This window comes from Typopeltis vanoorti, chromosome 6, assembly GCF_054136105.1.
Source record: "Typopeltis vanoorti isolate ZY-2024b chromosome 6, IOZ_Tvanoo_1.0, whole genome shotgun sequence".
NCBI classification, from domain to species: Eukaryota; Metazoa; Arthropoda; class Arachnida; order Uropygi; family Thelyphonidae; genus Typopeltis; species Typopeltis vanoorti.
The window spans coordinates 115,431,341-115,719,698 of record NC_143554.1 but is presented as its reverse complement, the minus strand read 5'-3'; the positions used below and the strand labels follow the sequence as shown (position 1 = coordinate 115,719,698).

The window sequence follows — 288,358 nt, the reverse complement described above, 5'->3', positions numbered from 1 at the left end:
AGTTTTGAATTGTTCTGGTGTGTGTGTGTGTGTGTGTGTGTGTGTGTGTGTGTGTGTGTGTGTGTGTGTGTGTGTGTGTGAGAGAGAGAGAGAGAGAGAGAGAGAGAGAGAGAGAGAGAACAGGGGAAGGTAGAATTATACATCAATTAAAGTGATAATCATTAATAAAATAATCAGCGAACATGACAATAGGAAACCAAGATATTATCAATTCACGTTAATTTAATTGTTAAATACATGGGATTGATTTAATTCACTTTTTCCCCCAAATCTGATCAGAGTTAGTGTGATTATTTTTATGACAAAAACTAACACTAACACTAAAATATTGGGAAGGATGATAACTTTTTAGGAATTAGCGATGTTGGGATTTTGAATTGTATTTTGTTCTTCCATTCATCCATAATTTTCACAAGATAATCTATTCTCTCCATCAACTTTGTCGAATTTTCACTCCACAAGTAAGCCATTTTGCTCAATTTATGTTTATCCGGAGAGTTTTTTACAGTTTCATTCGGACAAGAGTAGTCCGGATAAGTTTGGTTAACCAACAATTCGTTCACCATATTGAGAAGTTTTACCATGTTTTCGTTATCATCCCACAAAGTGCCCACCAAAGGCAACATAGATTAATCCAAGGAGGTCAAGATCGATGACACATTGTAAATACTTGTCCGCACACTTTGTGGTATATTAGCATTTTTGCTTACTTCATCTATTGCTCTTTTAGCCAGATGAGTTGCATGAAGCAATTTCGGTTGCAGATCAAATAACTCAGCCAGACGATTCTGGAAGATTTCTCCAGAATGAGTTACTTGTTTCATCTCTTTGGTTAAATGTGCTGATGCTATGTTGCGCCAAGGAATGAATTCGTTCAATTTCATCAGCATTTCATCTAATTTGTGTTGTATGCGACTCCAAAAAGTGTTGGCTTTGTCTTCAATTCTGGCCAAAGTCATTATTAAATCTTCATTGCTTTCTGAGGGCGGTTTCTGCATTTTATCAATGATACTTCTTATGAAAGAAGTTGTGTTGAGTTCCTTCCTCACAGATATTAATTCTTCCAGAATGATTTTAAAACCAACGTCGATAGTAATTTTGAATTCTCGATTGTAATCTTCTTGCCTTTCTGTTGAATCAATTATAGATTGCTGTGCTCGAAGAATCTTGTTACCATAGCCTTCGATCTTCTCTCCCAAGATATTGACATATTCCATGGATGGATGAGATGCCGATTCTGAAGAACGATCCTTCTTTAAAATAAATAAAAAAAATAAAAGAGTTTGAAAAATGTACATTACATAATTATAGCTATAAATAACCAAATATTTTGAAACAAGATTGACGTTTATTGATAAGTCATAAATGGCACAATTACAGACTAAGAGTTTTCTGTTTATTTTGAAATATATAAATAAAAAACAAATTTTATAATGGTTTTTCACAAAAGGAATTATACAGAACACTTTTAGCCCTAACTTTTTTTTTTTTTTTTTTTTTTTTTTTTTGAAATCAGTAGACAGATCTCGCGGTTTGTCAATATCGATAGTTGAATTCGTTTCTAGTAACGATTTGCAGACTTACTAGTGAATGAGTGAGCATGAAGATAATATCCGGAGCCTTTTGTTCCTAACTCTAACTGGTATTGTTTGAAACAACATGAGTTGTGGAGTTAAAATCCGAGTCTCCAGGATAATAAGAACACTACTTGCCTATACCAATCATTGACTAATTCGGGAATTAGTTGAAGAAAAGACTTTAAAAATGTTCCTCTAATCTGCAACTAGAGTTGAACCGATCTTTTTTCTATAGATTTGGCTTAATGGAAGTTAATGAAACCACACAGGCATTCGTGTTCCTTTTTTCCCTACTAAACTATCATAGATATAACAAGATGTGTGTGGATTATGGTTACAGGAAAATTCATCGAAAAGCGAATTCATCGGAAGGCAATTCATCGAAAAGGCAATTCATCGAATGAACAATTCGTCGAAAATGCAATTCATCGAAAAACAATTCACCGAAAATTTTAAATTTTCGATAATGTTATGGAAAAAGTAATCCATTTAGAACAAAAACTGAACCATGCAGACAACTTCTTGTACCAACAACTTCTGCTAAGTCATTTAAGTCAGAGAATTTTTGTAATACAGTACATAGTTTGGACACATTATTGCTTTGTTGCCCCAAATATAGCTGAATTGAAAACTGGAACGGTTCGACATTTTCTTGTAAAAGTTTCACATAGCGAATCTGAGTAAAATTCATCCCATAATAATTGCTGTATTGAAGTCGCATGTTACTACTAGCAACAACAATAAGAATGAAGCCCACATAGTTCGGTTGGTAAAAATGAAGCCGTTTAGTTAGAAAGACCTGGGTAGTTGGATCCCATTTACGCATAATTTTTATCAGTCCTGTTCTGCTAAAGGTAAGTTAGCAGCCATAATATAGATACGGCTGGGCTTTTCTTCCGGAAACAGGCAAATCAGTCCCATGAACAGACATGAAACAGTTATCGGACAAGACTATAAGAACCATATTGTTCTATAATTTTTCCCTATGAAAGTAGCATTGTAATCTCTTTATTCACGGTTCAGATTTTGTTCAAAATGGATCTATTTTCTCATAACATTTTCGAACATTTTAAATTTTCGGTGAACTGTTTTTTCGATGAATTGCATTTGCGACCAATTGTCGTTCGATGAATTGCCTTTTCGATGAACTCTCCGGATACCGTGGATTATTTTACACGAGCTGTTGATGACTTATTTCATAACTAAAAACATACAAAGCGAAATAAAAATGTGATGCGTGCGCAAAACAGAAGCTACAATCACAAGGGAGCATTAAAATTGTCGTCAATCTCATCTCAAATTTTGTTTAATTCTACAACACATCACGTAACACTTCCAAACTAAATTATACTCTTACAACTCATTACAAGTATCCAAAAATGGGAAGTGAATTTTGATTGGTGATATATTTTGAAGGTATTGTCACCTGGTTACTGCAGCCTCATGTCTACTGTAGTGATGTAAAGAAGAAGATGAAGGGTTAGAGTATACAACTGAAATGGAGAGACACAAGAGGTACGTATGCTTGTGGGAAGTATACCCCGTAGAACAGCGAAAGGAGATCCTACATCTTATTAAGGTGGGCGCCATGACTGTTTGTTTCTCACACTATGGTTTTCGTCGATATTTCTTTCCAAGAAGTATATTTATATTCATAGATAGAAATTATCTGTCTGGGTTGAAGATAAGTAATTTTTTTTATATTGAAAGAACGCAATTTTATGTACAAATATCACTCAGAATTAATTTAATTGGATCTCTTTGCATTCACAGAGAGTATCTATACACGTCGATTGTTAAACAACAACTTCAATTGTGGGTCACTGTTCACGTGACTCTAGTTCGTGTATAACCAGAAAATTCCTTCGTCTCTCTTTCATCCTTGTGATGAAAGTTTAAGACGGGATGACCTAAGTAGCATGTTTACTCTACGCGAAAATAACTCTACGCAGAGCTAGAATAGCTCTGGTTCCTATCTATTGCTGGTTCTTCTTAATCTATTAATTACAATTCAGAATTATTCTGAATGTTCGAAAGTATTACACGCCATTGGGATTGTTCAACAAACTCTTCATTATACCGTCATGCCAATCAGAAGAGGACAGGACAGTTAAAGGGCAAGGTCTCTGTGTGTATGTGTGTGTGTGCGTGAGTGAGTGAGTGTTGTTTTCAGGCATCATTCATAATCAGACCTAAATAAGTGGAGTGTCTTATCGTTTAAAAAGTATGCTCTATGCCAGTTTCATGAATCGAGATACAGGACAACCTACCTTAAACGTAAAAAATGAGGCAGTGGCTTCAGTTTTCTATAGACGTATTATTTGGAAAAATCTCCACTGAAGGTGAGTTAGCCAGATGTGCTTCCTCCCGAAATCTCAGGTTTATTGCTCACAAAACAAATAAACAGTTGCTTCGTTCGTAAATCTAAACAATCAGACTAGCTCACATTCTTCTAAAATAGACAAGTCAGATCTCCAGTTGTGTGAAAATACCAAACTAGCTCTTAAGAGCAAATAGAAAATTCAGCTGATTGACAAAGAAATTTCTTTCTTATATGTCTTTCAATAGGACAGTAGTATCTCAAAACTTGAATCATCCGCCATCAGTTTATATCGCTATATTTACAACCATTTTAGAATCACTGCACAAATGTGAATCAATGAGTGCAGTCCTTTATTATAGCTGAAGCTCTGCCTGTAGAGAACGAAGACGGGCTTGAGAATTGTACGAATGCCAAAGAATGTCACTTCTTAGGAAGTCATGATTCAAATTAAATATTGCATATGTTTCCCACATGAGAATGATTCGTTAAAGTTTTGTAACAAATATATAAAGTGGTATATGTTAACATAAAGCAGTTTTGTTTTCCTCTGTGTCCTTTCTTATTATGTTGTTTATGTGACAATTCTTTACGAAAATTACGTTGATATGCTTAGTTAAGGAAAGAAAGAAAATGTAACGTTAACCCTACAGACGAACTCGAGACCGTTGCTTAGTTACTAACTAAGCAACTGTCGTTTCATTCAATTTGTAGGTACGATTTTGCCTTATCCAATCGTGTGCCAGATTGCAAAATAGCCGATGTAACTAGAACTTCAAATCACGCCGATAACAAAAATTCACATTTTTTGGCGCTTTTTTTTTTTTTTTTTTCCCAGACACTTGCAGTTAGTATTGACAGCTGAAATGCTGCATCGAAACATAACTTGATATACTTTACAATTGAGCAAAATTCGAGATGAGGTTTCTACAAACACACTACCAGTTCCCTGTCAGAAATTCTTGCTACTTGTATGTCACGCCACCTATCGATTTTACTTCTCGTTATGTTCAGAATGTTTTTCTGTTGCAAATATGAAAAGATATTTCCACAATATGTTTTTGAAGGTTGCCTCTACCAAATATATACAATATTATATTATTATTTGATAAAATACTACTACTATTAATGATAATAATAATAATAATAATTTATAAAAGATTATTTTATAAACAAAAAATCTATGTAGTTGGGAAAAAACGTTTTTTTTTTTTTTTTTTTTTTTTTGTGCTCAGTGTTCTTGAATTATGAAGTACAAACTTTCAAAAGAGCTATATTGGTCCGTGAGCAATACTTTATGCGTCCATTAAAATACGTGTTTGCATGACATGATTAGCGAACCGCATAACACCTTCAAGTGTATTTGTATGTGGTTTGCAAAACATTCTTCTAACATGCTAAACGAGGACTTTTGTGACTTTAATGAAGCATAAAAATCAGCCGTTGTATTTGTATATCCAATGTACATTTAATCCTTTTTGTTTTTTCTCTACGAGAAGCTCTTTGGTCGGAAAAAAACCCTTTACCTCCATTCATACGGAGGTAAAGGGTTTTTTTTTTTCACCCGAAAACTCCTCGTTAGGAGGGCTCAACCAGTCCTATAGGATGGATAAGGAACGGAGGGAACCCCATACGAATGAATAAATAAATCATATCAATGCATATGTAACAGCGCATTCATAGTTAGCCTATTCAAGTGATGTATAACGATACCTACTCTTAAATAATATTGTGTTATTATTCTCTGTTAAAAATTAAACAAAAGTTAATGTAAATATTAGCTGCTTCAGTGATATTAATAATGCCATTTTACTTTTTAATATACGTCTTATTTATTTATTTTTTGCACAAAAGCGATGAAAGAATTAATATTTAGATGAGAGGTGGTAATATCGGTACGTTTTTCATGGTCTTACCTGTCCCTCAATATTCTTTCCAATAATGATAACAACTCCATCCAGTTTCTTTTTAAGATCTTCACATTCCTGACCAGTACGATCTATTTTAGCAGACAGACTTTCCATATGGCGATCCATATTGCTTACTCGAAGTGCATAGTCTACAACGTTTAGTAAGCCTAATCGTTCTTCTAAAGATACTACTTTTTTTTCCATCCCCGAGAGAAGAAACTTCAACTCCAAGAATCGATGATCCCTGAAAATAAACAGATAAATGCATAAAAAAAATTAATAATAATAAAAAAAAAATTTTTAAAAAGTTTAAACACATGATATTATGTATTTGATTTCATTAGCCAATGACTTTACAGATATTATTCCTTAATTATAGCATTGTTAGATTCAAGAAAAAAATACTTCGATAGGTCATCAATAATTCCTTCTTCGTTTCTGTGGTCGAATGTTGCTAAGTGCGCTTGAACCCCAGAGCCGCCTAACGACATTGTTTTGTTCCGTCTTCATTAGGACATTTTTTAATGGTAGAAATCACATTTATTCGATTGTATATTTATATTGTCTGAAAACGTTTTAATTATCAATATAACTTCTTCGTTAGCATCTTTTTTTTTCACAGAATAATGTAGTCTAGCCATTTCTTAATCTTTGCGACAAAAGTTTCCTTTATTGACATTCATATAAGTAAATTACACTTACGTGCTTTTATTTACACCACCAAAAATTTGAAATCATATTCGTCTTCGATTTACGCCAAAGAAAATATCAGTATTATTGTAAAAAAAAATTTGAAATAAATACACAGCTTAATTAGTTTCTTTCATTTCTTTCTAAATTAGCTGCGTTTTTTTGAGATGGACCGAGTTCTTGACTCTTGATCCCTTCATCAGAAAATCTGTGGATGGGGTTGTTGAGCTGAAAGCTCTGGTCATGGTGGGGTAACGGCAAACTTAAAGATTTTTTTTGACTAGATGGGTGAGGCAAGAATGCTTTTCATAATCCCCGTTATCTGTAGAAGGAAATGTATGGATGGAGTGTTATTGAGCTATAAAGCTCTGGTCATGGCAGGAGGATAACAGCAATAGTCGAGCCTATTGCTGTAGCCAATGAAGTTAAAACTTCATTGGCTACAGCATTGCCATCCATTATCCTCCCTGGGTACCCATTTTAGTCGCTTTGTACGACATACATGGGCTACAGTGGGAGATTTTTTTAAGTAAAAAATTAGAACGATCCCTAGACCACTCCAGAGTGGCCAAAAGATCGTCCAACTCAGCGTTGGTTCCACTCAGTGACACGCTCACCCTACCACTGAGCAGAACCTCTCATATTCCAGGGTAAAGCGCCCACCGACGAGGTCTCCACACGGGCCACGCCAGAAAACATCCCCCCCCGCGGAGACTCAAATCCCCCAAGGCAAAAAACTTAGGAGAGCAAAACTCTGCGTCCGATTTAGTCGCCTCTTACGACATGCATGGGCTACAGTGGCGCTATTCTTATCCTGGCCACCACACGGGGTTCAAACTTACAGATTTCTTTTTGGCTAGATGGCGAAGCAAGAATGCTTTTCATATTCCCCGTTATCTGTAGAGGACAATGTAAGTAAAATGTTATTGAGCTCTGATCATGGCAGGACGGTAACAGCAATAGCCCAATCTCAGTTAAAACTTCATTGGCTACAGCATTGCCATCACTCTCCCTGGGTACCCATTTTAGTCGCATTGTACGACATACATGGGCTACAGTGGCGCTATTCTTATCCCGGCCACCACACGGGGTCCACCCACAAATTTGAAACGTTGAAATGATTTTAAATATCAAGTTTGCTTATTTAAAAAAAATTAAAAGTTTATGATTCATAAGAAGGTTTTTTACGGCGCATATTTCTCGAACACTAAAATATCCTTTATATAAATTCAAAGTATTATTTTTTCCTTAGAATTATTAAATTTTTCCCGAAAAATTACTTAATTTTTGCGCTTGAAATTTAAACTTTATGAAAGTTCTGGTTTTGATTGCTATGATTCGTATTGCTACTTTTGTGAAGAGTTATGAAGTATTGAATAACTTCAAAATGCTCTTAAGGGCCATGCTAATACGATTTTTAATGGTTGTTCAGTAATAAACTGAATGTTTCTGTAATATGTTAAAGTTTAAGTAATAAAGACAGGCACATATGCTCTCATTGAGACATACATTGTTCAACTGGTGGTAAATACGAAATGTGTTATAACTGTATTGCTATCACTATTAAAGACTTTCCGCAACAAGCATAAAATATTTTATTTGGGAAATTTAAACACATGTTTAAGCGTAACCTTGTAGTAACTTTTCTGATACTCAATCAACAAAAAGATAGATGAATTTCTAGATTCCATTCTAGTCATCACAGACTCCATAAACGTTTTTTAGTTCTTTCCAGCTGATTCCACAGTCAGTCGATCTATGACGTAAGTTTTTTTCTTCCTAAAAAAAATGTGTTTAAACTAAAGCAGCCTTAAAATGTTTCTATCGGGTGCAATAAAAAAAAAAAGAAAGAAATGAAATAAATTATAAATAAATAAACTTAAAATTAGATAATAAATTGGGAATAAATAAAATGACTGTCCATATTCCATAACTTACGAAATCAAATCCCTGATGTTTATTCACCATCTGTTTATTTAATCAGTAAAATATGCATTGCATAAAACTGGAATTTTAGGCTAATGAAACTATAAAAACACAGTTCTTACCATGCACTCATAGGATCTTCGGCATTTCCATGTTTTATAATATAAATACAAATGCCAAACTTCAACAGTGAAATTAACATCTTTTCAAAAATCGTCTGCAGTCACACGAATACAGAAACGTCTGCTACAGCTATCTTTTTGTAGAGGGCATAGGTCATACGAATCGAGTTACCCACATCCCCCTCTTATTTTCCTGCTTTACTTTTTTTTAGCTGTTTTACGACAGCACATTCCAGGAAAACGCAAGTAAATAACTCGAATAAACAGCTCTTTATTTTCGGATCTTTCGAAGCGATGACATTTTGTTTCTATAGGAATTTGAACTTCGCATTATAACAATGTTCGATAATAGAAATCTATCGATCGACAACTTGATAGGATTTATGCCTCTATTAAGTAGTAATTTAAATGTTCAGTAAGTAGTAGTAAACTTTACTTTAGAATACTTCAAAGTATAAAAAAAGAAAGTAAAATGAAATAATAGATAAACTTTACTATATAATGTAACAAGAAATTTTATTATTCTAAGAAATTTACTAAAAGATAGTATAAACCTTTTCTTTTTATTGTTATAAAAATAAATAAAAAACACAATTTATCAATTTCCTGTTTAAATTTAAACATTGTCACCTTTCTTAGTTCAAAAATGGACCCGTTGTCCCTTATACTCAAATTGATTTTCGAGATGCAAAAATAACTTAACGAGAATTTAATATTGGTTTTATTCACGTCAAAAATGCAAACCATTTCTTACTTTCATATTCATCCATTATTGGTCATGGGAAATGCCATAGATGATTTGGTTAGGGGGATAAAATGAATTCTTTCTTTTTACAACTTCTAAACTTAAGTTCGCTGCATAAGAAATATGTCTCTTAGTTTTTATTGCATTGATTTTATTTTTTAAAAAAGCAAATGTATTTATCAGATTTTCTCGTTTTCTGAATATTACTACAATATGCTCTGCTCCTGTTTTCTGAAAGTGACATCTGAGATTTAAAAAAAAAATAATAGTGCAAACATTAATACCGCAGCAAGCGGACGACTAGTAGAACATTAAATCTTGTGAAGAACATGTGTTGTAAATACATAATATAGAGGCAAAAAAATATTATTAAAAATTTTAATTGAAATCCAATGTAGGAAATGCAGCACTTAGTGCTGAACTCTGTAAAATTTTAAGGTGCAATGTCACTCAAGATATTTATTGTATATGTAAATATTTTAGCAATCAATAAAATTATTATTATTAATAAAAAATATTATTGTTATTATTATTATTATTATTATTATTATTATTATTATTATTATTATTATTATTATTATTATTATTATTATTATTATTATTACTGAGGTAGCATGGTTTTTTTCTCCTGACAACTCGGATTTTTTATCTCGCATACAGACAATGATTTAATTTTTTTTTTTTAATTAAAAATCATCTAATTCGGGTTCGGGTAGATGGCGTAGTGGGCAATTATTGAACAAGTTGTAATGCTTGCGTGAATATGATAAAGTTTTCATTTGCCAGTTTTGAAGCTATTTCTAAATATTATGACTAATTTGAGCGCTGAGTCCATTGATTCTTTATTTCAAACATACCAATGGCGTGTGAAACGCACTCGAACACTCTTACAGTATTCGTTGTGTCATCTTCAAATATAGTTTGCATTAATTAGCGTGTCTTGGCAATTATAATGCCGATTGTTATGCAGACCACTAGCTACTAAAGCAATAACACTATGACAAATAATTTGTCTAGAAAGGTCAATTGCATCCATCGCGCCTACGAACAGTGCGTTCTGTCTGAAAAAGTTGGCAGTGACAGTAGCAGATTCAGTTGTTCAAAATGTCTGTATATTAAAGCTTTTTTTACTAAATTTAATGGCCTTTTTTTTTCTTTCTTTTTCTTTTTTTTTTTTTTTTGAAAAGTGGCAAGTTGTAGTTGTTTGGAAATACTTCTTGTGGTAGACTGTTCTAGAGGACGGAAGTAGATTGATAAAAGAGGAAAAAGAAAAGGAGATTCGATGTGTTTACAGTTCAACAGTAAAAGGGTGCTGGACAGCTACAGCTCTTTTCTCCCCAAACAGGGAAACCAGTCGCAGAGCACACGCAGTTAACAGATATAATACATTAGCCTCATAACCTTAGTTGTATCAGCAGTATCTCCAACCATCCGAAACATTTTCAATTAAAGAAGAGTTATCTGATTGCAGATGTAGATGGCGGTGTGATTTTTCTTGTTTGCATTTCTGGGCTTGTTTCTCTGACTCTCCTTCCGTGTTATGACAATCAGTATATTTATCGGACTCTCCAGTTCAATCATCAAAGATCTCAGGAAACGTCGTTAATAGAAGGAAGCCAAATCGACTGGAAAAAGCACTCTTGTTCTTAATCCCAACAAGTGATATGTACACCACTAAGAGTTACACTTAAGAACACAAGATAGCACTAACTTTCGATTTGTATATCATCACCTTTCATTTAACAACTGATAAAACCATACTCAGCCGATATCACGATGAATGAAGATTGAGAAGTTTATCAATGAGTTCTACTTACTGCCTTTGGAGAATGAGAAGGTGTTTAATGATTTCTTTAATTTTCATAATGCTTTAAATTAATCATTAAATAATAATAAAACTGATATCAAAACATATTTTGCTTCCGGTTGTCTGCACTGTTTGACTTCTCGAAATATGCATTAATTATCATGGTATAACTTTGATTGTCGGTCGCATCTGCTCTTGTCTTCGGATACTCTGCAATGCTAGATTTCATGGTATTGCACGGGACTCAACTGATATCACAAAAGAATGAAACATGTCCGACAGAGAGTCATTTCTTTAACTGAAAATGGTAACTACTGCTCAATCACATTGTAGAAATTGTTATACATAGTTTTCCTTTTTTTTACAAGTAAGAAACATCAGAATATTCACAAAGTGCCTCTCAGGCACTTTGTCAACATTCTGGACAGAGTTGGAAAAATGTCGAGATATTGTATCCTTCGACTGAAAAAGACCCAAATTCATTTCTCGACATGATGCGTAGAATAAATGTATTGGCTTTTTTTTTTTTTCAATTAAAGATGAGTGTGCTACTCTAATTCGAAGACAGTAAGATTTTCTCCTCTCAGAACGACGTATATTTCATCATTTTTCATTCACACAGATAAATCAGCTAGAGAGCACGCAATTAACAGACAAAAATACTGTTAATTGACAGCAGAAGGAGAAATGTGCAGATAGTGGATAATGACGGTAGCGTGTAGACGGAGGATTATGCAGTGTGGGTTGTGTGATGTGATGATGCCTCTCCACATCGCACAATCCATTGTTCGATGTGGAGCGGCCTCCTACGATGAGTCCATGTATCCCTTGAAATTCTACTTAATAATGAGACTAATATTAGTATTTATGGCTGACAAAAAACTTGTCATTATTGAAATAAAATTTATGTTTATGGTAATCAAATCTAGGTTTTTTTTTGCAGCTCCAAATAGTATTTATTTTGCTTCATCCCTTTTTAGTTGATGTTTGCATTTTTAATTACTTCAAAATTAAAAAAAAAACTGAAAATGGACAATTTCATTTTATACAATAAAAACGTTTCCTGCTAATGTGGGATTATTATTTTAATCTAATCACAGTTACAAAATTAATACTCACAATTTCAAAAAGAAAATTATTTATTTAGTATCATTATTATTTTATATATTTAATACTATTATTATTATTTTATTTTTTGATGAATTGTGGTCCTGAATGCATCGCTCCAAGCATGCGCCTGATTTGCTAGTGAATAGTTAACAGCCCTGCTCAGTCCCCGCAAGCCAATGCAAGAAAGAACAATGAGTGCATATTGTTGTTAATGTGCCATCCAGTCGTTTTCGACTCTTGGTGATTCTGTGAACAAAGGATCTCCATCGAACTCGGTCTCTTGTCCTTTCTTTCCGTAATTGTAAGTTCAAGTTGGTAAGTTCTTTTATGTTGTGCATCCAACTCTTTTGTGGTCTTCCTCTTCTTCTCATTCCCTCAATCTTCTCCAACATAACCGCCTTTTCCAATGATTCATCAGCTCGCTTAATATGTCAAAAGCACATCAACTTCTGTTTAGCGATCATCGCCTCAATGGAACATTCTTTCTTTATATTCTCTAAAACCTTCTTATTGGTCATTCTTGCAGTCCATGGGGTTCTTAACAGTCTCCTCCACATCATCATTCAAATGAACCAATTTGCTTTCTATCTTTCTTCTTAATAATTCAGCTTTTACATCCATATTCCACTACTGGAAGTATTATTTCTTTGAAAATTTTAACTTTACTCACATCTTACTCACACCTCTATCTGTCAGGTTTAACATCGCTTTTCTTTCTCCGTGACTATCCTTTTAATTTCATCTTCATTTTTACCATCCATTCTGATTCTCGACCTCAGTAAATCATAACTTTCAACGATTTATATTTTATCTCACTCTATTATAAATTCATTTAAATTGACAAAAGCCATTACTTTTATTTTGCTGATATTTAAATTAAGCCCGGCTTTGTTACTTTCCATCTTAACCAATAGAATCAACCGCTCCAGATCTTCTTCAGTTTCTACTATGAGGATTGTATTATCTTCACATCTTAAATTATTTATTTGTCTGCTAATTCCAGCTAGACCTTTGTCTAAATCAGCCATTCTCATGATTTCACTATAAATATTAAAAAGGTAGGACGACAGTGTACAACTCTGCAACACACTTTTTTCCGCTCGAACACTGTTTCTCCAAAGACTGTTCCTTCTGAAATTCTCTTGTTCTTTCCATAATCAATTTCATGTTTGCTATTTGGTCTTTAGTTCCTCTACCTCTCCTTAAAGCCTGCCTGTTCTTGTAGCATTTCTCTATTCACATATGTCTCCAACCTTTGTTGGATCACCTTCAGCATAACTTTGTTTCTTCCCATAAAGCAATGGTTCTATGATTCTTATAATCTCTGGCATTTGATGTTTTTGGAATTGGGATGAATACTGATGTTTTCCAATCTCTAAGCCACTATATTTTCTTCCAAGCCTGGTAACAGATTTCAGTCGATATATTCACTACTTCATCCCCAGCTGCTCTCAATAATTCCACTCTCACACCATCAGCTCCAGGAACTTTTCCTTTTGATAGCTGTTCCATTGCTGATATCATTTCACTTTTCATTGTTATAGGTTCCTCAATAGATTCTCTCCTTTGAAATTCTCCTTCAATATTATTATCATTCTTGTACAAATCCTCTACATACTCTTTTCCTTCTTTTTTTTTTATTGCTTCTTCCATTAGACATTTTCTTGATTATTTTTTACAACTCCTATTCTAGGGATGAACTTCCCTGAAACATCATTTATTTTTCTAAACAGATCTCTTGTTCTACTCATAATATTGCTTTCTTCCATTTCCTTGCACATTTTCTTTAGATGTTTTTCATTAGCCTGTCTTTGGAAATCTGCACTCATTTGTCTAACCCTCTTTTTTTATTTTTCTGAAGTTTCATTTTTCTTCTTTCCTCTACTATTTGAATAGCTTCTTCTGGCGACCATGAACAATCTTCCTTTCTTGTTACTTTGCTTAGAGTCTCCTTTGCTGCTTCGATGACTGTAGATTTTGTTTCTTCCCATAGTTCTAATATTACGAGATTATTGCAAAAATAGATAATGAAATGAAGCTAAAGCAACGGACATGTGGTAAAATTGTTGACTCCGTTTGAAAAATGACGAGTAAATTGAGAAGTTTTTAAAATACTTTAAAAGGCCACTTCAATGTGCATTCGGAAGATGGAGCCACAATAGGAATACGTCTCTTCTGGTTCTTTCTTCCTGAAAAATCAATAAAGTGTTTAATAAATATACGTACATATAGTGATATTACGAACAAAACTGCCAGTCAAAGTAAACGATAGTGCAAACTCTTGAAATAACAATATAGCAAACATTTCATTGAATTAAATACATTTTAATGAAATCACAATATTGGAAAGAGTTATACTTGATCGTTTTATTATTAAGGGATCTATCTACTTTTAGTAATGTTTTACTCAAGATTTTAGTGAAAAATGAGAAATTAAAATATCTCATTAGATTAATTCGGTGTGCCTAAAGTGAAAATCTTTAGAAAGTCAGATTTACTGGACTATGCACTGGAGCTGTGTCACCACCTATAGTGTATGCTCAGCTGCCCAGCAACTAATATTTCACAGCGCTGCATAAATCTTGGAAACTGAAGCATCAGAGAAATTAATTTTATTATATGTGTCATTTATCCAAGTAGAATTGCACTTCGTACACAACACAACAAAATTATCATATGCAGTGTTTTAGTTGTTTCCATACTTTATCTAACGGAATACCAATTTTAAAACAAGTCCATTGCTTTCCCTTCGTTTCATTACATATTTTTACAAATAATAATCCCAATAAGCATTAAAACATTGTAAAAATTATCTCAATAAGCAGTATCTCAAATGCATTACAATTAATACGTTATAAGTATCAAGATACACAAGTATCCAGCATAAAAATTAATATACGTTTTTAATATACTAATATGCTAACACGATAAAAATGTGAAAATTGATATTTTTAATTTACATAATTTAAAACTGTTTATTTCAGAGAATCTCAAATTGCAATATTCACAAATTTACACAACGAATTAGGGTTAATGATTAACTAGAATGATAATTATGGTTAACAAACTATTATTATTTAAAAAATCAGCTAATGCCGTTTTAGTCCCATCTAATCTTTAGGGACTGCGGAGCAGTTTAATCTCCACTGGTAGCCAATCAGAGATAGCCGTGTAATATTTTGCTGCGCCATTGTAATAATATGTTATTATTTATTTATTACTTGTAATGTATTTTGCTCTATACTTTCTATATTATCTATATCTTTATATGCCGTTATTCTAATTTTCTGTGCGCGCTTTCTCTCTCTCTCTCTGAATCTTTCTTGCTTATATTATTACGTACTATGTTTATCTACCCTTCGCACTACGAGTCTTATGCCTGAGATACTAGAAAATTTATTTTATTTAGACTGCGCCACTAATATCATTCAATTAGCATAAAACTCAATAATATGGCCGGCAGATTTCTCTCTCTAACACAAATTCCTTCAATAAAATTTTACACAAACAGTCGTGGTCTATTCTTTTACTTAACTTTACGCTTTGGCTATATCACTTAGTTTCCCACTCACAAGTCCGATTTATTTAGGAACAGTGCAGTTGTAAAAATAAACAAAAGAACAAAACAATTTATTTACATTACTATGAAATATACATAAATTTAGGCATTAGGGAGATTGCTTTCTCTATCCATATATAAAATTTTTAGCATAAATTATAACCTATTTACTTTAACACTAATTGACTTCTTTAACTCACAATCTTATTTACTCTCCGCTTACAAATTCAACTTATTAAACTTCTAGTTTACTTGCAAAGAAGTGAGCTAACTCTCTGTTAAGTTATCTTTACAAAATTTATATCAACTTCCAATATGCCAATCGATTCTCTTAATGACAATTCTTACTACTATTGAATAATCTCTTAAAAGTCCATCTACAATCTACTATGAGAGGGAATATACAAAAGGTTTTAACTTACAAAAGACTCAGCATTGCACATTCAGTCAAAAGTCTTTCACTACAGTCTTATGGCATTTCGTTCAATTCAGATCTTGAGCTTCCTTGGGAATGTCTGGTTTCAGTAATATATCTCAACGGGAAAATAGTGGTTGACTGCGACCGGCAAAAGGTTGTTCTCCCACGGCGAAAAAGAAAATCTTCCGAGCGAAGTTGCTTCGAGTAATTTACATCGCCTTTTTTTCTCCTCTGCTTTGGCTCGCAGAAAATATCTGGACAACTGCCGTCTCCAATAGCTCGAACAGCCGCCTCCAATGACCGTAATTGCCGCCAACTGACTCTCTAATGGATTCCCGAATCTGTTCACTCTCTCTCTCTCTCGTGATGACTGGAAGCCTTTCCTTCTTTGGCAATATCTGGAAGCCCTCTCTCTCTCTCTCTGTCTGGCCTGGAAGTCATCTCTCTCTCTCTCTCTCTCTCTCTCTCTGGCCTGGAAGTCATCTCTCTCTCTCTCTCTCTCTCTCTCTCTCTCTAGCGACGTGTCGAATCGGGAATCATTTATGCTTGCCTCAGTCCCTTTTTATTTGTCCTTCTCTGAGACCTCGCACGAAATTTGTAATCCCCGAAGAATTCGGCATGATTCTTTCATCTTAAGTTTCAAGTTCGGGTCGCTTTCTGTTCTCCTCCGCTTTCTTTTGATTTAAGTTTCTGGCCATCGGAAAGTTGTTTGAACCTTTCAGACTGACTTCGGAGGTGTTTACGTGCAAAGCTTGTAAGCCTTTCGCATACACACAAAATTTCATAAACAACCTTTCTTATGCCGCCATGTAGATCTATTTCATACAGCTCCGGTGGCAAAACATAGCCTTGTTTTTTAAAACTCTGAAATATTCTTATTAAAGGAGTATATACAGTTAACTTCCAAAGGGTTATTTACAAAAATATCTAGTACAAAATATACAGGGACAAACAAGTTATTTTTACAACATTCTCATGGGACTTGACCTAAGTAAAAAATCGATGTAATGTGCTTTGGAATATTTAAGCTATAATCGAGTTTTTACAGCTGGTCCAAGATTATCACTGAATTTAAGCAGCATCCAGTGAAGAAACAACTGACAAGTTCGGCCATCCTGTGCTCTCTAATCCCAACACTATAGTTATCGTCTGACACAGCATGGAGTTCTAGAGTCGATTTTCTTTGATGATGCGTTAAATCAGTAATAGTCTTGGGCTAGCTTTGGTTGGTTACCGGTGGAGATTGAACTTCCCCTTCAGTCTCCAAAAGTTAGATAAGGCTTAAACGGCCTCGCCTACCATATAGGGAAATAAAAGACTGCAGCAGATTATTATTATATCATTTATAAAAATGTCAAAAAATTTCTTCAAGACACAAATATTAGAAATGAAAAAAAAAATCAGCTAACACATTTTATTCCCTTATAGGGAGTAGGCGAGGCTTTTAACTCTATCTAGCTTTTGGCGACTGAGTGGGCAGTTCAATCTCCACAGATTGCCAATCAGAGATAGCTGGCCCATGACTATCACTAATTATAGTCGGCCACCGATGAAGAGAGCGGCAAACAAGTGCTGTCATCTCTTGGTACTTAACTCTAACAGGATATGTTACTGTCTGAAATAATGAGGGTTCTAAGGTTGATATTCTTGAGTTTACAGGACGAAAAATCCAAGTTTTCAGAAGAAAAACCAGCTTTTCAAATAATATTGCAAAATAAAACCGAACCATCCCGATATCTCTCGATTGAGCAAGATGACCTCTTACAGAGAGAAACGTTTCATGATCTTTTCTTCAGTTACAAGCAGGAGCAATAGAAAAAAAAAAAAAAGAAATACTGTTGGTAACTGAAGTTATCAGAAAACAAACCAGTCCAGAATTCGATGGAATCAGTGATCCTCTACTATAAAGAATTGCCTTTAGCCTTTTAAAAAAGGAACATCCTTTGAAAGCTATTAATGCAACATTCTAGACAGAAAATCATTCTCTTTAATTAAAAACAGCTATCATTATTTCAGATTATAAACATGAAAACAAAAAAGAGACATGAACAACTATCCTCTCATTTCAAGTCTCCCTACACTGAAAAAATAATGGATAAAATTGTAAACAGATTCAAGGTTACCTTCAAAAGGATTAAATGAATCCAAGTTGTTTCCAGAAAGGGAAAAGCACAACTAACGTACTCATGGAATTTGCAGACTAAATGAATAATTCTCTTGAAAAGAACAAGAATATTATACTCATCCTTATAGACTTAACTAAGGCTGTTGATACAATAGATCACCTAATTCTAATTAGAAAACTAACAATAATAAGGAGCGCTGAAAATTATTTAAATGTTCATAACTACCTCTCTGAAAAAATCGATGGACAAGAGCAGACGGATAAGTCAGTGCATAGAAACACTGTGGCATGTCATAAGAAGTCGTTGTTTCATACGCTATTTCATATTTACAGGATGATATCCATACATCCCGTGCCACCTACTTCAATATGCAAATGACAGGGTACAGATTATAGCCCAAACTAACCTCTAGAATAGGACAAGTACAGAAAATACAAATCAACATTAAGCATTTCCGTAATAATTCCCTTCAACCGAACAAAAGAAGGATACATATCACTCTGATTAAATATCCTAAGTTTCAAAAGCCAACTACTGAAAAGACAATAATTTGCCATGAAACAGATTGCAGGTCTAGAAGAAAAAATTCTCGTTACTCTCATAACATACGTCACAAGAGTGAAACATCCTGGTCATTATGTGGATCATGATATGAAGTAAACTAGTCTATTATCTACTTTTAAAAGAAATTAATTATCTTAGTGAAACTGTTCCAAATTAGACACATAATCGCTCCCAAAATGCAAATGTTGATATGCATTCTGGTGTGGTTTGCATATCTGAATATATACAGAACAGTAGCTCAATACGAAGTAAAAAAAAATGTAGATGACTTGAGAGAGAGAGAGATAGGGTAAAAGAGAAATGAGAAAAGAAAGTGCAAATGGCAAGTTACAAATGATGGCAACCTTCCGCAGCTGAGAAAGCAGTCCAGTAGTACAGAAGATTCTATATATTACTTTTTTATTATAATACATAGTAATGTTACGACATTTAATATAAAAAAAAAAGAAAATAGAGCAATGAGAATCAATTTAACATCGTTCATTGACACAATAGGCAATATATTTCCATCGGCCAAGCAGTAAAAAAGCTACTATGGATAGCATGGATTGATTATATCGGAACACATATTAACCTGCTTGCATCAAGAAATACTGTAACACTAACTCAGTCTGGAAGAGTTCTCACTTATGCTTATTCGTCTACGAAGCTCATATTTCTTTAATTTATCACTGAGCAACTTTTAAAGTAAAACAGAGTGTAAAATGAGCGTGGAATACCCTTGTTATGGATGTGGGAGGGAGGGAGAGAGGGAGGGACGGGCATGCTTACAATTCGTTTAAAAGATTAAGATTAAGCAGTGACACAACACCATTCGCAAAGGCATGGAAGACATGTTTTCATGATTTTGGTACCGTACGCTCACTTTTGCGAGAGCTTCGCATGGCGACTTGCCAAGAATAGTCGATTCATGCTGAAGGGGAGAAAGAAATGAAGAATGTACGATTTGGTCGCCAGCACGGGAAATCATGTGCTTTCCTGTCTGTTGCAGTACAAATAGTAGCTTGATTTTGTTGTCGCTTTTTTGCATGATTTTTTTATTATTAATTTGTAAGATGGATGGAGTACAGTCAAGAAGTTCTGGTGTTAAATCTTTCATTTCTACAGGAACTTGTTCTAAGCTTTTTTTTTTTTTTTTTTTTTCGACCGGTTCCCGAGTTAGTCGATCTCTGGCACGGGCAAGCTGTTATTTATTCCCGGAAACTCTGGTTTTTCGTCCCATAAACTCAAGAAAATCGACCTAGAGAAATCTACTAACCGCTGAGCAGGCTCCCCACTGCGGGCTGCTTAAATTAGTGATATTCTTGGGCCAGCTATTTCTGCTTGGCTACCAGTGGAGATCGAACTGTCCACCCAGTCTCCAAATGTTAGATAAGGTTAAAACGGCCTCGTCTATTCCCTATACAGGAATAAAAGGTGTTAGCTGATTTATTCCCCTACCGTATCCATAGAATCTGCTGATGTAGTTTGTTTGCACTCATTTTTTTCTTATTTCTTGGTTAACCACTTCCCCGTTTATTATTATATCGTACTACTTTTCAGGTTCGAAATATTGCAAGGATTTTGTTCTACTGTGTAACTTTAGGGTGGTGAAATAACAATATGAGACTTTGCAATTTATAGTTGTTGCTGTGCAGCTTCTTTGTACACTGTGATTTTCTTTCCAACTATTTCTTCTCTAGTGTGCGAAGTTATTGCTGGTATCAAGTTATACATAGATAGCAGGCCTAACTAATGTGCAAGCTGTTGTGGTTTGTATTTGCAATTTAAGTTATATCACCGTTACTATTAAGAATTTGGTTGTAACATCTTATTATTGTAGAAATTCTAACATGTTAACTTAGGCGGCTTATATATATACAGGGTGTTCGGGATAAATTTGACAGTTTCGTAAGGAAAAAGAAAATCTTCTTTGTATCTATTAAATTTAATGAATTGACAAAAAAACATTACAGGCAGAGTTAATTACAATACTATCAACAAGATTTACTCAAAATAACCACCATTAGCATCGATCACAGCTTCAATTCTGCTTCGGAACCTCGAACAAGCTGATGCTACAGTCTCCCTGGGAAGGGCCGCAAAAACTGTTTTAATTTTATCCATTAACTGGGCTTTTGTATTACTGGAAGTGCGATTGGTGTCTTTTTCAACTGCGCTCCATACAAAATAATCCATGGGGTTAAGGTCTGGGGAGTTTGGAGGCCAAACATTTGGACTGGTGAAGTCGTAGAAATTTTCAGACAACCATTTTTGACTTTTCCCAGAGGTGTGGCAAGGGGCCGAATCCTGCTGCCATACATACGGCCTACCATTGCCTACCCTTGTTATCCAGGGCTTGACTACAGTTAGCAACTCCACGAACAAAGCCCGAATTCCAATGCCAGGGTTCTTCAACACCTGTTCCTGCAGATTTGCGAGGAATTCTGCTGTACGAACGCAATCAGATCGTCTGCTAGGGATCTTTCTTCTTGCTACATCCTCGTAGTCACCATTGCAAGTCTCTAGTTCATGCCTGATTGTTTTTACTGTATTCAGGGAGCATTGGGCAGCAGTCGTAATATCCTTATTTTGATGGCGGGCACGAATCATCATGATACAAGTTATTCTCTTCCATGATTCAGGTGGGTTCCAGCTATCCATCCTTTCTGACATCTTGTATATGAATGAAGAAGGGTCCAAACTTTTAAATGAAGAGAAGTGTGTGTTAATACATGTAACTTACGGAAAAATATAATTAATTATAAATATGTCAAATTTATCCCGAACACCCTGTACAGTATATACACAGTATATATATATAACATTATAACATTAAACACCCGATTCTGTTGAAAAAGTGCATGGATAGTTCAATGCAGATTTAATGTTTAGACATGTTTAAATTTACAGTACAATTAATTTTTGTTTTGAGAATATTAGCACACCACCGCGCTAGGCCGCACGAAGGAAGTCTTGGTTTCGAGTCTAGTCGGCGACTAGAGGAAATTTTTCTAAGCCTTTTTTCGACCGGTTCCCGAGTTAGTCGATCTCTGGCACGGGCAAGCAGGTTTTTCCTCCCGGAAACTCGGGTTTTTCGTCCTGTAAACTCAAGAAAATCGACCGTAGAACCCACATTATTTCAGACATTAAATATATTGTGTTAGGGTTAGAGACCACGAGATGGCGGCACATTTGAGCCGTCTCTCTTCACTGCGTACCGCTTAATTAGTGATAGCCTTGGGCCATCTGTCTCTGATTGGGTTCCAGTGGAGATTGAACTGCCCACTCAGTCTCCAAAAAGTTAGATAGGGCTAAATGGCCTCGCCTACTCCCGTATATACGGGAATAAAAAGGCGTTAGCTGATTTTTTTTTTTTTTTGAGAATATTAGTATCCCAAGACCTCCTATTGTTTATCGGCAGTGTGTATGTAGTAGGAAGTTTGGAACTCGCCAAACTAGATACTAATATATTAATAACGTCAATATCGTGATTAAGATGGAATTGTAACATTAGTCAATACTTTCGAATACTACTGATATTTACGTGTAGAATAGGAGTTCCATCATACTGTGTTTAAGTGTGATACTTTTACTCACTTTCACTGTGGTAGCCTGTTTATGTTTTCCGAGGTCTTGATTTGTATTGGCTTTGAGTTTTGCGACTTTTTCGTAAAACGTGTTTGCTTCTCTGATCCATGAAATTTGGTGATTTCATTTTTGATTTTGCTCTGATTTTTTCTTTTATTCCCTGGTAGAATAGATTTTAATAGAATGGCGATGAATACTCCGACAAAAAGACTAAAGTGTTGTTTTTTTGGGATATATATTCAGATCTCAGTAATTTATTTGACAGAGAATAAAGTGTTAATTGATATTTGAAAAATTATTATCACTATTAATGTCCAGTCCAGTGATGTAACATCATATTTCAAGGTATATATATATTTTTCGTGTGTGTGTGTGTGTGTGTGTGTGTGTGTGTGTGTGTGTGTGTGTGTGTGTGTGTGTGTGTGTGTGTCTTCATGCTGATGCAGCGGTATATATCTGAACTACAGTATTATCAACACAGCCACAAGCCAATAAACTAATAAGCAGCTGAATCAACATGGTCCTTACATACTGTCTCATCAAAACACCAGCTTCGAGCATGCAATAGTATTATACCTCATCCAGACAATATTATTAAAATGATAAAGGTATCCTTTATTGTAAATATTGCACTGTAAATATGGAAAAATACAGCATTAATAATAACAATGTTGTTGTTAATATGCATGTATTTTTATTTAACATTTATTTAGCACGACTAAATAAACACACATAAAACCACAGTAATAAGTTTTTTTAATACGTAAATATTTCAACCTAAGTGTCTTAGGACATAGTCAGTACAGTTGAGAACAGTACTAGGAATAACATACAGATAGGGCGCATGAATACAATGGAATTCAAATGCGTGCAGCAGCACTTCCCAGCGTTAAAAAAAAAACAAAAAAAAACATTAGATTATTTAGATTACATTAAAATTAAAATTGAATTATTTTACACAATTTTGTATGACAATTTCCCATACTTTAGGTATGGCAAGGACATCGTTGTGGTTTAGATTGGGTCTGTGAAGTAGGGCTTCAGCACTTTCTTTATATAAACATTCATGTTTGTATGAAGATCTGTGTAGAAGTTTGGTCTTTTCCCAGTGGATCCTATGGTTTGGGTTTTCAACTCCGTGTTGGGAGAGGCTGGATTTCTGCAGCTTGATGAGACAGTGTGGTCTTGATGTTCAGAGATGCGTTTAAGAACAGGTCTGCCCATAGTACAACAGTTTACAGGAGCATGGTACCTCGTACACGCCAGGTAGTAACAGAGGTCGGAGTTTGTCTTTAGGCGAAGGTAACAAGTTGTAGATCTGGTTGATGGGTTTGTAGGTCGCAGCAAGATAGTATTTTTTCATAATTTTTGAAAGTCGCTCTGAGATGCCTTTGACATACAGTGTGGGAATATTCTGATGATATTTTGAGTAGTTTTAGGATTGTATCCATTTAGAATGGCTGTGTTTTTAATTATTTCCAATTTTTGTTTTAGAGATTCCTCAGAGGAGCAAAATCTGTGTGCTCTGGTTACCAGTGATTTGATGATGCTAAATTTTTGAGAATGTCCTAAAACACTTAAGTCGAAATATTTACGTATTAAAAAACTGTGGTTTTACGTGTGTTTATTTAGTCATGAATTCTCCACAGGTTTCTTTATATAATCAAAATTTATTTAGCACTTTTTATTCATTTTTTAGTGTTAACAAAAAATGTAACGATAATAGTATCATTTTTATTGTATACATATGTTAATACTCTGTATATATTATCATAAGTGTATAAAGGGTTTTAAAAATGCTATTAGGGGGGGGGGGGGTGAGACCGCTCTTAGAACTTTTTTATTCCTCTAATCATCTGTTTGTTCTAAAATGATTTTGATCAGATGGCGCTTAATACGATGTAAACATATGACGCTTTAGATCAGCCTGTTCAAATGTGGATGTTCGGGTACACATCTTTTTGAAACAACAAAGCTGACATTTCTTTTTTCCATTTAAAAAATTCAGAATAGCATTGCAATTTGTAGGAATATCTTGAAGGATTATCCTTATTTCTGTTTTAATTATGCATTTGATCCAGCTGTTATAGTTCATAATTAGGCATTTGGTAAGTGCTAATATTCTTCAAAATTTGGAACAAATGCATGCAGTTGATTGGAAGAACGAGAACTTCTCAGCTCAGTTCATATATTTATTATATTACAGTTGAAGGTTTTCTTTATCGATCCGTATGTATCTTACATTATTCTCCTGGAATTTTCAAAATTTCCATAACATACAATGTTATGGAAATTTTATGGTCTAGTTACTTGGAATCATTCCCCTTTAAATGCGAAACGTAGCATATCAGATACCCAAATATCGAACTTGAAAACTGATTTTTGAAATATTATCAGCAATATAATTGTTTGAATTGAGTAACTACGATTCTTCTCCGCTTTCTATTTTCCGTGAAGAGCTTCATTTGAATCAGATTCTTCCGCAATACTGCGAAAAAGAACTTCTGGAATTTGTAAATAGTAGGAGAAACTTGGTGGGGAAGGAAACGCCTCCGAAGGTTATAGGATAGGAAATTGTCTGATTTTAAATACACCATTTGAATTTAACATTTCTGAAGATTCCTTTCAAGAATTTAATGAAAATAAACAGCTTAAAAGTTTTTTAACAGTGATTTTTAAGGGTTTTTTTAATCTCCGAAATAAATGCATATACCATTAAAAGAAATCGATACCAATTTTCGTAAAAGTAGTTTACTATATATTATAATGTTTATAATTGCACATAATTAATCCAGTTATTATAAAAGTAAAATTCGTCTATTTTTATTAATAATAATCATAGTAATAATTTACAGTTCTGGTTCATATTTACACAAGGTAAAAAATGTTATTATAATCCGTGGTTTACTTTTTTTCTTCTTCTGAGAGTGACAGTATTTACATATATACGATTTAAACATGATTATTTCATTTCTATCCTTTAAAAATGCCCAATATAAACTGTATATTCATTATTTTATTGATAATAAAATTGACAAATTACGCAAAATACCAAAAAAAAAAAAAATCTTTGCTCAAAGCCCCCCCCCCCCTTCATTTTCAATATGTCCCTGTGAGCCAGTAAGAGTTCCATAAAGAGATTGATGGTGCTATGAAATTGGTTGGAGAATATTTCCATTGTGAGAACCAATCCAAGAAGAGTCAATAAATAATAAGAATAGGAAAAACAGTAAAAATCAACATTAACCTTTTGGAAAATATAAATTGTTACTAGAATGGACATTTATATTAAGCATATTCTTCTATGTTTTCTTAAAGTAAAAAGAAAAATAAAGAAAAAACATTTTTAGAAATTTTTTTCATAAAATTAAAATAAAAAAAAAAAAATATATATATATATATTGTCCAATCTGCAGCTACTCACTAACTAGCAAAATCTACTCATCATGGGAGAGCATATTTGTAGAACCATGTGTGTTTATTTATATATATATATATATATATATATATATATACAATTTATCATTATCCTTGCAGATCATAATTATTGTTCAAAACTAGTGTGTTTATTTATATAATAATTAAATACTACTTTAAACTGTAACAGTATTACAGTTACCTGTTTAATGAAGTAGGCGGCATAATAGTATAATTAATAGTTGTTTAGAATAAGGTAGAGAGAAAGAAGTGGGGAAGAAACAAATTTCAGAAGAATGAGACACAAGCAACAAAAGATGAGATATGCCATTCAGAATTTAGTAATTATTATTATTAGTATTATATCACACCTCCAGGGAGTGCAAGGACTCATCGAGGGATTAGTAAAAAAAAAAAAAAAAAAACATAAATCATTTCTGATTCTATAAGGCCTCTTAACATCACTTTTGGAGTCACATTGAGGAGTCCCAATACCTTCCTCATTCTCTTCTATATTATCAACAATTCTAGAACTTTCCTCAGATCCAAACTCTGCTCCCATCCTCGACCATCTTAATCTTTTTTTTTTTTTTTTTTTTTCCCCCACTGATACACTGACTTCTAAATCCGGTATTCACACTTTTCATGCAGTCTCCCCCTCATCCACTCTGACTTTCTCTCATTTCCTTTACTCATGCTACTCAACTCTCCATTCACAAGCTTCCATACCTTCATTTCTTGCTTTTTCACATCACCTCACACTACCTCAGATCTCCTATTCACTCAGTCATTATCTTTCCTTCCAGCAACAACCTCCTGATATCCAGTTTGACATTTTCCTTGTTTCTACTCAAATCATTCATCCCTACGACCACCAGCTCTTTTGCTCTCTTATTCCTCATATCCAATGCTTCAATCACTCTGCTCATTCTACTTCCAAGAAAACAAACCTCGTATACCTTTCCATTTGCCACACTTCAAATAATGGAATCTGTATACAGAGTGATCTACAATCATTTGTTGCCTCTTTTGCATCTTTCCTTCCATTCTTTTCCATGCATGTCCATCATTCTTATCATTTCATTTCATATGCATTTCATCTCTTGCCTCATCTTCAACTCCACTTTCATTCCTGGATCCGACATATGGCAACATGAAGATTCACATCTGATATTTGCATGTGGTTTCATGTGATGCTTCTGGTTGGTTTACTAGTATTTGCAGCAGACCTCACACTGATGTTGTGACAAGGATTTCCAAAGATAATGAACCGATTCATGTACCTTCTTCTGAGTGACATTCTGACCTTGTAGTTGAAACTCCTGATCCTGGAACCTATCTATCTCAATGGCTTTAACAGGCCTTTAAGGCCCACAACCCTCCAAGCATACTTGGATTTCATAACCGAAATATGAGGATAGAATGGTCACCCCTATGCCTCGAAGTATTCCTGACTGTATCCCTGTGTGTTCACGGGACCGGTTTGCCTGCTTGCAGGATGGTAGTAGTGTTGTAGTTCTCTATGACACTACTACTATCAATGCCATCTATTGTTTGCCATCATCAACAACAGTATTTTTTGTCTGTAAATTGTGTGTGCTGAAGGCCAATTTGTCTGTACGTGAGATGAAAAACCCGAGTTTCCAGGAGAAAAAACCTTGCTACCACCATATGAGATCAGCTAACTCACCTTCAACTGAAAAAGCCCATATAAGGATTTCCCCTTGTCACAACGAGAATCAAACCCAAGTCTCTTCCAATCAAAGGGTGCAATGTTTCACTATTCTTCATGGAACCACCATGATGATAATCTGTTGCATTAGCAGTAGGCCATTTGGATGTATCTGAATACATCATCATGGAACTACTATTTGTTGCTTTGATGTGAAGGATTGGTAAAAGGTGAAACTGCAGCTCCTTCCAATAATGATGAGACACCATGTTCAATATTTTTTATCACCCTTTGAGTAACTTGACAAGAAGTGGATAACTCGGATAATATAGAACAATGAATTAATATTTGACTAATATTCTATATTTTAAACACTTCCCATTCTTGACCAATTAAAATATGAAGAATATTTATTGAGCATGTATTATATTGAAGCAATCAAATTGAAATTTTTTCCCCAGTAAATTGGTGCAAGTAGAAATGCAGTTTAATTGAATCTTTATGAAACTTCATGAAGGATTTGACTTCTTATATTCCTCCTGTGTTATATTAGCATTATCAGAGTTAACACGGAGACTTTTTGAGAGAGAGAGGAAGAGGTCACTATGCATTTCCAGTATAATTGTTTGCTTGACTTGATTTGAAAATAATAGTATCAATAGTTATTGTGCTAGTATGATGATGCATGCTAGTTTTATACTAGAGAAATATTAAAATCTTTTAATATTTATCTAGTATAATCTGTAAATCCTGTAAAATCTTTTAATACATTCAAAGACTTCAATGAAACCATGTTTTTATACTGTACATTTCAATTGATATAAATAATGGAACAACAAACATTTATTAGCTTAAAATATAAAGAACTGATTCTTTGAGATGTATACCTGATTGCACATCACTAAAATTCACATAAGTAATGAGTGCACCTTTGAAGAATTTAAGGAGAAGTAGAATAAGTAGTATGTGGGTTGAGCAGACCTAACACAAGTTCTTGGCTTCTCTGAAGGGAGCCCTTATAATAAAATAAAATAGCAGTATGAAATGACCATTATCAATTTCCTGATATGTACCCTCGAGGAATGTACAGGTTACTATGAGAGTACCAAATGACAAAGTTTACATTATTAGGTGATTTAATATCTCCTATCAACAGTTTTCCTCCAAATTAGTCAATTTACATGTCAGCACTCCACTATTCATAGCCAACATTTTCAGTTTACTACTTCTGACTGAATCCATTTCCCAAAACCTTGATCTTCCTCTGGATCTTTTTCCTGCCATTATTGTATCAGTTACCTGTTTTGCTCACTTTCTTTTCCAATTCTGTTTAAGTGACATGTCACCTTAGATTAGCCCTGCTGACATATTCTTGAATGCAAACCATATCAGTTTCCCTCCTAATATCTTCATTTTTAACATGATTTTGCCACTGAAGAATTGGTAATGAAACTGCAGCTCCTTTGACAATGCAAATTGATGATGGAGGTAGTGTTGATACTACCTCCATCATCTATTCAGGCCCATAATTTTTCCTAGAACTCATATCTGTAATGTCTAATCTTTGATCAAGTGCTTCATTTCTAAGCCAACTCTTGGATCCATAACTAAAACTAGCTTGAACACAGTCTTGTATGCTACTAATTTAGTGTTTCAGTTAATCTCTTTCTTATTTTATAAATTTATTCACCCTGCTTCCTGACATAACAGCTTTGCTTCCGTTTATTTCCATGCTCAATTGCCATCTTTGTTAAACACTCTGCCTAAATTGCTGGAATATTTTACTTGTTCTATAGATTCTGCATTCAGAATGCAGCTGAAGTTTTCTATTTTTCTACATATATTCATAATTTTGTTCTCTTTATTGCTAATTTTCATGCCAAATGTGTTACAGCTGTTATTCGAGTTAATAAGAGAACCTGGACACCTGCACTAAATGTATTTAGGAGTACAACATCATCTGCATAAAGCAAAGAGCTAGATTTCATGTCTCCAAATCATGTTTAATGCCACTTTCTTTCATAATGTGATCCATATATTATTATTATTATTTGACACTTCCAGGGAGTCCAAGGACTCGTTGTGGGAGGGCACACCACTTCGCTTCGCTAATTACATCTCATCCTCTCCACTGCTACTTCTCTAACTATGACACTAGTACCATCAACGCCATCTATTGCCTGCCATCACCAATAACAGTATTTTTTGTCTGTAAATTGTGTGTGCTGAAGGCCAATTTGTCTGTACGTGGGATGAAAAACCTGAGTTTTCAGGAGAAAAAACCATGCTACCACCATATGAGATTGGCTAACTCACCTTAAACTGAAGGATTCTCCTCGTCACGACAAGAATTGAACCCAAGTCTCTTCCAATCAAAGGGCGCTATATTTCGCTATTCTTCCAATTGCACTACAGCGGCTATATAGTTTTACGCCTTTGTCTCAAACTTGATTTTATATCAACCCAACTGCTTTTTCCAGATCTACAAAACTTAGATACAGATCCTTGTTATATTTCCATGATTTCTCAACTATTGTTGCAAAGTGAAAATCTGATCTTGACAACCTCTATTTGACCTAAACCTAGCTTGTTCTTCCCCAAGCTTATCTTCCACAATTTTTCCTGTTAAGTATTCTTGCATAAATCTTACCCTAAAACACTTAGTAGAGAAATTACTCTATAATTCTTTCATTTAGTTTTATTCTAATTTTTTTGTAGATGGGAACCACAAGAGATCTATTGCAATCATCTGGAATTTGACCTTCTGACCAAGGCCTCTGACCATGCATGTAGCTACTGCAAAACTTTTAATTTCTATATTTGAGCATTTTTTTCTACCTCAAATATTGATATGTACTCCTGATTGCCTCTTGAATGTTTTCTACCAGTGTGCTATCATTGCTTACTTCATTTAGCAGTCTTTCAAAGTAATTACTCCAGATCTTTAGAATGTCTTCATTGTCATTTTTCATGTTACCATTATCATCTTTGATTCCTTTTACAGTACTTTCCTCCATTTTCAAGCTTTTTTTTTCAGTAGCCTCCAGAACATTTTGCCGCCATCCTAAGGTTTATCTTTTATATTCTTACCATGACTTTTGTTTAGCTACTTTTCATATGTCTTAGCTGTTACACTTATCTCTGTATTGTTTTAGCACCTGCAGACTTATTTGCTTGGATCTTTTGGTATGCTTTTTTCTTTTCCATGACTGTTTCTTTAAATTTTTGTGACCGCCTTGTTGTTCTTATTTTGTGTATCTTTGTAGACAGCTTCATCATGTTCCTCCCTAGCTGAATGATTCAGTGTTTTCATCAGTCTGCTACTGAGTCTTCAAACCACTCCTACTTAAAACTAAGTGATGATCACTTTTAATTTCAAATACTCTGTCTACTCTTGTATCCTGAATCAGCATGAAGATATTGCTATCAACAATAACATAGTCAACGAGGCTTTTCTTATCTTCTTTCCCTGTGAACTTGTGTACATCTTTATGTTGAAACAGTGTTAATAATGACTAGTCTCCATTTCATGAGCAGAAATCCAGCAGGTAGTTACCATTATTATTATTATCCTTGCCCTTTCTGCAAATTTTCTTAGAACCTTTCTGTATGCCTACTGGGATTGATTTTCTAAGTTCAGAGAGATCTAAACTCTGCTGTTTAGATCTCTCTAAAAGGACCACTTTTTCCATTTTTTAATGATCCAAAAAATTCCTTTGCTTCAACCTTAGGAGAACCTTCTGTGTGACCATAGGTACAAATACGTTTCATTATCTATTTCCTCATTTTGAAGTTTGATCATATAATTACTTGAAATTGCCTTCCATTCAAGAAGTTTATATTTGTATTTGGTGTTGAATGCTATCTCTACTTCTTCTTTTGTTTGATCATTATTGCCTGAATATAACATCCTTTTACATATTATTTAGTAGGATCTGACCTGTTTTAGTCTTCTTTGTCTCAGCAATGCCAATTATGTCCACATGGTATTTTTCTGGTTCTTTTGCAAATTTGAATTCTTTGGCTTTGAAACAACTCTATATGAAATTATATAAAATTAAAATAATGTCATGTTAAATTAAAAGAAAGCTATTTTGGCAATAGGTTAAAATAGATATAATTAAATGAAGTTTAATTAAAGGATATTAATTTGACATACCTGTGTTAATTTTTTGAAGGTAAAGATGGTAATAACTTGGTCCACAGCTTGATCAGAGCTGAGACAGTAATGCACACAGAGATGTCATATTAATCATCATCATTATCATTGGCTCAACAGTATGGGCCCTGGCCTTCTTCAGAAACTTCTGCCAGCCTTCCTTATTCAATGTCAAACTCCTCCAATTTTTTGACTCCTAAAACCTTAATATCTCCCAATATTCCAGTGTTCCAATTTTTCGTTTCCCTTCCGTCTTAGCATTAAACATCTTCTTAACTATTCTATTACTATCTATGCATATAATGTGTTCAGCTCAACTTAATTGATTTATTTTTATGTACTTAATATTGTCTGGCTCATTAAATAATCTGTATAGTTCATGGTTATGTCTTTTCTTCCACTCATCATTCTCTTGTGCTGCTCCAAAAATATATCTTGAGAACTCTTTCAGACCTAGAAATCATTCCTAGACCTAGAAAACCTACCATTGATAATACTTAGGATAAACGTTTGATAATACCTAGTTTTCAGAAGCATAAGGTAACACTTTTGTACATTATTATCTTTGTTTTTCTTGAGATCAGATGAGACTTTAGGTGTTTTCTAAGTTCACAGAAAGCATCTGTTTGTGGAAAGAATACGTCTCTGAATCTCAGTATTGATATCATTTTTACAATTAACTTCTGATCCCAAGTATATAGAACTGTGTACAATTTCAAATTTATAGGAACCAATTTCAAATTTGAGAAGGATTATTATCACAAATCTTTCTAGTTACTGGAATATACTTTGTTTTTTCATGGTTTAATCTGCAAATTCATCTTCTTTGCTGCCTTTTCTAAACTGATGAAAGTTTCTTCCATTGCTTTTCGTGTCCTTCCTATAATGTCGATATCATCTGCATATGCCATAATTTGTATTGATTTGTAGAAAATAGTTCCCCTTGTATTAATGTCAGCATCTCTGAAAACCTTTTCAAGTGCTATGTTAAACAGTAAGCAAGCTAAGCCACCCCCTTGTTGAACACCATTTTTTATATATATTGGATCAGACAACATGTTCTGAATTTTGATCTGACAACAAATATTTCTCATTTTAGCTTTAACTAAAGCAATAAGTTTTCGTGGAATCTGTAGTTCCTCCATTGCAATAAATAAGTTAGATCTATCTATGCTATCATATGCAGCTCTAAAATATATGAAAAAGTGGCATGTTTCAATTCCATATTCATTATTTTTCAAGTAATTGGCATATCTTAAAAATTATCATTTGTAGATCTTTCTTTACTGAATCCACACTGATAATTGCCAGTAACATTTTCTATATAGGGACAAAGTCTCTTAAATAGAATCTTAGAGAAAATTTTATAAGTTGTACTGTCAAATTAATATCCATATTATATTATATTAAATTTCATGTAGTAATTGTTGTGTATTAGATTGATTAGTGAATATGCAGATAATAAAAGGTTTGCAAAAAAGTCAAATAATAGAACAGATAATGTTTACTTGCTCTGTGATTGTTGCTAAAAGTTGAAGACATTGTGTGTGTGTGTGTGTGTCAGGGGGAATTGTAAATGCAAAATCATCAGGATCATGATGATAAAGATGTGAGATGTATTCTGCTTCCATAGTTTTAACATCTCATTAACTAGCTTTACCACTTTGAGATTTGTTATTGTTTATCTGGATCATCTTAATTGAAGATTATTAATGAACATTGTAAAAGGCTTGTTACCATGCCTTTGTAGTCAAAATGCAAAAACAAGGCCAGTACCAGCAATCTCATCTATCTTTTTCTCATTATGCATCTGATTGCTTTAATTCATCATTTAGTATGAATGTTGCATTAATTCTTGTAACACATAGAGGTCACATTTTCACTGAGAAGGATCTAAATTTTATAAACATTTTTAAAAATGTTTTACATTAAAAAAAAAAAATAGTAGCCTTTTAAGTGATATTGGAATATGATTCAGTTCAGTGACAAGCCATTTGAAGGAGCTGATAGTGCTTTCTGTTTAAAGAAAAAAAAAGTATTTTTCATTATCAGCATGTAAAAATAACCATATAGAGATTTGTGTCATAAAAAAAAAATTCTGATAGAAAAACTTTATGACAGTAAAATGTTTTACCACAAAATTGTATTAAATTATAATAAATATAGAGAAAATAGTTACTGGTAATGTTTACTTGTTATTGATAATAATGATAATGCCAGCCTGGTTGGCCAAGTTGTTAGCATATCTTCTCTCCAGCCAAAAAACTGTGGTTTCGAATCCCACCGTGGGCATGGATGTTTGTGATTGTGAACAGCACTAATGTTGATGGATAGTAAATGGCCTTGGTGTTGATGATGGTAGTTGTGATTCGTTATAGTTGGCGAATTGAGTGGTGAAAACAGAGTTGTAGAGTAGGTGCCTCCCTCAATGAGTCTTTGGACTCCCTGGAGGTGTCACATAATAATAATAATTACTGATAACGACTGTTATCAGTGATTATTTAAAAGTTTAAACTTTATAGGATTTAGCTAATAATTTTCCTTATATCTTTTATAAAATTGCTTGGTATCTTTAACACACACACACACATATATATATATATATATAAACGAGCTAATTTTATTGTAATTAAGCTATTCTTCATTATTATTTTTTTTCTTCTCTTTGCTGTTTCCTTTAAAAAAAATAATAGACATGGAGAAGCAAAATAATCAGTTAAAACAAGAATTGGAAAGGCATTTGTCGGCAGATGAACTGAAGCATAAGCTCTATGAGAGGTTTCAAAAAAGAGGTGTACTGAATCATCTACAGGCCCAATTGAGAAATCAGCTTGCCCAAGAATTATACAAAAATTCTTCTCCTCAAGAGATTCCTTTTGATACCAGTGGAGGAAAGAAGGGATTGCTGCCACTTCAGGTAGGCAGTAAACCAGTTTGTGATATTTGATAAATGCATTGCAGAAAAATGTCACCTTCTTATGAAATGTTACATTTTTTGTTGCAGTGATGAAATAGGGTACTCTATTATTTATGCGTGTGTGTGTATTCTTAAATATGGTATATATATATATATGTTACCGCTATGAAATGAGAGAAACAAACTTTTGAACTTTAACGATACGGAAGCCGTTAATGTGCACATTACCTAGGTAAAATGCGGAAAACTCTTGATTCTGCACGTTAACGGAGCAAATCAGTTAATCTGCAGATTAGCTAGGTAATGTGCATATTAACGGCTTTCGAGCTTTAGCGGTAACATATATATAAAATGTAGATAAGTAAATGCCACTTATTAGGATTGATGTGCTTTTAATAATTTTATATAAAAATTTATAATATACAATTTCAAGATTTTATTTTTGAGATCTGAGATAACAATATGCCATTAGACTATCAGTAATTATATTCTGAAAGTCCATAATTTAATTCTGAAATAACTGCATAACAAGTCTTCATTGATTAATTTTTTAAAAAATAAAGCTATGATTCCAGAACATTTATTTTAAAAGCACAAATGGTTGGTGCCACTTGACTTTACCTCAGTGAAGTTATGTGATACATACTAGTTTAACTTTTTTTTATAATTAGGCAATTGTGAATATGATGCATAATACTAACATGATCTAGAGAGGTAAAAATGAATTTGAGCAATGTTTGTTGTATGATTTATCATTGAAGACTTCCTAGGATAACATGACTGTGTTCAACAGCATAAACAATTGATCACTTTTTTTTGTTGTTTGCTTTGATGGTAGCCACATTATTTAATTATCATCATAGTGATGACTGTGAAGAAGCCTTTAACTGAAAAATGAAAATGAAAAATTTGTTATTATTCCAGCTATTCAGAATGTTGATTTGGGAGATATTTTATGGTATTTCTACAGTAGAATACTGGATGGCATGTTCATATTCATATAGATGGAAAAACAACAAAAGAAATTAGTGAATAAGATGTAATTATTATATGCAAATAAAAATAATCAAAGTTTTTAAATGATAAATTTAATAATATATATTATAATATTATACTGTATTCTGTGCAAATCATTTAACACTCTCATATGAATTTAAAATACTGAAAGTACAGTATTTAAGGATGATACTGAAAATCAAATTTTTCTTGCAGGTTTCAGAATGGTTGGTTCATGATTATCTCCTTAGACAAAACTATGAGTATACACTATCAACATTTATGAGTGAGTCTGGTTTGATGTCAACTCCAAAGCGAGGCTTAAGCATCTATGATGTACTCTATATTATGGGGGTTACCCAGAATTCTAATCATTATAAGCTCATTACTGAAAAGTATTTATCAGCAAAAAATGAAAACTTTCTATATATATTTATAAAGTCTCTTATGGACTTGTACATAACTAATGAGTTAGCTAAAGGAGACAGAACTATATGCCAAGTATGTGGAAATGACAAAAATAAAGATCAACTGTCTTCAAAATCTTTATATTATACCTCACTTGGACACAGTGGTGCAACAGATAATGATCATAATGTTTTGCCAATATTAAATCCAGGAGAATACTTTAAGAGAATGCAAGATCTGTCTGAAAAAGAGAAACACATTAGATTAGCCTTGAAACATGAAAGAGAAAGCCATGAAGCTGATATTCTACATATGAAGCAAAAACTCTTAGAGGAATTTGATCACTTGTATGAACATGAAAAAGCTGTAAGACAAGAACTGCTGAGCAGAAAATCTGCACTTTTTCGAGAGGATGAAGCTTTAGAGAAAAGAACAAAAGAACTTCAGGTATTGTACTAGCAGTCATGAAATTGAAGAATTTATTTATTTTTAATATATCATATTTAAATACATATCATATTTTTAAACCAGAAATTTTATACACACATATACACAGGTCTGGCTGGTGGCATGTGCAAAGTGTGCAATATACACAGCCGCTGCAGAAGAAAAGGCACCTAAAAGATCTCAAAAAATATGAGATAAGAGTTTAAACGAACAACGAATGGTACATATAATTATGAATGTACGTCGTCTTCCGTTCGGCCCTTTCAGATCTTCCCGGAAACGAACAAATAAATTCTGAAATTGTATCCTGGACCCGATTATATCACTAATCTTTTATTAAAATTTACGAAAATATACTTAAAATAGTTCTTCTTCATTTTTCGATGTATCATAAATCAACTTATGATTAATTGTTGAGTTTCGTGTAAGGGCCGTATCCTAATTTTAATCATACTACTGATAACTCATTCTTCTCGATATTCGAGCCTGTTATATTAGCTGGCTGTTAGGGCAGTGTGAGCAACACAAAATAATCGGCAACCTTGATGAACTCTTTGCAAATTCACTGATTGCATTGAGAATACTATTGACTTTGCCCATTTTGATTGATTGTTAAGTTCTGTGTAAGGGCCGTATCCTAATTTTAATTGGATCGAATGCATGTGGTCCCACCCTAAAAGTCGGCTTACTACTGATAACTCATTCTTCTCGACATTCGAGCCTGTTATATTAGCTGGCTGTTAGGGTGGCGTCAGCGACACAAAATAATCAGCAACCTTGAAGAACTCTTTGCAAATTCACTGATTGCATTGAGAATACTATTGACTTTGCCCGTTTTGATTGATTGTTGAGTTCTGTGTAAGGGCCGTATCCTAATTTTAATTGGATCGAATGCATGTGGTCCCACCCTAAAAGTCGGCTTACTACTGATAACTCATTCTTCTCGACATTTGAGCCTATTATATTAGCTAGCTGTTAGGGCGGCGTCAGCGACACAAAATAATCAGCAACCTTGAAGAACTCTTTGCAAATTCACTGATTGCATTGAGAATACTATTGACTTTGCCCATTTCAGTTGCTAAGGGAGAGAGAACATTTTCTAAATTACAATTAATAAGGAACTACCTGCGATCAAGCATGAGTCAAGAAAAACTAAATGGTTTAGCACTAATTTCAATAGAAAATAATATTGCTCAGTCTATCAACATTGATGTACTGCGACAGGATTTCACTAAAATGAAAGTCAGACGAGTCCCTTTTAGCAAAATTAATGTAAAGAATATTTGAATAAATCTCTTAACTTTATATTACTATTTTATATTATTTTGAAAATTTATATAACTTGAAAAAAATTTGTATAAGCAGGACTAATCCGTAGGTAACATTATACTGTAAAGCGGTTTTCATTTGTTTTTCATTTCCTGTTCGTTTATTCACACTTTATTAAAAAAAAAAATTTTTAGAAAGGCACCGAACATTAATCGCACACACAAGAAAAATACTTTGCGCCAGTCCTGCATATACATATGCATAAAACAGTAGCCTCCTGCTTTATGACCCCTCACTTTAGGATCTCTAAATTTTACAACCAGTAAAAATTCTGTTTTGACTGTATGGAATGCTGCATCACAGAAGTGAGTTGATTGGGATGCAGTGCCAGCCTGTACATAAGCACTGCGCCACTGCAGCATCCCCAAAGAAAAAAATGAAAAATTTTGATTTTGTTTGTGTTTATAAATAATAACAATGCTAACAACATTATATAAATGCAATACAACATGTTAAAGGTTACAGCTTTTGTTTTGACATTGTTTGAATAGTTAATAATTGGAATTGTTCGATTAATGCTTTAGATTACAAAACAGATGCACTGCGATCTAACGCCAATATTCGTCGGCACTTGTCATTGCATGTTACGCCATTCGGACACTGCTCAAACAGCAGTGTATTTTTAGTATCCATACGCACGTTATTTCTGTGAGATATGAAACGTTTATTATTGGTGCATGTGCGTGGTGAACTTTTTTTTGTCAATCTTATTTTATTTTGTTAAAATAACATATAATTATTTATTTATTATAGATACAAGGCCGAATTATGATGAGTATTACTGTTTGAAAGTATGAAAAGAATAATATTTTTTCAATTATCGTTACATGAAACAAATGCACTGCAATCTAACGCCGATATTCATTGGCGCTTGTCATTGCACGTTACGTCATTCGGACACTGCCCAAACATCAGTGTATTTTTAGTATCCATACGCACGTTATTTCTGTGAGATATGAAACGTTTATTATTGGTGCATGGGCGTGGTGAACTATTTTTTGTCTATTATTTTATTTTGTTAAAATAACATATAATTATTTATTATAGATACAAGGCTGAATTATGACGAGTGTCACTGTTGAAAATAAAAGAATTATATTTTTTTTCGATTATCGTTACACGAAACAAATGCAATGCAATCTAACGCTGATATTCATTTGCGCCTGTCATTGCTATTGATACAAAATTTTTATTATTGGTGTTTGTTCGTGGTGAGAATGAAATATTTTTAATAAAGCAATTTTTAATATGTAAATTTATTTATTAATAAATTCGTTACTGATTAAGGAAAAAGATATTTTGTATATGCAGCACCCCCACTTAAAATTTTCACTGGCTGCCACTGTTGGGATGCATCTCCTGCTACAATAGTTTGCCAACTGACCACAACCACAGTGAACAACCTAGAATAAAACTTAACTAATATGACTCTTAATAATTAAATCAGTCATTTATTTATTTTTATTCATTTATTATTATTATTTTTACCAAATAACCAAGTTTTATGTCACAAAATGTTGTGACATAAAACATTGTATAATCATTTTTACATTGTATAATCTTTAAAGGTACATGTGGCATAACTATAAACAACAAATTATATGATAACACAGTAATTAACTTTAATGAAGGTATAGATATTTCATACTGAAAATAACAGTACTTCATCAGTGTGTAGAAATAAGAAAATCAAAGAACAGGAATATAAGGTACATACAACAACCAATTTACCAATTAAAAGCAGTTGTTGCAAGCTATAAATGAATATTAATAAATAATATCAAAACTATTTTTGATTTTTACATAAAATGAGAATGGGAGGGGGGGTGGAGAGAATCATTCCGATTTAGGTTAGGGTGATATAAAAGGACTTCAACTTTCTTTGAAAAAGCTTTCATATTTAAAACTGCTTCTGTGGAGAAGAAGAAGTTCATCCCACCAGATACTGTATTTAGTGTCAATACTTTGCTGTGCCAGACCAAACTTTTGAGGTTACACATATTCATTGTAATACTGATGTTCACTAATTCTTTTTTTCACATAATGGCCTGTCTGCCTAAAGTATGTCAAACTATATACAAGGAATTTGGTAAACATCAGCTAAAGATAGAGGGGGACAGTTTGTCCCCTCTGTCTTTAGATATCTAAAGATATCTAACCATCTAAAGATAAACTGTCCCCACCATCAGAGTTCTTCAACAGACTGCAGGGTTCCAATCCCTTATATTTCTGGTATCTCTGAACCTATTGGTAAAATTTGGAAGAAGTATCACCTTATTCCCACATACACTATCTACCAATAATTATCTGGACACTTTAGCAATTTACAATTGATACCAACAAGCGAATCCTAGTATTGGGTACTTCACAACTTTCTTTGAAAAAGCTTTCACAGGAAGTGATCAAAGTCTTCCATCTTTGGCTTTGATCACTTCCTGCACCCTTTGAGGGAGGCTTTCTACCAATGTGTGGCAGACATCAGGTGGAATTTGTCGCCATTCCTCCATCAAAGCAGCTCTGAGTTCAGCAACAGATTAAGAATGTGCTGCTCTGGACTTTAATCGCCATTCCAATTTGTCCCAAAGGTTTTTGATGGGGGTTGAGGTAAGGACTCTGCACAGGCCAGGACAGTCATTTAATACTTATCTCTTAATATTCCACAACAGCTGCAGCTTTGTGCATTGGGGCATTGTTGTCTTGATAGTAATGGGTCCATTCCATAAAAACCCCAGTGTAGACAGCACCTGATTATCCAGAATATCAAGGTACTGCCTTCATGGAACTATGAACAATGACCAGTGGTCCCACTCCAAACCAGATGAATGCATCCCCCCACACACACACCATTACTCCTTCACCACCAAACTTTACCATGGGTACACACACACACACTGTGGTAGCAAGTGTCCACCAGGCTGCCTCCACACCTTTCCATCAGACTGGAAACAGATGAACCTTGATTCATCACTCCAGAGAGTACTGTTTCACACTGGTTCAGTTCACATGCTGTTTGCAACAGGCCAGACAACCCCTTGTTCATTTTTGTGATGTTCAGATTGTGTGATGGCGCTGCTCTTCTGTGGGAACTAAATAAACAGAGTTCTTTTTGTACAGTATTAGTGCTCACAATGGTGATACTGGTGTTCTGGAATTCATCACGGATGGTCTGTGCCAATTGTGGCTAGTTTTTGCATGCCACCCGTTTTAACATCCCCCCCCCCGTCCCTGTCAGTCACTTTCGGTGGTCACCCTGGTGTTTTCCTGCACTAGTGATGCCCGAACATCTCCATTTGTTGATCACATTACCAACCATTGATTTTGGATGCTCCAGAGTGGCAATGGCACATGCCACCAATGTGACAACCCATGATGACACCTCTCTCAAAGTCACAGAGTTCACGTCACATTGCCATACCACCTGTATTCAACTATTACAATGAAATACTGCTTCCTACTATCTGTACACTGGTTTTTATGTTATTAACAAACCTGGAATGTTTAATAACTTCAAATAACAGGGGATGTCTGGACAATTATTGGTAGATAATGTATTTTTCTATCAACAAAACTCATCTGTTACCATCTACAAAAGACAAAGTGTCACCTCTCTCCCTTGTATGTAATTTGACATACTTTAGGCAGAATTTGAAAAAAGAATTAGTGAACTTGAACATTACATTGAATATGTGAAACTTCAAAAGTCTGGCCTGGCACAGCATAGTATTGTCACTAAACACAGTATCCAGTGAGATGAAGCTTGTCTTCTCCATAGAAGCAGTTTTAAATACAAATGCCTTTGTAAAGAAATTTGTAAAGCCTTTTTACATTGCCTAACCTGAATCAAAATGATTCTCTCTCCCCTAAAAGTTTGGGAGATTCACATTTTTGTAAACATGAAAAATAGTTTTAATATTATTTATTAAGATTAACTAATTGCTGTATGTACCTTGCATTCCAGTTCTTTGATTTGTGTGTTTCTACACACACACACCGATGTACTGTTATTTTATTATTATTACGTGACACCTCCAAGGATTCCAGAAACTCAAGGGAGAGCATCTTCTCTACAACTGTCCATCTCCACTACTTAGTCCACCAACTACAGCAAACCGCACCATCTACATCAACGACATCTACTGTTATAACATCTAATGTTATATTCAGGCAATGACAATCAAGGAAAAGAAGTAGCCATAGTATTCAACACAAAATACGAGACTAATCTTCTTGAATGACAGGCAGTCTCAAGTACAGTTATGTGGGCAAATGGAGAGCTGGACTTATTTGTGCCTATGGTCCCACAGAAGGTTCTACTAAGGTAGAAGTGGACGAATTTTTTTGAGGCTTTAGAAAAAGCAACTGACACAATGAAAAAGGAAACGTTGGTCCTTGTTGGGGATCTAAATAGTAGAGTAGGAATTGATTGTCAGACATACAAAAATATTTTGGGAAAATTTGGAGAAAAGAGCAAAGCTAATAATAATGGCAAATATCTGTTGGATTTCTGCTCAGGACATGGACTGGTTATTACTAACACCATGTTCCAACATAAATATGTGCACAAATTCACATGGAGAGAAGAGATGAGGAATAAGAAAAGTCTCATTGACTATGTTATTGTTGATAGTGATGTTTTTCTCCCTCCAGAGTGTACAGAGGATTTGAAATTGGAAGTGATCACTATTTAGTCTTGAGCAGGATAAAATTGAATTTCATATTGAAAAGAATAACATGTAAGAAAGTTTTAAAGCGAAGAAAACTTGAGCAGCTCTCAGATGGGAACTGTAGACTAAAATACACAAAGATTATTGAAGAAAAAATAAAAGAGTTTGAGAACAGAAACCAAACCTTGGTGATTCAGAGGCAAGCCTTGAAGAAAAACCCCGATTGATTCAGCCAGAGAGGCATGTGGTGAGGTTGTCTGCAAGGATAGAAAAATCAGAACTCCATGGTGGACACAGGAAGTTAAAGAGGCAGTGAAGGAAAAGAAGAAAGCAAATCAAACGTTCCTGTCAAATAAGTCAGCTTGTGCTCTTAGAGAATACAGAGACAAATGTAAGAAAGCTAAACAGTGTGTAAAACTAGCTAAACAAAAGTCATGGGAGGACTTTGGCAGGAACATAGAAAATAAATATCAAGAAGGTGATAAGATATTCTGGAGGTTGTTGAAGAAGCTTAGAAATGGAGGAAAGAGTGCTGTAAAAGGAGTTAGAGATGATAAAGGTGACATGAAAATGGGAGAAAAAGATATCCTTGAAGTATGGAGTAATTACTTTGAAAAACTGCTAAATGAAACAAGCAGTGATAGCACAGTGGTAAAAAACACTGACCATGCATGCAGTCAGAATGACATATCCATACTTGAAGTGGAAAAACCCATCAAAGGCTTGAAATGTGGAAAGGCATCAGGAATAGATGATATTCGACCAGAAATGCTAAAGTATGGTGGTATAAAAGTCTTACAGTGGCTGCACTGCATAGTTCAGAAAGCCTGGACAGAGGGACGAATTCCCAATGATTGGAGTAGAGCTCTCATAGTACCCATATATAAAAAGGGAAATAAAACTGAATATGAGAATTACAGAGGTATTTCCTTACTGAGTGTTCCTGGCAAGATTTATGCAAGTGTACTTGAGAAACGGTTGAGAAGAATTTTTGGAAGAAAAGTTGGTGAAGAACAAGCTGGATTCAGGTCAGATAGAGGCTGTCAGGATCAGATCTTCACTTTACAACAAACAGCTGAGAAATCATCGGAATATAACAAAGATCTGTATTTAAGTTTTGTCGATTTGGAAAAGGCATATGACAAGGTGCCAAGAGAGAAGCTATTCAGTATGCTACAGTTATATGGTGTCAATGTGGCATTATATCAAGCAATACTTAGTCTTTATTTGGTGTTGTAAGTCAGCAGTTAGAATTGAAGGAAGTACAGGAAGATGGTTTAATGTTAAATCTGGTGTGAGACACGGATGTACATTATCTCCTCTGTTATTTATTATCTATATGGATCACATTATGAAGGAAAGTGGTATTAAACATGATATCAAAATTGGAGATGTTAATGTCTGCTCTTTGCTTTATGTGGATGATGTTCTGCTTCTAAATAAATCCGCTACGAGTCTGCAAGATTCACTGACTAAATTGAATAACTGTTGTAATAGATATGGTATGAAGGCAGCAATAAAAAAGACAAAGACAATGAAAATAGGCAGAATCATTGAAAATGTCAACTGTGTTGTGAATGGAGAACCTGTGGAACAAGTAAAACATTTCAGCTACTTAGGCACGATTTTCAGTGAAGATGGTAAATTAAATACGGAAATAGACAACAAAATCACCAAAGCTGGTATGGTGGGAAGTCAATTGAATAAATTCATATGGAATAAGAGAGAAATTAGTCGGAACACTAAATTAGCTGTATACAAGACAGTGTTTAAACCAGTTTTAACTTATGGATCTGAGAGCTGGGTCAGAAGTAAAACACTTGACCAAAGACTAGAGACTGCAGATATGAGAGTCCTCAGAAAGATTAGAGGCATGAACAGATGGCATCAATGGCAATATCATATTAAAAACAAGGAAATTACGAAAGAACTTGACATTGTCAGCATTCAGGAATGCGTTAGAAGAGCTAATCTAAGGTGGTATGGTCACTTAAACAGAATGGGTGAGGGAAGATTAGCAAAACAAGTGTTCTCTGCTAGCTTGGCAGGAAAACGACCCAGAGGAAGACCAAGATATAGGTGTATTGATATGGTACAAAGTGCCTTAGACGATAGAAATATAAGATCTGATAATGTTGGAGTCTTGACAAGTAAGACTGATTTGAAGGAAAATTGTAGATAGGAAGTTAGTAATGATGTAAATTTTTCATGTAGTACTATCATATCTTGTACACCCCTTGAGGTTACATGGCAGGAATTTGATGATGATTAACTATTTCATTTTTTCTTGAATAATATTTGGGTAGTTGAGTCTAGAGTTCATCTTTGAAAGCTAGGTAGGTTTGGTAGATTTGAAATTTATATAGTGTTGGCAGTTGTAAAGGTGAAAGAGTGTAGACACAAAAGTCAAGCTCTGGGACACTTCTGTTGAAGGAAAACTGCAGAAGAGGAGGCCATGTACCATTATAAATAGCAATTTACCAGAGAAGCAGCTGGTTACTGAGTTAACAAGGGCAGAAGATAAATCATAAGAGGATGATTTAGTACATAGATCTCTATTCCCAACCTGATGAGATGTCTTAGAAATGTTAAGAGGAACTATACCAATTTCTTCAGGCCTTTTTTTCATGGCTTATCTTTAGACGGGTGAAGTGGGCAAGGATATTTACTGTGGATTATGAGTGGCAGAATCTATATTGGTGGTAAAGAAGTTGACTGCCTCCTATCAACAGTCATTATTTTTATTTTTTTTTATTTTTAAGAGAACTGCAAAGTGTATTGGGCTGATAGTTTGAGGCAGACTGATTTTCATTTTTGGAATGGCTGGAATTAGGCTGGCTTCAACACTAAAGGATATGCATTGTATGAGTATGAAAGATTGTGGAGATGATACTGGATGTGTGTTAGTTTTAAGCACCTTTTTTGGGATGGGAGTGTTGGGCAGATATCAGGACAAGAAGACTGGTTGGTATCCAAGTTGTTCAAAATTCTTTTGATGGTCTTTTAGCAGAGGACTAGAGGAGGCATGCAGTCGATTGTTCTCTATAGTAGGAGATAATTTGCCTTGGTCATTACTAGAGGAGTTATTATTATCATCATTATTATCAAGACCTACATGGAGTTAAAAGACTCATTGTGGGAGGTCCCACTCTTATATGCACAGCTTATCATACCTCAACTTAAATGCATTCACTGTCCATGCACTCACCACACTTTCAGGCAGTGCATTCCAGTCACCCACTACTCCCTGTGCAAAAAAAATCTACTCCTCACCCCCAGCTCACACCCACCTTATACAGTTTCCAGAATGACCTCTCATTCTCTCCGTCTCCAGATATTCTATGAAAAATCTCATCCATGTTAATCTGGTTAATTACCCCTTACCAACTTATGTCTCGATCATGTCTCCCCTCTTTCTTCTGTCCACTAGTCTGTAATTTGCATTCTCTCAGTCCCTCCTCACAGACCAGAAATCAACTTAGTCCATCTCCAGAACTCCAACATCTCATCATCCTTTTGAAAACCTGGTGATCAAATCTGTGCACAGTAATTCATATGCAGCTTGATCAAAGTCTTGTACAATGGAATGAAAACATAATTACTTCTACATGCCAGTGTTCTCTGCTATTCCTATAATCTGCTGTGTTGTCCTCAAAATTTTAGCAAATTGTCACAAAATTTCAAATCTCTATCCACCTTAACACTCAAATCTTTCATCTCCTCCACCTTCTCTAAAATATCCCCATCAATCCTATACTATGCATCCCATCTTTGCTCCCCAAATGTTAAAACCTTACTCTTCGTAACATTAAACTAATATTGGCCATCCCACACACTTTTTAGGTCCTCTTGCAAAGCTATGTTAGATCCTGAATAAATGAATTTAAAGAAATTATTCATTCAGAATCTAACATGAGAATTCTGGCTGACTTAGATAATACTTGCTCACCAGCAGAAAGTTCTGATTTGCTGTATAGGAAATTGTGTAATAGTATATGAATTGTATCAGAAATATTTTGTAATCGAAAACTAAACTGGAGAATTATCAGATATTATGATTTTTGTAAGAAGGAAATAGTAGTTAAATTTTGTCCTATTAAGCTGTCTTGTACTTTGTAAATCGCCAGACACTACCTCTCATAATGCTCCCCAACTTTGCATCATCTGCAAACAACTGAGTATCGCCATTTAAGCACTTTCCACTGTCATTTACATGCAAATTAAACAACAATGATCCCCAAACAGATCCCTGGGGCACACCAGTAGTGACTTTTCTCTTCTGGGATTTCACTTTCCTTATATGCAACTTTTCAGATAGCAAATTCATTGTTATCAGAGAGATTTAGTTAATGGAGGATGATGTACTCATGAGAATAGAATGTGATGGTTATAGCATTTCTGAAAATACAGAAAAGATAAAAGAGGAGGTGGAGTGTTACTGAAGATTCAAAAGAGTTGTCCTCTTCATGTGGAACTCAAAAAAAGCAGTAGATAATGGTTTTGAGGCTGTTTGGTAAGGTAAGCATGAATTTTAGATATTTAGTAGGGTGTTAGATATTTTTAGTAGTATATATTAGATATTTACAGGTCAGGAAAGGTAGAGAGAGAGAGAGGGGGGAGGGATTCTGGAATGTTTAGGCAGATGAGACTGGTGAGTGACAGGAAGGTGATAATAATGGGTAACTTTAACTATGGAGGCACTGATTGAAAGCAGGAAACATGTAAGGAAATTGAATTCCTTGAACTGCAGTAGCTCAAGCAACACATAGCACATGAGTGTTAGATTGAATAATATCATCTCATTCAGTGATAATAAATGTCATACAATGCCACCAATTGGGGAGAATGATTGTGTGTTGAAAGTTTATTTTCCACTTGGTTAGAGTATAATAAATTTAGTTTAATCCTTTATCCAAGTGTGAGCAAACAAAGTTGCCCTGGTGTGTACCACCTTAACCCAGTCCTGAAGATACTTTCAGGCGCAAACTTTGTTTGCTCACACTTGGATAAAGGATTAAACTAAATTTATTATACTCTAACCAAGTGGAAAATAAACTTTCAACATCTTTCTCTAAATCCAGAGTAATTTATTAAAAAAGGGTGGCACACCAATTGGCAATTCCTATAGGTGGAGATGACCTGCAAATGCTTCTGCCTGATATCTCGACTTGGTCCTGGCTCCCACTGAAGAGACCTCAATAAAGGTCGAAACCGGTCTGGGTAGTGGCCCTTCCCTTAATGCATAACAATAGACATATCCGCAAGGAGATGTGTTTTGCATTATAGGAGATACTAGGATAGGAGTGTTGGATCTTGCTCCACCTTTGCAACGAGTTGCCCTGGTGTGTACCACCTTAACCCAGTCCTGAAGATACTTTCAGGCGCAAACTTTGTTTGCTCACACTTGGATAAAGGATTAAACTAAATTTATTATAATGATTGTGTGGTTTTGATGTGGGAAGTGGCTAGGCAGATACAGACTTCATGGATCCAGAGGAGGGGACTATAATTAAGGAAACAGACTGGTGATATGCATTGGCTTGATCAGTTGAAGGGAAGAGAAATCAGCAATGTCTGGGACCTAGTCTGAAATCAGCTACTTATGGCATTGTCAGATTGTATTGTTATGAGGATAAATGTGGGATGTAGGAACTATTGAGAAAGAGGTTTTTATGGAGGAGATATAAAGAATAGGTTACTTCTCAAAAGGTATGAGGAGTATAAGGCACAGGCTAGGAAGGTGATGAACATAGTGAGAAAGCAAAAATTGGCATATGAAAGGAGATTGGCTGAAGTAAAAGCAGAATCCTAGAGGATTTCATAGTTATGTTGCCATTAGAAGAAAGGGTGAATATGGAAGAGTGACTTCAGTTGTTGGAGATGGAACACAGGGTCACATCTGCTGAAGATGTAGTGGAAATGTGCAATGAGCATTTATTTAGTGTATTTCATGTAGGGAGTTAGGAATAGGAAGGAGGATAGAAGACTGACAGGTCAGGAATGGGAAGTATTTATAATATTAATTAGCCTTGATGTTAATAAGGCTGTGGGACTGGATGGAATACCACCACCACATGCAAGGAATGTGTGAAAGAGGAGTCTGACAAAAGGAATCCAAGAAGAATAGAAAGAAGTAAAAATAGTGTTACTGCATAAGGGAAAAATCCAAGTCATCATTGTTCAACTCTAGGCCAGTGTGTCAAGTGTAGTGATGAAAGTGTTAGGGAGCCTGGTTAGAGACAGAATATAAACCTGGATTGATGAATATAGAAATCTTTCAAGAGAGTGAGAGCACCATAGGGGAGGTTTTGCTTTAGTAACTTACATTTTATAATAGAATGAGGATGGTCTGAAAAGTTCTCAGCCTAACAATGAAAAAACAAATGTATAATTTCAAAATTATTTATATTTTTCAACATAATCTCCCTTAAAACTAATACATTTATTCCAGCAATGCTCCAGCACCATTATCCCATCCCTGTAGTGGTTCTCAGTAAGATCTGCAAAATATCCCTCTACAGCTGCAATTATTTCTTGATTCGAAGAAAAATGCTGACCAGCGAGGAAGAGTTTTAGTTTTGGGAAGAGATAGAAGTCAGAGGGAACCAAATCTGGGGAATAGGGTGGATGCTTCATAGTGCAGATCCCTTAATTTTCTCATTACCAAAACACTTTTGTGGGCAGGTGCGTTGTCCTGATGAAAGATGATTTTTTTCTTCTGCAAATTGGGTCTTTTCTCAGAAATTTTTTTGTCTAGTCTGGTTAAGAAATCAGAATAATATTTCCCAGTTATTATTTTACCTTTTCAGGATAATTAATAAACAAATAAACAAAATGCCTTTAGCATCCCAAAACACCGATGCCATGACCTTTCCTGCTGATGGAACTGACTTTGTCTTCTTTGGCGCTGGCTTTTGTTTTGACTGCTGTTTGGATCCTGGTGGGTAATGGTGAATCCAAGTCTCATCCATAGTAATAAATTGATGCACAAAATCAGTTTTATTCTTGTTAAAATGCTCCAAGCACTGTTCAGAGATTTTCATGCGAGTGCGTTTTTAATCTGCTGTGAGCAAGCACAGCACCCACCCATCTTGTGCAAAGCTTTTTCATATTCAATTCTTCATGCAAAATATATCCTACACATTCTTTTGAAATGCCTGTAGTCTCATCAATTTCATGCACTTTGACTTGCTGGTCATCCAATACCACATCGTGCACTTGATCAATGATTTCTGGTGTTGTTACACTTTTTCGACATCCTTCACATGGATCATCTTCAAGGGTATGGCCACGTTTAAACTTGGCAGCCCATTTCTTAATTGTTGAAAACAAAGGAGAAAAGTGCCCATAAATTTTTATGAACTTCAAATGAATTTCTTTTGACGTTAAACCTTCTTTTACAAAGAATTTTATAACCACACGATACTTAATTTTATCCATTTCAAGGGATACAGACAACACTTTTGCTTCAATTGTTTTGTATAAAACAAACTACTTGATAGAATGATTTGCAATTTCACATGGATGCTTATGACAGATGTACCAACTTAGGGGAAAAAAAATCTTGCTGATAGTGTTGCCATCTATGATCAAGGCCGAGAACTTGTGGAGATGCTACACAGTGATTTATCTGAACTTTACTAAAGCATTTGATAGACTACTATATGAAAAGCTATTGTTGAAATTGAGCAGGATGGGGATTTATAGTCAGTTGGTAGCTTGACAGGCATAATTGACTGCTAGGATTCAGTGAGTTTTGTATGGGGAGTGCATTCTCCCAAAAAAGGAATATATGATATAGTTCAGGATGTGGTGGGAGCAGGGACGAATGCTGGTCTTGAAATTCATGCTTGCTCTTGTTATCATTCAGGGAGTGAGAGGTGTGATTGAAGTCTGATTAGCAGAATAATGAATTACTGACCATTTAAAACTATATATTTAGAAGTATTTTTTCACTTGGTTAGAATAATAAATTTAGTTTAATCCTTTATCCAAGTGTAAGCAAACAAAGCTTGTGCCTGAAGTATCATCAGGACTGAGACAACTCGTGCTAAAGGTGGACCAAGCTCTCATCACTCCTTGTTTCAGTATCTCCCATAATGCAAAACACATCTCCTTGCAGACATGTATAATGCTATGCATTAAGGGAAAGGCCACTAGCCAGACTGGTTTCGACCTTTATTGAATGTTCAAATACAGGTCAAACTCCAAAAAACTCAGCATTGTTCTCCTTAGTAACAGGCTCAGCCTGCCACTCACCCCACCACCGAGCAGAGCCACACAAAGGAGGGAGAATTGTTTGTGAGGGTGGCTAGTAGCTTAGCTAAATGTCTAGCCAGTTTGTATGTGTGGGACTATTTATACTGTCCACAATTGGGTGTAAGGGTGTACCTAGTTTGTGAATTTTTGGTGCACCATAAATCCTAGGTGTTTTAACATGGAAGGGCTTAAGTTTGTTTACTGTGTCTTTGGGCCAGGAAGTGACTTTTTTCTATAATTTATGTGCCTTATTCTTTTGTGTGTTGGTGGGATTGCAATCTATAATTTTGCATGTTGACTGATCTTGTAACAGTGTGTGTGCATTTTGTTTTCATATTCTGTTGTGTCCATCACCACGGTTGCATTCCCTTTGTCTGCTTTTGTTATGATAATCTAGCTATTATTCTGTAGCTCTTTTATAGCAATGATTTCCTTATGCGGGATATAATTTTTGGGAGACTTTGACTTGATTTGGATGTTGGCCACATCTAAATGTATGTTGTTGGCTGTTGTTGGAGGCAGGTCGTATATTCCCTGTTCGATGGATGCCATTATTTCGGCTTTTGGAACTTGTTTAGGAGTCACGGCAAAATTGTGCCCTTGACTTAAAGCATTAGTGGCTTCTTTGCTTAAGGTGAGCGAAGATAAATTCACGACGACAAGGTCTTGTTGTAATTGCAGTTGTTGTATAGTGTTGCATTGTTGGAGATTTTCAAACTTATTTTGGTGTCGGTTTTTGACTATGTTGAATTCTTTTTTAGCCGTTGCATTGGTGATGTTTTCTAGGATCTCCCATAGTTCCGTATTCAGAATATTATATAGTGATTCACGTAATACGTTGATGGTTGAATTTGATTTTGGTAATTCCAGTTGATCTGTTCACGTTGTTCACGAGTGGCGTTGATCTGTTCACGTAATAGCGCTATACTTGCTCATTTATAAATGTGTTGAGCTTTGGCCGAGTGAAACTTGTTTTTGATTTTAACACAGTTCAGTATTAAATTGGTGTCTCGGCACCTCTTTAAGAAGGCTAACCTGTTCAGTTGCCGCGCCAATTTTAACTTCCACTTACCATATTGTCGTGTCTTGCGTATGATATCGTCTCCGTGAAGAATCCTTAAACGTGTGGACAGACTTACGTGTTCATCGTACATGTTGTTTATTTTTTAACGGTATATATTAGAACACAGAAAAATGAGTGAATAATTAATTTATTAACTTATTGCTGTTTAACTAGTCCGTTGATTACACCATATTGTTATAGTCTCGCGTATTGTGACAAACTGTGTTTTTGTGCTCTGAAGATGCTGGTTATAACACCAGCGAAATATCAGCAATAAGTTAATAAATTAATTATTCACTTATTTTTCTGTGTTCTAATATATACCGTTAAAAAATAAACAACCTTTATCCAAGTGTAAGCAAACAAAGTTTGCACCTGAAGTATCTTCAGGACTGAGGCAACTCGCGGTAAAGGTGGACCAAGCTGTCATCACTCCTTGTCTCAGTATCTCCCATAATGCAAAGCACATCTCCTTGCGGACATGTATAATACTATGCATTAAGGGAAGGGCCACTACCCAGACCGGTTTCGACCTTTATTAAGGTCTCGTCAGTGGGAGCCAGACCCAGAGATAGTGATATTGAGCTCCCACTGATGAGACCTCAAGAGAGCAGAAATGGCTATGCGCACATGAAATCACAGTGCTGCAGCGAGGACCTGGAAGCTCCCACAACCGAGCAAGCATCGGCCTTCAATACACAACGCAAAGCTCAATTATTGCTGTGCAAGCTTAAGACATCTTCTGTCTACTAAAATAAAAGCCTAAATGGAATGCTTATAAATGCATCCATTTATTAACAAATAAATATTACTACTTCTCAAGTAATGAGCTTGCACAGCAAGCATGGAGAATTCGCCCCTGGGTGGGAGGTATTCATTTGTTTGCTGATGATGCTAAGTTAGGAAGAGCAATATCAGGAAGTTCTAATGTTAAGTTGTTGCAAGATGATTTGAATAGGTTTTGTGCTTTGTAAGCTGAGTGTAAAGATTTGCACTTTGGCGAGAGAGGGTGACATGAGGGTTATCAGGAGGTGGAGGCAGCCAGGGATTTAATGATCCACCAAGATCTGATCATTTTACAATGTGTCCCCTGAACTTCAGGGGATACATTGCAAAAGTTGTAAGGGTTATCAAATTGTTGCCATAATATAAAGAACTCACACTAATCAGGCCACATTTGTATGTCTGTGCACAGATCTGGTTATCTAACCACATTGGTAATAAGGAAATATGAGAGCATGTCCAGACAATTCATCGCTGGGGCAATTCATCATGGGAAAAATCATCGCACGAACTATTGATTGCTGAAAATGTTATTCGCTAGAAAATTGAAATGATATTGCATATACCGATATATAAATAGTAAATGCAGTGCAAGATAAATTTCACAAAATATAATTTTATTATGTATTGATGTATTAGTCTGCTCAATTAGCCGAGTGGCTGGTTGTTTCGCAACCATATGCCTGGGAAAGGAGTGTCCTGGGTTCGATTTTCGTCACTGACATGAGGAGCTTCGGATCTTTCTCAGACATAGCCAAGTTAGCCAGTCTTGGGTGAGGACTGCAGGGTTTTTCTCCCCAGTTTATATGGGATTTTTTCCTTCTGCAAGCAGGCAAACCGGCCTTGAGAATGTGACGCTTCTACGGACGTAGGATACACTGAGAGGCATAGGCCAACCACCTTATCCTCATATAACATTTGCTGTTATAAGGAAAAGAAACCCTCGACACCGTAAAGGTAAAAGAGAGATAGATCTATGTATTATTTATTTAGATTTCCATAATATTTTTTATTCTTATACAGTGAAAGTAATATTTTATTGATTGGTGAATTTCCTAATTTCTGTTTTGTCTTAAAATGGTATAAATATTCTTTCTTACTTTGATACTACAGATTCTGTTGATGGAATATTGATATTTACAAAATTATAACCGCAACTGCTATACGAGGATAAAGTGGTTGGGCCTATGCCTCCCAGTGTATCCTATGTCTGTAGAAGCGTTATCTTCTCGGGGCCAGTTTGCTGTTTGCTTTCTTGCTTGCGGGAGGCAAAACCCCACATAACTTGGCTATGTCTTGGCTAGACATAGCCAAGTTAGCTCAAGATTGGCTAACTTGGCTATGTCTGAGATACATCCTACACTCCTCACGTCAGCGACGGGAATTGAACCTAGTACACCCCCTTTCTCAGGCATATAGTTGTGAAGCAAACTGCTTGGCTGTTTGCTTCACAACTATATGCCTGACTGCATTTACTTTTTATATATTGGTATCAATGCAATTCATTTCAGTTTTCTAGAGAATAACATTTTCAGCGAATTTTTTCAGCTATAAATAGTTCACGCTATGAATTTTCCTCACGACGAATTGTCCACGTGATGTTCTGCACTAAATTGTCTGTGAACCATTGGGGAGGCGAATAACTAAAACACTCTCAGGACTTTTGGTTAGAGTATAATAAATTTAGTTTAATCCTTTATCCAAATGTAAGCAAACACAGTTTGCACCTGAAGTATCTTCAGGACCGAGGCAACTCATGGTGAAGGTGGACCAAGCTCTCATCTCTTGTCTTAGTATTTCCCATAATACAAAGCACACCTCCTTGCAGACATGTATAATGCTATGCATTAAGGGAAGGGCCACTACCCAGACTGGTTTTGACCTTTATTGAGGTCTCATCAGTGGGAGCCAAACCCAGAGGTGGTGATACTAAGGTGAAGGTAATGGAGAATTCATATTTACCTATACGAGTTGCCAAAAGGTGTCTCACCTTATTATTAAATTACACTGGATTTAGAGAAAGATGTTGGAAGTTTTTTTCACTTGGTTAGACTATAATAAATTTAGTTTAATCCTTTATCCAAGTGTAAGCAAACAAAGTTTGCACCTGAAGTATCTTCAGGACTGAGGTAACTCGTGGTAAAGGTGGACCAAGTTCTCATCACTTGTCTTAGTATCTCCCATAATGCGAAGTACATCTCCTTGCGGACATGTATAATGCTGTGCATTACTGGCAGGACCACCACACAGACTGATTTCGACCTTCCTTCGCTTGGTCAATCTTTACTAGATCTCCTCCCCCTTGCCTCCTACGGCACCCAACCCTCTGAGTTCTGGACTGGTTCTCCTTGAATTCTGATCACTCGAATTTTGAAGACTCGACACTCAGGGTAGCCCCTGAGTTTCAAAAGTTTTCAAATAACTTGACAAAAAACATGACACAAAAATGTTACAAAAAAGCTTATCATTTTATATTATAGAGTAGATATATATTATGAGGAAGTGTTTTATTTAAAACTGACATTTTAATCTTCTTACATTAACCCAAGTTTTGCATTTTTGTATGAAATGCAAAACTTTTTGGATTTCTGATCTGGTCTGCAGCTATTTGAATGTATAAAAGAGTCGTCCTAAATTAGCCATTAATGGCATAAGGCAAATGTCAGTGGTTTTCTTATGTTATTGTTTTACTCTGATGAAATGAAAAATACATAATAAATAGAACATTATCTTATGTGATGCAAAATTAAAATTATAATTTTTATAACAATTAAAGTGCACATTAATTTTAGGTATTCCTTGTTGTATATCTGTATACAAAACCACAAAATTTTGAAAAACATCTCTACAAAATGTGTTACATAATGTTTTATATTTATATTCTGTATTTTAAATTTGAATATGTTTAATATTTTATAGAACAGAGAGAGAGAAATAGAGTTGAAAGCTGAAAGACTTAATGCTTTAATTGAAGAAAGCTGTAAAAATTTCCAAAAAGAGCAATCTCAAATACTTGAGAGTAGACTACAGGAAATGAAGAAGCATGAGGAAACATTGCAGTACAGAGAAAATAAGTAAGTGGTAAGCATTTAATGTAAGAATGTGAAAAAAATGCTTAAGTTTGTATCAATGGTAACACATCAGAATGCAATCGTTAGTATAAATCATAAGGACAGTGATGGGAAAGACTGAGAGGCTATTGCACTTTATGTACATAATCTCAGCAGCACTCAGAATAAGAGGAAGGAGTTTTTGGCATTGGTTAATTAATTCATGGTTAATTCAGACAAAGGTTGACAGAAGATGATATACAGCTAAGTTGCAATTAATGTGAGTTTGAATAATGTGATATTAAATTTAGTGTGAATTGTACAACAATACCAGGTTGCATTTAATGCAAACTAATATTCAGTTAACGTGAGGCTAGTGCATGCACAGTTCAGATTACTGAGTTACCATTAGGGTTTTAGATGCTGCTACTTTAGATTACATTTGTTTTAATCATTTTCAAGAAGTACCCTTAACAAAATGGACAAAAGAAAGATTTCTTCAGATACTTCAGACACTTAAGTCATTATTACGTTACAGCAAACATTTGATTGAGCGACATGAACACGATCATAGCAACTCTAAAACAGGATGAGAAGTTGGAATGCCTGAATTTAGAGTAAGGAATATTTTAAAACACACAGGAAAAATAAAAGTAAAAAGTAAAGCTGCATCTGCTTTTTGTAGTTTGCAAACATCTACAAGGAATAGAAGTATTACAATTATAGAAATAGAGCATCTCTTTGCTGTATAGATTGGACCGTGATCAAAAATGCATTCCCCTTAGCAGAGCAGCCATTCAGACAAAAGCTTTAAATTTGTTTAAGAGAGTGAAAAAAAACATGCGAAATAATAATGAAGTAGAAGAAACAATTAATGCAAGTGTTGGTTGGTTTGATCAATTTAAAAGTTGAGTTCAGCTGTTGAATATTAAAATTACTGGTGAAGCAGCCAGTGCAAATGAGGACTCATCATCTAAATATCCTGATGTTTTCAAAAAAAATAATCAAAGATGGTGGATCAACAAATATTTAACATGAATGAAACCAGTTTATTCTAGAAAAAGATGCTTTCCAGAACTTACCATTTCTAAGAAGAAAAAAAAAAAACAGTTCAGTCTACATTACTAATATTTTAAGTATAATAAAGATTTCATCATTGTACGCTTACTTTCAGAAATGATATTTAGATTTTTTTTTTTTTTTTTTTTTTTTTGTTCTCTATAAACTTTTCTGTGACTTTGTTAACAATAAATTTAAATTATAAGTATATTCTTTTTATCCTTTACTGTAATATTTTGTTAATAAACATAAAAACTTGTGTTTAAAATTTTTCATTGCCTATTTCTGTCAAGCTGGAATAAATTATCATATTTTACATATAATTATAAGTTTGAATAGTGCAAATTCGAATAATGCAACCATTTCATGGGATTCATTATCTGCATTAATTTAGACCTACTTATAGTTAGTGGGATAAAATGTGAAGAATACTGTTGTCAAGGAGGATAGAGAGAAAATAATGGGGGGGGGGAGTATTATTGATGATAGCTGATGAACTGCAGGCCAGTGAAAATAGCACATTTGAGGGTATCTGGTGTGAGATAGTGGTCAGCAGAGCAAAATATACAATTGGTTGCTTTTATAGACCAGGAGATGTAAAGGGTTATGGAGATGGTATACATCAGCAAAGAAGCTCAATGAGTGGAGGGCAGGTAATTATTATTATTATTATCAGTACTGGAAGGAGGGAAAGGACACGGGAGAAAGGAAATGGAATTTATGCAGTTACTAAGGAATAGTTACCTGAGTCAGCATCTGGTGAAATGTACTAAGGGTTTGAGAGTGCTAGATTTAGTAATTGCATCAGAGAATGTGTGTATAATCAGTATGATGACATTGCCACCAGTTGGCAAGAGTGATGATATGGTCTTGACCAGGAGGTGACTAAATGTGTGGAATTTCAGTTCAGTTAAGAGGAAGTGTGGAATTAAGGGCTGGTAAGTATGATAAGCTTAGGAAAATGCTTGGATCAGTGCCATGGCATGTGAAACTGCAAGGACTGGATATTGATAGTGCATGGGAAGTGGTAAAGGAGTGTTTGAGGGAAGTAACAGCAGACTGTATATCTAGAGAGTCAGAATAATAAATCAAGTGGAAGTTAAATGGATGAATACCATCATTAAGCTGGAGCTTAAAAAATAAAAATGTGGAGGAATTTCCAGGAGAAAGGTGACTTGAAGGCACATGAGCAATACAAAGCACAGGCCAGAAGGGTAATCTGTGCAGTAAGAAAGCAAAAGCAGATTATGAAAGGAATTTAGCAGTACAGGCTGAAGATAATCCCAAAGAGTTCTTTTGATATGCTGCAAGTAAAAGGAAGAATAAAATTTTTATCTTAAAATTAGAAAAAATGAGTGTAAAACAAAAAGCCTTTCATCTAACGTGAGTTATAAATTAAATGTGATAAATTATGCAAAACAATATGGAAACAGAGCAGAAGAAAGACATTTTGGTCCTCCACCAACAGAAAATATGGTTTGCAAGTGGAGAAAACAAGAGGAACAATTAAAACTGCTATGTAAACACAAGAAAACATTCCGTTTGCAACTAGAAAAATTGGGTAACAAATCATCGAAACATGGGAATATCTGTTTCTATGAAAATGATAATTTTTGAAGCGAAACGATGGGCAACTGCTAATAGAATTTTAGATTTTACCGGATCACCTTCTTGGTGCTTTAGATTTATGAAAAGACTTGGGTTATGCATGCGTACAAAAACCACTCTAGCCCAAAAAATGCTGGCTGACCATGAAACTAAAATTATAGAATTCCATAGATTTGTCATATCAGCGAGAAGGAAATTTAACTTTGAGCTTAATCAAATTGCAAACATGGATGAAGTGCCTCTAACTTTTGATGTTCCTTCAAATCGGACAGTAGATTCAAAAGGCACCAAATCAATAGTGATCAAAACAACAGGTCATGAAAAAAACTCACTACACTGTAGTTTTAGCTTGTTGCGTGGACGGAGCAAAACTACCCCCATGTTAATCTTCAAGAGAAAAACGTTACTGAGAGATGAAATTCCTCGTGGCATTATTATCCACGTTCAAGATAAAGGCTGGATGGACGAAACAGGAATGAAATTATGGATACAAAAGATATGGCAAAACGTCCAGGTGCAGTGTTTAAAAAGCCTGCGATGTTAGTGTGGGATCAATTCAGAGCACATAAAACAGAATCAACCAAGAAGCTTCTAAAAGAAATAAATACAGAATTAGCTGTCATTCCTGGAGGCCTTACAAGTCAATTACAACCCTTGGATGGATCTATTAATAAACCATTCAAAAATTTTATGCGGGAAGAGTGGAACAAATGGATGGCAAAGCCAAATCACGATGTTACAGCAACAGGACGTATGAAATGGCCAACAATTTCAGAAGTATGTACCTGGGTGAAAAATTCATGGGAAGCTGTGAAAGAAGAGGTGATTATAAAGTCATTTAAGAAATGCTGGATAAGTAATGCGATGGATGGTACAGAAGATGACGCAGTTTTTGAAGGGAGTGACAACAATAGTTCAGACGAAAGTAATACAAACGGTGCATTAACGAGATGAGTGATAGTACCAAGAGTGAAGATGAACTGAATATTGCTAATACAAATGATTGTAACAATAAATAAAAATTAAGTAAGAATTTGTAAATATCTTTATATAATAAAATATTTTTTTCTAAAAATCATCTCATAAATTTGGGGTGCATCTTATCGTCCGAAAAATACAGTACTTCATATCAACCTAAGCAAGTTGTGCTTCTTTTTTTTTTTCTGATTATTTGGCTATAACTTTTCATAGAATACAGATAATCGAACAAACTTTGTTGCATTACATTCTTGATTAAATTATCTTTCCATTGATATATAATTTTATGGTATTACACCAAAAAAAAGTGGTGTTATGAGCCATCAAACCTCAAAAATACACTTTTTCCAAAAGGTTTCCACCCTTTTGGCCACTACTGTAGGTCGTGTGTGGCCAGTCTTAATGTGAGAGAGATCATGATAGTGGCACAGTAATTAAACTTGGTGTTTTTGTTAGCTCCTGGTTTTTCTGCTGAATACCAGTGGTGAGTCATGTCCTGGAGAATCATTCTTTTCATGTTTTCTTTTTGAGTAGTTTTAAAAAGATCAAAATCACTTGATGTTGAAGCCATTTTTGCTACTTCATCTGCAGTTTCATTTCCTTTAATCCCACATGGAATGAAATCCATTGAAAAATCATTTTGGAATCCTTATGTAATTTATGTTTTTTTGATATGTCTCTAAGTATTTCTTGGTGGCTAGTGTAGCAATTTATTAGCTTGAAGGGCTGCTAAGGAATCTGTGAAAAATAAATTCCTTTGGATTTTGTTTATGTTATATTTTTGTTATGTACTGCAGTGTTGTGTTAATGCCAATTAATTCTGCATTGTATGAGGTGCATCCTATACTGTTGGTTGTTTTTAGTTCTATATTTTTAGAGCCATAGATGAGTATGCCACTCCCAGAATTGCCATTTGGATTTTTGGAGCCATCTGTGTAGACCTTTATTGAATCAGGGCTGCATTTCATTATTTTTGAAAGAGCTTATGATCTCAAAATTTCAGGGTTTTCTACGCTTTATTTCTTGTGTTTCTATAATTCAAAATTAATGACTATATTTTTCCTGTCTTGATTTGGAGGAAATGCTGGGTAGTTGGTTATTAGGACAGTCTAAGAGAAATTTATTTTCCATGATTTTATGCATTGTCGATTTTTTTTCTTCATTCTGTTTGTTGGTTGCCACTTTTAAAAAGTTCACTTGTTCTGTGATGTGCAAGGTTGGCTCTTTTTTCCTACAAATTTAGTAAGATTTTCTTGCTACCTAATATTCACAAAGTTGTATTCAAATTCTGCTATTTTTACAGGAGTAGTTGTATTCCTTAGTCCACATGTGATTCTAGCTGCATTTTTCTGAAATTTTGTAAGCTTGTCTAAACTGGTTTGTGATGTTTGCATCCAGATGAGCGAAGCATATTCCATTATGGATCGGATAATAGAGGTGTCAGCTCCCCCACCAGAGATACTTTTCATGATATTAGTCTTCTTTTTGCTTTGACTGGTTGATATGTTGATTAAAGCTTAATGATGGATCCAGAGTAACTCTAAGGTATTTGGAGTTCTCATTAAATGTAATTAGTTGATTGTTTAGCTTAATCTTTGGTCTTCACTTTCTAGGTGATTATTAATCGTAAATACACAAATTTCTGATTTAGTATAGTTAATTTTGATTTTTTGGTTTTGACAGTATATAGATAAACTTTTTCAATGGCTTTGACTAAGTGACCTTCAGCTGTTTCTAAGTTGTTATGAACTGGGAATAGGACCAAATCATCAGCATACATAGTTATCTTTGTTTCTTTATATTTTTATCTAAGTCGTTTAAGTAGATAGAAAAAAAGAAGTAGGGCTCAAAATATACTGCCTTGAGGGAGTCCCTGTCTGATTTTTACTTCCTTGGAAGAAGTATTATTTATGCTAACTCAAATTGTTTTATTTCCTAGAAAGTCATAAATCCAGTTTAGAACCTTCTATTCCGATATGAAAAGCTTGGAAAATAGTTTCTGCCTCCACACCTTGTCAAAGGCATTGCTAAAATCTATAAGAGATGCAATGGTGGATTTGGTAGGTTTGGTCTGAAAGTTATCTTGAATTAACTGGGTTAAGTAGAAAAGTTGATCAGTTGTAGAGTGATTTCTTCTAAAGGCAGCTTGAAAATGTGGTATGATACTGTTTTTATTTAGATAGTAGTTCAAATGTTGGAGTATCATTTTTTCCATCAATTTGCTTGGAATTGAAGTCAGTGAAATTGGGCGATAACTTCCTGGTTGGTCTTGAGCCTTTTTGGGTTTTAAAATTGGTATGATTATGGCTGTTTTCCAGTCTTTTGAAGCTTTTCCTTGTTTTAGGCTAAGTGAAGTAGCCAATCTAAGGCTAGGGGAGGAAGTTGCTTGATCATAATTCCATGCATGTTATCCAGTCCACATGATTTATTTATATATAGTCTCTCCAATGCATCTCTCAATCCAGAGATTGTAAAAGGGTCCCAAAATAATTTGTTTTTATATTTTATGGAATTTGCAGCATTCTTCTGTTGTTGAGCCTGTTATGATATTCGATGGTCTTTGCTAGTATTAATCTCTTGTTTGCTTATGTTTTGAAAATGAAAGGCCAAGGTATATGCATTCCCCATGTCTCCAATTTTGATATTTCCATTCTGGTCTTTTAGTGTGTTAGTCTCACTTGCCTTTAGTAAGTCTCTTTGTAGATTAGCAGTCAATTTTCAAAGTTTGGTATCTGAAGTGTTTGGATTTAAGTTGTGGAAGAATTCCTGTCACTTAGTTCTTTGTAGTATATTATATTTTTGGTGTGATGGCGGTATTAATTTTTAGATATGTTTTCTTTTTTATTTCTTTTTCTTTCTAGAATTGATGAAGAGAGGAAATATTATGAAAGCAGGATATGTGAATTGGAATGTCATGAATCGAAAGCATTATTGCTTGAACAGAAATTAACTCAGTTTCAGCAGGAACATGCAGCATTACAAGAAGAGGTAAATTTTTTTTTTTTCTTTTCAGTTTTAAAAAATTATCAGATAAGTTTTTCTAAGAAAAGAAAAATGATAAATCCTGTGCCAGATAAAAGAAAAAGGATTATGTGATTAGACCTTTAGACTGTTAGTCCCTAAAGGGAGATCTGTGGACTGTTTTAGGATTTCAGGTTCCAGATTCTGCAAATCTCTTATTACCTTTTTTTTTTAATATACACAATTAACTCTGACTATAGTAAATGCTATTATAACAAACTACCAAAAAGCCCTGACCTACAAGCACAGTGCTATTCTAAATGATATTTGGTGTAGTAAACTGTCTACTAGAATAAACTTTCTGAGGTCCCGATCAGTTCTCCCTACTGAGTTAATTGTGTATATATATGCCTGTCATCTGCATACTGTCAATAGCAGTTGATGAACTTAGTTTTGGAAGGTGTTATCATAGGATGCTATATTAGTGGCTTATATATTCACAGTATTAAATTAATAAGCCACTGCATCATCAAAAATCACCTGTAGGCAATATCATTAGCGACCGGAAACATGAAGGTATACCTTCCTCAGCCATGAAATACAGGAAAATCCTGGAAGCTAACATTATGACCAAAGGGAGCTTGAAAGGAAAGTATGGAAATCAACATGATGGGTAACAGTCATCTAGGAGCTAAAGAAATTTTTATTTCTTGAAGTTAGTCTTTTGGTTTCACATTTTTAATTTGAAAGCATGACTGTTTTTCCAAAATGATGTTTGTCGTAGAAGTTAAAGTGGAATAAAATGTAGAAATTTTACTATCATTAATTGTATCATTTTGTATTTTTGAGGTTTTTTTTTTTTAAGAATTACAATAAAGTTGAATGATTTAAACCATTATAATGTAAAACAACTTGAAAATTTTAGTTTGTTTTATTTTAATTCACAGAATATCAGCTTGAAGAAAAAGCTAGAGTCAATGTCTGATTATTCATCACTCAAGGCTAAAGTGGAAATTCTGTCTAAAGAGCTAGAGAATGTAAAGAGTCAATTAGAACAAACAGTTCTTGAAGCTCAGGCAAAACAAAGGGAGTTAAATGAAAAAATTAAAGCACTCGCACTACAAGCAGAAGTAAAATCCAACACTGTAAGTAATAAATTAAAATCATTATTTGTATTACATAGTCAATCCAAAGTGAATTCAAGGTTCTTCATCCTTTCATTTATGGAATTACTATAAAAATGTAGAAAGTTGAAAACATGTAAGATAACTTTCTAATATAGAAATATTAGAAGGTTATCTTACAAATTTTCTGTTTTTCTTAAACTATAGTATATATATATTTTCATAAGTTTTATTTTTAATGATTTTTGAATATAATGTATAGTATAAAAAATGAAATAATTTACATAATTATTTAATACAGTGATGCTATCGCCTTCCCTCAACAACTCATTTCAAATCTTTATGTTTGAGTTTTATGATCATTAACTTTTTCTCATATCATTTTGTAGTAACTTGTGGTTTCATTGGCCTACTAGCAAAGGTGTATAATTTTATTTTATTATATATATATTTTTTTAAAAGACAAGCTTTATAAACTCAAGGAGCTATACGAGCTTGTTCAGAATAGACTTTTACAAACACTTGAACCCACAACCTGTTGGTTGGAGAGTGGGTATGATGTCCACTGGCCAACCAGGCTGGCTTAGATATTAATAGAAGATATTAGTTATTAGATATTAATATCTAAAGATATTAATGAAAAAACTCATGAAGATGAGATAAATGTTGAACTATTAATATTTGCACTTGAAGAATTTTTGCCTACTCTGGTGAAACTCTCCAACACTTATGATTAATGAATTCATCCTGGATCAGTGACCGAAATCAAAGGTAATTATTTTACACAAGAAAAATTGCTATAGACCAAAGTTGTTCATCAGCGTTATATGAACCAGAATTCTTCAAACAGCCATATGAGTAAGCTGGATTTAGGTAAAACTTTTCTACAGCAGATTGCTTGCATAAAATAAATCAAATTATTGAAGTATGTAATTAATGTAAAAAATCTCTGCAGCTTTTATTTACTATAACAAAACATTTGACTCCATAGCTGTACTGCTCTTTTAAATGCTCTTCTGGAATAAGTTATAAATGTCTATAAAATTCACATTTTACAAATGTGACTAATAGCTTAAAAATTCCTATTTTGCTAGACAGTATCAACATTGAATATATTCCAGAATGTATACCTGTCTGGGACAAATAATACCTTTCAACAATAGAGTTAGGAATACAGTCCAAGAAATAACCAACCATAGCATGGAATAATTGCCCTGGAAGAATAGATCAGTAGATGAGGGAGTCCCTTCATTTCTCTTAATAAAAGGAAATTGATGAATTCATCATATTGGCCACATTGACATATAGTGCTCAGGCTTGGTCTTTATTAAAAAAAAAAAAAAAAACACTAAATGACACTGGAAGAAGTATGTTTGAGAAGTAAGAAAACACAGATATCATCATCATCAAATTCCTGACATGTACCCTCAAGGGGTGTACAGGATATGATAGTACTACACGAAAAATTTACATCATTAATAACTTATCTACAATTTTCCTCCAAATCAGTCTGTTACTTGTCAAGACTCCAACATTATCAGATCTTATATTTCTATCGTCTAAGGCGTTTTGTACCATATCAATCCACCTATATATTGGTCTTCCTCTGGGTTGTTTTCCTGCCAAGTTGGCAGAGAACACTTCTTTTGCTAATCTTTCCTTGCCCATTCTGGTTAAGTGACCATACCACCTGAGATTAGCTCTGTTAATGCATTCCTGGAGGCTGACGATGTCAAGTTCTTTCCTAATATCCTTGTTTTTAATATGATATTGTCATTGATGCCATCTGTTCACACCTCTAATCTTCCTCAGGGCTCTCATATCTGCAGTCTCTAGTCTTTGGTCAAGTGTTTTACTTCTGACCCAGCTCTCAGATCCATAAGTTAAAACTGGTTTGAACACTGTCTTGTATACAGCTAATTTAGTATTCCAACTAATTTCTCTCTTATTCCATATGAATTTATTCAATTGACTGCCTACCATGCCAGCTTTGTTGATTCTGTTGTCTATTTCCATATTTAATTTACTATCTTCAGTAAAAATCGTGCCTAAGTAGCTGAAATGTTTTACTTGTTCCACAGGTTCCCCATTCACAAGACAGTTGATATTTTCAACAATTCTACCTATTTTCATTGTCTTTGTCTTTTTTAATGCTGACCTTCATACCATATCTATTACAACAGTTATTCAATTTATTCAAGGAATCTTGCAAACTTGTAGCGGATTTATTTAGAAGTATAACATCGTCCACATAAAGCAAAGAGCTGACATTAACATCTCCAATTCTGATATCATGTTTAATACCACTTTCCTTCATAATGTGATCCATATAGATAATGAATAACAGAGGGGACAATGTACATCCCTGTCTCACACCAGATTTAACATTAAACCATCTTCCTGTACCTCCTTCAATTCTGACTGCTGACTCACAACTCAAATAAAGACTAAGTATTGTTTGATACAATTCCCCATCGACACCATATAACCGTAGCGTATTGAATAGCTTCTCTCTTGGCATCTTGTCATATGCCTTTTCCAGGTCAACGAAACTCAAACACAGATCTTTGTTATATTCCCATGCTTTCTCAACTATTTGTTGTAAAGTGAAGATCTGATCCTGACAGCCTCTATTTGGCCTCAATCCAGCTTGTTCTTCACCAAGCTTTTCTTCCACAATTCTTCTCAACTGTTTCTCAAGTATACTTGCATAAATCTTGCCAGGAACACTGAGTAGGGAAATACTTCTGTAATTCTCACATTCAGTTTTATTTCCCTTTTTATATATTTGTACTATTAGAGCTCTACTCCAATCATCGGGAATTCGTCCCTCTGTTCAGGCTTTCTGAACTATGCCGTGCGGCCACTGTAAGACTTTTATACTACCATACTTCAGCAGTTCTGGTCGAATATCATCTACTCCTGCTGCCTTTCCACATTTCAAGCCTTTGATGGCTTTTTCTACTTCAAGTATGGATATGTATTCCTGACTGCATGCATGGTCAGTGTTTTTTACCACTGTGCTATCATCACTGCCTTTTTCTTTTAGCAGTTTTTCAAAGTAATTACTCCATACTTCAAGGATATCTTTTTCTCCTGTTTTCATGTCACCTTTATCATCTCTAACTCCTTTTACAGCACTCTTTTCTCCATTTCTATGCTTCAACAACCTCCAGAATATCTTACCACCGTCTTGATATTTATTTTCTATGTTCTTGCAAAGTCCTCCCATGACTTTTGTTTAGCTAGTTTTACACAGTGTTTCGCTTTCTTACATTTGTCTCTGTATTCTCTAAGAGCAAAAGCTGACTTATTTGCCAGGAACTTTTGATGTGCATTCTTCTTTTCCCTTCACTACCTCTTTAACTTCCTGTGTTCACCATGGAGTTCTTCTGATTTTTCTATCCATGCAGACAACCTCACCACATGCCTCTCTGGCAGAATCAATGTTTTCTTCAGAGTTTGCCACTGAATCTCCAAGGTTTGATTCCTGTTCTCAAACTCTTTCATTTTTTCTTCAATAATCTTTGTATATTTTAGTCTAGAGTTCACATCTGAGAGCTGCTCAACTTTTATTCACTTTAAAACTTTCTTACATGTTATTCTTTTCAATATGAAATTCAATTTTATCTTGCTCAAGACTAAATAGTGATCACTTCCAATTTCAAATCCTCTGTACACTCTGGTGTCCTGCACCAGCGAGAAAACATCACTATTAACAATAACATAGTCAATGAGACTTTTCTTATTTCTTGCCTCTTCTCTCCATGTGAATTTGTGCACATTTTTATGTTGGAATATGGTGTTAGTAATAACCAGTCCATGTCCTGAGCAGAAATCCAAAACGTATTTGCCATTATTATTAGTTTTGCTCTTTTCTCCAAATTTTCCCAAAATATTTTTTTATGTCTGACAATCATTTCCTACTCTGCTATTTAGATCACCAACAAGGACCAACTTTTCCTTTTTCATTGTGTCAGTTGCTTTCTCTAAAGCCTCAAAAAATTCCTCCACTTCTACCTTAATAGAACTTTCTGTGGGACCATAGGCACAAATAAGTCTCATTGTCCAGTTCCCCCATTCTGATATTTGCCCACATCGCTCTGCTTGAGACTGCCTGCCATTCAAGAAGATTAGCCTCGTATTTTGTGTTGAATACTATGGCTACTCCTTCTATTATGTCGATCTGGTACTTATCTAATTCTTCAGCTAGCTCCATTTCTTTGCCATTCAGGCTTCTTATGTTGATAGTACCAATCTTTAACTCTGGAGATGTTGAGTTGGGGGTGTGCTTTCAGATTTGTTCCAGTAGCTGACTTTTTGCTGTTCGCCCTGGTTCCCTGGTGAAAACAATGGGGGACTTTTTTAACCTGGCGATGCCCCAGCCGGCATGAAATTTTGTCATGTTGTACCATCATTTTCTATATTGGTTTAAGCCAATAAGAATATAATTTGGCCGGTTAAATCCCAAATTGCCAGCCCATCCTCGTTCGTTCAGTATCCAGGTAGATACCCAACAGGGTGCACCATGAGAAGGTGAGGATTGGACATTAGGTCAGAAGCCCTGGTCGGTTCTCTGCATTCCTTTAAAGGCTATGTGGAGGTCTCCTCTCAGTTATATAGCTTTGACCCTTAAGCACAGATATTAGTGCATTAATTCAGACTTATGTGTTAATGTGTGCGTGTGTGTGTTTTCCCCTTCAACCTTATAGTTGGTGGGGTAGCAATATTCTACTATACTAGGGAGAGGATTATGAAGCAAGGTGGTTTCCTGTTGCCTTCCTTGCCATACTGTAAGTATTTATGTAGCTGTGTGTGTGTGTTCACAGGATCAGTTTGCCTGTTTTGAGGGATGAAAAACCGAGTTACTGGGAGAAAAAACCTGCACTTCTGCATGAGACAAGTTAAATCACCTTTAGTCAAAAAGACCTCATAAAGCTTCCTCACATCATGGACGGGAATCGAACCCAGGTCTTTCCGACTAAAGAGCTTCATCTATACTGACTGAGCTATGGATGCTCCTATGTGTTAGTTATGCTTTTTAATAAAGAACTTGAATGGTTTATTAACAACACAGAAATAAAAAAGAATTTTTAAAAAATTGAACATTTTAATCACAGATGTTTGGAGACTGTATTCTACATTTGAATTAATTAAAAAAAAAAATACTAGCCATCTTTGACTGGATCCAGAGGGTATAGTCTAAAATAAAATTAAATAAATATTCTGAATATTTGAATACTTGCTTGATATTCTCTAATCTTATTCAAATTACTTTGTCTACCTTGTTGTCTTTAGGTATATTGATTGAATATTGATTAAAATATTCAGTTTTTTTTTATGTCTACATTGTTAATGAGCAATTAAAAATTTTGATTAACGGATATTAAATCACAAGAAGCCTAATAGAATGGAACTGAGCTGGCCATATAGTCAGGATGACAGATGAACATCTTGTGCCACAGTTTGGATTTCTTTCATAATTGGGATACCATGAGTAGGCATGCTAAGAATAAAATACAATGGAAAACTCGTGTGAAAAATCTGTTTATTTGTAAAATTTTCATATTTTATAGACATCTTCAGTACATAAATTGAACAGCAATTAATAACAGAAAATTTTTAAAATCTCCGCCTTCTGATGCTATGATCGATTTATTAACATTCCTTGATCAGATACTACTGAATTACTCCAGCGAGAATTTCCATCAAATATTGTAAAACTGTTTGACTTTGTTATTCACTCTGGATATTTCACTTTTTCAAACCAATTTTATTAAAAAATTTGAAACGACAGCTATGGATAGTCCTATTTCTCCTAACCATTGCCAACTTTTTGATAGACTTTGAATGAATCTCCTTGACAATATTTTATAAGACTATCACAGTACCGATGTGTTGATGATGTTTTTGCCATTTGGAATGGCTCTTCTTCTGAGTTACAGCAGTTGCTATCCAAAATAAACTTCATCCCAAGATTCAGATCACTTTAGAAAAGAAGACAATCAAACTAATTTTGGGATCTATTAATTCTTTATTAATCAACCGGATGGTAGCCTTTTTTTTCCTTTTTTTTTTTGAAGACTCATACAGACATCAATCACACTTGTATTCAGTGTTGTTTTAATGAAAAGAAGGAAGGGGATCTCAGTTCATTCTGTGTTCTAAATCCCCTATATCGGGGAATCTGAAAAGTTAACCAAAATCTTAAAAAAAAAATGACCCGACTTCTTGTTACAAACCATATAAAAAAATTGGCATCCCTTATCCACTCCAACAAAGACCTGCCACTTCCCTTAGACCTACCTGGAGTATACCAGGTTCCTTGTAACTGTCCTACTTTGGCCAAACAGGCAGGACAGCAAATGTCAGGATATCGGAACACAAAGACTACATATGGTTTCACCAATACAGCCACTCTGGGCTTACAGACCATACTCTGGATACTCGCCACAGAATACGCTGGAAGAAAGCCATGTTATTGCACCACAGCAAATTTAAATACGAAAGATTGTTCATGGAATCAGCCTCAGCCCTAAAAAGCTTTCCAATCCTCAACAAATTTGAGTGCATGAGGCTGCCCCAAATTTGGGAAGCTTGCATCTTAAGAACTTCAGCCAATATAGTCCACTAGGGGGACCTTTAGGACTCTAAGAACAATGTTAGTTTTCTCTCTTCTGCCTCATTTGCTCTTTGTAGTGCCTGTGTGCACGTGTCATAGTTTTATGTTCCCATGAAGATGGCGATGTGACATTGCTGAAATATAGGAAGTATTTCTTAAAATTTCTTTTAATTAATATTGTATATGTTGTAAATTCCTGAAATAAATTAATAGTCTGTGTTCTAAAATTCAGGGAGATTTCCTTTCAGATTGAACTAAGTTTTATTTCAGCTGATTCTTAATATTCTTTGGGTTTATAGATAACTGGAGCTGTGCTTTGCCAGATGTCCTTACTAACACTTACCACCCAACTATAAAAATGCAATAACCACCCTTTCCCAGCCATTATGGATCAAATACACATCCTCATGCACTTAGTATCCATCATATATTTCAATGTAATATCAATGGTATTACAATTTTAATATGCACTTTGCATCCATGGTAACTTGGACATATATGTATATATATATATACGTCCTGGCCGGTAGCGTGGTTAATCTACCTTAAAGCAGGTTTAACGGTTTCAGTATTACATTTGATTTTTTTTTTCTCCTCTTTGATTAGTAATTAGAACCATTCCAATGGGAAAATTTCATAAATTGGCTTCAGGCTTATATCTTATAAACTGGTCAGAAACTGTATTAGAAAATTTGCATGCCAGTAGGTAATAAACATGATTTTAAGTTGTCACATCATGCACACATCTGATATACCACTCACAGATCCAATTTTGATGTGCTGGATACTTCATTGTCACTGTTAATAATTGCAGTTAAAAAGCTTTCTATCCATGCATGTTAAATTAGGTCATCTCATAGTGTGAAAAGTGAATAGATTTGTTATATATGGATAATTGGTGTGTGAGTTATGTTTTCTGTTTATTGCTAAGAATGAATAATAATAGCCTTTGGGACTTCTTTTAATTTATTCAGTTTTTTAAATGTTTTGTGTTGGGATTAAAATTGCACAGTTATCTTAAATTATTACTTTAAGTGTCAGAGTGAACTAATAATTTTAGATAAGCATGATTCTCTCAGGGGTGGCTTAAGGGTCAAAGCCAGATAACTTGGGAGGAGACCTCCACATAGCCTTTAAAGAATGCAGAGAACTAACTGACTGGGACTTCTGACTTGATGCCCAGTCATCACTTTTACATGGTGTGCCATAGTAGGTATCAACTGGATATTGAATGAATGAGGATTAGCAAGCAATTTGGGACTGAAGATGACTATATTATTTTCTCTATTAGCTTAAACCAGAAATAAACATAATGGTACAACATGATACCATTTCATTCTGGCTGAGGCATCACCCAATTAAGCAAGGCACCTGCTTCACAATATTTAGTTAGATACAGATCCTTATTATATTCTCTAAATTTTGTAGATACGGAAAAAATGTAACAAGGTATATCATGAGAAAAGCTTTTCATAAAACACTACAATTATATGGGGTAAGTGGCACATTGCACAGAGCAGATATCAAACTTGGGTCTTTGCTTTATGCAGATACAATGTACTACTAAAAAAAAACAATACAAGTCTCCAGCATTCATTTTACTAATTTGAATAACATCTGTAACAAATTTAGTATGAAAATAGACATGAACATAGAAAACTTCACCTGAATTTTGAATGGAGAAACTGAGAACAAGTAAAATATTCCAATTATTTAGGTATGATTTGTTAATGAAGGCAAATTAAATATGGAAATAGACAGCAGAATAAGCTGGTGTGGTGGGGAAGCCATTTGAAGAAATTTATATGGAATAAGAGAGAGAAATTAGCCAAAACACTAACTAGCAATATCCAAGACAATTTTAATTTATGGATTTGAGAATCGTTAGAAATAATACATTTGATCAAAGACTAAAAAACACTCATATCTGTGTTTTCTAGTCTTTGATCAAAGACTAGAAAACACAGATATGAGAGTCCTGAGAAAAATTAGGATAGCATCAGTGGCAGAATCATGCTAAAAATGAAGATATTAGGAAGAAACTTGACATTGTTAGCATTCAGGAATGTGTCAGCATAGCTTATCTAAGCTGGTCACTTAAACAAAATGTGAGAGGAACAGTTGCAGGAAAAATACCTATAAGAAGACTACCAAGATCTAGGTGGATTGATGCAGTCAAAGGTGTATCAAAGACAAAAATGAGATATTAGATATCATTTGCTGATAGGAAATTAGTAATAATAACTTAATCATGTAGTACTGTTATAGTATCCTATATACCCCCCCCCCTTGAGGTTACATATCAGGAATGATGATGATTCTCTCATAGATTGTTATATTGCTATCAGTGCACTAACATTATAACCAGTACCATCATAAAGACAAGTACCTTCATAGCGCAGTCAGAATGTCACTTTCTGGCTGATTGAAACAACTTGAGTTCAAGTTCCATTCCATCATGGTTTGATTGGAATGTGAAAAACATTTATAGCTGATGGTCAGATAGACAATACCTGGAGCCTGGCAGTTTTTGTTGTTGTTATCCTGGAAACTTGTCCCCTCTGCATAATAGATAAACTGCACAGTAAACACAAGTTAACATGTAATAAACCTCTCGTGCGATAGTTTTTAGTGATTCTAAATAGCAACAATAGTTACTACTGCCCACCATCGATCACTACAAAGACAGTAGCACTAAATGAAGTTGGTAAGTTCTCATTTAATTATGGCTTACTCTAGTTTTTGGGGCTACATTTAGAACATTTTGGGATGTTTAACCATAGGTAATTAATATATTTTAGGTGCCTCCTCCCACAGAAGATCTTGAAAGCAGTTCAAAGGTTTATCAGTTGAATAGAGCTTTATTTCAGCAACATAAAATTGAAGAAGAATTAGAAAGCACAAAGCATTTGTACAGGACACTTATTATAAGGTAATGTTATGTAATATTGCTTCATTTTTCCCTTAAGTTTAATTTTGATGAAACTTCTCTAATTTCTTTTAAAAAGAAATCAGAGTTAACCTAACCTCAAAAAGGCCCTGAGAAAGTTCCACGGTGGTTTCTAAAGCAAGGTTTCTAGATTATGAATAAATAATCATAATCCAGAAAAAAAATTTCAAAAAAAAATGAATTTTTAAAAATTTTCTTAGCCCATCTGTGATACTAATGCACTATAGTAAATTTAGTTTAATCCTTCATCCAAGTGTGAGCAAACAAAGTTTGCACCTGAAAGTCCCTTCAGGACTGGGGTAAGGCAGTACAACACCGGGCAACTCATTGCAAAGGTGGAGCAAGCTTACATCACTCCTATCTCAGTTGCTTTACTCCAGTCCTGAAGATACTTTCAGGACTAGATTAAAGATTAAACTAAATTTATTATAGTCTAACCAAGTGAAAAATAAACTTTCAACATCTATTTCTAAATCCAGAGTAATTTAATAAAAAAAAAAAGGTGGCACACCTTTTGACAACTCCTATAGGTAGAGATGACCTTGCTATTGCTTCTGCCTGGTATCTCCACATCTGGGTCTGGCTCTAAAGGTCGAAACTAGTCTGGGAAGTGGCCCTTCCCTTAATGCATAACATTATACATACCTGCAAGGAGATGTGTTTTGCATTATGGGAGATACTGAGATAGGAGTGATGTAAGCTTGCTCCACCTTTGCAACAAGTTGCTCGGTGTTGTACTGTCTTACCCCAGTCCTGAAGATACTTTCTGGTGCAAACTTTGTTTGCTCACACTTGGATAAAGGATTAAACTAAATTTATTTATAGTCTAACCAAGTGAAAAATTAACTTTCAATTTAATGCACTATAGGTTTATAACCTTTCATGGATGAAAGTCACTACGTTGTTTATGGTTAGACTTCTGAAATCATGTGACATATTTGCTTTCACCCTTTGGTCAGAAAGACCTGGGTTCAATTCCTGTCCATGAGGTGAATCTTTATCTGGAAAAATTAGGATAACATCAGTGGCAGAATATCATGCTAAAATGAAGATATTAAGAAGAAACTTAACATTGTTAGCATTCAGGAATGTGTGAGCAGAGTTAATCTAAGCTAGTCACTTAAACAGAATGTGAGAGGAACATTTGCAGGAAGAAGACTCTTTTGACTAAAGACAAGTTAGCCGGTTTCATGTGGAGGTAGAGGGTTTTTCACTCAAAAATGTGGATTTTTCATCCCTCAGAACAGGCAAACCTGTCCTGTGAACACACAATGGATCTACAGCCATGAATACTTACAAAAATGTGGAAGACATAGGGTCCTCATCAGATTCTCTTTATACTGATAGTCAACCGTTAATAGTAGTTAACCTCCTGGACAGATTCGACACATGGTGGTGATGATTGAATGCTTTAAATTCAAGGTCTTAATGGCTTCTGCAATTACTGAACAACTTAAATTGTCATTCATTCAGTTTACTTTGTCTTTTTACTATTGGAAATGCTCATTAAACTGGTCACTGATTGTTATGCAAGGACTTGTTGGGTTAGCCTACTCATGGGAAAAGTACGTCACATTCACATTACATTTATTCTCTGTAGCCATTTGTAACCTAGTCAATTATTGCTCACTGTCTGACTACACTGATTTGCCTGTATGTGGGATGATAAACCAAAATTTACTATTTAAAAAAAACAAAAACATGCTGCTTCCATATGAGATTAGTTAATTCACCATCATTTGAAAAAAAAAAAAAAAAAATCTATAAAGATTCCTCTCAGTTTGAGAAGAATTGGACTCAGATTGTTTTCCAGTTGAAGGGTACATCCCATCATTCCTCCTGGAAAAGATGAATTGTAATTTTTTCAGAAAATTATTATAGTTATGTAGGGAAGAAATGATAATAAGAAAAATACATGTCACGTTGCATGTGCTAATCAGTTAATGTTCACTGTCTAACTATTAAAGTACACTATCTAATCCAAATTATTCAAACATCCTTTTGTAGTAGTGGATATGGCTATATAGAGGTATAAAAGGAAGCACACAGTCTAGCAATCTTCATAAACAAACATCATAATCAAATTCCTGATATGTGCTCTCATAAGGTGTACAGGATTACATCATTACCAACTTTCTATTGACAATTTGCCTATAAATTAATCTGTTATCTGCCAAGACTACAATATTATTGGATCCTATATTTTTGTCTTCTAAGGTACTTCTTATTGTATCGATCCACCTGGATTTTGGTCTTTCTCTGGGTTGTTTTCCTGCCATCCTTACAAAAAATACTTGCCTAACCTTTCCTCTTCCATTCTGTTCAAGTGACCTTACCACCTGAGAATTCTTCACACATTCCTGAATGGTAATGTCAAGTTCTTTTTTAATATACTTGTTTTTAATATGATACTGCCATTGATACTATCTGTTCTCTCACTTAACCTAATGATCAGAACTCTCAAATCTGTGGTCTCCAGTCTTTGATCAGATAAAACATCTGATGAAAGACTAGAGCACTAACCCAGCTCTCAGATCTATGTGTTTAAATAGGTTTGAACACTGCCTTATGTACAGCTAGTTTAGTGTTCAGCTGATTTCCTACCTTAGCATCTTTGCTAATTCTGTTGTTTTTCCAAATTTAATTTGCCTTTTTTTTGCTAAAAATGGTACCTAAACAACTAAAAATATTTTACTTAGTCTGTAGGTTCTCCATTCTGGATGCAGTTCATGTTATCAATGTCTCTGTCTTTTTATTGCTGATTTTCAGAGTGAATTTATTACAGCACTTCTTCAATTTAGTCAGGAAATCCTATAGACTTAGTGGATTTATTTAGGAATATAATGTCATCTGCATAAAATAGAGCTGAGATTAACATATCCAAATTTGATATCAGGTTTAATATCACTTTCCTTCATAATGTGCTCCATTTAGATAACGTACACATTTGTCTAGCCCAATTTAACAACAAACCATCTTCCTGTATCTTCTTCAATTCTAACTGCTGACACAACTCCAATGTAGACTGTGTATTGCTCAATGTAATGTCCCATTTACACTACATAACTGCATCGTTTTGAAAAGATTTTTTCTTGCACATTGTCATGCTCTTCTTTCAGATCTACAAAACTTAGATGCAGATCCTTTTATATTCCCACAATTTTGCAGCTATTTGTCTTAAAGGGAAAATCTGATCCTGACAGGCTTATGTTTGGTTACTTGCATAAATTTTACCAGGAACACTCAGTAGGGAAATTCCTCTGTAATTCTTCAGTTTTATTTCTTTTTTTTATAATGGGTACTATGAGAGCTCTGCTCCACTCTTTTGTAATTTTACCCTCTGACCAAGCTTTCTGAATTATGCAATGTAGCCACATTATTAAAACTATTATACTTCCATATTTGAGCAGTTCTTTTCCAATATCATCTTCTCTAGTTGTCTATTCACATTTTAGGTTTTTGATGGCTTTTCTACCTTATTTGGTAGAAAATATAAAGTATTGATATATACTAATGATTAATTACATGCTTCTTGAATGTTTCACCATGCTGTTACTGCTGTGTTTGTTTTACTTAGCAATTTTTCAAAGTAATTCCTCCTAACTTCTAGAACATCATCTTCAGTTTTCATGTCACCTTTCTCATCTTTGAGTTCTTTTCTCCATTTCAATAGCCTCCAGAATATTTTGCCATACTTGATATTTATTTTCTATATTTTTACCAAAATCTTTCCACGACTTGTGTTTAGTTAGTTTTACAGTACTTTTTTACATTTTTTTTCTCTGTTCTCTGAGAGCACAAGCTTACTTTCCAGCAAGCTTTATGTACTCTTCTTTTCTTTGACTGCCTGTTTAACTTACTGAGTCCACCATTTTCTATCAATGCAGACCACTTCACCACATGTCTCCCTGGTGATTTGGTTTTCTTGTTTTCAGACTCTTTCAGTTATTCTTGAATAATATTTTGAGGTTTGGGTCTACAGTTTCACCTCTGAAAGCTGCTCAACTTTGATTTGATTTGGATTTTCATACTTTTATTTTCAATAAGATATTTAATTTACTATGCTCAAAACTAAATGGTGATCACTTCCAATTTCAAATCCTCTGTATACTCGTGTCCTGGATCAGCGTGTAGATATCACTATCAACAAAATGATTGAGACTTTTCTTATTTCTTGCATCTTCTTTTCTTGTGAATTTGTGTACATCTTTATGTTGGAACATGGGGTTAATAATAACTATTCCATATCCTTAACAGAAATCCAGCAGGTACTTACCATTATTATTAGCTTGCTTTTTTCTGCAGATTTTACCAGAACAATCTATCTGTCTAGTAATCATTTCCTGCTTAGCTGTTTAGAACTCCAACAAGGACCAAACTTTTTCTTTGTGTTAGCCTCCTTTTCTAATGCCTTGAAAAATTCCTCCACTTCTTCCTTAGTATGTGGGGACAATAGGCACAAATAAGTCTCATTGTCCAATCCCCATTCTGATATTTGTCCACATCACTTATTGTTTTGCCATTAAAGAAGATTATCCTTGTATTTAGTGTTGAATATTGTAGCTACTCATTTTCTTGCAACATTATTGTCTGAATTTAGCATCTTGTATTTGTTGCTCAATAAATCTTGCCTATTTTTGTCTTCTTTGTTTTGATAATGCCTATATTCTGGTAATTATCCAATTCTTTTTCTACTTCCATTTCTTTTCCATTGATGCCCCTCCTCCCCCAGCTGATTTTCATACCATGTTGTACCATGGTATTTTGTTTTAAGCCAATAAAAATACAATTTGGTGGGCTTGGGAAATTTCTGCTGTACTACAGTTGTCCCAATCAACTGTAAGTAATGTTATGATTAAGTGGAAATGCCTAGGAGCAGCAAGAGCACAAGTCCAAAATTTCCAGGCCATCCTTGTTCGTTCAACATCCAGATAAGTACTAACTGGTGATGAGATGATCAGTAGTGGTCCAAAGCCATGGTCAGTCCTTTACATTCCTTAAAAGGCTACATGTTAGTTTCTTCCCAATTATCCAACTTTGACCTTTAAGCACCTCCCATCAAAATCACTGAGCTCTTCAGTACAGTCCATTATACTGTTAATGTTTGTCTATGGAGACCAACATTAACACTATAGTAGACCACACCAAAGAGCTCAGCGACTTTTGATGTGGCACTGTTATAGGATGCACCACTTTTGCAGTAATTCAGTTTGGGAAATTTCTGCTGTACTGCAGCTTCCTCAATCAACTTAAGTAATGGTTAATGCCTAGGAGCAACAAAAGCATGGTCGTAACCTGGTTGTGTTAAACTTCCCAAAATTTAGGAACCATCAATTCTTAAACCTCTTGCCTAACAGCAAAGGTAACACCAAGACCCACAGGGAGTGTCCCTGTTAGGACTTTAGGCTTCTTGTCTAACATCTTTCATTTATTGATTGTGTGTGTTATTATAATTTTCATATTGTATTTCTGACAGAGACAAAATATTAGAACTTAAATCTATGATTATAAGCTTAAACTAACCTGAGCCTTAATACACATCTGTTATACCAAACTATTCTTGCGGTCCCTGCAATTTGGTATAATGAGTCATCTGTAGATCTATTTCTGTCACTTTTCTGAGAGACAGCAAAGAATCATTAAGCAGAATTCCAAGCAACCAGACTTTTTTTTCATATGTTCTTCTGAGAAAGAATTAGTTATCATCATCAAATTCCTGCCATGTACCCTCAAGGGGTGTACAGGATATGATAGTACTACATGAAAAAAATTACATCATTACTAACTTCCTACCTACAATTTTCCTCCAAATCAGTCTGTTACTTGTCAACACTCCAATATTATCAGATATTATATTTCTATCATCTAAGGTACTTTGTACTGTATCAATCCACCTATATCTTGGTCTTCCTCTGGGTCGTTTTCCTGCCAACCTGGCAGAGAACACTTGTTTTGCTAATCTTTCTTTGCCCATTCTGTTTAAGTGACCATACCACCTGAGATTAGCTCTGCTAACGCATTCTTGGATGTTGACAATGTCAAGTTCTTTCCTAATATCCTCGTTTTTAATATGATATTGTCATTGATGCCATCTGTTCACGCCTATAATCTTTCTCAGGACTCTCATATCTGTGGTCTCTAGTCTTTGGTCAAGTGTTTTACTTCTGACCCAGCTCTCAGATCCATAAGTTAAAACTGGTTTGAACACTGTCTTGTATACAGCTAATTTAGTGTTCTGACTAATTTCTCTCTTATTCCATATGAATTTATTCAATTGACTTCCTACCATACCAGCTTTGCTGATTCTGTTGTCTATTTCTATATTTAATTTACCATCTGCAGTAAAAATCGTGCCTAAATAGCTGAAATGTTTCACTTGTTCCACAGGTTCTCCATTCACAACACAGTTGACATTTTCAATGATTCTGCCTATTTTCATTGTCTTTGTCTTTTTATTGCTGACCTTCATACCATATCTATTACAACAGCTATTCAATTTAGTCAGAGAATCTTGTAGACTTATAGCGGATTTATTTAGAAGTATAACATCATCTGCATAAAGCAAAGAGCTGACATTAACATCTCCAATTTTGATATCATGTTTAATACCACTTTCCTTCATAATGTGATCCATATAGATAATGAATAACAGAGGGGATAATGTATATCCTTGTCTCACACCAGATTTAACATTAAACCATCTTCCTGTAGTTCCTTCAATTCTAACTGCTGACTTACAACTCAAATAAAGACTACATATTGCTTGATATAATGCCCCATTGACACCATATAACTGTAGCATATTGAATAGCTTCTCTCTTGGCACCTTGTCATATGCCCTTTCCAAATCGACAAAACTTAAATACAGATCTCTGTTATATTCCCATGCTTTCTCGACTATTTGTCGTAAAGTGAAAATCTGATCCTGACAGCCTCTATTTGGCCTGAATCCAGCTTGTTCTTCACCAAGCTTTTCTTCCACAATTCTTCTCGACCGTTTCTCAAGTATACTTGCATAGATCTTGCCAGGAACACTCAGTAGGGAAATACCTCTATAATTCTCACATTCAGTTTTATTTCCCTTTTTATATATGGGTACTATGAGAGCTCTACTCCAATCATCGGGAATTCGTCCCTCTATCCAGGCTTTCTGAACTATGCAGTGCAGCCACTGTAAGACTTTTATACCACCATACTTCAGTATTTCTGGTCGAATATCATCTACTCCTGCTGCCTTTCCACATTTCAAGCCTTTGATGGCTTTTTCTACTTCAAGTATGGATATGTATTCCTGACTGCATGCCTGGTCAGTGTTTTTTACCGCTGCACTGTCATCACTGCTTGTTTCATTTAGCAGTTTTTCAAAATAATTACTCCATACTTGAAGGATATCTTTTTCTCCAGTTTTCATGTCACCTTTATCATCTCTAACTCCTTTTACAGCACTCTTTCCTAAGCTTCTTCAACAACCTCCAGAATATTTTGCCACCTTCTTGATATTTATTTTCTATATTCTTGCCAAAGTCCTCCAATGACTTTTGTTTAGCTAGTTTTACACAGTGTTTAGCATTTTTGCATTTGTCTCTGTATTCTCTAAGAGAACAAGCTGACTTATTTGACAGGAACTTTTGATATGCTTTCTTCTTTTCCTTCACTGCCTCTTTAACTTCCTGTGTCTACCAGAGAGTTCTGATTTTTTTATCCTTGCACACAACCTCACCACATGCCTCTCTAGCAGAATCAATCAATGTTTCCTTCAGAGTTTGCCACTGAATCTCCAAGGTTTGATTCCTGTTCTCCAACTCTTTCATTTTTTCTTCAATAATCTTTGTATATTTTAGTGTACAGTTCCCATCTGAGAGCTGCTCAACTTTTATTCGCTTTAAAACTTTCTTACATGTTATTCTTTTCAATATGAAATTCAATTTTATCCTGCTCAAGACTAAATAGTGATCACTTCCAATTTCAAATCCTCTGTACACTCTGGTGTCCTGCACAAGGGAGAAAACATCACTATCAACAATAACATAGTCAATGAGACTTTTCTTATTTCTTGCCTCTTCTTTCCATGTGAATTTGTGCACATTTTTATGTTGGAATATGGTGTTAGTAATAACCAGTCCATGTCCTGAGCAGAAATCCAACAGGTATTTGCCATTATTATTAGCTTTGCTCTTTTCTCCAAATTTTCCCAAAATATTTTTGCATGTCTCACAATCATTTCCTACTCTGCTATTTAGATCCCCAACAAGGACCAACTTTTCCTTTTTCATTGTGTCAGTTGCTTTTTCTAAAGCCTCAAAAAATTCCTCCACTTCTACCTTAGTAGAGCCTTCTGTGGGACCATAGGCACAAATAAGTCTCATTGTCCAGTTCCCCATTCCCATATTTGCCCACATTACTCTACTTGAGACTGACTGCCATTCAAGAAGATTAGCATCGTATTTTGTGTTGAATACTATGGCTACTCCTTCTTTTCCTTGATTGTCATTGCCTGAATATAACATTTTGTATTTATTGCTCAGAAAGATCTCACCAGTTTTGTCTTTTTTGTTTCAGTCACTCCTATTATGTCGATCTGGTACTTATCTAATTCCTCAGCTAGCTCCATTTCTTTGCCATTCATGCTTCTTATGTTGATAGTACCGATCTTTAACTCTGGTGATGTTGAGTTGGGGTTTGTTTTCAGATTTGTTCCAGTAGCTGACTTTTCGCTGTTCGCCCTGGTTCCCTGGCGAAAACAACGGGGGCCTTGTTTAACCGGGAGACGCCCCAGCCTGCATGAAATTTTTGTCATGTCGTACCATCATTTTTTATTTTGGTTTAACCAATAAGAATACAATTTGGTCGGCTAAATCCCAAATTGCCAGCCCATCCTCGTTCGTTCAGTATCCAAGTAGATACCCAACAGGGTGCACCACGAGAAGGTGAGGATTGGACATTAGGTCAGAAGCCCTGGTCGGTTCTCCGCATTCCTTTAAAGGCTATGTGGAGGTCTCCGCTGTTATACAGCTTTGACCTTTAAGCACCCCAAAATTGTTAGTTATTCATAATGTTATTAGTTCATAATGAATTTTGTAAAATTTTGGATCTAAACCCCTTTGTAATGATGGGCATTATATATGGATAGGTCACTGTGCATATATATAGGAATTACGTTAAAATCTTCATACATTCCCAGAGTTCTAGAATATGGCATGTACATGCTTATAACATTTAAATCTTTGATTTTTATAGATAAATGTTAAAATTAAAACATAAATAGAGATAGCTTGGCCCATTCATATTTTATATTATTTATATTTTTCTATCTCCCATCTTTTTTCAAGTTAATTTGTTTTGCTACCATGATTTTTGTCATTTCTAATTTCAGACAATAAGCTTCTGTGGTGGCTTATTTAACTCCTTCACTACTGGAAACCTGCGAAATAATCAGTGACTATCAAGTACAAATTCTGTTACTCTTAATCTGCCACAGATCTCTTGTCCATGTGCTATGGAAAATTTTGATTACACTTGTCATTCTAGATATTTTCACAGGATTTGATTAGGTCAGGCATGGCCTTCTACTCAGATTGTCATCCTATGATTTTACACAGTTTTTTAATTGGATCATGGATGGGTTCCTTGTCTTCATCCCCCCCCCCTTTCCAGTACCCATGAATTCAATTCCTCCTCTACATATTTGTAGTTTTTTCAATTATAGTCATTAGACAAACTTTGCAGTGCTCAAACATTCCAAGCCTTAAACATTATCTGCTTGCCTCTTCATCAAGGCTAGGAGGACTTTATCAAGTTTAATGTTGATATTTACACTTAGCCTTCCAAGCACTTGCCATGCTCTTCTCTCGATGAGATGTTCATGTATAAACGATGTTAATCTCACATGTATAGTTTCCCAGGAGATTGATGAGGCCAGGGACTTGGGAGTGTTGGTGGAAAGGGAGTTGAAGTTTAGGGAGCACATTGCAAAACTGGCTAAATCATCAAATCACTTGGATGCTGAAGAATACTTTGACGAGCAGAGACAAGCAAGTTATTGTTCCTCTGTATCGAGCTTTGATAAGACCCCGTCTCGACTACTGTGCCCAGATTTGGTCACCACTTCTTGATGGGGGAGGAGGATGATAGCAGGTATATGGAATGAACCTTATGAGAACAGGTTGAAGATTTGTGGGTTGCAAAAATTTGTTGATAGGTGGAAAAAGGGAGATATGATTGATACATTCAAATTGCTGAAAGGTTTCTGTAGGATTAATTCAGAGGATATTTTTTGAGAATAGGACTGGTGGTAGGAGGACTAGGGGACATCCATGGAAGCTGGGCAAGAGTGTGGTTAGAGCTAGGTTTTTTTACTTTTAGAGTGGTGAATGAGTGGAATAAGCTGCCAGAGTCTGTTGTGGGTGCTATGACAGTGAATGTGTTCAAGGGAAAGTATAATAGATACTGTGTGATTGTCGAATAGTTGTGATGGACATGATGTTTAGGGCCTTCCTCGATGAGTCTAAGGACTCTCCTTGGAGTCGCCCGTAATAATAATTGCCAATCCTAAATCAGCCCTCTTTTGAATGCTGTTTTCTTGTTCGTGATGACTGCACCAAAAACCTTCCTAAAAATTCTTGATGTTTAGAAGAGGATGGTTTTGTTAATTAACAAACCATCTCTCATGAACTCACTTTGACTATCTCACAAATGATCTCTATCTGCCTTATATCTTCAGGTACTTCTACAGGTGTTATTACACTGATCAGGTGCGTCAGTTATTCCTCTATATTTCTGTAGCCTATAAAATATAAGTGTACATGTTTTCATTGTCCAAGCAGAAACTTGTTATACCAGTATCCTCTCCTGCACTTCGGTGAAATAGCTATTCTCACTTAGTGTTTCACAGGAGAGCCTACAGTTATTCAAAAAAAGAACATGAATAGGTCCCTTCTACCCTCTTTCTCACCTGTAGCACTTTGTGTGGAGTTGTGGAGATTTTAAAAAAAAAAAAAGTTGCCACTGAGAATGCCATTACAGTTTTATTTTTCATATGTATTTAAAATATTCTTAAGAAAATTACACACTCATGAGCAAAAACATCGTGACCACTTACTTAATAGTGGTTGAGCCTCCTTTGGATGCTGCATTCCACATGAATCCATAAAATTTTGATGGGATTCAAATCAGGTGGCCAGAAGACCCACAGAATGCTTCGATATACTCTTTAAATTCCAGGGGGGGAAAAAAAAATACCATACATGGTGACAGCCACACTGTCACCATGTATGGCAATACCTAGTCCAAAATAGTCCCCAGATATGAACTAGTGGTTGAGGTGTGTTCAGTGGGGATGAAAGGATCTGGTGATGTCCATGAGAATGATCTCCATACCAGGATACTGCCACCATCATGTTTCCAGTCAATCTTGCAGTCTGGTTGATCACATTTTGGCTCATGAGTGTATATGAGCAAAACATGAAATTTTAAAAGTGATTGGTTATAATGTTTGTAATTATTAATTACAGGACTGAAGAACAGAGGACAGATATAGACGAGTTGCACAGAATTATTCATCACTTGCATCAGAAGCTAACTGAAACTCAAGATACGCTCAACCAGGAACATAAAAAACCAAACAAGAAGAGTGTATTTCAACAAACATCTCCTACCCGTAGCTCAGTACCAGATAATACAGGCAAATATGTGCAACACGTTTCACCCCTTTTTACACCTACACATTTCCTTCAAAGATTCAATTACAGAAGAGATAAAAATGAACCAGTGAAATTTATCTCAGAAGCCAGGAAAAGAATTGAATATCTTCAAATTGAAGCAGAAGCATTAGAACAAAAATATGGAGATTACTTGAGAACTCAGTCTATGTCAGGCATTGATAGAAATCAAAACCACATGAATGCATTCAGCCATTATATGTCAGTGGCAAATAATAGTCAGAAATCACATTCACAGTATTTGATTGAACCACAGAAAAAATTATCACCAAAACATGGATGTTTGTTAGATCTTCATATGAAGCAAAATGAATTGCCCATATCAGATAAGGCCACTAACATTAATAACCAGGCACAAAATGAGGCTACTGGATGTGCAGCTCTTGCATTTCCCAGCATGCCAATAATTTCTACCATTCATGAAGAACAGTATCTGCAGAAGGGAAGTCCAGTGGTATCTTTTGCACATACTAATGTTTCTATTTCAAATGACAGACTGATAAGTCATATACCTACATCCATGCAGAGTAATGAGAAAGAATATAAAGAAAAAATGTCAGCTGTTTGTGAGGCTAGCAAACTTCCAAAAGTTAAAAATGGTCTTGAAAACAGGGACTCTTTTCCTTTGCAGTTTATAGAAAAGGAAGAATTCACCATTCCTCCTCCAACTGAAAATCACCAAAAACCTGGTATTTTAAACCATTCCATAAAGGAATTTGCTGCAGAAGAATTACTTGCGAAGAAATTATCCCAAAATGTGCCACTGAATAACCCTGAGATATTGCCCTACCATTCAGTTACCTCTACTAAAATTACTGAACCAAAAGTATCTGAAATAAACAGTTCATCCACTATGCAAAAACCATTAACCAAAAAGCCTCTCTTCTCTGTTGATCTTGATGCTATGTGGAAAAAGTCTTACCAAAAGCCTGTAGTATCCAAACCTTTTACAAGCAGTTTGTCAAAAAATGAGTCTGAGATCGCTTCATCTGAGAAACATGAAAAAAAATGCAGTGTCCTCAATGAATATAAAGATTCTGCTTTAGGTTTTATGAATCAGACAAAAGAGAGTGAACTTGATAATGAAAAACCCAGTGAAACCTTTCCAGGTTTACTAAGACAGTCATTTCAGGAAAATAGTTCAAGAAAAAGTAACCTTGCAAAAGAAATTAGAACAGACCTTCCCATTCCTAATAAAGTAGCAGACATAAACACATCATATGGTATTGATGAGGAAACTCATAACTTATCAGCTGGACGAAAGGATAACAGTTTGCAAACACACAAATATGAGATTTCCTCTGCTCAAAATGTTTTAAATCCAGAAGACAAAGAGCAAAGTTCAGCAATTAATAAGAAAGATATGGAAATTAAGACTTCATTTGTACTTCCACTATCAAGTATACCAATTTCAGAAACTGAAAATGCTAAAGTTGGACCTGTTCCTGTGGAGGGCTCTGTTGAACCAGAGTTGGTTAAACAGTCTATAAATGAAAAGATGGCAATATCAGAATGTATACAACATATTAAAAGCAAGCTTTCAGATAAGAAAAAAGAAGACTTGACTTCAGAAAGCCAATCAAATCCTTCAGAAGGAAATATAATTGTAGATAGCAAGCATCCTGTACCTGATGAAATGACTTCTGTGGATAATATAAAAAACTTTGCTAATAGCAACAATCAGCTGCAAAAAAACACCCAGCCTGAAACACTTTTTAGCATTACTCAAGAAGCTAAGCACACACCTGAAAGTTATAAAAATCCAAACCTTCCTGATGCTACAGAGGATGAAATCAGTGAACTTAGTGACCTTCACATATCTGCTGGAGTGAGTGGCATGTCATCACCTCAGAATGAATCAGATTGGTAGTTTTTAAAATATCTTTTATAAATGTTTTCTTTTTTCAAATGAAATTTTCAGTTGCAATATGTGGTTGTAAAATTGCTAAAATGCTTGAAAAGTCCTGATATTTATGATTTCTATATTGCATGCTATATAAATGCAATCATTTAAATTATATGGATTTTTTTTGTGTACAGATTGTAATTTATATATATGTTATTCCAATCTTATGATGTTGATTAAAATTTTACTATTTTTATATCATAAATGTGCCTAAACTTCTTGAACAGTGTCATCAACAAAATAATTAACTTATTCCTCATACTGTTTTAGTAAACAGACTTTCAGTACTAAATTTTGCAAAATTAAAAGCTGAATATTGAAATATTTTTTCTGTTATCATTTTATGCTTAGTGTATTGGTCTAAAATGATCATTAGAAATAATTTGTTATTACAAATAGTATTTTGTTTCAATGAAAAAGCATCACTTTTGAAAAGTCATTTTCATGCCCAGTTCTGCCTATATCTTGACCTTTGTCTGGCTCTTTTTTCTGCCATCCTGGCACCAAACAAATACCTGTTTTGCTAACCTTTCCTCTCTCATTCTATTACCACCTTGGACTGGCTCTAATATTGTGGGAAGTTTTCGGTACTGAGAACACATTATGTAATTAAAGAGTTTAATAAAAATAAGCAATTAAAACCTGACAAGTTTTGTAAATTGTATGACTTACATCATCAGGGGTAGTGGTATCTAAACGTTTTACACAACAAAAGCCTATTAACAATTAATAAAATACTATTTGACGTTTAGACCCCTATATCGAGGTCATCATCAGAAGGATACATGCGTATAAGGAACAAGCTACATGCTATAGCCCTGTATACCGGTGAACTAAATCTACATAGTTAATTAATCATTTTTCCTAGCCTGACCTAGGAAATATTGAAGGCAATGATAGAGCAGATAGTCTAACCAAAGAAGCAAGACATTTATAAAAATTACACCCACTATCAGTAAATGATCTAACTCTGTTGCCAAAATAAGATTGGTAAAACAAACACTCAAGAAGAAGAAGAATGAAATTAATGAAAATAGAAAAATAACCACAATCATTACCAGACTAAGGACGTAACATTTTAAAGGCATGAAAATTCAGCCAGATGGTGGTAGAAGCTATGTGCATACAAGAACTGTCCAGGAGTTGAACCAACACCTGCCCATATCCTTGTCCAGCAATTGCTGCTGCTCTACAGAAAAATACAGTACATGTTTCCTTCGTTCCATAATAAAACTGTTGAGGGAATTATTTCCGTTATAACAGAACATTTAACAATATTGGAAGAAAAGATTTCAAGTTACTTTCCTTCCTTAAATACAATTATGACTGGATACAAAATCCATTTGTCATAGTTAATATGTCGAATTGTGAATTTTTGTTACAAGAAGGACAATTAGTTACCTTGTCAATGGATCGCACTCTGAAAATGAAATTCTCTGAAATAACTCATGAGGAATTCTGGATTTTTGTCTAAGCCGAATACCCAGCTCTCTCCACAAGGGCACTGAAAATTTTGTCAAGTTTTCAACATCATATTTGTGAGCTCGGTTTCTCAATATTAACCAATATAAAACTAAAAAGTGTGAAGGACTGAAAGACTTACTAACATAGACAAAGAGATGAGGGTAGCTATATCACATATTAGACCTGATATTGCTGAAATCTGCAAAAGCCAACAAGCTGAAGTATTGCATGAAAATAAGTTTCATTTTTTTATAAAAGGCAAGTCCATGCATATTTTTGTTAGTTTTATGACCCTAATGCTTTTGGTGTTCCCAAAATTTTTCTTATAATCAAAAGTGTTCCATGACTTTGAAAAGGTTAAGAACCACTGCTCTAGTCTGTGCACACACTTACTAACTACACCCTTAGACAACTTCCAAGTGTGACCCTTTGTTTTCTCCCTACTCCGCATGTATTGAAAAATTTCTTTTGTGTCAATTTTGTAGAATCCGTTTAGTAACATAACTTTCTATCATATCCTCTCTCCACTGCCTGTCAGCTAAACTGTAGTCCACAGTCTGCATCTATCCTCACAACAATTAGTACATAGACCAGTCACATGCAAGTCTTTTTTTGCCATCAAACTCACTTTACATGTTTATTTAATAAGAAAGCATGGCTTCCATGCTTTCTTATTCTCTCTGAGTTTTTTAAACATTTCTCAACTTTCTCTGGTTGTTTAATAACTCCCTTTAATCTGATAAGTTCATATATCAATTTTTCTTCATTTGTGTTATCAATATATATATATATATATATTGATAACACAAATGAAGAAAAATTGATATATGATCTAAAAAAAAAAAAAAACTATTCTGCAGGAGTTCCAAATAATACATCCCAAAATAACTCGAGGTTCAAGTATAATACAAATGTATTTTACATAAATGCTGATCAATAAAAGTTAGATATGCTGGATGACAAACAGAAAAATTTTTTTTTTTTACATTTTATTCAACATTTCTAGCAGCATTTAAAAGGAATAATTTTGAAATGACAATCAGACAATAACAATTGGATATTTTTTTTTATTATTCTTACAAACTGAAATATAAAACATATGAAGTTTTTTTGCTGTACAGTGCACTGAGCAAATTATTCTTACATATTTTATATTACAATGCCTAAATATGGACTAAAGATCAACTGAGATGCACTCATTTTAAAAGAAAAATTAACATATATCCTTGAGACTATGGTGAAGGCTTAAACTTATAAAGCAGCTATATCACAGTTTTTATATACTAATTGTTATTCCAACAAAACTTTTAATGGAATAACATTAAAAGTTTTGATGTCATTCCATCATCTCCTACTGCTGCTGCTTCTTATAACCAAAGGAAAACGGTATAAAACAATTTATGCAGTAGAAACAAACTAAAATGAAATAATTATTTTTAACAGACACAGAGAAAGAGAAAACAAATAAGAACTATTACAGAATAATTACTAGTATCTTATTTAAACAAAAGTTTCTTGTATTTTAGTTATACTTTGAACTGTTTTTGAGCAATAAATAACAAAAAAAACATGAAAATTTAATCTGGGCAAATCACATTTTAGTGGGAAATTATTTTTAATGTAATTTCTGCAAGAATTGCAGACTACACTAAAAATGAGCAAAAACTATTTGGTCCAATAATTGATTAGTACGAAAAAAGAAAAAAAAAAAGCTATGAAATGAAACATTCTCAGGTCGTAAAGGATTTATATGCCATTTTGTTATATTCACTTTTCCAAGTCAACAATTAACAGCTTAATCTTCTAAATGATAAAATATAATAAGGTTTCTTGAAGTGCTAATAAATACAAATATTAGCCATGTTTGAAAAAAAGAAAACCAAAGAAATGCAGTATAAATTTAACTGCTGTGAACTGAAAGTAAAATATCTTAAAATCACACGGCAAAAACATATTCGATTACAATTACATACTATTAGTTCTATGGCTAGAATGAAAAATTGTTTTGTCTTAACAGTAGAGAGCTGAAGTGTACACATCTTCGTGACCTAAAGTATTATAATTATAGTAGATTATGTAGTAAGAACCAATACACCTGTAACTTTAAAAAGAGTTGAAAGAGATCTTAACCAAGTGAAAACACATTCGTGTATACAATCTATGAAATGTGTTTATATAACAAGAATTTAATTACTAACCTAACTTCTGAAGTACATCTAATGAAATTCTTCAAAATGAAGATGATGCTCTAAATTATAAAGACAGTCTAAACAAATATGGACATAAATTACTACCTAAGGATGAAAAAGTTCAGAACTAACGCTAGCTCAAGGTCTAAACTAAATTGTATCAATATTAGGCTCAACACCACACATGCTACTTATGACTAAAATTACTCTTCTGCAGAGTTCTACAGAATACTGAATTAATATTAAGTTGGCACTAACACTGATACTCACTCTCTTGGCAATAAAGAGAAAGTATTCTAATGCTGCAAACTAACACATTGTGCTTGAATTCTGTATTATATATATATATCTACAATTCAGTATACATACAGGATACAGAAATAATACATCAGAACTTTTTTTTTTTAAGATGAGGTGCTGATACAGATTTATAATAGAACTACTTTTGCATTTGAATGGAAAATTATATTTTAAAAAATTGCTTTCTCAACTGCTCAGTACATGACTATTTCGTTTAAGATCAAAATAGACTCCACTTTAAGAGTGGTTCAATCCTTTCAGTATGTCAAACTATACACCAAAACAGCATACTCTGCAGCAGCAGATTAAATTTATTTTCAGAATCAGAGGGCTATTTGTTCAAAGAGCAAGAGATAATCCAAGAAAGGTACTTTAAAAGCAGAAGACATACCTTATATCGTAATACTCTTCACAGAAACTGGTATGACCACTGACCCCATGACTTAAATACTTTATTTTCAGATTATCAGTTTGTTTATTATTAACACAAATATAACTAATCTGCTAAACCTAACATCTAAGTCCATTTTTACTTATAACTGATGCAGCCAATGACAGGAGGGCACTGGTTATTAAAAAAAAATAATTGCTACTATTTGTAGATGTCTTATTATAGCAATGATAGTTATGGATAACTATTTAACAATAATAAAAAGGGAAGTGGCAAAATGCCTGTGAACATGACTTGAAAATTAATATTGGAATTTTAGGTGAATGCACACAAATGTAAAACAGGATCAAAGCTGACTGGAATAAATGGAGAATTATGATAAGAATAATAAAGGAAAATTAGGTCCAGCTGAAAAAAAAAATTGTGATTAGACCTATGGAGGTGTACTGGACAGAATGAAAACAGCAATAGCATTGTTAGGATTACTGTCAAGATGGACAAGGCCATTAAAACAAGTGCAGTTTTTTTTTTTTAAGTATGAAAATGTTTCATCTTAACAGAATTTCAACCTACCCTTTATCAAAGAGCATATCTCATTCTTTAGCTACAGTACAAAGTTAAAAGAGGGAATGAAAATGTTGAAATAGATGAGAAGAATTTCACAAACAGAACATCAGTTCTGTTTGTGAAATTCTATTACCTCTGTTTTTTTCAATCCACCAACTACAACGAACCGCAACTACACCAACGCCATCTACCACCACTAGTATTTTCACAGACAATCACAAACATCCATGCCCAAATAACTGAAAATATCTTCCTTAGTGATGTTGGATTCAGGTGTTTACTTTGCAAAAGAGCTAATCAGGAAGACAGATGACAGGAGGCAATATGAAGTTAGAAGGGAGGATGTTGAGGAAAAATGATTCAAATGGATCTTTCTCACCTACTCACTCTTTCTTCAGAATAATCCGCTATTAGATCAATAGCAAATAAAAATCTTCGCAGAAAAAAAAATCCAACTTAAAGAAGCATAAAAATTGTGGAAGCAAAATCTCAGCATTTTAGCATACTTTAAAATATGTTAAAAGCAATGCATCAAAAGGAGTAAACCTATCTATCATACATGGACAAGTATATTACTTTTTGGTATGCTGAACAAATATCAGATGAGTTGACACATGAAAATTACATAAGTGAATCTTATATCAATACTAAAAAAAAGAGTTAAAGAATAGTAACACATTTAAGAAATTTCCTTTAATGAATGAATTTTAATAATTCTGAAAAAAAAATTCTTTTCCTCTCTTGTAGTCAATCATATTTTCAGTCAATTTATACCCAATCTATTAAGCTCTATTATGTCATTATTAAGGTGAAAGCTGCTGAACTCAACATTTATAAGGCATATTTCAAAGAAAGCAGCAAACATAGCTTTGTTTAGACATACAACTTAAGGCAGAAATTCTCTTTTCTAGAAAACATTTCAAGCCAGTCTGCATTTTATTCCTCCAAACTATTCACACATGCTTTAGTTTATATTTTAATATACTGAATAGGATCTCATATTGTGTTTGTAAGTAAAGTAAAGACATTGATTCTTTATTCATGTCTGTAATTATATAAATCACCGATTTCGTTTTTCACAGTTTGGAGTATAAAAAAATGTTATGACAATTCTTTTCATATCCTAGTTTAAGATTTATCAGCAAAATCTTATTTTTCAAGCAATTATCAGAAAAGTGAGACCATACCATGCTTACTAGAGATCTGAAATGGTTTGAAAAGAATGTTACCTTGAGCAGGACTGAGATAATCAAATCCTAAGCTCACCCACAATACTAATGTGCTATAGGTTTACAGGTCTTTCATGACAAGATGTCATAAAATCATCTGATGGTGATAGATTTCTGAAAATCAATTGACTAGGCATAACAGACTATACAAACAGGATTAACTGCTCTATGATAATTAAATAGGTCTCTATCTAAAGCTAGATTGCTTGGCTGTGACAAGCCATTACAAGGAATGGTGGGATTTCTAAAAGAGCTAACAGAATACAAGGATTCTTTTCTTGCTGGTAAAATTTAATGGATATAGTAAAAATACGAAAACTATCTTTTAAATTTTGAATAGTGTGAAATCTAAAATGAAGACTAATCAAAGTAACTTTTTTTTTTCTGTTTTATTTTTCTTTAATTATTAAAAGTCAAGAGTATTCCAAAATATGCAATCTGGAAAAGTTAAATTTTCAAATACTGTTCAAACCTTAAAACTGTCTTATGCCAGATGGCATAAGATTAATAAGATGGCATTAATCTTAAATCATGGATATGATTTAAGATTAATTCCAAAAACCTGTAGAAATTTGAATATTGATATTGGATACATAAGAATGAAATTAATAAAGAAAAAAAAAACACTGATGCATTTTGATCTAAGAACTTGCAAGAGTTATCACTGAAACTAAAAAAGTAATGTAGTTATCATGATGAGATCATGTCTACAGTTAGCAGTACCCAACCAGTTTTTGCTTGCAAGTAATTCCATAAAGCATATTTATTTTTTATTAAAATTAAAACACCTCATGCTTTGGATGATTCATATATTTATAAACATTCTAGATTTTTAAAAGTGTTCTTTGTGTTTGAAGCTATTCATGTTTAGAAAAATACAGCTTGTATATAGTTATACAGACAGCTTTAATTTTCTTTAATGAAATATTTAGTATTACTTCAAAGTCTCATGGAGTCCAAAGATTCATCATGGGAGGTTGAACACTTACATACCACAACAACTATCATACCATGCCTTGAAGACATTCAGCATTTGGAGCATTCACAATCCACTCTGGGAATGCATCTGCTTCAAGAATTTTCTGTGAAATCATTAATTTCAACCCAAGCTTCTTGATTTCATGCTGACAAGAATAAAATCAAAGGACTATCATCTTCAAACTAGAGTGACAAAATTATCTAGTGGCCATACGCTCTTTGCTTCAAAATGTTTCCCATGAACAGAAACAAGTGGAAATTTTTCATAAAGGACAATGAAGTAGGCTCAACATGTAGCAAAAAGCTATTCATTGTTGTTTGAATTGTATGAAAACCAAAGCTGTTTGTCATAACAAACTTACAATGTAAAACACAGCAGAGTATTATTTTTAACTCCTAAGTATTTTCTATCCATCTCCCCATGCCACGCTTTCACTCTGAACAAACGGAAGACCTAACCACCAAAAAACGTAATTTACAGAAAAATTACACAAAATATATAGGGGATTACACTAAATGAAAAAAAGAAACATGAGATTATATTAATTCCATAGCTTATTTGTAGGCATCAGGAAAAACAGTGAGCTTAAAAATGAATCACGAATTAGAAACACACACCAGAATCCAACAGTGAAGATCTGAATGTAAATAACCAAAATCCACATACCTGAAGAGAAGCAAAAAATGCTGTTTAAGAACAATGAAAATCATTAACTTTCTTACAATGAAATTGCAGAGGACAAATGAGCTTATTTAATATGTGGTCCTCAGTCACAGCATAAACAGAAGGGGAAAAAAGTGGTGCCATTATGTAATTTTTCAATATGGCTTATGCTGACATGACATTATCCGTGCACACAATCCAGAGTGGAAAATGCCCAGTCTACTACACTGTTGACATATACAGCACTGCAAGATAGCAATGTATAGTTGGATATAGGTTGTGCACATGAAAGTTGCAGCCATAAGTATCATGTTTGAAATGGGCAGTAATAATCATTAAGCACAGCATCAAATGCTTCTATCTCAGATATAGCATACCTTGCAGGTTACTCCAGCTAGATACTAGGAGTTTTTTTATTTATTCATATAGGGTTCCCCCCATTCCTCATCTGTCCCTTAGGACTAGTTGAGCCCCTCCTAATGAGGGATTAAGTATGTATTTATGACTGTAAATCTGTGTGTTCAAGGGCCGGTTTGCCTGTTCTGAAAAACCCGAGTTTCTGGGTGAAAAAAATCCTCTACTTCCATATGAGACTGGCTAACTCACCTTTAGTCAAAAGAGACCAGATAAAGGTTCTTCACATCATGGACAGGAATCGAACCCCAGTCTTTCCGATCAAAGGGCTTCGCCTATACCGACTGAGCTATGGAAGCACGATACTAGAAGTGAAAAGAAAAAAGATGTACTGGTCTAACAAGCTGTGTTCCTGACACATCATGCAGATGAGCTGTTATCCGTATGGTACAAAACAAAGATCTTCCCTTGTCCTGGTTTTCACTTTTTGGGCTAATATATCCCATACCACTATCATGGTATGGAATATATTGTACTGGTTAGAATGAGGACCCCTGCTGACTGGGGTTCACCAGTGGCTCATAGCAGACCACATTTATTTTACCATGTTGCACCTATTCCCGGATGAAAGAACTGATTTGAGGAACATGGAGTGCATCATCAAACTTGAATAGTTACAAATTCACAGAATATCAATTCAATCATCTACCCGTGGGATGCTCTTAAAAATGTTGCAAAACAAATAGATACTGCATTCTTCTCCGTTAAGGGAGTGTAAGATGTGTTGAGAAATCATGGCTACATTCATACTGAATACATCATTAAACATCCAATGGAATCCATAACAAAGGTATTTCAACACAATATTTGGAAGATGGTCAAAATTCAAATATTATGCCTGCATATATATAAGGTGCACTGATCTTTGGGCACCATAGTTCTCTTTTTGGGAGATCTTCAAGGCTGGGTTTATTTATATAAATACTTGACAAATATTTCAAATATCATTCTAGTTGTTTCTGAATACCTGCTAACAATGAGTAAAAACTTTAGGTTTATAGCGTAAATTCTTGTACATTTTTGAGACTAACCAAAATTAGTTTTGGAAATAACTAATCCTATGCAGTGACAATCTCCATCACATAAAATGATGGAATTCAAAGGAAAGCAGCACTTGGCTGTAAAACTGTACATACACAGGCCAACTCAAAAGCATGCTGGGGGGGGGGGAGAGAGGAACAAACATCAATTATGCCACTACTCACACTAACTGATTAAAAAAAAAATGTCCCACATTTTTATTTTTGAAAAGAAAAAATGTAAGGAAAAAAAATTATAAACATGGATTAAGACTAATTCAGAACTTAGCATAAAATGTTAGAGTGGGAAATCAAACAAAATGTTCCCCTATCAGTGGATTAAATGCAAAAATTAAAATATAACTCTCAGGCATATTCAAGAAACTTGATTTCTTTCTTTTTAGCCACTTGTGCACACATGATACTGCTGAGTCATGTCTTGTAACCTTTTGTGTGAAGGGGGACGTCAATAAAAAAAAATCTGATTTCTTATCAGTAGCCCAAAAGAGATTATTCACAAAAATGATACACACAGGGCAAGATGACTGCAGTAATAACACAATTCTCATTAGACTTAAAGCATTCCCATTCTACACTAGAGGAATGATTCTTACAACTGATATTATGGATACTAAGAATAGATAGAGCTATGAAGTGAACATGATTCCTGTATCCCATTAATATATGGGACCTGATTTAAAATAGAATACAGCAGGTGCCACTGATATGAAAAATCTGCAGTGGTAAAAATTGTATAGATTAGTATTCTCAGAGCTCTGTTTGTATAAAGAGAAACAGTTTCAGATTATGTTTTTTTCTTTCACAATATCTTTTTTATTCAGAAGCTATTTCAATCAAAGTTCAGCTATACTGAGCAAAGTTTTCAAAAGTGACTCTGGAATGGTTATGAAATTGCAATATTTTAAGCAATACCCAAATAATTCTGCTCAATGTGAAATCCCTTAAAACTCCTAAACTAAACTAAACTTAAATAGTTCTCTCTCTCTCACAGTTTGGTAACATCTTTATGGTCAATGAGTGACACATCGACAGCAATTTCTGTAATCAAACTTATAAGTTTTATCATGCCATTTATCAATGATTTATGCACTGGAGTATTTTAAGGCATCTAAATCAGCATAAGTCAACTTTCACTATAATGACTTTGTAGAAGCCCAAGTTTGTGTTGCAGAAAGCTTACCATGCTATTTTAGCATAATATTGATGTCATGGGAATTGGGTCAAGACTTTTTTTAAACTTTATTATGAATGATATCTATCTGTATATCTATAGATATAGTGAAATCATTCTCTACATAGAAAGAATGACAACGAGAAGTGGGTCATACTTAAAAATTACTGGTATAAGTTCTTAGATTGCATCTTTAAAAGTTCATCTCAAAGATATTTTTTTTTTTTCAAGTTTGTAATAATCACTTTACAAAGTTTTTACAGTATCTGTTTATGATGTGCTTTTTTAAAAAAACTTATCTATAATACTGTAAAAGTACTTAAAAATTATTTCACATTACTAGATAAATGATTTCGGTATATCTTTAATATAAAAGTAGAATTAAAGACATTAGCAAGCAACTATCATCAAATGAAAAAATACACTGATTTAAAGAAAGTTTGGAATGGCTAATTTTGAAATTCTATGAAATATCTAATAGATGAAATAGATCATGTACTTCACTTCATGCTTAGCCAAATGGGGGGGAAGGAATTCTGCCTATCAACAGACACACACACACACGCAGAGTTAACTCTCACCATAGCAAACTTGTAGAGACCACAGGAATAGCTTGTTATAATGGACAATTTTCCCTTGTGAATTTTCTCTATAACAGTAACGTGTCTTCGGTTGGGACATTTTTTGGTGGCGAGCAAGTTTGTACACTTGACTATTTGCTATAGCAAGAGTGAATGTATATAATGAATGATGCCTATATACATATAAGCATTTCCATTTATTATAATTGTTTTAAATTAAAATGCATTGGTACAGATTTTTATGTTACAGTATAAAATATTCATTTCACTAACAACATTGCGAATGCAGTGAATTTAACTGACGATGATGGTATATTTCAACATAGGTGGTGTCAGAGTAACTGCAGAATAATAGAGGAAAAAAAATTTTTGTCATTTGTTTTTTAAATCACTACTATCCTAAATAAAATTCAAATCGATTAGCTACATTATAAACATGTTCAGTTCTAGTATGCACGCAGCAAACAACTTTATTACAAAGTTCATTGCAATCCATGCTGACTTGATCATTGTTCTGACATCTGTGTTGTAAATATGTCACTGAATTCCAAAATAACACTCTACTTGGAAAAGAATGGTGGTCAAGATGCATCTTCCTCAGCATTAGGTGTCTCTTCTGAAGCAATAGCTGTTGACAGATGCTGAAGAGCAGACTGTAAGGCTGTAGACACTGTTGTCAACTGTTGGCGTTTCTCTTTTTCAAGAACCTATGAAAATAAAAATGCTACAACTCATTTTAAATATAACATATGACTTGCTAAAATCCCATCCAGGATTATTATAAAATTTTAAAAACAAGAAAACAAGGCAAAATGATCAAATGTGCCCATACCATTTATATTTTAATGTAATGAGGCATTCAAATAGAAACAGTAATAAGACCAGATGATATATCAATACAAAATAAAGGTTACAAAAACACCTTAGTATTTAATATTGAATTCACTGCAAATTATTATAGCTTTCTAAACTACGATTTACATATCATAAACCAGCCGAGGTCATGTGAATTAGTGCACATGTAAGACTGGACTAAGATATTTATGTAAACAAATTAGCAAAAACACACTTTTCTTTTAGTCGCTGATGATAAATGAAAGGCTATAAAACTTTTGTTTCTGAAAATGTGGGCTGTTTCCAGTCCTATAAACCTTTTGTACTGGTGCACAGTATGTGGACTGAACTGAGGTATTTATATAAATTAGCAATGGCATGCTTTTCTTGTAGTAGTAGATGATAAGTGAAAAGCTACAAACTTTGTTCTTATGAAAAACAGGAATGTTTATAGCTTTTCATTTCTATGTCTAACCTTTCTTAAAAAAAATTATGAAATTGTCTACTCTCTCTTCTCTCTAACAAAAAAATGTGCATATCATCTTATTAAGACTAATAAATTTGGATGCAAACTAGTATTACTAATAAAATGATTTTTAGTAGTGCATGTATCGCTAATTCTATATTGCAAATTTTCTAAGTTTTTGAAGCTAACCAGCTTCAAAACGTATGTATGTTGACCAGCAGGTGCTAATGCTTCACACGTCTAGAGGAAAGTGGTGAGCAGTTCAGTAGTACCCATTAAAATACATTTTCTCAGACTCTCTAAGAAGGTGAATGAAAGGGATTTGTAAAAGAAATAGAGAGAGAGAGAGAGAGAAATATCTATTTCTCTCTCTCTCTATTTCTCTGTTAGTGGCGAGAACTAACAGAGAAATATCTATTTCTCTGTTTGGCGTGATAGATAACTCACTTATACACATAATAGTGCTTCAGAGTATAAACAATGCCAAGAGAGAAAAAAATTAATTAATTTATTGAACTTAGTAATATTTTGTTTGTTTTCACCACGGCATCTTCAGAGTACAAGTCATAACTGTGACAAGCACAAGGCATTACAATAAATCATTAGAAACAATTCAATTTGTAACTGAAAGAACTAATGTCCTAACATGGTTTGTCTATGAGACAAATAACTGTAGAGTTAATTTGGAGAAGTCACTATCTGATCTCAGAATGACTGTCTCCCAAAGATCTTTGGCAAATTAATGCATCCTAAAATATGGCTTTTAGGAACACTTTATTACTTTGTAAATCCACAAAAAACAGCTTATTTAAATTATTTATTTAAAAATAAGTAATCAATTGTTTATCTTTGTCATGTTGTACCATCATTTTGTATTTTGGTTTAAGCCAATAAAAATACAATTTGGTCAGCTAAATCACAAATTGGCAGCCCATCCTCGTTCATTCAGTATCCAGGTAGATAGCCAACAGGGTGCACTACGAGAAGGTGAGGATTGGACATTAAGTCAGAAGCCCCTGGCTCAGTGGCACTTAAAGAAAACACTGATTGATTCAGCCAGAGAAGCATGTGGTGAGGTTGTCTGCAAGGATAGAAAAATCAGAACTCCATGGTGGACACAGGAAGTTAAAGAGGCAGTGAAGGAAAAGAAGAAAGCATATCAAAAGTTCCTGGCAAATAAGTCGGCTTGTGCTCTTAGAGAATACAGAGACAAATGTAAGACAGCTAAACAAAAGTCATGGGAGGATTTTGGCAATAACATAGAAAATAAATACCAAGAAGGTGGTAAGATATTCTGGAGGTTGTAGAAGCTTAGAAATGAAGGAAAGAGTGTTGTAAAAGGAGTTAGAGATGATAAAGGTGACATGAAAACGGGAGGAAAAGATATCCTTGAGGTATTACTATTATTACTATTACTATTATTACGGGCAACTCCAGGGAGTCATTAGACTCATCGAGGGAGCCCCTCGAGTCTAATGTATGGAGTAATTACTTTGAAAAATTGCTAAATGAAACAAGCAGAGTGGTAAAAAACAGTCAACAGGCATACAGTCAGGAATATATATCCATACTTGAAGTAGAAAAAAGCCATCAAAGGCCTGAAATGTGGAAAGGCAGCAGGAGTAGATGATATTCAGCCAGCAATGCTGAAGTATGGTGGTATATATGTCTTACAGTGGCTGCACTGCATAGTTCAGAAAGCCTGGACAGAGGGACAAATTCCCGATGATTGGAATAGACCTTTCATAGTACCCATATATAAAAAGGGAAATACAACTGAATGTGAGAATTACAGAGGCATTTCCCTACTGAGTGTTCCTGGCAAGATCTATGCAAGTATACTTGAGAAACGGTTGAGAAGAATTGTGGAAGAAAAGCTTGGTGAAGAACAAGCTGGATTCAGACCAAATAGAGGCTCAGGATCAGATCTTTACTTTACGACAAATAGTCGAGAAAGCATGTGAATATAACAAAGATCTATACTTAAGTTTTGTCAATCTGGAAAAGACATATGACAAGGTGCCAAGGGAGAAGCTATTCAATATGCTACAGTTATATGGTGTCAATGGGGCATTATATCAAGCAATATTCAGTCTTTATTTGAGTTGTAAGTCAGCAATTAGAATTGAAGGAAGTACAGGAAGATGGTTTAATGTTAAATCTGGTGTGAGACAAGGATGTACATTATCCCCTCTGTTATTATCTATATGGATCACATTATGAAGGAAAGTGATATTAAACATGATATTAAAATTGGAGATGTTAATGTCAGCTCTTTGCTTTATGCAGACGATGTTATACTTCTAAATAAATCCGCTACAAGTCTGCAAGATTCCCTGACTAAATTGAATAACTGTTGTAATAGATATGGTATGAAGATCAGCAATAAAAAGACAAAGACAATGAAAATAGGCAGAATCATTGAAAAAGTGAACTGTGTTTTGAACGGAGAACCTGTGGAACAAGTAAAACATGTCAGCTACTTAGGCACGATTTTTAGTGAAGATGGTAAATTAAATATGGAAATAGATAACAGAATCAACAAAGCTGGTATGGTAGGAAGTCAACTGAATAAATTCATATGGAATAAAAGAGAAATTAGTCAGAACACTAAATTAGCTGTATACAAGACAGTGTTCAAACCAGTTTTAACTTATGGATCTGAGAGCTGGGTCAGAAGTAAAACACTTGACCAAAGACTAGAGACCGCAGATATGAGATTCCTGAGAAAGATTAGAGGAGTAAACAGATGGCATCAATGGCATATCATATTAAAAACGAGGATATTAGGAAAGAACTTGACATTGTCAGCATCCAGGAATGCATTAGCAGAGCTAATCTCAGGTGGTATGGTCACTTAAATAGAAGGGGCGAGGAAAGATTAGCAAAACAAGTGTTCTCTGGCAGGTTGGCAGGAAAACGACCCAGAGGAAGACCAAGATATAGATGTATTGATACGGTACAAAGTGCCTTAGACAATAGAAATATAAGATCTGATAATATTGGAGCCTTGGCAAGTAACAGACTGATTTGGAGGAAAATTGCAGATAGGAAGTTAGTAATGATGTAAACCTTTCATGTAGTACTATCATATCCTGTACACCCCTTGAGGGTACATGGCAGGAATTTGATGATGACGATGATGATTGTTTATCTTGTATATATTTAATTTTAAAAGTGGGGTCTTTTTTGAGTGGATCATCCCATATGTTAGGGAAGTGATTCATAACAGATGTTGGTCTAAAAATAGTCTTTCACACCTAAAGTGACTTTCGTGTAAAATGGATATCTTCCTCCATTTAATTCTATATGAAGGAGTATTTTCTTACTCATTTTAAAGTTACAGCATGTTCTGCTAGTTCTGACTTGCCATAAAGATGATCACGGATCATCAAAAATAGTCCTCCTGAGCACTTTTCTGTAAATTCTAAGTGGCTGACTTCTTTTCCTAACAGCCCACAATGTACTATATTCCACAGTTCATTGCACCACAATACACTTCAATAATTTCTCCTGTTCACTTTCTATGTCTTCCTAAATGGCTTGGATGATCATCAGATTTCGAATTAAGATTAAAAATGGTCTCATATTTCCTAAATTTGTCCACTCAACTTTGTATATGGCTTTTAGGAACACTTTATTATTTTGTAACTCCACAAAAAAACAGCTTACTTAAATTATTTATTTAAAAATAAGTAATTAATTGTTTATCTTGTATTTATTTAATTTTAAAAATAACTGTAAGAGTGGGATCTTTTTTTGGGGTAAGGTCTCATCCCATATGAAACAATGCAACAAATGAGAGAGAAGTAAATTAAGGAATAATTAAAGAGCTATCGGGAGCAAGAAAAATGATGATCCCAAGAAATACACTATCTATCAATAATAATAATAATAATTATTATTATTATTATTCGTGAAACCTCCAAGGAGTCCAAAGACTCATCGCGGGAGGACACCTATTGTACAACTCTGTCTCCACCACTACACCAAACCTCTACTACCAATCATCTACATCAGTGTTTCTCAAACTTCAGATATCTGTGTACTCCTTAAATTTTCGTTATTACCAAGCACCTCCTTATCAAAATAATAATAATAAATAAATAAATAAAGTATATTTCATTGTAAATGTCTATTTTATTTGAATTTATATGTTCACGTAAACAAAAAATATGATTTTTTTTAATAGAACAAAATTTGGAATAGTTTCCTCTTCATTTCTCATCCATGAAAATCCACATTTCAAGTAATTCATAATATGAAGATTTTTCATCTTCTTCCTAGTTGATGTCAGACGACACACCCTTATCAATTTCATTTGATCCAGATACAATATCAACGTTTTCTTGTTACTTACAGCTACTTGTATTTGCTACATTACTCTCTTTTGTGTGTTTTAGAAATTCAGTCTTTAACCGATTATCCATACTAAAGAATTTCAAAGCTAAAAAAATTACCATATTTCATTTCATACTTCATTTCTCATCCATGAAAATCCACATTTCAAGTAATTCATATAATATGAAGATTTTTCATCTTCTTCCTAGTTGGTTCTCTAGCGATGTCAGACGACACACCCTTATCAATTTCATTTGATCCAGATACAATATCAACGTTTTCAGTTACTTACAGCTACTTGTATTTGCTACATTACTCTCTTTTGTGTGTTTTAGAAATTCAGTCTTTAACCGATTATCCATACTAAAGAATTTCAAAGCTAAAAAAATTACCATATTTACTCGAATATAACTCACACTTTTTCCCAAAAATTAAAGCTAAAAAATCTTGGCGCAAGCAAGATATATGCGGGGATTTTTGGAAACTCAAGTTTTCAGGAAAAAAAATAACGATTAATAATAATGATTTCATGTTAAATTAAGGGGATAAAAATCCCTTATTATTTTACAGCCAGTATGGAAAACTCTGAGATCGAAAACTACGATCTAAGAGTCTCATGCTCAAGAACTATTGGCGAAACCAAGCGTAAGTGAACACCTGGTAGTACAACACCAAGCAAAGGTGGAGCAAGCTCCCTCACTCTCCTTGATATTTTCTCATAATGTAAAACACAGCTCCTAGGAGATGTAATACTGCCTTACATTATGAGGAGAGGTCTCATCAGTGAGTAGGTAGACCAGGATAATATCAAAGTTTAAGTGAAAAGAACTTACATACCTTCCCTATACGAATGCCAGAAAGGTGTGCCCATATATTATAACTAAGATAAAAAGCCAAACGGCTATTTTTTTTGGCGAAGTTAATTAAATTAAGGGGATAAAAATCCCTTATTATTTTACAGCCAGTATGCGAAACTCTGAGATCGAAAACTATGATCTAAGAGTTTCATGCCGAAGAACTATCGGCAAATCCAAGCGTAAGTGAACACCTGGTAGTACAACACCAAGGCAACTCGAAGCAAAGGTGGAGCAAGATCCATCACTATCCTTGATATTTTCTCATAATGTAAAACACAGCTCCTAGGAGATGTAATGCTGCCTTACATTATGAGGAAAGGTCACTACCCAGACCAGTTTCAACCATTTTTGAGGTCTCATCAGTGAGTAGGTATTTTCCACTGGACAATTGACCAGTGGAAAATGATACTCTGGATAAACAGGTGAATCAAGGTTCACCTGTTTAGTTTCCAATGTGATGGCAGGGTGTGGAAGGAGCCTGGTGAATGCTTGTTATCACAGTGTGTTGTACTCACAGTAAAGTTTGATTGTGGAGGAGTAATGGTGTTGGTTGCATTCAGCTGGTTTGGAGTGAGACCATTGGTCATTATCTGTGGTTCCATTCAGTACCTTGATATTCTGGATAATCAGGTGCTGCCTACACTGCAGAGTTTTTATTGAATGGACCTGTGTTACTATGAAGATGACAATGCCCCATGTCACAAAGCTGCCCTGGCCTGCACAGAGTCCTGACCTCAATCCCCATTGAACACCTGTCAGACTAACTGGACTGGCAATTGCGGTCCAGAGCAGCATGTCCTCCATCTGTCGCTGAACTCAGTGCTGCTCTGATGGAGGAATGGAGACAAATTCCACCTGATGTCTGCTGCACACTGGTGGAAAGTCTCCTCAAAGGGTGCAGAAGGTGATCAAAGCCAAAGGTGGACATACCTGATATCAGGGTTCACCTGCTAGTATCAAATGTAAATTTCTCAAGTGTCTGGACAATTTTTGGTAGATAGTGTATGCTAAAAGCTTAGTGTAAGATAAGTTTAAGAATTTATAGTTACCAAACTGAATGCCAGTACCTTATTGGATATTTATATCCTCAGAATAGAAAAGTGGTCAGTCTTATTTCCTAAATTCAAACTATAGCAAACTTTGTGCTATAACAAACTATTTCTCTTGTGCCTACAGGTTTGCTATAGTGAGCATTTATGCAATAAATTTACATTCACAATGGCTTGACCTGAGGAGTAGGATAAAGTAAGTGATAAACATGAGAAGTTAATGTACTTTATCTTACTGGCAACATTAAGCACACATTCATCAAATAAATAATAATAATAATAAAAAAACTACTTAAAGTTGCTAATTTACTACTTACTTTTTTCTGCTGTGCTTCATGCCTTTGTAATTCTGCCCTTATAACATCTAGTATGTTATCTACAGGATAAGTATGACAATCATTACTCTTCTTACAGCTCTCCTAAAGATGCAGAAAAGACAAATACATCATTCATTCAATAAGTCTAAGGTAGTGAGTGATAAATCCACTTGAACCTCGCTATAACACTAGGATTTATATGTAAAAGTTTTTTGAAAAGATTGCAAAAATTTCCTGGGCCTGAATATGTTATGTTGTTAGTGATCTGATACACACATCTCCTCTAAATGACTAGACAATGCTAATAGAAAAATATTGTGACAAAAATTAATTTGCAGCTACAGTTATGATACAAACTGCAATGCATATGCATTATTTGAACTAACATACTTTTTTATGTGACTTCCACCTATAAAAGGACCAGAGGTTATAAACCTAAGATATAATATAAACATTTTAGATGGAAAAAATATTTTTTAAACAATCCACAAACTCTGCTTTAGAAAATGGAACTTAACATGCATTGTACATTATATACCACATGTTACCACCTTGTATTGCTATATTGACATGCTTGAAATAATATAGTCAGGTGCCCATTCCTACTGTCTTCCAACCATTTTCAAACTTGACATTCTCTCATGTTCTGTTGACATGACAGTGTTGTATCACAAGCTTGTTGGATTTTCACTGAGGGGAATGTTTTGTCTACAGAAATATGAAAAAGTACTGTGTGTTCCCTTCCTTCATATGCATGCTGTTTTCCAATGCATGCACTTCATGCTGTCATTTGCTTCCAGAATCATGACTGATTTTTCTCAGAATCACACCACTCTGTGATGAGATTCATTCAATGGGAATAAAATAGAGAAAACATGCGAGTTGTTAGTACATTTGTTCTCCAACCAGCAGGGTTCAAATCCCACAATGGACATGGTTGTTTGCAAATGTCTGTTGGTGGGGAATAAATTTCACCATCTGGTGTGAGACCATTGCCTCACTTATTGAAGGTCTGGGTGGAAGCCCACACAAGGGCTTCCACCCATACAGGGTTTAATTATAAATCTAAAGCACATCCGTACCATGGGTGAGCTAAGGATTTTGTTTCTATTTTTACTGATTTGTACATATTTTTGTATTTTTATTCATTTTCTATCTATCTATATATACACTCAGGTCTCTTTTGATGAATATCTTTTTTATGCGGTTTTGAAGTCATGCAGTGCATAACTTCAAAACTTATGTACCGTTGTACATAATGAACAGCGTGTTGCAGCACATTCTGGCATAAAGTGAGTAACGTGCAAGTCAGTGAGTGTCCGTGAAGTTTAATTTTGCATGTGATTAAGTGTTTGTCTTTTCATTATCATAAGTCTAAATTTTGCTAATTTTTATTTTAAGATTTAATTTGGCCCAGTGGAGGAAAAAAAAGGGCCAAAGAAAAGCAATTTCTTCGGAAATGAAAATTGCAATTTTAGATCGCTTAGCAAAAGGAGAAGGATCTAAGGCAATGAGTAAACATTTTACTTTAGGTGAATCTACTATAAGAGCAATTAAAAAGAATGAAGTTGCAATAAGAAAATTTGTCATTTCTGGTACAAAACTAAGTGCCAAATTATCATCGTACTCAAGAGATGCTTTATTAGGAAAAAACGGAACGAGTGCTCGTAATTTGGATTGAAGAAGAATTCCTATAAGTGGTTATTTAATTAAACAAAAAAGCTCTTCGGTTTTATGAACAGATTTGAGCCATCTACTTCCGCTTCCCAGACTGATAAAGAATTTTTGGCTAGCAAAGGATGGCTAACCAGGTTTGTAAAAAGGAATGCACTTCATAACGTGAAGATTATAGGAAGTTTTTTGTCCCGATCAAGTGTTTAACGCTGAAACAGGATTATTTTGGAAGAAAATGCCTAGTCGAATCTCCATCGCAAAGTCTGAGAAAAAAGCAAGTGGGTTTAAATCAAGCAAAAATCAAGTAACGTTGTTACTTTGTAGAAATGCATCAGGGGATCGAATGTTGAAACCCCTCCTAGTAAATCTATCTCTTAAGACCACGTGCTCTAAAAGGCAAAGATCTAAAACAGCTGCCAGTACACTGGATGGCTAATACAAAGGCCTGGGTAACAACTGCTATATTTACTAAATGGTTCAATAATTGCTTTGTACCAGAAATGAAAACATATACGAAGCAAAAGCTCTCAATTTAAAAGTTTTATTAATTATTGACAATGCACCAAGTCATTCGCATTTAGAACATCCAAATGTGCAGGTAGTGTTTTTTTCTGCCCAATACAACAAGCATTATTCAGCCATTAGATCAATGCATAATTGCTACTTTTAAAAAATATTGCATTAAGCACATTTTTCAATTTATATCGGATATAAACTAGAAAATGAATCATTAACAGTAACTGACGTTTGGAAAAAATTTTCTATTTTGGACTGTTTAAATCATGTTGCATCTGCTATTTGAATGGTTGCACTGTTTGCAACACATCCATGCCAAGCTTCTTTCCAGCAGACTACAAACTTTAAATGTCTGCTGGAAAGAAGCTTGGCATGGATGTGTTGCAAACAGTGCAACCATTCAAACATTTACATTATCAGCTGAAATCATTACTCTGGCACATGAAATCAGTGGACAAGGTTTTGATACATTTAGCCAGAATGATGTAGATGAATTGCTTGTGGATAATGCCTTAAGTGATGATGATATTATTGGATATCAATTAACTTTAGATATCGTTGAAGATCCAGAAAACAATAGTGGAGCAGAAGAAAAACCTGTCCCCCCTCACTGAAAATATAATTCGAGAAGGCCTTGAACTGTGCAATAAATTGAAAAATCATTTTTCTTATTAATGACACAAATTCCGAACGAGCCTTTAAATTCCAACGTGAGCTGAAGAACTGTATGTCTGGATATCGCAAGCTGTATAAAAAATTAGTAGAATCATCATCACAAAGTTTAATCACTGATTACATTGTCAGAAGAAAAAAATCAGCACAGAACATGGGTGAAGCTAATTCTGTTTGTGAAGAACCATTGCCTTTACCATAGATGGTGATACTAATACTAAGGCAGAAGCAATGGAGAAGTCATATTTAGCTATGCATAGCACTTAACACATAGCATTATACATATCCACAAGGAGATGTACTTTGCATATGGGAGATACTAAGACAAGGAGTGATGAGAGCTTGGTCCACCTTTACCATGAGTTACCCCAGTCCTGAAGATATCGATACTTCAGGAGCAAACTTTGTTTGCTTACACTTGGATAAAGGATTAAACTAAATTTATTATAATCTAATTAAGTGGGGAAAAACTTTCAACATCTATCTCTAATAAATTTAGTTTAATCCTTTATCCAAGTGTGAGCAAACAAAGTTTGCGCCTGAAAATATCTTCAGGACTGGGGTAAGGTAGTACAACACCGGGCAACTCGTTGCAAAGGTGGACCAAGCTAACATCACTCCTATCTCAGTATCTCCCATAATGCAAAACACATCTCCTTGTGGATATGTATAATGTTATGCATTAAGGGAAGGGCCACTACCCAGACTAGTTTCGACCTTTATTGAGGTCTCTTCAGTGGGAGCCAGGCCCAGATGTGGAGATACCAGGCAGAAGCAATGAAGCAATAGCGAGGTCATCTTTACCTATAGGAGTTGCCAAAGGGTGTGCCACCTTTTTATTAAATTACTCTGTATTTAGAGAAAGATGTTGAAAGTTTATTTTTCACTTGATTAGACTATGATAAATTTAGTTTAATCCTTTATCCAAGTGTGAGCTACTTTCAGGGGCAAACTTTGTTTTCGTTGACACTTGGATAAAGGATTAAACTAAATTTATTATAGTCTAACCAAGTGAAAAATAAACTTTCAACATCTTTCTCTAAATCCAGAGTAATTTAATAAAAAGGTGGCACACCCTGTGGCAACTCCTATAGGTAAAGATGACCTCGCTATTGCTTCTGCCTGGTATCTCCACATCCGGGCCTGGCTCCCACTGAAGAGATCTCAATAAAGGTCAAAACTAGTCTGAGTAGTGGCCCTTTCCTTAATGCATAACATTATACATTTCCGCAAGGAGATGTGTTTTGCATTATGAGAGATACTGAGATAGGAGTGATGTTAGCTTGGTCCACCTTTGCAACGAGTTGCCTGGTGTTGTACTACCTTACCCCAGTCCTGAAGATACTTTCAGGCGCAAACTTTGTTTGCTCACAGATAAAGGATTAAACTAAATTTATTATATCCATCTCTAAATTCAGAGTAATTTAATAATACGGTGGTACACCTTTTGGCAACTTGTATAGGTAATTTTAACTTCTCCATTGCTTCTGCCTTAGTATCACCATCTCTGGGTCTGGCTCACACTCACAAGACCTCAATAAAAGTCGAAACCGGTCTGGGTAGTGGCCCTTCCCTTAATGCATAGCATTATACATGTCAGCAAGGAGATGTGCTTTGCATTATGGGAGATACTAAGACAAGGAGTGATGAGAACTTGGTCCACCTTTACCATGAGTTGCCTGTCCTGAAGATACTTCAGGTGCAAACTTTGTTTGCTTACACTTGGATAAAGGATTAAACTAAATTTATTATAGTCTAACCAAATGGGAAAAAACTTCCAACAAGATTCTAGGTGTACCACCTCAAATGTGTGGGCAGTATTTTTCTTTGGGTTGGGAAAATTCTGAATTTATATTACAACAATCCCTCGATTAGTGCACCTAATGCGTTCTTTAAAACAGGCACATTAATCGAAAACGTGCTAATCGAATATAATAACATATGGGAAAAAGTATAATTCGTTCCTCAAATTTCTTTTTTGAACCTTAATTTTTTATAAAAGAATTAAGGTATGTCTCAGGGCCTAGTTAAAGGAAAACCATGACGCTGAAAGACAATAAAACATATTCAGAATATAAATTTTATTATTCTACTTCTTAACAAAGAATTGAGGTAACGTAGTTTGTCAGGCATTTTGTTTCTTTTTTTTAATACAACCGACGGTATGGCCCTATTGCCTCTTCTACTCTTCTGCAAATTTTACTGCTTCTCTCTTCATCAGGATCAGTCTCCAAGCATTGCTGCTTAAGAACTTCGATTGTACAAAAAACATTTTCAAATTGTTTCTGTGAAATCTCTTTTGGCTGACTGTGGTTAAATTTTCTTCATATTCTTCAGGATCTTCCCACTGTACATCTAAATTTAGCAGGTCAGAATCACTCAATTCTTCAAAATGAGATTTAATTAACTCTTGGACGTTATCATTGAAGGGGAGAAAGAAATGAAGGATGTACGTGCTTTATAGATAAAATTTCCCAATTGTTATGCAAGCAAAATAGTTACCACTTAAAAACTACAATGATCATAAAAAAGAAGTTAATTTTCCGACATATAATAATAAATAACTCATCCCAGAAGACGGATTGATTACCCTATTATCGGAATGAATTCTCCTTGTGACATGCGCAGAAGTGTTGAAGGTCTCTGTAGCGTACTATAGCAGACAACATAAATTTTGGGGGTAAAAATTTGGAACATAGTACACATAGTGCACATGGAAGTAGTGTAGTATGCCATTAAAATAACTTTGTAAAATGTTTTAAATAGGTAACTAAATTATTTCATTCTGGTGAGTAATTTTTTAAAATAGTTAGCCATAAAAATGTATAGAAAGAAAATTTTTAAAATCTGTAACATTTATTTTTAAGATGTATATAGGAGCACTAATCGAATTTGGGTATCGAAAAAAAATTAAGCACCAATCGAAAACGCATTAATCGAGGGATTACTGTATATTTATACAGTATTAACAGCTGTACAGATGAGAAGTAGTGTTGTTAGAGAAAAAGTACACCTAGTTTCTTAAAGGCCCAAAAATTTAGGACTGAGATGTTTGTGCCAAGTCTGCCCCAAGAAGTGAAATCTGAATACATTTGCAGATATGGTTATTATCAAAAGTGAGGTTAAGCGAAATGAGATATTTCTTGTAAGAAATATCTTGTTTTCGTAGTCATGGTTTTCCTCACCATAGACAAAGAGCAAGGAGATCAGAGTTGAAGCCATTAATTATGGAAGATCTTCAAAACTTCTGATTGTGCACTAAAAAGTTTGTCAAATGTAAACAATTATTATTATTATATGACACTTCCGAAGACTGAAGACTCATCGAGGGAAGAAGACAGAGTTGTGGAGTCTGAAGACTCCACAACTCTGTCTCCACCACTGAAATCTAGCTACAACAAACCACTCTACTTTTATCATATACACCAACACCATCTACCACCGCCGACCACCCCCACTAGTATTTTCACAGATAATCACAAACATCCATGCATAGGGCAGGATTCAAACCCGCAGCCTTTTGGCTGAAGAGTAGATATGCTAACCACTCGGCCAACCAGGCTGGCGTTTGGTCAGTATACAAAAAAGATTAAAAAGCTGTGAACTAGGTTATGACAGCCATTACATAACATGGCTCAACAACGAGCCATGTGTTTGATAACTGAGTGCTAGACAGGATTAGAGGTCAGTGAGAGAAAGTAATTTATGTGCGGGAGGAAGACAGTGAATGAAAGTATACTCTTTTTTCTAGACTAAATACCTGATTTAGTCTAGAAAAAGAGTAAACAATTGAGTTTCTCCAAAACATTTCATTGCTTGTATCTAAAATTAGGTGGATGATAATGACAATCTCATAATAATCTTAAGATCACCAAAACAGTCTCATTCACCATTTACAAGAAAAGGAGCTTACAAAATTTTCTGTACATGCAGCATTTGTTACTATGTTGGACAAACAAGATGACTAGAAGAGATTCAAATTAAAGAACACATTAAGGATGTTGAATTCCATAGCTATGTGCTGAATTTAAAGAAGCAGCTGAGAGGATGTGTTATTCATTTCAGTGCAATAAAAACCATAGTCATATTTTAAACTAATTTTGGTCAGTATACAATAAAGATTACAAAGCTGTGAACTAGGTTATGGTAGCCATTACATACCATGGCTCAACAATGAGCCATGTGTTTGATAACTGAGTGCAATGTTCACCTTCAATTTTAAGCCTGTTCTATGTAAGGCAGTTGTCATATTAATACAATTTTTTTTTCTAATTTATTCCTGATGATGTATGTCATAAAGTATAGAAAATGGTTATATAAACAGCTTTTTATTGTCTTTTCTCTTTGGGGTTCATACTGGATATATTATAATGAATAATTATAATACTCTTATTTTTTTTACGACCCCCACAGAATATTATGGAACATGAAATTTAAGTGATTTAAGTATATCAATAAACAGTAAATGCTACAATGGCCTATAGTTATCTTAGTTTAAATACCCTGCATGCACGCTTAACAACTGTAACATATACCTTAGTGTCTATTTCCTTTCATAGGAAAGGAAAGGAAATAGACAGTAAGAGATAACCATAGACCATTGTAACATTCACTGTTTAATGATATGCTTAAATCACTTAAATTTCATGTAAGAAGTTCCATAACATGTTGTGGGGGTTATAAAAAAAAGAGTATTATATTATGTATAATTGCTGTAACAGCACTGCTTATTAAAATGTGAAACATGCAGGAAATTAAATAAGACGTTTTTATATAACGAAACCTGTGGTGAATTCATCACTAAAAAGCACACATACTAACCACAGTAATGACTATTTAATTCGTAAATATTTCATCCCAAGTATCTTGAGATATCATCAGTATAGTAGTTCAAACAATACTAGGAATAACATACAGTTAGGGAGCATATTGAGATTCCATTGTAATCATGCACCCTAACTGTATGTTATTCCTAGTATTGTTTGAACTACTGTACTGATGATGTCCGGATGAAATATTTATGAATTAAATAGTCATTACTGTGGTTAGTACATGTGTTTTTTAGTGATGCAGGAAATTAAATTATAACTAACAATTACTTCAGTGTCTCACTGCATGCTGAACTAAATATTCTTTGAATTAAAATGTTTCTATTGCAAATCATGCTTGCCAAGAAAGAATACAACTGTGCCAACTATCTTGGCTAGTACTCGAAATTTAGAATGCTGATAAATTAATGTTTATATCACCTCAGTAAAATACATATGCTGGACTTCAAAGCTAGTCAAATCCTCTCCCTGTATATTCATGTTAGTGGGCCTATTATTATTACAATTCTTACTAGAAAAAAATAGTAAGGACAAAAGGTTTCATTTGTGGCAGCAAAATCTGTGATATTACTGGATGGGAGATTAATTTCATTGCTTAGTATGATGCTATCAACCTGCTCACATTTTATGCTTAAAGTGGTGAAAACCACGTTCAGGCTCCAGAGCATGTTCTGGGATTACAATGCCATTACAGAAATTTAAATACTTGTCTATTTAGTGCAGAGAAACATATGGGTTTCTTAGAGAATAACACTTTCCCATAATCACCCACAGATAACGTTAGTCTCACCTGAGAAAAAAAGGTTAATCAAACTGCAGATAAACTTTTAACAATGCATGTCTACATACTGAACAGATTGATTTTGAACATAATACAAAATCAATCTGATCAATATATGGTTCACAAATTTAGCCAATCAATATGAAGATATGTTTTTTTGTTCAGTGATCACTTCTTTGATAAATATGACGTTACATTAGTATATATTTCTGAGCTTGATCTAGACAGAAACTCACCTACTTCTGGTACTATGGGTTTCTGCCTAGCCTCCGATGAGAACCAACAGTATGAAACAGCTGTCACACTAGTGAAATCAAAAATCATGGGCAGAGCTTATATCTTAAATGATGACAAGTATAAGTTCTTGTCTTCTGAAACTTTCCCTCACTTTTTATTTTAAATTGAATCCATCCAAGAAAGGCTATCAATAAATTAAAGATACTAAGAAATTATTTGTCTATTTACTAAATACTTGGTTTAATCCTTTATCCAAGTGTAAGCAAACAAGTTTGCGCCTGAACTATTTTCAGGACTGTATATAGAAACTTATAACTTTGTATCACTTGCCTTAGTATCCCATAATGCAAAGCACATATCCTTACAGGTATGTATAATGCTATGCATTATGGGAGGCATCACTACCCAGAAAAGTTTCGACCTTTATTGAGGGCTCATCAGTCAAATTCAGTCCCAGAGGTGATACTAAGGTTGAAGTAATGCAGAAGTCATATTTTTCCTATACAAGTTGCCAAAAGTGTCACAACTTATTATTAGAATACTCTGGATTACAGATAGTGTTGGAAGTTTTTCCACTTGGTTATACTATAGATTAAAGATACCAAGAAATTATATATTTGGTTTAATCCTTTATCCAAGTGTAAGCAAACAAGTTTAATCCTGAACTATTTTCAGGAATGGGGAAACTTGTATATAGAAGCTTATGACTTTGCATCACTTGCCTTAGTATCCCATAATGCAAAGCATATATCCTTATAGCCATCTTCCAACTATCTCTAATCAAGAGTATTCCAATAATAAGGTGTGACACCTTTTGGCAACTCATATATGAAAATATGACTTCTACATTACTTCAACCTTGGTATCACATCTGGGTCTGGCTTCCACTGATGAGATCTCAATAAAGGTTGAAACCAGTCTGAGTAGTGACCATTCCCATAATGCATAACATCATACATACCCGTAAGGATATGTGCTTTGCATTATGGGATACTAAGGCAAGTGATGCGAAGTTATAAGCTTCTATATACAAATTGCCCCAGTTCTGAAAATAGTTCAGGCACAAACTTGTTTGCTTACACTTGGATAAAGGATTAAACCAAGTATATAATTTCTTGGTTTCTTTAATTTATAGCAGGCATGGGCAACCTTTCCTAGTTCGGGGGCCAAATTATCATTCTGTCTCCGCGTCAAAGGCCGGACCAAATTATTAAATAAAATAAATTAATATTAAATGAATTAAAACAAGTTGCTACTTCATATTTCATTTATTTATAATATAATGCTTTGGTATAAAGCTCTACATAAATTTTATATTATAAAATTTATGTAAAGATTGGCCTTGTACTTCAACTATGAGACTACATATTAATATTGAAGTTAATATTACTTAAGGATAATCGCATAGAATTTTCGAGGTTTTCATCCATCATTCTTGTCCACATTTTTGATTAATTGTATTTCATCCTCGAAAAAACTGTTCACACATATATGTGCTGCTGAAAAGACAAATGATTTTTCTTGAAAAAGAGCGTAAATTAGTATATTTTTCTTCCACCAAATAAAATTTATAAAAATCTGTCAAAGCAATGTTGTTAAATTGTGATTTTAACACTAAATCTTCCTGAAGCATAATAAGTTCCATCTGTAAGTTTTCTGGCACATTATTTACATCAGCATCCATCGGACGAGCAAATATAGTGAATGTGGAGTCTTTGTTTTTGAAGTCGGCAAACCTTGTATCAAATTGCTCTATTAGTGCCTTCAGTTCATCTCCATAACAATTATAAGGAATATTTTTATGAGGCTAGAGTAGGAAAATAGTAACAATTTTCAGCTCTTATCTGACTTTCCAACAATCTTAGTTTATTACAAAAAGCTTTGACATGTCCATGCAGTTCATGAACCAATTGTCCTTGTTTTTGCAATTTAATATTCAGTTCATTTAGGTATCCGGTGACATCTACAATAAATGCTAAATCACACACCCACTCATCATCTTTTACTTGGTTAATTGTGTTTCCTTTTATGTCCATAAAATCTGCAATGTCTTGTCTCAGATCATAAAATCGTTTTAACATTTTACCTTTACTCAACCACTTCACTTCACAATAATAAGACACATCTTCATAATCCGAAAATAGGTCTGCCAAATACTCCTTAAATTGGCGGTGATTAAGTGCACGTGACTTAATAAAGTTAATACTGGCTACTACAACTTCCATAACATTTGTGAATTTAATCAATTTTGCACACAAATTTTGTTGGTGGATAATGCAGTGAAAATTTGTTAAATTTTCCAGATGGATCTATAGTTCTATTGCTCTTTCATGAACTATTCCAATAAATCCCTTCTGTGCACCAACCATTGCAGGGGCTCCATCAGTGCATATGCCAGATAGTGAACTCCATTTAAGCCTAAATCTCTCGAAGACTATGTTGACTGTTTCAAATATATCTTCACTGGTAGGTGTTCCTTTTAATGGCCGAAGCACCAATAATTCTTCTGTGATGTTGAAATCCGCATTGACTCCTCGAATAAATATTACTAGTTGCTGTATCGGAGGCATCGGTGCTGTCATCCAAAGCAATTGAAAATGCTTCCAATCTAGCAATCTTCTCTTTTAACCTTTTTTGATGTCATCAGCAATAATTTCTATCCGTCGGACAACAGTACATCTCGACAAACGAATATTCTGGAAGTCTTTTTTCTTTTCAGGACATATTATACTTGCAACATCCAGCAGACATTCTTTGATAAATTCTCCTTCACCAAATGACTTAGAATGCTTATCGATTTTTTCGCTTACCACAAAGCTGGCTTTAACAATGCTATGGTGCTGCGTTCTTTGCTTGTTGAACATTTGCTGCTGGGTATTGAAGTTCTTCTTCAACTTCTGTATTTCATCTTTTCGTAGTTGTCCATCAATTTTTGGGTGATCCGCATGTCTCGAAGTAAAGTGTCTCTTCAAGTTGTATTCTTTGTTGATGGATACGGATTCGTTGCACAGCAAACATACAGGCAAATCTTTATTCAGAATAAAATAATAATCCTCCGTCCAGTTGTCTTGAAATTGACGATTCTCTGCATCTACTTTTCTTTTTTTTGCAATAACCCCTGACATTGTCCCAAATTTATAAGTGATATTCAGAACTGTCAAACAAAACTGTCTTCTACACTGTAGGCACTGAACAGAACACAACATCAATGCAGGCACCGAACAGAACATAACATCAATGCAGGCACTGAACAAAGCACAACACCAATGCAAGTACTGAACTGACACGTTGTAACACGTTCACACACGCCGCTAGTCAAAGTGAGAAAGAGACCTTGGTTGGAGAAAACATAGTGTGTTTTGCGCAAGTCATATGACGTCAGCTTAATGTGAGTTAGTAGAACACACCATGTTTTCTCCCACCATGAATCAGACAAACTTCGCTGAAATAGATTAATGCCAGATCAAAAGAAGTAGAGGGCCGGATCCAGCCCGTGGGTTACCCATATGTGATTTATAGTATAACCAAGTGGAAAAACTTCCAACAAAAGGCTATCAATGTTTGCACGTCAGTATTAGTACAGTGGATAGACTTAGGGTGAGATAATCTGAGAACCCTGTAGTAGAGCCAAACTGAATTTTTCAAACCATTTTAAACTCCCAATAAACATGGTAATGATCTCACACTAGGCAATGAAATTCATCTCCAGATCCCGCTGTGAGTATGGATGTTTATCCATGCCCATAGTGAGATCTGAACCCACAGCCTGTGAGCAGATATACTTAATCACTTGGCCAACCAGGCCAACATAGCTGGTCTAGTTGGGTAAAAAATTATAGGTATTTATTATGTTTTCACTGTCAAATTGATTTTTAAATTTTCTTTTCTTCTGTAATTATCTACATTAATTCAGATCAATCACATTTGCTAAACAAATCCAACACTATATATTTGATGCAGATTTCCAAACCAAGCAATTTGTTTATTTTATTTTATTTTACTGGGGATTTGAAACAAGGTATTCTTATGGCACATCACCAATATAGTAAATGTGCTATTTTATGATGTGCATGGATGACTGGATTCCTGCAAATGTAAGGACTCAGAATTTTTAAAATCTACTTGAACAGCACAGATGGGAGAATAATTTGGAAGTACTTCAACCATTGTTATTCTAAATAACAAATGAAAATCTTCAAAATATATCTGATTTATGCTTTGAGGAGTGCAAGATATAAAGAACAGTATTCACTATTAATTTCTTTATTATTTAAATTAATAATAATTTAATGGTTTGATTTACTTGAATTTGGTATATATTGTAGTTCTATATCTAGAAAATTACTGAAAATTGCATCCATAGTTGACATGCACCACTATAATAAACTTCACTATAACAAACACATAAACAGTTTGTTATGGGGAACTGTTTGCCATAGTAAATTTCTTTTAGCATATCACTGTACCTATGGAGCTTTGATCAGACTTCTGAATAGTGAGTGAGTTTGCTATAGGGAGAGCTGACTGTGTTAAAAGAATATGAAATGCACAATCTAAATAATAACCACTAAGCAATGCTGTACTTACTAATAATACACTTGAAACATTACCACACAACCGCTGACAACACTGCTGCATGGCATCCTCCACACTTTGACCAATTCTACAACATTCTTCACTTAACCTTTTGGATAATTTGTCTTCTAATTCATGATGTTGTTTTTCGACTTGTCCCTCTAGTCGCTGTACCTAGAGAAATCACTATATTTATACATAAACTGCATTCGTTAAATACTTTCTTAACCATATAATTTTTATATTCAGAACAAATTTGGAAATGAAATTTTGCATACCATGCTCAAACACCATAATGGAATCATATATGTTAAATTATCATTATCACTGAAAATATTACAAAATAATATTGTAATTTCATCACATAAATTGCTGTCACTTATATTGCAACTTTCACCCTCTCTTAAAGCAATAACTAGATCCAGACTTTCTTAAGTTCTTCTTGAAAATTTTTCAATGCTCAGATATCACATAAAAAACTGAAAATAGCAATATGTTGCTCAATTTGTTCAAATCACTCTTCAGTCGAGGCAATAAACTGATCTATAATGACTAGAAAATAGTGTCTGTGAGAATTAGTTTTGGGTTTATTTATATGTATATCATCTCCTTCACAGAACCTTTTCTTTTGTGAATGTTCTCCTCCATGCAAATGTTTTCATTTCCTGATTCTAATTTCCTTGTATTTTATTGAAATGTCACTTTTGTTGCATATTTCACAGTTTATTTGGATTTAGAAAAATATTTTCTCTAAAATGTTTTCAATTATTTTTAATCCTTTTAAAAGTGAAATAGCCCAACTTAACTTTCTTTGAATTTTTTTGTAATCTTCTGCTAACATTATTAATAGCAAACAACAGCTCATACCAAATAAATGTGGATAGTGCAAATATAAAATTCATTTCATTTTCCACCAAAGACCACAATTTGAGGATCATCAAGTGTTTCATTTACTAGTGCAACTCATATCCTGCCTAAATAACTGGTGTATTTTTAGTATATTATTGTAGTTTTTAGCATACTTATTGTACTAAAGCATTTTGTAACATAATTTCAGAAATATTATTAGTTTTTACTACTCTTAAAAATGGCACCAAAATCCCATCATAACAAGTCAGTGGCTAAAGCTAAAGTTGTTGCTACTGAGGAGAGCATTTGTCTGAACAAAAGCATTGCTGCAGTCATGATAATAATTTATCTGGGGATACGTTGACATTGGAAATAGCTCGGTTAAAAGAAATTATTAGGAAATCGACCAGGGAATTGGAAAAGGTGGAAAAAAACATTTGTCTAAACTTCGACAGGATAAGAAAAAGGATGAGAACAAGAACAGGTAGGAAATGAACATGGAAATCAAAATATTAATAACAACAAGGTAAGTCAGTTAATATCTAAGAAAAAAGAGGTAATATGGTATGGTGACTCAATTTTAAAATCTGCGCTTGCCGAGGGGGTCTAGTTTCCCAGGAGCGAAAATTAAAAATATAACAAATGTAATTGAAAACCAAAAAATAAATGTAAAAGAAATGGTAGTGTTGGTAGGTATTAATAATTTAAGTGGTTACAAACATAGTATGAGAGAAGATATGAAAGGTCTGTTGGAAGAAGCGAGAAAGAAATGTGAAAGAGTAAAAATTGTAGGATTACTACCTAGATATGATAGTACTGAGTTAATGAGGGCGATGATAGCAAATGATTTCACGTGCAGGGTACGTAGAAGATATGGATGTGAGTTTTTAGATGTGTGGGGTGTGTTTGATGGCAGAAAAGATTTGTATAAGAATGATGGCCTGCACTTGAATTCACTTGGCATCAGAAACCTGGAGAAATTAGAATTTCTTGCTTTACTTCTTGATATGAGACCCAATACAAAGTCAGGGAAACTAGATCACCAAGGGAGCAATGGGAAAAATGTATGTGAAAGTTCAGCTATGGTATACAAATGTAATAAAGATATGAATGCCTTTGAACATGGTTATGTATCTGGGGAAGGAGTGGAAAATATGCTTTGGGTTCGGACCTTTTAAATATATCTGGGGAGGGAAAAGAGAAAATTCTAGAAAAGAGACCAAGTAGATTGCATATCTAATTATAAGAATAGGCTAGATAATAACTTATTGTCTATACACAAATGCCAGGAGCATTAGAAACGATGGGGTTGAGTTTGTTGCTTTATTGAATACTATGTGGCCTAAGATTGTTGACATTAGTGAAACCTGGCTATCAGACTTAGATATGATAAGTGGAATCGAGTGTGTAATGGATATACTATTTTTAGGAATGATAGGAGAGGAGGAGGAGTACTACTAATGATATCAGATGACTTAAGTCCAGTTAGATGACTTAGAAATACAAGAAAACAATTATGGTAACAATGTCCCATGTAGCAATGAGTTTGAGTCTATCTGGTGTGAAGTGGAGGTTAACAGAATGAAATATGTGGTGGGGTGTTTCTATAGACCTAGTGGCTCAGTTGTAGGGGACGAAGAAATGCATTGCCAATTTAGCCTCATGGGTACCAAGCAAATGATCATTATGGGTGACTTTAATTTTCCAAACATTGACTGGGTAGAACAAAAATCTCATGATCAGAAAGAACAGAAATTTATTGAATTGTTGTGAGACAACTTTCTCAAGCAGCATGTGGAAGAAGGAATTCGAGGTCAAAGAGTGTTGGATTTTCTCATAGCGTCAGAAGGGATCTCTGTCAAGAATATAGCTGTTTTACCACCACCAATTGGTGACAGTGATCATGCTGTTCTTTCTCGGGAAGTATCTATTTGTATTGAAGCTCCGATTAAAACTGGATAAATGCTGAACTACAAAGCTGGAAATTATGATTGATTTAGAATAATACTATCTTTGGTCCTATGGTATCAGTTACTGAATGGAAAAGTGCTTAAATCAGGTGGTATCTCAATATATCCCTAGTGTTCGAAGAATAAACAGGTTGGGAGTGAAATGGATGTGCAGCCTTATTAAGCAAGAGATCCACAAGAAGAAGATGATGTGGAAAGAATATCGTAAGAATAAGAGTGAGAGGAGTTATGAAATATATAAAGCTCAGGCCAGAAAAGTAATGAGTATTGTGAGAAAAACTAAAACGGAGTATGAAAAGAAATTGGCCATGCAAGCTAAAGGCAATCCAAAAGAATTTTATCATTATGTTGCAAGCAAAAGAAAGAACGAATGTGGAAGAATAACTTTGCTTGCAGCATAATGATAAAATTCTTACTAGAAGACGTTCTAGTAAGGAGGATGTCCAAAAATGGCAAAGTACCAGAGTTTTCTTTTTCCATAATGAATTGGATGCGAGGATGAAAGTTATTTCTCCGTTGTAGAAAAGTGGAAAGTTCATCTTCAGTGTGTGGCCAAACAGCAAAAACATCATCAACGTAATGGTACCAAAGAGATGGTTGAGGATGAATTGGATGAGAACATAGTATCTTAGAATTGCTTCAAATAGTAGTTTGCCAAAGGTGGAGACAGAGAGCTACCCATGGCAGTACCTTTGATTTGTTTGTAGATTTTGTTTTTCCAACTGAAATAACCTGAGTGGATGACATATTCGAATATCCTTGCGATATCTGGAGGGTAATCTTCATATAAAGAATTGACTGTGTCGGTTAATACTTTAATACTTCTCTAGAAAATTTATTCCCAAGATGATTTGTGCACTTGGGCAAGATGTCCTAGGGAGGACCAACAAATCTTGCCAAACACTCATGTTAAATTCATGTGAGTACGATTTTACTCTAACCTTCTTTGTTACATATATCTCTGATGTTGAGATTCCTGATAATCTAATCGGTCTCTTTAGTTTATAACTACCTTGCCATACACCGGATTTTATTTCTTGAAGATAATCTTCAGTAATTACAGAGGCCCAGGAACCAGTATCTAGCAATATGTTACAATACCATCCATGTATATTCCCTTTGATTTTCATTCTCGATCTTCTTAGATGTTCATGATTCCTTTGTCTTCTCCTCCATGGTTTACCTTCAAAATTATGAGGAGTGTGCCCAAATCTCGGCTCATATCTATTATTTCTATTGGAGGGTCTCTTGTTACTAAAACAATTCTGGGCGAAATGCCCAATCTTGCCACAATTAAAACATTGAGGAGTCTCCTTTCTTTCTCCTTGCACACTACTTTGTTCAAATTTAGGTAGACTCCTCGGGTTTCTGTTCTGTCACTGCTGCCAGCTGCTTTAGTGCAGCATCAAGAAGGTCTATCATAGGCTGTAGAATTCTTTCTACTTCTTGTCTGATGAATTCATTAGTCTTCTCTGGTTGAGGGATAGATGATTTTGAAGTCTTATCTGTGACTGCCACCAGCTGTTTCAGTACAGCATCAAGATGGTCCATTACAGGCTGTTGAAGTCGTTCAACTTCTTGTTTAATTATAGGACATACTTCTTCCATGTTTGTTAGCCCTACTTGTTTTGGGATGTTCATTTTAATTTCAGCCTCTTGATTAGTGTTGACTGAATTTTCTCTTACTTCCTCACTATCCCTTTGATCCTTATTCATCCCTATACATGAGCTAGATTCGTTCTTAATTTTGTTCTCGCAGTTGGAACTCTTTGTCTCCTTAATCACATTAATGTAGCTGGCAGTAGATGCGGGACGAATGCCTCCGAGCATCTGTTCCTTCTCCTTTACAGCGGCATAGCACTCTTCTAAGTGAGTTATTTCCTTACCGAAAGCCGTCTCTTTCAGTTCTGGTCTTAGTCCAATCCTAAAGTGTTGAAAGACTGCCCAGTCCAAATGGTGCTTGTCTTCACTTGAGACGTTTAGGGTACTGGAGAGGATCAGTAACCTGTTGTGGAAGTCGGACACACTCTCCTCCTTTTGCACCATTTTCTGCAGCTTCCACAAGTTAGGTCCTAAGCTTCCCAGTTTTGAGAACTCAGAAATTAGGACTGTCTTCAATTGGGAGTAATCCAGGGTTTCCTTGAGAATGGGAGAGGAATACAGGAAGCTTTAGCTTTTCCCACCAGTTTACTCTGGAGCAAGACTAACAACTGAAAATCAGTCAATCCTCCAACTGTTCTAAGCTCTTCTATATAACTAAAAAAATTAGGACATCATCAGTCTCCTCGCCCGAAAATTGTGGGAACACCTGCTGTGGGTTAATATAACGAAAAAATTCGCTGTTATCCATGCCTAAACCACTAAAGGGGATCAATCATACTTGCATCCACTTCACAGTAATTTACTCTTTAAAATTTTCAACAACACTTAATTAAACTTTTTCCTCTCGGTTGTCTGACCTGCACCCAAAACCAACTTGCTGTGAATAACTTGTAATTAGGATTTAATTAGCTAAACTACATCCTGCCAGCTGCACCATTTATGTTGTGTCCCTCTTTATCAAATAAAACTCGTTTCAATACTAAGAATATATAATACAAATTTTCACTAGCCAAACACAAGTATTAGGTTAAGATCCTACATGAGAATTTTGATCATATCGCCTTAACAGATTCTATACATACAAACATGTATAATCCTAGAACTAGTTGATCCTTTGTCTAACCCCTTACTGATTTGATCATGCTATAATTCTGTATTTTCTAGGATATATATAATCAGTTACTCTAATTTTCTCACTAAGACAATATGTATTAAATAATCCTTTCACTGAGCTAATACACACTTTTGACCTTTAAAACTCTCTTAATTAAAATACAATGTACTTGCATAAATCTCTAGGCACATGAATTCATATTAATTAATAGTAACAAGCTCATTTTTATTCTAGTTTGACATGAGTATTTGATCATACTCAAGTCCTAGTATAATTCTCATTAATCCTTTCAACTGTTCAGTAATTGAACAATGACTATAGTTACTTATGATTTGAATTGACACGAGATTTTACAGTACCTTTTGACTTGGGTCTTCTACACTGGTCTCTACCCTTTTCAGATATTTTACCTTCCTAGGACGAACTCTTCTATAACTTATCACTCGTAAGTTCTTTTGGCACTAAGATGGGCTTTCACAATCATTACCTTACATTCTTCAATCAAGGACATACATAGGATCATCTATTCTATGGCTGTGAAATTAACCATGTGGGCACTGACTTCTTTATAGAGTTTTCTTTCTCTTGTTACGACCAGTGGACGATGAAACACACTGACATTATCTTCTTTCTTTTTAACTAAACGGTGTCCCTCATTTCTTACAATAGGAACACAGAATCGAAATCCGGCACACTTTGTTTCCTTATTGTGTCGGACGGAGAAAACTCCTAACCCGTCACTCAGGAAAACCACGTGAGACCTATACGAAGACTTGTGAAGAAAACTCCCAGGAAAAAAGCCTCTGTGAGTGGGGGAGGGGAGGAGTTCCTAGCCCTTTTATACCATGACCCCTACCAGAACCTTCAATTTCTTTTCTTCCCCCCTTACTGGAGTCGATTTCACTGACCAATTAGAGTGGCGTTTTTCTGCCAAAACATCATGCGGTCCGTGTGCACGCGACTGACACGTGACAAAGTCTCAATTCGGGAATTATGACCTTGAGCTTTGGTTTAAGCTAACCTCTATGTCATCTATACTAAATTAATCCCCTTTCCAAAATTTTTTAAGAATTAACTCGAATCTTTAATCTCTTATTTCAAGTGTAAAAACTAGCCTCTCACATACAAAATATTATGACTAATCTTCTTTGCTTTACTTAACCTTACTTTATCATATCACAACTGTAATAAATTTCCCTCCTTTTTTTATTTTTTTATTATTTTTTATATTCGTTACTTTCAAACGCTTTGAACGATATCTGCTTAGGAACAAGCTTGCTTACTTAGTCATCTATACCGGGATTTTTATTTCTTCTCTTGTTAAATCATGATAACTGAAAATTTCACATTCTTAAGTTATCAGGGTGTAACAATTCATTTCTATTACAGACACTGAAGATGTACTATTAATTTTAGTACGAAATATCTGTCCTTTTACTAATTAAAGATATCACTGTGGTTTTTACGTGTTACTTTATTATTTAATTACTATGCCACAGGTTCCACTAAAAATCAGAATCATCTTACTTCCTTAGAGATTTTAATGTTCACAATTCACACTGTTTTCTCTTCTATAATTTCACATATCAAACCAGAAGAAAAGCCAAATTATTTGCTGTCAGCAATGATCTAATACAAAGTGTTCCTCTGCTAACTAGAATACTGAATAATCTTTATCATTCTAACTACATCATATATTTTTAACCGACTATCTCTTCAAATATACTGTAGATGTTAGCTCACCCTTGACAACTGTAACAATCTTATTTACATTTGTGTGGATTGATTACCCAGCCAATGTCAGTCTTGTCCTTTGGCATTAGAACAGTAAATAAGATGATTTCAGGGATAGGACTCAGCAACTCGTTGCATTTCCCTTCTGACTTTTCACCTGAAACACCAGCAATATCCTCAATCTAGATACTATTAAGTCTCCTGGTCCAGATGGTATCCTTCCAATTATGCTAAAAGCCTGTACATCCTATACAAACTGTCAGACGCATCTCAACATCATAGAAACAAGTGGTCTGTGTGTGTGTGTGTGTGTGTGTGAATATAATTTTTTGTGTGTGATCCCATCCTCAAAAGGTAAACCTATAGTATATCACTATCATAGATGGAAGAAAGTAAGGATTTTTATTTTTTATATAGTATAGAAACCCTGTTTTAAGACAAACATGGAACTTTTTCAACCACTTCAGGCATCCAATAAGTGGGGCATGGTCTCATACTAGGCAATAAAATTCATCTTCCACCTAAAGACAGTCACAAATATCCCTGCTCATGCAGGATTTAAAATCACAGTCTATTGGAGAGAAGGTATGTTAACCACTTGGCCAACCAGGCACAGGTTTGTCAGTCCAGCATAACCCTAAAAAGGGAGATAAGATCAGTCATCAAACTATTTTCCCATTGCTGTCACTTAAATCCTCTCAAAAATATTGGAGAGGGTTATCAACAGTCAACTTCTTCACTACCTGGAGGCCTACCAATTACAATATGGATTCTGCTGTTCTCATTCCACAGCAATTTCCTAGTCAACCATATCCATCTTTCGACACTGGACACAAGACAATGAAAAAAAAAAGTATGGAGAAAGACACATGGTCACTCATGCTGGGTCTGTATATAAGCCTTACTCATTTATCATCTTATATGACCATAAGATCCATCCTTTGTGACTGGGGTGCCACTTTACTTTAAGTTCATCCACTACATGTCATGGTGGATAATCCACTCAGATTTCTCTATCAACAAAGAATACCACAGGGCTTTGTGCTTTCAACTCCAACTCTGTCTCATATATATTAATGATCTCTCTCTCTCACTAACCTTTAATCCTATATAGTTTTACTGGTAACAGTATATGCCATCCCTTGAGAAACCTCATCATCATCAAATTCCTGCCATGTACCCTCAAGGGGTGTACAGGATATGACAGTACTACATGAAAAAATTACATCATTACTAACTTCCTATCTACAATTTTCCTCCAAATCACTCTGTTACTTGTCAAGACTCCAACATTATCAGATCTTATATTTCTATCGTCTAAGGCACTTTGTGCCGTATCAATACACCTATATCTTGGTCTTCCTCTGGGTCGTTTTCCTGCCCACCTGGCAGAGAACACTTGTTTTGCTAATCTTTCCTCTCCCATTCTATTTAAGTGACCATACCAACTTTTCCTTTTTCATTGTGTCAGTTGCTTTTTCTAAAGCCTCAAAAAATTCCTCCACTTCTACCCTAGTAGAACCTTCTGTGGGACCATAGGCACAAATAAGTCTCATTGTCCAGTTCCCCATTCTCATATTTGTCCACATTACTCTACTTGAGACTGACTGCCATTCAAGAAGATTAGCCTCGTATTTTGTGTTGAATACTATGGCTACTCCTTCTTTTCCTTGATTGTCATTGCCCGAATATAACATTTTGTATTTATTGCTCAGAAAGATCTCACCAGTTTTGGTCTTTTTTGTTTCAGTCACCCCTATTATGTCGATCTGGTACTTATCTAATTCCTCAGCTAGCTCTATTTCTTTGCCATTCAGGCTTCTTACGTTGATAGTACCGATCTTTAACTCTGGTGATGTTGAGTTGGGGTTTATTTTCAGATTTGTTCCAGTAGCTGACTTTTCGCTGTTCGCCCTGGTTCCCTAGCGAAAACAACGGGGACCTTGTTTAACCGGGCGATGCCCCAGCCGGCATGAAATTTTGTCATGTTGTACCATCATTTTTTATTTTGGTTTAACCAATAAGAATACAATTTGGTCGGCTAAATCCCAAATTGCCAGCCCATCCTCGTTCATTCAGTATCCAAGTAGATACCCAACAGGGTGCACCATGAGAAGGTGAGGATTGGACATTAGGTCAGAAGCCCTGGTCGGTTCTCCGCATTCCTTTAAAGGCTATGTGGAGGTCTCCTCTCAGTTATACAGCTTTGACCCTTAAGCACCCCCTTGAGAAACCTTTACTATGCAAATGATTTGAGTTTCAGTATCTTTTATAACCAATGTCTTCAACATACTGATCTCCTCACCATTTCTCCAGTGGGAGTGAAAAAGTGAAAATTTCAGTGTTACCAAACCACATAATCCTGTCTTATTTCTCAGAAGAAAGATCTTACTTCACTACCACTGATTTCTGATGACATTCATATTTCCAGTCAAGATCAGTTTTCTCTTCATGGATTGACTTTTACATTCAGTTGTTCTGGGTAGCATCAACACATTCCATCCACATTTTCCCCAAAAAAACCTTGGTGTCTTCTTTTACATTCAAGACATTACTTCTCACCTGCACAACTTCTAATATCATATAAATCCCAAATCCACTCAACCTTGAAATACTGTTCTCGCATTTGGGATGGTGCACCAAAATCTCTCTAAGAGGGGCGCACTGTTATCAAGATGAAGACAGTCCTCTTAACCACCCAACTGGCCTTGATGCATATACATGTCAAAGTTTTCATGGATGCTTAAAATTGCAATTACCATTATATTATATTGAAATATATGATGGATACAAAGTGCATAAGGAGAAATATATTTCATCCATATTGAAATATATTGCCATATTATTAACCAGATGTGGTTAATAAATGGCCTTATTGTTTTTTCTGTTTCTTTCAGAAACTCCTAATCATTTTCTCATACACTGTTTTTACATCATGTCTTTTCATAGGTATTTTCATGAATTAAATAATTTGATGTAAAATTACTTGTAAGGCAATGATGTGCCTGCTCCACTGTTATTCATCACCTATGTGAATGACATTATGAAAGAAGGTGACCTTAACTCATTTCATATGATGACTCCAATGGTGGTATCATAGAAAGCTTCAATATTCTCAGTGTTGATGATGCCAGTGTTGGAGTCATCATATTTAAATTTTCAGAATGAAAATATTCTAAAATGTTTGGTCAGAGCATTCTTGAAAATCCTCATAATGCTTTTCACAACATGAACGCATCATTTTTATTAAACAATCAGAAACTTTTACATATTATTCAAACAATGATGTGTGTGTATCAGTTGCTGCTACATGGTGATAACTGCAAGGTGCCTAGTGATGAATAGCCAAGTTAATTTTGCACACGGTTTATTTGATTAAAATATTTTCTTAAAAAAAAATTAAGTGATGATAGTATGCATGCTAGATGGAAGTGATACAGTTTGATAACAGTGATTATTCAAGGTTTCAATGACAATTTGAAGCCATGCCCAAATCAAAAAATGTAACTCACGTTTGAAAATGCTAGCTTCAATTGGAGATGCCATTAGTGAATAGCCTTAATGGCATTAACCCAAGAGTTACTTTTTCAGAAAACAAGACTGCCTTAGAACATCTAGAAAAATTGATTATTAGTGATGCTACAGACCATATTAGTTCTTGTGTAATGATAAAACATGGGCTTTTTTTTTTATTGCTAAACCACAAACTCATGGTAATAGAAAATTTTGCACCACCTACTCATGGCATTTTTTGTGACTCGCATGGAAAGTGTTAAATTTGATATCAAAACTAAAAATAATCATTTTAGTTCTTTACTTTATGCAGATGATGTCACACACTCCTAAATAAATCTGCTTCAACTTTACAGGACTGTAATTAAACTGAATAACTAATGATATGGATTTGATATGAAAATGAGCAAGAACACAGAAAACATTTTGGCTATTTAGGTACAATTTTAGTGAAAATGAAAAATTAAAGATGACAACAAAATAAGCAAAGCTGGTATGGTGGGGAACCAGTTAAATAAATTTGACAGAAAAGAAAAATTATCCAAAACACCAAAAGAAAAGCCAGTTCAAGAACAATTATTATTTCTTCACACAAGCACAATTAATATGAAAAAAAATGTTAAACTGTTTTCCTTGAGAAATTAAACTGATTAAGGGAAGAAATTACAAATTTTTATAACACAAAAAGAATTTCTATTCATAATTTCCAGCTGGCTGCAATTCTTTATGGCTAAATAACAACATAAAATTACTGTTCTTTGTGGATGGGGGGAGGATAAAAGATGGGTTTTTAAAAAAATAAGTTTAACCCTCTTCTGCTGACCAGGCATGTATTCAGATAATGAATACATGCCTGAGAAAAAGAAATGCATCCAGTAATTTTTTTTTCCTTATATATACAATTTTAACGAGATAAATATACGTAATCATTACCTTATTATCAATCTGTTCTTTAAGCTCTATGACTTGTTGCCTTAAAGTCTGCATATCAGTTACTTCACTTCTTCTTATTTCTCTTAATGTTATTATTTCTTCCTACAGGATATATTTTAATAAAATTAACTTTAAAGACATATTTAACCAGAATAATTATAATAATGAATATAAAAAATCAGAAAATGAAGTAAAATAATTTTGAAATTAAAATTGCAGTGAATTCAACATAATTGATTTCTGATTCTGATATAAGGTATGCCACTTTCAAATATTTTGTATATGCATGCATAATGTGTCTGCAAACTAAATTTCTCTCTCTGGTATTATATCCATTTCTTCCATATATATATATATTTTTTTTTTTTCAAATAAATCAGAAATCATAATCAAGCTGCTGGAAAAGAAAATGCTGTGGAAGAGATTGGTGATCAGATCCATGAAGAGTATAGTGCAGGCTAGAAAGGTGACAAGTATGGTAAAGAAAGAAAGAAAAGGTGCAGTGTGAGAGGAGATTGGCTGGTCAGGCCAAGGTTAACTCAAGGGAAATTTTCTGGTACATAGCAAGTAAGAGGAAGAATAATTATGGCAGATCAACACTGGTGGATAGTCATGGCAGCAGACTAACAGCTGCAAAGGATAGTGGAATAGTGAGCACTTTATCAGTGTATATCATACTGGTATAAATGATCTGGTGCAATATATAGAAGAGAGGCAAGTATTAGAAGAATTGGAAGTGAAAGAAACAGAGGTGTATCAGATGTTGATTGGGTTAGATGTGAATAAGGCTGTGGGAATGGATGCCATATCACCACATATTCTTATGGAATGTGCACCACAGTTGGTTATGCCCTTAGCCTGGTTATTTAATAAAAGTCTTGCAGTGGGTAGGATTCATAAAGAAGACAAAATATTACCACTCCACAAGCATAGTTCTAAGACAGCAACTATAGGCCAATCTGTATAACTGCAGTTGTGGTCAAGGTGTTGGAGAGAGATTGGCAAGGAATAGAATCAAGAATTGGGTTGATAGACATAGGATTCCTTATGAAGGTCAGCATGGATTTGTAAAGGGTAGGTCCTGTTTTAGTAATAACTTACTTGCATTTTATGATAAGGTGTGTTAGGTAAGGGAGAGTCATATACAGTGATATTCTTAGACTTTGCAAAAGCATTTGATAGATTACCACATGATAAGTTGGTGTACAAGCTGCAAAGGATGGATCAGAGATTGGCTCTCTAAACGATACCAGCAGGTTGTGTATGATGGAGCAGTGTCTCAAAAAAAGAAGGGTAACCAGTGGCATATCCCAGGGTTCTGTTCTTGCCCCCCCCCCTGCTGTTTAACTTGTTTGTAATGATATATCACGTAGACCAGTGCCAGATTAAACCCCGTGGAGGCCCTAGGCAGTTGAAATCTTGCCCCCCCCCTCGCAAATTATCTCCTAATACGTTTTTAATTTTACCAACCAACAATTTTTATTACACAAAACAAACATTAACAATCATTAATGTTATTAAACAAATAAACATATGTTAATAAACAATAATTATTAAATATTATTAAACAATATTACACAATATTATTAAACAAAAAGTAACGAATTTTTAATTTTAATAAACAAATAAAACTTTAAACATTTACTTTCTTCAATTTTTTTGTGGTGAAATCTTTCAGGATACCTAGGAAGTCTACCTTTTGCAAGATGTTATATTCAGTGGCTATAATGGTGAGTTCAGTCATTCTTGTGTCATTGAAGATTGATGACAATTTTTCAGCAGTTTTAACTTTGAAAAGATTTGTTCACCAGTAATGTTCATGATCATGAGACACTTATAAATTCTTAATGCTGTCATAACATTTGGGAATGTTGATTACACCATATATTCAAAAATGGGTTTGTATGATCGCGATGCTGGCACTGTTTCATCACCTTTGAAATCTTCTAAATGTGATATGAAATACTTGAAATGAACCATTTCATCTGCACATTCCAACTCGATGCCCTCAGGATAATTCTCTCTAAATCTTTGGGCAACTTCTTTAATTTCGGCATCTGTCTTTGATGGGAACTCAATGAGGAACCCAAATAGAGAATGAACTTTGTTATATGCTTCCATACGATGGGAAAGCTCTGCAAATAATTTATCCAATATTGGTAGGTAAGTTTCAATCTTGAACTTTTCTCTTCCTCGAAGCACAACCTCTTCTGCTTCATCATCGTCATATCTTTTTCTTAAGCGCACACGCTTGCTTTCATCAGTGTATTGTGCATCGATTTTCTCATTTGCCTTCCTCTCGTAATCATCAAACATTTCTCTTTGTGATGTTAAAAAATCGAGCAGTGATCTCAGAAGATCGACAGCCATTTAAAGTTCTATTGTTTCCTTTCGTAGAGATTTGCTGACTCCGTTGATCCAGTTTTCTCTATAGAGTCTTTAATGTAAAGTTTTTGTTTCTTTGAATTGATTCATATTTTCTATCTTTTGGAAACAATTTAAGAAAGCTTGACTGAAATTTTCTTTCAAGATCAAATCAATATTAGTTTGATCCAATTTCATGGGCCTGTAAACGGCATGGAATCCATAGGCTGGTGCTGTGCTTACTCTGGCTATTTGGTAATCTGGCACTGATGTGGACTGACTGGGGATCTTCAGTTATTTGCTGATGATGCAAAGTTGGGAAGAATTATAAGTAGCACTGCTGATGTTAAACCCCTTCAGGAAGATTTGAATAGACTTTTTACTTGGACAAAAGAGTGGGCTTGTAGTTTTAATATCAATAAGTGCGAGGTGTTGCATTTTGGAGTGCAGAAATATAAGGCTGTGTACTATATCGATGGTGCCGTACTGCAGTAAGTGGATGAGATTAGAGATTTGGGAGTGATGGTTGACAGTAATCTGAAGTTTAGAGGACATATTGCTATCATTGCAAAGGGTGCACATTGTAGTGTTGCTATGATAAGAAGTCTCTAACATGCAAGGATATGGAAGTGGTTGTGGCATTGTTAAGGCACTGATCAGGCCACACTTGAACTATTGTGCTCAGATCTGGTCACCTGGTTTTCAATGTGATGTGGAGACACTGGAGAGGATCCAGAGATGAGTGACTAAGACAATATCAGGAGTTTGGAATGGTGCCTATGGAGAGGTTGAAGAAATGGGGATTGCAGAGTTAGGTGAATAGGAGGAAGAGAGGTGATATGATAGAGACATTTAAGATAGTGAGAGGATTTTATCAGATTAATCCAGAGTGGATTATAAAAAGAATAGAAAGTGAGAGGGGAAGAACCAGAGGTCATTCCTGGAAGTTATGTAAAAGTGTGGTGAAGAAGGGTGTGAAGAGTAAATGTTTCACATGGAGAACTGTCAGTGAATGGAATGCATTACTAGAATGTGTTGTTAATGCAAGGAGTGTTAAGAATTTTAAGATTCTATATGATAAATATATTATCAATTGAATGAACCTTCATTCTACAAACTTACAGGAGAAATAAGTTGGAGTGTCTGTATGAGAGCACATGTAATATCACTGAAAAAGGATCAACCAATTGTCCCTCCTTGCATAATTAAGAATTTTTAGATCACATTTTGGAACATCACTCAGAAATAAACTGATTTTCAATAGTTGGGAACTAGAAAGGGAATATATCTAGAATTTTTTTTTTTTTTTTTCAGAAGCAATTTTGGAGAAGAAAAGATTCCTGGATACCACGAAAGAAAAGTTTTTTTATACAAAAACAAGTAAGTTATTCCACAAAGCAAAAACTCGTGTGGTCTGGATGTAAAGGTACTATCAATATTAAGAATAGGTGAGGAATTCCCCTAGATTTAAAATATGGTTATGGAGTTCTCCACTAGAGATTGGCATTTAAAAAAATGGAAATAGATAATTTTGAAGGTTTAGTTAGTTTGGAAGGCGTTCAAAAAAGAAAGAGAGATACATTATCTGACTACCATACTTCTTTTGTGTCATATGATAAATCTTTCCTAAATGAAAAACCAAAACTTCAAGAATATCTACTGTCACATTCTACCTGCTAAAACTGCAGGCTACTAATAAAAACAACATATATCAAAGAACAAGTATGGATATGATTTGAGAAAATTGTATTTTGCACCCTAATCCTGACTTTTGCTAATGCTTATTTAATTAAACAATTAGTAAAAGTGATTTAATAAAAGCCTGTTTTATAATGCACTGTTATGAAATGCTAGTGCAACAGCTGTTAACAAAATGAAGTTTAATTGATAAATGCAAGAGCAATCATATACAGACATCACAACAATTGAACCCACAGATGATTTTTGTCTATGAATTACACACATGATTTATTTATTATAATTTGTAAAATATGTTTCAAGTGAGTTACAGGATTATTCTCACTGGAATAATTTTTGTAACTTAATTTCCCACCTACTATCCAAAGCTATGGTTTATTGTGCCAAGATAATCCAAGAAAAGAATTTAGCACACTGATAAGTAGCTTGAGACTGGAACTCTAACCTTTCTCAGCTTATGCTGAAGCAAACAAATGCAAACCAACCATCAACAAATTCATACCCCCTTGAAAAAAGATAGTTTCGGGAAACTCGCCTCATGTACAAATGTTGTTATGCTTTCTGGGCTTAGCAAAAACCATCAGGCACAACTTTCATTCATCTGTGCTATCAGTTAATAACAACTAGTGTGGTTTCTGCTGCTCTAGATTCACGACAGTTCTACTTAGTCTATATCACCCACCTCTAGATATACTGCATAAAGGTTTGGAGAACCTTTGCCATCGTTCTTGACTTGATTGGATGCAACCTAGCAGTAGAGTAAAATAAATAAATATCGAGGACAAACACCCCCAAAAAAAATCATCATACCAGAAATCAATTCTTAATAAGTAGAAGTAACACTGTGTTAAGAGAGGCATTCAAAGTTGTTTTTTTTTTTTCGATTATCTCTTTTTTTTATATATAATTTCTAAACACAATATATTGTAAAACTTGTAGCATATTAGTGCTCTGAATATATGGAGAGAGGTAAAGAGAGAAAGAATTTACTGATTCTTTTTGAACAACTGGAGGTTGTAATCCCTAGTAAAGAGTGAGGATGTGGATCAGGAGAGCAGAGGTTGATGCAATAAAAGAGAATAAACAGGTTAGATAGGTTTGCAGTTGCGCTGTGAATGGATTCAGATGATCAGCAGTTTTTTTGTGCTATCACATTAGAGATAAGTCAAAGAATAATCAATGCTAGTTCAACTGAAAAAAAAAAAAAAAGATTTGTGAAAGAAGGTCATGAATGAGTTGAATTGTCCTCTTATAGGCTGCATCTGAGAGTTTTAGAGGTTTTTTTTTTGGTGCACCAATCTAATGTGAGAACAGTATTCTAATATTTTCCAGACTGGAATTTGTATAAAGTTAACAGATGATGAAGATGGAAGATAAAGTCTTAAATATAAAAAAGGGACACAAATAAGATAATAAATAATAATAATATTATTATTATTTGACACCTCCAGGGAGTCCAAAGACTCATCGAGGGAGGGTACCTGCTCTACAACTCTGTCTCAACCACTCAATCCACCAACTGACCGCAAGTATACCAACGCCATCTACTGCCAACCACCGCCACTAGTATTTCCACAGACAACACAAACATCCATGCCCACGGCAAGATTCGAACCCGCAGCCTTTTGGCTGGAGAGCAGATACGCAAACCACTCGGCCAGCCAGGCTACCATGGATACCTTATATAAACAATGATTTATTAACATAAAATTTTCACACATTTCATATGCAATTTCTGTATAATATGAATAGAACGAAATCTTTTGCACACATAATAGAAAAATCAGCAATGTAACACTAACAATTTATTAAGGTAACTATGGCTAATTAATATACACGTCTATAATAATAAATACATAAATAATACAAGGGGTAGAATCAAGATGTAATATTTTCTATATACAGTATTAATGTATTCTATCACAGTTTTTAATTTTCACTTTGTGGCATGTCCCATTATTAGGTATCTAATAATAGAGCAGTTGGGGATACCAAATAAATGAGGATGCACTGTCAATTTGGTACTTTTAACAGACTGATGGACTAGTCTGTTAAATGCCTGTTAGTCTGATGCACTAGCCTGCTAGGTTTTCCATAAAAATTCTGCTCTAGTGCATTTTTAGTTTTCTTCTAAAAGACTGCATTTCAAAGAGATATTGTATGTTCCTCAAAGCCCAAAACTCATTCATGGCACTCTATGTAATTTTTTATATTCTTCATGACAATTAGAGGCAGATCTTCCAAAGTGGCCAAATATGACAAACCGCAAAAGCAAGGATACCGTACAACATGAGAAAATTTCATGCCGGCTGGGGCGTTGCCCAGTTAAACAATAACCCCGTTGTTTTTGCCAGGGAACCAGGGTGAACAGCGAAAAGTCAGCTACTGGAACAAATCTGTAAATACACCCCAACTCAATCACCAGAGCTAAAGATCAGTACTATCAACATAAGAAGCCTGAATGGCAAAGAAATGAAGCTAGCTGAGGAATTAGATAAGTTCCAGATTGACATAATAGGGGTGACTGAAACAAAAAAGACAGAAACTGGTGAGATCTTTCTGAGCAATAAATACGAAATGTTATATTCAGGCAATGACAATCAAGGAAAAGAAGGGTAGCCATAGTATTTAACACTAAATACAAGGCTAATCTTCTTGAATAGCTGGCAGTCTCAAGTAGAGTGATGTGGGCAAATATCAGAATGGGGAACTGGATAATGAGACTTATTTTTGCCTATGGCCCCACAGAAGGTTCTATTAAGGGAGAAGTGGAGGAATTTTTTGAGGCTTTAGAGAAAACAACTGACACTTTGAAAAAGGAAAAGTTGGTCCTTGTTGGTGATCTAAATAGCAAATTAGGAAATGAATGTCAGACATACAAAAATATTTTGGGAAAATTTGGAGAAAAGAGCAAAGCTAATAATAATGGCAAATACCTGTTGGATTTCTGCTCAGGACATGGACTGGTTATTACTAACACCATATTCCAACATAAAAATGTGCACAAATTCACATGGAGAGAAGAGGCAAGAAATAAGAAACGTCTCATTGACTATGTTATTGTTGATAGTGATGTTTTCTCCCTTGTGCAGGACACCAGAGTGTACAGAGGATTTGTAATTGGAAGTGATCACTATTTAGTCTTGAGCAGGAAAAAATTGAATTTTATATTGAAAAGAATAACATGTAAGAAAGTTTTAAAGTGAATAAAAGTTGAGCAGCTCTCAGATGTGAACTGTAGACTAAAATACACAAAGATTATTGAAGAAAAAATAAAAGAGTTTGAGAACAGGAACGAAACCTTGGAGATTCAGTAGCAAGCCTTGAAGAAAACCCTGATTGATTCAAGCAGAGAGGCATGTGTTGAGGTTGTCAGCAAGGATAGAAAAATCAGAATTCCATGGTGAACACAGGAATTTAAAGAGGCAGTGAAGGAAAGGAAGAAAGCATATCAAAAGTTCCTGGCAAATAAGTCAGCTTGTGCTCTTAGAGAATACAGAGACAAATGTAAGAAAGCTAAACATTGTATAAAACTAGCCAAACAAAAGTCATGGGAGGGCTTTGGCAAGAACATAGAAAATAAATATCAAGAAGGTGGCAAAATATTCTGGAGGTCGTTGAAGAAGCTTAGAAATGGAGGAAAGAGTGCTGTAAAAGAAATTAGAGATGATAAAGGTGACATGAAAACGGGAGAAAAAGATATCCTTGAAGTATGGAGTAATTACTTTGGAAAATTGCTAAATGAAACAAGCAGTGATAGCACCGTGGTAAAAAACACTCAACAGGCAGCATACAGTCAAGGAATACATATCCATACTTGAAGTAGAAAAATTTCTACTTGAAATTTCCACATTTCAAGAGGCTTGAAATGTGGAAATGCAGCAGGAGTAGATGATATTCGACCAGAAATGCTGAAGTATGGTGGTATAAAAGGCTTACAGTGTTGCACTGCATCGTTCAGAAAACCTGGACAGAGAGATGAATTCCCAACGATTGGAGTAGAGCTCTCATAGTACCCATATATAAAAAGGGAAATAAAACTGAATGTGAGAATTACAGAGATATTTCCCTGAGTGTTCCTGGTAGGATTTATGCAAGTATACTCGATAAATGGTTGAGAAAAAATTGTGGAAGAAAAGCTTGGTGAAGAACAAGCTGGATTCAAGCCAAATAGAGGCTGTCAGGATCAGATCTTCACTTTACGACAAACAGCTGAGAAATCATGGGAATATAACAAAGATCTGTATTTAAGTTATGTCGATCTGGAAAAGGCATATGACAAGGTGCCAAGAGAGAAGCTATTCAATACGCTACAATTATATGGTGTCAATGGGACATTATATCAAGCAATACTTAGTCTTTATTTGAGTTGTAAATCAGCAGTTAGAACTGAAGGAAGTACAGGAAGATGGTTTAATGTTAAATCTGGTGTGGAGACAAGGATGTACATTATCCCCTCTGTAATTCATTATTTATATGGATCACATTATGAAGGAAAGTGGTATTAAATATGATATCAAAATTGCAGATGTTAATGTCAGCTCTTTGCTTTATGCGGACGATGTTATACTTCTAAATAAATCTGCTACAAGTCTGCAAGATTCCCTGACTAAATTGGATAACTGTTGTAATAGATATGAAATGAAAGTCAACAATAAAAAGACAAAGACAATGAAATTAAGCAGAATCGTTGAAATTGTCAACTGCATTGTGAACGGAGAACCTGTGGAACGAGTAAAACATTTCAGCTACTTAGGCATGATTTTTAGTGAAGATGGTAAATTAAATATGGAAATAGCTCAGTGATGTGCCACACCAATCCTTGCAAGGTGGTCCTGTTGTATGCTTTTCTGGAGGCTTCAACTCTCTGAAGATTAGTCACTCCATCCATCTCATCAACAGTCTATCCCTTCCTCTTTTTTTTCAGGAATTTTACCTTCTATTACTGTTTTGAGAAATCTTCCTTCCATCCTTCTGATGTGTCCAAAGTATGTGAAACATTCTTCTGTCAATATCCTTAAAGTTCTACCGATCTTTTCTAGCATTCATCTGTTTGTCCACTTTTCAGTATATGTATTCTCAACAGCATTCTATCTTTGACATAATGGATGAAAATTCAATTAATTCCTTCCAGAGAGGAAAATGACCAAGTCCTGTAACTACTAATATCTGTTTTGACAAAGGAATCATTGAAATATTAGATATCAACACAGATTTAATGTGATGTTTCCTGATGAAATAAGGCCTCAGTGGGGTAGAGGGAGTGTGCAAAATGAACCAAATATTAAACACATCATCAATATAGCACAGCATGACCATTGGTTTGAATGAACTCTGTAAATGTGTAGCAGTGTTGAGTGCTTGGTTTTCAAAATGTTCAAAACAGCTGGCTAGTGGATGGGAAAGAGGTGTGAGGGGGGAGACCCATACCAATCCCATCTAGCTGTTTATACATTTTTCCTTTCCATGAGACGTAACCAGAATAAATGATAAAATGGTAAAGTTGATGATGTGTTTGCTATGTGGTCTCATGGTCCAGACACATTGGATACATTTTTAGTGCATCTCAACAAGTTCCTAAAATAAACTTCACAATAGAAAGAGAAAGTAACAATTGTCTTCCCTTTCTAGATGCACAAGTAACATGAATAATGGTTTATTATATCCTTTTCCATTTACAGAAAACCTGCACATACAGAAAAGTACATAAGCAATCACACTCACTGAGCCAGGGCTATTTGTGTTCAAATGACACAGCCCTTGAACCTCAGCTCAGGAATCTTCGTAGCACCATTTTAGCCAATGACTACAATAAAATAGATAAAATATTGCATGCATCACCCCCCCCCCCAAGAGTAGCAGAACTATTATTTATTAGATGAAAGGTTTAGAAAGAACTGAAATGAGACCAATAGAATAAGAACATGATGGTCAAGATTTGGGGAGAGGAGGAGGTTAGGATCAAAACTAGATTACTATAAGGAGACACTTCATAACCTATAAGGAATATGAAGAACAAACTAGGTCTTCTGATACCATTTTCAGTCATCACTTTGTGGCATGCCCCATTATTAGGTATCTAATAATACAGCACTTGGAGATACCAAATAAATGAGGATGCACTGTTAATTTAGTACTTAGCCCGCCAAACTATATTCTGAATTGACTTAAACCACAAACCAAACTGATGGTATAACATGATGAAATGTCATGTCTTCTGGGATATCACCTAGTCTGATTTTGTCAAAGGGCCATGAAGATGATCAGTGAAAAGTCAGCTACTAGAATGAACTTGACCTCAGCAGAATGAAGAGCAGCACTATCAACATTAGTAGCATAAAAGGAAAAGAGGTGGAGCTATCAATATTAGAGAAATATTGTGTCAACATAATCGATGTTACCAAAATGAAGAACACAAATAGAAAGGAGAATAAAAAGCATGTACTTATTGGAGATGTAAAGGTACATCTCCAATAACAGTACATAGCAGAGCAACATTTGACTATTTGGAGAAAAGAATAAAGCTCACATTTTTGTTCAGGACATGAATTTATCATTACAAACACCATGTTCCAAAGCAAAGATGTGCATAAATTCATATGCGTGAACAAGTAAGAAATAAGAAGTCTCATTTATTATATACTATTAATAACAGTGGTATCTTCACACTTCAGGATACAAAGAGTTCACAGGAGATTTGAAATAAGAAGAAATTATCTTTAGTTCTGAACAGAATAAAAAATATAATTTTGAAGAGAAAAATAAACATGAAACATGTTTATTAAAAAATAAAACATGAAAGTTTTAAAAAGAATCAAAGCTGAGCAGCTTTCAGAGGTGAACTACTGACAACATACAAATATTACTGGAGAAAAAAAATGAAAGAATTTGAAAACAAGAAGCAAACCTTAAAAAACCAGCAAAATCTGAAAATAAAACATTGATTCAGCTAGAAATGTGGTGGAGTTGTTTGCTAGTATAGAAAAATCAGAACTTCATTCATGGGCTCAAAAGGATAAAAGGTAGTCTTGGAAAAGAAGAAATGACATGGAAAGTTGTAGCAAGTAAGGTAGATGTCCTGAGAATACAAAGAAAAATATAAGAAAACTATGCTATGCATAATATTTGTTTCAAGTTATAGTAAAAAATATTTTGGTAACACAGCAAACAAACATCACAAAGATGGAAAATCTTCTGAAGACTATTGAAAAAGCTTAGAAATAGAAGAAAGATGTGACATAAAAACTGAAGATAAAATATTCTGGATGTCTGTAATAATTACTTTGAAAGATTATTAAGTGAAACAAGCAGTGAGAGAAAACAGTGGCAGAAAATATTTAAGAGGAGAGGGTCATCCATGGAAGATGAATAAAGGTGTGGTTAGTAGGGGTGTGAGGACTAGATTTTTTGCTTGAGAGTTGTGAATGAATGGAATGGGTTGCCAGAGTCAGTTGTGAGTGCTTTGTCTGTTAATGGGTTCAAGGAGAGGTATGAGGATGCACTGTCAATTTGGTACTTAGCAGCCAGCCAAACTATATTCTGAATTGACTTAAACCACAAACCAAACTGATGGTATAATATAACATCAGTTTGGGTCTCCTGCGATGAGTTTTTAGGACTCCATGGAGGGTGCCCATATAATAATAGTAGTGCATGTACTACAGAATATTGAAGACAAGAAAATTGTATTTTTCAGACAAAGAAAGGGGCCAAATTCTTGTACTGAAGGATTCTTTAGAGAACTATAAAGCCAACAGTTAATTCTAAGTATTTTCTGTTTCTGGAGCAGAGTAATTTTTATGAAAATTGCATACACTGAAGTCTACTGAGATAGGACAAGATCCTTTATCTGCAAAAAGTGTTAACTCAGAGTGAGATGACTCGTAATTTGGAACTGATGGTAGTGAAAAGCTACAGTTGTTAATTTGAGAGAGAGAGAATTTGTAGGAAGCACAAAAATAATTTTTTCTGAAGAACAAATACTCGTGTTATGAGGATTTGGCCAGGACCAGGACTTTTCAGTAGTTGATTACAGAAAGTACGTTCACTATAAATGTTTGTTAGTTCACCATAAAGATATACTTCAAATAAAGTTGTTAATATCTTTTACTTTACCTGTAATTGATGTAATATACTATTCCACTCTTGATAATCTGCAGTCCTCAAATTTGATATCCTTTCTTCCATATTAACCTGCATTTAAATAATTAAAAAAGCAGCATTTAAAAATTATTGTAATGATGATAAAAAATAAATTTCCTATCATAATTTCCATATAACAAATATCGCTCATTACAAATTTAAAAGTACGAGAAATGTGATGGTCAGATTTAATTATTTATAAAGAATATTAAATCATGAAATTGTAATTTTCATCTAACTCCATAAAAATAATTTTGTTGAATATCTTCCAAATCACAGAAAAACAAATCAAGAAATATGGGAAATGACATTTCACAATAGCTTTCTAGTACAGTGACACCATTCATTATTAGAACACAGGTGAGAAACAAATTTCATTATAAGTGGGGCAGTGGTCTCATACTGAAACCATCAATCCACTTACTGGAGATCTGAAGTGGCTTGAAAACGTTCCACATTTGGTGTCTAGAGCAGGGTTCCTGAATTATGTAAAAATTAAATAAAAAATATGAAAAATATACAAAATAAATAAAAATAGAAAAAAAAAATCCTTAGCCCAACCATGTACATTAGTACTATATAATGTATCAAAGTAGAAATGCAAACCTATAGGTTTGCAACTTTTCATTCACATAAAATACTGAACCTAGAGCTTGTACTCATATATATTACACACCATCAGAATCAGGAGTACCAATTGTTCTTGAGCATAATAATGCAGACTTGAAAAACAGTCAAGCTTTGTCAGAATAGACACCAACCAGTTGTTCTTGATTTGATGAAAAATAACTGATCACATCATCAAAGCCATCATTTGCAATGCTGAAAAATTTTCTCTTCTTTTCAGCCATTGCTGGACAAAGGCCTCCTCCAGGTCTTTTCACCTTTCTCTGTTCTTGGCAATGGTTGACCAATTTTTCCAACAAACTTTGACAGTTCATCACTCCACCTTCTTTTAGGATGTCCTTGGCCTCGTTTCTCTTCTTTTGGAATCCAGTTCGTTAGTACACTAGTGGCCAAAATTGCAGAAACCTTTTGGTAAAAGTGTATTTCTGAGGTTAAATCCAAAAAAAAGTGGCTCATAACAACACTTCTATTTGGAGTAATACCATAAAATTATATATCAATGGAAAGATAATTTAATCAAAAATGTAATGCAATAACTTTTATGAAGGATTTTTTTTTATTAGAACAGCAGTTATAAAGAAGAAAAGTGAAACAGAAAAAATGAGATATACAAAAATTCTCACAATGTGAGTTAATACTTACTTGGGTAACCTTTAGTGTTAATTACGGCCTTACAATGCCTTCCCATGGAGTGAACCAAGTTTTTTAGTTCTGCAGCTGTTATAATGTGAAACCAAGATTGAATTATTGCTTCTATTTGGGTTGCTACTGACTAACGAGTTTCTTTAGTCAGCTCCATAGATTTTCGATTGGGTTAAGGTCTGGGCTATTCCAGCAGTGGAATATGATTATCTTGAAACTACTTTTTGCACACAGCAGCAACATGACATGGAGCTGAATCCTGTTGAAATATAAATGCTTCATTATCTTGGAAAATATCACGTGCGGAAGGCTTCAGTTTGGGCTCAAGTATTTCATTTATGTATTTTTGGGCATTTATATTGCCACTAATCAAGCAAATTCTGCCCACACCTTTCACTGTCATACATCCCCAGATCATAACACTAAGTGAATGTTTCACGGTGGGTGTAACAATCAGGATGCAAATCTTCTCCGATTCTTCTCCTTACATATTTTATGCCATCGCTACCAAACAGGGAGATTTTGGTCTCATCACTCCAAATAACACTGTCTCATTGTTCCGCTGTCAGTTAACATGGGTTTTAGTCCAGTTTAATCTTTTCAACCTTTGTTTGAGAGATAAAAAATGGCTTTTTTTGTGCAATTCTAGCATTTAGACCAAATTCCTGCAGTCTGTGCCGAACAGTCCTTGAACTTGACTTCACATTGTATTGCGCCATTTCATCTTGTATACACCCAGATGATTTTCTTCTGTCACGTAGGCACAGTCTCTCTATTCTTCTATCATCACTTGCTGTTGCGCACCTTTTCCTGCCTTTACCAGTCTGGTTTTGTAGTGACTGAGTCTCCTTATACTTCTTCAAAAATTTAGAAATGCCACCTTTGGTTAAGTTTCCACCGATTTTTCTTCTAATTTCTTCATAACTGTAGCCTTGTTCACTTAATAGTACTATTTTACATCGCTTTCTGGGTGACCAGTCAACTCTTTGCACCATTTCTTTAATTTTATTACATTTTACAAGCTCACTAAATGAAAGAACACAAAAAAAACCAACCAACTTGATAGCAATCACATAACACAGTGATAAATGTCTTCCTCTCAGCTCCAATACATGACATCAATAGCTGAATCCTACTGTGACCTTATTGGCTCATTGCAAAACAAGATGACACCTGATTGGCTCTCTAAACACTCATGCTCATTGGCTACATTCAAATGAAGGAAAGCTACTTCATATCAACCTAAGCAAGTTGTGATTCTCTTTTATGGTTATTTGGCTATAACTTTTCATAGATTGTTCAATTATAATTGTACGAACTTTGTTGCATTACATTCTTGATTACATTATCTTTCCATTGATATATAATTTTATGGTATTATACCAAAAAAGTGTTATGAGTCATCGAACCTCAAAAATACACTTTTTCCAAAAGGTTTCCACAATTTTGGCCACTAGTGTATAGTGGTTCATCGCTCATCTTCTCTCCTGGATAGATGTCTGGCCTATTTCCATTTTAGTTGCTTATGGTAAAGAAGGATGTCAGTGATGAGAGTCTGAATTCTTATCCAGGTGTTTCACTTCTTATCTTTTAATGTGATGCCTAGCATCAACCTCTCCATTTTTATTTGAGTTAAGTTTTAAAAGAGGTATACCGTGAGTAGACATATCAATACAAAATTAATAATGGGAAAAACTCACGTACAAAGATTATTTAATAGTAATAATTAACTATTACTATTAAAAAGATTATTTAATAGTTACTATTAAATAATCATTGTATGTGAGTTTTTTCCGTTATTAATTTTGTATTTTTATTTGAGCTGTTGTTAGTTTATTTGCCAGTGCTTTTGTTAGCGACCAAGTTTCACAACCATATGTGATGACTGGAAATATACACTGGTTAAATGTCTTCCTTTTTAAACAGAGTGGGACATCATTGTATTGAAAAATGCTTCATTCTTAATCACAGATAGTTTCTGTTTATCTATTACTTCATTATCTAACTCCTCTACCATAATAGAATCCATAATTTCAAAATTGAATGCTCATCACCGTGTAACACTAAAAGAAAGGACTACCATAGTAGAAAGTTGAACAACATGTTGTTATTATTATTATTATTACCCCAAGACCTCATGGAGTCAAAGACTCATCTGGGAGGTCCTTTTATCACACACACACATCTCATCATACCGTGTCTTAAACACACTCAAACTCCTTGCAGACACCAAACTCTCAGGCAAGGCATTCCAATCATTCACAACTCTTCACGAAAAAAACCTGCCTCTCACTCCCCTACTCGCACCCTCTTTATACAGTTTCCAGGGGTGACCTCTGGTTCTCCCTGATCTCCCACTATTCTCTGTAGAACTTCTCCACCACTGATCTTTGTGTTGTCTTCACAATTTTGGCGATGTGTCCCTTTAAATTTTAGATCCTTATCCACTATCATCCCCAGATCTCTTATTTCCTCTACCTCCAACAATATATTCTCACCAAGCATAAATTCTGCATCCCATCTTTGTTTTCTAAATTTTAAAACCTTACATTTTGCAACATTGACCTCGCATTCCCATTTCTGTGCCCAATCACTCAATTTATTCAAGTCTTCTTGTAAGGCCACAACATCTTCACTACTCTTTATGGTTCATCCCAACTTTGCATCATTTGCAAACAACTGAATATCTCCATCCAAATCTTCGCCAATATCATTAATATACAAGTTAAACAGTAATGGCCCTAAAACAGACCCCTGAGGTACTCCACTAGTGACTTTCCTTTTCCTGGATATGCACCCCCCCATACACAATTTGTTGATACCTATCAGATAGCCAGTCTCCAATCCAATGCACTAATATCCAACCCCATCTGCTCTAGTTTGACTATCAACTTATCATGAGGTACTTTATCAAAAGACTTTGCGAAATCCAAGTATATTACTGTGTATCCTTCTCCTCTGTCCAAGGAAGCAGTCACTTTATTGTAATAAGTAGATTACTAAAACATGACCTCCCTTTAGCAAATCCATGCTGTCCATCAAAGATAATACCATTGTTGTCAACCCAACTCTGGATCCTAGTTCTCACAAGCTTCTCCAACAACTTAACCACAATACCTGACACACAGATACACCTATAGTTTGATGCTCGATCACCTCCTTTATGAAGTGGCACAATCTTGCCCTCCTTCCACTCCTTAGGAACTTCACCAAGTGCAAGACTTGTATTAAAAAAATATGTCAAGGCAGGTGTCAACTCCCTGGCACATTCCTTCAGAATACGCGGTGATATATTATCAAGTCCCACAGCCTTATTTACATCTAGTTTACTCAACTCTGCAAACCCTTCTTGCTCACTTAGAGTCAGTCTCTCCTCCCCATCATCAACTGCTCTCAATCTCTCCATGAAGTCACATTCACAAGATTGAAAGATCTTTCTGAACTGCTCATTAAATATTTCCACCACACATTCTGCAACAGCTGTCTTTGTACCATTCTCTCCAATCAATGTCATCCTTCCATAATCACTGTTTCTTTGCTGGCTACACATCGAAATAACTCCCTAGGATTCGTTTTAGCTTCATTAGCTAACTGCTGTTCATACCTCTCTTTAGCTACTCTCACCAACCAAGTCACCCTCCTTGACTGGTCTTTGTAGACCTCATGAAATTGGTTATTTCCACTTCTCTTATGCTACCTCCACAATGCCCTTTTTCTCTGTATCGCATGCTTAATCTCTTTATTCATCCATCTCACACCTACCTTATTTAACTTTCTCACCCTTGGAATACATTTTAGACATTGCATCTACTAGATAGTTTTTGAAAATCCCCCAAGCTGCATTGATCTCTTTTTTCAGCTAACTCCTCATTCCATGCTACACCCGCAAGCTGTCTCCTGAGCTCTTCATAATCACCCTCCCCCCTTGTAGTTCCACATATACCCTTTTCTCACAGGGGTCTTCGCATTGCTGGTAACCACCCAGGTAATCACCTCATGGTCACTCTCACCAATTGGTAGATGATTTGACACCTCATTTATAATTACATCCTCTGATGAGATGACCAAATCCAAGACCCTTAATTCTCGTGTGCTCTCTGTTACATACTGTCTGAGGTAGTTATCCCTCAAAAACTCAAGAAACTCATTTTCTTTACTTCCAGTTGTTATCTCATCATTCCAGTCTACATTGCCATAATTAAAACCACCCATAATGATCACCCTTTTCTTATTTGCTTGGCTAATTTGACTATACATTTCACTATCACCACCATCCACATTACCTGGTCTATAACAACATCCCACCAAGTATTTGATTCCATTCACCTCTATCTCATACCATACTGCCTCAAAACCACTGGCACTATTCCCATCATCAATAGCACTCCCCCCCCTCCCTTTTTACCCCTTCTATCCTCACAAAACACATCATACCCTTCCATCTCTATTCCTGTCAGGATGTCATCCCCTTCCAACCATGTCTCACTTATTCCGACAATCTTTGGGTGAACAGACGTAATTAGTGCAACCATTTCATCTGCCTTGTTTCTTATACTTCTAGCATTTGTATACAAACACAACAGTTCATTTCTGGATCTACAGCTAGTTCCACTGATACCACTCACTCGATGTGATCTCTCTCTCTCTCTCCATGCTCGACTGGGGCCATTTCCCCAGTGCAGAATGTCAGCTGCTGAAATCCAAGGTCTTCATCTAGTTCCAGCCAATCTCAAATATTTTCTTGTGTAGTCACATTATTTGCAGCTCCCCTCAGTACAGTCAGAAAAAACTTCTCTAGCTGAAATCATTTAAGGTCAATGTTACCATCTGTGCCATGCAAGAATTTTTTTTTAAATTTTTTATAGCACCTGACTAAAGTTTCATTTTAATGTTCCTCCTGCACTGGTCCAGTTGAAAACAATTCTGATATAACATAAGCTAATATTTTCCAACATTCATCTTCCTCTTGTGTTCTCTTCTTCATCCGACACTACCATTGTCTCAGCGAGAAACGTCTGGTTGTAGAGCTTCTGGGGGGCTACATCTGATGCCCTGGTCTGCTGGCTGTATTAATAAAGTTGCATTTGGTGGAAAAGCCATGTTTTATTTTGCTGTCCTTGCTGAACAGATTTGCAGTAACTGAATGTGCAGGAGCATTGTTAAGAATCAGAACTGCCTTAAACAGGTTATCCGAAAATTTTAACACTTCTTTTTGATACATCCTGACTTCAGGACCAATATGCCTTGCAGAACCAATCCTTTGTATTTTGCAAACTGTAGTAGACAATGGGCAATATTATGTGCATGACGTCTTTTAATGCCTTTAGCCTTACCCACTTCAAGATTTCAACCGATGCCTCCCACAGTCATTGGAACAAAGTGATGACAATTTCACTGTGCACTTTATCCATCCTGATGCTGACTGTTCTGTGTGTGAGAGCAGCTTGCATATTTTCTGGAAGATCATGCCAAAACAGGGATGTTTCATCAGCATTATATGTTTGACAATGACACAAACCTGACTTATTATTTCATTGTTTTTCCTAAATGGCTCAAAAGAATGCAAAGAAGATTCTTTTAACATTGTACAACTTAGAAACCCGCAAAACTTTCTGTTAGCGATATTGTGCTATTGTCAAAGCTGCCACAGATACCCTGAACTGTAAGTAAAATTGCATAGTTCAAAATGGCTTGTAACTTTTTTTGTTCAGTCTCATGCCCACCAACACTAGATCACTGCTGCACAGACTGCTTATAACACAACTTCTGGCTTCTTTAATGTCTACCTATAATGATGCACTGCTTTTATATGTGCCTCCTACATCGAACTTTAAGGCAAATTCTTTTGCTGCTTCTTTGCATTCTTCAATGTCTGGCTGTAGACTTATAAAAATTTTTTCAGCAATTCACTACTTTTTTAATTGATTGTTAAGATTCATAATCAAATTAAACAGTTTAACTTAAATAACAGAACACAAATAAACAATAAGATGTAAATATCACAGAGCCAACTCCATCATTAAAGATTATTGAGAGGAAAAATTGCTATGTAACTGGAGGTTATAAAACTAAGATTCCACCCAGTCTGTGTAGTGAGCATTAATATCTATCAATTGATAATATCTAGATTAGTATATCTGCAGTAGTGAGGATTTGTTGTAATTTTGTTTTCCTAATTTTGCCACTAAAAATTATCTGATGAAAATGAATACCAAATTTTATTATATTCCATTATTGTGTGTGAAATTATTAATATCAATTTGAATCATTTTGACAATAAAAATGATTCAAGTGAAACCACAACCGACCCACAAGGACATTCATTATCTTGTATCCTCAAATCCCAACCAACAAGAGTAAGGTGTTCCAATATGTAATCAATACATTTTTGTCCCTTTATGCTAGAAATGGTCGAACTGAAATAAAAACTGGAATGGATTGACAAATTTGTGCAAAGGATTTCAAACATCAAATTTCAATAAATTCCAATTCAGCCAGAGTTCCAAAATAATACATCATATAGACCAGTGGTGTTCAACCTTTTTTACTACGCGAGCTACTTTTCTATAAAATGCCATGTACAGCTTCGGCGACAAAAACATTGCCTTTGTTTTTAACACTCTAACATATTCTTATTAAAGCAGTATATACAGTTAGCTTGAAAAGAGTTATTTACAAAAACATCTAATACAAAACTATACCAAGACAAACAAAGGTTATTTTTTTACAATATTCACATGGGACTTAACCTAAGTAAAAAAATCGATGTAATATGCTTTGGAATATTTAATATTTAAGCTACAATCGAGTTTTTACACTTTGCTCATAATCGTATTCACTCGGCTCGCTGTTTGACTTCCACTGATCCAAATTAATTCATTTACCCAGACTTATAAGAAAATTAAGGATTTGACAATTTTAATGAAAAATAAATAAACAATAGCAATACACTTAAAGCGAATTAAAAATAATACAAAATAATGATAAATAAAATATTATGTTTTCAGTTTTAATTAAATTTGTAAGTAAGGAGAAATACACAAGAGATCGACCAAAAATCTCTCCATGATCGATGGACCGAACACCCCCTGATATAGACAGATGGACAAAGCAAATCCAATACATGGTTTTGCAAAATGCATCTAATGAATAAAGATAAAGTCAAAGCATTCCCATTCAACACACACAAAGACCTCAATCCAGCACAGTAGACGCAATTATGGAGGTAAAAGAGTTTCACAGAAGACAGTCTACAGCAAAAAAAGGCATACTACTGATCTCACTCGACGTACAAGGAGCTTTCGATGCTGCATGGTGGCCAGCCATTATCAATCAATTAAGAGATTTAAAATGTCCAAAAAACTTACTTGATCTTACAAAAAATTATTTCACAGACAGAAGAGCAACCATGCTATTAAGAACCACAGCTGTAACAAAATAAGTCAAACGAGGCTGCCCTAAAGCCTCCTACTGTGGACCAGGCTTCTGGAACATTGAGTATGACTCGCTATTAAGACTTCCTTTCACTACTGAAACAAAAGTCAAAGCTTTTGCCGATGATGCGATGATAATGAATTGAGGACGCGACAGCTTACAACTAGAAGTAATGGCCAACGAAGAACTCTTTAAAATTGCAGAGTGGGCACACGAGAAGAAAGTTACATTCAATAGCAGCAAGTCTAAAGTGCTTCATATCTCACGCAAAAAATCAAAACAACCCGTTGCAGTCTTCCTAAATGGAGAAGTTCTCAAGGTAGCCAGTGAGCTAAAATACCTAGGGGTAATAATAGATGTAAGATTTACCTTCAACAAGCACATCTCATATGTTGCCAAAAAAAGCTTACAAATTGTAAATCTTCTAGCAAAGTCGGCAAGGATTAAGTGGGGATTAGGCCGACGAGCACTGAAAACAATATATACCGGAGCTATATTACTATTAATATCTTATGATGCACCTGCCTGGAAACATTTACTAAAATCAAAGAAAAATCAACAAAAGCTAAATAGAGTTCAATGCTTTATAGCCATACGTATAATTAAAGGATACAGGACAATATCTTTCGAGGCAGCTTGCATTATTGCAGCTCTAACACTTATCTGCCTGAAAATACAAGAATTATCTCTAATATACGAAGTCATTTCCAGAAGATAGAATGAAAATTCTAACATTGATCCAAATTGCTACGAACGTCTACAGTAAGTGGCCTCACCCACTTACTGTAGAGTTGCAGGAAACGAGAGAGCGGATCAGTTGGCTAAAGCAGCAGCTAGAAACGAGTTACCAAAAGTACTCGAAATCTGCTATAAAAACACTTGCAGAAGAAAGAAGCCTAAATTTGTGGGAAGAAGAATGGAAAAACATTAAAAAACGGATCATCAACAAAAGAATTCTTTCCTAGCATCAGAAGCAGACTCTGGCTGAAAAAACACGTCATCTCTTCAGGTTTAACCACACTACTAATGGGACATGGAAAACTAAGACACTACTTACACAGATTCCATATCCTGAAATCACCATCATGTATTTGTAGTTCACAACTTCAACAGACTGTTGACCACATACTTTATGACTGCCAGCTACTGGATTCCATACGGATACCCCTAATGCAACACGTCATTACTTCTGGAGACAAGTGGCCAGTGTGAAAACAGAAACTTATCGAAAAGTATTACTTGGAATTAATTAAATTTGCCAATAAGATCAACTACCAGCCATTGTAAAGTAACATAAATTATTGATATTGTATGAATTATATAGTGTAAATATATGTATACAGTAATACCCCGACTTACATGAATCCGGAGTTACGCGGTTTCTTATATGTACGTATTCCCATCCCGCTTCACCACTAGTCGTATCTTTCTGGCGCCAGCCGCATTCACCATTGTCGCACATGCTGTGAACAAGCACTGATGTGTTTCACGTGGTCTCCATTCATAAACAATTTTTATAGTCTATAAACCTTGCGATTGTTTAATGTTATGTTCTTGTAATGTAATGTTAATGTAATGTTAAGATGTCAGCGAACTGTTAGACTTACATAACAAGGAGCTTACAATCAATGAGCTCATAGAGATGCAAAGCGCTACTCAAGAGACCAAAACTTCAGATTCAGTTCTACCAGGAAAGCACATGAAAATTGCAAAATTAACAGGTCTCAGCTTAATTAAGAAAGGTTTACAGATTTTGGAGGACATATATTCTAACGAGGAACGAATTGTAGCCACAAAGCAAGGAATAAAACAATCATTGGCTTGCTATGAAGAAATTTTGCATGAGAGAAATTTTGCAAGACATTATGCCGTCAGACAAATCTATTAGATTTTATGAAACCATCGACATCGAAATAACTTTCTTTTTTTTATGTACACAAAACTACAATTATGATTATATTTCTTAAAAAATATAGGTGTTTTTGTAAACCTTTGGTCCCAATTAACTAATATTTTGTATGATTGTATATATATAAATTGCATGCAAAATTATACCCCGAGTTACGTGAATTCAACTTACGCGCTTTTTGTTGGTGCCACCTACCGCGTAACTTCGGGGTTTTATTTATATAAATATAAATATGGATGTAAAAGTCGGAATATATACATACAGATGTAAAAATATAACTGTAAATATGAATATTAATACAAAATTGGAAATGTAAATATGAATATTGATACAAAATCAGAAATGTAAATGTCAATCAGTACTTGGAAGATACATGTAATATATGCATTGTATGCAATGGAGCATGTAGGAATAAATTACCTCCTGGCAGGGTTACTATTAGGAGGAAAACACACACACAAATTTTCACAACTGTCAACTTTTCTTATGTTTTCTTGACTTCAATAATGATTGTAATAAGCATATATTAAATTAATTATTTTGAATAAATTCCTTAGTTGTTAATGTTTATTCGATCTGCCTGAAATCTTGGTCGTTTATATTTTTTATTAACAAAACTGTTTTTAGCCATTCTTAGAAATGCCACTTAAATATTACATTTACATACTTGGTAATTTTTACACTTCTGATATTTTTATAACTTTCAATCTGATAGTAAAATGTACACTGTTTTATTTTTGTTTCAAATGCTTCAATATTTTGCATGTTTGTACCAAGCTTCATTCAGCAAAATACTATGCCGAGTTTGATATCAGATTCCTTTAACTATTCTATTTAAATTATAACAACCACTGAAATATGTAATCTAGATACTGTGTTGCCAATGAAAGACTTTTTTTAAATACCATCATTTTATTAGAAAGGGGGATAGTAAATCCCTTTATGTTTTTACAGCCGGGTACGAAACTCGGATCAATATCCATCGAAATCCATAGAGTTTCATGCCGAAAAAACTATCAGCGAAGCCCCTTTCCCCCTTTCTATTAACAATTTTGCCGGTAAAACAGCCCTTTGGTTTATTAAATTAGTAATTAACAATTAATATAGAAGTACACCACTTTGGCAATTCTATAGCAGAGGTATGTAAGTTCGTGTTCACTTAAAACCTTGATATTCCAGGTCTACCTACTCGCTGATGAGACCTCAAAAAAGGTTGAAACTGGTCTGGGTAGTGACCTCTTCTCATAATGTAAAACAATATATACATCTCTTAGGAGCTGGGTTTTACATTATGAGAGAATATTAAAGTTAGTGACGGAGCTTGCTCCACCTTTGCATGGAGTTGCCCTGGTGTTGTACTACCCAAGTGATCATTTACACTTGGGCTTCGCCGATAGTTTTTTCGGCATGAAACTCTATGGATTTCGATGGATATCAATCTGAGTTTCGTACCCGGCTATAAAAACATAAAGGGATTTACTATCCCCCTTTCTATTAACAATTTTGCCGGTAAAATAGCCCTTTGGCTTATTAAATTAGTAACCATCATTTTATATTTGAACATCACAGAATATGCACATACTCCAGCAGAAAAATGACTTAAGAAATATTTAAAAACTTCTATAGCTTACACACACACACACACACACACGAGGGTGGGCTGAAAAGTTCTCAGCTTAACAATGAAAAAACAAATTTATAATTTCAAAATTTTTTTTTTTCAACATAATCTCCCTTAAGACATTTATTCCAGCGATGCTCCAGAGCTATTATTCCATCCTGTAGTGATTCTCAGTAAGATCTGCAAAATACCCCTCTACAGCTGCAATCACCTCTTGATTCAAAGAAAAATGCTGACCAGCAAGGAAGAGTTTTAGTTTTGGGAAGAGATAGAAGTCAGAGACAGCCAAATCTGGGGAATGGGGTGGATATTCGAACAATTCATAGTGCAGATTCCTTAACTTTTCCATTGCCAAAATACCTTTGTAGGCAGGTGCACTGTCCTGATGAAAGATGATTTTTTACTTCTTTACACTGGGTCTTTTCTCACAAATTTTTCCCTCTAGTCTCAATTAAAAGATTGGAATAATATTCCCCAGTTATTATTTTACCCTTTTCAAGATAATTAATAAACAAACTGCCTTAAGCATCCAAAAACACTGATGCCATGACCTTTCCTGCTGATGCAACCAGTTTCTGTCCACTGTTTTGGATTCTGGTGTGTAATGGTGAATCCAAGTCTCATCCATAGTAATAAATCGTCACACAAAATCAGTTTTGTTCTTGTTAAAATGCTCCAAGCACTGTTCAGAGATTTTCATGCGAGTGCATTTTTGATCTGCTGTGAGCAAGCGCAGCACCCATCTTGCGCAATTCTTCATGCAAAATATGCCCATTTGCAATTTTTATGCAATGCCTATTTGCAATTTTTCATGCAAAATATATCCTACACATTCTTTTGAAATACCTATAGTCTCAGCAACTTCATGCACTTTGACTTGTCGGTCATCCAATACCATATCGTGCACTTAATCAATGATTTATGGTGTTGTTACACTTTTTGGACATCCTTCACATGGATCATCTTCGACGATGGTACAGCCATGTTTAAATTTGGCAGCCCATTCCTTAATTGTCGAAAGTGAAGGAGAAGAGTGCCCATGAACTTCGATGAATTTCTTTTGGTGTTAAACCTTCTTTTAGAAAGAATTTTATAACCGCATGATACTCAATTTTATCCATTGTGATACAGACAATACTTTTGATTCAGACAGCTGTATAAAAAAAAATATGTTATAGAATGACTTGCAATTTCACATTGATGCTTATGATAGATGAACCAACTTAGAAAAAAAAAAATCTTGCCGATAGTGTTGCCATCTATGATCGAGGCTGAGAACTTTTCAGATCACCCACGTACATATACAGGGTGTTCGGGATAAATTTGACAGTTTCGTAAGGAAAAAGAAAATCTTCTTTGTATCTATTAAATTTAATGAATTGACAAAAAAACATTACAGGCAGAGTTAATTACAATACTATCAACAAGATTTACTCAAAATAACCACCATTAGCATCGATCACAGCTTCAATTCTGCTTCGGAACCTCGAACAAGCTGATGCTACAGTCTCCCTGGGAAGGGCCGCAAAAACTGTTTTAATTTTATCCATTAACTGGGCTTTTGTATTACTGGAAGTGCGATTGGTGTCTTTTTCAACTGCGCCCCATACAAAATAATCCATGGGGTTAAGGTCTGGGGAGTTTGGAGGCCAAACATTTGGACTGGTGAAGTCGTAGAAATTTTCAGACAACCATTTTTGACTTTTCCCAGAGGTGTGGCAAGGGGCCGAATCCTGCTGCCATACATACGGCCTACCATTGGCTACCCTTGTTATCCAGGGCTTGACTACAGTTAGCAACTCCACGAACAAAGCCCGAATTCCAATGCCAGGGTTCTTCAACACCTGTTCCTGCAGATTTGCGAGGAATTCTGCTGTACGAACGCAATCAGATCGTCTGCTAGGGATCTTTCTTCTTGCTACATCCTCGTAGTCACCATTGCAAGTCTCTAGTTCATGCCTGATTGTTTTTACTGTATTCAGGGAGCATTGGGCAGCAGTCGTAATATCCTTATTTTGATGGTGGGCACGAATCATCATGATACAAGTTATTCTCTTCCATGATTCAGGCGGGTTCCAGCTATCCATCCTTTCTGACATCTTGTATATGAATGAAGAAGGGTCCAAACTTTTAAATGAAGAGAAGTGTGTGTTAATACATGTAACTTACGGAAAAATATAATTAATTATAAATATGTCAAATTTATCACGAACACCCTGTATAACAGTGGGACTAATTTTTATTCAAATATTCCAATATATTTCAATTAAACTTTACATGGACATAATCAGAGAGAAAGACTAGTAACTACATTTAAAACATGAATCATAAGAATGATTAATATTTGTTTTCTCTCTTACCTAACATAGATGGTGCCTAATTTAGGACTTTAGTTCCTTATGTTGTCCGTTACAATTTTTTTAAACTAGTCCCACTGTTATACCAAACTGTTGTTTCATGTACTGTGAAAAACTGTTCTTGTGCTCTGAAGATGCTGGATATAATACCATCGAAATATCAGCTAATAAGTTAATAAATATTAATTATTTTCTTATCATTCTGTGTTGTAATCAATACCGTGACAATAAATTAACACATAAGCTTTCCACACATTTTTGAATGGTAGTCTTCTTATCCATTACACATCAGATGACTAAGAAAATGACTAACGATTTAGTCATTTTTCTGTTTAAAATGACAAATAACAAGGTAAGAGATTTACTCAAAATTAATATGTTTTCTTTTACACACTGAATAATTAGTATTCTGCTGATAGCAGTAAAATAGCATTGGTCAATTAATATTAATAATAGAAAAAACAATAAATATCATGGCAAACAATGTTTTGAAACTCAGAAAATTTCAAAAGTAATGAGCTCATGAGAATATAAATCTTATGCAAGAGTTGATTGTATTGCACTATTTAAAAAACAATAAACTTTGAAGCGGTAGTCAAGATTTTTCCTTTTATTACTGATTTAAGATTTCACTGGCTTGCATCAAACAGTTGATTCAGAAACCAGGAAAAATTCCTCTGAGATCATGGAATCTCAAGTCTAAAAAGTTGCATTTTTCATAATCTCTTAGTATCCATGTAAATCATAATTATGCAAATCAGTATAAAGGCTTCAAAATTTGCCATCAGCATCAACTGCAAGATGCAAATAAATTTTTTTCAGAGGGAGGGGGAGTAATTTATTAGAAGGACAAATAAGGGCAAGTTTTTAAACCGATCCTGTGCTGAACTAATGTTATGTGAACGTGGGTTTGATAAAAAGATTGTAGATCATGAGAGTTTTCATAAACATTGCTTTCTGGGAGAAATTCACTCTGCTCTTTTGATTTTATGAGGAATCTAAGAAGAGAAAGCTTCACATAAATATACATATAATTCAAATTGATTTAATTTGTATGCTGTATGGGTCACTAACTAAATATTAAACTGGAACTTTATATTGACTTCATTAATTGACCAGAGATTTTTTGAAAAATATATACAATTGTCTACAAGTTTCACCAGCGGTTCTGTCTGGCTTCTTCAAAACATGTGTAATGGTACATGGAACTCAAAGTTTGCTAGTAAAAAAAGAATGGAGTAACACTGAAATAAATTAAACCAACCCGTAGCATCATAAACATGGAACGTGGTGTATCAGTCATTGTTTTTTTGAGTGTATTATATAGTTTTTAGTGAAAAGAAATTCTGATAAGCTGAGCGAACTTATTAGGCTTTTCGAGATGTCTTTCAGAATCATACCTTGATTTCTGTTTAGATTTTCTGCACAGCGGAGTACAATGGCAGCTTCTTTGAAGTTTCTACGTCGAAAATCGTCTTCTATATAGGGCATGGAGCTTTTATCCCAATCGATGGTGTGGTTAGTGATCAAGAAGTGACGATTCTAAAGTATCTGTTCTGTTGTTGCTTGCTCACGTATCCTACATGCTCTTTTTTTTTGAATTTCTAGGCTTCTCGATGTTCACCCTATGTAATTTAATCCACAGGAACATGAAATGTTGTACACATCTGCGTATTTGAAGAAGGCATTAATGTCCTTTGGTGATCTTAAAATATGGCATATTGTCTTGACTGGTTTAAGAGCAACTCTGACATTGAAGGACTTAAGGAGTTTAGCAATTTTTGTTGACACTGAGCCTGTATAAGGGATGACGATGTATATTGCGTGACAGAAGGTTGCTGTTGTGGAGGTTTCTATGAAGAATCTTTTTGATTATATTTTCTGGGTAACTGCTGTTTACCAGCATCTGAGATATGTGAATGAGTTAATCAAGGAGATCTTTTTCTTCTGAGATAATGTTGGTCACTCTATTCTTAAGCATATGAATTATGCTGAGTTTCTGTGCAATATGGTGAGTCGATTTGAAGTGCAGATAACATCCAGTGTGTGTGTGTGTGTGTGTGTGTGTGTTGGTTTACAGTAGATTGTGAGCTTGATTTGTCCATCCTCTTGTTTCTTGATTAGTGTATCTAGAAAGGGCAATTGACTATTCTTTTCAAACTCTAGTGTGAACTGTATTTTTTGGTGGAAGGAATTTATTTTTGTAAGAAATTCAAATAAGATTGTTTCTGTGCCTCTTCAAATTATGAAAACATCATCTACATATCTCCATCAAACCAATGGTTTTGGGTTTAATTTGGAAAGGATGTGAGCTTCTAGTTTTTCCATGAACAGATCAGTGCAGGAACGTGCTAAGGGACTGCCCATGGCTAAGCCATCAAATTGTTTGTATATTGTGTCATTCAAAGATCACAGGGTTAGTTTCAGACACGTCAACCTATTGCTTATTAGATTTCGATCCAACTTTAAAAACGACTTATTTTTCACGGTATTAACAACACCTCGCACACTTTTATCACAAAGATGTTTTATTAACGCTTATATTTCACTGATTTTCAGCTCAGCATCATCAGAGCACAAACACTTGTATACGTGACAGTGTGTGAGTGAAACAATATAATTGCAAAAGACACAAGATCTAAAGTCCTATTTTTGGTGCCTTCTAAGGGGGGGGGGGGCAGCAGCTATCCAGGAGTTTTTCGTAGGATAACCGTCTCCCATATTTTTGGCAAATTAATGCAACCATATTTGTTAAGGTTGGGAGAATTCTTCAAAGCCATTGCTGACTCAAAAAATAATCTTTCAGATCTATAACGCCTCCTAAATAGCACATTCGTTTTCCTTCATCTAATCCTGTGTGAAGGAGTGTTCAAAGCATTGTCTGCCAGTCCCGACTTGCCATAGTAATAGCAGCGAAAGTATCTTTCATGTTCTTCCAGGCTCACTGGAAGAACATGAAAGGAAGATCAATGAACCTTCCAGGTTCACTGATCTTCCTGTCTGCCCATAATAGGCCAAGTCACAGTCACAAGGAACTTCATACACTCCTGGGTGTGCTAAAGGGTGAAATTTATCCTTAGGCGAGCGGATCAGAGTTGCCAGCTTGACATGAGGTTTGAAAGTGGTGCGAAGGCCATGTTTCAACAATACTTTGGCTATCTTTTCCGATGTACCTCTGATATAGGGAATAGAAATGGTCATGTTGTATTCTTGTGTAATTCTTGGGCAGATTAATGGGCCTATGTAGTATTTTATCTATTTTGTAGGGATTGTAGCCATTGGCTAAGAACGTATGGTGCAGGTATTGGAATTCAGTGGTCAGAGCTGTATCGTTACAACAAATGGCTCTGGCTCTGTGTGTAAGTGTTTTTAAAATGCCGTACTATTGGACTGGATGATGATGTGATTGTTTATGTAGGTATGTTCCTGTGTGTGTAGGCTTTCTGTAAATAGAAAAAGATAGTGATCCATCTGAAAGGCAGATAACTAATGTGTCAAGAAATGGTAAACAGGTATTTGATTCTTTTTTCTACTGTGAAGTAATTTTAGGGTGTTGGCTGTTTAGGTAGGTGACAAAAGTATCCAAAGTGTCTTGTCCATGGGACCAGATGGCAAACACCATCTACATAGCATAACCACACTTGTGGCTTGTATTTAGCTGTGGTAAGTACTTTGTTTTCAAAGTGTTCCATGTAAAAATTTGCTAACAGGGGAGAGAGGAGGGGAACCCATAGCAGTACCATTAATCTGTTTGTAGAATTTTCCTCCCCATGTAAAGTAACCTGCATTCATGGTAAATTGAAATAATTCAAAAATATCCGGGGAAAATTTAGACTTAATTAAATCAAGAGTGTCTATAAGTGGTACATTGGTAAATAAGGAGGTGACATCGAAACTAACCATTGTCTGAATCTTTTAGGATTAGATTTTTAACCAGTGTTTTGAAATGGACTGAATTTTTTACAAAAGTAGAGGAGTTGTCAGTAGGGGGGGGGGGGGGCAAGCGACTTGGCTAAATGCTGGGCCAGTTTATATGTGGGACTATCCATGCTATCGACTATGGGGTGCAGGGGGATATTAGTTTTATGGATTTTTGGTAATCTATAAATACGGGGTGGTTTAACATGAATTGGTTTTATTTTCCTGATGATTTCTTTGGGCCATGATGTCACTTTTTTCAGTAATTTTCGGACTTTTTTCTTTTGAGACATCATGGGGTCTCAATGTATAATTTGATATGTGGAACTGTCACATATGAGATCTTGCATTTTTCTGTTATACTCTTCTTGATTCATGATAACTTGCATTTCCTTTATTGGCTTTTGTAATAATAATATTTTATTATTACATAACTTTTTTAGGGCAGTTATTTGCTTACGTGGCATATTGCTTTTTGGAGGCTTAGCCTTGTTTAGAATACTTGCTATATCTAGTCGCACGTTACAGTTTTACATGGAACACGTTGAAAACAAAGTACTTACCACAGCTACATACAAGCCACAAGTGTGGTTACGCTATGTAGATGATGTGTTTGCCATCTGGCCTCATGGACAAGACACTTTGGATGCTTTTGTCACCTACCTAAACAGCCAACACCCCAAAATTCACTTCACAGTAGAAAAAGAATCAAATAACTGTTTACCATTTCTTGACACGTTAGTTACCTGCCTTTCAGATGGATCACTATCTGTTTCTATTTACAGAAAGCCTACACACACAGGAAGATACCTACATAAACAATCACATCATCATCCAGTCCAACAGTACGGCATTTTAAAAACACTTACACACAGAGCCAGAGCCATTTGTTCTAACGATACAGCTCTGACCACTGAACTCCAATACCTACACCATACGTTCTAAGCCAACAGCTACAATCCCTACAAAATAGATAAAATACTACATAGGCCCATTAATCTGCCCTCCCCTAATACACAAGAATACAACATGACCCTTTCTATTCCCTATATCAGAGGTACATCGGAAAAGATAGCCAAAGTATTGTTGAAACATGGCCTTCGCACCACTTTCAAACCTCATGTCAAGCTGGCAACTCTGATCTGCTCGCCTAAGGATAAACTTTACCCTTTAGCACACCAAGGAGTGTATGAAGTTCCTTGTGACTGTGACTTGGCCTATTATGGGCAAACAGAAAGATCAGTGAACATCCGCCTGGAAGAAAATGAAAGATACTTTCGCTACTATTACTATGGTAAGTCGGGACTCGCAGACAATGCTTTGAAAACTCCTTCACACAGTATTAGATGGAGGAAAACGAATGTGCTATTTAGGAGGCGTTATAGGTCTGAAAGATTATTTTTTTGAGTCAGCAATGGCTCTGAAGAATTCTCCCAACCTTAACAAATATGGTTGCATTAATTTGCCAAAAATATGGGAGACGGTTATCCTAAGAAAAACTCCTGGATAGCTGCCTTTTTTTTTTTTTTTTTTCCCCCGTTAGAGGGCACCAAAAATACGACTTTAGATCTTTTGTCTTTTGCAATTATATTGTTTCACTCACTCACTGTCGCGTATACGAGTGTGTTGTGCTCTGATGATGCTTAGTTTAAAATCAGCGAAATATAAGTGTTAATAAAACATCTTTGTGGTAAAAGTGTGTGAGGTGTTGTTAATACCATGAAAAATAAGTCATGAATAACCATCAACACCTAAGCTTATCTGTTAGACCAACTTTAAAAAATCAAAAAGAGACTAATAATCTATTACAGAATATAACAAGTTGGTCTTTAGACTTACAACGAAGTCTGAAATCTCTACACTAACTGACGCCACACTTATATGGTGCCCCAAAAGTGCACAAAATTGGAGTTCTGCCCTGCCCAATGATTAATGGAAGAAATTCTCCTACATATCTATTGGCTAACCATCTAGCCCATCTACTGAAAGAAAGTATAAAAGAATCTGATTCCTTCATAAAGAATTCTAAACATTTCACTGAAAAATTAAAAGGCATCTCCCTCTTAAAAACAGACATCCTTGCAAGCTTAGACGTGGTTTCTTTATTTACCAATGTGCCAGTTGAAGAAGTTATCAATATTCTGGACAATCTCTATCCAACACAGCTCAGCTTTTTCATCACTGCCTCAAATCAAATTATTTCAAAGTGAATGACACAATATACAAACAAGTTGATGGCTTAGCCATGGGCAGTCCCTTATTACCTCTGTGCACTGATCTGTTAATGGAAAAACTAGAAGCTGATATCCTTTCCAAATTAAACCCAAAGCCATTGGTTTTGTGGAGATATGTAGATGATGTTTTCATAATTTGGAGAGGCACAGAAATAACCCTATTTGAATTTCTTACAAAAATAAATTCCTTCCACCAAAAAATACAGTTCACATTAGAGCTTGAAAAGAATAGTCAATTGCCCTTTCTAGATACACTAATCAAGAAACAAGAGGATGGACAAATCAAGCTCACAATCTACCGTAAACCAACACACACATACACACACACACACAGGATGTTACCTGCACTTCAAATCGATTTACCATATTGCACAGAAACTCAGCATAATTCATATGCTTAAGAATAGAGTGACCAACATTATTTCAGAAGAAAAAAGATCTTGATGAAGTCACTCACATATCTCAGACCCTGGTAAACAACGGTTACCCAGAAAATATAATCAAAAAGATTCTATATAGAAACCCTCCACAACAGCAACCTTCTGTCACGCAATATACATCGTCCATCGTCATCTCTTATGCAGGCTCACTGTCAACAAAAATTGCCAAACTCCTTAAGTCCTTCAATGTCTGAGTCTCTCTTAAACCAGTCAAGACAATATGCCATATTTTAAGATCACCAAAGGACATTAATACCTTCCTCAAATATGCAGGTGTATACAACATTCCATGTTCCTGTGGATTAAATTACATAAAGTAAATCAAGAAGCCAGGAAATTCAAAAAAAAAAAAGAACATGTAGGACACTTGAACAACAACAGAACAGATATTTCACGATCGTTATTTCTTGATCACTAACCACACCATCGATTGGGATAAAAGCTCCATGCACTATATAGAAGATGATCTTGGATGTAGAAATTTCAAAGAAGTTGCCGTTATAATCCACTTTGGAGAAAATCTAAACAGAAATCAAGGTATGATTCTGAAAGACATCTGGAAAAGCCTAATAAGTTCGCTCAGCTTACCAGAATTTCATTTTGCTAAACACTATATAATGCGCTCAAAAAACAATGACTGATACATCATGTTCCATTCTTATGATATTACGCGTTGGTTTAATTAATTTCAAAGTGTTTCTCCATTCTTTTTTTACAAGCGAATGTTGAGTTCCATGTACCGTTACACATGTCCTGAAGAAGCCAGACAGAACCACTGGTGAAACTTGTAGACAATTGTATACATTTTTCAAAAAATCTCTGGTCAACTAATAAAGCCAATATAAAGTTCCAGTTGGCAATTTGGGATTTAGCTGACCAAATTGTATTCTTATTGATTAAACCAAAATATAGAATGATGGTACAACATGACAAAATTTCATGCCGGCTGGGGGGTCGCCCGGTACTATCAACGTAAGAAGCCTGAATGGCAAAGAAATGGAGCTAGCTGAGGAATTAGATAAGTACCAGATCGACATAATAGGGGTGACTGAAACAAAAAAGACCAAAACTGGTGAGATCTTTCTGAGCAATAAATACAAAATGTTATATTCAGGCAATGATAATCAAGTAAAAGAAGGAGTAGCCATAGTATTCAACACAAAATACGAGGCTAATCTTCTTGAATGGCAGTCAGTCTCAAGTAGAGTAATGTGGGCAAATATGAGAATGGGGAACTGGACAATGAGACTTATTTGTGCCTGTGGTCCCACAGAAAGTTCTACTAAGGGAGAAGTGGAGGAATTAAGACATACAAAAATATTTTGGGAAAATTTGGAGAAAAGAGCAAAGCTAATAATAATGGCAAATATCTGTTGGATTTCTGCTCAGGACATGGACTGGTTATTACTAACACCATGTTCCAACATAAAAATGTGCACAAATTCACATGGAGAGAAGAGGCTAGGAATAAGAAAAGTCTCATTGACTATGTTATTGTTGATAGTGATGTTTTCTCCCTGGTGCAGGACACCAGAGTGTACAGAGGACTTGAAATTGGAAGTGATCATTATTTAGTCTTGAGCAGGATAAAATTGAATTTTATATTGAAAAGAATAACATGTAAGAAAGTTTTAAAGCGAATAAAAGTTGGCCAGCTCTCAGATGTGAACTGTAGGCTAAAATACACAAAGATTATTGAAGAAAAAATGAAAGAGTTTGAGAACAGGAATCAAACCTTGGAGATTCAGTGGCAAACTCTGAAGAAAACATTGATTGATTCTGCCAGAGAGGCATGTGGTGAGGTTATCTGTAAAGATAAAAAAATCAGAACTCCCTGGTGGACACAGGAAGTTAAAGAGGCAGTGAAGGAAAAGAAGAAAGCATACCAAAAGTTCCTGTCAAATAACTCAGCTTGTGCTCTTAGAGAATATAGAGACAAATGCGAGAATGCTAAACACTGTGTAAAACTAGCTAAACAAAAGTCATGGGAAGACTTTTGCAAGAATATAGAAAATAAATATCAAGAAGGTGACAAAATATTCTGGAGGTTGTTGAAGAAGCTTAAGAATGGAGGAAAGAGTGCTGTAAAAGGAATTAGAGATGATAAAGGTGACATGAAAACGGGAGAAAAAGATATCCTTGAAGTATGGAGTAATTACTTTGAAAAACTGCTAAATGAAACAAGCAGCGATGACAGCACAGTGGTAAAAAACACTGACCAGGCATGCAGTCAGGAATACATATCCATACTAGAAGTAGAAAAAGCCATCAAAGGCTTGAAATGTGGAAAGGCAGCAGGAGTAGATGATATTCGACCAGAAATGCTGAAGTATAGTGGTATAATAGTCTTACAGTGGCTGCACTGCATAGTTCAGAAAGCCTGGACAGAGGGACGAATTCCCGATGATTGGAGTAGAGCTCTCATAGTACCCATATATAAAAAGGGAAATAAAACTGAATGTGAGAATTACAGAGGTATTTCCCTACTGAGTGTTCCTGGCAAGATCTATGCAAGTATACTTGAGAAACGGTTGAGAAGAATTGTGGAAGAAAAGCTTGGTGAAGAACAAGATGGATTCAGGCCAAATAGAGGCTGTCAGGTTCAGATCTTCACTTTACGACAAATAGTCGAGAAAGCATGGGAATATAACAAAGATCTGTATTTAAGTTTTGTTGATCTGGAAAAGGCATATGACAAGGTGCCAAGAGAGAAGCTATTCAATACGTTGCAGTTATATGGTGTCAATGGAGCATTATATCAAGCAATACTTAGTCTTTATTTGAGTTGTAAGTCAGCAGTTAGAATTGAAGGAAGTACAGGAAGATGGTTTAATGTTAGATCTGGTGTGAGACAAGGATGTATATTATCCCCTCTGTTATTCATTATCTATTTGGATCACATTATGAAGGAAAGTGGTATTAAGCATGATGTCAAAATTGGAGATGTTAATGTCAGCTCTTTGCTTTATGCGGATGATGTTATACTTCTAAATAAATCTGCTATAAGTCTGCAAGATTCTCTGACTAAATTGAATAGCTGTTGTAATAGATATGGTATGAAGGTCAGCAATAAAAAGACAAAGACAATGAAAATAGGCAGAATCATTGAAAATGTCAACTGTGTTGTGAATGGAGAACCTGTGGAACAAGTAAAACAATTCAGCTATTTAGGCACGATTTTTACTGAAGACGGTAAATTAAATATAGAAATAGACAACAGAATCAGCAAAGCTGGTATGGTGGGAAGTCAGTTGAATGAATTCATATGGAATAAGAGAGAAATTAGTCGGAACTAAATTAGCTGTATACAAGACAGTGTTCAAACCAGTTTTAACTTATGGATCTGAGAGCTGGGTCAGAAGTAAAACACTTGACCAAAGACTAGAGACCACATATATGAGAGTCCTGAGAAAGATTATAGGCGTGAACAGATGGCATCAATGGGAATATCATATTAAAAACGAGGATATTAGGAAAGAACTTGACATTGTCAGCATCCAGGAATGCGTTAGCAGAGCTAATCTCAGGTGGTATGGTCACTTAAACAGAATGGGCGAGGAAAGATTAGCAAAACAAGTGTTCTCTGCCAGGTTGGCAGCAAAACGACCCAGAGGAAGAACAAGATATAGGTGGATTGATACAGTACAAAGTGCTTTAGACGATAGAAATATAAGATCTGATAATGTTGGAGTCTTGACAAGTAACAGACTGATTTGGAGGAAAATTGAAGATAGGAAATTAATAATGATGTAATTTTTTTCATGTAGTACTATCATATCCTGTACACCCCTTGAGGGTACATGACAGGAATTTGATGATGATGACGATGATAAGGTTCCAGTTTAATATCAAATTTATTTAATTTCAATCTGATAATTTTCAGTCTTTTGAACTTCAAATTAACTAGAAATTTGGACTTAGGAGAGACCTATTTCCAGAATGTAAAGTTTTTAGAATCAGTTGTTACCATGCAAAGACTAGTAATGTATCCACAAATGAGTTGCAAACAAGAATAAGAGAGCATTTTTTAAAATAAAGATTTACATATGAAGATGCTTTGATATTAAAATTTACTATTTGCCCAGAGAAGCACATGGCCAATGTTGACGACATGCTGGATCAAACAGCATTTATGTGATTTTTATAAACCAAATATAGTTTCTGACATTCTGATGTCTGCTTCTCAGCTGAAGTGTTAAAGATGCGTTTCACAAAAAAAAAAAGCAAATAAAGAGCATTTTGCTCATAATACTTGTTTTAGCACTCCTTCAAACAAGACAAAGTCAAACACTATCTTAGTACTAAAATTATTAACATTCAGACCTGATTTTCTTGTAATCTCACTGATAGTTCTTGAATCTGTGATCGACTATGACTTAGTTCTGCTTCAAGCTGTTCATTTCTTCTTCTCAGATGATCTAATTGTTGCTCAAGTACTATTCTGTATTGTTGTGTATCGCCTAACTGGTGTATTATGGCAACTTGAGGACCAGCTTGTCTAAGTTCTAATGGTTGATCTAAAGCAGCTTGTGCTTGACCACTATGTGTTATATCTACAAAAGAACATATTAAAATATTAATAAAAATTAATCAATTTTATTATTAACAGTTGATAATAACATAAATATAACTAATACATTATATTTAATTGGCTGATTGGGTAATGGTCATCATTTTACAACAGGCTGTAGAATTGAATCTCAATGCAGCATGGATGTTTATCACTGTCATTAGGAGGTGGTTGATTTTAAGTGCTTGGTGTAAAATTCTCACATGGCTTCCTGGAGAGCTCAAGTGGCTTGAAAACATTCAGTGTTTGGTCTCTAGATCAAGATTACCAAATCTTTAGCCCATCCAGAATACCAATAAATGTACTATAGGCTTCCAAATATACAGTACTGGGGTTGGAAACCTATGTAATTGGTAAAGTAGAGACCAGTGAAATTGAAATAAAGAGTGAATTACACTGGGGTCAAAAGCTAAGGACAAACTACATTTTTACCTGTATATGAAAACATTTTCATGACTACAGTCAAATGTGGACATAAATTTATTGCCAGCATACTAATAAATTATATTACACGAAAAATGTTTTATAAATTTTGTATAAATTATATTGCAATACATTTCTGGCAAAAGTTATTTCCTAAGGACATAGCTAAGGAAGTAACGTACAGTGCTTACAGAAAACTATGCAGAGAGAGAGAGAGAGAGTCATGTCAGTATGTAACATATACACTCCTCCTTCGGAACAAAGATAGGGTCTTGTTTGTTTTCTGAAGGGGAATTTCAATATCAGCAATGCATCTCCCTATTGCATCCAAAACATGTATGAGATTGAGATCTGGGGAGCATGCTGGCCACTCGATTCAATTAATATCCTCGGTTAATTTCGAGTGTATTAATTCAGTTATTAATCGAATTAAAAAAATAAATTAAAAAAACTGAATTAACTACTATATTAATGTAGTTAATTCAGTGTATTAATCAAATATAAATTCGATTAATACACTGCTCGTGTGCATTGGGTGTGACATTATCATCCATTAAAGTAAATTCTTCGCCTACAGCACCACAGAACAGTCGAACATGACATTGAAGAGCTTTGTTGCAATATCATTCATCAGTCATAGTCCCTTGTGACTCTTATCTGTAAAGGGTAGATTAACTCATTGGTGTCTTGTCCAATTTTTATGGACACAACGACACTGAAAACGTGTTCAACGATGAGCTGTGGATAAGGAAATGTAGACTACAGGCCTTCAGGTACAGAGGTCTACTTGTTGCAGATGCCTTGCCACAGTATGTCGAGATATCCGCATACGTGTGCATGATTGAAGCTGGCTTGCAACCTGACATGGTGTGCCAATACGTTTTGCTGTTATAAGAAAAAATCTGTCTTTGCCCTCATTCACCATGGAGCATGAAGCAAAAGTCTGGAACACATTCCATTGGTTTGAAACACTGCCCAATGCCTGGATATAGGCATTGGGCAATGTTTCAAAGTGAGCTTCCAAACTTCCGGGCATTATCAGTAATTCTGCAGGCTTCTTCAAGCCTTACAAAAATTCTTCCCAAATTGAAATCATCTAGATAATGATAATGTCTTTGAGACATCAAAAGTTGCAAATTTATTCCTTCATGAAAAGAACTTCCTTCAAACATAATTTGCTTAGCACAGCCTTTTATCCTGATGAGTACTACCATGTGTCCCCCGCCCCCCTGGTGCGATTTGAAAATTTGAATGTGCACCCACTTTCTACTCAAAATTGTCAGTTATACAAATTGCCAAAAGCTGATTCATCTGAATCTGAGGTTGTAATCTTTAGAAATAGTGCTGCCCTAAAGATGAACATTACTTCTGAAGATTACAACCTCTGAAGATTTTTCTAATATTTCTGAAGATTATTTTTGGGCACCAGTGTACATTGAGTTAACTACCAAAATGTAATTAATGAAAACAATCCTTGGAAGAGTTTTCAAACATGAAACTAAAGAACAATCCATTTTGTATGCAATGTCTCATGAGTTCACAGTAATGCACAATAATACTGAAGTAGAGAGATGAAAGAACAAAACTAGATATATTTCAAGGCCATTTGCATTCTATGCACTCTGTACTTTCAGGCATTACTTTCAGAATGACTCTCATATTAAAAGAACAGGAATATTATATAAGTGGATATTAGATCCAGCATTATTTCAAAGCCAAATGTAGAAATTATGAAAGTTTCATAAAAATAAGTTGACCAGAGAGCTTACGGGAATACACTCACCGGCATTCATGAGTTGCCTTAGCATGGACTACTTAGAAAACAAAGGTGCCACCCAAGCATCTATATATTTGCTTTCTATTAGTCCATTTTGATAAGGTTTCACTGGCCTGACAGCTGTTTCGAACTTGTTGGTTCTCCTCAGATACCAGGCAGAAACCTTGAGAGCAAAAACTCTTGTTCAGTACTAAGGAACTTGAAATGTTGGAGAGGTGTATTTTCGTAAGCGAACTCTCGGTCAGTGTGTAAAAATACTTACTAAAATAAAGAAAACATAGATGCCTATGTTTTCTAAGTAGTCTGTGCTAATGTAACTCGTGAATGCTGGTGAGTGTATTTTGGTAAGCTCTCTGGTCAACTTATTTTTTTACGAAACTTTCATAGTTTCTATGTTTGGCTTTGAAATAATGCTGGATATAATATCCATTTTACTTATATAATTTTTTCATTGCTGAACTGAAGCCTTTTGGCTCTTTATTTTAGCAAGAGCAGGAATATGTTTAAATTGCATATCTTAATATCTTATAAATATTTTAACAGGGAAAAAATTCATTAATTTCACTTCCTAACCCAGCGTTTCCCAAATTTTTCTTACAATGAAACACTTCACAAATCCTGAAATTTTAACAGAACACCTTGATTAGAGTCAAGTATCAGAGGTGTTATATTCAATGTAAAGTTAAGTGCACATTGTTGCTGAAGCAGGCTGTATCGCATTGCAAAAATGCGACAGTGCACACTACAGGTGTGCTGGGTCACAGCGCATCACATTGATCTTGCTTGTGACCGCACGTTTCCTAGAATAGATACCTCTGTACTTCACAAATCCTGAAATTTTAACAGAACACCTTGATTAGAGTCAAGTATCAGCGGTGTTATATTCAATGTAAAGTTAAGTGCACACTGTTGCTGAAGCAGGCTGTATTGCATTGCAAAAATGCGACAGTGCACAGTACAGGTGTGCTGGGTCACAGCGCATCACATTGACCTTGCTTGTGACCGCACGTTTCCTAGAATAGATACCTCTGTACTTCACTTGTGCTTGGAGGTGTTGACAATCACAGGTGGCTGAGTCAAGGCAAGTGCACACTTACCTTAACAGCACAATCCACATGCGAAATGAGGAGCACCTGATTTTCGAACATGATTGAACTTGTCACAGCATTTAAAACCATTCCAGGCTCATTAATTTTGATAATTTTTCAAGGAACACTTATTCACTTTCCAAGAAACACAGTTTGGGAAACCCTGTCCTAACCAATGTTTTAGGTTAAAAAAAAAAAAAAAAAAGGCACTGAAAGATTTCTAATTTGAGAATTAGGAAGTGCACCTCCAACATTTTGCATTTATTTCTAATAACAGATTTCACTTTCTTTCAATATTTAAAAAATTATAAAGAAAATTTCTCCATGAAGATTATGATAAGTCGAGCATTTTGAAAAATAGGGACAGCCATGAATTTTGAACAGTCATACATCTGAATATTTGACATTTTTTATGAGATTCTAATTGCACACAGATTTCTCAGTTTTTCTGTCTCATACCAAATGTTGAACTTTTAAATCTATTATTTTTTTTCAACTTCTGTTATCACTAATTGTTGTTGTCATGACTTTTATCCTTATCCTTTTTTTTTTCAATTACAATGCATGCTTTAGTTGCTTTGGAACTATCATCAAACAGATGCTGAATTACTCCCCTACCAAATACACATACACACAATTTGATTTTTTCGTGTTTTCCATTTAATTTCTTTCTGATAGTATCAGATTCCATTTTACAATTATTTATATTCAAGCTATCTAGCCAAAGTCAGAATTTAGTTTTCCAAATGCCCTTGTTCAACTGCACTAATCAAAAGGAAAAGTATCATAAATATTTCAAACAACAATAACAACAAAAATTGTTTACAATTAAGTATTATTTTGACATTCAGATTAATTTTCTGTTCATTCGTTTTTTGAAAATTTACTTCACCAGAAAATATTAATGCTTCAATTCTCATATTATTATTATTACAGGCCACTCCGAGAAGTACCCAGATTCATTGAAGGATCCTCTACACATCATGCCAAACACCATCCACCATTTGCACAGTGGTGGGAGAACTAGGGGGTCATCCCTGGACACTGGGCAAGGGTGTCAAAACTAGATCCTCACTTGGAAAATGATATGAGTGAAACAGGCCACCAGAGTTCATTGTGGATGCCTTGACTTTGCTTTGAGCTCATTCACAGTCAAGGCGTCCACAACAGACTCTGGCAACCCACTCCATTCACCCACCACTCTCCAAGCAAAAAATCCAGTTCCAACACCCTCTCAGTTTCCCTGACCTGTTCTGAAAAATTTTCCCTGCATCAATCCTGCAAAAAATCCTTTGGCAAACTGTGTGTCTAAATTACAATGCTTGCTTTAGTTGCTTTGGAACTATCATCAAACAGATGCTGAATTACTCCCCTACCAAATACACATACACACAATTTGATTTTTTCGTATTTTCCATTTAATTTCTTAATTTCAACCCACAATTCTTCAACCAATCCCCACAAGGTTCACTCCAGACCTGAAACCATCCTGGTCACTCACCTCTGGATCTTCTCTATCTCCTCCTCATCTGCATGCAGCAGTCAAGATAGAGTCCCATCAAGCCTCGATAAAGAGGAATAATCACCTGCTTGTCTCCAAGCAGGTGATTATTCTGATAAGCCATACCAGCCACCCCTGCTATGCGCCCTCCAAACTCTCTCTAACACTCCTAAACATCTAGCTTTGTCAGTTTTCTGGAGTAGTACAGTTCCATCAATATGGTACACATCTGGTAATGTTTTCACTCAAAAATGCATAACCTTACACTTTGCCAAATTAAACTAACATCCATTCTCCTTTGCCTAGACTGCCAAATCTTGGCAAATCACCCTGCAAACTTTTAACATCTGTATTAACTACTGCTCTATCCAATTTTGAATCACTGGCAAGCAACTGAACAGTTCCTCTCATATCTCCCCCCAATACCACCATTGTGCAAATCAAACAGCAGCAGCAGCCAAAGAATAGAGCCCCCCCCCCCGACACCACCAGTCACAGGCCCTCCTCCAGACTCCACTCTCGAACAAACTACTCTCTGATATCTCTCCATTCTCCCATCCACTTCAACTCCATATCCATCCCATGCACCGCAATTTAATGATTAGAATTCCATGCAGAATCCTGTCAAAAGTTTTTGGAAAGTCCAGCACTATCTGTAAACCCATTACCAATATCCAATTCAGCAATATAAAAAAAAATTATAACCAGTACTAATTTCATTTTTAATATTCATCTTTTACATCTTCAGCATTTCATTATTCGAATAATCTTTTTTCCTATACTGTGTAAAGTTTGACAATATTTCTGTATTTACCTCAGTAACGAAATCCACTAAAATTTTCAGGTACTGTAATGTTATCTCCACTAAGGTAGAGATGAAAGGAGCAAACAGTGACCGTGGTCTTGAAGCAGTATGATGGGAAGTGGAGGTGAACAGAATGAGATATTTTATGTGTGTGTGTGTGTGTCATGTTAAAATTTATATATTTTGAACTCCTCATGCAGTCAGTTGCATGAGGTTGCAAAGAGCAAGCAAGAAAGGTAACTTGTTTGGTAAGGGTAGCAAAAGTGCAGTATAAGCAGCAGTTAGCTAAAGAAGCCAGAAGAAATCCTAGAAAGGTTTTTTGATACATGGCCAGTAGAAGGAAGAATAATTATGGAAGGATGATACTGATTGGATAAAATTTCAGAATGATACCCACTGAGAGGATATAGGAGAAATCCATAAAGGTATTTCATCCCTATGAAAATAACATCATGCAGAACTTGAGAGCAGTGGGAGGGAGGGAGGGTGTTAAAGTTCTGAGTAAGCAGGATGTATATGAGGAATTGAGTAAACTTATTGATGTCAATAAGGCTTGGTGGTATATTGCTGCATGTTTTGATAGAATGTTCCAGGGAGTTAACAACAGCTTAACTTAGAACTTTAACAAAGACAAAATTGTTCTGCTTCATAAAAGGGAGGGGAATAAGACTAAGGTTCTGTTTGTCTAGAGTTGTGTAAAAGTGTTAGAGAGGCTAGTGAGGACCAGGATTCAGCATTCGGTTGACAACAACATTCTGTTTGATGGACAGCATGGATTTGCTAAAAAAAAGATTGTGTTTTAGCTATCTACTTACTAAAACAAGGTGAAAAGAGCACTGGACAAAGAGGATGCATATTCTTAGTATATTTAGATTTTGCCAAAGCCTTTGAAAGATTGCCATATTACAAGCTGGTAATCAAACTGGAATAGACGGGGTTGGTTAGCAGATTAGTGCACTGGATTGGAGATTGGTTGTCTGATAGGTATCATCAAGTTGTGTATAGGGGAAATGATATCCCAGGAAAGGAAAGTCTAGTGGTGTGCCCCAAAAGTCTGTTCTGGGATTGTTTCTTAATTTGTAAGTAAATGATATTAGGAAGGGCTTGAATCATGATATACAGTTGTCTGCAGATGATGCAAGTTAGAAAGAATTATGAGGAGTAAAATGGATGTTGAGTGGACTTGAATATACTTTGTGAATGGGCAAATGAATAGGACTACCAGGTTCAATGTAGCAAAGTGTCAGGTTTTAAAGTTTGGGAAGCATAGATAGAATCAAATATAGAAACAAAGATTAGTCCAGATATCTTAGAGGAAGCAGAGCTGATGAGATGAGGGATCTGGAAATGATGGTGGATACGGACCTGAAATTTAGGGGACATTTGTGCTAAAACTGTGAAGACAGCACAACACATTAATGGCAATGATGCAGAGAACACAGATATATAGGAGTAAGGATGTTATGATTCCATTGTTAAGGCTTTGATCAGACTGCATATGGACTACTGTGTACAGATCTGGTCACCCAGTTATATACACTACATCAGGGATTCTCAACCTTTTCCAGTGGCATACCACTATATTTAATTCGGGATATTAGATGTACCAGTAAGCAAATTTATTCTGAAAAAGCATGATTTGTTGGTCCCAGTGGCAAAATAAGCATTTCTCTACAATACTAGTGATTTATTTAGTTATTTATTATTTTATTTAGACATTTATTGGAGAAACAGATACTCTTTAAATCTATTCAATGGATTGTTCTGTAAAATGTGCAATTTTTAAAAATTAAAATAATAATGAGTGAATACATAAACAAATTTTGACAAACACATATTCCTGATAATGGTACTCCAGTTCTCAATTAAATTTACAATCAGTACAAGCTATAAATGTAACATTTTTAATTACAGAACTCACAAGAATGTGAGTTCTGTAATTTACAGAACTTTAAGAAGCTGTGTTTAGCTAAACACAGCTTCTTGAAGTCTGGTTTCAATTGACTTAATTTGAGTCTTAAATGGGGTTCAACCTTCAACTTATTCCTGTGCTTGTTTTTGATATAAATGAGAGAAGAAAACCCACATTCACAAAGGTAAGTAGTTGCAAACACCAACAGAAATTTTACAGCTTTTTTTTGAGATCAATGGATATTCATTTCTTCTTGCCAACCAGAAGTCTGTTAAATCCACCCTCTTAATTGTTTGCCTGAGACTTCCGTCGCAGGAGAGCTCGATCAGTTCATCTTTCTTGGAAGGAGTTATCATTTCTGGTAAGATGTCATCAATGGAAAACGGTTCTCTAATCCAAAATTCTGAAGCCAGGTTTTTCAGGGAAGTATTCCTTGAAATCTGTGATTAGACTCCCAAGATGTTTCTTTATATTCACTGCCAGTTCACTATGAAGAAGAAGAATTTCATTCCCAGTTAAGAAAGCATCCAACTATGGAAAGGAACACGTGTTTCCAGTAACGATTTCTTTAATGATGAAGCCAAGTTTTTTCCTAAGAGCCACAGTTTTATCCTGAACCAAGAATAAAGAAGTATGCGCACCCTGCAAGCTCGTGTTCAGCTGGTTGAGGTGGCAAACTAAATCTGCCAGGTAAGCCAACCAGGCAAGCCACAGTTCATCAGTGAAATAAAACTGAGTCTGAGGATTTGTCAGAGAGAAAAATCTGCACTTCTGAACGAAGTTCAAACAGGCAGCTCAATACATTTCCCCTCGACAGCCACCTAACTTCGGTGTGAAGTAAAATAGTCGTGAATTCATAGCTCTGGTCTTAATGAAGTTAACAATTCTCACACTTTCATTCAAAACTGTCTCCAGAGCAACAGGCATATTTCTTGTGGCTAAAGCCTCGCGATGAATGCTACAATGTACAAATTTTGCTTGTGGAGCTGCTACTTTATTTTTTGCAACAACACCACTGTGTTTCCCAACCACAGAACGTTCTCCATCAGAACAAACACCAACACATTTATTCCATTCTATATCATTCATTTTCATAAATTGGTCTAATTTTGAAAATATTTCATTTGAGGTTGTTTGAGGGCAGTAGTTCACACAACAAGAACTCTTTCCTCACTGTTTTCCCATCTATAAATCTTATATACGTAAGAAGATGGGCCATGCTGCTGGTAATGTCAGTAGTTTCATCCAATTGTATGGAAAAATATTTACTAGCCTGAACTTTTTCTATTAACTGCTCCTTAACATTTGAAGACAAATCTGAAATTCTTCGTGATACGGTGTCATGGAGAATGGAATCATTTCAAGTTGTTTTGCTGCCTTTTCCCCCAAAATTATTCTAACCATATCTGTAGCTGCTGGTAATATTAATAACTCTCCAATCATGTGAGGTTTTCCTGCCTTAGCTATTCTTAAACTGACTTCATAAGTGCCTCAAGAGCCTTCGTGTTAAGTAATGAAAATGAGGATATTTGTTTTTTCCTTGCTGACAAATTGGGCAGTTTTCTCTGGAAACATTCCAAAGGTTCATGCCAAATTCCATGGTGTTTTAAATCACCATGCTTAGTTTCAAAATGATGTTTAAGAAGGGAAGGCTACATCGAATGCTTTGATAGCGTTTCATAACAAATCGCACACTGGGGAAAAGGTGTGGTTTCTTCTCCAATATATGTGAAACCATATGATAAATAACTAAGATTGTATTTACGTTGTGCTATACGGGGCTTTCTGTTGCATTCTTGAACAATGATGTCCTCCGTCGGTTGGTTAGGATTCGAAGTAGTGGCTTCTGGCAGAGAAGAATTGTTTCCCCCACTTATACTCATTTCTCCCTTTGATCTTTTTGAGGGCCCTCTCACTAACCACTCACTCATTCATATTCCGGTTTCTATCCTCTGGCACAAACTACATATAAATATAACAATTTCACATATAAAATCTCACATTCAAAGACAATAATCTAAAACCACTACTTTCTTAACTGTAACTGCGGCTAAAGAAACAACAATGGACAAACTGTTTCCCATTGTTGTCCGATCAAATATATCCGAGTTACTTTCTATCATTGTCATTTGATTAATATTTATTAAATTCAAATTGAACTTCTGTATTATTTTTGTATATTATTATACAAAAGCTTTTAATGATAATGTAAAATCTAATTGTTTTCATTTAGTTGCATGATATATTTTAAGTAGAACTGTTAAATATTTGTGCATACATTTTTAATTCTCAACTCATGTTGCGATTAAAAAAATATGTTAATTTATCCTTTTATTTTATACTCTGTTTTCGTACCAACTGGCAGTGGCTCACATACCACAAGTGGTACGCATACCATAGGTTGAGAATCCCTGCACTGCATCTTAAAAATGCAAATAAAAGCATTTTTCACTTTCAATATTTTTTCTAGATGGTATGGCTCAAAAAATAAGAATTTTTTTTTTAACCAATTCAAACATTACTGTATGAATTTCATCACAATGCATGTATTTTGTATACTAAGCACATCAAATTACTAAGAGAGTTAGTACTTCAGTATTATTCTTAAAGTCAAAGAATTATGTACCATTGTTATTGCTCGAAGAAGACAAGTTCAGGGAATTATCATTTTAATGGGCATTTGCAAAACTGCACTATAATGAAACATCATTGAAGAAGCATTAACTGGGATTTTAATGTAATAATAATTTGCCCATTAGTCCCAATGGGGCCTAAAGATAAAATTCAGTAATTTTCCCCTAGATCATGATAAAATTTGTCTAATTTTTATGCAACATAAGAGTTACCTATAATAATAATAATGCCATTAAAGTTAAAATGTGTGTAGTTTTGGATGAGGGATAACAAAGATATGCTTTTAGGAAGGAGCTGGTAGATAAAAAGTTTAAGAACTTCTGTTATAGACATCGATTGTAATGACTCTTCTACGAGTATTTTCATGGACACCATTCCAATGAACCAGCTAACAACATTCCTCCATTCTCCCTCATGTTAATAAACATATGAGCAACTGCTGATCAACACATCCATTCAGTGTCAAGCTTTGAACATATTTAAGTTTTTCCTAAGGACTACAACATCCAGTTGCTCAAAAAACATATCAGCAGGTTCCATCTTTCTTCTTGACCACCTGACCACACACACACAATGCTGATACATTATAGGTTATACACACTCATATGTGTGATTGATATATTAAACTAATAAGGATTTAATAATGCCTCTTTTCTGTGCAGGGTGGTTTAGCATTTGTTGGTTTTCTGAAAAGTGCATATGTAAGTTTGCTCTGTTCAGAGACTTCCAGAAAGAGAATGAAATACAGGAAAAGCCTATCACTTTCTAATTCTAATGGTAAGCAGATGTAATGATGCAGCATGTCTAAATAGCTTGTAAATTCTTCTATTTATTTTTTTAGATCCTGAATAGATGATAAAAATATTAACATAATGGAGTCAGGTTGTTGATTTTAGGCAGTTGTCTAGAACTTCTTTCTCAAAAGACTCAAGTTTGCTACGGTGGAGAAAGTGGTGATCCGATGACTTCTTTCTGCTCAGTATTTATTCTTCCAGTATTTATCAATAAATGGGGGGGGGGTATCCATCAGTATCTATCTGAACAATCTGATTATGTCTGAAAGGAAGACAAAGTTGCATCCCTAGGTACATTTGTGATCACTCATGTGTCAAGGCTTGATAGGAAGTTATATGGACCTAGTGTTAAATCCTTTATCTTCTCAATGAAGTGTAAGGAATTCTTTATACAGGACTTTTGTGCATGTGGTGATAATAACACTCATAAATGTTTAGATGGGCAAGTCATTGATATCAAAATCAAGTACTCAGGTCAGACAGTAATTTTCTTGAACAGTTCTGTCTGTCATAAGCCAATGTCCCATTTAATGTCAACCGTTTGTGGATCATCCCTCCATCTTGTTCTTTGGCTAAGGACTACAACATCCTTGGTATCCACTTGGTGCCTTAATGTTGTCCACCTTTCATCTGACAATTTACTAATATGGCCAGCCCATCTCCATTCACAATACTTTTACTCCAGTCATATCTCTAATTCTGGTATTTCTTATTCTATCCCTTTTTGCTATGTGGAGTATTCTTCTCTCGGACACTCTTTGGGCCACACAACCTGCCTTCCTGTTTTTTTTTTTTAGTCATTGCCCATGTCTCACTTCCATATGTAAACACTAGAATAATGCAGATGTTAAACAGTCAAAATGCTGTCTCCTTATGTGATTCTTCTATGTATTTCTTTATACTGTTTTTCTTTAAAATTAACTAACTGACAAAGGCCTGACAGAATTTCAATAGAACTATCTGCTAATTTTAGTTTGATTTGATCTCAATTTTGTCATCAGTTTTTGTCTTAGCTATGTTAATCTTTAAACCTTTTTTCTCTTGCTTTCTCTGTCAAGGTCACTTTAACATTTCTTGAGCTTCTGGCCAAGTGGATAGCATATCCACTCTCCAGCCAAAAGGCTGTAGGTTCAAATCCCACCGTCGGCATGGATGTTTGTGATTGTCTGTGGAAATACCATTGGTTGTCAGTAGCAGATGGCTTTGGTGTAGTTGCAGTCAGTTGGTGATTGAATGGTGGAGACAGAGTTGTAGAGCAGGTGTCCTCCGTTGATGAGTCCCTGGAGGTGTCAAATAATAATAATAATAACAATGTCATTGCAAAATGTAAAGGATTGAGATTTTTCCCATTGATGTTAATTCCATAGTTTTCCAATGAGACATTCTTAAAGATTTCTTCTAATGTTGCAGAAAACAATTTGAGTGATAGGGGTTCTCCTAGCCTTACCCTTCTCCAAATACCAAATTCCTTTTCCTCTTCATATTGGCTGTTGAGTTTTGATATACAGTTTTTAATAACTGATATACTTTGCTGGGAGCTTGTTTTACACTGTTTATTATTTCCAAGTGATAGCGAATCAAAAGCTTTTTCAAAATCTACAAACACTAAATATGCGTCAAAATATTTTTTTTTTCTATTATTTGGTTAACAGTGTAGATATGATCTATTGTAGAGAATCTTTCTCTGAATTCTGCTTGGTTCATATAGCTGTGCATCATCCAAAATCTTCTGATTATTTAATATAATGTATATAACCTTAACCTTTTTGTACAATTGTGACAGCAAACTGACTGGCCTCTAGTTACTGATATAATCTCTGCTGCCCTTTTATGTAATAACATAATCAATGATTTAGGCCATTGCAATGACATTTTTTCTGTGGTTAAAATATCACTGAACATATGCAATATGACCTTATGAAACTGAGCCTCCTGATTTTGTGTTCTGCTAGCATACCATCTTCTCTATAACTTTTATTATTCTTTGCTGATTTAAGGACTTCTATAATTTTCTATTACAACTGGTGGTTCTGTTTCAGCCTCATCCAAATATAGTGATGGATTTGTATCTTTTTTTTGTTTTTCTATAAAAATCACTACATGTTTTCATTGTTTCTTCTCTATTGTACTGCACTATTCTTTGCTTATTTTTCAATTTTGGAATCCATTTTTTCCTTTCGTGTAACTCTTGTTTGATCAATTTCAGATTTTTTGTTTTCTATTATGTTCTGAATTATTCTTAAATTATATTTTCTGATGTCTTTTCCAACTTGCATTTCCACAAATTCTATATTGTTTTTGCTACTCAGTGACAATCTTAATTCTTTCATTTTTTTTTTTAATTAGATCAAGTGACTGTAAAGTAAGTTTTTCTCTAGAAGTTCTATTTGCAAGTTAGGATTTTTCTTAAACTTTATTATTGTTTAGGCTATTTCCTGCATTCTATCAGATACGTCCGATTCATTCATACTTCTTTCTTTCAACTTTTCTTTCATAATTGCCTCAGTTTTTTTATGGTTAATTATATCTTCACATTTTAATGTGGGTTTTTTCATTACTAATTGCAATCGCCCTATTTCTCTCTCTCCTCACCCTTTCAATGTTTATTTTTATCCTTGCTCTCATCAGTCTATGATTACTATCATAATTAAACTGGCTGATAACAGATACATCTATTATTTCCATGTTGTTCACCATAATATAATCAATTTCATTAAAAACTTCTCAATTTGGTGATCTTAAGGTCTATTTTTATTTAGTTTGCTTTTTTTTTTTTTTAAGAAAGTATTTCCTATATATACAACCCCTAGTTCTCTGTAAATTCAACGTCTTTATCCCATGTCTTGCACACCTACACTTTCTCCTTGTTGTTTCTTGGCTACTTTACAGTTAAAGTCTACCATTACAATTTTCCAGTAACATTTACCTCTGACAGTGTTGGAAAGATCCTCATAGAAATTATCAATTTCATTTGAATGACTGAAGGTGGGTGTATATATTTGTATTTGCTTAAATCACACTGTTTATTGATTTTCAACCTACAAGTTGTAATTCTCTGGGATTTGGTTTAAATTTAAGAATGTCATTTCTCCATCTTTCATGGATCATAATTCAAACTCCTGACCATGATCTCCCCCAACAGTATGTAAAATATAATTGCCTATTTCAGTATTTCTTTTTTTCTATTGTTGTTTCAGAAAGTTGAAGAATATCTCAATTTATTTTCTCTAGTGCCTTACCCAACTTTCCTTTTTCTTCTGCTTTTTCTTTTACTGACATTATAAGTACAAATGTTTAATTTCCTCATCAGGGTTCTCAGATACATTATCTTGAAAAAACCTCACATTTGGGTTTGAATCAATTTATCATTAGTCTGAGAAGTAGATATTACATTCGAGATAGCATGCCCATCTTGGCCTTGGATGCTATGGTCTTCAATTCTTATCAATTATTTGTTTAAAGGGGGGAGGGATATTTTTGAATCTTCTCACACTGACCAGGCATCGTGAGATTCAGCCTACTAAGCCAAATATCACAATGAAACAAAAATATAGTAAATTAAGATTCACTCCCCACCTTAAATACTGTAATAGCATTGGAGAGGGGGGTAGGAAGCAAGAAGAAAAGAAAGAAAGAAGAGTAAGGACTTTTTCAGATAGTATAACAGATGTATATCAACAGAAAGTAAGTTATGGTCCAGCATCAGGAACCTGGGTTGCCACTCCATCCCATTCTCCCTTGAGAGAGAAATATATAGGAGTTAATAAATTTAATCATTTTCAACATGTGTTAATCATTATTAGCATGTCTACTACAGGTTTATTTAAAACATCTAATTATAAATGCCAGTTTTATCATTTATGATGTAAATGATAAAATGTACACAAACTTTTTCTTTCCTCTAAAGTGAGGAGAATAATTTTGCATTACTGAAACACAGAAGACAAGAACTGGCATTCAACACTAACACAAAGATAATTATGAATGGCAGGAAAAATATCAAAATGGGAATTGGACAATGAGACTTATACATCTGAATATAGGTACAAATTTTTGTACCTATAGTCCTGCATCAAGGAAGTATAAGAATTTTTTGAATCATTAAGGAAGACAGTTGCCAAAAAGAAAAGAAAAAAAAATCAGTCCTTGCTGAAGATATGAAACAGCAGAGTGAATACCAGACATACAGATTTTGGGGAAAATGTGTAAATAAGAGAAAATCTAATAATAACAGTAATTACTCCCTGGATTTCTGTTTGGCATGTGGACTAGTCACTATTAATACTATGTACCAACATAAAGAGGTGCACATCTTTATGTTGTGTATCTTCTATATATCTTCTCTCTGTGTGAATAGAGAGAAGACACTAGGAAAAATGTATTGACTATGTTATTACTCATAGCAATATCTTTATATTGGTTCAGATCAAAAGACTATATAGGGACTTGAAATACGAAAGGATCACCATTTAGTTTTCACAATTATATAAATATAATTATATGATAAATATCATATAATTATATTTACCAAAAAAAAAAAAATACAAAAAGTTTTAAAACAATGAAAGACAAGTAGCGTTCAGATTTCAACCATAGATTCAAATATACAACCATTTGCTGGCCTGGTTGGCTGAGTGGTTAGCATATCCACTCTCCAACCAAAAGGTTGTGGGTTCAAATCCCGTCATGGGCATGGATGTTTGTGATTGTCTGTGAAAATACTAGTGGTGGTCGGCGGTAGATGGCATTGGTGTAGATGATGAAGGCAGGGCAGTTGCAGTTGGTGGAGTGATGGAGACGGAGAGTTGTGGAAGAGGTGCCCTCCCTCGATGTGTCCTGAACTCCCTGGAGGTGTTACATAATAATAATAAAAATTATTATTCAAAGGAAGGGGGGAGTTTCAAAATGATAACTCTGAAGAAAATGATTCAACCAGAGAGCAGGAGTGGATTTTTCTTTTTTCCCAATAATAGAACAATCAGAACTTCATAGCATACACTACAAGTTAGACAGTCCTGACTTATGAAAGTTAGCATGTGCTTTGAGAACATATAGAGAATAATATAAGAAAGCAATGCATAAAAGTGGCTAAACAAAAGTCATGGGAAGACTGGTAAAATGTTCCGAAGGCTATTGAAAAAACTTAGAAATGGAGGAAAGAGAATTATGAAAGGAATTCATCAACAATTTGATGAATTCCTTTCATAAAAATTTCATGAATTCCTTTCCTGCTGGACTTTCAATCAATTGTCTTTACAGTGAATTGTTGTTTGAAGGATTGATATTCTACAAACTGCTGTTCAATGAACTGTTTGACAAATTTTCATGGAACCCTTATTTCTGCATTATTCTTCCACTACAGTGATTTTTGTGAGCAATGTTTGGCTGAACTATCCATTGCCATTCCTTCACTTTTAAAGCTGCAAGAACAAGAATGAATACTGAACAACATAATTTCACTGTCCAGTTTTAAACCAAGTGAATTAACTTCTGTCTCTTCCTCTTTTATTCTATCTACCTCTGTTCTTTTGAACTTTTGCATGCTATCCTCTCCAAAGACTACAACCTTCAGCTGTTTAAAGAAAACGCATCAAGAGATGACTACTCTTCCCTTAACATCTTGTCAATTCACAGCAATGATGTGCTACAGTTTTCTCCAATATGTCATATTTTGTTTAAGGAAATTAACAACATAGACTTGATAATAACTAAAAATATTTAATTATTACTTCCTATATTTCACCAAAATTTAATTGGCATCTTCAGGGATTAATACACTGGTATTTAAACACATGCATGCAGGCATGCTTCAGTAACAAAGATGAAAACAGGAGAGATACAGGAAGGGATGTGATTATGCCAGCTATTGGCTTTGGATGGGTATTCTGCCAACGGAGTGACTGTCTATGGATGAGAGTTTCCCGCATGAGGGGGTAGTCTGATACAACCATATTTGTTAAGGTTGGGATGGTCAGTAAGAGCTGCAGCAGATTCAAGGAAAAGTTTCTTGAAGTTAAATTTGCTTCAGTTGAGTAAGGTGGCTTTTTTCCATCGGATTCTGTGCCAGGTATCCAGGGCATCCACAGCATAGGATCTGTCCAGGATCCAATAAACAGGACAGTGGTCTAACACTGAGCAATGAAATTCATCGCTCACTTAAAGACTATCACAAGCACATTCATACTCACAGCAGGATTTAGAACACAAAGCATGTGTTGGATAACAGGTATATGTTAACCACAGACATGGCAATGATGTACTATAGGTTCTTGTATCTCTCATGTGTCAAATAAATATAAAATAAAACAAATAAATAAAAAATTGCAAACCAAGTTAGCAAATATTCCCAGGATTTCTATTATTTCTCAACCATTTGTCTTAAGGTAAAATTCTAATTCTGATAACACTTATTTATCCTGAAGAATGCCAGCAAGCTCTTATAACTGTTTACACAGAACATCGATCAAAAATTGACAGCTGAATTTTCAACTGTCAATATTTGAATTAATTTATGAATGAGCTATGTTGGAAAGATTTATGGTATCTGAAGAGTGTGATGGTGGAACTTTTGTGTAGTGCATAAAAATAAAAAAATAAATAAATAAATAAAATAATAATAAAGTTGATCCTGGAATCAATGTCAATGGTTTAAATATAAATAATATCAAATATGCAGATGATGTTGTCCTTATTGCAAGAACCTCAAATGAACTACAAAGGTTGATAAACAAGCTAAATAAAATCTATAAAACATGTAACATGACAATAAATATAAAAAAAACAAAAGTGATGAAAATAGGGAGGAACAAAACTACCATCTCAGCCACCCTAAATGGAGAACAAATAGAACAAGTAGATAACTTCATATATCTTGGATCAAAACTAACAGAAACAATAGATGAACTTGAAACAAACACAGAATAGCGAGAGTGGACCACCATGGAAAAATTACAGAAAATCTGGAAAACAAACAAGATATCTAAGCAAGCCAAAATCAAATTATATGAATCAATAATTATACCAGCAGTTATCTATGGAGCAGAAGCAAGGACAATTAAGAAAAGAGAGTAGAAAAAAATGGTTTTGAAATGAAATGCTTAAGAAAAATAAAAAGAACAAGTTGGATAAAAAAAAAGAAAACAAATAGCACAGTCAGACAAGAATTATTGTATAAAAAGACAATAATAGAAAAAATTAGAAAACAACAACTGAGATGGTTTGGCCACACTGTACTACACATGGACACAGACAGACTACCTAACATCCTAATCAATACTTCTCCAACTGAAAAAAGAAGACCACCTGGAAGATTAAGAATTACCTGGCTGAAATTAATAAAGAACATTTCAGGATTCAGAACTTATAAGGAACTTTTTCAAACAGCAAGGAATAGAGAAGACTGGAAGATCCTGCTCAAGGGAAGACTTAACCCATCTTAGACAGAAAAGAAGAAGAAGAAGAAGAAATTGATCAAATTTTGATCTATTTTTGAATTGCGGATTTTGCAAAGCAAAATGTTATTTTGTCGTTATGAATGGTCTAACTGAAACAAAAACTAAAATGACTCGATAAATTTTATTGAAGTCCATCCAGCTAGCACAAATCATCACTATTAGTTTGAATTATTGGTTAATAATAATGAGTTGAAACAAAATTGAAAACATGGATTATTCCAGTCAGAATAATTCATGTTTTCAATTATCCAAATTATAGTTGTATAAAATGTTAAACATTTATTCCTGTGAATGGTCATAATGAAATAAAAATTGAGATAACTCAATTTTACATAATATTTGAATGAGCTAATACCCTTGGCAAAAAGTATCCAATCAACGACTGTAACACTAACATTGTACATATATTATGATTTATTTTTCCTCAATACATACATTTTGTTCAATTTGAACAGTTATGAATATAAATACGATTAACAAAGAAATAAAATTTATTACAAAAAATATTTTATAATTACTTTTAAAAAGAAATTAGGTAAATGCAAAATCAAATACTGAAGAAAAAAAAGTATGCAATCATTCTTTGATCCAGAAATAATTTCATCCTTTGTGGCATGAATTCAATAAGCTTTTGACAGTCAGTTGGCAGAATTTCACTCCAGCTTTTCGTGATTGCTTGATGTAATTCGATGACATTTGCTATTTGACAAACACCTCTTGGCGTCGATTTTTCACTTTAAAATATTCCAAACATTTTTGATCAGATTAAGGTCCAGGCTATTTGAAGGCCAAGTCATTGTTTTAATTGGGGTGTTTCCATTGTTTCACAGATAGTTCTTGATTTGTCTGCTGCAGTGACAAGATGCATTATCATCTGAAAAATAAAGTTAATGGAATCCTGGAACCATTTTTTGATACTAGGAACCAAAAAATGCTCTAAAATGTCTTCATAGACTTCAGAGTTGGCTGCATGTAACATAGTTTCAAACACTTTATGATATCATGAAAACCCCAAATGGTAAATGAGGGTGAAATTTTAGCCTTGGTATTAATACACTCACTGAAGAACTTTTCATCAACTCTTCTCCACACAAAGGTATCATTATCATCACTGGTTCCTAGGCAAATTTGAGATTCATCACTAAAAATGACTTTTTTCTAGTCATCAAATTCCCAATTTACATGATCTTTGCACTATTGGAAACATGTTTTTTGTGTTCCTTTGTCAAAAAAAAGATTTCGTTTTTGCTTTGCAAAAGTGAAATCCTTGACCATTCAGCCGATTTTGTACTGTGTTGTCACTTACCTTCACTTTGTGGTTTGACCATACAACAATAAGCTGTTTGGATGTTGAACGTTGCATGGCCCTTGCAAGTTCAGCCAGTTTTCTGTGCTATCTACATGAGGTGGCATGTAGACATCCACTTCGAGGCATGCTTTTACTAATAGTCGAACGATATTTTTTCAAAATATCATATGCAGTACTTTGAGCACATTTTATAATCTAGCTACTTGTCTTTGAGATATTCCATCTTTCAGATATTCAATCATTCTGTTTTTTAAATTGCTTGAAGGTTCTTTCACAGCAGCCATTCTTTAACACTGGAGATAGAATTCAGATTTCACAATCACGATTCTGCTTCTTATAAATATTTTCTTTATGCATGTATACACAATTGTAGATTTGCATATTGGGAAAAGATACAGGTTTTGTTTCCTCAGCAATGGTACTTTTTTTCCAACTGTCAGCTTAATCGGATACTTTAACACGAAATTTATTTTCTTTAAATTAGCCTCTAAATCTTTGAATCATACAAAAAAATTTATTTTATTTTTATACTTTAAAGTGAGTTATTTCATTTCTTTCATGCTAACATGTTTATATGTTAAACTTTCCAAGAAATATACAGTGCATATTGCAGTCATCGTAGTGATAACAACATTGATCGGATACTTTTTTGCCAGGAGTTGTATATCTGAAGAGTTATATGTGATGGTGGAATGAGATGACTCAATTTTTTTTTCCAAATGTTTGTAATGATTCCAAATTTCGATAAAATCCAGAAATAATCTGCATACAAACCAATGGACAAAATAAATGTAATAAGTGCTTATGCATTTTGTAAAATACACCTAAAAATACATTATACAAGTACAAACTCTATAATGTATTTTTAAATCACAAACTAAATACATTAAACTTGTTCACAAAGTGAGCTCTTTTGCACTGATAACAGACATACATCAAAAGAAATGACAGCAGAGAGAGAGAGAGAGGGAAAAAGTAAGAAAAGAATGTGCAGATGAATAAGAATGGATAAAACAAAGTTTTCTCTGTTAGCTTGCAGTCATACATTTTTCAGTATCTGAGACTAAATATGATTTCCAACATTAATATAACATTTTGTGTAAAAGATGTTGAAATACTTTACCATGCACACTATCTGGTGTAATCCTTCCTTCTGTTCCAAGTGACACATCAGGAGGGTTTAATGTCCGGACTGGAAGAGGAACTGGATTAACAGATGATTCTGAATGGTCTACATTCAGTCTTCTTGGAATTGCACCTGTTGGTTGTAGCCACAGCTCTCCTTCATGTGTAACAACTCTTCCTGCAGAAGCAGACTCTGATTCTTCTGCTGGTGTAGCTGGACTTGTTTGTACAGGAAGAAGGTCTAAAATATGCATAAATGAAATCAGTATTCATGAAGATAAGCATTTATACTAGTATTTGTGTGGGTGTACATATATCATATGAAAAGAATATCTTAAATATTGCAAAGCTATTTGCATTCAGATTCAGGTTTAAAGAACAATCTTTTTAGATAAGTGCTGTAATAAGTATACTGAAGCATAGCTGAATATTACTATATAAAACACATGGGTCACCACAATGGACAAGATATAATGATCAATCCTGTCATCTTACTGAAACCATTTCCAATTAATGTTAATAAACACTGTGAGGATATAGGAAGATTCTTGGATGAATACAAGTAATATAAAAAATAATCTGACTGTCTATAAACATGTAATTAAAATATCATAATCATCATCATCATCATCTGCTCAGGACAGACTAATTATTATTAACACCATGTTCCAACATAATGCACAGAAATTCACATGGACAGAAAATACAAGAAATAAGAAAAGTCTCATTGACTATGTTATTGTTGATAGTGACGTTTTCCCACTAGTTCAGGACACAAGAGTATACAGAGGATTTGGAACTGGAAGTTATCACCATTGATACTTTAGATCTTACTGAAAATAAGTGTGTGTAAGAAAGTTTTAAAACTAATCAAAGTCAAACAGCTTTCAGAGGTGAACTGTAGATTCAAATACACAATACATTATTCAAGAAAAAACTAAATAGTTTGAAAACAAGATCCAAACCTTTGAAATTCAGTGCAAACCATGAAGAAAACATTGATTCAACCAGAGGCATGTGGTGAGGTTGCCTGTAAAGATAGAAAAATCAGAACTACATTGTGGATACAGGAAGTTAAAGAAAAAGTCAAGAAAAGAGAAAGCATATTGAAAGTTCCTGGTAAGTGAGTCAGTTTGTGCACTGGAATATACTAAGAAAGTGAAGCACGGTGTAAAACTAGATAAACAAAAGTCATGGAAAGACTGGTAAGAACACAGAAAATAATATCAGGAATGCGGTCGAATATTCTGGAGGTTACTGAGAAAATTTAGAAATGGAGAAAAGAGTATTGTAAAAGGAATCAGAGATGATAAAGATGACATGAAAACTGAAGATAAAAATATTCTAGATGTCTGGAGTAATTACTTTAAAAGATTGCTAAATGAAACAAGTGGTGACAGCATGAGTGGTAAAAAAAAACACTCGAGAGGAATGCAATCAGGAATACATGAAGTACAAATAGCCATGAAAAAGCTGAAATGTGGAAAGGCAACTAGAGTCGATGATATGTGACCAAAAATTATCAAACATGGAGGTATAAAAGTTTTATAGTAGCTACACGATATAATTCAGAAAGCCATGGTCAGAAAGTCAAATTCCAGAAGATTGGAGTAGAAGTTTTACAGTGGCAACACAATATAATTCAGAAAGCCTGGTCAGAAGGTCAAATCCCAGAAGACTGGAATAGAGTTGCACCATCTATAAAAAAGGGAAATAAAATCGAATGTGAGAATTACAGAGGAATTTTCCTAATGAGTGTTCCTAATAAGATTTATGCAAGTATAACTGAGAAAAGGCTAAAGCTTGGAAAAGAACAATCTAGGTTCAGGCCAAATGGAGATTGTCCAGATCAGATTTTCACATTAAGAAACAGTTGAGAAATCATGAAAATATATCAAGGATCTGTATTTAAGTTTAGTAGATCTGAAAAGATCTACTACTAAAGACAGAAATTAGCCAAAATGCTAAACCAGCTGTGAACAAGAGAGTGTTTAAACCACTTTTATTTATGGATTTGAGTTTTATAGATATGAATTTTAATTTATGGAAGCACAGATATGAGAGTTCTGAGAAAGATTAGAGGAGTGGACAGATGGTATCAATGGCAGTATCACATTTAAAATGATAAGGAAGGAACTTGACATTATTAGCATTCAGGAATGTGTTAGCAGAGCTAATCTCAGGTGGTATGACCACTTCAACAAAATGAGAGGAAAAAGACCCAGGGGAAGACCATGATTTAAGTGTATCGATACAGTAAGAAGTGCCTTAGAAGATAGAAATACAAGATCTGATAATATTGGAGTCTTGACAGATAACAGATTAATTTGGAGGAAAACTGTTGATAGGAAGTTATTTGATGTAACTTTTTAATGTCGTACTACCATAATATATTGTATACCCCCATGAGGATACATGTCAGATATTTGATGGTGATGTATTCTAAAGATTTGCAGGATACTCATCAGTTTCTTATCTATCAAGATTCTAATATTGTCAGACCTTGTATTTTTTACATATTATTTTACGTTTATTTCACATTTTCAATAATAAGTGAGTGGTCACTCTATTTCAGCTCAGAAGTAGCTGTAACTCAACTTTTGTGGGTTTCTATATCTCTTCTTGATTAATATGTAGTCAATGTAGTATTGTTCAATATGTAGTGATTTCCATGCATAGTGTTTTTTGTTTTGGTACTTAAAAAAAGTGTATTACCAACCATAAAGCCACGTCGCTTACAAAAAATTAAGTCTTTCTCCTCTTGTCTTATTTCTGCCTAGTTCAAATCATCCAGTTTCTTAATATTCATTGTCCTCTTCAACCACTGCATTAAAATCTTCCATAATAATTAAACTAATGTTATTGGTTCCTCTAGTTGCTTATATATCTCTTCTCTCCGTTACTTGCTGGCACAAGCACATGAATTATGATAAGATTCACTGAGGTTGCTGTTAAGGTGTTCAACAGTATTCTGTTTATTTAAGTGATAAATATTTTTTTTTTACTTTCTTTCTTTAGTATAAAAAAAAAATAAATAAATAAAAAATCGTCCTTTCTCTTTTCCACTATAGATGATTCTACAGTTCCTACTACAGTAAATACCACTTCCTTTCCATTTGATTTCACTAATTCCTAGAATTCTTATTCTTATAGAATTCATTACCCGTTGCTGGTTCTTTTATTTCCTTACTTTCAACAATGCTCTCACATTCCAAGTTCCAGTCTGCACTGGTATTTCTGTACACTTCTGGTATACTCTCTCTCTAGATAATTTTCTATACTTTGTTTTCACTTCTTGGTTATGAGCACTTCTGTCTCATTACAGGGATGCTAAGAACTCAGGATCATGATTTGAAGTTTCCTCTCTGCAGCAATATGCTTGGGAAAAGTGTGCAGTAGTTTTCTAGTCTTCATCCCTTGCTTTCTACAATGCTGTTCTGCAACTGTTTATGTCATTTAACTATCTTTGCAGATATGTCATGCACTGCCAAACAGGATCTACCCAATAACAACATAAGATTATTGCCTCTTGCTATTTTTCATCTATTAGCATTTAACTGGCACATCAATGGGATGACTTTCATGGCTAGGGGTGCTATACTAGGAGTATACACTGCTTATGTGCTTTATTATTCATGCATTAAAATTTAAATAAAATATACATTACAGATTTATTTTGAAATATATAATTTAAGGCAGGACCCTAAATGTAATGTACATAGGGCCTCATATTGTAATCAAACCTTCTACTGAAGTAACTTTGCTGTAATATGGATTATTATATGATATCAATGTAAGATGCACATTTTTCTATAAAAATGACATATAATGAAATTAAAGTTCTTTCTCTGTACTAATTTCTGCACAGTGCTGCTTAATTTAAATGTTCCATCACTTATGGTTTCCAGTTAGACTAACCACATGCCAATACAACTGACAGAAAAATAATGCTTTACTTACCAGGAAATGTTGCCCAAGGGGAAGGTGCAGCCTGTGCTTGTACCGGCTCAATCCCAGCACCCTAAATATACATATTTTTTTAAAAACAATTATCAAGGTAGAAATAACAGAATTATAAAAGAATACAACACCTGAAAAACAATATACAATTCATATATCAGTTAGTGAGTGTCAAATATCAATATAAAATGCAAAAGTTTATAACTCTACAAATTCTATAGATAATATGAGTGCTCTTGAAGAGTTGCTCTTTTTCATATTTCATTTCTCTAATTTCAAACAACATACCTAAACCAAACTTTTTTTTTTTTTTTTACCCCTATTGGAATCTATATATCTACAGCAGTATATTTTATTATAATTTTCAACCATAAATTATTTTTTTTTCCGCTATGGATTTAAAGTATTTTTTTTATTTAGAGTAAGATTCTGAAAATGATAAAAGAATTCTATAATGATCCCACTCCCCAGTTGCTTTTTTTGAGGAAGCTTCTTTAACTCAGTCAGCAGCAACCTCCATAAAACTTTCCAACTGAAGGTGTTTTAGCTGATCTCATCATATGAAAATAGGATCCCCCTTCCCTCCACAAGAAACTGGTTTTTCATCCTGCAAAACAAGAAACTGACTATAGGATACAGAGCAGAAGAAAGAATTAAACTCCTATCACAGCATTAATTAGGTTCATATGAAACCAAGTTACATGACTTCATATGAACAAAGACTGTGAGAGATCATTGAGCTTATCACAATAAGATATGCCTTTAGTTAATTAAAATAATATTTTTTTAAAATTAAACCTTTAATTAAAAAAAAGTCAAAAAAAAACTTAGTTTGATTTAAATGGAATTACAGATGAAACAACAATTTCCTGGCCAGTTTGGCAGTTTTATGAGATGAAAATTCTGAGTTTTCAGGAGGAAACTCTGACATCTCCATATGAGGCCAGTTAAATTGCTATAAGTTAAAAATCCTTTATAAAGAGTTCCTTACATCCTAGATGTAATTTGAATGCCTCTCCAACAAGATGGAGAATGTTATATTGGCTGTGCAGATGTCCTATGAAGGTGCTACAAAGAAAAGAAATCTACACAACAATCTACAAAAAACATAAATTATACCTAAAGCTATTCCAGTTGTTTTTCAATGTTCATAAAAATTTTATCAGTCAGCAGTTAACTTCTTTCTGAACTTAGTTCTCATGCAGCTGGTTGGCTGAGTGAATAGCATCTTTGCTCTCCCACCAACATGCCCAGGTTAATATTCCATGCTAGCATGAATGTTTTTAAAAGTCTTTAAGTGGTAAATGATTTTCACTACCTGGCATGAGACCACCACCCTGCTTACTTGACAATCTGAACAGGATTATAAAAAAATAATAATAATAATTTAAAAAAAATACTGTTGTGATCTTCTTAGAAAAATTCCAAGATTACTTAATTCCTCAACCCCTATGGCACTAATGTACTATTAAATTCCCAACCTTTCATGGGTAGGATACATATAAATTTCATTCCTTTTGTGTCCTACCTTTGATTACTGTCATCTTCAAAAAAACTAAAGCTCTCCTAAGTGCATTATCCTATGCATCTAATCCTAGAACATCAAAAGAGATAACTGCAGGGTTAAAAATTTTGAGTTCTATGGTGTCTTCTCTATGGAGGGGCCATACCAAATTTGGAGGCAACAAATCCAGCAATACGAATCTGTAGAGAGAACAAAGACTAACTTCCACATACACACACACACACGCATATATATATATATATATATATGTTCAAGATACCAAGCTATTTTAAACCTTGTTTTACTCCATTTCCCAAGTAAGCAAACAGACAAACAAGTCAAGTTTGCACCTGCAAGTGTTGCAAGTCTAGCTGACCCTGCACGTAGTGCAAGACCAAGGCAACTCATGGTAAAAGTAGAATAAGCTCTGATCACTAATCTTAATATTTACCCTTAATGCAAAGCACATCTCCTGGAGGAGATGTATGATGCTTTGTATTAAAGGCAAGGGGCCACTACCCAGACCGGTTTCAACCTTTATTGAGGTCTCATCAGTGGGAGCCAGGCTAGAAATACTAAGATTTTAGTAATACAGAGCTTATAAGTATTTTACCAGAACAAGTTACCATAAGGTGTTATAACATCTTATGGTAACTTGTTAATAGTAACTTGTAATAAGGTGTTATAACACCTTATGGTAACTTGTTCTGGTAAAATACTTATAAGCTCTGTATTACTAAAATCTTGGTATTTCTAGCCTGGCTCCCACTGATGAGACCTCAATAAAGGTCGAAACCGGTCTGGGAAGTGGCCTCTTGCCTTTAATACAAAGCATCATACATCTCCTCCAGGAGATGTGCTTTGCATTAAGGATAAATATTAAGATTAGTGATCAGAGCTTATTCTACTTTTATCATGAGTTGCCTTGGTCTTGCACCACGTGCAGGGTCTGCTAGACTTGCAACACTTGCAGGCGCAAACTTGACTTGTTTGTCTGTTTGCTTACTTGGGAAATGGAATAAAACCAAGTTTAAAATAGCTTGGTATCTTTAACATCTATTATACCCAAGGTAAAATACTTTCTACATACACACACACACATATATATATATACATACATACATATATACAGTGAAAACTTGATATAATGAATATGATTTATAACAAGAATATCATTATGTGGTAAATGCAAAGATGTTACAGGAAGATTTTTTAACATTTTTATATATTATTTATAATATAATATATATTTTTTTATATTATAATATTAAAATTTTTTAAGTTGTAATGAGAGTACGATTTCACTGTGAGCACTATTGGATGTTTCATTTTTATTTCATTTTGCAGTTGCATAAATATGTTTTATTTGGTTTCTGGCATGAATGAACAGATAAAACAAGAAAGAAAAGAAACAAAGGAAAAAAATAATTACTGAGTGTTTATAGAATTCTATGGTGGATCAAGCAGCAAATTATTTACGAATTCATGTCATCTGACAACTAAATCAGATAGCATGAATTTCAATGCTGATTGTTCAAAATATAAAACAATTAAATAAAACCATTCATTAATCACACTCACAACCAATCGCATTCAATAAATTACACACATTTATTTTCCTACCTGAACTTCAAGCTTTCCATAGGAAAAGCTTGAAGACTGCAGAATTACTGACAATGCCAGAGACTTTGGAATCTCATTAAGAGTGTATCCAGGCTCTAGGCAGTGTTTCAAAGTAATGGAATGCATTTCAGACTTTTGCTTAGAGGTCGCCCTCACTCAACCACAGAGTATGAAGACAGATTGGATATCTCGACAAACTGCAACAAGACATCTGTGACAAGTATATGCCTGAAGTCTTGTTGTCTGTGTCCTTTTATCCACAACTCATCATAGTGCACATTGTCAGTGATGTTATGTATATAAAAATTGGACAAGAAACCAATACGCTAATGTACTCATCACAGATAAGAGTCATTTAAGTATTTCCTCTGATTCTAGATGACACTTGATCAGGTGTGAAAATGATACAGCTTACCATCATGAGAATGTTTTTGGAAGGAATAGGTACAACTGTGTTGGGTCATTGTGTGGGGAGGCATTATGCTTAATGGACGCACCGAGCTATACATACTAGAAAAAGGTACTATGACTGGTGAATGATATTGCAACAAAGTTCTTCAATGTCACGTTCAATTGTTCCGTGGTGCTGTAGGTAAAAAATTCATTTTTATGGATGATAATGCCACACCACATCATATACAAGCAGTGGATATACTCTAGAGACCGAGAATATTAATAGAATCGAGCGGTCAGCATGCTCCCCAGATCTCAACCCCATACATGTTTTAGATGCAACAGGGAGATGCATTGCTGCTCGAAATTCCCTTCAGAAAACAAACAAGGCCTTATCCTTGCTCTGAAGGAAGAGTTGGTGTTAAGCATGGTACGATGTTGTGAGATCTGCATCGCAGTTCAAAGTGGACATATTCCATACTGAAATATCTCTCCGCATAGTTTTCTGTAAGCACTACACATTAAAATTTGTAACTTTTGCCAAATATGTATTGCAATTTAATTTGTATGAAATTCATAACATTTTTTTGTGTAATATAATTTATTTGTATGCTGGCAATAAATTTATTTCCACATTTGGCTGTAGTAGTCATGAAATTTTTTTCATATACCAGTAAAAACGTAGTTTGTCCTTAGCTTTTGGACACCAGTGTATTATGGATATATTAGCTCAGTACTCTCAACCTTCCATCACAAGCTGTTTCAGATGATTATCCCTCAGCAACTGTATAAATTCCATCTTGCCTTGTACCCTTTCCTCCCTCCAATCTATGTCCCCCTATATTCAAAGTACCAAATACTAACTTGCTTGGCCTGCACTTGTACTAATCTGTCAATGCATGTTATCCACATCTTTCCGTGTACCCCTTCCCCACAGCAGCAATCAATAATATATTCTGTGTAGCTTACCTCTACTTCACACCATATGACTCACATGTACTGCCAGTCTTAAAATCATCCTTAATTTCTACTTTTGGTGGTTGCAGTTTTTTGGCTATTATCAGTAATACCCTTTCTCCCATTCAATTCTCTCTATCCTCCCTGAAAATAAAATACCTTTTACATTTTATTCCTATAGCTAAATAATTTTGATGCTGATAATTTTTATCCAAGTCAAACTGACCAATGCCAAAAATCTACCCCTTTATTTCTGCTGCTTCTGTCATTTATATACATGCACTTCAACATCCCTTGGAATCCATAAAACCAATCCATTCAAAACCTGGATAACTGCATTCAGCACTGTATGTTCATTTCTGTACTTACATTCATTTGACCCAGAGGTGGCTCAATATCTCTAACATTATCCCTCTAGTTTCCAGATTTTTCACTTTCAACTTTTCATTGAAAAATATTTCCTCCAAACCTGTAACTCCAAAATTATTCAAAATGCAATCCATCAGGTACAAGTCCTTTCCTCCACCAAATTTACTCCAAACATTATAAATTGCATGATGTTCTCACTGACTGATTTGCAATCATGGTCCTTCTCAATTCATTCCTCTTATACTATGGCAGCCAGACATATTTCTTAATTATCTCACTTTTCTAGTGACATTTCATATCTCATTTCAATCATTTTATTTTTCTTATTTTTCATTGTGAAGAACTTATGGAGACAAAAACACACATGTTGGAGTAATTACTTTACTTATAATTATGAAAATAACTCTCGGTATTTCGACCTCTGTATCAGGGTCATCATCAGGAAAACATAGATATGCCCAGGACACGAGATACATGACACCAGGGCTATATTTACACTTTTCCTGAGGTGGGTGGGGCCGCTAGCACTAGATTACTCTGGGAGGCGGGGCATACTAAATGAATAACAACAAATAAAAGCATTCAATATATACAAAAAAACTTTCATTACGTTTATTACAAAAATTTATGCTAAGACAACATATATCAAACACAAATGTTAAGCTAGCACTAAGTAAAGACACTACAAATATGTTTCCCCCCCCCTTAGACTTCTCTTTCACAAATGTATCAATAATATCATAATTCAAATTATTCACATCATTTGCAATAAACAATAGCAATAAATTTCACATTTTATCCTGATGCAGAGAGTTTCGTAAATAATTTTTCACCTTTTTAAGAACAGAAAATGAACATTACCTGTTTGCAGCATGACTGCAAACAAGTCATGGACACAAAAAATATATGAAAATAAATAATTTTTGCATTCTTGTTTTTTTTTTAAAAAAAGAGCATATGATCTATTTAGATATTGACTTGAAGCAACAACACCCTTTTTCTGAGCTATATATATAATAAAGGTTAAACAAGGCCCCCGTTGTTTTCGCCAGCGCCAGGGAATCAGGGCGAACAGCGAAAAGTCAGCTACTGGAACAAATCTGAAAACAAACCCCAACTTAACATCACCAGAGTTAAAGATCGGTACTATCAACGTAAGAATCCTGAATGGCAAAGAAATGGAGCTAGCTGAGGAATTAGATAAGTACCAGAAAGACATAATAGGGGTGACTGAAACAAAAAAGACCAAAACTGGTGAGATCTTTCTGAGCAATAAATACAAAATGTTATATTCAGGCAATGACAATCAAGGAAAAGAAGGAGTAGCCATAGTATTCAACACAAAATATGAGGCTAATCTTCTTGAATAGCAGTCAGTCTCAAGTAGAGTAATGTGGGCAAATATGAGAATGGGGAACTGGACAATGAGACTTATTTGTGCCTATGGTCCCACAGAAGGTTCTACTAAGGTAGAAGTGAAGGAATTTTTTGATGCTTTAGAAAAAGCAACTGACACAATGAAAAATGAAAAGTTGGTCCTTGTTGGGGATCTAAATAGCAGAGTAGGAAATGATTGTGAGACATAAAAATATTTTGGGAAAATTTGGAGAAAAGAGCAAAGCTAATAATAATGGCAAATATCTGTTGGATTTCTGCTCAGGACATGGACTGGTTATTACTAACACCATGTTCCAACATAAAAATGTGCACAAATTCACATGGAGAGAAGAGGCTAGGAATAAGAAAAGTCTCATTGACTATGTTATTGTTGATAGTGTTTTCTCCCTGGTGCAGGACACCAGAGTGTACAGAGGATTTGAAATTGGAAGTGATCACTATTTAGTCTTGAGCAGGATAAAATTGAATTTCATATTGAAAAGAATAACATGTAAGATAGTTTTAAAGCGAATAAAAGTTGAGCAGCTCTCAGATGGGAACTGTAGACTAAAATATACAAAGATTATTGAAGAAAAAATGAAAGAGTTGGAGAACAGGAATCAAACCTTGGAGATTCAGTGGCAAACTCTGAAGGAAACATTGATTGATTCTGCTAGACAGGCATGTGGTGAGGTTGTGTGCAAGGATAAAAAAATCAGAACTCCCTGGTGGACACAGGAAGTTAAAGAGGCAGTGAAGGAAAAGAAGAAAGCATATCAAAAGTTCCTGTCAAATAAGTCAGCTTGTTCTCTTAGAGAATACAGAGACAAATGCTAAAATGCTAAACACTGTGTAAAACTAGCTAAACAAAAGTCATGGGAGGACTTTGGCAAGAATATAGAAAATAAATATCAAGAAGGTGGCAAAATATTCTGGAGGTTGTTGAAGAAGCTTAGGAAAGAGTGCTGTAAAAGGAGTTAGAGATGATAAAGGTGACATGAAAACTGGAGAAAAAGATATCCTTGAAGTATGGAGTAATTATTTTGAAAAACTGCTAAATGAAACAAGCAGTGATGACAGTGCAGTGGTAAAAAACACTGAACAGGCATGCAGTCAGGAATACATATCCATACTTGAAGTAGAAAAAGCCATCAAAGGCTTGAAATGTGGAAAGGCAGCAGGAGTAGATGATATTCGACCAGAAATACTGAAGTATGGTGGTATAAAAGTCTTACAGTGGCTGCACTGCATAGTTCAGAAAGCCTGGACAGAGGGACGAATTCCCGATAATTGGAGTAGAGCTCTCATAGTACCCATATATAAAAAGGGAAATAAAACTCAATGTGAGAATTATAGAGGTATTTCCCTACTGAGTGTTCCTGGCAAGATCTATGCAAGTATACTTGAGAAACGGTTGAGAAGAATTGTGGAAGAAAAGCTTGGTGAAGAACAAGCTGGATTCAGGCCAAATAGAGGCTGTCAGGATCAGATTTTCACTTTACGACAAATAGTCGAGAAAGCATCATGGGAATATAACAGAGGTCTGTATTTAAGTTTTGTCGATTTGGAAAAGGCATATGACAAGGTGCCAAGAGAGAAGCTATTCAATAAGCTACAGTTATATGGTGTCAATGGGGCATTATATCAAGCAATACTTAGTCTTTATTTGAGTTGTAAGTCAGCAGTTAGAACTGAAGGAAGTACAGGAAGATGGTTTAATGTTAAAACTGGTGTGAGACAAGGATGTACATTATCCCCTCTGTTATTCATTATCTATATGGATCACATTATGAAGGAAAGTGGTATTAAACCTGATATCAAAATTGGAGATGTTAATGTCAGCTCTTTGCTTTATGCGGATGATGTTATACTTCTAAATAAATCCGCTACAAGTCTGCAAGATTCTCTGACTAAATTGAATAGCTGTTGTAATAGATATGGTATGAAGGTCAGTAATAAAAAGACAAAGACAATGAAAATAGGCAGAATCATTGAAAATGTCAACTGTGTTGTGAATGGAGAACCTGTGGAACAAGTAAAACATTTCAGTTACTTAGGCACGATTTTTACTGAAGATGGTAAATTAAATATAGAAATAGACAACAGAATCAGCAAAGCTGGTATGGTGGGAAGTCAACTGAATAAATTCATATGGAATAAGAGAGAAATTAGTCGGAACACTAAATTAGCTGTATACAAGACAGTGTTCAAACCAGTTTTAACTTATGGATCTGAGAGCTGGGTCAGAAGTAAAACACTTGACCAAAGACTAGAGACCGCAGATATGAGAGTCCTGAGAAAGATTAGAGGCATGAACAGATGGCATCAATGGCAATATCATATTAAAAATGAGGATATTAGGAAAGAACTTGACATTGTCAGCATCCAGGAATGCGTTAGCAGAGCTAATCTCAGGTGGTATGGTCACCTAAATAGAATGGGAGAGGAAAGATTAGCAAAACAAGTGTTCTCGGCCAGGTTGGCAGGAAAACGACCCAGAGGAAGACCAAGATATAGGTGGATTGATACGGTACAAAGTGCGTTAGACAATAGAAATATAAGATCTGATAATGTTGTTGGAGTCTTGACAAGTAACAGACTGATTTGGAGGAAAATTGTAGATAGGAAGTTAGTAATGATGTAAATTTTTCATGTAGTACTGTCATATCCTGTACACCCCTTGAGGGTACATGGCAGGAATTTGATGATGATGATGATATATATATATATATATATATATTACAGTGATATAGGAAATTTAACAGAAAACAATCTCACTATTTAATGTTAAATTTTAATTATTTATACTTTTAATTCTTCAATTTTAAATTTCATTGTGTGGGGCCCTTAAATTAGTCCTAATTTTTTGGGGCCCCAGCTAGAGCCTCGCGTGCCTGTGCATATGTATGGCCCTGAATGACACTATATAAAAGTAAGATAAATCTAAATGCTTTGTTAATTGTTTACCCTAGCCTGACTACTGGGGAAAAAAATTTTTTCTTAAATTAAGGGGATATTAAATCCCACATAGTTTTAAAACCGAATAAGAAACTCAAAGATTGGAATCAGAGAGTTTCTTGCCGAATATAGTAAACTATAAAGTATCGGCGATCACTTAGCGTGAGTAATGCAAGTGACCCTAGTACGTAGTACAATACCGGACGACTCGTTGCAAAGGTGGGGAAAGTTCAGATCGCTATTCTTAAGTATTTTCCATAATGTAAAAATGGAAACTCAATCTTTGAGTTTCTTATTCGGTTTTAAAACTATGTGGGATTTAATATCCCCTTAATTTAAGTAATGTTTTCATTGCCGAAATAAAGCTTATTAGCTCTTTATACTTAAAAAAAAAAAATTTCTAATAAAAATAATAATAAATTATATACAAATATAAATTAATTTACAAAATAAATAATTTTAGATATAAGTATAATATACAGATCATGAAAAAAATAAAAAGTTTTATAGTGAACTACATTAAACACATCTCTACAGTCCTCTTATCTTAAGGTTTTCTAGTTGGGGTTCTGCCATCATGTTCTGAATGCCATATAGGTTAAAGATAGGGCCTACAGATTCTTGGGATTACTAATCAATCATTTTTGTTAAGATTTGGTGATGTTTCAGCATCTCACAAGCTTTCTTGAACTTTCTTTCAAACCAGGTTTTGGTACAGTGCAGGGACTTAGTACTTTTCCAGTTGATTCTGTGACATGTTTGAAGTGCATGGTCTAAGAGGCCTGTTTTACCATAGTGGAGGAATTTAATGTGACGTTTGTATTCGTCTCTTCTTATTGGGATGGTGTGTCCTGTTTCCCCTTTGTAGGATAGGTTGCAGATGCACTGAATTTTGTAAATCCTGGGTGGGCAAGGTAGGGAAGAGGATCTTTGGATAAGCTGAGTATACTTTTTTAATTTTGCTGGAGGTTTAAAGATTGCCTTAATGTTGTACTGATGTAATGTTCTATTTTTTTTTGCTATACATTCCCCTAATGTATGGTATGGCATTCTTGTAATCTTTTTTGCTTTTAACGGTATTGTATTATTGTGGAGGATCTTGTGAACTGTTTTTTTGTTGTAGCCATTTTTTTATAACTATGGCTAATAATTTCATATCGCTTCTTCAGCACCTGCTTGCTGGAGCCAAAAGTTAGGACTCCATGTTTGAGGGTGCTGATGACCCTTAGTTTTTGTGTTGGATGATGGTGTGAATTTTTGTGTACGTATTGGCTTTTGTGTATGTGTGTAGGTTTGCAGTAGACCATGAATGCATGCCACAAACTTACACACACAAAAGCCAATACGCACACAAAAATTCACACTGCCATCTAACAGCAGCCTGAGGGAAGACATGTGACAGGTGTGTCTAGAAAAGGAAGAGAGTTATTGTTTTCTTTCTCAATGGTAAATTGGTAAAGATGGTAAATAACAATTCATGTTATTTTCATAATTATATGAAAGTGAATGCTGATTGCCGTGTGACCTTGAAAGAAAGAATTTTAGCTATCTGATTTGTGCTTATATAATGATGAATACAAGTCTGAAGTTGTAAAGAAAGGCTTAGGCATTGTTTATTATCCATAATAAAGCTTAACAGTATGACTAGCACCAAGAGGAAAAAATACATTTATTAAACTCACTAATATTTTGCCATTTTTTTTACCCAACATCTTCAGAGCACAATGACAACTGTGGCAGGCAAAGAGCACTAAAGCAAGTAACTGTAGAAACAATTAAAATTGTAATTGACACCTAATGTCCTTACATGGCATCCTCTATGGTCAGATAACCACAAAGTTAACTCAGAGAAGTCTGGCTATTAGGTCTAAAAATGGTAGTCTCCTTGTTGAGGTTGGGAGAATGCTTCATAGATGATTCTAAGAATAGCCTCTCAGACCTGTAATGACTTTTATATAATAAAGATTTTTTTTCCATCTGATCCTATGTGAAAGAGCATCCAGAGCATGATTTGTCAATCCCGACTTGACGTACAGATGATCTCAGATGTAAGTTTTATGTTCTTCAAGGAGTGCATTAACTGATCTACCAGTCTGTTCAAAGTAGACTAACTTGCAGCCACAAAGAACTTTATACACTCCCAGATGTTCAAGAGGACATAGATCTTTAGGAGAATGTGCAAAAGTAACCAGGTGAAAGGTTTGAAAGTGGTATGAAGATCACATTTACAAAGAACTTTGGCTATTTTTTCTGATGTGCCCTTAATATATGGAATGGCTTTGCTGTGATCCTGTGTGTAAGAGGGATGAGGAGATTGGGGAAAGGAATATTTTATTTAACATGGGTGGTAGCCAGTGGTGAGCTATGGAAATTTTAACAAAGGGCTCGCATCATCGAGCAAAAAAAAAGAAAAAGAAAAAAAAGCCTAACTTAGCCCTTATAATACTTATATTGCGACTTTGTAGAGCTTCTGTCAGATATGATAATTCCTGTAGGATATCAATCATTAATGCTAGATCTTTTAAAAATTCCAAATTGAGAAGTCTGTTTAAAAAGCCCTTATATTTATCGTTTGATGCAAAATGCTTGTATAAAGCTAGGTAATTTCTCCACAAAGCAAGAGCCGTTCGTAAACTGCAAGCTGCCCATTGTGGTCCAAACACACGGCCGATCTTTAAAATTTTGATATCAAGGTCTTTTGCAATCGCATTTAATTCTCGTTGATTTTTTGGTGATTGATGATAAAAAGCATATAATTTATCCATAAATATTTCAAAATGATTTATTTCTTTAATGTTTTTTTATTGAATCATCTAATGCTGAATAAAAGTAAATGATGAGCGCAATGCCAAATCACAAAGTTCGGAAATTTTTGTAGAAGTTTGATTGCAACACCTGATTTGTTTCCTAACATTACACTAGCTCCATCAGAACAAAATACAATGAAATGATTTTTTATATAGTTATCAGAAAATCTATATGAATTTAAAGTAGCAATTATAATACCACGTATACATTCCGTGGTGGTATTTTCTAGTTCTACAAGATTATTAAACAAGAAGAACAAGGGGCTCGCAAATTTGAGAAAAATTCAACAAAGGGCTCAATGTGAGCCCCTTATAGCTCACCACTGGTGGTAACCATTTGCTAAAAAGGTGTTGAAAAGTTCCCAAGTTCAATTTCAAGGACTGTGTCATTTGGACAAATAGCCCTGGTTCAGTGAGTAAGAATTTGGTCGATGGCATATGTTGGGAAGGGTGGTAATGTGACTGTTTATGTAAATACCTACCAGTATGAGTGAGTTTTTTCAGACAGAGATGGATAATGAGCCATTAGGAAGTCGTGTCACTAGTGTATCCACAAAGGGGAAACTATTGTTACTTTCTTTTTCTATGGTTAAGTTTACAATTTTAATTGTTTCTACAATTACTTGGTATAGTGCTGTATGCTTGTTACAGTTATTGTGGTCTGAATTAGATGTATTTTTTCTTCTAGGTGTTAGTTATACTGTTAAGCTTTATTATGAAGTCATCAAGGATCGTCAACCATCAGCAGCATGCAAAGGTGAATGGCAATGCTTTAATTATTTCCTGAAATGTATTTTTAACTTGTGACAGCTATAATCTTACCTTTCTTGGCATAAAAAATTTTGCAAAATGTGTTGCAAATTTAAGCTATCATAAAATACCATTCCTATATTTCAGGAGTCATACTAGACTGTCCTTAAGAATTCTTGCATTCTTTCAAAAAAGATATCAGTGAATCTTTCTCACTAATTTACCTCATTCTCTTTCATACAATTCAATTTATGCAACATTCTTTTACAGAAATTTTTGTGAATACTGTTCATTTATAATGACATTATAAATGAGCAGGAAAGAAGAAGTCCATTGATTAGCCACTAATAATTTATGGTAGTTGATTGACTATTCTTTTCAACCTATTCCTACTATATCATACTCTTTCCAACACAGTCTCAATCCCAGATAAGTTAAGTCACAGGTGGTCTTCATGACAAACCATTTTTCTGAGAAAGATTTTTCCCTAATATATTACAAAAGCATGACATTTTACAAAATGAAATGATTAGCTTTCTATACTATCCACACAACAGTGATATTCTATAGATTTTGCACAGATTATAACCCTGATGCAGAATATCTTTTGTAGCCTCTCATTTGTGTGTGTGTGTGTGTGTGTGTGTGTGTGTGAGAGGATATTAAAAACACTGGCAGGATTTTTAATCACTACCCTTGAAGAATATTCTATTGAATTTTTTATTATTAATGCAAAATCAAAATACAATAAAAGTAAAAAACTATAATCTGCAATATAACAGATTCTAGTTAATTGAGAAGGTTTATTTTTCACTTGGTTAGAGTATAATAAATTTAGTTTAATCCTTTATCCAAGTGTGAGCAAACAAAGTTTGCGCCTGAAAGTATCCTCAGGACTGGGGTAAGGTGGTACAACACCCTGCACTCCTTGCAAAGGTGGAGCAAACTACCAACACTCCTATCTATCCCTTAATGCAAAACATTAGACATATCTGCAAGGAGATGTGTTTTGCATTATGGGAGATACTGAGATAGGAGTATTGGTAGCTTGCTCCGCCTTTGCAAGGAGTGCCCTGGTGTTGTACCACTTTACCCCAGTCCTGAAAATACTTTCAGGCGCAAACTTTGTTTGCTCATACTTGGATAAAGGATTAAACTAAATTTATTATAAGTTAATTGAGACACACTAGGAGCAGAACATTTTAGCCCAATTAAGTGAAGGATAAACTTAAAAAGTAGAAAACAAAAGACAAAGCAATGGTACAGATCATTTCCCATACATGATACTAATACTATAGAGTGATCAACCAACCTCATGTGTATGAGTCCCAGCATAAGAAAAAAAAAGATCAGAGAAAAATATTATTGCTAAAAAACAATTCCAGTTTATGCAATAAACAATCATTATCACCGTCAAATTCCTAATATGTATCCTCAAAAGGTATACAGAAATTTGATGGTTATTGTTTAGTACATGCATTAATTTCCATACAAAACACTGATATGTGTGTGTATACAAACAAGCATGATGTATATAATTCCAAAAAGTTAATTATATCTCAGGAATTTATCAAATATACCCTGATGTGTTGCTGGGCCAACTGCAAATGAACAGAATCAGCAAAGATCAAGGAATGCTTACACTGCCTTTATGCATGAAACAGAATTACTCAGGTTCGAGGTGCATTAACTTCATTGCTTTCTTGTGTTCTATTTATCCCTCTTGGTGTTTTGCTGCAATCTGTTCATCAATTGCATAATTGTGATCTTTATTTTCATTGTAGCACTGAATGGTTTTGATTTTTTTGTTTTTATGCAACTTCCACTCACAAAAGGTTGTAATCACACAGCACATTACCATGGGTAGGCTAAGGATTTTTTTTCTATTTTTATTAATTTATATATACTATTATTATTATGGGCTACTCCAAGGAGTCCTTAGACTCATTTAGGGAGGCCCTAATCCACAACAAACTCTGGCAACCTACTCCACTCAATCACTACTCTCCAAGCAAAACACCTGGTTCTAACTACACTCTTCCTTAGTTTCATGGATGGCCTTTAGTTGTCCTACCACCAGACCTGTTCTGAAAAATTTTCTCTGAATTAACCTTGTAAAAAACCCCTCAGTAATTTCTTTATCTTAATCATATCACCCCTTTTCTGCTTATCAACCAGTTTCTGTAACCCACAAATCTTAAACCTGTTCTCGTAAGGTTCATTCCATAGACCTGCTACCATCTTGGTCACTCGCCTCTGGATCCTCTCCACCTGCTCTTCTCCCATCACCAAGAAACCCTGGTGTCCAGATCTGTGCACAGTAGTCACGATGGGGTCTTATTGAGGCTCAATATAGTGGAACAATAACCTGCTTGACTCTGATCGTCAAAGTATTCTTCAGTAACCAAGTAATCTGATGAGCTGCTTTAGCCACTTTTGCTATGTGCACCCTAAACTTTAACTCCCTATCACTAACACTCAAAAGTCTCTGGCTTCATCAATTTCCTGGAGTATAGTTCCTCACAATGTGATATGCAGCTGGTAATCTTTTTACTGCAAAATGCATAACCTTACACTTTGCCACATTAAACCAACATTGATTCTCCTTTGCCCAGTCTGCCAATCTATCCAAATCATCCTACAAAATTTAAACATCTGTATATACTATTGCTTTACCCTACTTTGCATTATCGGCAAATAATTGAACAGTTCCTCTCAGATCTTTTCCTAAATTGTTAATGTACAAATTAAACAGCAGCAGTCCTAGAACAGAACCTTGCAGCATGCCACTAGTCATAGGCCTTCTTTTGGACTCTACTCCTGAATAGCCTGGTCTATCCATAAAACTAGAGTGTTTTATTTCTAACCCAGCTCTCAAATCCACAAGTTAAAATTATTTTGCACACTGTCTTGTATATAGCTAGTTTAGTATTTTGACTAATTTCTCTCATATTCCAGATAAATTGACTGACTGACTGAAAAGATAGAAGTGGTGTACATGAAAGAAAATGAAAATGAAAGCCGGAGAAACTGAGGGAGTGAAAGAAATGGAAATGAAAGATAGATAAACTAACTTTCACTTCTACATGCAAGAATGTAGAAGTGAAAGTTATGATAAGAGAGTGGAAATAAAATATGAGATATATATATATATATGAAAGTACAATGAGATGTGTATGAGATTATATATGAATGTGGAGTGATGTTAGACATCTAGTGGAAACTAATGAAAGTGTGCAAGAGAATAGAATGAAAGAAAAAAGAGTTAAAGTGGTGATGAGCGATTCCAGGATAGTAGTATGTGGAGATTCCATAGTTAGAGGACTAGTTACTGAGAGAGTCAATAAGGTCTGCTATCCAGGAAGGAGAATGAGTAGGATAATTAAGGCACTGGACATGAGGAAGAAATGAGCAAGAGAGTTAGTCATGATTGTGGGAACAAATAATCTAAGTGGACATGATGTGATGTGAGGTTGAATATCAGGAGGAAACTGAGAAGAGTGAAAGATAACAGTGTAGTAGGAAAGCTTGTCAGTGTTGACAAGGAATGAGTCGTGACAGAGAGCTAAAATCATGAATGGTATGCTAGCAGAGCTGTGTGAGGAGAAGGGAGCACAGTTTGTGGATGTATGGCATGTGTTTGAGGGAAGAATGAAATTATGGGTTGCATTTGAATGGCTTTGGAGTGAAGTGTTGCTGGATAAAAGTAATGCGTGCAAGAGATCAGAAGAAAGAGATGAAGGAAAAAATCTGCAGAGTGGTATTGAAGAAACAAAAGTACTAGGCAGTGGAAATAGTAGTAGTGTGAGAGATGAAGAAAGAACAGGAATGCAAGAAGAACAGGGAAATTGGGGGGGGGGGGGAGCCTGGATGGACAGGGAGACATGGCATAGAGAGAGTGGATGTGTGTATGAAGATGGAGTATATTGAGATGTGAGTGAGGAAGTTGAGACTGAGAATATATATATATGTGGTAAGAAAGGTGATTGGGAAGGCGTGGAGATAGTAGCTTGGATAGGACTGGTTATAGACCCAAAAATGAATTACTGTGTTTGTTTACAAATACCAGAAGTATCAGAAATAAGGGAGATGAATATCAGTTTCCTCCTGATATTCATCCTCACATCACATCATGTCCACTTAGATTATTTGTCCCCACAATCATGACTAACTCTCTTGCTCATTTCTTCCTCATGTCCAGTGCCTTAATTATCCTACTCATTCTCCTTCCTGGATAGCAGACCTTATTGACTCTCTCAGTAACTAGTCCTCTAACTATGGAATCTCCACATGCTACTATCCTAGAATTGCTCATCACCTCTTTAACTCTTTTTTCTTTCATTCTATTCTCTTGCACACTTTCATTAGTTTCCACTAGATGTCTAACATCACTCTGCATTCATATATAATCTCATACACATCTCATTGTACTTTCATATATATATATCTCATTTATATTTTATTTCCACTCTCTTATCATAACTTTCACTTCTACATTCTTGCATGTAGAAGTGAAAGTTAGTTTATTTAGCTTTCATTTCCATTTCTTTCACTCCCTCAGTTTCACTGATTGAGTTTATTCACCCCAAAATCACTGGAATAAGTGAAACATGATTGAATGAAGATGATATTCTAACAAGAATAGAAATGGAAGAATACAGTATTTTCACGAGGATAGAAAGGACAAGAAGGGAGGGAGGAGTGCTGTTGATAGCAGGGGAATTATGTCCACATAAGGTAGACATGAAAGAGAGAAATAGTGGCAATGGAACATCATGGAGGTTGACAGGAAGATATATTTAGTTGGATGTTTCTATAAGCCCAGGTATGTGGAGGGTGGTGATGAAGAAATGTATAAACAACTTGAAAGTCATTTGTCTGCTTCTTTCATCAGCAGATCTTCAAACTGAAGGGGGGGGGGTGCAATACCAGCCAAAGTATACAGGTCTTTTAGTGGTGTTGGTTTCAGGCATCCTGTAATTAAACAACAGCTTTCATTCAATGCTGGATCAAGTTTTTCAGCATGGCAGGATCTGGACCATACCAGGTAGGCATATTCAGAAGAATAGCAAAGGGCCAAGGCAGAAGATCTCAGTATGTTAGGGTCTGTGCCCCATTTGGAGGAGGTAAGCTTTCTTAGTATTTTAAGTAACTCTTGTTCTGGCTCCTCTAATCCTTTATACTCTAAATAAATCCATTACAAGTCTGCAGGATTTGCTGACTAAATTGGATAACTGCTGTAATAAATTTGGTATGAAAATTAGCAATAAAAACTGAAAATAGGCAGAATTGAAAACATCAATTTTATCCTGATTGGAAAACATATAGAATAAGTAAAACATTTCAGGTATTTAGGCACAAATTTTTTATCGAAGATAACAAACTAAATATGGAAATACACAACAGAATAACAGTGGAGATAATGTGCACTCTTGTCTCACACCCAATTTAACATCAAATCATCTTCCTGTCAATCTTTCAATTCTAACTGCTGCCAAATGTAATGTCCCATTTACACTATATAACTGTAGTGTTTTGAACAGATTTCTCTTGGCATCTTGTCATATGCTTTTTGAGTTCTATAAAATGTAAATAAAAATTATTATTGTACAAGCACCTTCATGGAGTCTAATGACTCATCGCAGGAGATCCAAACTATCCACACAATCTAGCATACCTTTCCTTGAACCGCACTAAGACAGACAAAGTACTCACAACTGACTCCGGCACAGATTCCACTCATTCACAACTCTCCAAGAAAAAAAAAAAAAATCAAGTCCTCACACCACTACTAACAACACCTTTCAAGGATAACCTCTTGTTTTCTGGCTCCTCTAGCCAAGTGCTGAAACATTTTTCCTGCATTAATCCTATAAAACCCTTTAAGCAACTTAAATGTTTCTATCATTATATCCTCTTTTTTTCCTAGCAACCAACTTCTGCAATCCACACACTTTTTATCTATCCTCATAGAAAATGTTCCACAGACCACTCGCTATCTTGATCACTTGCCTCTCGATCTTCTCCACCACTTTCTCACCCCCAAGAATGCCAGGAGACCAGACCAGACCTGAGCACAGTAATCCAGATGTGATTGTATCAAGACTTTTACAAAGAGCAATAACATAATACTCTTATGGGCTACCTCAGCAATATGTCATCTAAACTTTAACTGTCTATCTACCACCACTCCTACATCTCTAGCTTCATCTATTTCCTGGAGTACAGTTCCATTACTGTGGTACACCCGCTTGTAATCTATTTATTCCAAAATGCATAACTATATTTCTCCACATTAAATTGACACCCATTATCTTTTGCCCATACTGACAGCTTATTTAAATCATTATGTAAGCTATCCACATCACCCCTTGATTAACTATTATTCTACCTAATTTTGCATCATCAGCAAACAACTGAATATGTCCTTTCAGGTTATTTCCTATAACATTTATATACAAATTATTTGTATATTTGAACCTTGCAGAGCAGCACTAGTCACTTGTTTTGCCTTGATTCTGCCCCTCCATATATCACTTTTTGATATCTGTCCAGCAGCCACCCTCTTATCCATCCCCATTTGTCCTAATCTTCATAATTTGTAAGATCTTCTACAACTACTATCCACTAATTCTTGGTGAACCTTCCTAAAGAAGTGAAGCACTTCAGCATTTGAGCACAATTTTTAGTGAAGATGCAAATTAAATAGGAAATAGCTAACAGAATACGCAAAGCTAGTGCAATGAGTCAGGTGAATAAATTTATATGGAATAAAAAAGAAATTAGCTAAGGTACCACATAGTAATATACAAATGTTAAAACCAGTTTTAACTTATGTGAAAGTTGGGCTAGAAATGAAACAGTTGATAAGAGTATATAGAGTACTAATGGCAAAATCATTAAAAATGAAATTGTCTGAATTAATTATTTATTTATCGTATGGCATATACATATGGTTAAAAGGAAATAAAATAAAATACATATGAATATAGATAAGATACAATATATAAAATTATAAATAAGAAGTAAAACATAAACAAGCAGATAAAATACAGGTGTTAAATATATGACAAGCGTCAAGCAAAAATGTAGTCGTATTTTTACATTTAGATTTTTAATCCAATTGATTGCCTCTTGGGGATAGGTCAAAAATGTCCTTTAGTTCACCTGGAAATGCCACTAACTCATATTCCTGTGAGTTAGCAGCATATCCATTGGTTTGGGTCTCGGCTCCACAAGGGCAGTGGGGATTCGGTATCTTTCCCCATTTTGATAGTAAGTCTCTGCATACACCATGACCTGTGCAGATCCTGTTAGCAGTCTTCCATATGTTCCTAGGCAGGTTAAATCTAGATGGTTTTCGAAGAATATTTATGTAGCTACAGACTTCAGGTGATATTGCTCGAGTCCACAGTGTATTCAACTTATTCATCAAGCTGGCATTCTGACTGAGAAGATTACAGGCATTTTTAATGGCAGGTCTTCTGGATTTTAATTTATCAGATAAAGCATCTGGAATAAACTCATGTATTGGGAGATTTTGGTTATTTAGGATTCTTTTATATTCACGAAGCAGAGCTTCCTGTTGTCGCAATTCTGGAGAAAGAATATGGCTCAGAATGGGGAGCCATTGTAAGGGTGTGTTTCTGATACAGCCCATTATTAAGCACATAGTGAGATTAAGTTGAGCATCTAATTTGTTGACAGTGGCATCATACTCTGCTGCGCTGTAGACTAGTCCCAAAGCAGTGCACTGTAGAGTTGTGGCACTTGAGCCCCATGTAGAAATGCAGAGCTTCTGAACTATATTATTTCCAGTACATACTTTAGCAGCGATATTAATCATATGTTGCTTATATGACAGAGTTCTATCCAAAGTTATCCCCAAGTATTTAGGTGTCGGATTAAATGAGATTAATGTCCCATCAACATATATCTCTGGTTTTTGATTTGCAAGTCTGTTATTAAGGTGAAAACAAGAACATTCAGTTTTACCAGGATTTGGTGTTAATCTCCATTTTTTGTAGAACTGCCATAAGGCATTTATCAATATTTCTTCAGTTCTTTCTATATATTTTTATCACTGATTACCAAAGCTAAATCATCTGCATAAGCAAACTTTCTACTAACTGTTTCAGGGATGTCTGCGATGTAAAGACTGAAAAGCAGTGGTGCTAGCAATTGTCAGAAAGAAATGTAACATTAACATTCAAGAATATGTGAATTGAGTTAGGGTGGTTACTTAAACAGGATAGCATAAGATCAGTAGTGACTTAAAAAAAACAAAGGTAAAATTAACACAAATAACAGATTAATTTATAAGAAAAGATATAATGAAATGATAATTACAGAAAAAATAATCTGTTATAGTTATATGAATGAAAATAAATATTTATATGCAGCAGTTAACCTTGTGCCCATAAGTTTTTTTTTTTTTTTTTTTAAATATATGCATCCCAAAAGTGTTTGTAAATCTATAGCACACCAGGAGTCAGATCAGTTTGAAAGCACCAGTTCTCATCTAATCAATGGAGTTAATAAGAGTTCAGTTAGTGGGAGGGCACTACATAAGAATACTGGATGCTGCATTAGCATAATAATTTTAGATAAATTTCCTTACCAAGTATGAGACCACTATCCTCCTTAATGGGAGCCTGGAATGGTTTTTAAAAAATTCCATATCTGGTCTATAGAGCAGAGTTTCAAAAACAAAATAAACAAAATATATATAAAAATTAATTTAAAAACTTTTTAGCCCACCCATGATATTCATGTACTATAGATTTATGGAAAAAAAAAAAACTTTAATGAGCAACAAAACATCCCAAAAATCTGTGCACAAAAGGTTAGTTAGTTATAAGCAGAGTTCTGCTCTAATCTAACATGATACATTTTCAGATCACTACTTCATGCCTCCAATAATCATGGTAGTGGTCTTATACCAGTGGTGAAAACCATTTATCAAATAAAAATACTTACAACAACCATGCCACAAAAGAATTTGAATCCATAGCAAGTAGAGACACTACACAGACTAGTCAACTAAGCAGGTGGTGCATGAATGTCCAATCCAAATCATTAGTCAAGTTACATGCCCATGGAATAAAGTGTGTTCAAGGGAAGCATAAGATCGGCACAATTAATGGAGACAATTTTTCAAAATGGAGAGATATTAACTAGGTCAGAAGACTGATATCCAAACTGCAAAATGTTTTGAGTTCTTTTTCTCTAATCAGGCAAAAAACAGGAAAATTGACTAGAGAACACACAATTAACAGACATAATATAATTGTCTCATAGTTTTCAATACTCAGGTCATAATCAAGTTAAACTGTTGCTTGCAAAAAATCAAGGCAGGCAGTATATATCAAGTACATGTATGGTAGGAATAGGTCTATTATTATCATTGATACAGAAGTTTAACTAGGTGCCAAGTTAGCATTTTTTTTGTTTTTGGCTCTCCTTTATATCAGAGAGTTTCCCAAACTTTCAATACTTTTAAAAATTTTAGTAAGACTGCCATATCCCCTCTGAGACCAAGACAATTTATAAGAAATTATAATAATATGATATAGTCTGGGTGATTTAGGTCCACTGGTTCATCGGGGCAGCCATTTTATTTGGACAAAGTCTAGGTTTTTGCTTTGTTTATTTGAGACACGTTGCTGTTTAATTGGACCATCCAGCAACTTCTACCACATGGAATGTTAGAAAAAATTATGTAATCTTGCTTTAAATCGGGCAAGTTTATCATCACACTGGCCAGTTCCCCGTGTTGTAATCATGTGACACTGTTTGGATAAAAGAAAGCAATGGATTGTGTAATGCATTATGGCATTCAAATATGTGAGATTACGAGTTCAATACTGTTCCAACAAAAAATGCATTGATATTTGATTTTTTTAAGAAATGGCTTATGAGCTGGGATATAGAATTATAATGGAAATATACATATATATAAAATTACTGGTTCTTGAGTTACTAAGGGGGGTGAGTAAAAAAGTTAATCTTCTACAAGCAATACAGTTTATAGCTGATAGTTAGCTTGGAATAAGCAAAAGACCATTCAAAACTGTTTTGTTCACTGTGCTTTTAAGCAATCCATCATGGTTATGCCAGATACAGCTGAAAGTGAAAATTACATCTTATTAGAAGTAAACCACATCAGAAACTATGAAGAATTTGCATTTAATGAATGAGTCTTCAAAATTGTGAAGGAAAATTCAGCAAAACATCAGAAGAACAGGAAAGTTATGAGGATGACACAGCTGAGCTAGAAAATAAATTTTCTAGCAGTCTGCCAACACAGACTGCTAGAAAATTTATTGCTGGATTACAGCTATTTCATGCAGGCAGGCAATACTATATCTGCCTTATTTTTGTTCAGTTGCAGTCAATAAAAAAAAAATGACATACTACATTCAATCGATTCCTAGAATGTCATTAACTGTTAAGAACTGCATGCAAATCTAATGTGTATGAATAAAATTATTTTTATGGTAAATATTTTATTTTAATTAAAGTCAGTTGTATAAGTTTATAAGTCAGTAATTTTGCTAGTCAATAAACTTGTTTAAATTTGTATTTTTTTTCTATGTGCATATACCTTTTTAAACTTTTTATGTGCAACTTCATGTAACTGGGGTGCCACTTAACTGAATTACTGTATTTTATTCAAACATAAATAATTATGAAATATTTACTTTATCATTTGCATTGTAATAAATTATTTAAAAAACAATTTTTTTAAATTTATTAAATACATTTGTTACATGAATTCAGTACATAACAGTAGAAACAAAAATTATAAAATTTAAATCTTCAATAATAAAAAAAGTTTAATGAAATGAATGAAATTCAAGAACAGTTTGAATTATGCAGTCAGAACACAATCATGCTGTCAATCAAACATGGCTCTAATTGAATTCAGTGATGAATGCAATCTTTTGTTTAAAACTTCTTTTAGATTTTTTAGTTAAACATTTAGTTTAAGATTTTTTAGTTTAAGTTTTTAAAACTTCTTTTAGTTTAATCTTGGAGGGGGCCAAGTACTCAAGATTTAATCTGTGTGTGTGGTGGTGGTGGGGGGGGACGAGCACTCATGATTTAATCTTGGGGAGGCCGAGTTGAGTAGACGATTTGAGAATACACACACTACGCATTGCATACAATCTATGAGTGAGCATCTGCAGTGATCGCCAATACATGATACCTGTGATCTCTGGCGGCTCAAGCAAACAAAGTATCACCCAAGCACTAATTCGTTCGCCTTGCGGCAAACGAAGACCATGATTACTGAGAGTCAGAGGGTATTCTCACCTTATGTGACTGCTAATTCATAAGTAGCATAGAAATAGAAGACACGACACAATATAAATTTAAAAAAAAGAAGAATTTTAATTAGGAAAAGATTTTTAGAAATGTTTCTAGTCTTTTTTTCCTTTTTCTTTATTGGGGGGGGGGGCAGGGCCCCTTGCCCCCTCCCTGGGTGCACTGATGATGTGGTGACAAATATATAAAAGTAAAAAAAAAAAAAAAAAAAAAAGATAATAAAAAATAGAAAAGATACCTCATACAACCAGAGATCTTTCACATATCCCTGGGGCATGCATACCACACTTTAATGAAACGCTGCTCTAGATGTAAAAGAAACAAAGTGATGCAAAGAGATCTAAACACAACTATCATTTAGATATGAGAAACTTTTTTTCACTTTTGCCATATCTGAATTTGTTAACGATATTTTTCAGGTGTTGAGCGTCACTACAGGCAAGGAGGAATGCTCTAAAAATCTTACATTCAACTAGGTAGAATGTAAGAATGTTTTTTTTTTGGGGGGGGGGGGTCTACATGTGCAATGTATATTGAAAGTTTACTGCATTCAACATCCTAAAAGAGTTAAAGAAGTCCTTCATCATGTATTAAGCATGTGTATGTACTTCAGTATTTTATTTAGCATTTTTAATCCTGGTAGTTTCCATTTTGTGCAACATTTGAATTTTATGAATCTGGTGACTTTTTTTTTTGAAAAAACAATCACCAGAGTTGCCATAGTTTGGAAATTATCCCATATTCAGCATATCTTCAGAAAAGTCTATAACAGTGATGATTCCCAATCATGGAATATAAATATACTGCTCAGGTCTCAATAACTAACAAATTCAATCAAAGGAATAAAAAAAAATACTGTTAAATATCAGCTTATGTAGGACTACAAAGATGACTAACCCTGGGAACCAGCAGTCTGTACAATCCAAACTATCAGTGTACTACTCTAACTTGAATCTTTTCCAAAATAATGGACAAATCCATTAGCATTCCACTTCTACAAATCTAGAAAATTCTTGCTAATCAGCAGTTATTCTTACTTCTTTCTCTCTCTCTCTCTAGCAGGTATTTCTGTATCAAACTGGTCAGGGAATACTGCTATGCCTAGCAATATAACAGATGTCTATGAAAATTATGGACAATTTACTGAAATTCATCACCAAAACAACATCTGAGGTACAAATATTAATTAGATTCTACCTATTGCTTTATAGCAATAGGTAGAATATATTGTGGAAGAATAACTTTAGTGAATGCAAACAGCACCCTTCTAGATGAGATTTCTACCTCCTTTCTATGGTCTGATCCAAGCACTTTCTCTGATCAAATAACTGAAATTATTTTTATTGGAATGAGTACCTTTATTCCTCACTCCACTTGAGAGTCCTGTCTGTCCCATTCAAAAACTGATTCCCCAATAAAGGCAATGCACACCAAGTCAAAATTCAGCATACATTAATGGCTCAAGTTAGAAACTCAGGCTTCTCGCTCAGCTTATGCTACAACCTGTTAAAAAACATGCAAACTATTATTATCAGAGACCTTCAAGGAATCATTGCATACACCTAGTGTCATACTTCTCTTAAACTCATTCACATTGAATGCACTCGTCACTTCAACAGGCAAATTGTTACACTCACTCATTCTGTGAGAGTAAAATCTAGCTCTCACTACTTTCTTAACAACACACAAACTTAACTTCCTCTCTGTCCTCTCCCCACCTACCACATAATGCAAAATTTCATCCAGTGATAACCTATAACACCCTTTCACAAGTTTATAGACCTCTATCATATCACTCCTCTTTCTCCTGTTTACCAGTGTCTGCAGTCCATATATCCTCAATCTATCCTCGTAATCTACATTCCAAAATTCTAATATCATCTTTGCTTCATTATTTCCTCTGTATCTCCTCTGTATGCTGTATTATCTCCTCCTTGTAAAATTTAATGTTAGCTTCAACATTGAAATTATCTTCTGAGTTATCCTTTGAACTTCAATTTCCTATCACCATAACTCCAAGATTCCTCATCAATTTGTTATAACATAATCCCACCAATATAATATGCTGGTGGAAATCTCATTATGTCAAAGTACATAACATTTAGACTTACTAACACTGAATTGACATTCACTGTCATTTATCCACAGTTCCAGGTTATTCAAATCATTCTGTATGGTTTGAATAACCTGATATTGTATATCAGTAACATCCCTGATTGCCCTGCCTATCTTTCTTTGCATCATCAGCAAACAAATGAACATTTTCTATCATCCTTCTCAATATCATTAATATACAGACTAAACAACAATGGTCCAAGGACTGATTCCTGGAGAACATGAATGACCACCTGAAATCTGGTATTCATACAAACCATATACCACTTTATGATACCTATCCATCTGCCACCCACTGTCAATATAACTGTTGACTTGCATTCCAATCCTGTATTCTCCAGGTTATGCAACAGCCTTTCATGTGGTATCTTATCAAATGCCTTGGACCATCATGCTGTTCTTTGCAAAGTATAACTTGTCTGTCAAATCCATTTCTGTATGTCAGTTCTCTTATTTAAAATCGTCATTGTCGCTCTAGAGATAATAGGTATGTAGTTAGAAACATTGGTTTTTGCACCACCCCTGTACAACAGAATTTCATATATTCTTTACATTCCTGTGGGATTTTTCCTGAGCTGAGGCAAGTTATACAAGCATGTCAAGGACAAGCCATTTCAGCTGAACATTCTTTTGGCACATGTGCTGATATGTTAACTGGCCCTGTTGCTGAAGTCATATCCAGTTTATGCAACAGCACTTGAACCTCATTATGATACGCTCTATTTCTTCATCCAGTATAATGGAAGCATTGTACAAGGCAACCTGAAAAATTTTATTGCTATGCTGCAAGTAAAAGAAAACAATGAATGTGGTTGATAGCTCTTAGTGAAGCAAGCACTCATTATTTGAACAATCTCATCTAGAAGGGTGCTGTTTGCATTCACTAAAGTTATTCTTCCACATTAATTGTTTTCTTTTAATTGCAGCATAGCAATAAAATTCTTTCAGGTTGCCTTTAGCCTACATGCTCAATTTCTTTTTATACTCTGATTTAACTTACCGTACAATACTCGTAACTTTTCTGACCTGTGCTTTTAATATTTCATAACTCCTCTCACTCTTATGTTCATGATGTTCTTTCTGCAGCATCATCATCCTCTTCTTATGGATCTCTTGTTTAATAAGGTTGCACATCCATTTCACTCCCACCCTATTTGTTATTCCAAATATAGAGACACATTCAGAGGATGCTTCATTTAAGCACCTTTTCCAAGCTTCCCATGCATTGCTGATATCCTTCCCATTCAGTAACTGATACAATGGGAACAAAGATAGTATTTGACATAATTTTTAGCTTTGTAGTTCAGCAAGTACAAATTAGGTTCTAATTAGGACAGCCAGTTAGCTGTCCTAATTGGAACCGCCATATAGTTAGCTACTTCACAGGACAGTACAACATGATCATGGATACCAACTGGTGGGAAAACAGTAATATTCTTAACTGAGACCAGTTCTGATGCTATGATAAAATCTAACACTTTGACCTCGAGTTCCTTCTTTCACATGCTGCTTCACAACAGTGTAATAAATTTTCCTTCATTCTTATCATGAAATTTCTACTCAAATCAATGTTTGGAAAATTTAAGTCACCCACAATGATTACTTACTCAGTACTAATCAGGGTAAACTGTTATAGATTTTAAGAAGCCAAGAAATTAAATTCTTAGTTTCATCCTTAATCCAAGTGTAAGCAAACAAAGCTTGTGCGTGAAGTCACTTCATGACTGGGCTACTTGTATATAGAGGTTGATGTCTTCACATCAATTGCCTTAGTATCCAATAACGCAGTGCACATATCCTTACAGACATGTTGAAACTGGTCTGGGTAATGGCCCTTCCCATAATGCATAGCACTATACATGTCCATAAAGATATGTGTGCTGCATTATAGGATACTAAGGCAACTGATGTGACGTCATCAGCCTCTATATATAAGTAGCCCAGTCATGAAGTGATTTTGATAAAGGTTGAAACCAAGAATTTAATTTCTTAGTGTCTTTAATTTACACACGGAACATTACTGCTTTCAAAAGTTTCTATCCTAAATGGACACAAATCATCTGATATCATTAGTAGTACCCACCCTCTCCTACCTCTTCTGTCCTTTCAAAAAAATACTATACTTTTTACAATTGATTCCAGTTACTATATGACTCTGATAGTTAGGTTTCAGTAATGCCAATAATCTTAGTCTAAAACATATTTACCAAAGTAAACTCTATCCCTTTGTTTCTGATGTTGCATTTGTGTATAGGCATCGATTATCTCTGGGCTTTTTCCCATACCTGCATCTACAATATGCTTGGTCCAATTATAAGGGCCAAATGCATTAAGCTTGCCTCCTGCTCAAATGTAAGACAAGCCTTCTGGTCACTTTTTTTGCTCAACTTGCCAAGGCTGTTGAGCAAAACTTCTGTCTTACAAAGTTTACTGCATCCCCCTTTTTATCCTGATGATGCAATGGTAACATCTCCTAAAGTATAAGGCAAACCTCTTGGCATAAAATATACTTAACAGTCTTAATAATAATAACTCTCCTGGTTTAGTGGTACCCTCCAGGTGTGCTAAAAATGTGTGCTCCACAATTAACACTCCGTTCTGTACCACTTATATAAGTTGTCATACACATCCTGAATTCACACAACAGCATGGAAGCAAGTCTTCATTCACTGCTTGTTTCTAAAAAAGGGGGATAAGTCAGCCATCAAAAACTATCATTTCATTCCCCTTACCTCAGTACTCTTGAAAGTGATGGAGAAAATCACCAACAAGCAGCTTCTTCACTACCTGGACACCATCAGTTAATTAGTTTATGATCATGTTTATGAATTTCACCATTCTCATTCCACATCAGACCTCTTCACTAACCACCTTTCACCAGAGACCATGGAAATATTTAAAAGATTCAGACCTTTGTGGTCACTCTTGATATTTTCAAGGCATGTAACCATGTCTGGCATCAAGGTCCTCTCACCATGCTACCATGTTATGATCTTCCCTCCTGCCTTTGTGAATGGTCAGCTTCCTCTCTGGTTATTCATTGCATGTGAAGGTGAATGACTTCCTATCATCAGATTTCTTTAGCAGTGTTGGTGTACCAGTATATACTCTTGACCACACTTTCTCCTGAATGAACTGAAGATCTTCAAAACAAATGTCAATGGTTTTTGAGGATGACACTGGTTTTGCCATTCTTAAGTGGGGTGAAGATAATCTAGTGAATTTCAATGCCATAAAATCACAGTCCTGTCTTATTATCCAGAAAAAAGATCCTACTTTACTCCCACTTACTTTTCATAACATTCTGATTTCCAGTCAAGATCAGTTTCCTCTTCTTGAGCTGACTTTCACATCTAGCTCATCTAGGCATATCACATTCATAGCCTACTCAGTCTTCAAAAAATTTTGTATTCTTTTTCATTCAAAACACCTCCTCAATCTAACATGTTATAAATTCCAAATCAGACTGGCCTCAGAATATTCTTCTCCCATTTAGGGTGGTGAACCCCAAACCTCTCCTATAGTTCCTGATTATATACAGAAGAGGACAATTTGTCTAATAGGTGACCTCCCTCCTCTTTCAGGGATTTCCTTTAGTTACTTTCCTGTAGGTGCCCTGTTTCTGCATTATCCTTTTCTTAATAAGTACTTTCATGGGCATGGCCCTGCCAAACCATCTACTACCATTTCCCCACTTCCTCTAATCATAAAAGAAGGCAAGCAAGCAACCAACACTTGACGTGTTGGTTGTTTGCTCCAAACTTATCATCCTCCTTCATTCATTCCATCATTGTTCTTTGGAACAGCCTTTCCATTGTTTTTTTCAATGAATTTCAAAAACTTGTTAGATTCTTTTGTCCTTTCTCCTAAACCACTTGTTCATGCATGCCACTGTTGTATTTCAAGTTTTATGACTCTTGTGTGAAGTTAATGTAATAAAAGTCTCTTACTGACATGTACAACTTCATTAGTATATGCTGTTTCCTGGTATATTTTGTTGGTATACCAGGAAGAGACTTTTATTACATTCAAGATGGTTTAGTTTTATCATAAGAATTCATGTAAAACTCAATTTGCTTGATGTTCAACTTTTTTTTTTTTTTAAAGGGGATAGGGGACAATTACATTTAAAACAGATCTATACCACACTTGAGTGTTGTGATTTCATGAACCTCTTGAAAATAATAACTGTCCTATAAGATTCAAGATTTTTTAGAAGTAAAATACACCTCTTTGAAAATCATTGACAGCAAAAATTCATTTAATTATTAATGAATATACCTCGAAACCTTCAAAGTCTCCAAATTCTTCATCAGTATCTACTTCATTTTGGATTCTCTCTTGAAAACCGTTTGGTTCCTGAATCAGTAACAAAGACAAGGTCATTTTAGATAATAATGCCTCATCAACTATTTAATGACAACTATGTACTGTTAGCAATTACTGTAATTTAATACTTAAATGTGTCAAGGACACAGGTGTAATGAAACCTGATTACCATTGTAGTGAAATAAAAAAAAAATGCCTATAACTTTGAAAATGACTATTGCTTTAATGTACCTAAGAAAAGACAAATAATTCAACTGTAATTGCAGAACAGTAAACTCAAGTTACATATATGTTAATTCCTGACAATATCAAATACCTACCTAGGAAATCTAATAACATCAGATGGGAGAAGCAAAAGAGATGTGAAAATAAGAACAGTACAAGCAAAAATGGCATTTAACAAGAAAAGAACACTATTAACATCAAAGTGCATGTCACTGAGAAAAAAGAAGCACTTTAATTTAAACTTTGTCTGGAGTACAGTCCTCTATGGATTAGAAACATGAACATCTTCAAAAAAGAGAGAAATCGAGACTTCTAGCATTCAAGATGTGGTGTTGGATCACATGGGTCGAAAGAGAGCTACAAATGAAGAAGTGGAAGAAAAAAGAACAATACTACATACATTAGAAGAAAAAAAAAAAAAAGAGAAACACCATGATAGGTCACCTACTAAGACAGGGCCACAAATTTGATTGAGGGAATGAATGAGTGAAGGCCTGGTAGAGGGAAAACAAGAGCTCAATACATGAATGACATTAAAAATGGATGCAGTCATCAAACAGTCAAACTAATAGCATAAAATGGAAGATACTACCAATATTCCATGCTACCCACCAAGCAATAAGTTGAGGAGAAAAGAAGATCAAATAAAGCTTTACAGAACAAAAACAATGTTCTTGAAATACAGTAAATAAATTAAAGATGCCAAGAAATTATATTCTTGGTTTAATCCTTTATCCAAGTGTAAGCAAACAAATCTTGTACCTGAAGTATCTTCAGGACTGGGCAACTCGTATATAGAGGCTAACAACTTCACATCACTTGCCTTAGTATTCCATAATGCAAAGCACATATCCCTATGGACATGTATGATACTATGCATTATGGGAAGGGTTACTATCCAGACCAGTTCTAACCTTTATTGAAGTCCCATCAGTGGAAGCCAGACCCAAAAGTGATACCAAGATTAAAGTAACGCAGAAATCATATTTCCATATACAAGTAACCAAAAGGTGTCACACCTTATTACTAAAATACTCTGGATTAGAGATAGATGTTGGAGGTTTTTCCACTGGTTATACTATAGATTAAAGATGACAAGAAATTATATTCTTGGTTTAATTCTTTATCCAAGTGTAAGCAAACAAAGTTTGTGCCTGCAGTATCTTCAGGATTTACAGAGTATTTTAGTTAACCACAATTCATTTGTCCATAATTTTAAAACCATACACTTAATACAAAAAACAGTTTATTTCTCCATAATTAAAATCAATACTAGTTAATAATAAACATGATTTCAATTAGGCTTTTTAAAAACCAACATAACATCATTATGTTGGTTTTTAAATCGATCCAACCAACCAACCATTGTTACATACAAAATTATTGCATCCAAATTGCTTAGCAAATTTTTCTGCTTGAGCTTTCAAGATTTCTATTGAGAATCCAGCACTTCTTTGTGCAGTGAACCATTGAAGCAATGCTTCATTAATGTTGGTAAGTTCACACTTTCTAAATTTTTTTTGTTTTGGTTATACTATTTAACAGTGCCAATATGTAAACATGTTTATTCTCCAGCTATCGATACCGTTAAAGAGGACCACGAAAATTTTTTATACACTTTAACATTTTTTGCACCACATTCTAACTCGCAAATAATTTTGACTTTTTTGTAAACAGTCAAAACAGAGAGATGCTTTCTTTTAGTAGACATGTTTCCGATTGAAGGATTCATTTTTAATTGATTTTACAGTCATAGCAGTGCTTGGGAAGATGAGGGAAGAGGGCTGGAGGCTAGACACCGGAGAGCTAGTTAGTGAGGAACTGGTCCCCACGAACAAGATTATTATAAATTGGCCCATAATTTGATGCAGGCCATAAAAGCTAAGTCACTCCTTTCATTTTTGTCTATCCCAAGAACTACCTGGGCAATTAAGATTGTTTGCAGTTACAAAAATTTGAATAGCATATCTGTGTAGTATTCTTATAAAAGTGAGCAATTGTATGGGAATATGCCTAAATTAAAATGATTATTGGTTTTTGCTCATTACAACTGTGATCTCATTATCTGTGCTTGTTATAACAAAGTTTGACTGTATAAATAAAAATCCTTCAATGCATGAGTAGGTAAAACTCTCTTACTGTCCTAACTGTCTGCGCTGTTAGCCTAGTGGCTGTGTGCTTCGCAACCATATGACTGGGGAAGGAGTGTCCCAGGTTCGATTCCCGTCAAAGACGTGAGGAATTTGAGAATCTTCCTCAGCCATAGCCAAGTTAGCCGGTCTTAGGCGCGGGCAGTAGGGTTTTTTCCACCAGTTTATCTGGCGTTTTTCATCCTGCAAGCAGGCAAACTGGCCCCGTGAACAAACACGGATCTACAGCCATAAATACTTAATTCCCCATGAGGGGGCTCAACTCACCCCAATAAGGATGGGGGAGAAAAAGGGAGGAAACTCGATATCAATAAATAAATAAAAACTGTCCTAACTTTTTTTTTTTTTCCTAGCCAAGTTAGCCGGTCTTGGGCGCGGGCAGTAGGGTTTTTCCACTAGTTTATCTGGCGTTTTTCATCCTGCAAGCAGGCAAACCGGCCCCATGAACAAACACAGATCTACAGCCATAAATACTTAACTCCCCATGAGGGGGCTCAACTCACTCCAATAAGGATGGGGGAGAAAAAGGGAGGAAACTCAATATCAATAAATAAATAAAAACTGTCCTAACTTTTTTTGGGAATGACTATACAATTGGTTTACTTCCTTTACCATCATCATCATAAGGTGAGCTTATTTCTACTAGCGTACCAGAAGTGATTATTATTATTATCTGACCTCCAGTGGAGTCAGAGACTCATCATGGGAGGTACAGAGCAAAACCCTAGCTCATATTCCATCTAATCCTGCACTGTATTTACATTGAGATCTTGCAATATCCTAAGAACCTCCAATTCATCCACCTCTGTTCCCCACATCAGTGTTTGTCATATGTTAAAGCAGTAACCTCACCAGGATGATATACCCTTGCAAAGTGGTCACTCAGTAACTCAACTATTTTCTCTGCTTCTATCTCCTTGTGACCATCATCACTCATTAAGGTTAATCTTCCATAGTCAATCTTCCTCTTACTTGCCACATAACAAAAGAACTCTTTGAGATTTCCCTTTGCCTGCTTGGCTAGATTTTTCTCATGATTTTGTCTTCCTTGTCATGCTGGTCATCTTTCTTGTTTGAGCTTTGTACTGTTCAAGGATTTGCTGTTCACCTTTCTTTTTATATACCCTCCACAGCATTTTCTTCTTCTGCAGCTCGTGCTTAATGATATTACTCATCCATCTAACTCCTATCTAATTAACCATCCTTACCTTATGTACCTGCCCGTATATATGGACTCCCAAAAATACATAAAGAAAATGTGCCATTACATCCCATAGTGGATGGCATTGATTCCCCCCACATACAAACTAGCTAAACATTTGGCCAAAGCCCTCACACACTATACTGGCAACACACCTTCACACACAAAAAACTCAGCCCACTTCAAAGCCAGCATAGAAAACCTTACACTCAAACACACTGATGTAATGGTCAGTTTTGATGTCTCCTCCCTATTCACAAATGTCAAACTCAAAGAATCCTTAGAGCTAATCCAAGCTAAATTTCCTCCCGATATCACAGCCCTATATCAGTTCACAATGAACTCAGGCTATTTTGTTTGGCAAGGAAAATTCTACAAACAAATAGAGGGGACAGCCATGGGTTCTCCACTCTCCCCACCCTTGGCCAACTTTTATATGGAGACTTTTGAAGAGAAAGCCTTAAACTCTGTCCCACATAAACCAACCATATGGCTTTACTATGCTGATGATGTGTTCGCTAATTTGCCAAATGGCTCCGATGCACTCCTCTCCTTCCTAACACACTTAAACAACCAACACCCCAGAATCAAATTCACCCCGGAAGAAGAAAAAAACAACTGCCTTCCTTTCTTAGACACACTAGTCACCCACCATCCTGATGGAACCTAGGTTTTCTTGGTCTATAGAAAACCACCCATACAGGCGGATACATTCACCAACAATCCCACCACCCACCCTCGCAACAATATGGAGTCATTAAGACACTACACAACAGGACTAAACTTATCTGTTCAAATGACAATGCCTTAGCCACAGAACTAAACCACATTCTCAACACTTTCTCAGTCAATGGCTATCCCCCCCCCAAAAAAAATCCAAAACATATTGAAACCAATAAACCACAGTTCCCCCCCCTCTGCAACAAGGATTACTCTAAATCCATCACCATTCTCTATATCCGAGGCACCTCAGAAAAAATTACAAAAATCCTAAATAAACATGACTTAACTTCTTGTTACAGACCTTATAAAAAATTGGCATCCCTTATCTGCTCCACTAAAGACCAACCTCACCCCACCAGACCTACCTGGTGTATACCAAGTCCCTTGCAGCTGTAAGCTGTCCTACTTTGGCCAAACAGGCAGGACAGCCAATATCAGAATTTCAGAACACAAGGACTACACTGGTTTCACCAATACAGCCACTCTGGTCTTGTAGACCATGCGCTGGATTCCTGCCATAGAATACGGTGGAAAAAAGCCACGATAATACACCACAGTAAATTCAAATACGAAAGGCTTTTCATGGAATCAGCCTCAGCCTTAAGAAACAATCCAAACCTAAACAAATTTGGTTGCATGAGAGTGCCCCAAATTTGGGAAACCTACATCAGAAGACCTTCAGCCCAATCGGCCAAGAATACCAACATTGCCCACTAGGGGGCACCATCAGGACTTTTAGGAGAAAGAATAGCTTCCTGCTTTGTTCCTCATTTACTGTGTGTTGTGCTTGCATGTACGTCGTGTCTTGTATTTAAGTTCCTGTGATAATGGTAACGTGACGTTGCCGAAATATTGGAAGTGTATTAAAATTTATTTTAATATATATTCTATTGTACATTGTAATTTCCTTAAGCTATTTAGTAAGAATAATATGTTACCTGTTTTTGATCCATCACTTTCTAGGGAAGCTCTTGCAGGTGTAACTTTAGTGTTATCTGCATGTAATCCATTCTTTTATTTATTGAAAATGCTTGTAATCGTCCTATTGTGACCTCAATGACAATAAAATACACAGATCTGAAAGTGATGGTGAATTTCATGTATAGGGTGAAGTGAACATCTTGCAGGGCCAGCTGTCTACACTTCTTAATGTTGCTGAAAGTTTAAATTTTACAGGTTTCAAAGAGGCTGCAGGTAAACTTGTGGATCACATGTGTCTGTATCTTCTGACAGTCTGCACCAAGATGCTGTATTAATTCCAGTTATAAATGAACTATAGTCTTACCAGTATAGATTAGTTGACAGTCAATCTCATCTTCAGGAGGAATATGATCCTCTCTCAGGAGTATGGTTTTGTCTCTTACTAGGCCACAATAAAAACAATATCGGACAGAATCACCACCATTATAAGGCAAGAAGAAAGAGACCTCAGAGAAGATGAAGATCTCTTCGTGATTCAAATAAATATATAAAGGAACAGGTGAAGTCAAGAGCCATAGTGCTAATATCAGTAGAAGAGCTTGAGGATGTCAATGAGGAGGCAATGTCAATCACAAGAGAAGGAAAACTTAAGTTTCTCCTTCCTCATTAATGTATAAACACTAGTGTGACAGAGCATTTTTAATGGTCAGTGTTCTGTAATGGTGGATGGATCACCATCTGGAAAACATACAGTAACTGAAACAGTCACCATCATTAACACAAAAGCTGACATTAACATAATCCCTTGATGCAGAACATCAAGGAGTTATTGTTAATTCCAGATAACAAGCAGTATATTTATCACTGTTGAATTAGTTGATACTCAACCTCATCTTAAATTATTAGGGACATGTGAAGATGGTCAAGCATTAGCTCACTGCTCTGTACTTCCTGAGTTTTCCACATGCACTCAGATTACTCATGATATAACCCAAGACATTGAGCCCAGTGTCACCACCTTATCTGAAAAGCCTCCTCTTTCACCGTTTGTTAATTTTATATCAAGATAGTAGCAGTAGTCCCACAATGGTGAATAAGGACATTTCTGGGGGTGCTTGCTAATACTGTGTCAAGTAATCACTAGATATCTGATAAGGATATTTTTTTCTATCAATACACTTCAGGACAACAAATTTAGCATTGGGATTTCAAATTTTTTTTCAGTTCCAAGATTAAATTCAGCACAGTATAGAGAAATTGGGAGACCGTAATCAGTCATTGCATCCAGAAGGGTTTTTGAAGAAATCTGAACTGAACTGGTCAATGCTTTATTTTATATTGAAAGAACTAGTGCACAAACTTTTACTGTAGATTCTAAAACCTGTGAAGATAGCCTATTATTTCTTTCCACCCCTATATCATCATGAGTGAGAAAACAAATAAAAGCTTGGGTGAAGTACAATGGTAAGAAAGGAATGAGAAGGTTCAAAGAAAATGTGAGAGTATATGAATGAGGAGTGAATTTTATTATTATTATTCCTGATACCTCCAAGGAGTCCGAAGACTCATCGCGGGAAGACATGACATGAGAGCAATGTATGAGTGCTAGAGATAAGCAAGGGAAGGATGCTAGTGTAGGCAAAAATACAAACATGAATGTTATAAGTATGAAGAGTTAGATGTAATGAAAGAGAAGCATCCTATGAAACACTACATGCTTCATCTTATGAAGCATGTAGTGTTTCATAGGATGAAGCGCAAACTTGAGAGACTGAATGAACATTTGGTGATCAGTGCTACTGGGAAAATAAAGAAAGAAAGGCACCAAAGGAAGAGAAAGGAATTCTCGTCAAAGAATAATAGTGAGAGTAGGGTGAGAATTTTGCATGGAGATTCAATGATAAGAGGAGTACTTTGTGAGGGGATGACAAAATCGTGTTTCCCAGATGCAAAGATTAATAATGTTAGTGATGCTATCATGATGCAAAAAGTTAAAGTGAAAGAGTTGACTCTTTTGGCAGGTACAAATGATCTTAAAAGAGAGAAGTATGGTATAAGGGAATACATGAAAGAGTCACTGACAGTAGCAAGAGTGTAAAGATATCAGTATGATAGGTATGACAGTACAACAGAGGTGATTTGTGAAGGACCATAATTCCATATGACTCGATGCCTAGGTTGTGTAAGAGAAATAGAGTGCAGTGTCTGGATGTGTGCAGTGAGTGTGATGACTGAAAAGACATGTGGCATATGGTTGCACTTGAATGGATTTGGTGTTAGGAATTTATAAAAAGTGTCGCTGACTGCAGCAGGACTGGATGTGCAAAATCAGGGAAACTAAAGTTGTTAGGGAGGAAGCAGGTGAGGGTGCATGCAGGCACAAACAAAGCAAATGGTTGTCTGATTGGAGAGAAAATGCTGACTTTAGTTCCTGAGGAAGTAAATAAGAATGGGATTGTGAGTACAAAGTATAAGGTTAGTTATAGCCGATGATGATTATATCATTTATATATATACTAATTCCTGAAGTATTAGGAACAAGGAGGAGGAATTTTTGACATTGGTTAGTTCCTAGTGGCCAAAAAGTATTGGTATTAGCAAGGCATTGCTGACTGAGGATGATATAATTATTAGCACAGAATGTGAAGGTTACTTTTAGGACAGATAGAGCAAATAAGTGTGTGTGTGTATGTGTAGGGGGGGGAAGAGTATTTCTGTTGATATTAGATGAAGTTAAAGACAAAATTCAGGAATAGGTTGATAGGAATGAACATACTGTATGGAAGTTAGCATGGTTTTGTGAAGGAGTAGGCTATGCTTTGGTAACTTACTTTGTATAATAAAGTGACAGTTGAGTTGGATAAAGGTAATGGCCACAGGGTAATATTGTTAAAATTTGCAAAGCCATCTGACAGGATCCTGCATAGAACTCTACATAAATTACAGCAAATGGCATAGGCATGAAGATGATGTGGATAAGAAGATAACTGCTGGAGAGATATCAAACAGTAGTAGGAGCAAAGTCCTGTAGAAGGACTGTGTCTAGTGACAAGCACAGAGCTCTGTACTTGGGCTACTGATATTTAATTTGTACATTACTTATATGGATATCAGTTCAATGTGGCAAAGTTTAAGCTTATGCATTTTGGGGTGAAAAGGTCACTAACTATATAAACCATATTGATGGAACTGCACTCCAGGAACTGATGAAGCTAGGAATGTGGGGGTGCTGGTAGATAGGGGAGCTGAAGTTCAGAGGGAATATTGCAAAAGTGGCTAAAACAACACATATTGAAGAACACCTAACATGCAGAGATAAGCAGGTTATTATTCCATTTTATAAGGCCTCATCTGGATTACTGCACATAGATCTGGTCACCTGGGTTTCTTGGAGATGTGAACAAGTTGGAGCAGATTCAGAGGCAAGTGACTATGATGCTGGCAGGTTTGTGTGATGCTTCATATGGGGAGAGATCAACAGATTTGTGGGTAACAGAGGTCAGTTGACTGGCAGAAAGGTGGGGGAGTATGATAGACAGAAGTTGCTTGGGGGGGGGGGGTATTATAGGATTGATGTTGAAGAAATATATAATTACATGAATAATGTGAGAAAAAATAGGGATCATCATAAATTTCTTGGAGATGTGAACAAGTTGGAGCAGATTCAGAGGCAAGTGACTATGATGCTGGCAGGTTTGTGTGATGCTTCATATGGGGAGAGATCAACAGATTTGTGGGTAACAGAGGTCAGTTGACTGGCAGAAAGGTGGGGGAGTATGATAGACAGAAGTTGCTTGGGGGGGGGATTATAGGATTGATGTTGAAGAAATATTTAATTACATGAATAATGTGAGAAAAACTAGGGATCATCAATGAAAACTGAGTGTAATCAGTATGATGAAAATGCTTAGAATATTGCAGAATCTCGATGTAAACATAGTCATAGGATTAGATGGCATACTATAATTAATAATTAATATTATTAATTATAGTATGATAAAATTATTATTATTAATAATAATAATTTTATTATTATTATTATTAAGTGAGACCTCCAGGGAGTCAGAGACTCATCGAGGGAGGCCACATCTACACACACACCAGCTATCATACTTATTCTTGAATTCATTCACACTGCTTGCACTCACAACATCCAATGGCAATCCATTACAATCACGCACACCACCCTCTGAGAGATAAAACTAGCCCTCACACCCTTCTTGGAGCCTTCATTCTCAGCTTCCAAGGATGCCCTCTCGTCCTTCCCCACCCTCCATAAATTGAAAAATTCCATCAATTGAAATCCTGTATGACCCTTTCAGAAGTTTGTAAGTCTCAATCATATCACCCCTCTTTCTCCTGTTTTCTAGTGTCTGCAGTCTATAAATTCTCAATCTGTCTTCATAATCAGTATTCCACAATCCTGATATCATTTTTAACACTTTCCTTTGTACTCTCTTCAATATAATCAGAATCACTGAAAAGACTTTTTTTCAGCACATGGCAGGGAGAGAATGAGGGATCACCCATGGAAATTGTGAAACTGTGGTGTTAGCAAGGATGCTAGGACTAGAGTTTTTTTTTTTTTTTGCTTCGAGGGTGGTGAATGGGCTGTCAGAAGAGGTTGTGAGTGTTTTGTCAGTGAGTGAGTTTAAGGAGAGGTATGATAGGTATTGTGTGAATAGTGGATCTCCTGTGATGAGTCTTCTGACTCTCTGGAGATACTATGTATTTCCTTTATAGCATTGTTACAGCTCCATACTAATGATGCTACTCATTCATTTAACTGCCACCTGATTTATCTTTCTGACACTGAGTACTGCAGTCAGACAGTGCTTTCTTTAAATAACTTCCATGACCATTTACTGCACTACTAACAATTTTTTTTTTTGCAATTTCTTATGCTATGGCACTCTCCAAGCTGCCTCCTGGGTTTGTCTAAATCACTAGCTCTGCAGTTCAGAACATAAAACTCATTCCACACATATAAAAGATTGCAAAGCCTATAACACAACAGCTTGTAGGTGAGTGATTAGGGAAAGAGAAGGAATCTGTTAATTGTGTTTTATGAACAGCTGGAAGTCATTGTCCTTGCGGGGAGGGGGGGGCTATTCTAAAGAACAGAGGAAGATGCAGGAAAAGAAGTGAAAGAGAACTTGATTCAATAATGGTGTGTGGGGGGGCTCCCCCCCACACCATTTAATTGGAGTTAATTGGAGTTAATTGGAGCAGCACCCAGGAAAGTATCTACAGAAAATGATAATAATGCAGAAACGGCATCTATAAGTGACTAGAAGATATTTTTTGGGATGGGGAGGAAGTCATCTATTAAACAGATTGCTGACTTCTGAATAGCACCAGCATTCTGAGGAAGGGCCATGGTACACCACAACAAATGCTGTCTATGATAGTTAATCCTTATAAATTTTATAAATCTAAGAAATTTACTTTTTACCATGTGTTCTTTCTTTCTTCTAGTCCATATTTCCATAATTTCATCAACCTGTTCAAAAACTTTGCAATCTACATTCTCAGGTGATCCTATTTAATCATTATTGGCTCTTGTTAATTAATAGCTTTAATGGAACATGTACACTAGACATATTAAAGCATATTTCATGGCTTACACATGTAACAAAAATCATACAGAATTTATTCAAAAACTCCAATATATTTCATCCAATGCTATGTGGCCATCATCAGGGAAACAGACATTCAAAAGATGAATCAAAATAATGAGCCATCAATCATGCATATATTAGCTCATGTCTCAGTCAGCTGAAGTATATATTACACTATTAGAGTTCAAAGAAACAATTGTATTAAGTTGCAGAGATTAAAAATAATAATAATTATTAATTAAAAAAACTTATGAACAATTAATAGTGATCACTTCCCAAAACTTGGGAATTCATAACTTTAATTAATAATTATTTCATTTCATTTATTTATTTTTTAATCTATGTAACTTGCTACAATTGTTCCTTTGAACTCCAATAGTGTAATGTCATATATTTCAGCTGTAACCAAGACACGAGCTAATATATGCATGATTTACAACTCATTATTTTAATTCATCTTTTGAACATAGTATCTCCCTGATGATGTCCACCTAATATTGGATAAAATAGATTCCAGTTTTTTAAATAAATTCTATATCATTTTGTTACATGTGTAAGCCATAAAACTTACTTTAATGTTGGCTCTTATGCTGCAGAATCCACCCAAACAAATTTAAAAATAAGTCACTGATACAAATTATAAGTTACCTTTAAGTCAAGCAACAAGCAAGAATAATCCAGTGGAACTGGTGGATATTTTCAACTGCAGATGAGTAAATTTTGCTAGGAGAGGGGTCTGACTGATACCATGATAGTAATTACACATTTTCTATAAATGGCAAACTGGTCAAAAACTGTACATTTCAGTGATTCAAAATTGAGGAAACAATAAGAATGTAAACAGAAAAAATTTAAGTAAATTTTGTGACAATGATACACTAGTTATGAACCATTCAGTGATCATAACAGATTCTAAAATACAATAATTTTATTAAAGATTATCATCTTTTTAGTGGGTTTGTATTTTTCTTTAAAAAACAATGCAGGTGGTTTAATTATTTTTTTTATGTGAAATATGTTTTGGCTCTTGTAACTGGAAGCCTAACTGAACGTAAGACAGACTGTCAATGTTTTATATAAGTAATATAAAATAATAAAAAAGAATATAATTGGATCAAACTAATAAAATAATGCCAAATTGGTTGACCAAATGATAGCATCTCTGATTTCTAACCTACAGACTGTGGATGAAATCTAATGATTGGATGTTCAAGTATGTCTTTAGTTTCTAGAGGATCTTCTCTCTCTTTAATCACCATCTTGCTCATTTGACGATGAAGATCTTAAGTGGCTTGAAAACGTATGTTTTGTCTCTAGAACAAGAATATCCCAATTATGTAATCGATTATAATAAAAATAATTTCATGATAATCCCATCTTTTCATAAGTAGGATTATCACTATATATATTATTCCACAGGCCTGGTACAAATTTTGCTTAATATCGAAAATTAAAAACTGGAAATTAATAAAATTCCTTTAACTGAAAATATGTAAAAAACACTCTCTGTATTACGTATGCGGTGCGTATAAATAAAGTTACGTAGTCGTAAAGAGAAATGCTGACATTATATATTTACTTGCGGTGTAGTAGACATCATCGGTCTACTACACCGTAAGATACTGTCAGGGAGTAAAAATGAATGATAGAGAAATAAAATAAAGAGGCCTAAAATAACAATTAAACCAGCCAACAACACAGCTAAAAATACAACACGAGAAATCGTGCAACTGCATAAAACATCATCTTAAAAACACGCCTATTTAAAAGTTTCATATTGCACAAATGACAACTCACTTCGTTATTCCTACGGTCTGAACTCATTCTTCACCACCTCCACCAAGCCAAATAAAAGTATTTGAAATGTCTTTTCTTATTTTTTATTCAAAATTATTGAAATATGAATGTCCAGATTTCTAATTAATGCTGCATCTTTCCTTACTGATTACAGCAAAACACCACACGATTAAACACTGCGATAAACAGAAGACTTACACACAGTTTGGATTGAGCGCCATCTACTTAATATCAGCGCTTTTTAATAATTGAAAAATCAGACAACAACGCAATTTCAAATCTCGATAATTTACTGCTAAGGAAAGAATTTAAGGCTTCAATAAATAACTGTGTGCTAATTGACACATGTGGTGTTATGCCAATCATATGAAGTTAAAAGAAACTGGTGGAGATATCAAAAGAAATACTTCAGCTGGTAACAAATAAGTGGAGTAACACAAAAAAAATATATTTTAAAGTCTGACCGCCTGTTTTCCCATTTTTTATCTGAATTTTTTCTATCGTAAAGTTTCAAAAATAAATACCAATATTGAATTAATAAATAAAGTAACATAAAAAACCTTACTTGAACCTTTTGAATTAGAAAGTATTTTTAAAATGGATAAGTACTGCTCAGAATTAGAGCCAAACAACTAAGATTATGATTTACTGTACTGTGTCTAGTAAGTTCACAGCCCAGTTTTCTTCAACCTCTGAGCATCCAAGAGCAAGCTAAACTATTTTTCCTTTCTCTTCCTAACAGACAGGAGGATATCTCATCTTGAAAGGAGAAGCCCTTATAAAGACTCCTGCGTCCTAAACTGAATTCGAACCAAAGGCAAACTTGGTATAATCCTCGCCACAGCATACTTAAGGGGAAAGTAACAAGTCTCCATCAATAATGTATAATTTACAGTAATTGTTTATATTCATTATTTTAACTGCGAAACTTTATTTTTTTAATTTCTGAAATCTGCTTTATAGTTTCGATATTAGAGAGTTTTATGATATAATTGCTAAGGAAGAAACTCACTATATGCTTAATGTTTATACAGGGTGTCCCAAAATTCACGCAAGATTTAAATTTAGCGCCATTTGTGCGGTAAAGTGTTGCCAACGAGAAAAAAAAGACAGCGTGACAGCTGACAGTTCAGGGTTATTAAAAATGACCACACACAGCGAAGAGAGTTCGTTGAATGGATTATGGAACAACAACAAGTGGATGCTTATTTTTCGAACAAATTCATCTTCAGCGATGAGGCTCATTTTCATCTTGATGGCTTCGTTAATCGACATTTTCTGAACCCCAAAACGCATCTGGGGTTCAGAAAATCCACGAGTGATTGTTGAGAAACAAATGCATCCACAACGTGTCACTGTTTGTTGCGGATTTTGGGCTGGAGGCATCATCGGTCCATTCTTCTTCTTCCAAAATGCGGCTGGTAAGGCAATAACAGTTAATGGTGCTCGCTATCGCGACATGATAATCCAGTTTTTTGTGCCTAAATTGCAAGATATGGATGTGGACAACATGTGGTTTCAACAAGACGGTGCCACATGCCATACAGCCCGAGAAGCAATTCAATTACTGCATGAGTCATTTCCTGGTCGTGTAATTTCCCGTTTTGGTGATCAGAATTGGCCGCCCAGATCATGTGACTTAACGTCGTTGGACTTTTTTCTTTGGGGTTTTTTGAAGTCTAAGGTTTATGCCAACAAGCCCACGACCACCCATGCCTTGAAGGAGGAAATTGAGCGCTGTATCAACGAAATTCAGCCACATTTATGCAAAACGGTCATGGAAAATTTCGACAAAAGAGTGCCAGCAAAGCCGTGGAGGCCATTTACCCGATATGCTATTCCATGCATAACCCTATACTGTATACTTTATGAATCAATAAGAAATTACAATTTTTAATTAAAAACCTGTGTTTTCTATCAAAATTACTTCTTGTGTGAATTTTGGGACACCCTGTAGTTTTCTCCATACATAAAAATTCCTCTAAGTAGGCTACCATACGTACCGTTTTGAACGGGACAGTACCATTCTTTTTTCATATTTCCCGGCTGTCCCGTCGTTTTAATAAAAATGTCAATTTTGTCCCGTTTTTAATAAAAACTATAAATATACTTTAGTATTGGTCAATCATAAATTATTATTCATAACCTATAATCGTATATCGATATCATTGATATCAGTAATTTGTATAACAATGGAATCGCATTGTTCCATGCTAAATATCGAATCTGCAGTGATTTATTCAGAAAAAAATAAAAAATTCATGTTGGCAACACTTGCACGTCTCAGACGAGGCGTCTGTTCTGCTGTAGCATTCTGCTGCTGTGCACTACAGCCTTCCCCTTATCAGCTTTCGTAATTATTAAATTATTGTTATTCTTCAGTGATTTCAATGCTTTAAATTCAGAGTAAGGAAGATTAGGACGAGGAGGCTTGGCATGAAAAAGAATTTGTGCACAATTTAAAGCATTGAAATCACTGAAGAATAACAATAATTATGAAAGCTGATAAGGGGAAGGCTGTAGTGATTCAAGATAGGAAGGAATATGAGAGAAAAATGTCTCTTTTACTTCGCGACTATTCAACTTATAGGCCTCTTACATCGGATTCTACCCGGAGTCAATTGAAGAGACTTAATTCTCTTATAGATAATGTATCTACATGGAATGAAGATCAAAAGAAAAAACTTAAAACCTTCTTCGGTCGTCCACCTAGATTGTATGGTCTTCCAAAAGTTCATAAACCAGGCATTCCGTTAAGACCAGTCGTAGATTGTATAGGTTGCCCCACTTACAAAATCTCAAAATTTTTATCTAATTTACTCTCCTCTTCAACTAGAAGAACTGATACTTATATAAAAAATACTTTGGATTTCAAAAATAAAATTTCAGATCTTCATTTGGACGTTTCTGATATCATGATCAGTTTAGATGTTGTTTCTTTATTTACAAATGTGCCTCTTTCGGAAAGTATTGAATTACTACAACAGGAATTTCCTTCAGACATTGTAAACTTATTTGATTTTGTAATAAATTCTGGTTATTTTTCTTTTAAAAATAAGTTGTATCAACAAATTGAAGGAACAGCAATGGGTAATCCTCTCTCTCCTGCTATCTCCAATTTCTTTATGGAACATTTTGAACAACGTATCTTTGACAATATTTCTCCCAGACCTACTCATTGGTTCAGATATGGCGATGACATTTTTGCTGTATGGAATGGCTCTTCTGATGAACTTCAACAATTTCTCAATAAGTTAAACGCATTTCATCCTAGGATCAAGTTTACCCTAGAAGTAGAATCAAATAAGCAGTTAGCCTTTTTAGATCTTCTAATTCTTCGCCAACCAGATGGTAACCTACATTTCTCAGTTTATAGAAAGAAGACTCATACAGGCCATTATATCCATGCGGAATCTCATCACCATCCCAGTCAAAAGGCAGGAACTATTAAAACACTGGTTCATCGGGCCCACTCCTTTTGTTCTACAGACGATCTTTTACAGAAAGAAATACGATATATAACTTCTTCCTTTCTATCTAATGGCTATAAGAATTGCTTCATTAAAAGAACTTTGAGTAGATTTAATATGTCTCCCTCTTCAAACACAGAGGAAATAACGCGCATTACTATCCCTTATATACAAGGCATCAGTGAACGTATAGCAAAAATTTTAAAACCACTGAATATTTTTGTTGCCTTTCGACCGTTTAGAAAAATCTCCACCTTTCTCGCTTCTCCAAAGGACAAGCTTCCACATCTTAATCATCCAGGTGTCTACCAGATTCCGTGCTCTTGTGGATTATGTTATTTCGGACAAACGGGAAGATCTGCCTCCATTCGGCTAGAAGAACACCAATCTTATATTGAATACTTTAAACCTGAAAAGTCTGGACTTGCAGAACATGCCATCTTCACTAGACACAGAGTTCATTGGAGAAAGACAAGAGTTCTTCACAAAAGTCAGTTTCTCATGGAACGCCTTTATAAAGAAGCATGTGAAACTCTACTTCATTCTCCTAACTTAAACAGATCCGACGGCTTACGTCTATCCCCTTTATGGGAGATAGTACTTTACAAATCAGCTAATCTTTCCTAACTTTTTATTGTATTAATTTTTTTATTTTTTTATTTTTATTATTTTTTTTTTTTTAGGAAAGTTATTGACCTTTTTAGTTATCTTACACCAGCTACTTAGGTGGCGCTTTTTGGAATTGTCAGTTAGTGTTTAATTTTGAGCTTAATTGTACTGAAGATGCCTGTGACACACAGGCGAAAATTATACTATTAAATAATATTTCTACGTGAGTTTTTCCGTTATTTATTATGTATAGTTAATCAACTGTGTGTTATATACTTAATTTGTTGTTCTTATTTCTGAAACATTATAATTCAATGAATTAAGTATGACTGCAAATAATTTTATTTTAGTTTTCTTTTCACATCGTTTTAATTTTCAAGTTTTCCTGCTAGCAATGAATGAGTTCAAGCAACTATTGCATTACAAAAAAAAAAAAAAAAACTTGGAAACTTGCGATCGAATTGCAAAGGGTGGAAGGTATGAAGATACATCCTAAGGTAGATCGTAATTTGATAGGCGCCTTCATATCAGAACCAAATAAGCTAGAAATGTCAAGAACAACTGCACGAGTTTCTCCAGATCATTGAATGGCTAAAGTCCAAAGATAGATAAGGTAGAATAGGAGATCTGCTGTGAATCTAGAATTTATACTGCTGTTCATTGATTAATCTAGCTAAGGCCAATGGAATGGTTTCTTGTTGATTGGATTTTATCTCCTCTCTTTGGAATGGGGTGAATAATAATGTAAAGACCACATTGGATCAGTGTTAGTTCCTGATCAAGTTTTAAGAACAATTAGGAGGAGGGATACCGTCAGAAGTGGAAAACTTGTTGATATCCAAGCTGTCCGGATTCTTCGGTACATTTTACTGAAAGTTCAGCAGAGACATGCAGTGAAGTGTTCTTGGTAAAATGTGAGTGTGCGACACCAAGGTTACTTTGTTTTATTCATCGCAGAATTGGAAAAGAAGAAGAAGAAGAAGATTGAAGCCCAAAGTTCAGCCTTGTCTTTGGATGAAACTACAAGAGTTACAATAAAGTTATATCTCGATGAGAAAGTATGGACAGACAGAAGTTTCAATTTGCTAATAGTCGCTTTAGCAGGCAGCAGCTGCTAAAGAGACCAAAGAAAAATAATGTTTCGAAAGAGGTTTGAGGGTTTGAGTAGAAAAAGGGGAAAAGGCTTTCATTCTAGAATTGTTATTATTATTATTATTTTTAAGAATTATGAAGTGAAAAAATTAAGAATAATTTTAGTTATTTGGATATAACAAGTGTTGGGATCAGATGAGTGTGAAAGCAGTAATGAATTCAAGAGAATCATTAGCAGTTATTATGGGGACAATCTCATTTTTTCATCAGTAACAGAACGAAGGAAGTTCTGCAGAATGGAAACTTGGAAGAGTTTATGGTAGGAAGTGCAAAGAAGAAAGCTAATGCTCATAATATATTGAGAAGGAGAACTCATTAAGAGGTCAGAGAGCACATAGAATAATCTGTTACTATCGTATGCCAGATGGACAATTTGTGAATGGTCTTGACTGAAAGCAAATACGTTGATATCTTTTCCAGCTTTATCAGCTATAGATAGCAGCACTATCGGCACAATTTTTTTTCTACGTTAGTACACCTGTCTTAAGCAACCAAGAGAAATTGCAAGTCATTCTATGAAGTAGCTCGTTTTATATAGCTGTCTCAAGCAAAAGTGTTGATCTGTATCCCTTGAAATAAATAAAATCGAGTATCGTGCGGTTATAAAATTCTTTATAAAAGAAGGTTTAACGCCAAACGAAATCCATTCGAAGTTCATAAAAGGTTACAGACACTCTTCACATTCATTTTCTACAATTAAAAAATGGGCTGCCGAATTTAAACGTGGTTGTACCAGCCTTGAAGATGATCCACGTGAAGGACGTCCAAAAAGTAACAACACCAGAAATCATTGATCAAATGCACCATATGGTATTGGATGACCGGAGAGTCAAAGTGCGTGAAATTTCTGAGACTATAGGCATTGCAAAAGAACTTGTGCGATATATTTTGCATGAAGAATTACAAATGAAAAAGCTTTACGCAAGATGGGTGCCGCGCTTGCTCACAGCAGATGAAAAACGCACTCGCGTGGAAATCTCTGAACAGTGCTTGGACGTTTTAACAAGAAGAAAACTGATATTGTGCGTCGATTAATTACTATGGATGAGACTTGGATTCATCATTACACACCAGAATTCAAACAGCAGTCAAAAGAGTGGGCAGAAGCCGGTTGTTCAGAGCCAAAGAAGACAAAACACCAATGCCATGACCTTTTCTGCTGATGGAAGTGGTCTTTTGGGATTCTAAAGGTATTTTGTTTATTAATTATCTTGAAAAGGGTAAAACAATAACCGGGGAACATTATTCCGATCTTTTAACCAGACTAGACGAAAAAATTCATGAGAAAAGACGCAGTTTGCAGAAGAAAAAATCATCTTTCATTAGGACAATGCACCTTCTCACAAAGGTGTTTAGGCAATTGGAATTTTAAGGGATCTGCACTATGAATTGTTGGAACAGCCACCATATTCCCCAGATTTGGCTTCCTCTGATTTCTCTCTCTTCCCAGAACTAAAAATCGTTTTCGCTAGTCAGCGTTTTTCTTCGAATCAAGAGGCGATTGCAGCTATAGAAGGGTATTTTGCAGATTTTACTGAGAACCATTACAGGGATGGGATAATGGCGCTGGAACATTGCTGAAAGAAATGTATTAGTCTTAAGGGAGATTATATTGAAAAATAAAAATAATTTTGAAATTATAAATTTGTTTTTTCATTGTTAGGCCGAGAACTTTTCAGACGACCATCGTAAGTCGGTTTGAATTGTTGATATTGAAGTCCCTAAATAATCTACTTCATTTTTTTGGGGGGGGGGGGGCAATTAGACTGCAGAAAAAAAGGTTTTATATTAAAAATAAATTCAGAGTATTAATCAGAATTTGGAGAGTAACAGAGACTGAATTAATGTGGAATGGAATTAACTGAATGGAGTAAGAAAAGTTTGAGTTATGGAAAATGAAAAAGTTAGGGGATTCAAGGTTTGGAATTCTCTGTCATGTGATGAGAGATCTAACAAATACACTCATCGGAAAGTTGTGGTGGATAATTTGAAGACATGCTTAGCGATAGATCTGATGTTTGCTTTTAGCGTCTAGATAAAAATGTTGTGTATAAAAACAAATTTTTGTTTTGCCATAAAATAGTCTTCAAAAAGTTTACCATATTTTAAAATGCAATTAGCAATCTTGTTTTCTGAATTTGCAACGAATAAATTATTTATACTGTCAGTCGCATCGGACACTGATTTGTTCCAAAAAATGACACAAATGCTTTATTTCTTATCGTCTTTCTATTTTGGATTTCTGCAATGCTAATGTTTACGATTTCGTACTGCACCTGTGGAATATCATTACCACAAATGAAGCAGCGATGCGTATTAGATACAATGTAAATTTTGATTGTTACTACGCAACGACACGGATTCGTTACCTGTATTGTTATGAAAGTCAATAATACAGTGCAAAATCAGTGATGTTAGCATTCAAAATTATTTTCCAAACCATTCTTTCTAGTTTATCACGTCAAGTAAACTAAACTTCGTACTTAATCCAGAAAAAAAAAAACCAATGAGTTTGTTCGATATCGTTTTTACCGTGTTACTTTTCAGTGTAATAGTCACGTGTGCTTATTTTTCATTTAAAAAATGTCCGAGCCGAAAAAAGATAAATCAATCTGTAAGTAGCCCAAATTATGCTCTAACTAGATCGATTTATATCATGCATGGAACTCCATTCATATACTTCAACTATTTTTTTAACCAAAGATTGTTGAGAGGCACTTCAAAAATAGCAAACCTCAAGTAAACCACGTCGCCGTCAATATGGATAAAATATATCACTCCTCTACACTTCGTATCCATCATCGATTTCAATGCTTTCAATGGTATTACAATTTTAATATGCACTTCGCATCCATGGTAACCTGGACGTATATATACGTCTTGACTGGTTGGGTGGTTAACATAATTGATCCTTAAAATTCATCGGCTGATAAGCGTAAAAGATTTCGGTGGATGATCATAAGTAATGTGGCATAAAAGTGGGACAGTCAGTCAGTGCTGTTCTGGCTGACTGGACTCTTCCCAACATTGTAGAAATCCAACTAGGCTGATTATTTTCTTAAAGAGGTATCTTTGGAGATGTTTTAGGGGTTGTTAAACTGGATATAAGAGCAGGGATCCCCACTTTAGGCAAAATTCGCAAAATACATAAGGGCGTGTTATGTTCGTGTTCTATTCGAATATATGTGATTCTTGAGTTCTAAACTCAAGAGATTTTATTCAATTCAGGATTTGAAATATTCTTAAAAATTTGTCGAACCACCTCAATTTTGGTTTAAATCGTACTGCTTTTAATGGCCAAATTTAGCGAAACGTTTAGAAATAATATGAAGGAATAGGCTACGTTCTTGGTAAATAAAATTTGGTATTTAGAAACACCAACTTATAGTTCAGTAATCATCCAGATTCTGATGTTAATGAAATCATTTTAGTGAATAGTTAGTTCTTTTTGTTATTTACGGAGGAAAAAATTAAGGTTACGAAGCTAGTGCAGTGCTCGACAAATTATGGAAAATCCTACTCTCCATGAAAGAAAGTACTCGTCCAACCCCCCCCCCCCCCCATGCTTTTTTGAACAGTATTTTCCAGTAAGTCAACGGGTGGGAAAATTTATATTAAGCCTATTGTCCTGGTTTCTTAAAGTTAAGAAAAGTTATAGACAGTTATTTTTTATTAAACAAAAAACTTTCTACTGTGTCTAATCAGCAGCTACTCGTCAACTGGCAAGATCTCGCCACGGGTGAGTGGGCCAGCGTATTTGTCGAGCTTCGGTCCAGTGTATGCCTGTTAACTGCGTGTGTTCTTGTGACTGACTGTTTCGCTGGGTGAGAAACTGGAGATTCTGGAAGGAAAAACATCGCCACTTCCATATGAAACGTGGTAATTCACCTTCAGATGAAAAGCTTCCATCCCTATAAAGTTTCTTCGACAAAATTAATTTTCTACATCAGATCATAATAGAAACCCAACATCCACAAACCATCACTTCTAAGTCTAAAGGAAAATCAATGATACTTTGCAGTCTTAAACTGTTGTTGTATAGTCTGCACTGCAGCCCATATTAATAGGAATGGCTTTTCCAGAAGTCTATAATCATATATGAGCACTCTGCACCAAATCTAATGTTCCACGACTTACTTCAATTCAGATATACATGGTAACTTTCTTTTAGAACGGTTTATATGTTTTTAATATTTTAAAGTTCGTTGATATTGCCTGTTAACGTATTTACTCGAATATAACTCACACTCGCCATATCTCGCACCCCTGATTTTACTTTACCAAAAAGAAATTAAAATATTTCGCATATAGTTCGCACATAATATTCATTTTCTATTTCTTAAAGTTTAAAACTTTAAGAAATAGAAAATGAATGTTGTTATAGCAGTTTCAGATATTTTGGAATTCATTTCAGCTCAACAATAGTCGGCTTGCCTTTGTCGTTGAATCGCAGGATCTTTTGTTAATACCACACCAACCATATGCATAGAGATGAAAGCATCCAGTAGAGGAAACGTGGGAGTGAGAGCATTGGCTTCTACTTGATCTTTGATTACGCGGAGGTGGATTAAGATTAGGAGAACATCATTAGAACTGTTATACAACTGGATTTGGAGAGCTTGGGACATGATTTCGCCAGAAATAACTTAATTACAGAAGCATTGTCGCAAAAGATTCAAATATATCGCGTGACGAAGGTTAGGGGCCGATTGCGTAAATAATGTTGATGATTAAAATTTAAATCATTAATTTTATAAATAATGTGGGCAATTATAAATTATAATGAATAATGAGGATTTAATGAAAACGTTAATTTAGTTTTTTCCTGTAAAACTTTAGTTTCCAAAAATCCCAGCATATATGTTGCACCACGATTTTTTAACTTTAATTTTGGGGAAAAAAGTGCGAGTTATATTCGATTAAATACGGTAAATGTATTCAACAGAAATGCGTATTTTAAGCTATAAAATATAAAATCATCTAATGACTTAAACCACAAGATATAATAAGTCTTTTCTTGTTTTTAGTCCAAAGAAAATCTTGAAGAGTCTGTAGAATCGTCTGAATCTACCGAATATGAACCATCGATTATTTCTTCTTCAGGAAGCAGTGCTGCTTCTCCACTGGTGTACCCAGTAATATCATACGAGAAAGAAACTGTCCCTAAAACTAAAGGAAATGAAGTCAACTCAAGTCAATCATCTAGTAGTTCTCAGCGGACTAATGAACCATTTTTCACCATTTGGGACGTTATCAATGTGAACAGATTTATCAGTCAACCTTGCCGTATGTGTGACATGGAGATGCTCATTTTTAATATCCCAACAAGAGCTGAGCGATGTTTACAACTCTCTTTAGGCATGTGCTATGGAATAGTAATGGACAAACAAAGGAGAGATCACGTCTCTGTGCTGAAATGGAAACCCGAAAAAATGAACAGTCCACCTAGGAGAGAAGCGATCAATTCTTTTATCGACACAATCCCTAGTAGCGGAGATGACGTGGACCTAAAAGCAATGGAATTAATGATTTACTTGCATTCTGCCGTTCACAAGGCTAAGTGCTCCGATTTCCCACCATGGCCAATCAATCAAAATACATGGACAAAATTTACGGCTCTCACTGATGACGAATTCCCTTTAAGTCCGAAAAAGTATCGATGGCTTCAGATGATGACTTGGTGGAGGGGCATTAACGACCAACTTTTTCCTCTTATGAAATCGGTAAACAAATGGAAACTAAAGATGAAAGCAAAAGTCAACCATCAATTCCAGTCGGAAGATGTAGAAACATTTACACAGTACGCTGTGGAAATAAAATGTGTACTGAAAACATTACATCTGGAAGATGATGAACTGTTGGAATCATATTTTTTCCAATATGTACTCAAACAACGTTCAAAGATCACGTGTTACTCTCGGCCTCAAGAAAATATGCCATTTCAGGAAAAGAAGTTTGTGGACGACATAGTATTGTTCTGTCAGCGTGTGGTATATCATTCGATAGACGCCATTAGAACAGTAAACATTCCAATAGACGTAGAAAAAGCAAAGACTTTAGTCCTGGAACAGTCCAACAGAAATATCATATGGTATTGCGATACTCTTTTGAAAGAAGGCTTTACACACTGCAAGGTAGAACACTTTATCAACTTCTTGAATCCCATATTTACTTACATATCAAAAACAATAATGACTGCTTCAGAAGTCTTCAAGACAAAGCTGGACAGGCAAGAATCCATTATGACCTTATTATTCACAGTAACAGACCGCATCGTAAGAAAAACAGCTGTTTTAATTGCTTCTGAAGTGTTATCTGAGTCGGAAAAGTGTGTGAGAGATAAAAGAGTATACCAAATACGCGAACGTTTGTTTTTCATTGCTAATAAAGCAATTAATCGCGTGCACGAATTGCTTAACAAAAGATTGGACATCTTAGTAGAAATGAAGAAAATGTTAGACGCGCAAAAATCTAACATGCAGTCTCAGAATGATGGCATGGCTCTCATTATGATTGCCATTTTGGAAGTTTTGACGAAACAATTGACTCGTATTCAGTTACCTCAACAAATAATTGTCTTCTATAATCCTTATGCGGAATTCGTACTGGCTTTTGCTGAATCTGGACGCGTGGTGAATGCTCGAGTAGGTTATGAGTATTGTGAACAAATATCGAATTTTATGAAAGAGTTGAAAGAAATTTTGGAGAATAATTTAGATGATATCGTGAAAACAAGAGATGCAGCAAGGAGCTTAATAGATAAAGTATCAGAATAGGCGACACTGATTAAAATTATTTTGGGGTTATTTTCTTGTGGACTCAGGAACAAAAGAGTATTTTTCATGCTCTCTGTTAACGTGTATTGAATTTCAAACTATTTTTGTAGCACATTTTAAAATTGATTGCGTGCAACATTCTTAATATTACTCGAACCAAATGAGAAGTACTAATCTAACAATAAGAACAAGTTATTTTTAATTTTTTTATGAAATAGCTGAAAATAAAATTCCTCTTTATCCAAGTCATAAATATCCTTTAGATATTTTTTTGAGATATTTCTATCTATATAATACTTTTACCTTTTATCACAAATCACTTAAACCTCATCAAATGAATTTATAGAAAACAGAATTACGGTCCTTCTTTTGTCGGGGAATGCTTCGCGGAAATCTAATAATGTTTATTATTTGATTGTCTACGGTTGTTGTTGTTGTTGTACTGAACAGTAAGATACTTTCTGATTTTTCCGACATCCTAATGAATGTAAGAATTCAGCAACAACTATCTGGAAATTCTACAAGATTTTACTGGACCACAAACTGACAGCTGGTTTAGGTTCGCTTAAAACGTAAATTATCGATGCCCTGAAGAATTATCATTGTGACTAAAGATAAAATAAAAGACTTTAATTTTTGCATTTGGTTTAGTTTGGGTAAATAGATGACTTAAAAAAACACTGCTTTGAGAGAATGGTTCCTTGCAAAATTTTATCAAGAAGTATCTTATTCCCACATTACCCAATGTGTACTTGAGGGTGTATATGTGTGTGATTCTGACACTTGTCCAGAACGTTGTGTATTTTTTATTAGATGGGTGTGTTATTACATACAGAATCGGGAAGGTGTGTCACTTTCAAGAAAAAATCCACGGATGCCTTTTTGTTCCCCAGAGTAACAAGAACTATTGTTACTATGGATGAGTGGATGAGATGGCAGAAGGAGTGGAATTCTTTAATATATGTATATTCCTTCCATCTTCGTCTACATAGTTTGCCTTTCTCTGTAGCATGCTACCGCAGCTTGCATCATTCTGTCATTTGCTTAGGCTCTTCCGAGTTTGTTTGGACTCATTTCCAGCCAATTTTACACTGTAAATATTTTGGGGGACTCTGCGTCCGCTCATCTTCTTCATCATCTGCATTTTTCTCTTTTTGATTCTTTCTGGCTTCTAGCTCTATAAAGTCTCCATATGATAGCGTATCTTCCACAGCTTCCCCCCCCCCAACTAATCTCTATCTTCATTTTTAACCTTCAGTTCAACTCTTCAGCGTAGCAGCACTACGTTTGTCACAAATCTCTTGTAAGGCTTTGTCGAATCCTTTGCATATATGGATTCATATGCTGTGCTGTCACCTCACTCCATGCTTCATCTGTAAGACATTATATTCCTTCGAAAGTCTGAAAGGGTTTTCTCACCTTTAGTAGCAATAATAGCTTGAGCAAAAGTATTTCTTAAATAAATTTCATCAATGAAGCAATAACTTGGTCATGGGGTTGTAGGAGTGAGACAATATTCAGTGAATGTGTTGATAGGATGGATGCCATAAGAACAAGTGGTTGTAAGTCTCATTCATCGTAAGTAGAAGACTGTGCGTGGGGGGGGGGGAGTTTCTTCCAGATCAAAAACCCAACTGCGTACATCAGTCATCGACTGAAGAAATTAAAAAAAAAATGTAGAAAATGTTCCAGTTACTGACTACAAAAACATTCTTCAGGAAAGGGTTCTCTTAATCATACGCTACGTAAGAGAACCAATACACAATAGATTCTAGTGGATTAACATCAAAACTGTCAGGCCAGTCAAAAATGTTACCCTCATTTTTTTCAAACCATGTTATAATATGACATGTTGGGTATGTTGAAAGAGACGAATTCGTTTCATAAAACTGCAGTATTGTAGAAAGCATTGCATTATCTAGAAGTGCTGCATGTTCATCAGCATTCCTCTTTCTTATCATCACAACCCCAAAAGATCAGAACCAATGTCAAACAGCTAAGCCATAAAACTTCAAATGGGATGATTCACTGCATAACAAAAGGCTTTCATCAGGAATCTGCTACACCCATATTCACATATCTTATCCTATCCTCCATATTACGCACTTCCAATCACCTTCGCATTCCAGCCAAGATGGTCTCTACCTGTGTAATCTGTGCTGCAGACTGAGTGACTCTTTAACTGTCTTACAACTAACCTGACCTTGTAATAGAACTTTAACTCCTGGTTAATATCCCCCCCCCCCCCCCCATCATACTGTTCATATTTTTGTGCCAGTCTTCCGATCACCCTTTGATTAATGGGTGTTCATTTCCTGGTGCATTTTTTTTTTTTTTTAACTGAGATATCAAATTCGTTCACCTAATGAGAATGTTGCCTAAAGTTCATTTTGATTTTGGATGACAGGCTTGTAGCAATGCACAATGGATAGATCGGTGATTATGGTATCCTATGATAACGTCTCCTAAGTTGTTTTCAACATGCCAATGACTGGCAGTCTGCAGATGCACTGAAGACTCTGGTAGGGGAGAAATATTACTGTTTGCCTTATGCAGCAGTATAGGACGCAGATGACGACGGAATCCACTATGATTATGGTTTCATTTTAAATGAGTGGGCACAATAATCAGAATAGGCAGTGATAAACTATTGTGCTTTATCTACTTGCTTCGATCCGTGCTTCTTTTTCTTTCATGAAGCATTCGTCCGTTGGTTGGGAAGACCTAGGTTCAAACCCGTGTAGGATAAGAAGAACCTTCATAAGAACTTCTTCATCTGACAGTAAGTTAGCCCATCTCAGGATGTGGCAGGGTTTTCCCTTCTGTAATAATAATAATAATAATAATAATAAGGGCCGTCTCCAGATTAGATCGTGCCCTGAGGCAAACAATTAAATATCGCCCCTGATGGATTATAAGACAAAAATATAAGAACATCTCCAATTGCTATTTTGTTTTTATTACAAGAGAAACATGAATGCAAAACGATTACATAATAATATTAATTAAATGTTTGCTCTACGGGGATATCGCACAATAAAACTGTTTTTAAGGTCTTCTAAATTTAAATTATAAGCAATGTTCGCTCTATCGATATTGTGCTAGACCAACCAATCTTTCTTGGGTCATTGCTGTTCGCAAATTATTTTTAATCAGTTTAAACTTGGAAAAACTTCTTTCCCACTTGCTACGCTAACAGGAATTGTTAGCGTAGCGACGGCTCCTACGCAATATGGCTGAAAGAGCGTCCTTATTAAGCCGCGGCGTGGAGCAGGCTGCCTCTATGCTACATCCTGTCGAAGGCACTAATAATAATAATAATAATAATAATAATAATAATAATAATAATAATAATAATAATAATAATAAAGCAAACTGACCAGAAGAATCCACTACTTAACAAGCCTTTGTGCTTCTGCAGGAACTTAACACACTCTAAATCATAGGTTTCCGGAATATGCAAAAATAAATTAAAAACTTACAGAAAAATATATAAAATTTATTAAAAAATGGGGAACAAATTCTTAGCCTACCCACAGTACAAATATATTCTAGGTTTACTTTCGTGTTTACACATAAAACAATACCCCCCCCCCCTATCTCTCTGTCTCTGATTCTTTTTTTTCCCCTGGAATAATCTCACTCGATTTTTGTAAACCATGTCGTCATTGTATCCCTCCATTCCTGATCCAATAATTTTCTAAAAAAAAAAAAAAAAAAAGAAAAACTACACGAAATGAAATGTAAGAGCAGCCTAAGCATTCTTCTGTTATTTAATTTTAAAGTGTAATAATCCATTATTCGAGCCAGTCACTCTGAAATCATTCGTCTGATTTTTAATTTTCAATTAAAAATCAGACGAACTTAGAAAAAAGGTTGTAGGATCAAGTGGTATTCTGTTTTTTTTTTTTTTTTTTTTTGAAAAATGGTGCAGTATTAGGTAAGTGTACCAATGGCAAACAGATATCTTTCGTATTTTCCAAAAATTTAACTCGCATTTCATTAATAATAATTTGCCCGTCATTTTATGAGGGGGTTAGGAGCTTATTTTAAATTTATATTAGCAGAATTTTTAAGCAAGGTGTTTATTTATTTTTGTAATTATGAAATATACCTCGAGAGCTTCAACATGTCTGTGAAAGTAATGTTAGTCGCAATAAAAATACACCAAATTTGCGAATCAAATATTTTTATTTTCACATAAAGACGGGAAAAACAATAAATCCCTATGAATAATTTTTTTTGTTTTTTTTTATATCTGTTCTATCACAAGACATAACAATGACTAATGTATAAAAGTAGGCATAGCTAAAGGATAGACAATTCACAGCACTGGACACATCAAACATATAACAAATCCCATATACATTTGTGCCAAGTAGTTACAATTTGTTCTGTGATCTTTGTTCTGTAATGAATTGAGCTTGATTTTACATCCAGATATATTTACAGCAATCTCTTGAGCTTTATCTGATCTTTAAGGCAAAAAATAAGGCTATAGGTACATGGGCTAATTAGCAGCAGGTACCTTGGTCAGAGGATGAGCAAGTAGTTAAACTGCAGAAACACAGTCCAACATATTTGTAATACTTAATAATAAGAAAGGAAATATATCAAAATATTAATAAGAAAAGTAAATGTAATAAACATTCTATTTGTTTCATGTGCTGATTGCCGAAGCGGAAGTTCCTGACTCGCTCCCTCTGGCGTCATTTGCGCACAAGGTAAGAACGTAAGAACATAAAAAAAAGTTACTTAAGTCTTTTAATTTTTCATATAGTTCTGAATATTTGATAATTTATTTCTCCGGGAAACCTGTATGCTATTGTGAGAAATCTACTGCTTTATTATTTGCATAATATGCAAACGATTTGCTTAACTGGTTATGCTGGCAAACAAAGCAATAACGTAACGGGGATTAAGTGTTTGTTCATAAAACGTAAATATCCTAGCATTTAGAATTTAACCGGAAGTGATTGTATGTTTCCTCAAAACGCATCCAGAGGGCTGTCGCAGTCTTCAATTGAGTATATTTATCATCTTATTTAAGTATAGATTTCACTTCAATTATCTAAATATTTGTTTCTGAAACTTGTTAGTTAATTGTGACAGTATATAAACCTCGAAAATTTTGTCACGACAGACTGAGAGAGAAAAAAAAAAAAAAAAAAAGAGAAAGCGAGATATTTTAAAACGTTTCTTTTCGATAAAGAAATTTCAGTGGCGCTATGAAAAATATACAAACTCTTGCAAATATAGGGTTCTGTATATTTTCTATATTCTTTATATGAATGATATGAATGTTCTTTTTGAATACTAACTAAAGAAATATTTCTTTAAAATATAAAATAATCCACATTTTAATCTTTATCTTTCTTTTGTCATGCATTCATGTAAAGGTTCCAATTATAAAACCATCCGACTGTGATTGAATGGAAAACGAATTATTAATATATGAACTAATTCGGTAAGAATACATTGTTCATTGAGAGTAGATTGGACTAGTCTGACTAAACATTACAAATTTTCAATCATTTTAAAAGAACCTACTTTTATATGAATTCTCTTTAAAAAAATAATAAAATCGATACTAAAAGTTTTAACATGGCAGTTTATTCAAATTTTAGTCAAAAATGAATTCGCAATTCTGTGTGTGTGTGTGTGTGTGTGTGTGTGTGTGTGTGTGTGTGTGTGTGTGTGTGTGTGTGTGTGTGTGTGTGTGTGTGTGTGTGTGTGTGTGTGTGTGTGTGTGTGTGTGTGTGTGTGTGTCACTAAGAATTATGCTAATACTAATATTAAATATCAGTCGTTTTTTTTAAACCAACCTTTTATACACTCTGGTTAACACAAAATCTTATCTACACAAATGTAAATAGAAGTACTCTCTAAAATCTGATTAAGATTCATGTAAGCTTTACTGGAGAATATCTCCATAGCCTTCTTTATGGTAATATAAATCACTTAAAACATGCCAGCAAAAATTTCTAATAAGTTCATGATCGGCATTAAAAAACTCAAAGAAAGTGATAAAAAAAAGGGGAAGAAAACGTATTGCACTATAAACAAATTAGGAAAAATCATATATATAGCGGGTACAACAGTGTAGACCATTATTTGTTTGTTCGATGTAAGACTCTATTGCCCTACTGTTTCAAAGGGATGTTCTCAAAATTAAAAAAAGAAAGAAACTATACTCGACTCGGCATATTTCGAATTTTTCTCACAACATACGAAACCTTTGGTATCCAAAGGAAAAGCTATATAAAATCTCTTGTCTAATTTGGCTTCCCAAATGTAGTCTAGGAAATATGTCAACAGAAAGACAACGACAGCAGCTATGGCATCCAACAAAGAAAAAAAAAGCATGAGAATTTTTATATTTTAATCTTGCTTTTACAATCAAATGAGAATATTTGAGATTCTTAATATCCAGATATCTGAACATATATAGAAATAATGTTAAAACTTTTTACTTACACATAAAATAGCCGTGCTCACATGGGGGAGGAGGCAGGAGTTTTTCCTGCAAAACAGGCAAACCAACTGGAAAACACGCAATTTAAAGACATAATGTATTGACCTCATAGCCTTAGCTGCTTTGAACGTATTTCCAACCAATCTAATCTCTAACCCTCCCTCCACACACACGTTATAGATCTGAATTTATCGAATGGACCACTGAATTAGAAAAATATTATTGTCAAATAAATAATGCGTTTGTGGTGTGACGAAATAATCAATTCGATTTCTGTCAGTACTCTTAAAATTTAATTTGGTTCGACTTTCTCGAGTTGTATGTATTCCAAATTGAAAAACTCACACTCAGGTTTACATGAAACATTCTCTCTCTCTCTCTCTCTCTCTCTCTCTCTCTCTCTCGTGTGTGTGTGTGTGTGTGTGTGTGTGTGTGTGTGTGTGTGTGTGTGTGTGTGTGTGTGTGTGTGTGTGTGTGTGTGTGTGTGTGTGTGTGTGTGTGTGTGTGTGTGTGTTATAATGGTTCTTTCATCAAGGACAAAAATAAGAATCTTGCATAAAGAGGATTCACTAGTATTATATTATGACTAATAATAAAATATATTACATTATCTTCCATATTTTCAGAGATCTCCAAAGGAGAATAAGGAATTTAATCCAGTTAGTATATTAATATATCTTTTTTTCTGATAATTATGTCTGTAATTTATAATTGTAATGATTCTCTATATACACTTTTATTGCATTTATACATAACTACATAATACTTGAGGTTATCAAAATAAATAGGGGAGCAGATAAATCGGATATCTCATAACTAATATCTGTATAAATCTAATTGCGGGATAACAGACGAATAATTTACAATAAATTTGAAGAGATAATTGCTTTTTTTTTTTTTTGAACAGAGAATAAACATACATACAAAAGAAAATATACACGTATATAGCTGACAAACTTTGATCCTACATATATGAATGAACCTGTATTAAGCCAAGTATATTTCTGTAATTGTTCTGTAATACAGGTTCGATTTGACTTCATTCACAAGACTATTTTGATTTATTCTCTATCTGTATCGAGCAGTTACTCTGCGTTTAGTCAAAAATCATTTAAGTTTCACAGTCGATTTTTCTCATTTTAAGTCGTTCTCAAAACAGAGATGTTTTGAGATATTGATCATCTAGGAACGAGGTAACATACAATACTTATTTTCGTTAATGGCATAATAAGGAGTTTAGTTCAGATTTCAAAAAATATTCTAAAACCATCAATCCAGTATTTCTGCATAATATTCTTTTTTTTCCTTTTTTTTCCTTTTTTTTCTTTTTAAGAATGATAAATGTGAAGAACAGAGATTGTAGTCACTTATTTAATTCTAAGGAGTAATTTCGTTTTGGTCATCCAAATATCTGTCCACAAAATTCTACAAAATTTCAGTAAAGAAAACTAGCATTTTCTTAACTGGAAATATAAATAAAATTTTGACATCGATTCGGTGTCATTTACAAAATTGAATGGTTAAATCTATGAGTGTTGATAAGTTGATTTCACGAAAATATCAAACAATTTTAAAATAATTAATGATTCGAATATGTTAACATTATTGTTAAAATCACTTTATAAATTTGTAATGTTATTATTAACGTTTTTGTTTCTTAAATCCATAGAATTTGTGTTTTCGTAGTAAATAATATTCAAAATTTATTATTATTATTATTATTATTATTATTATTATTTTCTTACTCATAGTAAATAATAATATTTATTATATTTTAAAACTTTTAATATACTTAAGTGTAATTTCATAGGGAGCGTAAATAGCACCTTGTTATCAAGTAAAATTGATTTTCTGCTGTTTTCAACGAAGGGAACCAAACGACAAGCATTTTCGCTGAAAAGAGAGATTTCCGATTTAGTCCTAGTGACGCACAGCAAAATGCTTGACCATTAAACTAAGTTGAAGCAAATTATATTATTTATTGTAAATATTATAACCATTTCCATGCATTAACGAAATTTAGATGATATTAAAGTTTTGAAAAAGTATTATTATATTTTTAAACCTACATGCTTGCCTTCAAAGTTTAAATGCTTTATCCCCCTTTTTTTTTATTTCTTCGTTAATGCTTTTTTGTACATACTTAAATGTAGTCTAGCGAGAATTATCTAACTTATAGAGCATTTTATAGTATGATTTTTCTTTGCATAGGCAGTCTATAAAATGTAAAAATAATATATAAATATCACGAGTTTGATAATATGAATATCTACTGATGTCTTTTGTGATATTTCAATCCCTGGTGGTAATTAACTTTTTTTTTCTTTCTTTTTTTTTTTTTTTTTGCTTTAACATGAGCAGTTCTTGTCAGAAAAATACTATTTAATTGTGCTATTGAAATTATTATTGTAAAATAAAGTAATTATTAGAAGGGACACCCGCACAGATACGCAGTGTTCAATTTGGCGATTCGTATTTTGTTTTGTTTTCAATTCCTCAAATATTAGAAAGGGGAGGGGGATCTGGTACCAATAAATTTTATCTACATATAATGGCTTTGAGCAGTGAGAAAGTTGACTGGATCTTATATTCGCATGTTTGTTCGTTTTCATATATATAGCCATTTCTGCGCGAAAAACACACACACAAAAAATACTAAAATAATCACAATAAGGTAGCATTTACAAATAGACAAAGGACGCAACAAACGAATGGACATTAACACAACGACAGAATGCATGATGAAATATTTGTTCAGTTATGTATAGAATTCTGATTCATTCTCATCAGAAGTGCTGGCAATGTACAATACTTTTATAAGTGCAATGGCGGCCCCAATGAGAAGTGAAAATTCAATGCACACTCATTCTCATGAGGCTCTAACAACCAACAGAATATCATACAATTAAAGCTACAAGCGAATCTTCAAAGCTTATTTAACAATTATACTCCCATTAAGCTGTTAGTTTCATTTACTGAATAACACACAGTTTGGAGGTCATTTCTAGCTAGCTGCAATAGTGACATCTGGTGTAAGCAATTTATATACTTGGATTTCTATTCGGCGTAATTTTGACTTCGTAATTATGTTTGATGTTATCTTATAGTTATTTGCATATATAAATATTCCTTTAAAAATAGCTGTAAGAGTATTCTAATACATCAAAAGTCCACTAAATTTCCAGTAACCTAATTCAATTTTAAATATTATTTCGCAATTTTAATGAACTTAAGTAGTTCACCTTTATAACACTAGATGTCACCATTATAGCACTTGTTTAATATATATATTTACTTTAATTCAGTCGACTTGCTTGTACTAATCCATTTCTTTTATCATCAGTATTTGGAGTATATATATTATAAATGTTAAACTCCACCAGCAATAAATTATGTCTAACATTTTTTTGGTACTCTTGTAAATAAGATGTACTAATAAAATGGACGGGTCGCTCTGGATAAGTACGATTGGACGGTTGCAAAGGCGCAGCTAGATACGTAGGACATCTTTGCTGTATTGCAGTTATGTAGGGGTAAAGGAGGAAGAAGCACAAAAGCGGAACATTGCAGTTAAAAGGATTGCACGATATGAAATGTGTCTGTGTGGATGTGTGTCTGCATTTGAAAATAATAAAATTGTCTCCTTTTTTTGCTGCATTTGCATGTGAGGGTTCTCCTCCGTTATATCACTTGAATGTATTGAATAGATCAAATTGCGTTGATTTCCAATGTTTCAAGAAATATAACAGGTATCGTCCTCCAATAATGTGCGAAGGCCGGACGGAACTAGCTTCAAAGTTCATCACAAAAAAATCACATGCAAAGTTCGGCCTCCACAAATGTCCAGATGTATACAGAATTCACAGGCAGTTTCTGTTGCTAACGTAGAGGGCCATGCTATAAGTAAATGGTGCACTTTGGACTCCTAAATTCGAAATAAAGCAATTTAGCCTTCGCACTTTCTTAAAGCCATCTTAAGACCAAAAAAAAAAAAAAAGAGTAAATTGGTCCAAGACACACCAAAGATCGGAGTGTTCGTATAGTGACACTTTTGTCATAGTCTCTTTCTTCTTAAGGGATGTCACTAGAAAAAAATTATCACAGTTCGAAGAATGAAGCAACTTTGTACTACACGTATACACAGGCTGCTGCGATCGTTTCGTAGTAGAGCATTGCACTAAATGGATAACACTAGTTCGAGTAAAGGACTTTCATTTATCACACTTCCGATAGAAATCTAGGATGTATTCGGTGACATCATCAGTCCGCGAACAGAGCTGTAAAAAAAGATCGAAAAAGTGAGATTGGGAAACAATATCATTCGTTCAAAAACAATTTAAATTAGGAATACACGAAGTATGTCATAAGTCCAAAATGTTATATTTATAACATTATCTTGTGGAGTTATTTCATTTTTATTCTTGATGTAATAGCATTTGATATATCTGCATATATATACTCGTATGTTACCGGGAATTCATTAGTTTCTTCTTTTTTGTTGTCATGTTGTTGAGTGTTTTACACTTTTGAAATTAATAATTTAAATTTCAGCTCAGGTAGAGTTCCAAGGGAGTGGAAAGAGGGCAAAACAATTCCTTTGCATAAAGGAGGTTCTAAGACCAGTAGCAAATTATAGACCAATCAGTATCTCAAGAGTGATGGTAAAAGTACTAGAAACATTTGTCATAAAGAGAATTCAAGAATGGGTAGATAAAAATATGATCCTGTATGGGGGTAAACATGGCTTTGTGAGGGGTCGTTCAGGGCCTTAGTAGTCTACTGACTTTTTATAATAGAGTAAGCTGAGTTGGATAATGGAAATGATTACAATGATTTTGTTGGATTTTGCAAAGGCATTTGACAGAATACCACATGGAACTCTTTTACGCAAATTAGAAAATATGAGAATGGATATGACACTGGTTAAGTGGGTAAGAGGGTGGCTGCTGGACAGATATCAAAAATAGTATATGGAGGGGGCAGAATTAAGACGAAAACAGGTGAACAGTGGTGTGTGCTGCAAGGTTCAGTGCTGGAACCATTGCGATTTAATTTTTACATAAATGATATAGGAAATACCGTGAAAGGAAATATTCAGTTGTTTGCTGATGATGCGAAATTAGGTAGTGTAATAGTTAGGCTGACCATATTTCCTTGAGACAAAAACGGGACATTGGGATGACAAAAACAGGACGAGGTTTATGGAATGTTCTGTATTCATGCAAAAAGTAAGATGATAAAAAAAAAGTTTTCTTACATAAACATATTGAGCTTACCATTATTCTTCAGTTGACAAAACTCATAAAAAAATGTAGGTAGACGTAGAGGAAGATTGTATTTCACCACGATCGTACCATGAATATTTCTCTGATGAAATGATCTTGAACAGCATTTTTCGGTCTTTCAACACCTATCATAAAACTTCTCACACTCCATCACACAATTTTGTCTTACAACTTAGCCTTCATTGGCTCAACACTTAATCTAGATTTCTCCTTTGACCACATACTGTTCATAACAGAAAATATTCTCTCAACAGGTGCTGTACTTCCTGGAAGACAAAGAACACTCTCTACAATATTACAAAATTCTTAAAGTCTATGCGTTTTTTGCCCTTTTCAGAAAAAATCTGTACCCATCTATCAGCTACAGGAACGTTTTCTTTATTCCATGTATCCAACTGCCTCGCAATTATAGATTTTATGAGGGTCCACTGATCGAATACACGAGTTTCTTCTGTTTCTGTGCGTGTGATGAGTTCCTCGTTTAGACCGTCCTGTATTTCTTTCCATTCAGCTTGTCCGGTTGAATAAATTTGAATTATTTCTGGAGATCATCATTAAAACTGCAGTTTCGCCTCTTTGACATTGCAAGGATAGACTTAATGCTTTAAAAAAATAAGACTTAAAACTTTAAAAAATATGAAATTTAAACCACCGTCATTGAATATCAAAGCCACCGGTTAGCATACAGGCAAAACAAAAACTAACGCAGAACAGACGCCGCGTCTGAAACGCGCAAGTGTTGCCAACATGTAGTTTTTATTTTCTCTGAATAAATCGCTGCAGATCTCGATATTTATATCGAACAATGCGACTCCATGGTTATACAAATTACTGGTATCCATGATATTGATATACGATTATAGGTTATGAATAATAATTTATGATTGACCAATATTAAAGTATATTTATAGTTTTTATTAAAAACGGGACAAAATTGGCATTTTTATTAAAACGAACGGAACGGCAAGGAAATATGAGGGAAAAAAAACGGTACTGTCCCGTTCAAAATGGTATGTACCTTCAGCCTTGTAATAGTTAATTAAGGTGATGCGGAGAACTTGGAACGATTTAAATAGGCCGTCAGCATGTGCAAAAGATAATGGGTCTCAGTTTTGTGGAGAAATGTAAAGTTATGCATTTTGGAATAAATAGATTACAAGTCATATATCGTATTGATGGCCTGTACTCCAGTAAATTGATGAAGCTAGAAATTTAGGGGTGGTGGAGACAGAGAGTTAAAGTTTAGAGGACATATTACTAAGGTAGCCCATAAGTTTACTTTGCTATTGAAGAACACATTAACATGTTGAGAGATAAGGAAGTTGCTATTGGTCTTCATAAGGCCTTGATACGCCTACATCTGGATTACTGTGCTCATGTCTGGTCCCCCTGGATTTCTTGGGGATGAGGAAGAGGTGGAAAGGATTCAGAGGCGAGTGACCAAGATGGTAAGTAGCTTGTGGAATGTTCCCTATGAGGATACATTTGGGGAGTCTGGATTGCAAAATTTGGTTGATGGGAGAAAAAGAGGAGATGTGATGGAAACACAGTTGCTTAAAGGGTTTTATAGGATTGATGCAGGGGAAACATTTCGGCACTTGGCTAGAGAAACTCAAGAGGTTCATCCTTGGAAATCGAATAAGGGTGTGGTAGTATGGGTGTGAGGACTAAATTTTTTAGCTTCGAGAGTTGTAAATGAGTCGAATGGGTTGCTAGACTCAGTTGTGAGTGCTTTATCTATTAATGGGATCAAGGAGAAGTATGATAAATTGGATCTCCCGCGATGAATCTTCAGAGTCCAGGGACGTGCCTGTATAATAATAACAATAATAATCATTAGTATTACATTCACTCCTTCGAGCATTTCAGAGCATCATTATGAGCCTTCAGAATAGAATAAATAAATAAGAATCTAAATAAATCCGCTAACTCCTTCTATTCTCCAAAAGGAGTAGACAAGGCTAATTAACCAAAACTAACTTTCTGCAAATCGACGAGCAACTAATCTCCTCTAATGTTAGCCTTCATCGAAACTAGTTCACGGCTATGGAAATGTTCCCCGAAATATCCCACGCTAAAGTAGAAATGATGAAGCCATGATGTTTGCTATCGTCGGATAACTGTTATGAACAGCTTCTTTTATGCATTCCAAAGACGTTCAATGGAATTATGATAGAGTGGGTTTGAGGTGGGTGTGGGAAAAAACGAATTAAGGTAAACTCATTATCACGTTCCTATAGCCATTTCTAGACATTGCGTTCTCTGTGATATATTCCATTATTGTTATCCTGTGGTTTGTATGCACGATAAATAGTTAATATGAATGGGTGTTGCTCGTCAGGTTGGCTTGGTGGACAGCATCTTTGCTTTTCAAGATATAAGATGCAGGTTAGACTCCCATGTAGCATGCATTTGCGATTGTGTTCAGATGATAGAAGAATTTCGTCGCATATTGTGAGAAGAGTACTATTCTTATTGGGGACTTATAGTGGCTGGAAAAAGTTTGTGGAGTGACAGTCTGTAGTGACCAAGCGTGCTTGACCCATATGTTATTGTCACCATCCCCTTGTTCCCTAATAAAGGTGTGATGAACACTTCCATTCCATAACAGGAAATGGGATTCATCACCCCTTTCTCAGCTCCTCTTGTGTTCGGTGACGTCCCTTGGCTGCAATTGCTTTTGTTGACAAGCATCATCTTCTCACTAGATTGGTGGTAATTCACTCTCACAGTGTCCAACATGTGCATTTGTGTATGCCGCTTCGCAGTTTTGGGTTGTGTACAATACAGTCATTTAAACTAATTGTTTCAATCTATTTGTCTTTGCGATCCTTCATATGACTGTCGTATCGTTGATCAGATGTTTCCGACCATATTGCATTGATATCGTTACCCTAGAAGACCAAACAATATCCCAGCTGACTCCCACTATCGTCCCCTGTTCATCGTTCAGGTATTTTCCCATTATTGCACACATCTGAGTGTAGATATTCTTTCCCATATGCAATGCACTGCCAAGTATCTGCTATGATAGTTATTAGTTGTGTGAATTCCATTTAGCATAGGGATAAAATATAAATAAATCCGCTAACGTTTTCTGTTCTCCAAAAGGAGTAGATGAGGCTGATTAACCATAACTAACTTTCTGTAGATCAATGAGCAACTAATCTCATCTAATGTTAGCCTTCGTTGAAATTGGTTCAACGCTATAAATAATTGTCATGGTCATCCATGGAAGAGAGCATGGCAGACATCTTCCACCATCTAGTGGTCAATAATCCCAACACCATTTATTATTGTCTGAAATAGTGTGAGTTCTATAGTTGATTTTCTTGAGTTTTGAAGTCAAAATCCCTTAGTTTTCTGGAGAAAAAGAAAAAAAACAATGCCAAAGATAAACTAACTCAGCGTGGGACTGAAGAGGTTTAGAAAAAGTTCCTCTAATCGTCAGAATAAAAAAACATGTGGTCTTTCTTCGATCTACACGAGCAAAGCAATTTTCACAGGGTTATAGGTACAAAACATAGGGGGATATCTCTGATATTTTGGCCACTGAGTGCATCCTACAAAAACAACGATAACCTCAAAATCAGACATTGAACAAAAGATACAAATTGGCAATAAACAAACTGAGAATGTAAACAAATTCACTTATCTAGGAAGCAGGTTGAGTCAAGATGGTCACTCAAAAACCGACATTAAATACCGAATTGCTAAGGCAACCTTGGCCCTACAGAAGTTAAAACCATTGTGGGGAGATACCAAAAATAGCAATCACAACCAGACTAAGACTAACTGACACCTTGGTGAATTCTATCCTTTTGTATGGTTGTGAGGCCTGCACTTTATTGAGGGAAGATGAGAGGAAACTTCTGTCTTTTGAAATGAATACTTACAGAAGACTTTTGAGAATTCCGTGTACCGCTTATGAAACCAATGAAAATGTCCGAAAACTGATTGATTCAACAGACGGGAGAAGGGAAAATATTCTGACAGTCATCCGAAGAAGACAGATGAAATGGTTCGGACATGTGGAGAGGGCTACTGGCATTCCAAAGCAAGCGCTAAAAGGAATCGTTCCGGGATCAAGGGTTAGGGGTCGACCTCGATTAAAATGGACTGAAAACATTAAAAAAAAATGGACAAATTCCTCCCTTTCTCAATTGACATCAAGAACAAGAGACCGAGATGATTGTAGGAGGCTAACAAAGAATATCACCTACCAGCCATGAGTGACCCAACGGTCCATTTAGGACTACGAGAGAGAAAGAAAGAAAGAGTGCATCCTATAGAAAACCGGATATAAGAAAAAAATAGTTCATTCTTAACTTACTGGCAGAATATAATTTGGATCCTGCTGTTGTAGATGAACAGTTACAATGTATATATCATATAATAAATATTATATTAAACCTTGACGAAAGTTCATGTTTTCACAATATTTAATTAATGTTTTTGTTATAACCGAACTTTGTAATATGAAACAATAGGAAACATTGGAATTTTCCCCAAATAGTTCTGGTTGGTCTTATGGTTAATCTGAAGCAAGAGGACCGCGGAGCATCTTTATCTCAAGTTGTTTATTTTGGGGAAGAGGAAAGGTGAATCCTTTAGTAACCGGCAAATAGAATTCCAACCTAGGTTTTTTCCAATAAAAAGATGAGGATTTTGCCAATTCCATAGTCGACAAAATCGATAGTATAAAATGTTATTAGTGAAATAATAATAATAAAAAAAAACTCACGCACTTCCATCACTGAACTTAAATTGCTTTTTTTTTTCTTTCTATAGGCTTACTATCATTTACTCACTACGATTATTTACAAGAACACAGTTCCTTGTTCTGTGTTCTATGAGAAAGCAAGCAATTTTAATACAATTTTGGAAGATTTTGCTGAAGAAAAGCAAGAACGTTTTTTTATAAAATTTATTTTCTTTGTTTTAATAAAAGTATAATCTATAAATGTATTATTTATATTTCACCCTATTATCTCAAATTAAGGAAGCCACCAATGATCACAGTCGGTGCCCCGCATTTGCATAACGAATCTCAAAAGAAATATTTTTGTAACGCCCTCAAAATGCACAAGCTCTTTAGAATTCCAACACCAATTTTTTTATACAAAAAAAAATGATAGTAATGTTCCTTCTCTCACATATATTAGGTCTAGTGACCTGTTACGTTCGTATTAGGCATGGCCTGTTACGATTCGAAACCGCGACCGCTTCGAGGATAAGATGGTTAGTGTCTTCTGGTGTGTCTTAGGTCTGTAGATGCGTGTATTCACAAAGCCTGTTTGCCTGTTCTGGGGGGACGAAAAAATCCCGAGTTTCCGGGTGAAAAAAACCCTACCTCCTTACGAGATCGGCTAACTCACCTTTAGTCGAAAGACACCAGATAGACGTTCCTCACTTCTTAGACGGGAATCGAATCCAGGTCTTCCCGACCAAAGGGCTTTATCTATACCCACTGAGCTACGGAGGCTCGAAAGTAATGGTAGTAAACTTTTGGGGGGGAAATGGCAATTTAAGTTCGATGCTGGAAGTGCATGAGTTATTATTATTATTATTATTATTATTATTATTATTATTATTTAGCTAATAACATTTTATTCCATCGGTTTCTGCCATTTCGTTTACAGCTAGTGAACGGTAGATTCCACTTAATGACATTGAAGACTCTCCGACAAAAAAAATAAGGGTTGTTTTTAAACTTGCGGGCGAAACCAGAGCACCATATGCGATGGAAGTTATGCAGATAGTAGTTTGGTGTTGATAACAAACATAGGAGGGAATAATGCTGGCCTCACGTTATCTTGGCTGCTAAAGTGTATCTCAATACGCTAGTCTAACTAGTTTTCTAGAGAAGGATGGTAACCGATTAACATCGGACCTTCATTAGTTATCCGCACGTCATCCTAGTAGATTTGCCTCTAGTGATCCATCATACAAAGAAGGAGAGTCAAAGGGTTGCCTTGATTAATATATCCACCCTAATTGAAGAGATCTAGAGGAAGAAAATATTGCCGATTGATTGAATTAATCGAATTGTTTTTTGAGTAGCTTGTACATTTAGCCAAGAAACGTCATGCGAATTTGTCACATATTAGAAATGGCAGCGTTGATTAATAGTGGTTGACTTAGTGCCCATCGTCATCTGGTGTTCATTGAATTTCAAACAGATGGGTAACGTGATTGATGGATTACGTGCCGTAACTGAATAGAAGAAGAAATAAGGTGCTTTGAATGTCGACTAAGTTCAATTTTTAATTAATTTTTATTCATTGATTAATTCGGTGTCAACTAGAAGGTGGGGTTTGTTTTAGAAAGATAGGAAAACATCCACACCTCTAGAATAATGAATTATAAGGCTGGTGATCTGCCCTTTATATGAGTTTTTATTTTATTTCGTTTCCTATGGAACTTCGACATTGTTATTTAAAAGATGACGTTAGAACTTGACGAAATGTTTTATTTATATTTCGGTGTTTATTCTTTTGACTGAGTGAGTATACCACAAAGGGTTATCAGCGTATGTCATGATCACGCCTACCTTCACGTCTTCTAAATTGATTATTACAAAAAAAAAAGGTACAGAAACTGTCTTTTTTTTTTTCTATTTTGGAATCTAATTTGCGAGTTGTAGCGCCAGACCTAATAGAAGAAATTCCTGTAAGCGCTTTAAAAATTACAATCAACATGTGATTACGATATGTCCCATCAAACATGTGGTTACTTGCCTGTATTGGACTGAGATCAGCAGAACCCACACGGAATTGATAGGAACTATGGGAATACACGCCTACAGGTAGTTTCCATATGCGAAGAATGTTCTGGAACAAGGAAAGAATAAAGAAAGAGATAAATAAATGGATGGATTGATACACAAATACATGAAAAAAAAAATTAAAAACAAGAGTTATGATCATATATTTACCTCTGTAGTGGGGATCTGGCTAACCTCTGGTGATAACGCTGGTTGGTTACCAGAAACCACTGGACAAGTCACTATTTGACTATGAGAACCACAGTAGACAACGTGTGCTGCCCTCTGGAGGCTAAAATAAAGTATTTGTCATTAGATTTATTTTTCACAGTATTTTAACAATGCATACATGTCCCTTAACATTAAAACTATATTCAAATGTAGAAAACAAATATAAACTAATTAGTCAAGTATCGTTATTAATGCAACTTAATATAAATTTATATGCAAATTAATTGGCATGGCAATACTTACACAAATTCGAGAGTGATGTTTTCTAGAACCATATATTTGGACAACGGGATGACACACGAGTGCTGGTAGTCATTGGTGCTGCAATAGCGATGCTCGATTGTGATGTTAAATTCTGCTATCCTTAAGGATTCAACAATACTCGATGGACCTGCAATGAGAATATGAGGAAATATGGAATATTTGAAATATATACAATGGCAGACAAATATATCGTAGGTATTTGGAAAGGAACATTTATACGACTGTCTCCTTCATGCAATTACATAAGAATGATGGATATTAGTAAATATTAAGCTCAGTAAACAACGAATAAATACATAGCATAGATATATAAGAAGAGTCCGGTTAGATTTTTCTTTTTTGTTCAACGTCTGCTATTTGTTTCTTCATCTTTTTTGCTTCTTCGGTTTTTCGTACTGTTTAATGTTTGAAAACTAGTCTAACTATTCATCGTCATCGCGCCATCGTATGGAAAAATAACTGCTCTTATAAATCTCACAACGTCCGTGATATCGCGATCCTGAATAGCGAAATATTTTTTATTTATTTTTCTCCCTGTATATGTCTTAAGTCGTAGTCATTTTCAGAGAGTATATTCTTAAGGGAGATAGTCAAAATTCTAAAACAAAAGTCATGAATATTTTTAAATAAATTTTTTCGGATGGTTCAGACTTAAGAAATTCTTGAAAAGTTTTATCAGGATAGGAACGGCTGGAAAGAAAGGCATTTATGAACATTGGAAATCTTCGATCTGAGTCCTTTAAACACATAAGTTCAGGAAATTGTCAAACGCTTGAACTAGGGCTGTAGGATTACAAAACAAAATAGGATTTGAAGTTCAGAAAAAAAAGGGAAAACAATCGTAGAAGTTGAAGGAGAGAAAGAGAAGTTGTTTTCCCTCCGAGATGTTCATTTACAATCTTCTATAGGTGCTAATGGGGGTTCTAGGATCGATTTTCTTGAGTTTACCAAAAACAAAACTCGCTTGTCCGTGTCAGAGATCGACCAACTCGGGAACCGGTCGAAAAAAACGGCTTAGAAAAAGTTTCTAGTTCGGCAACTAGAACTGAACTTAAGTCGCCGTTCCTCGGGCGATCTAGCGCAATGGACGCACACTTCACTTCCACTGAACTACGCAGGCTTTTGCGAAGTTTTTTCTAGTTAAATCATTCGCTTAAGACGCCCATGGAGTCAATTCATTTATGAAAATTAGAAACAAAGAAGACATATAGCGTTTAATCAGGATGTCTTTCACAGAGGGATGCATTACTCGCCCACATTTTTTATGCATACTACTAAAGTAGGCAACATTTTATTAGATATGAAATGTATTCTTATAGTAGAAAAGAAAGAAGGCCATATTAAAATCATATTGATGGCCTTTTAAAGATAATATAGCTCATCCGCTCTTTTCAATTCACTGCATCCCCGAAGTCTTGAAGTGTATGCTATTACAAGCGTGTATAATTCCAATTTTCTTTCTATTTCAAATCTTTGTGGTCTTCGTTGATAGACGGTCGTTCCTATATAGATCATAAAAAAATTCATTTTATTAAAATGAGTTAGTTCTTACTTTCATTTAATTTTTATTTTAATTTTCCAAAGTCCTCGTGACTTGTGTTTTTAACTGAAGCCCAAAGTCTGATGAATTCCCGACAACAACGAAGATTCATTTAATCAATTTTGGATTAATATATGATGAACCATGCAAACAATGATATGTTATTCAAATCTTTCCTAGTCCCAAAGGTAGACACTTGAAGGATCTGGTTGGAACTTCGATTATTATTAAGTTGTACTTTCCACAGTATGCTGGAAGATGTCTCAATTGAACCATGGATTTTCCAACGATTACGCTGAGGATTCAGAAGGTATTAAGATTCTCAGGATTCAGATAGGATTATACCATAACCAGTGAAGTGAATGTTAGTGAAGGATGATTTTAAATGATATTATAAAATAATAAAGACATTTATAACAAACATGGTTTGACAAGCCAATTTCTTCATAGACCTTCAGGTTAGGGTGTATAAATACATGCCGGAAGTTTTCTTGTAGAACAAGGAATTCAGTGGATGATGTCTACTCAGAAAGTTCCTCTGTGGATCGTCTTCTAACTCTTCCATACTATGACAGTGTAACTGCTAGATCCAAATAGCAAATTAACTGCCGAAATCAGCACAATGTTACTAGGAAATTACAATCGATCTAATAATGTTTATTAGACAGAGGTCTCTTAGATCTCTAGAAGAAATATTCTGAACTAATCCTCATAGAGTGATGTCACTGAATACTGGAATACTAAATGCGTGATTCAGAGAGAGAGAGAGAGAGTAGGATATCTACCATTTGCAGTTCCACCGCACTTCCTAACTGATTCTGCTTGAAAAGTTCTTAAAAGCAACAGAAGAAACTAAACTTGAGATCACTGTCCAACATGCAAGTTTAGCTCAAGTTCACTCTGACGCTTGAAATACTGGACTGGAAATTTTTTAAGTGTTAACATATCCGACTTCCATTTCAAAGAATATCTGGGACGACATTTCGCCCAAATCAAGTCAAAACCGCATTCAAATTGCATGATATCTGATCAAACATAACGTCGTGTTTTTCCTACCTTTTTCAATCTGTGGTTTTGGCGAGTTCCCTCCGTTGTAATCTTGTTCACCCGAAGCTGCTGATCTTTCAACCCTTTGAATGAACTTCTTGAATAAAGACGTTGTTCTGTCTTCGACTTCATCTGCCACTTTATCGTCCGTGTATTGTTGTTCGGCTGCATTCTCCTTTTGGCTAACGTTGTGCGCTGTTTGATTTCTAGTTGATTGCATGGAGATCGCCTCTCCGTCCACCAGGGAACTTGTGGTTGAGCTGTGATCATTGGCTTGCTCGGATTCAAGGAGTTCTTTTGAATTTGTTACGTTTGGGGTGATGGAGCTGGCATTTTGGGAGGAATGGACCATGTGATGAAAGGTTTTCCTGCCTGCAGAAGGAGATGAGAGGTAAATATTTTCAAATATATATTTTTATTATTTTCAAAGTCCATCTACATAAACAAATATTTCCATGGAAGCAAAATCGGATTTTTTTTTTGTTTTTAATTGCGCTAATTTATTTTAAGAAGTGGTATACTGAACATTAATAAGACTTCGTGTCAAAATACAGTCGGGTTATTGAATGACAGCCAAAGAAACTAAGCTACAAACGATTGTCTTATGTCTGTTAAGTGCCTGCGTGTTTTTCCGATTTGTGGAATGAAAAATGTTTTTTCAGCGAAAAACCACTCGGGATTCGAATCCAGGTTTTTCCAACTAAAAGGTATAACAAACTGAGTAAACTGATCAACCTATCTATTAGCCACAGAGTATTCAGATAACGCCTCAGTTGGCACATTCCTCATTAGATTTAGTAAAAATTATTTATTTATTTTTTTTATTTGAAGCAGGGATACTTTATTTGTCAGCAAAGGTAATATGCCTTTTCATGAAACTCGATCCTGTTTTAATTTAATAACTGATATTTCAGTTAACCTTGATACCATAATCTGTCAAAGCATCTGTTCTGTGAAGATATTCTTTCTATTGTACAGGATGAAAATCCGAAGTATGAGGTAGAAAAATGTTGAGCCTTTGTTCGCTGTTCACATTCAGTTGAAAAGTCCTTATAGAGGTCCTTGCATTCTATTTGGGTTTTGAATTCGAAGACGTTCTTTGCTATCGACTACGCTACGGCTCTGAACATCATCTGAACATTTGTTGCGTTTTTTTTTCTTCTTTCTTTCTTTCTTCCTTTTAAGTTTTCTTGAATTTTGGCTAAATGAGTTTACTCTGCTTTCGTTCTATTTTTTCTTGGCTTTCCTTTCGATTTCTAAGAATAATTTATGTTCTTAAATAAGATATAGTTGTTTCACTGGTTAGGTTATTATAAAATGCTTTTATTGTTTTAAGATTAGGCACGTTTGTCTGACTATTGTTCTATCCCTACCTCCCCCGGTAGACTGTGATTTACTTTAACGTTATAGTTATTGTGTATTAGGCAGAACATTATAAATCTCATTCTAATGATTTTGTATTGCAGATGGTCTGAATATGTTAGTGATTATAACCTTTAAATTAACAAATATTGTAATAAATTTAGTTTAATCGTTTATCCAAGTGTATGCAAACAAAGTTTGCGCCTGAAGTATCTTCAGGCGCAAACTCGTAGTAAAGGTGGACCAAGCTCTCATCATTCCTTGTCTCGGTATATCCCATAATGCAAAGCACATCTCTTGCAGACACGTATAATGCTATGCATTAAGGGAAGGGCCACTACCCAGATAATAATAAATAAATTAGACTATAATTAATAAATTTATTATAGTCTAACCAAGTGGAAAATAAACTTACAATATCTTTCTCTAAATCCAGAGTTAATAATAAGGTGAGACACCTTTTGGCAATTCGTATAAGTAAATATGACCTCTCCATTGCTTCTGCCCTAGTATCATCAATTCTGGATTTGGCTTCCACTGATGAGACCTCAATAAAGGTCGAAACCGGTCTGGGTAGTGGCCCTTCCCTTAATGCATAGCATTATACATGTCCGCAAGATGTGCTTTGCATTATGGGAGACACTGAGACAAGGAGCGATGAGAGATTGGTCCAGCTTTACTGCGAGTTGCCTCAGTCCTAAAGATATTTCAGGTGCAAAGTTTGTTTGCATATACTTGGATAAAGGATTAAATTAAATTTATTATAGTCTAACCAAGTGGAAAATAAACTTCTAACAAATATTAATTTCACTTTTGTAACTATTTCATCTTCGATGAAATAGTACAAAATTGCAAAGTTACAAAAAAGTTACAAAACACAGATATCTAAAATATTTACTTATTTAAATATTTTGCTAAACCCTGAAAGAACGAAAACTGTGATAATAATTTGGGGAATGAATGCATGTGTTATTTTTAAGCTCTACATATCAAACCGTATGCATATGAAAATGAATATAATTTCATTAGTAATTTCGAAAAAATGAAAAATAAATTGGAAATCACGTGCGTGGCAGCTAAATAAATAACTATAACGTCTTTGGGATTATTATTATAATCTCAGCTGTTCAGTTTTATCCTCCAGTAGTAGAGGCACTCAGCAGCTTAGCTCCATTAGTAAAGACATCGGAGGCATCTTACAGCCACACTGAGCAATAAGATCCACGCATATTTCTCGTAGTCTTTTTGCAAATCAGTTACCAGAACTAAACTCAAACTCCACTGTACTTCTTTTCATATAATTTTCATTATATAAACTCTTTCTTTAATATACAAAGCTTTACAGAAGTATCTTTGTAATTTCCTGTATTTTTTTTAAATTCTTATCCTCGCTTTCAAAAACTCTAAAATCATTGTATAATTAGAAAAATAATGAAAATATTATTTTAGTAGTCTTTTGAACCATAAAAAGCATTTCATGAAACCACAAAATTATTCAGATTTGAAACACCACTCTAAAAATATCCATTGACATAATTTTAATCTGTTATTTTAAATTGAAAATGAACAACTTTAAAAATATTTGTCAAAATCAAACAAATATTTTAATAACACTGCTTTTGGATCACTATTCAATGTCATGCTTTTAAAACAGCGTTATTAAAATATTTTTTAATTATTTATTTTATTATTTATTTAATTTATTCATTTTTTTCTTATTTACTATTTATTTAATTCGTTTATTATTATTATTATTTATTATTTACTCAATTATTTGTTTTTTATTATTTATGTAATTTATTCGTTTTTTCTTATTTATTTACTATTTATTTAATTCGTTTATTATTATTTTTTTATTATTTACTCAATTATTTGTTTTTTTTTATTATTTAATTTATTCGTTTTTTTCTTATTTATTTACTATTTATTTAATTCGTTTATTATTATTTTTTTATTATTTATTTAATTTATTCGTTTTTTTCTTATTTATTTACTATTTATTTAATTCGTTTATTATTTTTTTATTATTTACTCAATTATTTGTTTTTTTATTATTTATTTAATTTATTATACATTATTATTATTATTTATTTTATTATATGCATTATTATTTTATTTTATTTATTACTTTTTATTTATTTATTGTTTATGTTATTTTATTTATTATTTATTTATTTTTGAAAACATCTTTATTGAGTTTCTCAGATTTCAGGGGAAAAAAAAACTAGAATTCGATTCATATGAAGAACCGTACTTACTTTTACTCTTCACCGGGCTTCCACCTCTCTTAATATTGACATGACGAGTATCACTCTCCCCGGTATCTACGACCATTTCTTGCATACCTCTAACAGTGTCTCTCACGCTATGGCAACACGTGACGCGGCACGTGTTGAGAGAGAGAACGCTGTCTGTACACTCCGGAGGAGACCCAATTTCCGGAGCATCATGTGAGGAACCAATGTGCGCATCAGTAGTTGAAGACAAAGAAACACTTTCCACTATTCGTGGGCTGGTGGTGACATCTATTGGCAAAATATGTTAAATTATTTTAATTTTAAGTTACAAAGAGTTCTTTATTTAGAGTTAGAAAAAAGAAAAAAAAAATGGTATTTTTTCCAGTTAAGACATTCGTATTTATTTAATTTGCATCTGACATTCATCATATTATAAGGTACACTTTTACTCCACAAAGAATATGAAACAATTGAGAAAAATCACTACTATATTATTTCTTCTCACCTTCTAGAGTTTTCCAGTACCTTTCTGTGAGTAGCAGTGCTAGCGTTGGAGGAACTTTAGTTGGCTCAGAGTGTGTCATTACACTGTTCCCTTTGGTGACAGGCTGGCTGCTGAAATTTGCAAAATGCTTGGTGAGAATAAAGGTCGCTAAGTAGTATAGAAATTGAGACATGACACGACATAAATTAAAAAAAATGAATTTTATTAATTAGGAAAAGATTTTTGGAAAATTTTCTAGTGTTTTTTCCTTTTTCTTTGTAGAGCCAAGGCCTCTTGCCCCCCCCCCTCCCCTCTGAGTGCGCCACTGTGTGTGTGTGTGTATATATATATATATATATATATATGAGTGGTGTCGCTTGATCATTTCGGTTGGGTGTGCTGTCATGTTTTTCAGGAGAGGGGGAAGCTTGGAGACAAATAATTACATCAATAAATTATTTTAATTATTGATTTAATTAAATAATTACATCAATAAACGTCTTTTAGCTTTTTTTATGTAATATTTGTCGATGTAAACCTATAATTATTTTCATTTTGCATCGATTTTAATGATCTTTAATTCTTGGGGGGAAAAAAGATATTCAGAATTAATAGCTTTTAGCACAATTTCATATATTAAAAATTTGACTGGCATATTAAATTATTTCAGTTTAAAAGCAAAAAAATCATAAACTAACAAGTAAAATAATATTAAATTACATACACTTACTTTTTAAAAATGTATTTTTCTGTTTAAATTTGTTTCATTATAAATTTACAATTCACACTTCACTCAGTGACTCACTAAACACAGAGGATAAACTAATCAGTCACTGTTTACAAATGAAAAACATGAACCAAAAACAGGAACACGTGTTGTATTACTGCAATAAAAGACATGTTCTATGGCTACCCCGCAACAGGCCAACCCATAATAAAATTTTAAGACAGACAAAGCGTTCCCAGGGTCGAAGGTGTAAGATTACATATCTCAATCAATTTTACGATTATAATTTGTGGAATTTTTTTAATCGATCCTGGGGGAAGTACCCTTTCCCCCCTGCTGATGCCCATGATCATGGGATTGCATTTTATCGATGTATGAAAGTTTTGAGAGGGCATAGCACATCAGTACTCATCTTAATTGGTCCAATGCAATTAATTGAGGATAACTTTGAATACTTCTGCATAGAATGGGGGAACAATCTGTTTTATGATTGATTAGAAAACAACAATGCAAGAGAATGCTATATTTGTTTGTTATATTTGAAATACTCAAAGATGAAAATATGTGACCCATCATTTATAAGACATGAGAATAGGAAGGAATAAGTGTGAGTAGAAACACTTTCATTAATGGTAAAGAATAATTAAGAATTATTTGTGATATGTGTGTCCTATAAATTGCTGGGTGGAGCGAATAGCACGATCCTATAAATTCTAAATATGAATAAGTGAATTTATGATGGCATAATTAAAAAAAAAAAACTTATGAGAGAGAGAGAGAGAGAGTATTGCAGGAATAAATATGGTTTGATGGAGCAGCAAATCATCTCATAAAATTTGTTGCACATGTTTTGTATATTTCTCTGGTTTGTGTATATTTCACTCTGTTTCGAAGAATTTTATTTTATTTACTGAGACTCAGTATACATAACATCTGATCATTATTGGAATTATGCACACTTTCGAGAATCCTAAATTCATTAGGGTTTTTTTTTTTTTTTAGTATCAGCTGTTCTTCAGTCTTATCAATCTCACATATGCTGGTATTTGTTGTAGATCAACAACGTCTTATAATACACAGAACATTCATTTTTATTCAGGAATAGATATTTTTTACTGTCTGTTGTTTCTGAAGACTAGAATAAAAATGTCTCTGGACTGTTAAAAAAAACTTTGCAACCACAACAGATGCTATACTGCACAAGCAAAAGAAAAAACAGTTAGCATTTTTCTCCTAACATCCACTTTCAAATTTTCAGTTCCATAAAACACGTGTAACAGCTGTTTGTAATAAAGCCATCGGATATAGTAATCTCTCAACTCATGACAGTGGCAACATTCAATTGGATTGGTTGACACAATAACCAATCACAGCCGCTAGGTGCTGAGTGAGCTCAAAATTTAAGCTAGCCTAGTCACGCCTTCTCAGCTGTTTAAAAATAAACGGCTATTGCCGTTACCCAGCCATGACTAGAACTTTTTAGCTCAATAACACCCCATCCACACAGATTTTCTTCTTCATTCAGATGACGGGATAAAGAGTCAAGGACTCAGTCCATCGTCCAGTTCTTTTAAGGCAAAAAATGTCGATGTTTTCAAGAGAAAAAAAAAAAAAAACATTTACTTGGATAAAAGCGTGAAAGATGATATAAACTTAGCAAAAAATTTCGATGTTTTCAGGAGAAAAGGAAAAAGATCTATTTAGATAAAAACATGAAAGATCTTTTCTCTGTCATAAAAAAAAAAAAAAAAAAAAAAAAAAAAAAAAAAAAAACCGATTGTATAGGATTGATATTCCTACATTTTTGCATCGAGGCATTCGATGACCACACAAAACGTTCCTTTAATTGATCACTTGAACTTATAACAGTTTTTTTCTGGTATCAAAAATTATTTATCTGCTACAGTCGTCAATAATCGTGATAACTATTATTTACGCGCAGGCTTCAGATATGCTATATTCTGCTATCATGAAATGAGAGGCAAATACAGTTTAGTATTCAGTACAAAACCGCAACGTGCTTAGCATTGTTGAAGAAATTAAAATAACAAACTTCACAAAAATGTGGGAATAATCTTACAGGCGATTAATGTAACTGTCTTTAATAATAATAAAACAAAATGCTATAGAAAGGCAATGCGGGAAAGTTAACATTCGAGGATCGAACTATTAGCAAAATAAATACATTTTAAATATAATTTAGACATTTTACTTCCATTTTTCAATAAATAAAAATATATTACAATTAAATATAATAACTATATGCAGTAAAAATAAAAATGAATAAAATTAGGCTATTTTTATTTATTTTTTTTTTTTAAAATTAGGCTATGAAATTAAAAATTACAAATCAAAACAATAAAAGGAACAAAAAAATATAAATATAGAATATAAAAAAAAACGAAATAAAATTTTAAAATATGAAGTATAAAGATATAAACAATATAAAAATTACAAAAATATAAATAAACCGATATCTTGCATATAGGAAATGAAAGCAGCGTAACTTACACTAACTCACTGTGGATTAGGTTTCCTGAGAATATGGTAGATCCGTATCTTTTGTGCCATTCCAAAATATACAAGGTAGCCATAGCGACAAGGCTAAAAAAATAATAAAATTAAATGAAACAATCACCTCTACACATGGATTTGAAACTGTTAGATTTCTCTTATGGTGCAATTATATTCGTAAATCGACTGAAACGTGCAAGCGAATTTTCAAGTAGTTATTTACCAAAATGTCATGACGAGTATCAAGATGACTATGGTTGTTTGTAGAAAATAGTTGCTGAACAGAGTCTGGTTGCTATGGTGACGGTGATAACTAGCGGATTTCTTACTAGCACTTGTTACTGTACTACTCCGGCTGCAATAAAAGATAATTAGAAAATATAAAAATGAAATATACGGACATTACCTAATCATTATTATAGTGTACCCAAACATTACCTAAAGCGCGTCTCAATTTATTTCATGAGATAAAAGGCTAATTTTCGGAGCACCTACTCATTACAACCTATTGAGTAAAAAGCATTGCCATGGTTATGCAACCTGAGCATCTACTCGGACTAGTACAGTTTTTTTTTTTTAATATCCATTAGTAAATTTAGAGATTTTATATCAAGTTAATTTGATTAAATGTATTTGGAAACTGTCTAAGTAGAGAAAAAGAGTTAAAAAGTTTAAATAAAATTTAAAAAAAAATGAAAAATAAAATTTTAAAAATTAAATAAAAATGAATTTTAAAAAATTAAACAAAAATAAATTTAAGAAAATTTAAATAAAATTTAAAAAGTAAATTTAATCACTTTTTTTTTATTTATTTTGGTGAATAAAATATTAATTTTAAAGAAACCTGAGATCACGAATATGGATTCAATTTCTGATGAAGACACTAGTTTAGTACGAAATGTGGCTAGTTATATTAACCAACTGAGAAGGGATCGAAATTGAACCGGAAAATTCTAAGCATTGTGATATAATAATCCATACATTAATACTAGTGGAAAGGAGAACGTACAGCTTTTTACTAAAAACAGGTAGCGAGTTAACGGATTCCAGCTCACAATGTCCTGTCCAATCACACAAGATCCTGCAGTCTTACTTCATATTCGTTCCTACAATAATATTTCATTTGCGACACCATTACGAGCCTACACGACTGAAGCGCCCTCTAATTGTAATGTTCACCGTTTCATCATTGAATTCTATTGTACATATTTCACAATAAGCAATTCACTTAATATGTTTAACCCAGAATTTCAACAATGATCAACGTTCTACTCAAGTAGCGATAATTATTTTTAATTCTCATATACAGTAATAACGTTATAAGTTATATAACGTTGCATGGTTTCTGTGTATTGCAAGAAACAGTTTTGAGTTGTAAGGAAATAATATTTCTGAAGGGATGTTTGTAAGCTAAAAACAATTGTTGTGGTGGCGTAAAAAAAAATATCACCGATAGTCGGCGCGACTGTCGGTAATCCAAACTACCACGTCGGTAGTTTAGAGGCATCATATCAGAATATTTCAAGTTATCAATTAATTTAACTCGAGAATTCAGAAGAGAAGGCATCTGTACTCAGTATTACAGATTTTTTGTAATTGAATCAAATTAAACATTAAGAATTATTATGAACGGATTTTTTTTTTTTAAATCTCTGGAAAAGCTGTTTAAAAGATTCGTCACTTATCGGCCATAATATTGTAGCTAAATAAATAAACAGTAATAAATAGCCGTTATTTGGAAAGATTTACGAAAATAAATACTAACCTGGTGACTGTTACACCACTTGAAGTGGATTTTACACTGTCTAACCTCTTTAAATGGCTTAATTTTTTGTTAATCCTTTCTAATTCGTCTATCCTAGTCTCGAGGTTATCTGTAACTTTACATAGCTCCTTTACTGCTCCTACATTTTCTAGGAAAATACGATCCTGAAAGGAGAAAAAGAAGTTTTTATTATTTGCTTGTTTATAATTTGAAACGTGTAATGAGAGAGAGAGAGAGAGAGAGAGAGAGAGAAAGAGAGAGTATGTCTGTACCTTATTCACTACGAGGAACTTTTCGATCATGTTGCCATCGGCAAGCACCACGTTGCCAGTTTCCCTGACAGCGTCCGGCAAAATCTTTTGGACTTCTTGAGCTATGACACCAGTGTCAGTAGTCTCATCTTTTGCTAGACCCGCATGAATGGCAAATTCTGGACGGTACTCGTACTTCACTATTCGGATATTGCTCACATTTCTTAATTGGTCTTTGGTATCAATCTGAAAAATGAATGGTAGACACGTTTAAGACTTCTGACAACCTTTGATTGATCTCTTTGTGAAAAATGAGAAATATTGCACGCACGCCCTCGTGTACTTTAAAAAGGCACGTCCGGATTACCGATATAAGTTACATAGTTAACTTAAAGAAGAGAAACAAGAGAAAAACAAATGATATCAACACCGACCATGAGAAAGTTAAAAAGTGTTGTTATGGCGAGTGGACCGGGATAATCTTAGGCCTTTATATCAAAACTATGAAGTAAGGATTATTTTACCTGCTCGGTGATATATCGAGTTTGGCTCAATTGTATTTATTTGTACTTAAAATGTGTTTAAGATTCTTCTTTGTACAAAAAACTTTGGTCTTACACTTACTTCTTCAATGTTAGTCTTTGCTCTGGAGTCGGAAGGTTGAACGATATGTCCTGTGACCTTGACATTTCCGTGGACTACCAACGTGTCCTCGGGTCGATCAGTATTGATACCAACTCGTCCCTAAAAACCAGAGAAATCATCATAAAGGGTAATATAATACAAAGAAATGAAAAATTTTTTTCTTTCACTGATGAATAAAAAAATTCAAATACTAGGCTGTAACGTGAACAACATGAGTATGCAAAGTACAGTTATTAAATATTACACATAATAAAACTTGGCGCTTTCCCCAAATTCGGAAAAAAAAAATGTTCTCCTAGAAACTGTGTCCCGAAGTTCAATATAGATATTGCTAATGGTTCAGTTGATGGTAGACGAGTTTTAGACTGAATTCATCAGTTATGTACAATACCCGGAAAGACTAAGCATGTCTCATATTCTAGATAAATTGGCTTTATCCGATGTCAAGTTGACACAAGACAGATTAAGAACATTTTCCGTAAGGGACAAATTTAAGAACAAAAATAAAATAAAATAAAAATGACTTTAATGATTACATTTACAACATTGTAATCTGAATTATGTTTGGCCCTAGGCATCAAAAGGCAAAGGGTTCTACCTTAATAGAAATCTTTAAAAGAAGGGAAAAGAATACAGGGCCTCATCAGTATTATAACGAAATCGTAATCTGAACATGAATGGGGAAAACCTGTCCTAAATCATGATTTAAACCTCAAACATATCTGCGATATTCTGAATGGGAGTCAAAGTCATGATGAAGAAGTCATGCTTAGCAGATAAAGTAACTGTTGCTTTGAGATGAGACAAAACTCTGATTGAGGCCCTGTCCCTCTGAATTACCTGTAGTCAGTGGCGGCTCGTGGCTTGAAATCGTGGGGTGCTGCAACTTTCGAAACATACATACACACTGTAACTACCGTGTATACGTGTTTGGATAAAATATCAAAACTATGGTAAAAATTAAAAAAAAAAATTAAACATGAAAAAATATTGTTTATTATCGATAAAATTATACAGTTTAATATAACTCAAAATTACTTTAAAATAAAATCCATTCCTTTAATTGTAATTAAAAAAAATGAATTTGCAATTTTTGGACATTACAATTAAATCCTTTAATTGTAATGTCCAAAGAGACGGAATAAACACGATAAGCACTACAAACACTACTACGGGCGCAAACTACATATAAACAACAGCGCAACTGCGCCGCATTACGCTAATAGCTCGTATCTCACTATGACATGCATATACTTGCGCGCGTAGCAATTATTTTGCAATCATGCCCAAAGCAACCAAGGGTATGAGGGCGCTGTATTATATCTGTTAATTGCGTGATTTGTATTCTGGTCAAATTAATGTATTGTTTATTGCATTGAAAGTGTAATCATAAACAGGGCCGCCCCTAGGAATTTTGCCGCGCCATGCAGTAGCATATTTTGCCACCCTTTCTCCCTTATTTTTCATATAGTTTATGCCAACTTTGCCGCCCCCCAAAAAACTTGTCTCCCCGTGCAAATGCACGTCTTGCACCGTCGGTAGAGCCGGCCCTGATCATAAATGTCTGCTCTGTTTCCAAAAATATGAAACTTTTTATTCTTCTAAGTTATGGATTATTCATTGTTTTATCTGTTTTTTTTTTTTAATATTAAAATTACGATAATGAATGCAAAAACCTATTAAATTCTGCACTTGCACGATTTTCAAAGGAAGAAACGCAACCTGTCTTTAGAAAATCACCTAGGGGCGACAATAATTCTTTCTTTCGACAAGCAGTCAAGCGTGATGGGTTTCCCATCCAACCCAAAAGTTTATTTATGTGACATCAACTCGATGAAAAATAAGTAGTTTGAAAAAAAAAAAAAAAAAAAAAAGACAGATATTAATACATCTCATTCCTAACACGCAATTGGGACTTTTACATCCCTACAGGGGGTTATTTATCACAGATACAGTTTAATATTTTAATAGCTTTTTGGGCGTGCGAAAAGAAACTGTGATACATTAGTGACTTAATTTAGTGCGAGAAACATTCTACTTACAGCATGGTATATGGAATCTGGTGTGTGTCCTTTCTGCCACGAAAGTTCCATGTCATTTTCAAACTGTCCGGGATTCGACGCCTATAAAAATAAATAATAATAATAACTAATTAATTATATTCAGGTTAGCTCAACACCTGCATTCCTTGTAACTCTGGCAAGGTTAAATTTCATTCGTTGGCTTATCATTAACCATATAAGAAGATGCACAACAACTTCACCTGATATAGTTTTTCTGCTAACACATTGATTAGTTGTTGTTTTTTATCATTTTTATCAAGGAAATGATCTGCAAAACATATTTATTATAAAGACGGAATTTAATTATTATAAATAAATCAATTTTTCACAAATGATATTTTGAAATTCTTTCAATTATACCGATGTGTTCATCGCATTGCTTTGACTTACGAATGAGATGAAATAAACACCTTTTGAATTAATAACATCGCGTATTTAACTAAGCAAAAGTGAAACAATCTTAGGAGCTCCCTCTAGCGGGAATCTAGAACTTTGTAAGTTTCCAGAATTTTACGTTCTGCAAAAGATAATTATTATAAATACAGAATTTAATTATTATATTTATTATAAAGACAGAATTTAATTATTATAAATAAATCAATTTTTCACAACTGATATTTTGAAATTCATTCAATTATACTGATGTGTTTATCGCATTGTTCACATGAATTAAAGCGCCAAATGAATTAATAATATCGCGTATTTAAATAAGCAAAATTAAAACAATCTTAGGAGTTCCCTCTAGCGGAAATCTTGAACTTTGTAAGTTTCCAGAATTTTACGTTCTGCAAAACATATTTATTATAAAGACTGAATTTAATTATTATAAATAAATAAATTTTTCATAACTGATATTTTGAAATTCATTCAATTATATCGATGTGTTTATCTCAATACTTTGACTTATGAATAAGATTAATTAAACACCAACTAAGCAAAAATAAAACAATCATAGGAGCTCCCTCTAGCGGGAGCCTTGATCTTTGTAAATTTCCAAATTTACGTTCAAAATTCTTGTTTGATTCTTTTTCGAACTACGCAATTAGTTTAAAATTTTCTGAGAAAATCGTTAAGAGACCTAAATAGTCCTTTTATTTTATAGCATTTAATTGAGTTTGATTGTAGTTACATAACTTTATGGTATTTTAATTATATATTTTGGAATCAGAGATAAGGTTGTTTAATGGGGTTATCGTAGAACCATATTGCGTACCTACTCATTTTAGATACAAAAACTTTTGCATAATACTAATTTGCATACATTTTAAACCGATTTTCTTTTCGAAATGGATCATGGCGCTCTACAATCCTGACTCCTATACCATCAAGGTATTGATCAAACCAATATTACTTATTTCTTTGTTGTTACTCTTTCCTTGAGATGTGATTTTGTTGACTGCATTTGTCCCTACTTTGTCATTACATTCGACAATCTATGATTACTTATACTAAAAAGCAGAATCGATATTTCTATGCTTCTTATAACTTACCCTAACAATAATTTTCTCTGAAGCATGAGCCACTATGGTGTATATTTGATCACCTACGTGAGCACAGAGGCTTATCACCAAATAGAAGTACCTCTGATCGGGATTAGGTTTTCCCTTCTTCCTCATGTTGTTCGACGTTGTTTCACTAAAGTGTAGTCGCCCCACTGTAGTCTTTGTGACTTGGTCAGTTTGAAGCTCCACCCTGAATCAAAAATATTTCGATAAATGCTATTTTTGTATTTACATAATCCAGTTTGATATTTTCATTATATTTATAGTATAGTATCCGATTTTAAGTTTTATTATATTGTAATAGGCTATTTAAACGTCATTTACCTTTGCATAATGCATACATCAGAATAGAAAGGGTGTGAACACACACACACACACACACATCTGTGTTTCTAGTCTTTGATCAACTGTTTTTTTTTTTTTTCTAACCTAAAACTGTTTTCTCTACCGTTGCTTTAGCGTCTTCACACTCTCTATCTATTCTAACATCTTCATTGCATGAAATCAAACCATAAAGTTTTAATAAATTTAAAAAGTATATAAAGGTAAACTATAAAGTTACACTTAATTAAACGTTTTAGCTTAAAAACAACTTACATGACGGGGTGGAATGGTTTTTTACTCCTGTCAGACTGTGACTGCTCAACTTTTATGCACTGACTGGGAGACTCCACCTAAAAAAACGAAATATATAAAAATAAGATTTTAATTTAAATGAAATATTTTTGATCAGTACCTTATTTAGTCTATATTTTCTGTATTATAATCCGTATTTTACTGATGATATATAGTTTTGATGGTGCATGAAAGTAGGTAAGATAAAAGTCAGTGATCTAAATAATAATAATAAAAGATGAGTACGTTTCTTTTTTAACAGAAAAAGCATTTAGTAAATAAACTTGGGGTAAGATTATTTTCATCGCTCTACATTTTATGTGCATCCTACCCTACTTCTATTACTAAACCACGATAGTACTAATACAGATCTATTGTACATTTTTTAACATATCTTAGGTCAGCTACGTATTACATAATAGGGGAACACTTAGTTCAGAAATTCGTACATTTATAGCATCTCTATGCCATATTTAATAGACTGTTTTGATAAGCGTTGCTGTTGGTGCTGATATTTATTAGCTGTACTTGACATTTTCCAGAAAAACTAACAAACAACGCAAAAAAAAAAAAAAAAAAAAACCTCTAAATATGTGTCCGTAGTTATTTTGAGGGAGAGGAAGAGGGTTTTACGGTGGAATGTAAAAATAAAAATTCGTACAACTCTGAACTGCAAGATGCATTATCAAGAAAGTAGACAGCACGTGATCGCATTTACAGAACCGCCTCTGACCTATTTGTAGCTTGATAGACGTGAATTGTTCGAGGCGACAAATATTAATTTTGTACGTCGGAAGAAATAAGAGTAAAGTATTCTGAAATGTTCGAATTGTTAGTCGAGTCCTAAATATGTCATCGTTCTGTGGTTTTTAAGGCAAAACAGAAAATCTAAGAAAATTGAAATACAGAATAAAATAATCTGTATTATATATTATTTAATGCTATCGAAAAAGGCCAATAATGGCAGCTTCTCTTTATTTTCTCCTAGCGTCGTCTCTTGTAATGTCTATCAGATTACGATTACCAAAATGGCAGATATGTTGACCGTGACGCCAAAGCAATTACGAGGCGAGTGTATTATTATGTAAACTGCGTGTGTATATTCTTAGACTATTTTATCTGTTTTTTCAGAAGCAAAAACTCTACTATCTGAGATTAAAATCCTATTATCTTAGTATGAAACTAACTCTGTTTTAAAGCCGTCCTAGAGTGATACGAATACAACTTCGTTACAATTATCGAAGTAAACTTAAACTCAGTGCTGCCACCTCACGGTAAGATCTACCAACTCAAGTATTCCTTATCTGATAGATGTTCACCTGTCCACCAATTTCTAAAACACACACACGGTTAAAGATATATACTTACTTTATAATTATACTACATTTGACCTCCCTCTTTCCCCATCTCGAATTTCTAAATGCAACTTGCAAATGCACGGCATTCGTTGAAGTCAAAGATGCAATTAATAAAAGGTAGAAAATGCAAAAGTTAAATTACGGACGGAATGTATTAATGAAGTCAATCTCGGTATAAACAATGAGGGGTAAAAAAAAAAAAAGTTCCTGTCACGAATATAACTATGCTGATAACGTAACCTAAACGCGCGCGCACACACCACACGACTCATTTTATTTTCAGGAATAAATGTGGCCCTTTCGCTTTTTCTGCCGTAAACGACTTAATTTTCCTGCTTTCGCCGCCAGAGTTCATTCCTCCGTATATATATACGGTACGTACTATCTTAATGCAGCACACACCGGCGCTGGCGATTGTTACTTTGATTTGTACCATAATTGCAGGACAGACTGTGGCTACTGAAATGAGTCCAGTTCTAACCTTGTCATCATAAATGCACATTAAGTCATCAGAGATAATACGTCATCCCTTGTTATCTGCGCTCCTGTTTAGTTAGATTCTCTGTGTTCGGTTTCGGAGGCTTCTAGCAGTCTCTTCTGAAGTGTGCGACCGAAATGACAGCTTGTTCAACTTACTAACCATTCGTAGGCTATGTAATGGCAGGTCTGTGGATGCTGATAAGATCACAATTATACTTTTCGACTTCGTCTTAAAGCTGTTGATAGGAATAAAGTTTTCTCGAACGTGGACGTAGATAATCCCTTTAGAAAACAACGAGTCTTTCTTAAAACAGATGCCGTGTTGATGATTCTTATGAGACAGCTTTTTTTTTCCTTTGCTTTATTTGTAATAAAAGCAGGAAGACATTTAGAGATAACACCAAATACTTCCTTTTTATTTCGACAATATACTTTACCTTTACGCCATGGAAGTGGAGATAAAAATGATCGAATTCTTTTGGTCCTTCCGGGGTCCGAACAAAGCGAGCAATTCCTGATGGCTGGACGTGCACTGTCACTTGGAAGTGGTTTTTCTTCTGACAAACAAATGCATCATCCGCGTTACTAAAGTTGAAACCTTTATCGGCATCTACTCGGTAGCTAGTAGTTGGTCTGAAATGATAATAAAACAAAAATGGTGTTTAATGAAATTTTCAATTAGACATCGAAAAATTTTCTTTAATCAAATATTTTAAACTAATTAAGTATAATTTTTATATGCTCATTTTTATTATATATCGGATTATCTTTAACACGAAGAGAAATTAAGACACAGACAGAAAAATTCTCACAAGTCTTTCAAGTCCTTGTCACATAGAGTGTGCCATGTGTTCTGTTGAAAGGGCTGAAACCTGATGCACTGATATGTAGCATCCAGAAACATATTGCTATTCTCTGGCCCTCCGAAATCGAAACTGTATTCATCATCCGTAGGAGGTAGCATCGTACCGGTACTTCGAGGTTCAGGAGAGAGACCTACTAGCAAATAGATATAACAGCACCAGTCACTCTCCTCTCTTAGTCATCATGGTTAATTACAGAAACAGGTATCGATTACATATACGTACAAATATGCAACACGTATTCAAATTATAAGCCAGACGTTGTAGTACCTGGTTCCTGTTTGATGTGTATCATGCCATTCAGAATACTGCTGCTGACATCTGACTTAGGGGAATCGGAAAGTTTCTTCTTTTTACTGGGAGTGCTTCCAGGACTGCTAAGTCCTTCGCACATAAAATCATCGCTGCCAGAAAGAGAAAGAGAGTATTAGTAGGATAAAATATGACATCAACGAAAAGCTATTCAAAAAAATTAAAAAATAGCTATGAAATGATCAGCAAAAATAAATAAAAAAATAAGAATAAGTAGACCATACTTAATCAAATAGGGATCTAGTTTTTTTTTTTTTTTTTTATGTTCCTCCCAACCACGAAAAGCTATTTGTAAACTTATAATACATTTTGTACCGAGAGCGGGCTAGGGATATTTTTCAATTTTTTTTTATCAATTATATATATACATTTTTTGTATTTTTCATTTACGTTTTATATAGTCCGGACACCCTGCCCTTGAGATCAGACACGGAACTTTTTACAGCCACTTCTGGCCTCCAGTAAGCATGGCGGTTCACACCGGGTGATGACATTCATCTCCCATCGAAAAACAATCACAAACATCCATGCCCATGACAAGATTCGAACCCACAGCCTGTCGGTTTAAGCCAGTCCTTATAAGGACTGGCTTAAAGGGGCGAAGCAAGAATGCTTTTCATCTTCCTCGTTATCTGTAGAGGACAATGTAGGGATAAAGTGTTATTAACTATTAAAGCTCTGATCATGGCAAGAGGGTAACAGCAATAGCCGAGCCTCAGAATTTCATTGGCTACAGCATAATAATTTGAGTTCAACAAATCTTCATCATCGGCCTGTAAAGTAAGATAGGCTGAGGGTCAGCAGATATAGGAGAGGAGATAAAGATAGAGTGCATAATGGTAGAGTAGGTGAAAGAGGCCTCAGTTGACCTGTTTTAGCTGTATGCCCCCCCCAGGGGCGATTCTAAAACGGTCGTTGATTTTTCACTTTAAAAAAAAGGAAAAATCCTAAAAAGTAAAACATGTAAAAAAAACAAACAAAAAGAGATACAGAGAAAAGAAAAAATTGAAAGGTAAACTTAAACGTGGAGATGGATCTGGCCCGAGTGATGCAGCTTACAAGGAACTGCACCGCCTCGCTGTAAGCCTTCGCCGCTCGTGTTCTCAGGTCCTCCCCCACCTGTGGAAGCTGAACCAGTGAAGCTGTGTACAGAAAACCTTCAATGTAGTTACTGTGTCTTTCTTTTGTTGTGGGCTGTTATTATTCTTTTGGCCACCTCACTTCCCATGGCCATGTCTAGTTTGCAGAGAGCTATGTAGAACGCCGAAGCTGCCTCCTCGTCTATATCCAGG

At 34.6% G+C, this 288,358-nt stretch overlaps 3 protein-coding genes across 3 annotated transcripts; 1 reads left to right on the top strand and 2 right to left on the bottom strand.

Moving 5' to 3' along the window:
* The first annotated feature begins 24,375 nt into the window (after positions 1 to 24,375).
* Positions 24,376 to 87,182, top strand: LOC150105838 (uncharacterized). The gene is made up of 8 exons (XM_090394372.1): positions 24,376 to 24,552; positions 34,386 to 34,609; positions 35,822 to 36,460; positions 55,478 to 55,632; positions 62,115 to 62,241; positions 63,162 to 63,359; positions 72,762 to 72,892; positions 84,421 to 87,182. The coding sequence occupies exons 2-8, from the start codon at positions 34,388 to 34,390 to the stop codon at positions 86,495 to 86,497; spliced, it is 3,549 nt and encodes a 1,182-aa protein (XP_090250498.1). The 5' UTR covers positions 24,376 to 24,552; positions 34,386 to 34,387; the 3' UTR covers positions 86,498 to 87,182.
* A 10,553-nt stretch (positions 87,183 to 97,735) lies between these two features.
* LOC150105837 (uncharacterized) lies at positions 97,736 to 236,410 on the bottom strand. The gene is made up of 10 exons (XM_090393613.1): positions 236,274 to 236,410; positions 223,588 to 223,665; positions 193,123 to 193,183; positions 189,161 to 189,403; positions 168,094 to 168,323; positions 142,562 to 142,639; positions 130,385 to 130,486; positions 118,682 to 118,843; positions 105,386 to 105,487; positions 97,736 to 98,228 (listed from the first exon to the last, which is right to left on the bottom strand). The coding sequence occupies exons 1-10, from the start codon at positions 236,298 to 236,300 to the stop codon at positions 98,103 to 98,105; spliced, it is 1,209 nt and encodes a 402-aa protein (XP_090249739.1). The 5' UTR covers positions 236,301 to 236,410; the 3' UTR covers positions 97,736 to 98,102.
* An 11,946-nt stretch (positions 236,411 to 248,356) lies between these two features.
* On the bottom strand, positions 248,357 to 286,855 carry LOC150105836 (myelin regulatory factor-like). The gene is made up of 17 exons (XM_090394576.1): positions 286,704 to 286,855; positions 286,329 to 286,524; positions 284,036 to 284,112; positions 283,427 to 283,628; positions 281,916 to 281,996; positions 279,853 to 279,972; positions 279,250 to 279,474; positions 278,978 to 279,141; positions 277,436 to 277,558; positions 277,210 to 277,302; positions 273,993 to 274,102; positions 273,509 to 273,775; positions 269,898 to 270,260; positions 267,281 to 267,428; positions 266,978 to 267,098; positions 266,781 to 266,873; positions 248,357 to 248,455 (listed from the first exon to the last, which is right to left on the bottom strand). Exons 1-17 carry the CDS (start codon positions 286,853 to 286,855, stop codon positions 248,357 to 248,359), a joined length of 2,634 nt encoding a protein of 877 aa, XP_090250702.1.
* Positions 286,856 to 288,358: the final 1,503 nt, after the last annotated feature.

What these genes read in the sequence shown, in the direction of transcription:
- LOC150105838 (XM_090394372.1), top strand. Translation starts at nt 34,388, where the DNA reads ATGGAGAAGCAAAATAATCAGTTAAAACAAGAATTGGAAAGGCATTTG. An exon ending in TTGCAGTACAGAGAAAATAA is followed by an intron (nt 55,633 to 62,114) that starts GTAAGTGGTAAG and finishes TTTTCTTTCTAG; the next exon opens with AATTGATGAAGAGAGGAAAT. An exon ending in CAGAAGTAAAATCCAACACT is followed by an intron (nt 63,360 to 72,761) that starts GTAAGTAATAAA and finishes AATATATTTTAG; the next exon opens with GTGCCTCCTCCCACAGAAGA.
- LOC150105837 (XM_090393613.1), bottom strand. Translation starts at nt 236,300, where the DNA reads ATGAGTTCAGACCGTAGGAATAACGAA. An exon ending in TACACCAGATAGTGTGCATG is followed by an intron (nt 168,324 to 189,160) that starts GTAAAGTATTTC and finishes GTTCTTTTGTAG; the next exon opens with ATATAACACATAGTGGTCAA. An exon ending in ATGTTTCAAGTGTATTATTA is followed by an intron (nt 105,488 to 118,681) that starts GTAAGTACAGCA and finishes CTGCATCTTTAG; the next exon opens with GAGAGCTGTAAGAAGAGTAA.
- LOC150105836 (XM_090394576.1), bottom strand. Translation starts at nt 286,855, where the DNA reads ATGCTACCTCCTACGGATGATGAATACAGTTTCGATTTCGGAGGGCCA. An exon ending in AGTTCCTCGTAGTGAATAAG is followed by an intron (nt 279,142 to 279,249) that starts GTACAGACATAC and finishes TTCTCCTTTCAG; the next exon opens with GATCGTATTTTCCTAGAAAA. An exon ending in AGTGGTGTAACAGTCACCAG is followed by an intron (nt 277,559 to 278,977) that starts GTTAGTATTTAT and finishes CAGCCGGAGTAG; the next exon opens with TACAGTAACAAGTGCTAGTA.